The sequence below is a fragment of the Poromitra crassiceps genome (assembly GCF_964638095.1).
Source record: "Poromitra crassiceps genome assembly, chromosome: 11".
Taxonomy (NCBI): domain Eukaryota; kingdom Metazoa; phylum Chordata; class Actinopteri; order Beryciformes; family Melamphaidae; genus Poromitra; species Poromitra crassiceps.
This window is the reverse complement of record NC_139643.1, coordinates 29,869,201-30,157,558: the sequence shown is the minus strand read 5'-3', so window position 1 is coordinate 30,157,558 and position 288,358 is coordinate 29,869,201. Positions and strand designations below refer to the sequence as shown.

Here is a 288,358-nt window from a genome sequence, read left to right as displayed (position 1 = left end):
GGGGGGGGGGGGGGGGGGGGGAGCTATGTCCGTAATCTGCATGACATACAGTAGTTATTCAGACTCAGTTTGTGTAAACATCCTACACTCAGCTGTAATCAGTTGCAGCAGAGGCTGAGAGAAGGTTGTTTACTTTAACTGGCTGGAAATGACACTTTGTCAATGCTAACGAAACGAAACAAGCAGAATGCAGGTCGCCCAAATGAAGGTCATATCACCGGCGTGCTCGGCGCATTTAAAGGTGGTGAGGGGAAAATGTGAATGTGACATGCATAGAATAGAATATTACAAGGTTTGTTTCCAGCAGTCAGTAAAATACCTTGGTGTTGATGTAATAATATTAGCATTAGGCGTTGTTTTTTCTTTCTCTTATCTCTTCAAGGCAAAACAAAGGAAACATCAACATGCAGTCAGTCCTGCCAATGTGTTATGGTGGCAGGGGTCCCAGGGGACGTAAGCCAGTCAAATGAAAGAGGTCATAGTAATCACAAGTATGATTGGGAGTCACCTGCTTTATTGTATTTTAATTTAAAATTTATTTATTTTTATGATGGAAGCGACATCCCCCAGAATCCCAGCGCTCCTGTCGGCAGGGAACAAGTGCTTTGACAGGCATGATGACGGTGATGTATCCAAGTAATGCATCATTGTCACTAAGATGAACTCAAATGAGCAGTAGATTGGCGATACTGAAATGTCGCTTCAGAAAACATTGTCTTTCCCATCGTAAAAGATTAAGGGCCCAGATACTCGGCAGGATTGGCAGCAGTGAGCAGCAAAGCACTGCTTGAGTCTTTCACTTTAAAGTTCTGATTCAGAGAATGAGCCGCATTTCATATCCATCAGATCCTGTTCCTGCTTCCATGCTGACCTCTTAAATAGACGGCTATAAATAGAGGGTCCCACTAGGCTGCATTGAACTGACAGATCACAGAGAGAGAGAGAGAGAGAGAGAGAGAGAGAGCGCGCGCACTGATTTGTAGATTTATCCCTTCCTCTGCAGGAATAGGTAGGCCTTGCAAACCTAAGTCTCTTATTTGGCAGGGGGATTTTACTTTGGATAACTGGTTGATGTTTGATTTCTTTTGTGGGACACTAATAGAGTTTAAACTAAGCCACTCTGTTGAATGTAGGGCTGCAGCTAACGTTTTTTTTTTTTTAATCAATGAATATTCTGTTGATTATTTTCTCGAATAATCGATTAGTCTTTTGGTCTATAAAATGGTGAAACATGTCAAACACTTTTTCCCCAAAGCAAGATGACAATGAATCAATGTCATCTCAATGTCTTATTCTGTCCTGACCAACAGTCCACAACCCAAAGAAAACCAGTTTACTGTCATAGAAGGCTGTTGCAGCTCTAGTTCTAATGGCACACAGCTTGGCACACTTTTCTCTGTGGGAATGGTTTCTACTGCAATGGTTTATTATGCTTACTTGTCAGCTGATGTTAGCAAAATGTTTGGGTTCCCATGTAGGAGACTTGCGTTTGAGCTGGTGTGTTAACTGTCATTTCATATTTTGAAGGGTTCCTTCCTACATATCCTGGAAAGCCCTGCAAGTGTAAAGTCATGTTTTGCACTCATGCAAGACAAAATTAAAATGAATAAACTGTTTGTGGAAAATCTGAACGTGTCAAGACATTTTCTTATGTGCTAATGACCAAGTGATGATTTGCATAAAATGGGTTTGAATGTTTACAATAGCATAAATTATGTAGGCCTACCAACACCATACTTTGGATTTTGTGTATGTACTGTATTAAGTTATTTGTGAGATTGTGTATAACCCATAAATGTGGTAGATTTACAGAAAAACATGTACGGTATGTAGTGGAACAACCTATTGAGACTCAAACAACACATCAAAGTGTGTATTTATTTATTTACTTCCTTAGTTACATTTCAGACTGTTGTACAATTATCAATAGCATGTGGGCTTAAAATATGTAACAAAAATGGCATATTTTAGTCCATTTAAGCAGGAAACAAGCAGCAAAGTAACTGCAATTCACACAGTTGTCACTAGGTGTCAGTCTTGTCCCTCTGTTCAACAGGGAGCTCATGAGAATCGATGGAAGAGTACAAGAAGTATTCACCACATGCTATAGCCACTGGCACACAGCTTTCCAACTTAAGTTTGCTTCATGTAGTGATGAGTGATTTTTGCCTGGTAGACCTTGACCCATCACAATGAATTCCAAAATCACACCTTGTGTATTGGCATGAGAGTCAATGGACAAACTAATATCTTCAGGCCAGGGTCAGGATTATTCAAAGTAGTTTTTTATAATTTCTAGTTTATTCAGCTTTTCAAAACATGGGTACAACAGACATACTAACATGACCGCAAAATACAGAAGTATGGGGGTAAAAAATAATATGTTGTGTGTGTGTGTGTGTTCTTGAATATTCCAGCTAACACTCCTGATGTTGTCAATGAAAATCGTAGAGAGGTGTTTGTTCTAGACTGGAGGTTGGCTGTACCTTTGACCACAGCCTAGAGGAGGCCTTTCTAACCAAGATGATGAAATACCAACAGCTAGAACAGACCATTTCACAGCTGGGCTACAGGTGTAAACCTCTAGTTTTCATATTTGGTAGCCTAGGTCATGTCCATAAGCTGGTTGTGAGAGGCCTTCAGATGGCTGGTCTCCCAAAGAGAAGGGCCAAGCAGTTAGCGAGATACTGTTCAATATCTACTGTTATATATGGCTCAATATGGAGGAGGCGCTGCTTTTTGTCCCCATGAAGTGGATACTGACCGCTATCTTGCATTACAGTATAACTGTATATATCAACCTGTCATGTTATCATCCTGTGTGTTTCTTATGTGTATGCATTATTGTGGTTGCAGTCTGGGCACTCATGTAACTGACTGACTCCCAGCATTTGATTGCACTATTACTGTTTATGTCCTTTGCATACTTGTATTTATGTGGACATAAATAAATATTTCAAATGTGTGTGTGTGTGTGTGTGTGTGTAAGTAACAGCTAAAATGATTAGGTCTCTCAGGGCTGGACGATATGGTTGAAATCAAGCCTGTTCAAATTTATAATATTCAAAACATAGTTTAACTTGCAAAGAACAACTTAGTGAGTTGGTTGCTGAACGATGACTTTGATATGAATCATAAAGGTCAACTTGTGGAAAGTTGGCAGATAGCCTATAGAGGCTATGGCCATTGACAGGCTTGTCAATGGCATCACATGGTCATAAAGAATAAATACTCAACCTTGCCCTACTCAGGAGCCACACTGACAAAAAAAAAAAAAAAGCGTTCAAAGAGCCACAATCCCCCCAAAAAGTCCCCTTCCTCCCATTATTTTTTATTCGATTTTTATTTATTTTAAGTTGGACTCACAACTACCCGTAAAGGTGCCACGTGTGGCTCTAGAGAGCCTCGGGTTGAGTATCACTGGCTGTAGGGGGGGGAATGCCAGCCTTTCACACAATGTACATGATTTACTTGTACCCTCTAACTGTTACTTCTCAAACAGAAGCCATGATATGTAGTGTACATTACATGGTGCTATGGGGGTGTCATGATAGTGTACATTACATTGGTGCTATGGGGGTGTGGGAGAATGCCGACCTGTAAAAGCTTTTTGTTTGTTATTCGATACTTCATTGATCCCCATGGGGAAACACTCTTATTCCTCAATCTCCACCCACACACACCACCTATCCAGCCCTAAGGATAGTGTCCTTTCATCCTCTTTCAAATGAAATTCACCTTATTTCACCCTTACTATTGATTTTTTATTAGGTCATAGTTTAGAGTTTCAAATCAGGGCTTTCCCATCACAATTATTATACAGTATCGCTACATTACTGGCATCCGTTTCTTCAATAGAGAATCTATGGCAGGGTGGATTCTTCCTCACCTGAGGACAATGCATGAAACGAGAGCCTCAAAGTCTAAACAGACAACACACGTCCAAATAACTTATTATTAGATGTGTATCTAGGGCCTAGATACAATTTATGTTCATAATAGGCCTATTTACTATGTATAAAGGGGGGGATGTGATAGGCTATTTATCTTTTTCATGTATATCTGCTTTCAAATCCCAAGTAAAAACACAATAAATAAAAAGGAAATCGACTTATTTTCTAAGGGTTCTGATTTTCCATCGGATTCAAAGCCATTTATTTAATGCAGCATGCATTGGATGCAGTTGCAGGAGAACACAATGTACACAAGCCATCAAAGGCTCAAACTTGAGTCCCCAACACACATCATCTTTATGGGTTGTGACTGGCTGAGCTCAGCGCAGTGCCGTGCCTGCGTCGCCTGGTGCACAGCTCAGCTACTGTAATAGAGGTAGGCATCCTGAGTACCAGCAGCTGCTCGCCTACTCAGCTAGGCGTCTCCAGCCTCCCCTCACCCATGACTGGACTGGAGATGACCTTAAACCTTCACACTCGCCAGTGGAAGGCGCCAAGCGCGGCCTGTGCTGAGCACACAATATGGCCTCGCAGTAAACCATCATCAGCATGTAAATTCTAAAAACAAATTACCAGAAACCCTTGGTGCGAGGAAGAGCTTACAGTAACTAAGTTGAATTCTCCTATCTTTTGAGGAGTTTGGTAGAGGCACATTTACAACATAGTTGCTGTTGTCAATGAGAATTAACATGCATGGGCATGTGACCGAAATGTGTTGCAGCGAAATGTGTCCCTAATCAATTCAACGGGAAAACAGTGAGCAACACTCTCACTAGCTGTCTGTCAACCTGTAGGAATTAGAGATGTCAGTGAAAACAGATGTCTTCATTATACGCATGACACAAGAAGGTCATAGTATTATTTTCCTATCTTTAATTAAGACAATGGTGCATCACTAATAGCTACCTGAGGGGCAGTGCAACACAGGTAATCATAGACCCTTTTCACGGGGACCATTTTGTGCCGAAAAGGCAGGTGCGAGCAAAACACTAATGAGGGTTTCCAACTTGCAGTCATGGACATTGGAAACCCTCATTACTGTTTTGCTTGCACCTGTGTTTACCCAGCCTTTTCAACACAACATGGCCCCGTGAAAAGGGTCAATTACATTACAAACACAAGGAAGGGGGGGGGGGGGGGCAGTTAGGCTTGTAAGTTGCTATTCTTTTAGGAGCATACTGTAGTAAAGTATTTGATTATGTATAGAACAATTAAACAGATGGGCGCCTGGGTAGTGCAGCGGCCGATTCCTCCCTGCCTATCAACACGAGGGTCGCATGCAGGTTCGAGCCCCTGTGTTACCTCCGGCTTGGCCGGGCATCCATTCAGGCACCATTTTGGCCGTGTCTGGTGGCGGGAAGCCGGATTAAGGGTATGTGTCCTGTCGCCACTCTAGTGCCTCCTCTGGTCGTGTGGGGGGTCGTATTGTTTGCATTTCCGGTTTGTTTGGGAAAAAACTGAAGAAGAACTGTCACTGCCATGAGCAGTGACAAAGAAAAGAACAGAACCTAAACACAGAAAATCCAAGGAAAAGTACTGGACCTGTTTGATTGACAGGTGATCTCTGGGGAGTGCAGTGCAGAAACACCAGATGCACCAAAGATGGAGACAAAAAAAAACATGTATTCCCTTATTAAGTTTTCAAACTAAAGCTGCAGTATTGTCTTTTATCTTCTGCAGTGCAACTCCCAACCTCTTCTTTTCTCGACTTGTTAATACTTGTTAGTACACATTGAGAAGGCAACTCTGTTTACGCCATAACTAACAGAAAAACAATGTTTCGACAAATACCACTGTAAATCAACTACTTTAACACATAAAAAAAAACAAATGAACTCTGACCTCATCAACCAAGAAAAAAAGATGAATGGGATGGAAGTTACCATGCAAGTTTCATAACTTGCACGGTTTTGATGCTATCATGCTGCCAAAATCTGTCCAGACAGACTAACATTTTTCCTTGATGACACACACACACACACACACACACACACACACACACACACACACACACACACACACACACAAACACACACACACACACACACACACACACACACACACACACACACACACACACACACACTCACACAGACTCACAAGGTGAAAACAATAATAATAATAATAATAATAATAATAATAATAATAATGATTGGATTTATATAGCGCTTTTCTAGACACCCAAAGCGCTTCACAGAAATCATTATTCATTCACACCATTCGTACCAGTGGTGGTAAGCTACGGGTGATGTAGCCACAGCTGCCCTGGGGAAGACTGACGGAAGCGTGGCAGCCATTTCGCGCCTACGGCCCCTCCGACCACCACCAACATTCATAGACATTCATACCCATTCATACGAGGCAATGAGGGTTAAGTGTCTTGCCCAAGGACACAACGACAACAGCTGGGAGGGAGCGGGATTCGAACCGCCAACCCTTGAGTCATTGGCCGACCTGCTCTACCTCCCGAGCTAATACCACTCCTGCTGGTAAAAACACAATACTCCAAAAGAAAATTAGCAACAAATGTTTCACAAATTTGTTTTCATTTTCAGATTTTTATTAAATGGCTAACAAAGGTCATTACAACTCCTGTTATTCTGACAGGAGAAAAAGAGAAAAAATACTTTACTTTACTTACTTTACTTTATTGGTTTATTGTGACGGGACAATGCACATTAATGGACATGTTCAGAAATACAGAAGCCTCTATATACGAAAACATGTAAATATGCCGGAGTTAGCTAATGCTAATTTACATCCGTAGTCCCCAATAAATATCAAAACAATCACTCATTACATTCATTCAACGCACAAACTGAAATATACATGTAACGTGTCATCGCAAAAGATACCACAGCATTACAGACATCAAAATTACAGCAAAACACAGACAGGATGTACGCAACAAACTGATATACCTGTAGCGTGTCATCGCAAGAGATACCACACTTACACTTACATACTTCACCTTGGCCTTTGCATGCAAGCACTGGAGCATTACTTTTCTTCGTTTTTGCAAATGAACTCCTCAATTTGTTTAACAAAGTTTAGGTGGCTCTGTGAAGATTTGCATGTGGACCTGGAGGACAAGAGCTGAACATGCTCTGGACAGGTGGACAGAAACCTATGACAGATAGCCTACTCCACTATATAGGCTTATGTGTTTTTTTTTGTGTTTTTTTATTACAGTACATGTATTGATATAAATTATAATGTTCATGACATCAGACAGTCTCTAATTTGCATGAGTATCTATAGGATCTCATTCCATTCAAATTCTGATGAGGATGAATAAATGCCGATATGGGACTTCTTTAGCAGCCCATACATAATTTATCATAGAGTTAATGACATAGGAGCTATATTTATAATAATAAATGGTGATGACTGATGAGAAATAAAGATGGTATGAATCAACCCACTGTCCAAAGATTCACACATTAGGCTATACTTTTTACACATTTAATGATTTAGCAGATCAACTAACATGAAACTACTTTGGCCTTATTAAAGCAAATGTGATTTACACATGCTGTATTGTTAAATACTTTAAATAATAATAATAAAATCGGTAGGCACAAACAATACATGGTTGGGACTCGGGAGAGTGGTGTATTTGTATTCAAAATGCTATCTGCAACAACCGAAAAGTATAGTTCAGGCTATTTATCTAAGAACATGTTTGTCATAGTTTAGGAAACATTATTACGTGCCAAAATTGTGAAAGCAGCCATGTATATTTATTAGCGATGTAGGCCTATATAGAAGCTCTGTCATACATTTGCCATAACCAATAGCCTGCCTAGCAGCCAATCCTAACATGTTAACACCGTCCATCACTCCTCCAGAGGTGACCTCTGGCTGGCTAACACCCAAAGACAGGCCTGGGCCTTTTTCATAAATGATAGAAACACTTAACGAGCAGATGTGTTGATGTAATTGTCTGTGCTCCGACTAATTGAGCAACTGAAAACACTTTTGGAGGTTTGTTTCACTGATCTTGCTCAAAAGCATTTTGTTAGAGAGGTTTGTGGTGATTTTTCACCAGGCCGCTGCTGACACTGACTCTGCATCGGGCAAATAGTGATTTACGAATGTAATATCGCACCACATTAAAAGTGACCCCACTCTCCCCTGCTGCATAGTCGCAAAATATGTTTTCATTTCGGTTTTGATTCTGAAGTAGAAATGTTTGGGGATGCTTGAGTTGCCAGATATGCGTTATGTTTTGCATGTAATAGCCTATGCGTGTTGTGCTAGCTCTGCAATCAACAATTATTTTCATTATCGATTAATCTGTGGATTATTTTCTCGGCTAATCAATTAGTCGTTTGGTCGTGAAATCGTGAAAAATGACGATCGCTTTTCCCCCAAAGCGTATGACTAACCTGACACTGCCAGATGGTTTGTTTCACATAACCAGCTGGGAACTCGGTTCAAAAGTGGTTAAAGAGGGCAGGGACTTAAAAAAAAGAAGACTTACGGACTAACTTCCACCACTTACAGTAGGACTGCCTCCTCCTTCCTCGGATGCTGATTGGTCCGAACCACTGGTTCAGATTCATACCAATAGATCGAATGGTGGCAAGATGGATTTGTCACGTGATCATAATCTCGTTCTCGTGTGAATCCAGCTGCCTCGCAAGGTTACAAGATGGCCTCCTCAATGTCTTCTTTTGTCCTGACCAACCAACAGTCCACTACCCAAAGATCAATCACTTTACTGTCACATAAGACTAAAGAATCTAGAAAATATTCACATTTAAGGAGCTGGAATGAGATCATTTTAGTATTTTTTTTTCTTTAAAAAATATTCTAAACGATTAATCAATAAAAAAATAAGTAATTGTCCATCGACTAATCGTTGCAGCTCTATGTTGTGTCGTGTTTTTGCTGTGTTCAGTTTTGCACAATTGCTTCATGATTCATGGGAGGACAGAATAACATGCTTTATGAAAATAGTCTATTATGTTTTCTGAAAACAATGGGCAGTCTCTACGCTTATTCAGTGATCTACACGGACTGAAGGACAAAAACAGAGACAGACTGTACAACAAGATTTCATTCTATGCAAGTGAACACATTTAATCAAATGTCTTTTTCCATCATTGTTCCAATTCAGTGCAGCATTTGTCAGATTAATGAATTACAAATGACTCAAGCACAACTGAAAACTTTTTTTTTTACAATCTACCATGCACAATTTGCCCTCTCAACCCTCTTCTCTCTCTCACACACACACACACATACACTAGCACAGTGATACTCAACTGGCGGCCCGCGGGCCACATGCGGCCTGCGGGCGCCCCCTGTGTGGCCCGCGATGGAATCGCTTTTTTTTTTTTTTTTTTTTTTTTCAGTGCACCTGAACGCAACATGCAAGATACCCGCTGAATAAGTGTCCAAATGTTCATGTCATTCTGGCCAATACTCCACTTCTGTTATAGCATTTCAGTCTGGAATATGGAATATCTTTCAATAATCTATGATTTAGCTGCTAAATTGTCAAATACCGCCGCACACATTTTCTCTTTTCATGATTTATAGATAAGACCTATTGTGAATGGGGCCACAATTTGTCACTTTTAAAAAGTGGGTCCCCAGAAAAAAACTACTTTGGGAAACACTGCTCTAAACTACCAGACACACTTCACACACACATTTAATTTATTGATTCCACATAAATACATGCATACAAAAGACACATATTGAGTCAGTGAGTTCGTGCCTAATTGGCAACCACATTGTTGCATACACAGAGGATGATAGCAGTGGCTAGGTCGAAAGATTTATTATCTTCATAGTTTATTTGACAGGGAAAATGCACAATAAATATATTGCACCAGAAATAAATACAAGCTATAACAGACAGCATATTATTGGTGTAAAAAAGCTACACCTCCTCCATGTCGAGCGGCTACCAGTGATGGGAGCTACCGAACACCTCATTAACTTCTTGGCCCTTCTCAGAGAGGCCAGATGACCGAAGCTGCCAAATATCAGAACTAAAAGTTTACACTTGTAGCCTATTCACCTTATGTACAAGAGACAGTCTGGCTTGAGAGACTAACAGGAAGTCTAAACACAATCGGAAACCAATTGTGTTTATATTTCCTGTGGCAGAGCTTATCCCCACAGCCTGCTTCCAGTGAGTCACTAGCTTTGACCAGAGATGATCTCTGGTTTGACCAGGTATAAAACAGCCGGCGTTTTGAACAGGAACACTGGTCCAGAAAAAAGGGTTTTACAATTCAATGACACAATTTGAGGAATAAGCAGCTCTGTGTCAGTTTTAAACCCCTTCAGCTCCCAGCTCTCCGGCGTTGCATGAACACCCAGCCGCAGTTAACTGTGGTCGGTCTAACCCCGTGCTTTATCACGGCCCATCTTAGCTCATTTATAGCTATAGTGCTGGATGCTGATGTTTCCATCAGGTCCCTGGGGTTTGATGACGGGAGTCTCTGTCTGCTGTTTTGCATGGGTAACTTCATAATCCGAACATTCCAGGAGGATCCTGGCCGGGTGTCGCTCTTCCCTCCCTCTTCCTCTTAGCTAGTTTAGTCTACTTATTACTTACATATTGTTCCTTTAGGTCTTAAGTCTTTTCCTGTTAATAACAAGAATATTGGAGGGGGATAAATGATCAATGTGACTGTTTTTTTTAATATATATTATTATTTATTTTGGTAACGCTTTATATTAAGGTTCTATTAATAAGCGTGAATTAATAGGTAATAAGGCTCTTATAAGGTGCTTATTAACACTATTATTATCTTAATAATAATATATAAGTGCTAATAATCGCATTATAAACATATTTATTGGTAGCTTATAAGACATTTATAAGCACTTTATAAGCACCTTTACTAGCTGGTTTTGTTACTTCATTAAGCTTAATAAATAGTTTGTTATTACCTTATTAGCAGTTAACTATGCACTTATTAACAGTTAACAGCCATTTTGATATAGCGCTGGTGTAAATGCTAGATAGTAAAGGCTACATATCAAGAGACACTGTTTTGTTTTTATTTTATATAAAAAGAAACCTACCTCAGTTTTTAACAAGGCACTGTTCACGCTTTAGATCCGGTACCTACAAAAAGTATAATATCATGGACGGTTTCGTTCGAAAAGCCCATGCTCACTTCCTGGATGAGCGATGAATTTTTTTTAATAAAGGATTTGTTAACCTTAATAAGGCACTGTTCTCGCTTTAGATCTGGTACCTACATAAAGCATAGTTAACTGTTAATAAGTGCATAGTTAACTGCTAATAAGGTAATAACAGACTATTTATTAAGCGTAATGAAGTAACAAAACCAGCTAGTAAAGGTGGTTATAAAGTGCTTATAAATGTCTTATAAGCTACCAATAAATATGTTTATAATGCGATTATTAACACTTATATAGTATTATTAACATAATAATAGTGTTAATAAGCACCTTATAAGAGCCTTATTACCTATTAATTAACGCTTATTAATAGAACCTTAATATAAAGCGTTACCTTTATTATTTTTTTGTATTATGTGTTGTTCTGGAGTTAATCCCCTGAGGTCTAAGGTCATTTTGGGGCCTTTTCTCAAATTCACCTTTTAAGGCACTTGAATATAACATCCTACCCGTGTGTTTTACATCAAACTTTGCAGAACAAACTCCGCTATCTGAAATATGAGGTACCCATTGTCCTAGAGAGGCAGGCAGACATGCAAACACAGACAGACAGACAGAGAGACAGACAGACAGACAGACAGACAGACAGACAGACAGACAGACAGACAGACAGAAGATGACAGGATGTCCCACATACACTATACAATAGTGGAGGGACATAAACAAAGCCAAGCAAATAAGAAGGCGTGGACTTGCCTGTTCTGTTGTCTTTACCAAACTGTCGACAGGACCGTCGAGGAATCTCAGACTTATTTTGGCTCTAGTGCTAATTTAGAGCAAAAAGAATGAAATGCTGCTCATGCAATTTCTCCAGTTCACTGTATCGCTTCCAGGCCCCTTCAAGTTACTTCATCACCCCATGGACCATGCTAATTTGATGTCAGTAAGCCCTCTGGACCTGTGCTACCAGTGTGTCAGATCATAACAACACTGACAAAAGATAGATAGCAAACTAGGTAACTTCATCAGAGATCGGTTAACATAGCATCAAAAAGCTATAATCCAACATTTCCTTGGTTTTTGACAGATTTTTTAGCTTTCTTTAGGTATGCTTTGTTTCTGGCCACTGACAAAGAACATCAAACAACTGATGTACATCCTTCATGCGTCCGGTTCATTTCTCTGGTTTCCCTCTCCAAACGTGATGAATGATTATCCAGGCCAGTCAATATGAGGTTCCTCCATCCAGCAATAAGGGACTCAGCCAGAATGGGAATGCCGAGATCCGTCTATGTAAATAGGCAGGGATGTTTTGGTTTGTAAATGATTTGCTCTCTCGGCTTAAGCGCAAATGCTCATGCCAAGAGGGAGGGCGGGAGAAGGAAGGAGAGGGAGAAGGAGATAGCGATCACCACCCTTTAAAGAATTGGACTTTTTGTATCTCAGATAGTCGCTGAATGAGTTTAAACTCGCGGTCTCCACCGTGTAGTCCAGTTTTGTAGTGTTTGTTTTTGAGTTCTTCAAAGTAGTGGTTCCAGTTGCCATCTTTGTCTGCTCCATAACCAAACACATTGACCTGGGAAGACAGACACATTTCAAATGAAACTGATGCGGATTTGACCTGAACATTCAATCACTTGTTGCAAACTGCCTTTTTCCCACCCAGCTTAATGTTATCATGTCCAGCAACTCTGGAATGTATTCTGTTACGAAAGCCCTGTTTGTATTGACTTGCACTTATCTGTTCAATAAATAACACAGGTAATCACAGAGGTGCCAACTTGCTGAGTTTATCTGGTGTAGGCTACTGCACTCCCCTCCAACCTACGGGGCAATCTGGAGCGATCGGAGAAGGAAGAGTACTTCTGACGAGCACTCCCTCTCTCTCAGCCAACACTAATTCAATGAAAAAATCCACCCACAGAGACACTGTTAGATATCATCAGTTAGTGATGTTCAGTGCATCCCGGGAGTTAGTTTGTGATGAAATGCTGCAATTAACTTTTTTAATTGTATCCACTTTCCCTCAAACTGCCTTGTCTTAATTCTGCTTGTTTGTGATTTCTTGCATTCCAAAACACCTTTTGACAACCAGCGGAAAACATGTCTGAATTTGTTGCATTCAGCTGTGGGTTATATGTGTGGGTGGAGAGGGCAATTGCAACAGTGAGAACATTTTTTTTTACTTGTTACTTCTTGTTACTCTAAACACAACATGCAGTGTTGCATTCTGGTCTATTGAGGCCACTGCCAGTAAATAAATTGGTGTCTGCCTCGTCTAGGGTGGATTTCCCCCTTTATGATATCAAACTCCACTGAAGCTGAAAATATGTGCCTGTCTACAACATGTAATATGGTAGGCGATATTGAGACTGTGCGGGTGCCGCATTGCGTGCCAGAATCTCAAACAGGATAATCCAGTATGAATTATTTCAGCCACACCCATAGATGATAGAGATGAGACACTGCAATGTGGAAGCACCCTAGGCAAATATTGGCAGAAGAATGACGTCACTGAGGAGCTCAGTGACGCGCGGCACCATTCATAGGATGCCACCTTTCCATCAAGGCAGTTTGTCAAAAGTCTGCCTGAGCTAGAACTCCTTAACCTGACGCTGCCAGATGGACGGTTTAGCTCCACATAGTTTCACTAAACCAGTCGATCTGGGAATGCAGTAACCAGACCCGCTGACGGAGGCGGGCACTTTTTCCAAGCTACTTGGCAGGTGATTGGATGACCCATCTGTCTATCACCGCTGGTGGGTGTTAACTTCAACCAATCAGATCGCCGAAGGTGCCTGTGCATGATCTCCGTGGTATTCATTGATTGAGTCCTCACGGACGTAAAGTCACCTTCGAAGCATTCAGTTAGATTATAACAAACTAGTTGTGTGGCTTAGCCTTCCCAAATGTTGAGGGTCGTTTTTTAGAATTTAATACATAGAATTGGGAACGTTACATTCAATTTCATTCAGACTGCCTGTCACTTCCGCGGCGGCAGCCATGTTGACGAGTGAAAAGAACTACAAAGACCATGTACCCACTACTTGCCCAGACGAGCCTGAGCCCGCCTACGGCTGCCGCTGATTCGTCGGGCCGGCATGGTTCAACCAATCATCTTAACTGCCTGTGCATGACAAGATGGATACGTCGAGAGAATCTTTTTTGATCTCGCGAGGTTATCCATCTTGCAAGCAAGGTTAAGAACTCCTGTCAAGGGGCCAAAACTACAGGGGAATGTTGAAGTGCAGCAATTCCTCTATCTAGATGCCGGCTCCTAAATGACTCCAAAGCACCCGACTCCATGCAAGTCAATGGAACCACAGCTCTAGTTCTCATTCAAAATCTGAAGTAAATCTTTTATAAGACGTTATGGTCTCATAGTTAATTTCACTTTCTCTAATGTGTGTCCTTATGGTGATTTTCTAAATATGTCATTAACAGGATATAACTGTAAACTGCGCTAACTGTGAGGGGGAAAAAGACCAATAGCCAAGAGCGAAGGGGCTCTGTAGAAAAACCCCAGCTTCACTCTGGCTTCTCCGACTCAAAAAAAGACCGATACAGTGATCGTAGCCCCAACTTTTGGCTTCAAAACAGCCCTTCAGAAACCTATGGATGACGCCAGACTCACTACGTCCATCTTGTTTTACAGTCTATGACTCCGGTCAACTGTGAGTGTTGTTATTGTGAAGTGGAAAATAAATGTCTAGGAGCAACAGCAGCTCAGGCGCGACGGCAAGTGTTGAAGCGTGTAGCGCACACAGACCTTCTGTACTCGGTCGCAACACTACACAGAGTTCCAAACTGCCTCTACCAGCAACATCAACACAAGAGCTGCTCATCTGGAACTTCACAAAATGGGCTTCCATGGCTGAGCAGCCACGTAGATGCCTGAGATCACCATGCACAATGCCAAGAGTGGTGTAAAGCTCTGCCATTTGACTCTGGAGTAGAAGAAACACCGTATTCTCTGGACGGATGTATCGCACTTCACCCTCTGGCGGTCCAACGGGTGAATCTAGCTTTGATGTCAGGAGAATGCCACCTGCCCATAGGTGAGGAATAAATGGTCAGGGCTATTTTTTCATGCTTCCAGTGAAAGGAAAAACAAGCAATGACACACTAGATGATTGTGTGCTTCCAACTTCGTGGCAACAGTTTGGGCAGGGCCCTTTCCCGTTTCAGCAAGACAATGCTGCCCCCATGCCCAAAGCCAGGTCTATAGAGAAATGGTTTGTGGATATCCGTGTGGAACTGCACTAGCCTGCACACAGCTGTGACCTCATCGTCATCCAACACTTTTGGGATGAATTGGAACGCCTTAATCGCCCGGCATCAGTGCCTGCCTGGCCCATGAGGGGAAATGGTCTGCACACATGACATTTGTATGCCCGTTTTTAGTCTCGTCTGTTTCAGGTTAGTCTTTGTCTCTGTTTTCAGTTTGACAGTTTGATCGTTGTCTTGTTTGGTCAGTATTCACATTGGGCCCAATATCACACCAAGGGTGTAATAGACCCGCCTGGGCACCGTGTGACGTTTTGGCCCACCTAGGCGTAAAAAGTAGCCATGTTTAAGCCTATGAGCTGAGGGCTGAAATTTACATTTTTGCATGTGTAGGAACGGTCACAGTTTTTGCAACAAAACACTGAGGTTATAATGAACTTACCTCATCGCAAATGTGCATTCCAAGAATCACAGACAGAAATCCAGTAGATGGATACCCGCCTCTATTGTCCAGCCAGCTTTCATGAACATATTTAATGAATGCTGGATTGAGAACCATTACCTGTGTAATCAAATCATTAATTAGAACTTTGAACTGATGTTTTTTTAACCATTACTTACTGTAGCCAAAATAAATACACACAATTTTACAGAATGACTTAGTTATGATCGGCTACTGGATGAAGATCACAGCAGGCTACTCACCAAATCCTTGTTAGCTTGTATCCTTTCTTTCACTTTTTGGTAGGTGCTGTTGGAAATACGTGACAATATGAATTAAATTGCAGAAGGAATTGGCATGGGAAAAATGTGTGTGTCAGATGGGTGCTTACACATTGTTTTCTGATCAACTAAGCCAACACACCTGAAATCACGGGTTGATCTGTGTGTGCAGTTTTTTGTAGTTTGATCTAATTGCATAGTGATACTCAACCAGAGGCTCTAGAGCAGTGATGCTCAACTTGCGGCCTGGGGGCCAGATGCAGCACACAATAGGGTGCCAAGTGCTCCCCCCACACACCATTGGGTGTTGTCAACTATCCTGAGTGCACAAAATTGTCAGACTAAACTCCGACTGACAACCCAAATACCTACAATCCGCTACAGAAATAAATATATTATTAATGTTTGTTTATTACCTGGCCCCTGGCCTCCTGTGCTTTTGCAAAAGCAAGGCGGGTATCCCTGCTCTAGAGCCACATCCGGCTCGGAAGGTGCGGCTCTTTTAAGTCCTACTTAAAATAAGTAAATAAATCAAAATCTAATAAAATAATGAGAGGAAAGGGACTTTTTGGGGGATTGTGGCTCTTGCAAAGTTTTTTTTGTTTTTGTCCGTGTGGCTCCTGAGTAGGGCAAGATTGAGTATACCACTGGCCTACATGTATGCATTTGTGGGTGTTCCAAGGCTGTGGCGCAAAAATAAAGGGGGGGATTCATAAATAGGCAGTGGACGCCGACGGGGATGCGTGAACCCTCCGATGTGCAGCATCCGCGTTGTTCACTGCTCCACTAAGTAGGACTCGCCCATTTAGTGCGGTTTCTCCTTATTTTTTCCCCTCCGCCTCTTGTTCTTCCACAAGCAAAAGACCAAGGGCTAACAACGCCAGTGCAATTTGCAACTTTTGATCAGACATATTGTCGATTAGAAACTGTTTAAGTGGTCAGCGACAGTGGTGTGAAAATGGTAGGCAAATGCTGCTTTGTTCCATGTATGTATCCAAACAATGATCTGTATATTCGCAGTCCCAGGTCTCAGGCAGGCGGAGAACGTACGTGCTAGTTGACCATCGGCTTTGCGGTGTGTTCAAGTGCAACTTTTCGGCCCCGGCATAGCAGGCGAAGTGAGGTGACGCAGCATTCGGCCTTCGTTGCCACTAGTTTGTGGTGTTTGGTGTGTCTAGGACAGCCCACGTTCACACCACAAACTAACCATACGCTAAAGCCACGCTGAAGCTGAGCTCACGCTTAAATGGTCGCACAAGAAGCACTCTCTTTTGCTCAGCGCCTCGCTCGGCACGCCTTGACCCCGCCCACAGACCCCCGCTTCCATTGACTTCATGTTCATGCCTCGCAGCTTCACGCTTGGAAAATAGGACTGAATCCTGAACGACCGCTTCAGCGTGGCTTGAGCAAGTGTGTGTGAACGGCCTCGCCTGTTAACAAAGGATGCCGAAATGGAACTTGTGGGTCCAGCGTAGGTTGAGCGTAGGTTGCTTCGGCGTATGGTGTGAACGTGGGCTTAAAACGATAGTGGAGAGGTGTGCCCGCAATTTCTCCAGCTATATGTAACCATATCCTCACCAGGTCTCTGTCCCTCCCAAACTGACATCTGCATCTTGGTCAGGCTTTCCTGCTCCTCCTCCAATGGAATTACAGTATTGGCTTTTGTTTGTGGTAAACATTTTGGTTCTGCTCATTAGTCTCGACCTGGCTTAGATTATGTAGGCTACTGTATGCACTTAATTTAGGAGAGAATACAGATCATACTGCACTCTTTACCTCCGCACTTCATGTCATTCCAGAGTGACTTTTTACCGTGGGTAAAAACATTTCCACTGACATTTGCGCTTCTTTTGCCCATCATCATTACGTTGTCACCAATGGGCTATTGCGTGCACATTGCTTGACCCTTATATTAGCACAATCACGAGTCTAATTAATTATCTGTGCCTCCACTCATTTGCGTGCCCTATTTTAGTAAGTAGGCCTACCTTGCGTACAATTGCTTTTGCGCTGCACCTGGAATTATGACATGGGTCCTAGCTATTTAGGCCCGGAAGGACATAAATAATCTCATACTGCAGACTCACACTTTAACAGATCCTGTGGTGAAGGCACTGACAAGCCACCGCAGATCCAATGTCTTGAATGCAAAGAGCACAAGATGAGTGGTGTTATCCAAATCCTTTGCACTCTCTGGATAAATCACATGATGAGTTGTTCTGGTCCCAACGTCGTCCTCAAAGCCCTTGGTACGAGCACGATTCATTCTAAAAGGTAGAATGGGATATATTACATAGCCTATAGTTAAAGGTATAGATACAGTCGGTCACGTTACTTCTGGTAATGTGTGTGTGTGTGTGTGTGTGTGTGTGTGTGTGTGTGTGTGTGTGTGTGTGTGTGTGTGTGTGTGTGTGTGTGTGTGTGTGTATGTGTAAACAAACTTTTTTTTACACCTGAAAGTCATATTGGATAGACAATGTACTCTCATTGCTTAACTTAAAACACAAGCTTGTTTTGCCCCAATCTTTCCAAACAACACAAATGTAGACAAAACGTTTATGGCTTTCAAGTCAGCTACATCTAAAACTAATTTTGAGCTCTTACAAACTGGCATTCCTTGTATCAAGAGCTCTGTCAGAGCTAAAAGATACTTTAAAATGAAGAAAAAGAAGGTGTGTTTGTGTTTGAAGGGCTCTTAAAAAGTTACACAGTATCTATCTAATAGAGGTGATTCTGTCTGTCTGTCTGTCTGTCTGTCTGTCTGTCTGTCTGTCTGTCTGTCTGTCTGTCTGTCTGTCTGTCTGCCTGCCTGTCTGTCTGTCTGTCTGCCTGTCTGTCTGTCTGTCTGCCCTTCACATATCTCAAGAACTGTTCGTCGGATCAACTTCAAACTCAGGGAGTGCACTTAGGAGGACCTGACACGCATATTCATAGCACCACCTACTGGCAAAACAAAAAGTGGTTTATCTTAAGAATCGTTCATACGATCGACTTCAAACTTGGGGAGTGTGCTGCTGGGAACCCGACAGAGTGCGGTGCCAGATTTACCAGACATGCACATAATCATAGCGCCACCTACTGGCAACACAAAAAGTGGTTTATCTCGAGAAACTCGGCGGGTATGTTGCTGGGGACCTGACAGAGTGCTGTGCCGAATTTCATGCATTTCGGACACATGCATAATCATAGCACCATCTACTGGTAACACACAAAATTGTTTATCTCGAGAAATGTTCTTCCGATCGACTTCAAACTTGTCGAGTGTGCTGCTGACCCAAGAATGTGCAGTGTCAAATGTTGTGCAATTCAACCACTTGGGGAGTGTGCTGCTGGGAACCCAACAGAGCGCACTGCCGAACTTCGTGCAATTCGGACACACGCATGCTAGTCATAGCACCACCTACTGGCAGCACAACAAATTGTTTATCTCGAGAAACGTTCGTCCTATCGACTTCAAACTTGGCGTGTGCACTGCTGGGGACTCGAGAAAGAGCAGTGTCATGCAATTCGACCAATTTTGGGGGAGCAGTGCAAGCAGGGGGAGGATGGGGGGGTGAAGAGAGGGAGGGTTGGGAGAGCATGATGTGTGAATGGGGGAAGGGGAGGGAGGGGAATGGGCGCTGCACTATATAGTCCCACTAATATCATGATTAATTTTTCTACTCCACAGTACGTATTGTCACATTTTTGTATTACGATATAATACGCTATATGTGCCTATAATACATGTACATGAAAGTCCCCACAGTTTTTTCTACAAATGAGAAGCACTGTTGGTAATGAGCCAAAAGCAAAATTACAACAGATTATAATTGGGCTTTTCCTAGTCTATTGTCTGTGACTTTACCTGATGACGACATCGTGAAGGTCAATGAGAGGTCCATATCGGGAGCCCTTCAAATTCCCAGAGTTCCCCACCACAGCACAAGTCCTGCAGCGTCCAGGGTCGGCGTCCATGAAGATCTGACCCTCTGGGTCCGGGATCATGTGGAGCACCTCGTCCACTGCTGCTCTGTAGCCCGACCAGGTCTGGTGCTCAGCCTGCAAATTCTAACACACACATGCACACACACAACGAGAGTGACTTCAGTCCCTGACAACAGCTATTACCACAGGTTTACCCTAAGGGCGTAGTGCTATTTGCCTTTACAAATAAATATGAATTTGTGGGCACAGATAATGTTGTGATGCTTTTATGCATGGTGGGATTATTTATTTTCCTTTTTTTTCATCATGTTTTATTTGATTTTTGGTTATTATTGCAGGGTGTTTTAAGAGAATCCAGATATACAGTATGTTATATAATTTACCTTCCAATAGTTGAAGTCAGCCTCTGAGAGATTGTATTTTCTTGACAAAAAGGGCCGAGGGGATTTCTTGAAACGCTCCAAAAACCAGCCATCACCCTTTGATATACATGTCTTACAGGCACAAGGACTTGGGTCCAAAAGATGTTGAGAATATTCAGAAAAGATCCTTGAAAACTGGGTAGATCCATTCAGTAACACAAAGATGGTAGTAGTACACAGTATTAGAACCAAAACCCTACATTGTATTTTACTGGGTAGCATTGTGAGTACCATGGTGGCTGTGTGAGGCGGCTGAATGGATAGCAGATCCAATCTGTGGATACAATGTGGTGAAATATACAAGTGAGCCAAGATTCACAAAGTGTGTCATAAATATATCATGTTCTAAGATCTTTTTCAATGAACAATAGCCTACTGTAAAACAACAGAGGCAGTAACAATCCAGAACAGTATTACAGTTACAGTGAAGGGCAAATTCACCTAAACTTAGGTTACCGGTATGTATATTTTTATTTGCAGGAATACATTTTAGCATTAAAGATTATCAAAAATTGAAGAAAGGAGCTGTTAGGAATTTAAATGACAAAATTTAATTGGAAGTAATTGTACCTGTGTACTACAAAGAGTTTAACAAAACAGAGTACATCTTCATGAAGGTGATACGGGCAAGATAGACCATTAAAGATTTACATACATCTTTATGTTCACATTGTACATCATATCCAACTGATGTCAGTTATATAGGATAGGATATTTAAAAATTAATTAATTAATTAAATTAATGCACTTTTGTAAATATATAGCCATATTCCCTTTTGCTTTAGATATGTATGCATATATTTACATCGTAGTTTGGGTCATGGTGACCATAAACTGGAGCGCACAGATAACCTATTTTTCCCAGGCTATTTCTCTATTACCTCTATAAGCCTATAGTATATTCACATATTGAATCCAATGGAAAAAACTGCTTACGTATGATATGTAGGCTAAATCATACAATAAAATGCATAAATAGCTAAAATTGCTTTTATGGTTCTCTTACCTGCCCAGAGTCTATAAAGTCACTTAATAGTCCAGTTATTTTCCTATAGATTTGTCCATGACAGCGAACACGAGGATGGTGATGAGCATCGCTAATGGGAACTGATAACAATGAAGAGATGACATGCAGGTTGAGTTAGCAGTTGCTGTAAAGGGGAGTGGTGTGGCAAGCCTATGCAAGACTGCTACATACCTTGTAAACAAATACAGGCTGTAGCGAGAATAGCAGGTTTCATGCCAGTGCAGCCGCCAGACACAATGTCACTGTTCGTTACTTTGTAACAAAGCAGTGTGAGACTTTTTTTGGTCTGAGTAAAATGTTACATGGCCTCTCCTCATTCTAAATATAACTGAATCGCTTTGTTTGACCAAGTAAATCTATTTTTAGCATTTTACAAAACATCTATGGAAAAATGCATGGCTCCCCTGTCACCACTTGCCCACAGCTATCCAATGACACTCAATCATGAGACTTAATCTTCTTGAAAACTATTTTTGTTTTACTCTGATTGCTCTTAGATTTCTGTCATAGTTCTGTGGAGCCTGACCCAAACACTTTTTGTTTTGTTTTGAGGGCCCCTTCATACTCAGGGCCGCTGGGCACCTGCCCAGGTTGCCCATATGGTAGATCCTGCCCTACTGTTGGGTGGCATATTGGCATAATGTAAAGCGCTTTCGATTAAAGTGCTATAAATACAGTCCATTTACCATATTGATTGCACCACGGATAGGTTTAACTGATTGAAGGCATTGAGATAGATTAGAGACTGCCACTGGACTGTCTTCTTCTGTGACTATTAACTTTTCCCTATCAGTCAGTCAGCCAGGTAAAATCAGGTGGAGAGGTTATTTTCAAAGCTGTGGGCAGGGTTTATTTGAAGGTGTGGTCATGATGGAGGTTTTTCTTTTGATTGGGCGGCCCGGCTTCCCAGCTGGGTGGAGTTCTCCGTAGCAGTACAACAGTAGCACTGCAAAAAGCTGAAAGTTGAAAGCTGCAGCTTAAAGATGAAATATTCCATGACTTTAACCACGCAAACCTTAAGTCTGTGCTCCCACAGATGTATCAACATGTTAAGTTTCCAACAAGGGGACAAAACATACTGGACTGTGTTTACACAACTGTGAAAGGAGCATACAAGGCTTCTCCCCTCCCCCCCCCCTTGGCTCCTCTGACCACATCACTATTATGCTAACACCAGCATACAGGCCAAGGATAAAAGCCACCAGGCCAGTCCAGAAGCAGGTAAGGGTGTGGCCAGATGATACCATTGCCTCCTCTGCACTGATTGACTGTTTTGACACCACCGAGTGGGTCGTGTTTAAGCAGGCAGCCACCTATAACCACCAGGTAAATATCCAAGGAGTATACAGACATTGTCACTTCCTACATTAGTAAATGCATCGATGATGTAACTGAGACAAAAACCATCACAGTACGGGTGAATCAGAAGCCTTGGCTGACAGGAGAAGTCCATAGGCTACTGAAAGCCCAGAATGCTGCTTTTAGAGCTGGAGACGAGGCTGGCCTGAGAACAGCGAGGGCCTACTTGTCCCGTGGCATCAAAGAGGCTAAAAGACAGTACAGTACACAAGAAGGATAGCCCATCGTTTCAGTGACAGCGGGGACACAAAGAGCCTGTGGCAAGGGATCCAGTCCATCACTGGCTACAAACCCCAATCACAGACCTGTGACAGTGACATCACCCTGCTAAACGATCTGAACAACTTCTTTGCACGTTTTGAGGCTCTCAACAACACCCCCGCACAGAGAACACCCCCCCCTCACCAGACGTCAGAGTGCTGTCCCTGTCTCCAGCCAGCGTGAGGAGAACCCTTTCCAGGATTAACCCACGCAAAGCGGGGGGCCCGGACAACACACCAGGCCGTGTGCTGAAGGACTGTGTGGAGGAGCTCACGGATGTCCTCAGACATTTTTAACATCTCCCTGAGCCAAGCTGTTGTTCCTACATGCTTCAAACGTACCACCATCATCCCAGTTCCAAAAAAGGCTTCTCCATCCGGTTTCAATGACTATCGTCCCGTGGCACTGACTCCCATCATCATGAAGTGCTTTGAACGTTTAGTCATGCGGCACATCAAATCCATCCTCCCCCCTTCTCTGGACCCTTTTCAGTTCGCATACCGGGCCAACAGGTCCACTGACGACGCCATCTCCACCGCCCTCCACTCAGCTCTCACCCATCTGGATTCCAAGGACTCATATGTGAGGATGCTGTTCATTGACTTTAGTTCAGCATTCAACACAATCATCCCCCAACAGCTGATACAGAAACTAGACCGGCTGGAGCTGCACCTCCCTGTGCAACTGGGTGTTGGACTTCCTGACGGGGAGACCGCAGACTGTCCAGGTTGGTGGAAATACATCAAGCCCCATCATCCTTAACACAGGGGCCCCCCAAGGAGCAGTGTTCAGCCCTCTGTTTTTCACACTGCTGACTCACGACTGTAAACCAAAACATGAATCCCACCTCTTCGTCAAGTTTGCGGACGACATAACAGTGGTGGGGCTCATCAAAAATAACAATGAGCTGCACTACCGAGACGAGGTGAGCCAACTGATCAGCTGGTGCAGCGACAACAGTCTCATTCTCAACACGGAGAAGACAAAAGAGATTGTTGTCGACTTCAGGAAGTCACGCACCCTCCACCCTCCACTGTCAATAAACAACGTCGCTGTGGAGAGAGTGAGCAGCACCAAGTTCATGGGTGTTCATGTCACACTTGAAACAATCTCTAGGGCAATCTGGCCCACTTCAATTGACACCGGTTCTCACAATCCCCAAGACACACATACACAGAGACGAGTAAGATTTATACAATGATTCCTTTTATTTAACACTAATTCAGAGGCAAAATCAAGACACACAATATGGTTTTCTGGACTAGAGTTTAGTTCCCCTTCCCCCCAGTGGCGTGTCCCTCCAACTCCAACTTGGCCACAGTGAACACAGGCTCCTTATTCAGCCAGTTTGCACCACGCTCTTTTCCCAAAAGGACACTGCAAAACAGCCACCGTTAGGGCACACTACATGCAAGAACAAGTTCAGCAATCAAATAAAATCCAGCCACATAAGTTAAGACCATAGAAAGGTTTAAAGCACAGCACACGAATGTAACACCATACTAAAGGTTCAAATCACAGCACCCGAGTTTAAGACCACCTAAAGGTTTAGAGCACAGCACACAGTTAAAGCCAGCTAAACAATTTCACACCATTGGTTCAAGGGTAAAACGCAGCACACTTAATTGGCCAGAGATCGCTCATCGGGCAAGTTGGAATTTGGGGAACCCACGGGCATCTGGGTTACCAAACTTCCAATGGCCAGAAAACAGGAGACAGGACAAAACATGAATCGAATGAAAAATAAAAAATTCCAATTTGGCCGGCGCTATACTGGGCCAAATTGGAATAACGGCTCTAATTTGCGCTTGCGACACGTTTCGTGAACCTTTCCGCATCCCGGCCGAGAATTGCATCCCCAACATATTTCGGGGCTGTTTTAACTTAGAAATCATGGAGGTCACGTCTACCAGACAATTATATCACTTTTAAACAGTTAAATTTCTGTATAAATCATTACAAGTATGTTCCCGTGAGGTGGGGAAGCTTTTTTCTATGCTGGGCGGGGGAGCAAAACACGGCAGAACACCTGGCGGACGGCGCAAGGAGGAGTGCTATCTTCTGTGCCTTAAGGCACACGCAAACAGGTGCGCAAGCGCTATTAGGGGATAGCGCCTGTCGGAAGATAGAGCCCTCAGTCTCAAGAGTCTCCATATCATAGTTTCAGTTGGCTACGTCTCTCCCTGGAACACAACCAGGCAGTAAGACAAATCAACCAAGAAACTGTGTCTGACTGTGATTGGTCACCTTGTATACAGTAGTGACAAGGCATTACACAGGAAGTCGAATGGTTAAATAAGATTGCTTTATAGGGAGAGCAGGGCATGTGGTCACACTTTTCACTCATTGGTGTATTTCTCACTAGTGCCTTACTACTGAGAAACAATATTTTTCTGGAACACTTTATAATAACTGTACGCTACAAAACACTAAATAGGCTGCTTAGTTATTCAGTGACTGATGCGGAGATTCCTTTTTTACTTTGAGTCTCTTTTAGTCCAGCACCAGTTTTTTCAACTGGTGGGGGGATGTGTGGGGATGTTACAGTATTTAGGGCCCCAACCCTATATTTTTGACAAAATGTTCCATAAGTTTAAGGACAATTAGAGGGTTATTGTGCTTTTGAATTAAGTGTAACTGCACTGTAAACCCTGTGTTAGATACAGGTGAGTTTATTTCTTGTTAACTCATTGACTGCCAATGACGTCGATCGGCGTCAAATCAAATAGTAACGTAGAGTGCCAATGACGTTGAACGACGTCAAATGCGTTTTTTGACGGTGGGACGTGGATCAAAGCCTCATGCATCTCCTGTAAAAATATTGGAGCTATTGAAGGTGTATAACCTATTTTACGGACCCATTAGGTGGCGACAGTGCTCTCCAGATTAGAGAAAGTTGAGGAAAAACAGCAGAAAAAGCCGTGATGAAAGAGAAACCGATGCATGAGCCAGAGCGGCACAGATTGCTCTGGCTGGAGCTAACGTTAGCTGCGAACAGCAGCCAATCCGCTCCCACAACTGAGCCCCTCTGTCTCTGCTGCGATAGTTTCTCCACACGATTAGCCGCCAGAAAAGAAAACCAAAGCCAAACCATTCTCATGAGAATGGTTTGGCTTTTCGGTGTCACGCTGGGAGCCGGCGCACAAGGCGGAGCGCTCCGAAAATAGACTCTGGGTGCAGCGCACTTTGAAACGCGCAGCAGAAAGCCTAGAATCGGACGCAGCTTCATCCCAGCTCACAACCGAAACCCCAGAAACGCAGACGAACTCAGCGAGCCCGATCCAGACTCCCCCGACGAGCGGCCGCCATCCAAACATGGATCCGCAGGCAGCAGAGCCTGCCATAGCAGGCAGCAGAGACTCGCCTGACACACGCAGCAGAGCGAGCAGAGCCACCAGAGACACTCCCACGGAGGAGGAGTTTGGAGTTGAGGGGGGTGGGGGTGCTGTTTTATTGAAGGAAATTACTGTTCAGATGTTTCAGGTCAGAAAATATTAGCTTCAGAGTCAGTGATTTGCTTGAAATGCTTCATTTCACAAAAGGCTCATTATCTCAGCTTCTAGATGGAAAAGTCTGTTTTTGGTGAAATCAACCTATCTTCTCCGGCTGATAACTAAAGAACGGAAAATGATATCAATAAACTTTTTTTTACTGATGATAGAAGAGAGTCTCATCGTTCTTTGGGCGTGTTCGGTGTTTACATAGTAATATCACACAATATTCTGTGGGCCTCGAGAAATCACTGAAAACGCTCTGAAACTCTGGCACTGGGAGCATCCGTTTTCCAAAAGTGGCTGGCACTCAATGAGTTAATGTGCTGTTGGCTTTGAGTTTTCAGGTGGCTGTGGAGTAAATCCTATTGAGGTGCCGGTGGGTGTATGTCTTAGTAGAGAGAATGAAAGAATGTATGTGACAGCTCAAACAATGGAAAGCCACGCCCCTTTTCTACCGGAAGTCCGGCCCATTTGGTCCCAATTTGCAACAAACATCACAAAATAAAGCACCAAAGGTCCAGTACCGACTTTCTGAAAGGTGGAGAGCTGAAGAGCTGGCGAGACTCAAACTGAACCAAACTGGTTTCAGGGAGGACGCTTTTGGATTGTGGCTCTTGCAAAAGTATTTTTTGTCAACGTGGCTCCTGAGTAGGGCAAGGTTGATTACCACTGCCACAGTGATGATTGATATGCATTTTTCTTTTCTTTCTTCCTTTTTTTTTTTTCATGACATCACCACAAGTATGCACAATAGCCTGTGACAGGTTGTGTGACAGGTTTCACCTGTCACACAATGGCACCCATGTTGTGTTTTGTCTCATAGTTCCTTCAGTGTTCCGCTCATCTGGGGCACATCACTCGATACCAGTATCAGGTTCCATGGACCCTGGCTCTGCAGGTACCCTAAGGCACACCTGATTACCTGATACATTACCAAAATGTAATCAGTTCATCCTTGAGTCCAAGTGGACGCTTGAGGCAAATTCAAAGAAATTCATCAAGACATTCCTGAGATATCGCGTTAACAAGCTTGAAAATGGCATTTGAGAGGTCAGTGACCTCTTGACATGGCAACCGCACGCACCCCTGGGGCACATCACTCGATACCAGTATCAGGTTCCATGGACCCTGGCTCTGCAGGTACCCTAAGGCAGTGGTTCCCAACCTTTTTTGTCTTATGTACCCCTTGAGCTGTTTTTCCATGACAATAGTACCCCTCACTCATGCGTGTTGATGATTACATACAAGTAACTCTATACAAAATATATGTTTCACTCAACTGCCGGTGTTTGGGCTTTTTAGTTGTTGTTGTTTTGCCATTATCAGTAGTTGACACTTGCCAGCATAACTAGTTGTGGCACACACATCACATTTTAACAATGGGCGAATATTGTTGTATAAATATGGGATTTATTCTAGTACTCTTTCTACTTTATTCTATTGTTAGTTGTTGATGCCTTTATGTATTTGAATTGCTACAGTACTTTACTGACAGTCTTAAAAGACCCATATAGACCTCTAATTGAGGTCTTGCAATTGAAGGAGGAGCTGGCTGTGAGCCACAAGGTGAAGGCTTTTGCCACTGATATGATGTCTGTAATGATTGGTCACTGTGAAGCCAGACTCCTGTATATAATGTTTTCCAGTTCCTCCTGTTTAGCATATACTTGAAAAAGGTCTTGTACCGAAACGTTGTGTATTAAATTTTCCAATTTTGAGCAAGTGAAGACAGTGTGCGGGTGTCCATTATTTTTCTAAACAATGGGCTTATGAAATGACTTGGAATATATATATATTTATTTATCATTTTGGAGGTCAATTGTATTCCCCAATCATTCCAAGTACCCCCTGCAAGCTGCTCAAGTACCCCTAGGGGTACACGTACCCCTGGTTGGGAATCACTGCCCTAAGGCACACCTGTGCAATAATCATACCGTTAATCAGCATCTTGATACCCACACTGTCAAGTGGATGGATTATTGGCAAAGGAGAAGTGCTCACTAAAATAAGCCCTTTGGGGTTATGGTTAAGTCTTATTTCAACTCATGAAAAATGGGAGCAAAAAGAAAAGTGGTGTCTTGGCGACAGAACCATAATGAGACCACAGTGGTTCCTGCAACATGTTGGGCGCTTTCATGTTAGCACTTTCCAAGCTTTTGTCATTACTGTTTCCCATTATGAAGAATGTGTGTTTGTTTGTTTGTTTGTTTGTTTGTTTGTTTGTTTGTTTGTTTGTTTTTTATTAAAGGTGCGATTTTGTTCAGAACCACTTAGACCATACATTTTATACAGTCTATATATGTCTATTACCTCAAAATGTGTACATTCATGGTGTGTGACACTCTGTACAGAGGGAACTCTTTCATGGAATAAAATCCTCCTATATTCATTTTAAACGAGCAACTCATTTATTGATGAATCAACAAAGCATTTTAGTCATTTTTCCATTACAGTGTGACATCAACCACCTCCAGCTCAACATCAGGAAGACCAAGGAGATGGTGGTGGACTACTGGTGGAGTAAAGGGAGGTCCCCTACTCCCATCACCATCCGCGGGGGAAGAGGTGGAGATGGTAGACTCCTACAAGTACCTGGGAGTACACATAAACAATAAACTGGACTGGTCTACTAACACCGAGGCCCTCTACTACAGCAAGGGGCAGAGGCTGTTCTTCCTGAGGAGGCTGAGGTCTTTTATGTCTGTAGCAATCTGCTACAGTTGTTTTACCAGTCTGTTGTTTCCAGTGTCCTCTTCTTTGCCATGGCGTGTTGGGGGGGTAACACCAGCATGAGGGACACTGGCAAACTGAACAAGCTGGTGAAGAAAGCCAGCTCTGTAGTTGGAGCCGAACTGAGCAGTCTGGAGGCGGTCGCAGAGGCGAGGACGAGGAGGAAACTGCTCACCATGCTGGACAACTTCTCCATCCCCTCCATGATATTCTAATAGGGATAGAGTATGAGGAGCACTTTCATCTCCAGACTCATTCCCCCCCGATACTCCACTAAGCGCTTTGGCCTGCAGTCCTTTGTGCCAGTGGCCATAAGGTTCCACAATAAGAACTGACGACCTGTAGTCACTTTATGCATTTTCGCATCTGCTTTTTGCACATGCATTCTTGCACATGGCCCTACACTTTACAAATCATGGACGTTGACTCATTTATTTTAAATTTGTATTGCTTTTATCTCTTTTATTATCTTTTACTGTCTTGTCTCTTCTGTACTTTTAATCACGGACTTTGCACCTGGACTAATTTATTTTAAATTTTTTATTGCTTTTATCTTCTATTATCTTTTACTGTCTTGTCTCTTCTGTACTTTTAACCTCTGCTGCTGTTGCTGTTTTTTAGACACCTGAATCCCCCCACGGGGGTAAATAAAGGTTTCAATCGATCACTTCCTGCAGTCAGCATGCCAATGCCAACTGCACGCTCCCTCAAAACCCGTGACATCTGTGGCTTTGTGTTGTGTGATAAAACTGTAGACTTTAGAGCGGCCTTTTATAATCATGCTGTTTAATCAGCATCTTTTGATCTGCCACAGCCACACCTGTCAGATGGATGGATTATCGTGGCAAAGGAGAAATGCTCACTAACATGGAATTTGTGAACATAATTTGAGAGACTATAGTCTTTTCTGTGCATAGAAAAGGTGTTGGATGTTTCACTTCAAATCATGATCTTTGATAAAAATTTGAAGATAAAAATTTGAAGGTATTTTCTATACCTGTGATATTTTTTGGGGCACTTTACTGTAATATGCTTTGTGATTGTTTTGCTGTTTTTCTGTATTCCCTGTCACACTTCTTTTTCAGCTAGTTCGGTAGGTCCCTTCAGTAGGACTCACAGCCTACACCTGGAAAACTACAATGCCCAGAAGGTGTTGCTTCTAGCTGAGTGTGCACAGGTGTTCTGCATACTGCTGATGATTAGAGCAGGAGTGACATGTTCTTAGCCTGCCTGTCATTGTTTGTTCTGTATGCTCTGATGAAGGTCTTGCTGACCGAAAGCTCACAATAAATGTGAATTTGAGTGCAAATTTAAGTGTGCGGAAAGCCCTTCTTTCATTGTGGATTCTGCAGTTGTTTTTTCCAGCACCTTAACCAAGACGTGGCCGGGTTGAGCGGTGGTCCTCCCTCAGTCACTTCAAATCATGAAAACGTTCGAGAGCCAAAAAAAGTTTTGCATTTCTATTTTTGTTCTATATGAAAAAGTAGATCACTGTATTTAAGTCTACAGAAAACTTCAAACATGGCATCTTGACAGCTTAAAGGTATTTTCAGTCCAAGAGCGAAAATACCTTTAAAACGAGTGTGAGCACTTGTGAGTCGTGACCTCACCTTCCATGTGGTGAAGAAGAAGAATGCTGCCAAGCAGGGAATTCAACCACATACCATGCGGGCTGAGAGCCTCGGCTTTTCATTCCAACAAAACCCTACAGCAGCTCATTTACCTGAGTTGGTTGAACGGGTGCTAATCAATTAAATCACCTGCGGTAGTGATTGGTTGGAAAGACATATTCTGCATAGCAACAACTAATTTGCTGTTTTTCACACACTAATGACAACATTCATTAAGTCACTGAGTTAGTCAGATGATGGATGATGGCAGACATGCTTCACTCAGTCATACTATTTGAATCACACTCCCATTGACACTTTTAAGCCATTATCCCTTTAGACCAATCACAAAGGAAGAGCTGTGGAGAGAAGGTGAAGCAGGTGAATTCATTTTCAAGCTTTGAGACAACCCGCCATGTGGATTGCCCAAGAGGAAGTGCAATTAAAACATCACGGCCGGATGTCCCAAATATTTGATACATCCAGTGTGTATTTAAGCTGTGAGCCAAGGAATGTGTTGATGCTGAAGAAGTTGTGACATGAGATGATCGATAGCCTTTTGACATAGAACCTGCAAGTGGAATATAACCGGTTGCTTTGTAATGCTTCAGCTATCCTTGTCCTTGTCCCTTTCGCACAGGAATGCCTTTGTACGCAATCAACATTAGGCCATCTAGACATCCCTATGTGGACCCCATTGTGTATGAGAGTGTCGGCCAGTATACCGTCAATCTTTTCCTGCTGTGTATTCAAATGTCAGGTCTATTTCTGGTGGCACACCTGCAAATGACCGCAGAGATAGGGCCTTTCTCTCTGTGTGGAGTTTGCATGTTCTCCCCGTCCCCCCCCCAGGGGGTTCCTCCGTATATGACCCCCCCCCCACTAAAAACATGCAGAAGATCAGATCGTCATCGTCATCCGACCAGTGACGACAACATCCGAAGTTGGTCCCCGGGCGCTGTACGAGAAAGCGACCACTGCTCCTGGCCTGCCCCTCGGAGGAAAGGACATGCCTGGATGGGTTAAATGCAGAGGACACTTTTCACCGGCCACCGTCAGCATGAGTGTGTTGTGGCCGCATGCATGTGTTGTGGTGTTCGTGTGACAATAAAAGACAGGCTTGTCCGTTACGAGAGAGATCTATCAGTGGTTTGTGATCAGTCTCTATCAGAGTCTACCATCTTTTTTGGGATCATTTTTGTTTTATTATCATTTTTTAAAGAGCTTTAGAACACATAATTTTAGAGTCAGTGATACATACATTCACAGTGTGTACACTAAACCCAGTCCCAACTCCACCAACCCTCCCTCACCTCCCCCACATATGGTGACCGATCCCCCCCCACCCACATACAGTAGGCTACCCATCACGATCTCTAGAACAGTACACAAAATGATATTATTTGTGGTATAAATCCATATCCATACAAAATAAAGTAAATCCACACCAGGAAAACAACAAAATAGATCAATAAAACTAGAACGACCGCAACGCGGACTTATGCCTCCGCCATTAGTTCATTCTTGAGTCCAAATCGCCATTTGAGGCAAATTGGAAGAAATTCTGTCAAGGCGCTCCTGTGATGTTGCGTTACAGAGCTTGGAAATTGGGTGTGTGAGGTCACAGTGACCAACTTAGACCAACTTTGACCACCAAAATGTAAGTGGACGCTTGAGGCAAATTCAAAGAAATTCCATCAAGACATTCCTGAGATATCGCGACATGGCAACCGCACGCACCCCCCCCCCCCCCCCCCCCCCCCCAAAAAAAAAGAAGAAGAAGAGAGAGGCAAAGGCAGAGAGAAAGGGTTGGGAACCGCTGGCAATATGTATCCATAAATTCATAAATACAGTATAGACAATATACATACAGTACAGATCTTCACATCATCACAATATGATTCCACTGAAAGACAGAAACCGATCAAACTGGATTACCGCCCAGTCCTATTTTAAAGGGTGTTTGTACACTGTTTCATTTGAAGCTTGAAGATTTTTGTCCAAGCCAAGTTTTTTTTCCATTTGCACCATGTATTTTGGCAACAGTGTTCCATATTGAACACATCAAGGTACAGTAAGTATTAATTAATTATGTATGTGAGTGTATGAGGAGGCTGCCAATGAAGAGTCTACACAGTTTTTGTTCCATTTCAACAGTTTCTTAGTTGACATTCAACAATTCAACTGTTTCACTTTTGTCTGTATGTTTAACATATTATCGATATAGTATGACAATTCATGAACATACTGTACCTACATATTCTCAGAGTAATTTAGTAGCGCCAGGTGGTGAGAATCAGGTGCGTGGGACGGGGGCCAAATATAATCTGTTAAAAATCTACAGATCAACATCTACACACAAATGCAAAACAGTTGAAATGTTGTGAATACTCTGTAGACTCCCTGTGGGCGGACTATCCAAATATACCCCAGGCGGTAGTCGTAAACACATGTATGTTGGTGGTGAGGGTAAAACGATTTGCTTTGTTGTTGAGAGCAGAAGAGAAGTTTCAAGCTTGGTTGAACTTATATGCAGTTGGGTTTTCCCATTGAATTGAAGTGGTGTGGAAGGGAACCGTTGTACATTGGGTGGAGCCAAATTATGTCACCCAGTGTTATTTGTTTAATGTCATCTGTCAGTCAGAGGAACGGTTGTGTTTACAATTCAATATCAAATACCATTTCAATCCAGTGTTTCCTGAAAGTCTGATTTGAGAGACAGGAGGTACGCTCCTTTATGCCAGTCAGTCAGTAAGAAAAAAAAAAAAGACACTTGTCGTAGATGACCAGTGCTATCTGGAGAACTGGGGGAGCGCACCTATATGAGGAACAACCCCTCCATTTTACTATTGTAAAAACAAGCCCTTGGAGAAAAAGTGTTGGAGCTCCTCTACTCTGCGCTCCCACAGCACTACACCCCTGTAGATGACAGTATGAAATATGAATAACAGGGTTAACAGCGGGGTTTCTTACACGTTAAATTACCTGAAGACTTTTACCCAAGACGCAGAATATCAATTTCCATTACTCGTTCCTCCTGCATTCACCCCCCACCAATAAAGCACAATTCTGTCCAAATCAATTGCAATTATTGTATCACTGAAGACTATAAAGCCTTCCATAGTGAGCAGGCCACAGTAGACATAACACAAGGCACAAGAATATCCTTGTATATTCACTGGGGGTTTGGAGATGCTAGTTTTCTATTCTGGTCTCTACCAGTCTCTGTTCCACTTTGGGAGGGGAACTAGAAAATTGTATAGACACATCATCAATTTGCCAAATTCTGCTCTCTAATTGGTCTTCTTTAGGAGTAGATTGTGGGCAATTTTCACCACAGTGACCACTCCCAACCCCTACCTGTTCCTTTCCTCTGCATTTATACTACATACATACACACTGTATATGGACGTCAAACAATGCATACTCAAGCTAACTATGTATGTTGTTGTTGGAGAGCAGATGCCAATAGATGGGCTGGAGTTTGCACTGGCTTGGCCACTCTACCAAAAGTATGTATCCCAGGTATGTTTAGCATTTGAAAGAACAACAGAACGGTTAGTTTCCATTTTGTTAGAGATCTTTTATTTCGAATGCAAACTTCCTAGTCGAAATGTACACAAACGTCACCGTCCTTAGGTGAGGCATGGTGGCATAGCCTTGGTGACAAGTACAGCACACGCTCACGTTTTGTGATAATCTCTCAATCCCTGAGAGTAGGAGACCACTTAGAGTTGGTGGGGATTACCACCATATAGGTATAGGCATATACATTATACATATGGTACATATAATATTATATTATTACATATGCATTATAGGCATAGGCTACAGTTGTAGAACGGTCTCTCCAGGCCAGTAACCAACCTGTTCAATACTGTGGACAAGCATGTGTCCTGGTGGCTCACCTGGTAGCACGTGTACCACGGAGGTTCGAATCCGACCTGAGGTCCTTTGCCGCATGTCATCCCCTCTCTCTCTTCACCTTTCCTGTCCACTGTCCTATCTAAATAAAGGCAAAAAACAATGCCCCAAAACAATAATCTAAAAACAATATAATATTATATATATATACATACGCATGCACACACACACACACACACACACACACACACACACACACACACACACACACACACACACACACACACTGTGGACAAACAAACAAATCAGCTGCAAATCTTTCAGTGCAAGGATGGGATAATATCATTGCGTCAGGTGATTCTTTGCTGGTAAACATTATACATCACCACAGTCATTATGAACAGTCTTTTTTATGTCTTAGATTGAAGTATCACTTGTGCCTTATGGACAGCTAATTTAAGATAGTCCCTTCTTTGCAACTTTCTGTCGCTGGCTGCTTAGCAACATGCACACACTTGCTGCTCATAGCAGCTGTCCAGCTGGTGAAGAGTCAGTGCCGTATGGAGAGGATAAGGCTGTTCTGCTTGCATTTGAACCTCATGGCTGAGCAGTGTTTTTGAAAACAGTGCTTTCTTCAGACTTAATTGCTTGTTTGGTCATTTCGAAGACAACCTTGTTTTTAAGACACCCATTTATTGAAGCTATTGATTTTATGCCAGGTAAACTTAACTGTAGCAAATCCTTCTTGTGCGCTCGTGTCCAGTTATACTAAAACACCCCTCCCCCCAATCACAATTGAAGATTGTCCCGAGCCATGGTACAGAATAATCCATAATAACAAAAAAACAGCCCTTGGTTTGCAAAAACCTCAAGGTAAATTTATTTGGTATTTGAGTGCTGAAAACAACCATCACACAAGATAATAGAGAATACAGATGGATCAACAAGAAGCATTCGGGGCTATTTTAGCACTAAATGCACACATAAGACTGCAGCTATAGGGTTGGGGGGGAGGTAATGCATTACAAACAAATACATGGTGTAATGAGATTACTTTTGCCTGTAATGGAATACATTTTTCTTTTAGCCTTTTAATAAGTAATATCTATTGAAATATTTGCTTTGTCTTATCTGCCTTCAAGTCATGTTGGAGATATTGGAATAGAGTGCACGTGAACAAGCCAATAAAGTCATAAATATGAGTACGGTATATTGGACTATATGACTTTGTCTTTGTCTTTATTTAAGATCCCCATTAGCTACAGCAGAGCTGCAGCTATTCTTCCTGGGGTCAAACAACTTGCATAGTTTCAAGGCATCAAACAATTTGCATAGTTTCAATCACATACAAAATTTACATTCTGTGTAAAAAATACATTCTGTACAAACGGTACAGTTTTGGATATTACATACATACATACTGTACCTTTCAAGGTATTGCATACATCAGAAATACTTACATATCATTACAGATGTGTAATATACATAAACTACATCACATATTATGTGTATATACCATTACCATATCTTATATATATAATTATACATATAACTATTACCATCACCATATATATTATATATTATCACAGTAGTAAGTGCTGTTTTACCAATAATTTTAAATGTTTTTTGCTTTTCTTTTGTGTAATATATGTGGGAAGGGTGTTCCATTCCTGCATACCTCTAAACATGACAGTTCTTTTCATCGCATTTGTTCTAACTAATGACTTGGAACGTCAGAATTAAATTTTGGGTCTGCCACTATTAGACACTTCTGCTGTGTGTGCTTACTGTATGTCCACAATATTTATTGCCCCAATGAATGCAAGTATAAACCTAGCATAATCGTTTTAGGGTGTAACGCAAAAAGTAATGTAACCAGTAGTGTAAGGAATTGCTTTACTCTGAGTAATAAGTAAAAACCATATCCTTCTTTGCTTTCTTTGCATCTCTTCCATTATTCATGAACTCATGAACTGGGGTATAGGACTAACATGGTATAGGACGCAGAGGGGGGACACACCCTTAGCTGTGAGGTGACAGCGCTACCACTGCACCACCGTGCCACCGTACTCTCAACAAACGGCAACCAGATGGTGGTGGTGGTGCAGATGATGGACAAGGAGGTTGAATGTGAGATTTCTGTAGGGACAAACAAGGTGAAAGGATCCTCACTGCCAATAATTCCTGACCATGACAGAAATTATGAGCTTCCCTTCACCTTTGTCAGACAGCAGTTCCCAATCAGATCGGCTTTCCTAGTTACCATCAACAAAGGTCAAAGGGCAAGAGAATGACCGAGTTGGCATCTACCTATACAGTTACCTCAGCCAGTGTTTGCTCATGGCCAGCTCTACACAGCCTTCTCCAGGGGAAAGCAAACCAGCAGCATGAAAGTACTTATTGAAGGTGATGAGGAGGGAATAACAGACAGCATCGTCTATAAGGAGCTGCTGTAATCCTGTACTCATACAAACATTTCCATAACTGTGCCCATATGGCGCATCATCTCCAGTCTCACCCATAGAAATCGAGTGTGTGCAAGATTTATAGTATTATGTATTTGCAAATAAATGTAAAAAAACAAAAAAAAAACATGATGTCATTTTCAAACAATCATTCATAGGATTACCTCATCGGTCGGTCCTGGGGCACTAAACCAACACATCATTACCATCCATTTGAAATTAAATTGAAGTGTATATTTGTTTTTATTTTGTTTACTGTATGTGTTGTCTGTTCATTGACACTAGGCAACAGGTGGCCCATTTTACAATTATGGTGTGACCACATTCTTAGGGTTCATCATTGTCAAACATAATTATATGTGTGTTTAAAGTTTGTCAAACATAATTATGTGTGTTTAAAGTTCACCTCTAAAGACTGTGCAAACTGGTCTGGCCGCGTATTTATAATACCAGACCAGCCGGTCCCACAGAGTCCTTAGTCCTGTGTCCTAGTCCTGTGCTTTAAAGGAGATATTCTCAATTAGCCTGGGTAAACCCAGCCCCCACGTGACCTGCTCTCAGACCTGCTCACTAGTCACTACGTGACTTGTGACTAGTGAGCAGGGTCTGTCTGAGAGCAGGTCACTGGGGGCTGGGTTTACCCAGGCTAATTCTCGATGCTTTCTCTTACTTTCAGATTGCTTTGCCATATTTACGGTATGAATACTGTAGGCTACATAATAGGAAAAATCTTTAAAAAAATGTGTGTGTGTGTGGGGGGGGGGGGGGGGCAACCCTTCTGTTGTGTTCGGTCATACCCCCTTCCCATACTGTTTTCGGTCAAAATTGGCCGGTGTGTTCTGCACAGTGATATCTCTGGAACCCCTTATCCAATTTTGATGGTTGACATCTCATTTGAACAGTCAAAGCAAGTAGAATCAAGGGGTGGCAGACAGACTGACAACAGGGGTGAATTTCATGTTATAATTTTGCAGTAAGTTCAAACATAGTGTTTACTGTACATTTTTGTATATTCTAAAAATGCTTGCCATGTAGGCTGTGTTTACTGGAGATGCTTTAGTTAGTGTTGTAGTAGCTGAGATTCTTCCCGTTCCAATGATGTATGGGATGTATTGATTTGATACAGGCAAGCCAGTCTTTCATTGTGTACTTTCAACTACAGTATATGGTCCGGACCCACCGGTGGGCCCATCAAATTCAGCATTCACTGCATTCACTGTGATGAATATAAAACAAGACACTGATACTGTTTTCAGAACCTCTCTGGCAGAAAGTCGCCTCATCAGTCGCCTACTCATTGTGTCAATGAGTCAAATGAGAGCAAGGCACAAATATATATGCATGAGACAGAAAGGGAGGGGCATTTAGCGCCAGAAAATGAGAGGTTTTACTTTCTCGAGGCGGAAAGAGCTTGCACCTGTGAGAAGTTGATACATTGTATCATGATACAGCACGAGAAAGTGAGAGGTCCCCGCCGTGTGTGTGTGTGTGTGTGTGTGTGTGTGTGTGTGTGTGTGTGTGTTAGAGTGTGTGTGTGTGTGTGTGTGTGTGTGTGTGTGTGTGTGTGTGTGTGTGTGTGTGTGTGTGTGTGTGTGTGTGTGTGTGTGTGAGAGAGTGTGTGAGAGTGTGTCTGTGTGTGTGTGTGTGTGTGTGTGTGTGTGTGTGTGTGTGTGTGTGTGTGTGTGTGTGTGTGTGTGTGTGTGTGTGTGTGTGTGTGTGTGTGTGTGTGTGTGGAGATGTTTTCCATCTGCAGGATGAACATAATATACTCATACCCATTAATTTCCTATGGCGGTCAATTCTGACCGAAAGCATCATAGGTCATGTTAGTTAAGTGTAACTTAACCCCATGGCACACCAATTAATTATTCTCCAACAAATGCGGACAAACACAGATGTTTGTTTGGTGTGTCAGTCTGTCCTTGTTTGGAATTGTTTGGAGATGTTTGGTCAGATTTGACATGTTCAATCCTTGTTTGTCCATGTTTAGCCATTGCACACCTATAGATACACAATCAATGTCTCGTCATAGACGCTGGGGTAGCTGGCTGGGGGCATGGTCAGGGTGGGGTAAATCCTCCCATTCTCCCCATTCTAGCCCAGCTCAGGCAGACAGGATCAGTGATTCAACCACCGCAGTGAACGCACATCTGAACAGACATCTGTGTACCTGCTCTAGAATCCCCAATCCTGTAGTGTAGAGCCGCAGCACCGTCCTTTGGTGAGTCAGCCCATTGAGATATGTGGGTGGTTTTACAACTGGCAACATGAATGTTGGCAGTTGTTGGAGAATGTTGGCAGTTGGAGAATGATTGATTCGTTGTGCCTTGGACTTAACTGCCGCTGTGACTGACACCATCAATAGGAAAGATGCTGAAGTTGTTGTTCACTTGGTTTCATCCTTCAACAGGAAGCAAATGCTATGCAGGCAGGTGTTGTGGTCTGGGTGTCGCCACCATTATAGAAGCACAATAGAGAGGGACAGCTTGTGTGACAGGTTTCACAAGTTATATAACATTCTGCTGGATTCTTCTTTCCCCCTCCCTGTCACCGTGTCTTGTCTCACAGTTCCCAGTGCCCCCTTCACCTGGGGCACATCACTCTAATTGACCACACAAATCCATTTTTTACACAAAATCTCTTTGAAGGGCATCTTAAGTTCAGATGCTTTTCGGAAACACCTCACAAACTGAAGAGGCGGATACTACGATCGTCTTAGCCTTAAGATGCTCTTGGGAAACAAGGCCCAGGTTCCGTGGACCCTGGCTCTGCAACCAGGAGGTGTTTTGCACATAAATAACTTCATAGTGTAATGTTGGTTGATCTGTGATTACATTGTAGTATTGTTGATTGTTTGCATTATTGCAAATCTGGGGGCCCTGATGGAAAATGCTCCATCACCGTAGTTTTGTTTGTTTTGTCAGCATTTTTGCATGTCGAGCACCATTTGAGGTAACCTGACGCTGCCAGATGGACGGTTTACTCCACATTACGTTTCACTAAACCAGTCGATCTGGGAATGCAGTAACCCGACCCGCTGACGGAGGCGGGCACTTTTTCCAAGCTACTTGGCAGGTGATTGGATGACCCATCTGTCTATCACCGCTGGTGCGTGTTAACTTCAACCAATCAGATCGCCATGCCTCTGACATCACGTTTGCGACCAGAGGAAGGTGCCTGTCTATCATTGATTGAGTCCTCACCAGCCTCATCGTCGTAAAGTCGCCTTCGAAACATGACGTTAGATTATAACGAACTAGTTGTGTGGGTTAGCCTTCCCAAATGTTGAGGGTCGTTTTTTAGAATTTAATACATAGAATTGGGAACGTTACATTCAATTTCATTCAGACTGCCTGTCACTTCCGCGGCGGCAGCCATGTTGACGAGTGAAAAGAACTACAAAGACCATGTACCCACTACTTGCCCAGACGAGCCTAAGCCCGCCTAAGGCTGCCGCTGATTCGTCGAGCCGGCATGGTTCGGCCAATCATCTTAACTGCCTGTGCATGACAAGATGGATTACGTCAAGAGAATCTCTTTTGATCTCGCGAGGTTATCCATCTTGCAAGCAAGGTTACATTTGAGGACCTCAAGCCCAGGGCCCATGACGGCACACAGCCTCGCAGGCCACCAGGGCTTTTTAACGCCTTTGGCTGGCCTTCCCCCGCTGCATCTCACGGCTAAATGATCCCACACAGTGGCCTGAAATACTTCTACTGCTCTTAATTTAATCACCAGTTAAGATCATATGTTGACCTTGAATTATTTCACTTCATATATAATAATCTGAAGTAGGCTACATGATTTTACATGTTTAATTCACCTGAAGTGGATTATAGCCTATTTTTAGGCATGCATTCACGATGTTCCACCACCAACTCTGAAAGATACCTGCCAGGTAGAACCTGATTGTTGGTCATGCCAAGACCTGCTTAAATTGGTCTTGGAAATAGGTCAAGATAGCCTGATAAATTGACAGCATCTGTTCCCTTCCTAGCACCAAAGGTCAAATGCACAGCATCCGAATGCGCGGCCGATTGTGGTCGATGCGCTTGTTAAAAGAAGGGGGGGCAAAGGTTTTATTTTCAAGTGTTATTTTTTTGTTATTACTGCCAAGTATTTTGAGCAGTTACATTAAAGAGGAAAATCAATCAGGCAACTTTTCGAGCGTACTGTAGGATTCCGGGGACTCTTCGCCATTCTCTGCACTCCTCTCACCATAGACGCTGAAAAGCATCGTGCCACTTCCATGCTTTGAGTGCTATTAAGGCAAACAGAAGAGCAATCTGACACAAACCTATCCAATAATATACTGTTTTTATTCAACCCTTATTTGTTCTTGAATTGGAAGCATTTTAAGGCATAAAAGAATGAAGTTTAACTGCTTTTAACAGCAGTTTGTGAACATTACTTACACAAATTCAATTAACAGTCCTGTATCCTTGACTTAAAGCTTGAAATAACTCACTGCCCATCCAGCCCATCCAGGAAGGTATGACGCTTACCTCTCAGAGAACTACATCAACAACTACTTGTTGATTGATGTCATCTGTCAGTCAGAGGGAGGGTTGTTTACATGCTCTGTCACACATGCTGAGATCCTCATGATCATAGTGTAGTGGCTGTATACTGTGTTGTGTTTAAGATGACACTCAGACCAGGATCCTCTTTGGAGATAACCTCCGTGTATTCTGGTAAGACACACAGTTGTCTGTTTTTAGTTCTGCACAGTCAGCTCTCAACACAGCAATGTGTACATTGAGACGGGTAACGCAGACTCAAAAAGTTGAACACTCAAACAAAATAAAGAAATAAAAGCATAGAACATGTACCTGTTGCCTGTTTTAGTTCTGCACAGTCAGCTCTCAGCAATGCAGGTATGTCAATGTGCTGTTTATTTTTGGAAAGAGTGAAGTAACCATGGACTCAACATTTCACATTCATTTGATTTGAATAAGTTTTCAGTTTCTGACTCGGGTCGGGTGGGATGAGACAGTTGTGTGCCCGTGGTGAAGAGGACAGCTGCTCCTCGCACCTGCGTCGCCCATGCGCATCGCGTGCATCATAACACATCATTATTTATGATTGTTTGTTTTGGCAGAGTTTTAACAGCTGTACCATTACCCTCCATTCTATGGCGATAATTATTAACTTCACAACTGTAGCTCACTGTAAACTGAGCGGACAGTGCCGGTAAGGCATGGTGTATCTTGGTTATGTGGGGGGGATGTGGCAAATGAGCTAAACTTCCAAAAAAGTGGTGTATTCCTTTAAATTGCTCTATATTCTGACATCAATCATTGAAATAGAGTGTTTGGTCAGGCGGACGTATCTCTGCAACCAGAAAATTCACCTCTAAAGACTGTGCAAACTGGTCTGGCCGCGTATTTATAATACCAGACCAGCCGGTCTGGTATTATAGCAGAGAAACTTTTCTCTGATTGGATAAAAATTGGCGGGGACCTCCCACTATCCAATCAGAGAAAAGTTGACCTTTTCTGGGAAACGGAAGGTCGGATCACGATGCCTATAAAGGACTATTAGTATTTTTTCACCCCGAATCCAACGCCATCGGTGAGTCTCTACGAGTTACGGTTGTGGAGATACGTCCGCCCTGCATGCAGGACTACAGGAGAGAGATAGAGGACAGCGGGGGGTTGGGGGTTCCAAGTTACTGACCAAACACTCTATTTCAGTGATTGCTGTCAGAATATAGTCATTTAACACTTATTTTAACACAAAAACATCGCTGAATGCAGCTTTAACGTTCAGCTTGAATGCAGTAATCAGCCTAGATAAATGACACCTGCTGCACCAAACAACAGGGACATGCTGAATGTTTTGCCACTCAGTCCTGATTGAGGGGGCGTGTTCCGGTGGGAAAGCGATGTCTGTGAGCATTAGTCTGGGCACCTTCCACCCCGCTTTTTGTCATGGGGGCGTAAACCCCGGACCCAGAATTAACACCGGATGGCAATGCGCCTAACAACGTCTTTGTTGCCGTTAGCTTGACGCGGTGATGTTACCTAAACTAGAGTCTGATCAAAACAAAGCTAGCGTTACATAAAACAAAACGTTTATGCAATATGGCATCTCCGCCACCACCGCCTGACACACCAGTCAAAACGGTGAAAGAGGATTCTGATACTTGGGTCAAATTGTCAAGTTAACGTGAAAGTTGACGAGCTAGAAACGCTGCCATCCGGTCTAGGGCGGGCTCTAGGCGGGAACCAGTAGGGTGACTAAATCAATTGTGGGCGGGAGCCAGGCTCTTTCTCGCCGAGAAGAGCCTGGTGACGCGAGGTTAGTGAGCATACCCTTTATTCTCTTTGACTCTCACAACAAAACATGCTCTGACATGTAATGAATAGAGCAACCAATCACACCACACTTTAGCAGAGGTCAGTGGGATCTTTTTTCCCCCTTCTTTCGCAAAGAATAATAAAAAATATATATTTTCATATGTTATATTCATTGTGTATCTGTGATAACTGGCCAGCCACCGAGTGCTCTCCAAGGTGCTGAAATGCCGTCCACTTCGGCATGTGATCCACGCCGGGCTCTGAGCGCTGTCCAGGTTGCTGAAGGCAGCAGCGCTCAAGTTCGATCCATTGCCAGGAATTCCCGAGAATTCAAGGCGGGTCACTGGTTTGCCGCCAGCGGCAGGTAGCGGCCTGAGAGGATGGTAGCTATCAGTCTGCAATTATCTGTGATGTCTTACATCTGTTTTCTGGCCTATTAAACCTGTTGATTCACAGACAGCCGGTGCTGAGACTTCACTCTACTGATACTGTCAAACTGCTTGGATCTGCTCCTGCTTTGTCTGCGTGTGGATCCTCCACTGTGTTCTGTGTCGTGAGTTTACCTGCCTGCCACAAAGTGCCGGAGCGCACTTTATTCTTGCATGAGTCTGAAAACCATTGACTTTGAAAACCTTAACTCTAAAGCCTGCTTTTCCCCCTGAGTGTTGGAAGCTTGGATGTGAACTTTGAGTTATTACTCTATTCTCTGCTTAGATCTGGAGGAGAGGATTATCTAAGTTGACTTTGCAATATTATTTCCTGTTGTTTAGCTGGGAATCGAACCCACCACTGTTGATCCTCTGTTAACCTTTTGAGACAGCGTGCATCCTGGTGGCTCACCTGGTAGCGACTAGCGAGCTGCAGGCGAGGCCGTGTAGGGGGCGAGCTGCAGGCGAGACCGTGTAGCGGGCGAGCTGCAGGCGAGCTCGTGTAGGGGGCGAGCTGCAGGCGAGGCCGTGTAGGGGGCGAGCTGCAGGCGAGCTCGTGTAGGGGGCGAGCTGCAGGCGAGCTCGTGTAGGGGGCGAGCTGCAGGCGAGGCCGTGTAGGGGGCGAGCTGCAGGCGAGACCGTGTAGCGGGCGAGCTGCAGGCGAGCTCGTGTAGGGGGCGAGCTGCAGGCGAGGCCGTGTAGGGGGCGAGCTGCAGGCGAGGCCGTGTAGGGGGCGAGCTGCAGGCGAGCTTGTGTAGGGGGCGAGCTGCAGGCGAGCTCGTGTAGGGGGCGAGCTGCAGGCGAGCTCGTGTAGGGGGCGAGCTGCAGGCGAGGCCGTGTAGGGGGTGAGCTGCAGGCGAGGCCGTGTAGGGGGCGAGCTGCAGGCGAGGCCATGTAGGGATCGAGCTGCAGGCGAGGCCGTGTAGGGGGCGAGCTGCAGGCGAGGCCGTGTGGGGGCGAGCTGCAGGCGAGGCCGTGTAGGGATCAAGCTGCAGGCGAGGCCGTGTAGGGAGCGAGCTGCAGGCGAGGCCGTGTAGGGGGCGAGCTGCAGGCGAGGCCGTGTAGGGGGCGAGCTGCAGGCGAGGCCGTGTGGGGGCGAGCTGCAGGCGAGGCCGTGTAGGGAGCGAGCTGCAGGCGAGGCCGTGTAGGGGGCGAGCTGCAGGCGAGGCCGTGTAGGGGGCGAGCTGCAGGCGAGGCCGTGTAGGGATCGAGCTCCAGGCGAGTCACTGCGGGGTCACGCCCACTGAGTGGCAGCGTTAACGTTCAGCTTGAATGCACTAATTAGCCTAGATAAATGACACCTGCAAACAACAGGGAGGAACCTGCTGAATGTTTTGCCACTCAGTCCCCATTGAGTGGTCGTGTTCCGGTGGCAAAGTGATGTCTGTGCATACCCTCTAAGCGCTGCCAGCTGCTCTGCTCTGGCGAGACAGTGGGGAGAAAAGATGTGTAACGCCCGTCGCCTGTGAAAACAAACTACAGCAAAGGAGGTTAACGTGAGATCTTAGCTGTAGTTTTTGTCCACTGGCTTGTTAACCAGCTATCCACAGCTGCATTCCAACACTGTTACGTACACTAGGGGATCAAACCTGAGACGGTACAGTTGTAGAACGGTCTCTCCAGGCCAGTAACCACTTGGAACAACCTGTCCAATGCTGTGGACAAGCAAGCAAATCAGCCACAATCCTTTCAGGGCAAGGATGATCCAAAACGTCCTTTACAGTTCTGGCTCACATCTCGTTGTGTCACGATGTCATGACTTGCAAACATGAAACGTCAGAAAAGATGGTTTGGCCTCCAAGTGTCTTTATTATTGAAGTGATTCTGTTATTACACTGTGCATTCACTTTCCGTTGGGTGATTATATGCTGGTGCATGATCCGCTCAGATCCTTCAGTGTAAACCTCAAACAGCGATATCTCACCACAGTAATTATAAGAAGTCTTTATTTATGTGTCTTAGATTGAAGTATCACTTGGGCTTTGTGGGCAGCTAACTTTCTCTTGCTGCTTAGCAACATGCTTGCTTTTCTGCTTACATTTGAACCTCAGGGCTGAGCAGTTTGGTTTTTGAAAACAATGTTTTCCTGTTCAACCTGTTCAATAATATGGCAGGAAGCCCATCATTACCATCATGACCTCACCAGGATTCTTTAGCCTAAAGACAATTACAGCAACATACATTTCCCCAGATTCATAAAGGTCCAGTTTTTATCTCGCTGAAGCAAGAATTGTATGTTTATCCAACAAGAATGTGTCTTTGTTGAAGGTAGATACATGACATTGAAGTAAGAATTACATTGTTAGCCTCACAGGACTATCATACTGTAATTAGGTGAACAAGATGATCCAAGTTGGCAGAACTAACATTATAAACCTTAGTAACGCCAACAACAGTTAAACAAAAATTGAGAAAACTCAACTACAGCATCGTCCTGTGTGCATAGAGAGGATATTCTGAATGCTTTGTCTTGTTTTTATTCATAACATATACACATACAGTATACAATACATACTGATACTCACACCCACCCACATACATCTATACTATAACACACACACACACACACACACACACACACACACACACACACACACACACACACACACACACACACACACACACACACACACACACACACACACACACACACACACACACTCACAAGGTGAAAATAATACCATACTATACATAATAACACAGACACACAGCCAAACACACACACACACACACACACACACACACACACACACACACACACACACACACACACACACACACACACACACACACACACACACACACACACACACAATATATCAGTAGTTACAGTGGTTGTAATGATCTTTATAATTAGACAAATAATTCTTCATCAGTGTAATGAGGTCCTAAATGGGTCAAGAGTGGTCTACCAGGCACAGGACCAGCACTGGAGGTGGGGGCAAACAGGCACCGCATGTTTGAGGTATACTGTACATAGGAAGAAGTAAAACATTTCAAAGTTCAGTAAATGTATTACAGGTCTGCAAACAAACCGATTCACTGAACTCCTGATGCATCTTTTATTTATCGACTTGTTATTTCCTTGATACTGTCTGTCAGTTGCTGCTGTGGCACCTCGATTTCCCCTATAAAGTGCTATCTTTATTCTAACTAAACGGAGAATAAAGGAAGGAGGAAGAGTTAAAAATAAGGGACAATTTCTTTTTTTCATAACAATATTAGCATGAAAGTGTGTATTTCACAAGCTCAAAATGTGGATGAACTGCATTTGGATGCTTTGAGCATCATCCACTCCATACCTGGACAGTGTGTACCATATGGGTCACTGTCTGCATATACAAGTTGCTGTCCTGGCTACCTTTCAGCTCAGAATATAATCAGCTGAATTGTCTGTGATGCTCCCACAGCAATAGCCTGCAGTTGGTATAGGCTTTCCTGCAGTGTCTTCTTCCTCTGCACATGCAACAGCCTGTGCTTTTGTCAACCTTGTAACAACACTTGTATCCCAACAACTATCACAGCTGCAGGTCAGAGGTCAGCAACGACGCTATAGGCCGCTGCTGCAACCAGCTCCCGTGGAAGCCGCCGGCGTGCTGCGGCTGGATGAGTGGCACTGCCGCTCCCGGTTGCGGATGAGGAACTATAAGACCCCCTGAATGAGTGGTAATGTAATTGCTTCAGCGAGATGACTGATAAGGTAATTGTTCAGTACTGGATGGATGGTGATGTAATCGCAAGGACTGATGGAGTTGTCACCACGGTTTAGTGAGCACAGCCATCTGTCAGCCCGCTGTATAGCAAAGCCCATTTTTCACACACATACAATGACAACTTTTTATTGAGTGATAAGAGTGGTGATAAGCCAGTTTTTCCCACAGTGTTTTTACTGAGAGCGGCCTAGGCCTAACATGCCAGCCAGATTTCGTCTTCTTCAGGATCAGGATCAGGATATACTTTATTGTCCCCGAGAGGAAATTTGTCTTGGACAACAGTGCTACATACAGCTGCATCATAAAAAAGAAGACAACACAAATGACAAAGTGACATAACTGGAACAACAAAGGTCTACACATTTTTTCGTGAAGAAATGCACCTTACATGTGAAGTGCATGGAGTTGTATTGCAACTGACCCGTCAAAGGAAAAGACCCATAAAATAAAGAATTGCACTGAGGATAAAAGATGACATGTGCAAAGAACTGGGCGGGAGACTAGATAAAGTGACCTATGCTAGTGGCTTACAAATTAAAACAAATGGTGATAAAAGCAATTTGATAATAAAACCAATAAAATAGTAAGACCACAGCATGATCACATTTAAAAATAATAATAAAGTGCATTATTGAAATGAAAATTTAAAATAATAATAGAATAAAATAATAAAAGTTTCAAATAGAAAATTATAAAACAGATCCCATAAGTTTTTAGAATTTTTAGATTAAGCAGGTCGTTTGTTCAGGAGTGCGATTGATGTTGGGAGGAAGGAGAGCTTGTAGCGGTTAGACTTGTACCTACATGCTCTGTATCGCCTTCCAGAAGGTAAGAGTTCATATTCTGAGAATAGAATATGAGAGGAGTCATCCAGAATGCGATGAGACTGCTTGATCACAGCTTCCTCAAAGATTGATTGAAGGGACGGGTAGTTTTTTATTCCTATCACCTTCATAGCGGCTTTCACCATCCTTTCGAGCTTGGATTTACTTCTTGGCCAGATTTAGAGACATACACAATCTTTGGATCTCTGTTGGATAGCAAAATCAATGTTGATCGTTTCCAAACAACCCAGTCACATTTGTGTCAGCTCCCCTAGAGGCGTAGTGTAGCCTTTAAAAATAGGAATGCACTTGGCTGGAGGGTTAAACATGCATGCTGCGTGACATGGAGTATTACTTAGGATTAGGATAATGATGATGAGCACCACAAATTAGAACATTGTTTGCTATTGAGGTGGTTATATTGGGCAATTGTTAGCCTCCTGTTGATATTGGCAACTTTTCTGGTGAGTAGCAGGGAGGGGGATTGAGCCCCGGTAAGGACTCGGACCTGGCTGGTTCCAAATTTCTCGAAACCCGAAATCAATAAGATCCAAGCTTATCGATACTACCATCGTGGCTAGCTATTAGTTTAACGTAATGCTATGTCCAGAGAGAGTCTCTCTCTCTCTCTCTCTCTCTCTCTCTCTCTCTCTCTCTCTCTGTCCCAGTGCAGCCAGACAGGTCTCTTTGGAGATTAACAAAGACAGATACTTCTATCCTCCCTCATGTGACAATTCTGAATTGGTGAATCTTCTATGGGCCGCCTGCCTGGATGAGTGGGAGCCACACTTGTCAGCAGCGCTGATTCTCACCTGATGCAGTTCCTCTCCGTCCTCCTGGAGGAAGAGGAACTTGCTGAAAAGCAACATGAATGCTTCCTCAACAGTGAGTTATACTGTGAGTTATACTGCTCACACTTCCATATCAAGTTCATCATGCTTGAAAAGTATTTCTCATTTTTGTTCAATTAAAACCCATTTGTGTTTGAATTTAAATATTAAAATAATACTCGTTTCTGCTTCAGGGATTCTCATTTTTGTTCAATTAAAACCCATTTGTGTTTGAATTTAAATATTAAAATAATACTCGTTCCTGCTTCAGGGAATGTCAGTTTCAGGGGTTTTCAACAGACTATAAAGTGTTTATTACCGGCTCACTTCAAACATCCTGCAACTAGATGAGGAAGTGTTGGGTTATTATAGCTCAGTCCACACACTCCTTCACTGTCGTCCTCCTGTAGTTCGCCCTAAGACAATGATATTTATTGCATCAAACTTTATTTCTGTTTTATAATATACTAGTGTTGTAAACAAATTAAAGCAGAGAGAGGATAGAGGGATAAATCATCATTTATCTTCTGTATTTGTGATGATAAATACGACTCACTGAACCTTCCCAACTAATCAATATAATCTCATCGCTTAAGTAGCCACAAAAGCGTCTGGCTGCAGACCTCCACTGTCAGGCCAACCTCCACTCTCAGGTCAGCTGAAGGAAGATAACAGTGAGATAATGTAATCTCCTGTGACTGTTCTGATATTAGATCTCTCCGGTTAGTACCAGTCATAAGACAGTCATGCACTCAGAAATTGTCTACGTCGCTCCCCTAAACATTTGAATAAATTATTATTAGGCCTAATTAGGAAGATTTCACCACTTACAACGTAGCTCTCCCCAGATTCAAACATTACATTGAATCGCTGCCCTCAGCATACTACATAAATTAGTCTGTGCCACTTCGCAGCTCCTGCTGCTGTTTTTGAGGTGGGTCTAGGGGTCAAAATTGAATTACTGACAGGTCGTAGCATCAATGAGTGAGTGTTTCATTTTTAAACATCAAGAGAGTCAAGCTGGGTGGGCGCTAAAGTCGTTACTGATTTGTGCCCCCGGGATTTCGGACGAACCAATCACTGGCCAGGATTCCAACACCAGTTTGGAGCAGACCTAGAGAGAGATCTGCAGCATGAGGTCTGGGGTTGTTACAACTAGTTTCTTGTGGCATTTAGAGCTTTTATTTTGAAAATTAAATGTGCTTCATGCGAAACTGGAACTGAAAATGTGGCTAGCTTCATGGAACTTCAGCTTGGGACAAGTATATATCACTTGGGAGGGTACTGGGCTGGCATTTCAAAATAACTGACGGAGAAGAGACCTGAGCCAGGAGCTGGCCTGACCGCGGAGGTCTGCAGCCAGACCCCTCTCAGTAGCAGTGCAGGATATTGTACTGTATGTGGTCCTGTGTTTGTGGGCCTCTCTCTCTCTCTCTCTCTCTCTCTCCGTTCTCTCTCTCTCTCTCTCTCTCTCCCTCTCTCATGTTGTGAGTATTTGCAGTGCGTTTGTGTATTTGGTTGCAGCTAATTGTCCAGGCGGCTGCCATGGAAAAGAAGCCCAACACAAAAGAGCTGTTGAGGCAGATGGTTTATCTTGAACCGGTTTTGGGATCCACAGATCATATTTTTATTAACTATACCACATTAGCAAGGTGAGATGTGTTTGCGTGGCACAAACTTGGAGTTAAATGTATTGTGTTATTCTATACTAACCGCAGGTATTCTTGGCACAATAGACACAGTCTCAGTTTCCTTAGGGCAGGGGTGTCCAAACTTTTTTGAATGGAGGCTAGATTATATAATGTGAAACTACCGGGGGGCCAACTGCTTTTCGCATCATATTTTAAGAGAAATCACATACAATACGATCGTAACCTAAGGATTTTGTTTACCATCTGAAAACATTAGTTCTGCCCGTGTAGTTCCTACTTGGTGCTTGTCTACAAACTGTATGATAGCGCTGTCATCGTTAGGTGAACGGAAAAATGAGAATTGAACCTGCTTGATTAACCAATACTGTGTGGAGGCTACATAAAGTATATTTTGAGAGAGAAGCCGAGGGCCGCTTAAAATCGGTCCACGGGCTGCAATTGGCCCCCGGGCCGGACTTACCTGTTTGCAAATGAGGAGAATTCATAGAGATTTCAATATAGGGGATTCAGTTCCATGTTGACCAAAAAACCCACAACACTGCACTCTATTATTGCATTTGTGTTCTACATGTTTGTGCCCTTGCCCTTTTTTCCTTTTCTTTCTTCCAAATGAATTGAATAGTAGCCTAGAGAGGTTGGTGATGAGTGAGACATGCTGTGATTCTGTATTGTTTAAATGTAAACATGCCAAGAGGCATATCAAGTTATGTGCAAATACCAAGCGACAACGCTTATTGTCGGCTAAACAAAACACAGGCTAATGGGATGACGGAAAAACAGTAGGCTATCATGTTTCAGAAGAAAGCAGGGCACACCGTTCTCTATTTCCACACATGCGCTGACATTTCAAGGTATGAGTTTGTTTGTTTTTTGGGTTGAGATGTGTGTGAGTGAGGGGAGGGCAGCTCGTGGGAAGGGTCAGAGTAGATGCTAATTTGTGCTTGATTGTGCTGGAACACAACAGGATCCGGTGTTATGCCGAGTTCTGCATCCCCGCCGAGAATTGCATCCCCATCATATTTTGGGGCTGTTTTAACTGAAAAAAACAGGGACGCTAAACTCAGCAGGTACAAACCGCCGAGACTTGCATCGTCCTCCATAAAGCCAGGAGAGACCCCCAGGCCTCGAGGTCACCTGTACCCGGATCTTAAGCACCAAAGTGGGCCTCCATGAGCCAGAAGAGAGTCCCAAGCATGAAGTCACTTTGAGGCACATTTTATGCATCAAAGTCGGTCTCCATGAGCCAGGACAGACCCCCTGGCCTGGAGGTTACGTCTACCCAGACAATTAGCCTATATCATTTTTAAACAGTTATGTTTCAATATAAATCATTACAATATGCTCCCGTGAGGTGGGGATACATTTGGGGGCGGGGGTGTAAAACTCGGCATAACACTGGCCCCTTGAAGTTTTGGAATACCTGCATTCCGGTACCTATTTGCGTGGACCAGCATCTCTGGTGACATGAATGTGTTTTTTGCTTTTTTTGTCTGCCATAAATTATACTGTAATAGAGAGCCAAAGTCATGTCCACTTCCGAAGCTGAATCGCTTGGTTTCACCAAGTAAAACTATTTTTTTTTACATTTTACTAAATGTCTGTGGGGGGAGAATGGTGGATGAAATCTCTTGGTGCATATGCCTAACCCGGAAGTGACATGTGTACATGTCATCATGGCAAAATGTGGTCCTGGAGAGAGTGGGAACTACCAAAAAAGCGGTTTTGAGTAGGCCTAGTTTGCCAGCTGGTTATATCTGTCTGTCTGTCTGTCTGTCTGTCTGTCTGTCTGTCTGTCTGTCTGTCTGTCTGTCTGTCTGTCTGTCTGTCTGTCTGTCTGTCTCTGTCTGTCTGTCTGTCTGTCTGTCTGTCTGTCTGTCTGTCTGTCTGTCAACCGTGCAAGATGAAGTCATGAAACTTGACACGTGTGTAGATCACAATGAAGGCAGAGTGTGATGCAACAGGGGGGCCGGAAGTATAGGCTGGTGTGATCCCATCACAAACACAAGCAAGAACGTGTTATACAATTATAGCTGCCTTGCCTTAACCGGTCTCACCAAGGTGTCTCGCGCTTAACCGGGGTAGATCACCATGGCAACGTGTGCTGCTCGCCTAACCTGCTCTAACCTGCCTTCAGGCTATGAGATCAAAACGGATACAAGGCCTGACAGTAAGAAGTGCTGTTTGCATACAACATGCCGTTGCCACTGATTTCATTTATTAACTATTTTAACGATTATCAGATTCTTAATATCTTTTCATAAAGCTTATTGGTGGAAGCATAAAATAGCAATTCATAATTAATTTCTTTTATTTACAGAGATGTTTTTTACTGCCATAATAAACAATATTGTAAAATGCTGTCCTTGAGCAATACGCAAATAAATAAATAAAACATTTATTGTATGACTCGTGAAGACAAACCATGTGGAAGCCTGTGTTACATTATGCAAATCTATGTCGGACCATGCATGCCACTCTCCCGCGCCCAGCAGCACAAAGTGTCAGCTGTGACATGCCCTCGCCCTTTCTCCACTATTTAATCTCGTCATAAACGGATCTGGATCTGTCCGTGTCGGCCCCTCAATTTCTGTTTGTTTTTGTTGATTACATAGAATTGTGTTGATGTTAGTATTTAGGTCCATTGGCTAGCTAGAGGGCTAGTTGACCATATGACATTGTTTTGGCTGGTTTTAGATTTGCTCTTAATTCTTCTTTTTTCTTTCATTCTCCTTTCTTATTTGTTAGTGTTTGTTTTTTGTGTTTATTTAATTAAATTTTTGTATTTTATTTCATTGCCTGTCTGTCATGTAGGCCTAATTTGTATTGTTGCCTTGGACCCGAGGAAGACTATAGCTGTCCTCTAGGCGTCAGCTAATGGGGATCCTTATAATACACTAAACTAAACTAAACTCTCTCTCTCTCTCTCTCTCTCTCTCTCTCTCTCTCTCTCTCTCTCTCTCTCTCTCTCTCTCTCTCTCTCTCTCTCTCCCTACCGTCAAAGCAGATGGCCACCCACCTCAGGTCTGCGCGAGGTTTCTTCCTGCTAAAGGTAGAGTTGTTCCTTGTTGCATGCCCTAGTGCTTGATCACGTGTGGGCATTGTTGTGTCTAAAATAAAGAGCCTGGTCTTGACCTGGTGAAAAGTGTCATGAGATGACTTTTATGATTTGGCGCTATATACAATTGACTCGACTTGACTCCTTGGAACATTGAATGGGACTACTTTGTTTAATGCTGCCGAGCTGAGACAAATATTAGTTCCTGAAATGATCTTAACATTCTGTTTGGTCTGTGGTTCCACGTGGGTTCATGAACAAATAGTTCTTCTCATCCAACCCAAAACTGCTGCCAGCCAGGTAAGGCGTGTCTTGCTTGTATAGCATGTCTTCAACTCTTTGTTTTATAGAGTCAAACAATCTTTTTGTTCATTAACAAAACATTTGATAGACCGTGAAGATATAGGCTACACCCACACACATAGACACCCCCCCCCCCCACACACACACACACACACACACACACACACACAGAGTGTGTCGTGTGTGTGTGTGTGTGTGTGTGTGTGTGTTATGTCAAATCTTTGATACTCAATGTACTGTATCATAACTACTCAGATAGAACCTTAATTCCAATGTTTTTGTCATTTATACCAAGATACCTCTTCAATCATTTTAACCCAGTTTGTCTATGTGAGTCTATAACAACACCATGCACTGATCTATCAACTATTGGCTGGAAAATAGTAAAATAGATATACTGTAAAATTATACACATGCTTTTGATGTAGGCTAAGTTGGGGGGGGGGGGATCATCTTGAACCTTGCAATAAGCAATTTCAGACTCTATAAGCAATCTTGAAACGAATGTGTGATATGTGGAGATTTCATTGAGATATAAACCAAACACACACGCGCACACACGCGCACACACACACACACACACACACACACACACACACACACACACACACACACACACACACACACACACACACACACACACACACACAGGCCAGCTGTGTTGCTATATTTTTCAGCTTGTTGTCAAATCCTTGACCTAGCTACTTGAAGCTCTTTGTTAAAACAATCGACTAAACGAGTGAGTAAACTTAAACAGGTAAACTTACACTGCCTCTTCACTTGTTATTGTGAAGCTGAAGGAAAAAAGCAAAGTGAATCTGGTAACCGGTGACACTTCTCTGCAGGTGCAAGGTCCTTTACTAAGTTTGTCCATTGGGGCCTCCATTGCCCAGCAGCTTTGCTGTGTGTTATTTTACAAAGGTGATGTGGTTTCTGTCGCCCTCTAGTGGTCTGGAAATTGCTTAGTTCAGCTTTATAGCTGAGGTTTTTTTTTTATGATTATGAACATCACTAGTCAGTGGATGAAACTCGATGATCATATTTTGCCGTTATCAAGGCCTGACTGCTGTCTCAGCAGATAAACATTCATACCCAGCACTCAAGGGAGACATCTGAACATTTCCTGCACCAAAGTGATTAGACCAGCTCCTTACTGTACACTCTGCCCCTCAGCAGAATACTCCAGTTCCCTTTTTTTATGAACACATACTCATACTTTTCTACATGTTGAGGGTGTGATCCAGCAGATATTATTTATATATATATATATATATATATATATATATATATATATATATATATATATATATATATATATATATATATATATATATATATATATATATATGGAGAAGAGCCAGGCTCTTCCTCTGAGACACATCCATCAGTCATGGAGGGGCGATCGCCGGAGTCCAGCCGCAGAACGAGCCCTGCTCAATTAGTTCAGGCTGTGGCTCTGTCTACCTGATCTATGGCGCGCACTTAGAACCAAACGGCGGCGAAGGCCTTAGTGATTTCTTTCTGCCTCGTCGAGTGCATCACTACGACTGCCTCTTATTTTTATGGTTGTGATCGTGTTTGAAAGGTCAGGGAATTACGCGCGCAGAGGCCTCTGGTGGCCATCAGGGTGGTGATTCATCTTTCAGCGTCTGAATGCAATGTCAGAAACAATAAACTCTGAGAGCGAGAGACACAGCTCACTAGGCTGAGGTCAGCTGGGATGACTACATCTGACTTTGACAGGATTTGTTGTGCTGCTACCATATAGGATTTACTGCACAAGGGACAGTAGTATTATTGCTATTATTATAGCACATGTTCTCAAAAAGCTGAAACCCCCGGTCTTCCTGCTGCAGACCTCTTTCAGGCTCCGTGACAAATGTCATTCAAAATATATCCATTTTCACCTCATCCTAGGCTCAGTTGCATACAGTCTTGGTTATTATTCCATAAATAAGTGCAAAATGAGCTCCAATTAAAGGGTAATTGCATTGCTGTTGAGCAGTAACTAGATGCTAATGAAAATGCCAGACTTATGACAGGACTGGGAGATTGCTTTTAAAATGAGGTTGCTTCACCAGTTTCGCACTCTGAGGATGAAGGAATTAGACAGCATGGGTCTAGTTAAGGGAAATCCTGGCTAATTAACCTCAAATCCCAATGAACTCAATTTATGGCAATAATTGGCCTCGTGATTGCCTTTGTATCCTCCCATCCCACAAAGCTGGATGCTCGCAATTTCTGTTGGAGATCATTTTCTCATACATTTCTAGTGTAGGGTTTGGTGTATTGCCAGCAGGGGCAGAGCGACCCTATCAGCCCAGAGGGGGCAAAGCTCTTAGGGGGGCCCCATCAAAAAAAAAAAAAAAAATTTTTTTTTTTTTTTTTTTTTTTTTTTTTGAAGGCCAGGCCAGGCCACAGGGCCGGTTCCAGAACAAGATGACTAGGGGTGCATCCTAGATAGGAAGGGGTGCAGATGCCCGGCCGAAGGCCGGGCATCTGCACCCCTTCCTATCTGACATTGGGCCCACAAAAATTTGACGTTATTTTACTAAAAATAATGCATTTGACCATCATTTCAAGTAGAATGATACCACCCAAGCAAGAATATTTCAAGTGTTTCAAGTGCTTTACTGAAATATTTGGACCATATAATGATAATACAATTATCTCAACCTTAAAAGGTTACATATAGGTGCCAAAAAGCCATAAAATCACATCAAAGAACAAAGAAAAACAACAACTATAATTCAAGTTTAAACAGTAAGTGTGCAGCTGTAGCATTTATAAAAAAAAAATTTTTTTTTTTTTTTTTTTTTACTTTTCAACTGAGCATGCAGACAAATAAGGGTGCAATGCATGCTTTTGCACCCCCGTAGAACCGGGCCTGCCAGGCCGCGAAGAAAAATGTGCCTTTTTTGCATGTTTGAATCGGTTTTAGCCATATTTAGTGGAATATCTCATTTTAAACACACCAATGTTATTGTCTATTGATTGAATTCCTCTCAGACTCACACCACTGACTTTATTAAATAAAGTCATTTTAAGTCACAACTGTAAAATAGCTGATAGCCCCTATATCCAAAAACACAATTTGTCACTCATTGAGCCAAGTAATATTATGTCCAAGAAAGACTACAGTGAAGCCACTTTACAGACAAGCTTGTTCTGAAGAAGAAAAATAAAAACACAGGTTGCCAGCCAGGTGGCCTGGCCTGCAAAAAAAAAAAATTTTTTTTTTTTTTTTTTTTTTTTTTTGATGGGCCCCCCTGACGAGTGGGCCCGTGGCGCCCGCACCCTCTGCCCCGGCGTACGCTCCGCTACTGATTGCCAGTGTTGTTACCAGCCACGACAGGGGAGCTGGTATTGTTTTCACCGTGTGTGTGTGTGTGTGTGTGTGTGTGTGTGTGTGTGTGTGTGTGTGTGTGACGTGTGTGTGTGTGTGTGTGTGTGTGTGTGTGTGTGTGTGTGTGTGTGTGTGTGTGTGTGTGTGTGTGTGTGTGACGTGTGTGTGTGTGTGTGTGTGTGTGTGTGTGTGTGTGTGTGTGTGTGTGTGTGTGTGTGTGTGTGTGTGTGTGTGTGTGATTGAGCCAAAGATGTGGTCCTGGAGACCTATTAGTGGGAACTACCACAGAAGCCGTTTTGTGTTAACTATGTTAAAGGGAGTTTTGTTTTTTTGATGTGGGGTTGTACTGTATGAGGTACTTGATCAGTGCACTATGCAGTAGAATGCAACCGGTGCGGTCCCAGTTTGGAGAAATGGAGACCGGCTGTCTGCTGAGTGTGAAGGGGACCATGAGCAAAAACGTTAAAAACAAACAGAAAAAATACATATTAAATGCTTCCATACTGCTCACCTGGTGTAATCCAAGTCTCCATAAGCCCTGAGATGCCAAGTTGACTTAAAAAAACGTCATTTACACCCTGTTTTTAGCTGAAATGTTCACTGTAGGTGTGGCAAGAAGTGCTGGGAAGAAGTGGGGCTGCTGCACCAAACTGTAGAAAACACAGGTAAACACAATAATATCGTCATAGTCATATAGAAACTACAAGTGACAATATTGTCTTAGTTGATGTCTTTATATTCAGGTGTGGCCTATTGTGAGTTACATTTCTAATTAATCTACTGTAGTGCGGGGCCGTGTTGATAGTGTTGTCAACAATCACTGGAACTGTTGTTACCATTTATAGCGCAACTCCCTGGTTAAATACGGGATGTGTTTAATTAAATGGCAGTCAAGAACTCATCACAGTAATGTTTCTATAACCTTTTTTCCTCTGCTTTTTATTGCAGTCAAGGTGCCGAACAGCAGCCTAAAAAAAGACATGAAAAAAGATTAGGTAGGCAGCAGCTCGGTCCTATTTTTATAAAGAACCAATCAAGGACAACTTGTGAGTAGTCAATTAATTCAAGCTTCACAGCTGTGAAAGTTTAATTTAAAGGCATAGTTTGGATTTTTTTTTACGTGGGGTTGTATGAGGTACATACAGATGATCAGTGTACTACATGCAGTAGAATGCAGCCAGCGCGTTCCCAGTTTGGAGATGCGGAGTGTCAAGGAACTTCTGCTGCTGTGAACGGAGTCAACAGAAAAAAACGTCTTTTGGCCACCTAAGGCTTACCTAAACAAATCAATGTCACTGTACATGTACGCTATATTTTGACAATTTTCAATGCTTTACTTTGTCGTCAAATAGCCCTCGGAGGGGTCGTGCGGCGCACAATTGCCCAACTGTGCATACAGTACGTGAAGCGCACGGCGCAACAGATGAGCATGAAGCACGCAGCGCTAGAAGTGAGCGTGCGATATTTATAGTCTTCATTATAAATTAGTAATGAATCACCCTCATGCATGACTCATACATCAACAATCTAACCTAAACTAAACTTGTACCACTGTTCCTTCAGAAGTTGTAGTTGTCATAGACTGTGTTGCATAGTTGATTGCTCTATTGCTGACAAAAATGTGATATTGTAAGTCGCTTTGGATAAAAGCGTCTGCCAAATGACGTAATGTAATGTAATGTAACAATTGCCTAATTTTACGCATGATCCATGATTATATATCATATATAAGATACAGAAAAAAAGAAGTGAATGGTAAAAAAAAAAAAAAAAGGATACTGTAAATGTTTTAGAGACCGCCCCCCACCCCAATTTTGCAAATCATGTTTTGAGGGGAGCTCATGCTTATTAAGGGGAGTCGAGCTCCCCGTGGCTCTCTTGTAGTTCACACCTGACTATTTGGTTAGATGAAGCAACACGTTGCTCAGTTCAAGGCCATAGAAGGAGATGAGAAGACCTTGCAAACTGCAGGAGATGCCTGAACATTACCACGCTGCATCTAAAAAGCAACTTCATGAGGGTTAAAAACACTAGACTCTTTTTTCTGCTACAAATATGAATTGATGGGAAGACTTTTACTTTTGTAAATGTAGCTGATGTAAAAAATACTTAAATAAAGATTCTGGAGTCAGAGGTTGGTCTCGGATGAATATATTACAGCTTGCAAGCAGAGGAATGCAGAGTATAGCTTAAGGCTGGTACAATGTTTCATCAAATTGGCCAAGACAGAGGCCAGGGCTTACAGTCAAAAGAGAGGAGCTGTTATCATAGTAATGATATTCAGGACGTCAATGACAGATAAAGACATGATCATGTATGGCGTTCTTCTAAATACAATACAGCCAGATAAAGACATGCACTTATTAGGACACTGTGTTGCAGAGAAAAACATGGGGTCACAGGACATGATATATGATGATATATTGTTGCGTCTATATGAGGTCATAGAATGGGCCGGATTGAACCAGATGGACCAGGGAAACTGTGCCATTTTATAGTTTATGGGTGAGTTTGCTATACAGTAGTTAGAATAGATATATATATATAGAGTTAAAATTCACAACATAGCCAAATAGTTTTGTTCCACTGGTCCACCACAAAGTGTTTCATGACGTTGACACAATTCATGAATCACTATTTACGAATGTGCTGCTAGGAAGCCTGTCATCAGGCCTCGTTAACATGTTAATAATTATCATCAGGTCATTAACTGAATAAGTTTTATTCCTGACCTAAGACACCGAATCCTGCATAACTGTCTCCTATTATTTATAACTAGACACTTAGAATTAATTGTTGCACATTATCCACATTATATATCTTTTTAAGGGTCATATTCCACTTTAGTTCAGTATTTTTTATTTCCCATTAAACTCAAGCTGACATGACATAAACCTAGTTAGGCCTGGATGTCAGGATGTTTTTTGTCAAGAAAAACAGAAATAATTTTAAACATAATTTCAGGCCTAATCAGGGTGAAATCGCTATGGTTAACTGCCAATATTTGTATAGCTGATTACTCATCGAGCCAAACAAGGTATGATGTGCCAAAAACCCCACAAATGTCTTCCCAAAGGGAAATATGTTTTCTGGCACCGCTATATGCTTTTAGTGATGCTAAATGTATAATTATTTCACTTTTTCTAACAAAGCTGCTGAATCAAAGGGAATATCCAGTCTCATATCATATCCAGTGAACTGTAGGCCTTATGGCAGACTGTAGCAGAGTATACTGTGAAGCCTCCACATTCTGTGGGTCTATCTGGAGTGCCTAATTGAACATCTGCCCATCCAGAGGCAAGTACATGTTCTTCCAATTTAAGAAACATCTGTCATGTCCAAGTGCAAGTAATGTGACGTACACATAGCTAGCTCTCACCCTTAAACACACCAATTGTGCCTGTATGGATCGCCTGACCAACCTGCGACCCTTGTGTTGGTATAGGCAGGAAATCTACCACTGAACTCCCCAGACACCCATGTTGCCCCCCCCCTCCCCGTAAACACATGTATACTAGCCAAGCCCTCTCTAATATGATATGATTCCCAGAACAACATAGTTAGTGTCTCTATCACCTACGACAGTGGAGGGCAGAGCCCTATAACTATAAGTGACTTTTGACCAACTTTATAGAAGAGCCACACACACAAAAGAACATACAGTACTTTGTCCTGATGTTGTTTATTAAATTCAATCTTTAAGATGAGAACTTATAAACAACCTGGTCCAAGACTTCACAAATACAAAGTTTTCAAAACTCCTTAATATGAAACGGCATTAAAACCTCTTCTAAAGCCACCTATTTCTGAAGAAAATGGTGAAAATGACATACCCAAACTAAAATGCTTACTGTGGCTGAACCACTAGGGTTACAGACAACTGCCTGACCTTTTCTGAAAGGTGGTAAGACTTTGAAGTTTCTGTTCCAAGTGTCAGAATGACTCTATGTGTTACTGACCCTGAGTAACACCAGCTCAAACACAGTGGTTGATTCTCGCCTAGAATAAAAAACACTTTTAGAGTGTAAACAGTTACCTGTGGTTGTTGTATTTATGGCTAGAAACCCAATGGAGACATAGCCACAGGCCTTACCACATCCCAACTCAAAGAAGATGAACAAATACCAAAACATGAGTATTCAGCAGTGGTTTTTGTAGGGAGATACCTAGGCGGATTTCCAAAAAGCCATTATAAAAAGCCATTTGAAAAAGTCAAATAATCTGAAATGTTGTCTTTGTCTTTGTACAAAGACAGCTATAACTTCTGCTGTGTTGATCTGATCTGAAAAAGAAAGACATGGTTCGATGCGCAAGATTCAGCCGGTTAATTTGGTATGTAGCATGAACAGCATTGTTCAGAATTAACTACCTAATTAATCACATAAATGACAGATGAACAGCAAAAAATCAGAAATGTAACGCCGGAGTTACGGGGCCATGCAAGAGGTTTTAAGTAACCGATGACTTTTATACACCAAAGACATCGGCAGGTCTCTGGTACAGCTGGCCTGTAACTGATACAGACATTAATGGGTGGCTGTGGCTCAGGAGGTAGAGCGGGTCATCCACTAATCAGAAGGTCGGTGGTTTGATCCCCGGCTCCTCCAGTCCGCATGTCGAAGTGTCCTTGCACTGAACCCCAAATTGCTCCCGATGGCTGTGCCAGCACCCTGCGTGGCAGCTTGCCGCCTTCAGTGTGTGAATGGGTGAATTGGCTATATAAATGCAGTCCATTTACCATTTACCATGAATGTATTCACATTTCCACAATAGAGATGTGTAAGCTAGTGAGGAAAACTCCAGATGAAATGAAAGTGAAGAGGGAATATTTCACTAATACTGCTTTGGGACTATTATTGCTTTGGCGTGAAAACGAGATGTCTGGTGATGCAAGTTGCTTGCATGTAGCACCATCCTCCATCGACTTTCATTGAGTAAAACAGAAAGAAGAGGCTTGAGTGAGTATTGAAGGCCAAAAATCTCAGGATCTGAAGCAAACACTGAATCACTGTTATTGATCAACCAGCCCTCCATGTATTACGGTGTGGTCATTTTAGTGATATGAAGCAAGTAAAAACCTTAAGTACTGCACTAACAACAAGTACTGCACTAACAGACCGTCACACCCATCATGATGTCCCATGTGTGTGTTGCAGCAGATAGAGTATGGCAGGCACATATAAAAACAAGGCAAGAGTCAGCTTGTCGTCCCCATAGACTCGTCCCCTATGAATGATGCTGCTCCTCTGGACGGACATTAAGTCATATGTCATCTTGTTTTGACAGGTAATTGCAGCTCCCCGCTGTAATTTGGAAAACATCGCAATGCAATGATGTCATGCATCATTCCTGATAAGCAGCGCCTGAGATATTGCAGGTGGCGGGCAGATGGACGAGCAGCCTGACCAACAAGCGGAAGGAGGATTTCAAAGTTGGGATACAGCAAGTGAGACGTAGTGAAAGTAAGCCAGAGGAACAGAGAGCAGCTTGCCCAAAAATCAACAGAACTCAACAGAAAATTAATTGGAATTCTGTCAACAGCCAATCGGATTTGTTTCACTCTCACATTAATTCGAATTCTGTCAACAGCCAATCAGATTCCTTTGTTTCACTCTCACCTTAATTCAAATTCTGTCAACAGCCAATCAGATTCCGTTGTTTCACTCTCTCCTTAATTCGACTTCTGTCAACAGCCAATCAGATTCCTTTGTTTCACTCTCTCCTTAATTCGAATTCCGTCAACAGCCAATCAGATTCCTTTGTTTCGCTCTCTCCTTAATTTGAATCCTGTCAACAGCCAATCAGATTCCTTTGTTTTACTCTGTCCTTAATTTGAATTCTGTCAACAGCCAATCCGATTCCTTTGTTTCACTCTCTCCTAAATTCAAATGCTGTCAACAGCCAATCAGATTCCTTTGTTTCACTCTCGCCTTAATTCGAATTCTGTCAACAGCCAATCAGATTCCTTAATTCGCATTCTGTCAACAGCCAATCAGCTTCCTTTGTTTCACTCTTGCCTTAATTCGAATTCTGTCAGCAGCCAATCAAATCCCTTTGTTTCACTATCTCCCTATGAATCCTCCATTCAATGGAAAGGAATTGCATAAAAATATCCCCATTCTTTTGAGTTATGCAATCTCTACAACCCAGCTTGCACAGGTTACCTGAAAAAGCCCATTTAATGGATCAAGCTGGGGTCTCCGAGCCCTGGGTGGGAGACCCCTGGGTGGGAGACCCCTGGGTCTCCGAGCCCTGGGTGGGAGACCCCTGGGTGGGAGACCCCTGGGTGGGAGAGCCCTGGGTGGGAGACCCCTGGGTTGGAGAGCCCTGGGTGGGAGACCCCTGGGTGGGAGACCCCTGGGTGGGAGACCCTCGGAGACCCCAGCTTGATCCATTAAATGGGCTTTTTCAGGTAACCTGTGCAAGCTGGGTTGTAGAGATTGCATAACTCAATCCTAAAGAATGGGGACATTTTATCTAATTCCTTTGCATTGAATGGAGGATTCCTAGTAGATCGAGTGGCAGATTACTTGCAAGATAAAAGAAAGCAAATATTGGTAAATATGGTTTGAATATTGTATTCAAACCAGCTTTTGATTTCTTCGGGATTGCTCACATGAGGCTACAGTAGCCTACATTAAACTCACTGCAAACAATGCGCTGTACTGTCACAATGGAGGTGTGCTAGTTTCACCAAATACTTATCCAAGTTAGAATAAATCATATTTCACTGTTTGAAACAGTGGAATCAGTTATGGGTAAACTGGATTTTGACTTTGATATTGAGAGAATCTTCGCAGTAGGACACACACATGGTGAATTAAACCTGCAATAAGCGATTTCACATTTCAGACCCTGTAGCAGGCCTGGAACTAATGTGTGCTATGAAATAATAATGAGTATAATTTTAGATTGAAGGTTTTCATTACGTAACAAAATGACATTCGGATGATGCACTTAAATTGCAATCTGAGTGAATCTGAGCTTAAATTACATGACCCGAGGACCTATATTTTATGTTATTCCTGATAGTTGTGAAGATGTTTTTAAGAATGTAAAAATGATATTTTTCTATACAAAGAAAAGGAAAAAAGAGACATAATGGATACACAATGATACAAGTGAGAGGCCAAAATTGCATTTACTGTTTAATATACAGCAGAGGGTACTGTGAAGCCACGTCTCCCTATTCTTTCTACTTTTTTTTTACAGCTTTATAACTGTACCTGCTGTAACACTATGCTGATGCCTGCATCCTCCCTCTCCCCTTCCCTCTCCGTCTCTCTCTCTCCCTCTCTCTCATAACATTTGCCATTCACTCGACGCCTTCACCCAAAACGGCCTTACGCTCACCCCACACACACACACCTACAGCGAGGTAGCCGACATTCCCATGCGTGGAAAAAGGAGAATTGGCGAGAAATGATATGAAATGACCTGTGTCCATTGTCTGCCAGGAAAATTGCTCCGGTAATTGGTTTTGTCTTCAAAGAGAGCGGGCCTTTACACTTCATCTTTATGTATAGCTGCAGAGTGGGCCTGCCACCTCCATCGTTCTTCTCAGGTGAGGGGAGTGAGTTATTAAGGCTGGTAAACATGTCCCGCCTCCAGCCAGACAGTGTGAGGAGGAGGTTAAAAATGATGGATATCAAAAGAGATTAAAAACAAACAAACCTTGACAGAGGAAAAATATGAATTGGAGAAAAAGTGCACACCGCCTAAGACGGTTTGTTTCATTTATGGAAATCGGCCAAGGCCCATTTGGTTCCCCTCTCTCTCTCTCTCAAATGGTAAAGCTTTACTTTTCATTTCCTCCTGAACTCGCTCCAATTAGGGAATATCCCTCAGTATCAGTGGATCCCAGGCGCTAATTCCACACACGGATTACGGCGACCGTGTCGTAAAAATCTGCCGGTTATACAGGTAAAGGGAACACACTGCCGGCAATGGGTTTGTTGACTGCTTTGATCATGACGTCTGAACGATGAATTATGCACACGGCACACATTAATTATTCGTCTTGTCCCTGCAACCTATTGTGTGTGTGTGGTAGATGGATTCCAGGCACTTAGAAATTCACAGCACGCTAAAATATCCAGAGTGAGATTTGGCCAGCCTTGTGTGCACAAACCCATCTGCTGGGGATCATCCGAGTCCGACGCCAAGAAAAAAAAACTTGTCAAATTTCACTCGTCAATTGAAACTATTTTTCATCGCTGACATGTCTGTCGGCTTTCCATCTTGTCTGTAAATTGAATCTCAGATCATCCCCCCCCCCCCCCAATCCCCGATTGTGAGTTTTCTCTCTGTAAAAATGAAAGACACACGTTGAATCCGCAAACAGGGGCTGAACTCGTGCTACCCACAGATGAATTTCTTCTCCTGTGGTGCAGAAAATTGTATTCCCCCCCCCTTTTTTTGCTTCTTCTCCCCCCCTCCACTCCCGGCCCAATTATATATTGCCCATAATTAATAAACAAACATAAGCAAGGCGATTTCTCTCCGACGTCTTGAGACATTTTTAAAAGGGTAAGCCGTGAGTTTACTTTCTTCAATATGGTTTCTAATTGGTTGCAGACACGTTCTCCAATGTAGATATACACACACAGATGGCTGCAACCCCATATCACGCCAAAGCGTGTGACAGACCCGGTGTATGGGACCAGCGACCAGCAGGGGCCAATAGCGAGCGCTGTGATGGCTTGAAGGAAATGGAAAGTTGAGGAGTTTCTTTAGAAATATATTAAAATTATTTATTAGCAATGCCGAGCTTTCAAAGCCGACCGTATAAGATCGCAAGACCCCTCTGCAACGCTGACTACATTTGAAATTTCTCTGCGACACTTGCAAGACGAGCGTTTTTACCTACGCCGACGACACCCAGATCTACATCAGCACAAAATCCACCAAGAACCCACCCCTCACCCACATTGAAACCTGCATCTCTGCAATAAAAACCTGGCGGAACCACAACTTCCTCAAACTCAACAGTGACAAGACAGAACTTCTTCTCATCGGCACCAAATCTACACTCAGCAAAACCGGACCCATCTCACTCACCATTGATGACACAACCATCACCCCCCCCCCCTGGCTCGCAGCCTTGGCTTCATCCTGGACCCCACCCTCTCATTTGAGCCCCATGTCAGCTCCATCATCCAGACTTCATACTTTCACCTCCGCAATATTGCTAAAATCAGACACTGTCTCTCTACTCCCCCCCTGCTGCTGAATCCCTCATCCACGCCTTCATCTATTGCAACTCCCTCCTCACCGGCATCACCTCCTGCTTCCTCCATAGACTCCAGATGGTTCAGAACTCAGCCGCCCGCCTGCTCACAAACACCCGGTCCCGTGATCACATCACTCCTGTCCTCCACTCTCTCCACTGGCTCCCCATCAAAGAACGCATTAACTTCAAACTACTCCTCCTCACCTTCAAAGCCCTCCATAGCCTGGCCCCCCATTATCTGACTGACCTCCTTCTCCTCCATCGCCCTAACCGAACCCTCCGATCCTCGTCCACTGTTCCCCTGACCGTTCCACCATCCAAACTCAAGAGCTTTGGAGATCGAGCATTCTCAAGAGCTGCACCCTGACTTTGGAACTCCCTCCCCCAGACTGTCAGAGACTCACCTTCACTCCCCACTTTTAAATCCTGACTCAAAACGTACCTGTTCTCCCAAGCTTACAACCTCCCCTGCCCTTAACTACCTCCTCCAACCTGCCACCCCTCCCTCTCTGTCTGGTCCCTGTCCCTCCCACTCACTCACTCCCTCCCCTCTGTTTCCATATATCCCTGATTGAGGTGTTAAGTGTTACCTTGTTGTTATCTTGTTAATTGTTATTTATATCTGTTGCCTGCTGCCTGTTGTTATCTTGGTTTCTCTTGTACTCATACTGTCAGTGTCTTTGGGTCATTGAAAAAAGCACTATATGAAATAAATGAATTATTATTATTATTATTACCTGGACCGCTGCTTGAGACGTAATTGTGGGCTTTCCTAATGATCATAAGGGACTGTGTGGCGTAGTGACAACACAGTCGTGAAAGGGACTAGTAAAACAACTTGGTTGGTTTTAGTTAAGTAAAACACCCCTTCACCCTTAGCATGCCCTGGCTTACTAGAGTGTCACAATCTGGTTGCGACTTTGGGAATTTCAGGCGTTGGAGGAGTACCCTGTGCACCCCCCCCCCCCCCTCTCCCTCCGGTGCAGTACCTTCATACACCCGTACTTTTCATGCCTAGGCGAGCCAAAACGTGACATTGACATGGTGCCCCGGTGGCTCTATTACACGCTTTGGTGTGATACTGGCCTGAACAGAGAGAGAGAGGAACGGATGGACTATGAATCCTGTTGATTTAGAGACGAGAGAAAACCAAGCCAGGCCAGGGAACTGAATAGCATATCTGCTGGGAATTATATATGTATTTCATTCATACATACACACACACACACACACACACACACACACACACACACACACACACACACACACACACACACACACACACACACACACACACACACACACACACACACACACACACACATATAGACACACACACATACTGTATACACACACAGATGCAATACATCAGATTGGATATGCTGGCAGTTCTTATTGTCTGCTTCACCTGTGCCTGCAGTCGCACATTTATTCCAGCGCTCACACTAAATCAGTGTGGAGTTGAGATACAAAGACAGTTAGTAATGCACCTGCCGCGGCCCTCTCCATCTGTGAAAAACACCATTTTGGGAGGAAATAGAAAACTCCTTCCACACGGCAAAGTTACACATCGGATTGGACCGGATTAGTTTTTTGGTGAGGGGGGGGGGGGGGGGGGGGGGGGGTGTGTAGTGTGTGTGCTGTAGCCAAATGTCAAGTCTTGGCTGTTGAATTAACACTATGACAAAGCGGGAGTGGAGACGGGACAGCTGTGGTGCCTGAGGATGGTGCCAGGACTGATGGAAGGCGCTGAGGCAATTCACTGCCGGAGCGGAACAGGACAGAAAAAGAAACGGAAAAAATGGACGTCCCACTTCACGGCTGTGTAAACCAGGCCGATGCAAATGACTTCATTACTCCTGGGAGTGTAATTCATACAATCAGTTGACTGGTGGACCGATGTTGATGCTATTTATATTATGTGAGAATGGCATTGCAGTTTGGATTGGGTTCTCTTTTGTATTTTATTATTTCATTATTTTTTTGCAGAGATTCAGTGTGTGTCTGTGTGTGTGTGTGTGTGTGTGTGTGTGTGTGTGTGTGTGTGTGTGAGACAGAGAGAGAGAAAAATATGTCATCCCTGCAGCATTACAAGTCAAAGGTTAATTATGAATGACATTGACGGCTGCAATATGCTGACCACCATGTGTTTTTCTGTATGTAAACTGGCAATTTGAGAGACAAGTAATTAGTCATTAGAAAGGCTGATTTTATAGCCAAGTCATTAGTAATAAACATTGAATTATGTTTTGTTTATAGGCCCATGTCTTTCAGAACCACACCCTCCGTCCTTTTGAAATCAGTAAACGGACGAGAAATGAGCATGTGTTGATCGTGTCATAGTGAATAAAGAAGACTGAGAAACATGTTGGCATGTGGTTATGTTCTTATCGGACACCCTGCAGTGGACCCGGGTCTATACAACACCCAGTCAGTCATCACTATAACGAGTGCAGCCTTTTCGGAGCCCACCGTTTTTACAGTGTGTAAAATGGAATACTGAATAAAAATCAATGGAGCCAACCTGCCTTGAACGAATAATGTGTCCGGCCCAGCGAGCCCTTCGCTGCAGCCACTAAAATGATTGAAAATTACACCACTATGCAAAAAGAGGATCTGCTCCGGAATGCCACCCGCGTTCACTCCTCTTTGAATCTGCCATCCTCACCCAAAGTCTATTTTCTTGCTGCCAGTCATGGAGGGATAGCATTTCAAGGTCTGCCAAGGTTGAAAGCAAGAGATACGGATTCTCTCACAGTTCTTTGGCACTTGACAGCATGTTCAACCTTGCAATCTCCTTTGATTTGGACGTTACAAAGGCAGCAGATCAGCAGCGGGGAAATTTGCCACAGCGCAACAATTGAGAAAGGTCACTTGAGTACTCAGTGACGTGCGCTGATCAGGAGCCTTATTATAAGTGACAATGGGCAAAGTAATGAAATGGATGAAATAAGGAAGGGCCAGACGCAACGTACCCTCCTGAAACGGTCATATGATATTGTACCAAAAGTCTTCACTTTCGTGGATAATCCTACGAATGTCGCTGCATTTGTTTTACGGTCATAACTTTAGCAATAAAAGCCCAGTGCAACACGACCAAAGGTTGCTTGTAACAGTTCAATCAGGAGACTTGATGGATAAACAATTATTTATTATAATGATGAATGATCTTTACAGAATATTATGATGAGAAAGTTAGTTAGTCTTTGGAGCTTGACACCACTGGGAGAGATCAGCTCGAGCAGCACAGCCATATATACCCCCCAGTGGAGTCAGGATACTGGTGCTGGTGAAACCTCTTGATGACTGATGGATCAGGGACTTGGCGGAGACGGGGAGGTGGTGGGTGTGTGTCAGCCAGCAGGATGAGAGAGACTGAATGAGACACAGAAAAGCATATTTATGCACGCAGCAACCATGTGATAGGCTACCTAAAGGGGAGTGCCACAATGTGATAGGCTAAAAGTGCAGGTGAGCAAAGGTGTATGAGGTGATGTGTTGCTATGCTATTGGCTTATGGGAAACTGGGAGGCAACCACTGATTATTCAATTATCACCAGGAAGCTGACAGGTTAACAGGTGAGCAAGCAGGAAAAGTGCAGTGACTGTGGAACCGGTGAGGATCAAGATCGTCCTGTCTGAACCTTCGTTAAAACTCCACTTAGGTAAATAAAAGGACTTGGTTAAGGTTAGGGTTTGAGTTATAGCCTACAGTAGGCTAAAATAACTCGACCACCCCGGCCCCGACACCATTAGCTAATTTGAATGTTTATTTCAGACGCTGTGGGATTTCTATGGCAGTCTAACGCAATTTCAATCTCCCACTCACTTATTTGCTGTCAACAAGCGCCGTCTCTTTATAGCACATCATCCTGACGATCAATTGAACGCAACAACCAGACGTTTAACCATAATCATTCCTCTCATGGCTTCAAATAGAAAGAATGTATCATCGTGAAATGTGGGTCACACATGACAATCTTGCAAATGCAGATCATTAATTTATTACTGTGATATGTAGTGGCTGCTTTCGCGGTTAAGTCTAAATGCATAATTAATCAGTGGCATTGAAGCACTGGGGGAGATTTTCGACTAATGAGAAACAAAGAATGTGTAAACAGTATGGGATCCAAATAGGGAAAAATGGGGGGAAACAATAATGGGAGATGGGGGAACAGATGCGAGGAAGCCAGGTAGCCACGATTTATTGGCCATTGATTTATTGGATTTATAGAGTGAACCTGAGATGAAGGAGTAAACAAAAGCCCGCCTGTATCAAGCCACCGCAACACAGGCTAAAGCAAGGCACGCACAGCAGCAAAGCATCGAGAATGGCATTAACGTATGTAATTTGTGTAGGGATATGACAAAGCTCTGACAATTTTTAGAATGTCATATCAATCAGAGAAAAATCAATGGCTTGAATTGTGTTTTATCGATCGTGCCACCTCACGTCCGTAACACAAGAATTCAACTGACGGGTAAAATTGGAGGTAATGATGTCTGGTAGTATTTGTGTAATGTCAATGGGATCAAATTGTCACATTAAGGCATGACAACATTCCTTCTTTGCAGTGCATAATGGAGGCCCGATAAAGCCTCGCCTTTCTTCTTCTTGGTTCTGAGGTTCGGTTCTGGGCCCCTGGAGACCGCCGGGAAGGGATCAGATCCCACGGTGGGAATACTCCCGTTAAACCCCCTCGGAGAGCTCTCACACTTGTTCTTCATCCCATCTCCTCTCCTCCAATTACAGATGTGGGGAATTAAGAGATAAACACAGTAGAAATAATCCAATTACCTCTAACGGGCATGGCATGCTCATGATGAAAGTATCTGAGGGGGAAGCGCCTTGAATCCTCTGAAAGCCCCTGCTAACGACTAACAGTGCAGCGCTGTTTACACTAACACTTCCAAGGTGAGTACCGCAGGGATGATATCTTTTTTTGTAGGCTTACCCAGAAGTCCCTGCGCTCCTGGTTCATAGGGGGAAAAGACGATGGGATTTTTATATGGGAATTTCAGTTAAAAATAAGGTCTGTGGTTAACAAAAGTTTACGAAACAGCGAAAGTTTGTGTTCAGCAAGATCATCTTCACAAACGAGGACAACTTTTATGACTTTTGAAGCATTTTCTGAAAATTGCATTTAAAAAAACGCTTTACACTTCAAAAGTCATAAAAGTGGTCCTCACCTCATTTGTGAAGATTATCTTGCTGAACACAAACTTCGCTGTTTCATAAACCTTTGTTAATCACAGACCTCATGGATTTAACTGAAATTCCTATAGAGAAATCCGATTTACTTTTACACGTACTGCTAGCATGTATGTATTCCGGACTCATTCCATACTCTATATATAAAAAATATAGAGTAGAGAGTAAAACCTTGATTGTCACTAAAATAGATTATTTATTTATTTATTTATTTATTTATTTATTTATTTATTTATTTATTTATTTATTTATTTATTTATTTATTTATTTATTTATTTATTATCGAGCAGGTAAGTATCTCTTAAGCAGCAGCTCAGCATTAGTGAGAGTGCAGCTCTCAGATGCTAGCCTGGGTAAACCCAGCCTCCACGTGACCTGCTCAGAGAGCAGGTCTGAGAGCAGGTCACGTCAGATGCATCTTATTATCGAGCAGGTATCTTTAACCAGCAGCTCAGCATTAGTGAGAGTGCAGCTCTCAGATGCATCTTTGCTGCGCGGCACTAATTGCTGTGGTGTTTCTGCACGTCACTTCACCTGTCAGTCAAACCCTTCGTCTATTTATTCCAAACAAACCACAAACACAAAACGCTTCGGGTGTTTAAACAGCAAATTGAAAAGCTTTCACAAACTGGATATACTGTAGGTTGAATCACTATTGTTGTGATATATCACTCAGAAATACAGCATAAAACATGTATTAAATATAGAAATGCTACAGACTAAAAAGATTTGAAAAGTTTGTATAGTTTATTTTCCGAGTGGGGAAATTTATCCTCTGAATTTGACTCATCTGACACACACTATAGTGGGCATGCCACAGTACAGAGCCCGGGCGGGGACCAACTCCAGTTCTTTTTGCCACTGGCTTGGTCAGGGGCACTGACAGTATTAACCCTAACAGTGGGAGGAAACCAGAGCACACGGCTAAAACCCACACAAACCCGGGAAAAACAAACTCCACACAGAAAGGACCTCGGAGTCCTCATTCTGAAGAAATGGAAGTCCCCCTCTTCACCTTCTTTTCAATTGTGGTAGACCGACATGATCTCTGTTATACAGATGGATAGACTCAGGTTCCTGAGGACCACTTAAAAAAACTACCTGGGACCTGTTTCTAGCCTACCTCGATGAGGTTACGGGCGACGGGCGACGGGCTGGTTTCTCATGGACCCCTTGCGTGGGATCCCATGCACAACATCTCTTACAAACACATAAGCACCTTATGCAGCTGGTAGCACCACATTGTATTATTGAATGTCGATGACATATGTATGCTTTTTCTTTCTTTTCTTTTCCTGTGTCTGAGCCCGTTTGTTTTGTTTTGTTCGTGTGTTGTTCTGAGAACAAAATTTAAATAATTAGTGGGGGAAAAAAGGACCTTGGACAGACCAGGGTTCGAACTGCATGAAGACCTTGCTGTGAGGCAACAGTGCTACAGTAACCACTGAGCCACCATGCCATCCAAAGTTGCTTGCTAAGAGTTGCTAACCTATAGGTGTGAATCACACAAAGTAAACTGCTGATTTTGCCCTAGAACTGCATGAAGACCTTGCTGTGAGGCAACAGTGCCAACCACATGCCATCCAAAGTTGCTTGCTAAGAGTTGTTAACCTATAGGTGTGAATCACACAAAGTAAACTGCTGATTTTGCCCCAGAACTGTTCATTCATTCTTGCTGTGTGTCTCCATACCCAGCCACAAACCCAAGGCTCAAACCCAGACACTGAGCCAACCAGAGCCATATCTTGTTAGGCGGAAGGCGATCACATTGACACACTGGTCCAAACACATTACGGACAACAGCCATCAGGCGCCCCAATCCCTTTTGCTAATGCTATTACAGTAGGACCATGAGACACCCAGGGTGATAGCCATCATCAGCTCCTATATGCAAATCCCATCCTCCAGCAGGGTAAACAAAGACTTTGGAGGACATTACTGAATAATTCTTACACTGAACCTAAAGCTGGGCAATATATCGAAATGATCCCATGATATGAGACTAGATATGTCTTAGATTTTGGATATCATAATGTGGGGATATGGCATCATGAACTCTTTTCCTGGTTTGTATTTTTCTGAACTTGCCTGTTCTAGCTGTTCTATTATTTGGTTTTACCCACTTAGATATTATATCCACATTACTCATGATTACTTATCAAAACTCTCATTGTGTAAATATTTTGTGAAAGCATCAATAGTTCCTACAATATTGTCACAATATCGATATCAAGTATTTGGTCAACAATATTTTGGATTTTGTCCATATTGCCCAGCCCTAACTGAACCCTCACATCCTCTGTTCACCAGCCTGTAGCACAGTATTGCTTTGGTTCAAGCCCTTTTCAGGATGGAAAGATACACAGCAGATCGCAAAGGGAATCTTCACACTGCATCACAATTTCATCAATCAAGAATGTATTTCTTTGAAATAAAATTCATAGCAACACGGTAGGACGCCTGGTAAATGGTAACATTATATTCAACACATTTCACTGTGAACCTGCAAAGCAGTACAATGCTTCTACATTGCAGCATGCAGCAATCCCACCATTAAATGCTTTGCTGGTAGACTATTCCATGCTATGTTTGTGCTGGGTGGGGGGGAAGCTAAAAGGGGATCAAGCGAAAGTGTATATTGACCATATTTCCTGCCATAGTTGTCCCCCAGAGTGAGGTGCTCAGCATGAGATGTTATGGTGGATGATGACAGAAACGTGTTTAGAGCGCTCCCCACTGCTAAAACATATTCACAACATTTCATATACGCTCCCGTATAAAACGGGATCATTCAAAAGTGTAAACCATATATATATATATATATATATATATATATATACAATATATATATATATATACTAACATTATAGAGGTGATTTATGTGAAAATTATCAGATGAATATGTTTTAGTTATGATTGATCATATAAATACATCAATATCTAATTTAAAACCATAGAAAAATATAAACGGAGATACCTGTTTTTGCAAATATTCTGGCATTAAAATGTTAATAATCACATGGAACATTCACTAACCAAGTGAACAGGTAATTTCACTATTTCCATATTTTCCTGTACCAAAGTTTGTTTCATTTTCCTGAATAATTCCAAAACTGAACGCTCACATCCTGTTTACAGTACCAGCGACATCAATGTGAGTGCAAAGGCTTCTCTTTTAATTGGATAAATATTTTCATATGTCAGTCATGAAGAATATAGGATAGCCTGTCTTTTAAGTTGACAAAAAAAGGGAAAAAATCTAACTGTGCTTTGGAAAATGCCTCACACTTAACAATCAGCATAATTAATTTGTCATATGATATCTACAATCCTTATTTCTCCGCTTGATTGCGTTGCTTCCCTTGGTTTCAAAACTCGCGTTTTTGTGTTTTGAGCCAGAGACCCTTTCTTTGCTCTTCTAGCAAAACGTACAGAATAATCTTCAGGCACATTTCTAGGATGAAGAATTCTGTGTATTCGCCAATCTCTCTGTCTCTCTCTCTCTCTCTCTCTCTCTCTCTCTCTCTCTCTCTCTCTCTCTCTCTCTCTCTCAATCTCTCTACAAAATTGAAATTTGAGAAGAAATGTTATGATTTCTTGAGTTAACTGATTTCATTACGCAATCATGCTTTCTCTGGCCGTTTCAATACATTTCTATACTTTCCATATTCAAAAGCCCTCTTGAGCATTGTCATAAATCGAGTGACATGACTGGTCGGTGAGGGGGTGCAAAGATAAAGTGACAAGAAAGAAACACTCCAGCAAATCACGGTGAAATGAAAAGATCTCAAGCGTACCAAGAGAGAATTGAAGGCTCTCTCTTTCCCTGCGTAGGCTTGTCATGTTCTGTGGGAGATGTGTGGTAAATTAAATACAGGGAAAAGGTATTTCCCCTTAAAAGATTCATGCCAACAGAGCAGCGGGGGACACACAAAAATGTAGCAGTGGTGTCTCAAATGTCAGCTGAAATGTCAGCAGGGCGTGCTTAATTGATATTTAGGCCATTGCAGCTTACTTATGCAGCTTTTGTCTTCTTTACATTCGTGAGCAGTCATCCACCCCGGCACAGCCCACATTACTGGAGCTGTTGTGCCAGAGATGACACATATTTAATTCAAAGGAGGCATGTAAGAGTGCTAACTCCTTTGAATGTTAATCGTGTAGATACACACGCGGTGCTTTTAAGCCTCGTCCTGAGGTCTCAGCGTGAGGCGCACTCACTCCCAGCGCAGTGCCTCCCAAGTGTACATGTCAAACGCACTTTGAAGTTCTTAGCAGTCTTGGCAAAAGAGGCTGTTAGTACTTCCACGACTCAGAACTTGCTTAGTCGAAAAGAAAAGCAGGCAAAGAGACAAAGAAAACACCAAAGAGTATACACGATATTGGATCCCCCCCCCCCCCTCCCCCCACCCCGGTATCCAATATGCCGATCTTTTCCAACTCTTTTGGCGGATTGCCGATACCGATAAATGTACTCTTATTGTGATGGCCCACTGGCAGATGCAGACATACATAAATACAATGCTTTTCTAAGTGTACATAATCACTGGGCAAAATAAGAAAACTACTTTGACTTAGTTTATGTAGCCTAAAGCATACTATATTGTATTTGTGTAACATTTTCTTTCAAACAAAACTTCATCCTACTTAAACAGGCTTGGATGATGATCTCCCTGGGTTAGGGTTAGCATCATTTAAGCATCATATGGGCAGAAATGTCCGTTACGGGCCGATGCGATATTGCATTATAAAGCCTTTATTGGCCTTTGTACCGATGACGTGCCATATCATCGTACATCTTACCTTAGGAGTTCGGCAGGGGTAGTCTGGTGATGGTTACGCCGCAAACACACTCGATCCGAAAGCGCCGCCGCACGTAAATTCAGCTCAAGCGGGAGCCTGGCCATTCACACTCTGTTTTGCTCTGTGCTGGTCACAACTTGTACTGACTTCCTGCCTGGCTTCACTCAAAAAAATAGCGCAAAAAATAGACTAGATACCAAAACTATCATTGCAGGTCACGAGCCGCCTGCGCCGCGGCCGGTCAGAACGGTCTACTGGCTGCGCTTCCACATGCTCTGCTGCGCGTCAGCGTTTGGTGTGTTTGCACCATTATGCTCTCTGAATCAACATGTAGTTTGTTTCAATCCTCTCTTCCACCCAATGCTGATATGGTAGCACTGTAGCCTCTATGCCCGTTAAGTTCCTGTTTGGTCAGCTGTGCTAATGAGATGTTCTTTGTCCATATTCAGATTTGTCAAACAACCATAGGGTAAATTGTGCCTGGACCTTAAGGCAAACTCACTCAAAACGAAGCTTTGGAAATTGTTCCTGCATCTAATATAATTTACCACCAAAACTATCAGACATGCTTATGATGACTGAATTACTGGGGTCAAGCTGGAGCAATCACTGCTGACAAACAAGATCATATTATTTGGTCAGTGTGACAGATTATGAGAGATAGGTCACCAAAGTACCAAAGTATTGGTCTGAGTTGGCAGCTTTGAACTTGATGTCCTTATTAATCCCGCAAAGTGATGATTTTTTTTAAATGATGTATTATGCCTATGTTTTGTGTTATATTGTACTGTGTGTCTGTCATGTTTGGTGTTCTTTTTGGGTGATAAACATTTCATTCATTCATTCATTCAAGTATCAACTTAGAGGAAACATTGGTCCATATCTCTGGCACTTTGCTTGACTTTTTGCCCTCTCTTATAATGAGGGAGAAAAAACTGTTTCAAATTTGGACACATGCTTTTGATTGTTTCCGCCAAGGAGGTCATGTTATCTGTGCCGTGCTGTTTGTCTGTCTGTCTGTCTGTCTGTTGGTTAGCAGGATTACGGAAAAACTACTGGGCCGAATTTCATGAAACGTCTTGGAAGGGTGTAGCGCATGGGCCAAGGAAGAAGCCATTAAATATGGATCCGATCTTTGAAGCGGTCTGCACTCTGCAAGTGCCCTTCTAGTTTTTCCATAAACAGTGAAGTCGTACAGTGGTCTGGTGCCTTCCTCCGAGACCCCGCTTCTCATCTCTCCTCAGATGCCACAGAGTTCTCGAACTCTTTTCATTGACTGTGAACACTTTTGATTATATCCCTCGCGCTCGCTGTCCTCTCAAGCCTGCCCAATCTCCCCGCATGCCTCGCATGTACACACACACACACACACACACACACACACACACACACACACACACACACACACACACACACACAGACGCACACACAAACAAACACCCAGACACACACACTGCAAGCGTAATATAATTGGACAAAGATTTGAAATAACGGCATCTCCCAGTGGAAAGATAGTTTATCTCCTGGCAGCGGTGAATTGATAATCCGCTCTTTAAAATACTCCTGGGGTCTTCACTCTCATGTGGGGCGCCTTGTTGAATTGGCAGAGGCAGCGTTCAGGGCCGCAACACTCTATTCTCTATCTCACATCGTCTCATCCTAATCGCCCGTGGTAGCAGCGCCACAAAACAACAACATACATGTCAATAATGCGATTAATTACCTTACACGGAGTTTAATTTATCTGTTGCGCTACCCACAAATCCAAGATTCTTAAGATTCAAGATTCATTTTAATAGCCAGAGTAATCGTATTACAAACGAAGAATTTGACTTTGTGCAAGTATGCAGCGCAGCGATCACATCAATAGCAGAAGCTGGAGCAAACAGAAAACAATCTCAAATGGTAAATGATAAAGTGCAAAGTAAAAGTCCTTTATTTTAGTCCTTTAAAGTTTGTTTTGTTTTTATCCACCAGTATTTCCTCACTGTGAGACTGACTGAGACGAAATGTGAAATGTTTGATTTGATACTCTGTGAGTTTCTCTCCCTGGACCACTGATGCAATGTTGCACCATACAGTCATTACAATAAAGCTCACTGGCCTCCACAGTAATCTTTGTTGTTTTCAAATGGCTGGCCAAGCTCGCCTTTTCAATTCCCTCCTTAGAGACCATTTGTATCACTAGATTAGCAGGCCGCTACCAGCTGTAACGAGTGACCATTTCATTCAACTGTGCTGGAAGCGGCACCCTATTGGAGCATTTGAGCCTCTACCGTGATAGTGTTGACAGAGAGTCTGCTATAGCCTACCTGGGGTGGCTTTGCTTGTTTATCCAGATAGCACAGCGATTGATATGAATTTAACGTGCAGCTCAATGTTGTTGGTAAAGTGAAGGAGAAACAGGATGTAGACTGAGTGGGCGGAGGTGAAAGATCCATCGTTGGAGAACTGCCAGAAACAGCCCTGGTCCATTTTTCTATACGTCTAATTATGTGTGCATCTGGTGGGAAAAAGTGAGTATGGTAAATCATTGTACTCAAATAATGCTGGGCATAGAACCTGGGAGTCGACAGCCTTCATCTTGGAAGAGTCTGTTGAAGAACAGTGGTAACGGGAGATGCTTCCCAGTGGAGAAGCATTGCCCAACAAACTGTTAATGCTTTTGCATTGTGAGATGAGATATTGTAGTTAGCCAAGTGACCTTGGCTCTCTGTGAGAAGGATATTGCCAGAGGGCTGTGCGCTTCATGCTGGGAGACATTGCTATTTGGCGCGCAGATACTGCAGCTGAAGCCCAGCATGCATAGCACTGTGTTTATAAAAAAGAAAAGAAAAATCTTGCCAGAGTCCTTCATTATGGTATTATACATTGGAGGAAGTACTTATCATAACGCATGGTTCTGCCTTTACAGTATCAGTTCTGCCATCTGTGTGTGATGAGCATTTTCCATTGCTCATCTTTACTCTCGAAAAAGGACATCCCAGTGAAAATGGATCACATTAGTCTGGGAAAAACCCAAGTGAGGCAGCTTTTCAAACATAAGTGGCTTAATGCTTTCTCTCCTATACCTGCTGGGCAAAGTAATATTTGAATAGGGCCATGAATAAGTTGATTTAGATGCTTTGTTTCCTGCCGGACTTTATCAATTTCAAATTTGGGCAGATCACTTGCAAGGTAGTCTCGCTTGCCAGACTATCTCCGTTCCGCGCTGTACCAGCACTGACTCCTCTTACTCTCACTCTGGTATAAAAAAAAAGCTCTGTTATCTTTACAATGTTTTGTTGTTTTTGTTATCTTTACAACCATCCACTGAAAGTACCAAGCAGGCCTGCTTTATTGCACAAGCCAAATCTTCATCAAAACTTGCCATTTTCAGCATGTAGCTTGCTATAGCTAGCTAGCGTTGTTGTTGTTTCACAGCAGCAGCGCTCTGAAATGGTCAGAGCCAATGGCAGAGCTTATCCCCACAGCCTCCAGTGAGTCAGACTACTTGCAAGCTCAAATAATTGGGTACGGTGGCGCAGTCGGTAGCGCTGTCGCCTCACAGCTAGAAGGTCCTGAGTTCGATTCTCGCCTGGGACGCTGTGGGCGCTGGAGTTGTGACCCCCCCATATCTTCAGTGCCTACTGCCCAGGTGGGCTATCTTGTCAAAAGGGCCTTTCTGTGTGGAGTTTGCATGTTCTCCCCGTACCCCCCAGGGGGTTCCTCCACATAACCCCCCACTAAAAAAAAAAAAACCTGCAGAAGATCGTCATCCGACCAGTGACGACAACATCTGAAGTTGGTCCAATGATGGTCCAATGATGGTCCCCGGGCGCTGGAAAGAAATAGCGACCACTGCTCCTGGCCTGCCCCCCCGGAGGAAAGGACAAGATGGGTCAAATGCAGAGGACATATTTCACCGGCCACCGTCAGCATGAGTGTGTGTTGTGGCCGCATGCATGTGTTGTAGTGTGTTCGTGTGACAATAAAGACGGGCTTCCGTCTGAAATCGTGTTTTTTTTTAAATCGTGTTTTAATGCACATGTATTTTCAGTTTTGTTCTCTTCTTCAGGATTGGTCACGAGGCTATACAGTAGCCTATATACATTAAACTCATTGCTGCTCTGTACTGTCACAATGGAGGTGTGCTAGTTTCACCAAATACTTATCCAAGTCAGAAATAAATCATAATTCAATGCTTGAAAGTGGATTCAGTTATGGGTGTGTATGGATTTTGACTGATTTTGAGATATTTTAGGCTACACATAGGCCTACATGGTGAATGTTAAACCTGCAATAAGTGAATTCAGACCCTGTAACCAATCCTGAAAGTAACGTGTGCTACATGGACCAGCTCATTTAAAAAATGAAGAAATGAACGTGAACTGTTAATTTTTTGGGACTGTGAACTTAATTAAAGATTCAAAATTGCACTATGAACATGAACGAGTTCATTTTAAGCTGTGTGAACTGAACTTTGAGCTAGCTCTTCTGTGAACTTGACCAACACTGAGTGGCAGCAGTCTGGGTCCGGTTTGCCAGTCTTGTTTTAGCTAAGGGCCAGTAGCTGCCTTTGCTATGTTTGTGTTGAGGTTTTTGTCACCCTCTAGTGGTCAGAAAAATCGTTTAGTGTAGCTGTAAGTGAGTGGAGAAAAACATTACATTGTGCCAGTGTTGACAGACAGGCAGCTTACATGCATTTGAAGTCGATGGGCAAGTTTTTGAGAGACAATCGTTGGTCTTCAGTTGACTTGGTAATGTAAAGCAGGCAAAATACTCACACATCAAGTCCTAACACCTGTGAAATAATAAAGAAACCTGCAGTTTATATTTGCAATAAGTGAACCACATCAAAACCACCACCGTAAAAAGTAGACTTAGATGAGAATACTAATGAGTTTCCGGTTTGAGATATGCTATTCCAATGCCTTAGGACACTTTGGTCTATATCAATGGCTATGAAATGCCCTCTAATCTGTGATGTGTTAGGTCAAAATTAAAAGATGAAAGTGCTGACTGCAAGCCAGCTCTAGCCATCAGGTATATGTTCTGGTTCATAAATGAAATTTAAAATTAAGCTCATTTGAATCTAGAAATCCATACACATTTTGGAATCCACAAAATCTATCTCCCACTCATTGTTAATTGAATATCTCCAGGCTAGTATTTGGAGAGAATAATGCTCATTATTGATTGGACTGTTCAAGGCCTGGCTTTCAGAGTAACACCACCAGTGTTGCAGAAACTGCACACATACACCCCCCAACCACCCCACCTTTTTTAAAGTAATTAGTGGATGACATTATCCCTGCACATTAAAATTTCATGATCCGGGGACAAAAGCTTGTCATTGAAAAAGTAAAGCATACTGTCAGACGTGCCAGAAGAATCAGCCAGTTTTTCCTCACTACCTAAAAATGTTTTAGAAAAACAAGGTTGTCAAATGTGTGACCTTTTTCCATATAAATAATTCTCCATTTTGCTACTCTGTCATTGATGGATACCATAGAGTAGTGATTCCACCTACGTGAAAGCTTTTACATTTGCTGTTTTGAAGACCTTTGAGGGGGAGAGGAGAAAGGCTCTGCTGCACACTAAATGATGTGCCTTTTACATTTATGGAAAGAGCAAGAGCAATTATTTTCTTCAATAAATATAAGAGGGTAGAAGAATATACCCCACAGTCTATTTTAGTGTCTTTAGTATTACAGTATGTTGGGCCAGCGCCTACCTTAAGTCCAAAACACCAAAGCAATAGCCTAACCGCTTACCACCAAAGATGTTGCAACAGATCAAGAAAAACAAAAATCTTGCAAATGATCACAGATAGACCTGCCCTTTTTGAACCAAACCAAGCATTTCTTTCAACTTAATTTGCTGTTATTTTCATATTATTTGTCTGATTTACTGAGCATGATTAATACTACCCCCCCCCCCCCCCACTCCGCCACAGCATGCACGCACTCGCGCACACACATGCATGCACGAACGCACACACGTGCACACACACACACACACACACACACACACACACACACACACACACACACACACACACACACACACACACACACACACACACACACACACACACACACAAACACGCACACACAAACAAATGCAAATGTCATATGCTGCAAGTTTGTTTGGGGGTGGGGGACATTTCCGAATGCATCTCAAATTTGTTTAGGCATTTTAGTTGTTTTACATGACCTAAAAGTCTAGTTAAAGGAACAGTTCGCTCAAAAATGAAAATTCTAGCATCAGCTACTCCCCCTCATGCCAGTCGAACACAGGTGAAGTTTGTCCATATAACACACAGGGAGGATGACAGCACAACTCTAGAGAGAGAGAACCAGTCACCATTGACTTCAGTTGTACTGTTAAGGCCTGCTGAAGTCAGTGAACTTGAAGTGACTGTCTGTAACTGACTGAAACTTCACCTGTCATTCAAATGGCATGAAGGTGAGTAGATGATGGCGACGGAAAGCGCAACACATTTGTAAATAACACAAAGCAAAGCTCACTGTACTACGGAGGCCTGCCAAGGACAAACTTAACGGTCCACTGTGCATGAAGGCTATACAGCTAAGCTAAATGTACCTATAGTGAAGTCTCACTGGCTACCGGTTTCACTAGACAGGTTGCTGAAGGTATTGTATTGACAACTGAAGAGGCAGGTACCAAGTTTACTAGTTTAACAAGTTTGCACACTCACTTCATTGATTCCACCATAATGAGTACCAGGGCCGTAACCAGGGTTCCGAAATAGGGGAGGTCCAGCAAGGGGAGGCGGATTCGGTGGCGCCCACAAGGGCGCCACCGAAAAAAATGTGAGTTTTTTTTCCCCCCTTTTTTAGCCATATTTAGAGTAATATATCATTTTAAATCAACATTAGGATTATACTGTTGTGATGTCATTATTCAGTATATTCTCTTTCATGTCACCACCTGCTCAGCTCTCCTGTCAACATAATTGTAACTAACAAACACAAACTGTTTTAGCCAAATTCATATCAAAATGACACCTACAAACACAGGTACACAACCCAAGCCGTACACAACTCACAAAGTCATCATCGATAATAAAAAAAACATACAGAGGGACATTTATTTATTCCTGATAGGAACGATTGAAAAATAAAATAAAATATATTATGTTGTTTTTAACTTTACACCACCTCTTTTTGTTACTTATTGGGTCATGAAACTGAAACCATGCATATAGCCACCTGCATACCTGACTTCGGGAGCTTGGCAATTGGCATCATGCATGATTAGCCAGTAGCATCCCAACGTGTCACACAGGTAACATTACTTAAGAGACAGACTAGACACTTACTTTCTTGGTTGTTGCTAAAAAATCTGTCAGTGTCACTCACTGTCTGTCGTTCACTCGCTCACTGTCTCGCAGCTCGCTCACCTTCAATTATCTCGCCAGGCAGACAGACAGTCATCACTCACCACCATGCTGCTGCTCTCTCGGAATCAAGTTACCGCGGAGGCGGCGTCAGATGACTTCCTGCCTGACCTGCCTTTCGTTTCAAAATAAAAGCGATCCCGTGTTTTTCATGCTTTTCCATGCAGATTGTTTTATAAAAAAAAAAAAAAAAAACTCTGAAATATTAGGGGAGGTCCGGACCTCCCCGTCCTCATAGCTAGTTACGGCCATGATGAGTACTTTTTCAGCAATTGGAGGGTGAGTGCTGCTTTCAAACAGTGAGGGAGGAGAGAAGCTAGTTAAAAAAAAAAAAAAACTAGCGTACTGTAGGCTACATGGCCCAGGAGGAGCATCATTCCAGAGCGGGAATTTGACAACAAACTAGAAAGGTGAAAACAGCAACACAGCTGCCGTGTGGATAGTGGTTTTCATTACTGTATGATCTTAATGAAATCCTGAATTTGTTTCTATCTCTCAAAAACTTGGCCACTCAAATTCAAATAAGCTTTTTGACGAAACTGATACAATGTGATGTAATGTCTGTCTCCCCCCCACTATGTGTACTGCATAAAATGCTTCTCTCCACCACTGACAACATCCATAAACATCCAAAACCGTTTCAAACTGTTAAATACTCAAAAGGCATTGGATATTATTCACTGGATTGATAGACTGCAGGGAGAATCATTACCAGCCCCAGCGTGTGGCTGGTAATGTTTTCACCTTGTGAGTGTGTGAGTATGTGTGTGTGCGCGGGTGTGCGCGGTGTGTGTGTGTGTGTGTGTGTGTGTGTGTGTGTGTGTGTGTGTGCGTGGGTGTGCGTGTGTGCGTGCGTGTGTGTGTGTGTGTTATATGTCTGTCTGTCTGTCTGTCTGCCGGTCTGTGGACAGATTTTGTGAATACTGCTTGGATGGGAGACTGGTGCTGGAAGTGGTGTTGGAGGATCATTAGGAGGTGCTCTCCCCTCTGGTCCCATGAATAATCTCCCCAATGTCCTAGGTCAGAGACAGGGACTGTGTCCTGTGAGTGAGCACTGTCCTTCGGATTAGACGTTAAACCAAGGTCTCTGTGGTCATTAAAGAGCCCATCGGCACTCTTCGCAAGAGTAGGGGTGTAACCCCGGTGCCCTGGCTAAATTCCCACACAGGCCTTCCTTCAATCATGGCCACCTAATCATCCCTCACATTACTTAATTGGCACATTCAGTCCTCAACTCTCCACCGTGATAGCTGATGTGTGGTGTGCGTTCTGGTGCAAACTGGCTGCCGTGCATCACCCAGGTGGGGAGCACTTTGACTATCTAGATGAGGCTATGAGGCTAAACTGGATAAATAAAGGTTAAATAAATAAAAAATAAATAAATAAATCTAGAAAGGGCGCTATATATATCAATCAAATATAAATTTGTATTATTGTCATCGCAATTTCATCATAACCGTGCAAGATGCAGTCATGAAACTTAACAGGTGTGTACTATGTAGTCTGACTCCGAGCAAAGGGGCCAGAAGTAGGGTGGTAGGAAGCAAGGAAGGGTCATGACTGGTGTGATGCTATCGCAAGATGGTCTAGTTTGGATTCTGGCACCACAAACTAGTGCATTTTCGCTGTTGATCCTGTAAAGCACAAATCTAGGCCATAGTGTAAATATTCCCAGCTGTAGTAAAGCAACCTATTAATAGGATAAAGTGCTATCCAATACTGTAGGTTAGGCGAAATGCTTTTTAGTGGCCTCGTGGGAAAAGACAAACTGTCACCTGGCCAAGGACACAAAGCAAACTGGACTCAAAGAGACAAACAGCAGGCCTGAGGCTTTGTGTGAACTTTACTTTAAGTGCATTCACCCTTCTTAGAATAACCCACCAGTCACCTGTGTAATCCTAGTCACCTGTAGATTATCGTACACTTAGTAGCACTTATGGAAAAAACTGTAGTGATCCAACAGTGTAGTCAGCTTTAGAAGGGAATTAATTGTACATAGGCATTCACTATTGAGCACCACAGACACACTATAGCCAAGTCTCTATAGAACGGTTGTAGTTGGCAATCTGCCATACAAAGTGTGTCTGGATTTCTGGTTCCTGAAATTTCCAGATAGTCTATCTGAGAGCTGCGGCACGGGAGTAAAGTGACATGTACTTTTCTATACCCACAATGGAATTAATGGAGTATCTGGGACCTGAAATGCTGATGCCGAGAAATACATCTTGCATTTTAGCGCCTCTCTTTCATGCATATATAAACCAGGTCTGTGTAGGTCAGCTTGGCTCAGGTCTGCAGCATTTTCTCCTCATCTTTTTAAGTCCACTCCTCATCACTTAGCCGGATTCCACGCAACCTTTCTCAAAACAACTAATCGATTTTGTAGATGTATCTAATAGTTTGCAGTTTGGTTCCATATTTCACTGACAATGTTTTTCACTCGAACCCCACCCTGTTACCACAAAAAACTGTTAGATGCAAGCCACTTCCTGTGAGCACTGCAGGGGAGTTTCCTATCAGTCACCCTATCAGTCACGTTTGCTTTTTGACAAATAGGCCGTAATCTTGCAAAAAAGATAGTCAGCAAAGTTTAATCAAAGAGGAAAGATGCAGATAGATGCAGGTTGGCCAGATGCAATGCTTGTTGTGCAACATACAGATCTGTATGTTCCTATATGTAGCCTATACCGTCTCTTTAAAGAGAGGGTTACAGAGGAGGAAGAGTAGACAAAGGGCCCCAGGCGGATGTCAAAGCCCAGCCTACACCGCATACTTTTGTGGTACAGTACTGTAGCCTAAATAGGGCTAACGTGTACGTTAGTGGTTAGCTCCCAGTTTCTGTGACACATTTGTACTTCTTGCTGGCCTGGTTTCTAAACCTGCTGTAATGTTTTCTTGGACAGAGAACGGCTAACTAACTCCGGGGACGGGGGTCCTTCAGGGGGTTGATGAAGTGTTGCGGTACATTTCATAAGATACTATTAGAGAATGTAGAATAAACTACTGTTATAGCTGTTCTCCCTAACTACAATCCAGATGGTGTTTCAGGACAAAATCATATCTAGTAATAATAAAAAATATTCCCCAATTTGGGTCTGACAAAATCTCATTAAATGGAGATGCCCTAATGTGTAGCAAAATTGAGGGTCCTCAATATGAAAAAAGTTGAGAAGCACTGCTATAAGATAGGAAATAGGCTACCTTAAAGTACAATAAGGTCACTGTAAACTCACTATTGAACAAGCGCGAATTTGCAATAGCTGTGACCATTACATTATATATTATATTTTGCAAATTTCCGAAATGCAGTGCCATCCACTCCATGGTGATGTCAGTTTCAAGTTTCAAGTTTATTAAAGAAAAAACATTGTTGCATCACAAGATGAAATGAGATGTTTTTTTACAAGTTAGAAAACAGACAAGAATAGATACAGTATATAAAATGTCTACAGTACAGGGAGGAGATAAAAGGATGGACAATGTGAGCACAGCCTGTAAGCTCTTGGTAAGAAGGACTGCTGCTGTCTTTTTGTGTGACTTATTGCCTTATTGGCCCTGTGAACAATCTAGTAGGCTAGTTCTCAGGCCATATTGGTGGTGTGGACTGTGGAGTTTTGAGGGCTCCAAGTAGGGGGTTGGACCCTTCCTCCTCCTCCTGAATTATCTTGAATTTTCTGGAGGTGGCTTCATCTCTTCATTGTGCAATTTGCCCCACGTCCCGTTTTAGCCAATGGGCATGAACACAAACACACACCTTCACACACACTTGACCTCCATGCCAAATTCCATCCTTTCTGTGGACCGACAAATCAACCAACCGAGTTACTTATAGAGCTGCTGGCTGCAGCGAATCTAATAAACTTGTTGACATCATCAGGTGTCTGTGACATCATCATTATCAGTGATGTCAGCAACACGAGCAACTTGAGCAATTGTGTCACACACTGACATTAGTGACTGATGACAGCTAACTGCTATGCGTGCTCGATTCCTTGGCTCGCCCGCTGCGCACCATGACATCATCAGTGGGTATGACATCATCAATCACCATGGCCACCACTCGACGACCCGGGTTCGAACCCGACTGTGGTCCTCCTGCCTGCCTGCTGTCCCAAAAATGGCAAAAATACCCCAAAAATAATCTAAAAAAGAGAAAATTAGATACTAAATACCATTAAATAGCATGAGCCCACTATAAAGGCACGCAGTATTGAATACCACAAACTCTGCATGAATAGTGACCCCCACCACCCCACCACCCCCGGGGAGTCTCTGACTGATTGATTTTGTCCATCAGCAAGCATCAATCCAAGTGAGGAGTGCATGTATCTTGTGCGAGCCATGGCAATCAAATATGACGGGGGAAACAACCTGTTCATCCCTGCAGCAATACATTTGAGGCTGGGCTTGCATGACAATAAAAAAATAAATAAATAAAAAATAAAAATAAATAAATAAATAAAAAAATAAAAAAATAAATAAATAAATAAATAAATAAATAAATAAATAAATAAATAAATAAATAAATAAATAAATAAATAAATAAATAAATAATAATCCATCCCGATGCGAGTGTGACAGCCTATTGAGGGGCGTTGCAATGTTGTGTCCCTCCGCTCCGAGCCACATGGTCAGCGGACAGGAATTAAAATGCATGCCTCTATTGCCTGGGAGCGAGTAACGGTACGCAAGGAAACTGCTCGCATCCTCCACAGAAGCGCGTGGATGTGTTATTTCAGGACAGGAAATCTCCCCCCTCCCTCAATACCCTCAATATTCTAATAGTCTCCTCTATCTCGACGTGGGAAGGTACAAAAGCGGCGATGTGAGGTTTCTCTTCCACTCTTAAAATTGGACCTTAACCGGGGAGATTTCCTTGCATTCATTCTCCTTGGGGCTGCCGCGCTCCGTAGACTCTACGGAAATAACGGGGCTCTCCAATGCCAGCCCGGTCTTGACTTTTAAGTGAGTATCTTCTTTCTTTTAATCACATAGTTTCACCTTTTCTTCTAATTCCAGCTGTTAATCGCCGTGAGGTTTTTTTTTTTAAACACAATAGCGCACGGTATCGGCTTAAAGTCCATGTGCTGCAGACAAGGTGTCACCATAACTTTCTGCTGGTGCTGGAGCCTCAGCTGCAACAATTTATGCAAATATTCAGAATCTAGCAAGCTAACTCACAAGCAGGGGAAATAATTCTTCAACAGCATGCTTTTAATGTTATTTGTCTCAGGGAAACTGTCACAAATTTGAATCAACCATGCATATTTATAAATAGGTATAGCCACCAATGCTTATAGCCTAATTAAATTAAAATGTAGACATTCCTGGATTCAATAGTGTATGTTTCTGGCACCTTGGCTATTTAATTCATCCTTTTCCATTTCCATGTCATCTCAAATTGTCCACCACCACTGAAATGTTCCCATGTTGAGGAAATGCAACTCTCATACTTTTCTTTTAAACAACTGGCTTGATTTCTGGGCTGCAGCCCTGCCCTAACTGGAATGCATGGCTCAGCTCCTCAGCTCTCTAGTCTTCAAAGACTGCACTACCATCCACTCTGTTCAGCTTAGCAACTGTTGAATATAGATGTGCAGATGTGCTACTGTAGCCGAATACATGCGCTAGTGTGGAAGCATGGCTCATTAGACTCAAGGGGAATGTACACTGACAGGCAGGCGTAAACATTCATTTGTCTTAAATCGCTCTATATGTTACTGTCATTGTTATTTCCTATTGAGAATAAGCGTCAGGTTTACGGGTTATTTCCTATTGAGAATAAGCATCATGTTTACAGGTTATGAATCTGGAAGTGATCCCCTTATTAACTTTGAGATGTCACCTCGTTTACTAATGAAGGCGTCTGCAGCACGCAGGTTAATTTTCCACTGAAACCTCTCCTCGCCATTATAAATAATAAGCAAGTAGAATACATTAGCTCAGCCCCTCCCTCTTCACAGCTCCAATCAGATTGGATGGCATGACCTTGGGGGGGGGGGGGGGGGGGGGGGGTCGCTCTGCAGTATTTAGAGAGGCGGGGGGGCAGAGATGGAGATGGGGTGCATTGGTGGCATCCATTATCATGGAACCCAATTACATGTGGAAAATGTCGTTGCCATAAGCAATTGCCATTGGTTATAATGTAGCAGAGATGATCTGTTTTTTGAGAGAGTAGAGAACAATCCTGATAACTTCAGGACGTCTTTGGGAGGGCTTTCTCTATCTGCGCGTGCTGTAATTGAAAAGATCCGTGTGATTTTCCTGAAAGCAAGTCCTTTGTGGCTCTCTTTTAACAATAGAGCGTGATGGAAGAAGCAAGGCGTCACTGTGAGTCATGGCAACTCGCAAGCAACTGTCAGCCAGATGAAGACATGCTGTAAGAAGGAAGTCTGATGAAACTACATGCAGTCATAGTTATAGTTGTGCTGCTGTATCCACTATCCACATCAAAGCGCGCCACACAGATGCCCCTCGATAGAAATGTATCGCGTTCCACTGAGTATATCATCTCAACAGATTCAAAGTTTGTGCAAGTTTCCATCCGCGAGGGGACTTCTTGGCGCTCAAAGATCTTTCCTGTAGCCTTAGTAGCCGCTGTGCAGCGAAGGCTTTTACTGTCATCAGTTATTCAGCTCTTGCGTGCGCTCTCTGAGCCCCAGACGGAGGAGGAGGAATCCCCGTGGCTCACCACAGAGCCAATCAGACCCGTTAAGTACGTGGCTTTTACGACGGGGGTCTGGTACCGAGACTGCGGCGTCCATGGAAAAAAAAAAAATCATTGCCGGCGTCCCCCGAGCGGCCTGCTCTGGAGTGGTCTGCAGCATGTGAATAATTTGTGCCTCTTGTTCAGGCCACGTGGAACGGTCACAGACAGTTGTTTTTTCCTCCGCGCGCAGTATTCCCCTTGGACTTCTCTCTGGGCTTTTGAGTTGCCCTCTGTTTCCACTTAACAGTCCTGGCTGTTTTCCAAGAAACACCTCAGTGCCATTTTTTTTCTCTGTACCAGCATGCGCAGGCTTTGACATTCTGGGGGCCCCCGCATGGAGAAGAACACACAGCATTTTGCACAGAGCGGTCGCAAAATGAAATCTTATCTGCGCCTTCCCTCTCGTCGGATGTTATCGCAAGTGATTTGCAAAATGACGATTTCAACACGATTGGCGACGCGACAAAGGCAACCGAGCCCTGTGTGTGATCGCTGTCTTAATCTGTCCCCTCAGTGCATCACTCTCGCAATTAGGCTTGTCCAATTACCGCGTGACTTTTATCTGCCACCGCTCAGTCTGGTAATGCTTGTATAGGCAGTTGCCTTTCGGAGCTGGAGAGCCATGGGCTCCACAGCTGGCACGCTTCAAGTGGGATAGATGCATTCATGTAAAACCATAGTCTGCAGCAGATGTTTCATCCGTCTGATGGCTAGCTTGGCTTTCCAGGCCATAGATCTCCGTATCACATCCTCGGGAGTGGCTTGATGGGCAGATGCACCGTCCTTGACTTTGCTCATTTGGTTGTCTACCAGGCACCATTCTCCAGAAAATGGGCCCATGCGCGGTGATGAAAGCTCGCCCGCGAGTGCTGTCCAAAACGCTCCCCGGTGCGATCAGTTATGTAGAGGAGGATGCATCACTCCTTCAGCGCAGTGTGCATCAGTGTCAGAGCTTATATGCGGACATTTTATTCGCCTTGTAGTTGTCTTGACAGGATCACAGCGTCCGCGACCTTGCCAGGAACCATTAAATGCCTCCCATTTCTCCACTGACTCACTTCAGCAGTATGACTGCTATACATTAGACCGTAGGCTTATAGGCTACATTAGGCTTTGCCTGGGTCTAGCGCACGATGCTTAATGCGTTGCTGCTTTGTTTGTCTTGAACATACTTATAAATCGGTGGCATCTTATTTAGCAGTCAGAAAAGGCGAACTCGTACGTCGGCAGACTTGACATGCACGGAGCTTTTTGCGTGTGGTTGTATTTGGAGGGAAGGCTAATTGTTATGCCTCAGAGGTCTATTGTTAATTAGAAGTTATCTTGGGGAGCTCTCACATGGTCACCGCACTAATTGGCAGTCAAAGCTGGGTACCACCTGGCCTAGCCTTTAACACTCCAGGTGCTGCCAGCCAAATCATGGGCCTGCACATTATGGCCTCTTTAAAGAAGACAGATAGTGAGAGAGCGGGAGACGGCGGGAGCGCAGGAACACAACACAAGCAAACAAAGCAAGAGACAGGAAGCAGAGAGGCGGGAAAAGATCAGGGCGCGGATAACGTGTCGGGCAGCTTTGCCAAAAATGGCAGAAAAGAGAAGAAGAATAAAGGTTATTCCATGCTTTGTCGTTAAATCAGCCTTTTGAAGCAGGTACATAAGTGTAATCTTTTAATATCATCAAACATCATGCCTCTTTGTTTCAGATTTCCAAACCCGCAGGGGATGTGTGAGGTGGCAGCGTGCCAACTGCTCACACAGCCTGCGCACACTATTGTGATTTCTTTTTTTGTCTTTTTATAGCATCCACGCACACAGCAAATGAATGGATTTTGGGACCACGTAATCGAGTCGAGTCCATGAAGCTGGTATTACCTGGCGCTTTTCCTCTTCTTTACGAGGAAAGGAGGTCAATGATTGAGAACGGTGTCTTTTGAAGTAAAATATATTCCCCATAAAAACAGCATTCACATTAATCCTATCATCCTATCCGGTTAGACTATTTGTACGCACACCAAACATGGAGACCACAGGACCAAGGCAGCAATTTCATCAAGAGATAACGGTGTTGATCAAAATGTAATTGGGACAACATTGGGGGAGGCAAATAGCTGGTGATCTTTTACATTTAAATTAGCCTCCCTCCCCTTTCCCATTTTATTGTCATTTGGACCAGAATACTTGCTCCCTGTGGAATTGCCTCGGGCATGTCTCACTTTGTCCATGAAGTCAGTCTCTCAGCCGCTCCCGGATTTGTAGGTCTTTGACATAATTTGTCTGTCTGGATTCTGCCTATTTCTGCTGGTGGGGAGATGTACCCACCAGGCACACGGATCGTCTAAAACCCATGGGAATGGTGCACATTGTGTTTGATCAAATGGTCTGACAGGTGCACCACTTGTGTGACACAAACACAGTACTGATCAAATGCCTGTTTTGTGCTGTGCCCTCACACACAACAGACCTTTTGTCTTTTCATTCCCAAAAGTCAATAGGCTGTTTTGTCTGGCGGCCCTGGCATTTAAAATTCACACAAATTCACAGTTGTGTCTTCCCTTTGTTCTGTGGAAACAATGGGATTTGAAATATGGAGCTGCTTTTGGCGACTTATATTTGGAAGGGGGTCGGTTGAAGCTGAGGAAAACGCTCAGCGTTTTCAAAAATAATTGTACTGGAGGCAGGCTTGGGAAGTAACTGATTACATGTAATCCGGTTACTGTAATCAGGATACTAAAAAGGTAACTGTAATCCCTTACAGTAACAGAAAAAATAGGCAATCAAGATTACAGTTACATTTAGTGAAAAATGGGGGTTACTAGCAGGATTACAATTTAAAATACATTTATTGTGTATTCTATTTATTGTATATTGTATATTTATCCAAGTGGCTGTGCACTGTAAATATTGACTCTTCCTATTGTCTACTTTATGTTTGATTTCATATAATGGTGCAAATAAATAAAACCTAAAACCCCGGAGAAAAAAAAACACACTTAACTAGAACGACCACACCGTGGATATATGCCTCCGCCAACAAGTGAGCAGTTGACATGCATGTCTGTCCAGACTTTGACGTTTGAGCCAAATGTGAAGAAATTTGAGCATGAAACGAGCGGTTGTGATGTCACAGTATCCTTGAGCTTTGACCACCAAAATCGAATAAGTTCATCCATGAGTCCAAGTGGACGTTTGAGGCAAATTGGAAGAAATTCCGTCAAGGCGTTCTTGAGATATCTCGTTAACGTCGCGGACGGACGGACGTACTGTACATACGGATGGACGGACAACCCGAATCCATTATGCCTCCGGCCTGGTTATCGCCGGCGGAGGAATAAAAATGACCAGTGCACCCTCAAAATAAAAGAGTAGAAACCAGATAATATCAGTGCACTGTAATCTGAAGATGGAAATATTGTTATTGCATTATTATTCATGAGAAACAGGCAACACTACGGTAGATAGATTGGATGAACGCTTGCTGTAACCAACACATGATCTGAAATGAGGATTACAGAGCTGTTTTTTGGTTAAAAAATAAAAAATAAAAAATAAAATCCTCCTGAGGAGCATGCCCCCAGACTCCAGTAGTCAAATGCAGGAAATGTGTTCAAAAGTAATCCAAAAGTAACAGAAAGTAATCAGTTACCTTACTTTTATATTGTGATAATTGGATTATGTTACTGATTACATCTTTAACAGGGAATTAGTAATTGTATCGGATTACATTTTTAAAGTAACCCTCCCAACCGTGGCTGGAGGCCAGAATACGTTAATGTGGTACAGCTGAGTGGGGGACGATGTGGATCTTTGTGATTTGTTGTCGTCGTATCTTTTTCCAAGAAGCGCTGTGCTGTGCTGTGCTGTGCTGTGCTGTGCTGTGCTGTGGTGTGCTGTGCTGTGCTGTGCTGTGCTGTGCTGTGCTGTGCTGTGCCTGGGCCCACAGCACAGCTGTGACAGCATGTGTTAACTGCATTTACCACCTACGTGTACTGTAGGGCCAACGCATGCAGACATTCCTGCACATTAGGGGACCACACGAGAGGAAAGGCTGTAATTCTTTAAAGTATGTGTCGGCGTGGCAGCTCAAGTTCAACCACCAGTTAAAAACCGAGCAGTGTTTTGTTTTATGTCTACATTAATGCATCCAGAAAATTCACAGTGTCAAATTTACAGGAGTCTATCTGCAGCAGTGCAATAATGCCAAATGATAAGTAAGTCGCAAAAGACAATCAAAACGTTATATTGAATAAAAGCCAGTAAAAATAAGAAACAAGCGATGTCCTACACGCGATAATCATTCTAAACAGGGGAACAACAATATACTCTAGATCTATTACAGCGACAGTTACTGACAGTATAGCCATTACTCCCCCTAATGCTCTACTGCTTCATTAATAATGATTCATTAATAACTACTGAAGAAAAGAAATCCTTGAAGCGAGCCAGCGAGCTACAGATTGTACTTTAATTTAGCTCTGGAGGTCATTCCAGGAATAACGAGCTGGAGAAATGTAAATAGTCTTCTCTGCTTCACTGTCAGGGCACTTGGAATAAGACAAGACAATCTCCAGACTTAGCCACATAATGAGTTACTGTATATAGTACGGTAATCTTCACATTTAGCCACATACCTGTAATGAGCTACTGTATTATTCTAATAATCCTGGTATAATCTTTTTTTGTTTAAATGAGTATAAAAATAGAAAATAACCTACGTGATTTCCACAGTTTTAAGTTGGTGAAATTATATATTTTCCCCCCAGTAGTTTTGGGAGGGAAAAGTTTTGCCTAAAAAACACCAATTTAAAATATATGCCATTTCTACGGTATACACTTCACACTGAGGCAGCTGTTTGCATCAGGGTTCATTTCTACGTATAAACTATGCAGAATTGACGTTATTTCACAGCTGTAGATTTAGAACAATGTTTAGGAGCACAACCAAAAACTCAAATCGGACTTCCAAAACAGTCCTTGAAGAACACGAGCGTGGCAGCGCCGCAGTAAAGCTGACCTGGCTCAGCTTTACCATATTTTTTTTTTTTACTGCTAATGCATTCTGGCAGTTTCCATCAGTGGATAGGAAACATGATACCTGGCCAAGTTTATATAATGCTTGTGAATAATTCCAGGTTGTCTGCATTCTGTAACTGTCTGTAATCAGTATCAGTGGAGGGTTTTTTTTTGCGTTGAGGCCTGAAAGGGAAACCCATTAAAGCACTTTGTTTCCAGTTTCATTTGGATATACTGTAACCAGAAAAATCAATGTAAAAACAATGAGCTGCTCATTTATTTTTATTTATTTTTTATTTAAAAAAATGTTCCTGGTTTTTCTCCCCAATTGTCTTGGCCAATTTTCCCTGCTGCCATAGACTAGCACATGCTTCCTCCGATACATGTGCAGTCGCCAGCCACTTCTTTTCACGTGACAGCGAGGAGTTTCACCGGAAGGATGTAGCACATAGGAGGATCACGCTATTCCCCCCATTTCCCTTCTCCCCCGAACAGGCGCCCCGACCGACCAGAGGAGGCACTAGTGCAGTGACCAGGACTTCCGTTCCCACCCGCAGGCACGACCAATTGCGTCTGTAGGGGCGTCTGGCCAAGCCGGAGGTACCGCTGCCGGGAATTGAACCCGGGTCTCTGCGGTGGTAGGTGAGTGCTTTTACCTCTACACTACCCAGATGCCCCCGAGTTAAATTGCAAGGGGCACACTCCTCTTCATGAGAGTTCACAGAGTTCCTTTGAGACTGAGGTCTGTGCTCTGACTGTCTCGTTCCAGGATACTGACCCGCCCTTTCTTCTTCTCAGCCATTCCTTGGTTGGTTTGGTTGTGTGCTTCAGTTTGTTGTCCAGTTGGAAGATGTAATCATGTAATTCTTTGTATCTGGACTGGAGCTATTCATTCCCCCTCTATCCTGACCTGAGCCTCTGTCCAGCACCATCGTGCTTCAAGAACAATGGCGCTGTCATTTAGAGTTAGAGTTACCACCCATTTGCTAATGTCTACATCCAGTTTACATTTCTCCCAATGATTTTACAATTCATGCCCTATGTAATTAGATTTTCTTTTAACACAACAATTGTGTCCTCTTCCAAATGCAAACTTTACAATGTCAAATCTTAGCTTGAAATTAACTGCTCTACCGGCTGACAAAGACACTCTAATTAAAAAGACATGGATGGGACAATAAAGTCTGTAGGGCGACATGTTTTTGAGGGATTATTTCCTGGCGGAGACTTCACTTTCCTCCTGCGGGGTGTCAGGTGATTGACAGTAAGCATGGTGTAACGTAACGCAGCACTAATAGGAAAACACTCAACTCAGCAGAATGGAATAACAATAAAACAGAAACTCTGACCGAACGGAAGGGAGGCTTGTTCACTGTGATGGATTGTCAAGCTGTGTGGAAGTTGTTTTTCATACTGTACAAGAATGAATGGCAGCAAATGGCTTTTTCTGAAGGGGGGGAAACTAGCGCTCATATCTCCAACTATGCAGACTGAGCTTAGACACCATCAGTAAAGGCGAGGCGCTACCTAGACCACTGGCACAAACCTCAAAACAGCCGTATTGGGCGTCCTGGAAGTGCAGTGGTAGATTCCCTGCCTACCAACTCGACGGTCGCAGGTTTGAGCCCCTGTGTTACCTCTGGCTTGGTCACAATTGGCCTGCAGGTGGGAAGCAGCTGGGGGGAGTTGTCTCATAATGTAACATTGGTCAGTCTGCCCTTTGGGTGAAGGGTTTTGCTGGTTCTGCACCAAACCCGTATTTTGGAACAAAGAACAAAAATCTCAGCCTTGGTTTCATCACACTCAGACATTTTCCACACTTTTGCATAATTAAAATTAACTGGGTGTTCTTTTGAAGGAAACGTGGCGTCTGTCTTGCCACCTGACCCCACAGCACACAAATGAGAAGAACTTGCAATTGAGCTGTTAGACGCACAGAGCGGGAAGACTTTCATAGCATCCCTGCAGTGATTTGATGTCGCTGTTGGACTCTTTGCCTTTCATCCTGCACAGTCGTCCGTCTCAGAGGGACGTCCTGATCTAGACGAAGTCCTGCTGCTGTCACATTTCCTCCGTTTCTTGATTACGGTCTCAGCAGCTGTGTCCTGGGGGACATTTGATTGGTTTGAAATTGATCTACTTGGAATCACGTCACCTGTTATTTCAGGTGATGGCAAATGAGCTTAGTGAGCGCCTTTACATGAATGGGATTAATTGAACTAGAACAAGGCACCGTTCGGGCGTTGCTAACTTCCCCCCTAACCTCTTCCCCCTGAAGGCTGTGTGAAGTGTGTGTTTAGACTTCTATTGTGAAGGGCTGTATGCTTTGTGCGCTCAATTTCTCGAGGTTCTGGAGCAGAGGGTTGTGGGTAGTGTAGTCCCGGAGCTGAAGGTCGTGGGTAGTGACATGACTGATGACATCACTCACTGATGATATCACCCAATGATCCAATGATCACAAACTGAGTGACATCTCTGATGACATCACAATTACTCGAGTGATATCATTCACTGTCACTGATGTGTTTTGGACTTTCATTGTGAAGGGCTGTGTGTGAAGTGTGTGTTGAGGGCTGTGTGTGAAGTGTGTGTTGGACATTTATTGTGAAGGCGTAAAACACATCAAATATTGCTGTAGCTATGGGCACACTTTTCTTTTTTCTTTTTTTTGTGTGAAACACATGCCAGACCCCCGAACAGTGTTTTGGCAAATTTTGGAGGGGATTGGAGGAACAGCGTGTCTTGCAACTCCAGCTGGATAAACAGACAGACAGACTCTCTCCCCAGATGGTCTTCATAGTCCACTTCCTTGGCTGATTCTAACTCAGGTGTGCACCTCCTCCACTCTGGAGCTCTCCATGGTGCTGAACCTGTATTGACTCATGTTGGCTCTCTAATTAGCCATTTTTGCCCATTTAATCGGCCCTAATTACCTAATTCAAAAATCCGGCTCCATTAGTGGGTCACCTGCAGGGGTGCTCTTCACACTTCCTGAAAGATTCAGCGCAATGGCAAGTAAAATGTCGTCATATAGCTGTGGCCGAACACAATTTGTTCACTCACTCACATACAGACAGACAGACACATCACATTGGTATTATAAGATAGGATGGTCAGGAAATTCTGATATACATTTTTATATTATATCCAAAGGAAAGTGGAAAATGTCTGATTAAAGTTGTTTTTATTTCAGGCCTCAGGGCCATAAAAGGTAGTGAGTTGGACTTTTGTGTTGCTGCACCTTTGATTAGTGTTGTGGTGTAGCAGGCTACTCACCTGCTGAGCCTCCCGGCATGACCGGCCTTCATCACATTTCTTACAAATTGGAAGCACAACTGTGCCAATATGGCTTTCAAAGTGTGGCGATGTAGTTTTCATTTCCTCAGTCTGATCAAACAGCGGAATGTTTCTGTTGGTGGCTCGCTAGCATCACAGATGCTGTTATCAAAGAAGAACTGCAGACCACTATGGAAGCGTAATGCATTCACTTGAGAAAAAAAAAGTGCCCTGTTTTTTCTGGATTAACGAGATATCATCTCAGAATTCTGAGAAAAGCTTTAATTAAAAAAATCTGACCTGTTTTTCTGAAATAATGAGATAATTATCTCAGAATTCTGACAATGATCTTGTTAATTCAGAAAAAAACAGCAACAACAGCATTTTTTCTCTCAAGTGAATGCATTTAGGCTACACTTCCGTATAGAACACAGATCGGGACAATCCTCACCTTTCATTCCACTAAGCAAATGACCAGAGTTCTTGAAATAAAAAGTAACTAAATAAATGAATCTAAATTAGTTTTTTAGACACCTCCACTAATCTCCCATCCAATAAAGATGTGGATCTACACTAGTATAACTTCCACATCATCCCCAAAGCAAACACAGACAGCCTCTGTGCCAGAGGAGGCCTATCCATCTCATAGGGGCCAGTAATCAGCTTAAAGGATAATACCACCATTATTGAGTTTTCCCCTTATCTCCAATGACGAGTGATCACAATGTGAAAAAGGAAACTTACGAGTCAGTGTAGCTGTTGCTGACGACAGTATGCAGCACTGGTGTTCTCACATCCTCCTCATACAAGATGTTTCCTCATGTAAACATAAGCTGAGAGTGAGTTGCTGTGTCCTGATGATGTGTAATCAGTTGTTTTGTATAAGGTGGTGTGACATTATTGGGTGTTTATTATTATTACTTTATAAATATGAATCTGTATTCTACATATCCGTGGATTCCAGAAATGTTCAATGCCGACATTTTATTCTTGTGACTGATTCGTCATCATCACCCATAAACAGCTAAACAACCTATATTGGATGTGTCATACGCGACATGGTTGTACAATTTGTCTAAATGGGAGAGTGCTGAGACTGAGTGAACCAAAAAATGAATAAGAAATACAATACAATCACTCACTGCTACTCAACATATTTCCTCCTTGTGCTGCACAAGTGGTTCTGACTGTGCATAGGAATGTCTGGCGCAGCCTAACTTGATTTCCTTAATACATGGGATGGGACACTTGAAGTGTGATTTAAACAAATATTCAAGTGCACTGGCTGCACTTAACTTAAGTGCAGCCTCTTCTTCTTGCACACCGGGGTATCTGGAATCGCAGGGATAACCATTGTTGAATGACATTATGTTGGCATCAAAATCAATGCATAATCTATACCTAATCAATATCATCAAGGAAAATATATCAACACATTCCTTTGATCAGACGGCATGTACTATGTACATTGAGGAGCGAGAAAGAGGCCTTTGATACCAGCTCATGCCAGTAAGCTTCTGACTAACAAGTAAGATTAATGGCATTGTTATTGCCAGAAAGTAATAGATAAATATGCTAGGAATTAGGGAGAAATCCTAGTTTCGGCCATGAGGTCCAAAACAACAGGTGCTTTCTGTCAGCAGCAGAGCAATCTAGTAAGAGACTGGCACCAGCGGAGGTCCAAAATGCGTGACTCATGTAGCCAATGAATATAGCCAGGAAGGGGGCTCGCGCTACGTTTGAATGCATAAAATAAAGCTGATAATATACAATTTGATTCTTTAAACATCTGACCCTTTCAAAGTACATCACAAACTGTTCATTTTGCTGCAACTCGACAGCGCTGCTTAATCCAGAACCTTACTTCCAGGAACTTTTGTGAGGTAAAATAAACTGGTCCATTGGAGTGAATGGAGATGTCGCAACTCTTCTATTATAAGACTCTCATCAGCAGTAGCTGGATTGACGCACTGGCCACATTCCAACATTTAGACCAATTAGAGAGTCATACTAGTTACAGTTTAGGAATAGACATTAGGGCTGGGTACACTATCCGGTACTTGATACCTTAAAGGTATCCATCGAAATTACCCAGTACTAAGTAGTATCAAAAGTTCTCCAGTCAAAACTTCTCCGAACCACCCGCCACCCAGAAACCCCTTCCGCCAAGGACCTCACCAACAACCCCCCCCCCCCCCCACCACACACACACACACACACACACACACACACACACACACACACACACACACACACACACACACACACACACACACACACACACACACACACACACACACACACACACACACACACACACACAACTCACTACCTCCTCCAAAACTCAACTGAACTCCCCCCCCCATAAAACTGTAACTCATATATAATTTAATGCCTGTTTAACTGGGACTGTAAATTCATGTAAATTCCCTGCACATTTAATGCCTATTTAACTTAGCCTGTAAATTTCATGTACATTCAATGTAAACTCTATTTAACTCCGACTGTAAATTCATGTAAATCCACTGCCTATTTAACGTCTATTTAACTCAGTCTGTAAATCTCATGTAAATTCAACGTACATTCATATTTATTATCCACAGAACACTTCACCACTCATGAACATATTGTATATATTTACTCGATTTGATTGCACTTGCAACTTTGTGATTGTTTTTAGTTATGTTCCTACTTCTTATCTCTGTATATTGATGTGACCGCTACGCTGCATACAGACACTAAGACAAATCCCTTGTATGTAACTTGCATACTGTGGCAATAAAAGTGATTCTGATTCTGATTCTGAAATTAAACCTGCATTCTGTCTTTTTTCTACACAGATCTAGAAAAGAAAAGTACTATTTGTATGGTTTTGCTCGCAGCGAATCACAGCAAGCATTCTTACATTTAATGCGACGTGTGATTGGCCGCCCAATACTGCAGCAGCTACAGCCAATACAGTTGGTTGTGGTGAAGTTGAGCACGGTCTATGTGACGGAGTTGGCAGTTCAGCATGCCGAGATGCCACTAAAATGTAAAAAAAAAAAAAAGTATAAAATGAAGTACTCTATATTGGTATCGGTACCACTTTAAGCTAAGGGTACTGGTATTGTTTCTCGTATCGTATTTTTTAAAACAATACCCAGCCCTATCAGATATGCATCTCTCACCCCTGTTTGTTCATAAGCCAATTAGAGACTGTGTACTGCATGGAACATGATCAGATATAATATGGTCACATGATCAAAGCATGGCAATGGCTTCCCGCTGCCCATGACTACCTTTTGATTAGCTGGCTTTTGATTAGGCTCTTGGGATTGGCATGGCTGCACATCATAATAGACTGAACTGTTGTCACTGCACGCAGTAATATGAAGCTACATTGTGCATGCTGTCGGAGATGTAGTGGAAGGTAAACACACCTGAACCTAACCTTTTTTTGTACAATACAATTTACTGTAACCACCTTCTTATTATGTAAATTCCCCATACGCATTAGTATCAAATTGGTGTAATTATGTGAAGATAGGGTATTTTAAGGGAAAGTGCATAAATTGATGCTTTTGTGAAAGTCGGACCATTTTCTCCTGATATTGGTGGTTGTTTGCGTTAGAAGGATGACGTTTTGCTTACCACTACATCACTGGCAATTTGTGTGTGTTTGACAGGATGGAGAATAAACAAGGATTTTAAACTGAGGAGGCGCACGGCTTTATCAGAGGATGCCATGTGCCGCCATGGAAGCGGGCCTGGATGGGAAAACTCAAGCAAACAAAACTGTAGGTAAGCTGCCCTCAAAAGAACCTTGAAGCACCCTTAAAGTACCCTAGAGTATATTGTTGATGGACAGTTAATCAGAGTAGGAACTCCAGGAAGGGAAGGCATGCCAAACTAGGAGAAAATGCATTTCCTGGTGAAAATTAAAACTGTCTTCTCCAGGGCATGGGACTTATCTTAGAGCTGATATTTCAGAGCTAAAAGACATTCCCCAGAAACTCTTTTGCAGCTTAAAGGTGTACTAGGTAAGACTTATGTAAAATAGCACCTCCTGCAGGTGCAATAATGGGTGACAAACCTAAATCCTAACAGTCAAAACCTGCTTCCCCCCTTCCAAACAGCATTCTCAAATGGTTCAACACTAACTTCTAACAACACAAGTGAGTAAGGAGTAGTATGTCTATGATTGAACTTGCAGAAATTCCTCATGGCCATGTGGCATTACTTAGTATTGTGATGTTATTGGTGCAAAGTGCAGCACAGCTAAAAGTGGAACACAGTAATGGCCTGGGATCTGCTAGGGTGACACTCTAGGCTTGTTGTAAGCTATAAATTATTAGCATCAAGGCGAATCACTTTGCTATGTCACATCAGTGCAGACCTGCGTTGACCAATTATTTATGTGTTAGCAAGACCTTTGCTAAAAGTCAAGCTGATAGGCGATGTTATCTCTCCCTTATGTGCTGTGTTAGCTACTGTACAGAAGGCAACAGAAAACAAAAACAAATCCAAGTCCTCGTCTCATAATTTCTCAGATAATCGTCCAGCTGTTCATAACTTAACACAAATAGTAAACACAATCATAACTCTTCTCTGGTTCATACCAGTTAAGAACATTTGAAGAAATAGCAGAATATGAACGTCAGTCAGCCCAAACTTAATTTTGCTCTGCTAGGCTTTCCATGCATGATGAACTGCTGGTTATCACCACGACTTGCATTTCCTGAGTGGTTATTTGGTGCAACCTGAGTTGGAATACCACTGAGTTTGAATAAACTGCAGTATGTTTCACTACTTCTACAGTATTTGAAATGTATCAACTGTCTTAAGAAGTCATTGATTTGTTCGTTTCAAATAGCGCCCAGTTTGTAACTTTGTTTTTAACTTGGCAATTATTATCATCATCAATATTATTGTATTGTGGTCTGATGTTTTTAAAATACAAATGATATCACCAAGAATATTACCAACCTGAGTCATTCAAAATGTATGCAACTTTAACAAAATCAATTAAACAGATTGACTGTGTTGCCACGACTATAAAGCTCATCCAGAGCTAGAACTGTAACTACATTTTTTATGTCACTCAAACCAATTTGCATGCTTCTGCTGCAGCAAAATGACAGTTGGTCCAAAGTGTATTATGTGCACAACATGTTGGTGCACAAGCAGGCAATTATTAAGAGGGATTAGAGCAGAGCTAATACTCTCTGCAAAGGTGTTTATCTGTCCATTTGAGAGGAATGTTGTTCACTAAACAGCTACGTAGACATAAAAGTACTTTTTTCAACTATGTCTACGTAGCTGCTTAGTGAGCAACATTTGAGTGTTACTGTACAGTAATGACAGTAATCTTTCAAACTTGGTTTTTGGCTTTTACATCAGTTGTTAGGTCACACGTTTAATGTTATTCAAAGCAATGATCCTATATATAACCTTTATTTATACAGTATAACCTTTATTTAATCAGGAAACCACAGTGAGACTAATATCTCATTTTCAAGTGACATAATAAAATAAAAACATTTGAATGTACAATTCAAATATATGCCTGACTGCCTCTGTTTACACAGGCAGGCATTGGTTACATTACATTGGTTTATAGGTTTGAGTTGACATTTGTTTATAGATTTGACTTGACATTTAGCTGGCCAGAGTGTCTGCAGCAGCAAATTAGAGGCTATGCTCCATAGACAGCTATACATTTTTGAAGATTGATAGAACTCAGTGTATTTCATTATTTAGATAAAGATTGATAGAACTCGGTGTGTTTCATTATTTAGAGAGCAAAAATTGCTGGCACCATCAGCTTTGCCAGCTTTGATCAGCATGCGATACAGCATGGCAGTGAAAATGAGGTTTTTAATGCAGGAATTGACAAAGTAATAAACAGCATGCAAGTCTGTACGGCTCATTGATAAACATGTATCTTCCCAGAGTGAAACATGTACAGTGTCATTATGAACCCCAGTCACTTTTAGATGCTTTCAGCATTTTGACATCTTAAAGGAGACATTTAGAAGCCAGACTCCCATAAGTAAAGCAGAGGAAGAAGTTCACATATTACTTCCTCAAAACCATGATGCAGGCTCACACTTCATCAGTGACACTTTTGTCAGCCAGACGGTGCGTTCACACCGGGGCGATTTCCGCAAATTTGCGAAGTGCAAACGCGTCATTAGATGTGATTCTGCATCGGGCGGTGCCAATCGCGCGAGTGATGCGAATTTTCGTGGCACAAATGGCGCGATTTGTGCCTCATCACCGGTTCACTTGAGTTGAAATTTTCCAACTCGAGCGAATAAGAAGCTTTTTTCCCCCCGCCTCGGTGTGAATGCACAGTAAGTAATGGCACATTTGAGTATGAAGATGGATTGTGTTTACAGAAATGAGTGGAAATCTAGTTGGATTGTCAAAAGCAACACATTCCCTTCTGAGGCTCTGCAATATAAGAAGCACACAGGCCTCTCAACACACTATACACATTTTTACATGTCTGCCCTTTTGGATAGCAGCTACATCGTCCCTGTCTTGATTTATTTCATGAAGGGTGGTGTTGCCAAAAAGGAGCGCATATAAAATAGGTGAAATCCAGTATCCAGTGATCTCCATGCACCGTTCCATAGCTCAAGAAAACCTGTTACTGTACAAGTCAAGGTGTGGGAATGCTTATGATAATTTAAACAGTTTGTGGTAATTGTAAATGATTTGTTATATCATCCAGGGTCCTCAAAGTATATTTTTTAAGCTACAATAGCTTAAAAAGAAAAGCACAAAAAAGAAGGTGTTTACATATCCCAATAAATTGAAAGATTGATTAGAAATGTAGTTGGGTTATTGGGTACTCTGACCTTACTCTGATAATCAGATAAAGCCAATTTCTGTAGTCAGTATTGCCTTTTGATTTAATAGAGTTGAGAGTGAATTATTAGCGTGCCGTGAAGGTAAGAAATGTCAGACATTAGCAGTGGCTCGGGGTGAAAATGCCCTTGAAAGTTCATACAATGAAAATGAGAGGGAAGAAACTGCCCCCAATAATTACGTGTGCCATATCTTTGCAATTCGCCCTGTTCACTTTTTCTTTCTTTCCTTGACATATATTCACACATGAAAGTGACTATTCCGTGGGCGCCCATAGATGATTTGTGGGAGTGCTTTCCTCTGCCTTCCGGGTGAGGAAAATGAAGAAAGATTGAGCATTTTTTGATCAGAAAAACAACCAAGTACACAGCCTGAAGCAGTAGTAAATGTTGTTGAGGCACAGCCAGCAGTAGAAGTAGAAATGCTGACGTGACACAAAAAAACCAACATCTTAAAAAACTCAACAATGGAGCGATAGAAAATGGACTGGTTGGGGACACAGAGACACAGAGAGAGGAAAGGCTGTAAGGCTGTAAGGCTTGCTGCCAGGTTCCAGCAGTGAGTACAAATTCTTAGTGGCACAAATTGAATGTGCGTTTAGCAATATACAGTGCAGATGTATTATTGCATAGTGCAGTAACATTTCCCCTTGAAAAATGAACAAAATCAAAATCAGATCAAGGGGCAAAATGCGTGACTGCCCCCTCCCCCCCAATATGTAAATGTGCTCAGTGGCTACAGGGCAGCGGTGCCTTTCTCATTAGTAAGACCTCTGCCAGGTTGGTCCTGGACCCAGAACCCTAGGAGACACTCTGTGGACTGCTGTCAGTTTGCCTTCCAGGCTCCCTACCAGGCAGATGATGGCATCATCTAGCTGCTCCACAGGGCTTACTCCCATTTAGATAACTATGATAGCACTGTGCCTTTAACAGCATACAGTCCCTGCTGCTGCAGGGGGATAAGCAGGGTGCTGTGGGCGGACAACAGTATGGCGCCCTGGATTACAGTCTATTTTACCGCCGACAGCTTGTGGTTCGTACCGTTCCAGGGGGCACCTCAAGGCGCCGTCCTGTTATCTCTCCTGCGCGTTGTCTTATCTCAGACTTCAGCTTCACGTGGTCCCACCTAAAAGAACTCTGATGATGCCCCAATAATAAGAGGATGTGTCACTGAGGAGAACAGGAGTTTAGGAGAGTGGTGAGACGCTATAGGAGGCGAGAAGACCCACCTGCAGCTCAACATCAACAAGTGTCAAACCTGTACAGATCCAACAGTGGCTCCAATGCCTACTGCGGTGAGCCTGCCCTATATGGCCCTTTATTTATTTATTTTTTAATGTCAGTGTTTTATACCATTGCTGCTCATGACATCACGTTTTTTGAGTAAACGGAACCGGGTCCAATTCTAGACTTCGTACCCAGACCCACATTCAGACACACTTTCACAAGTCATTTGGGTACTTTTTGGAAATCTTTTGCAACTTTTGTAGGTGACTTCCCTTCCAAATTTCTAAAAATATCTACAGACATATATAGTAGACACATTCAGTTCTGAAAATCCGGTATGAACTCGTTATGGATACGAACAGGAAGCGTGAACCCTTAGATTGCATTTTGGGAGAGGCTCCATAGTTAAATCGTGAATATATCTGTGAAGAGTATTTAATAAAAAGATCCAGTGATGGTGATATTGATATGTAAATGGTACCTAGTCTACACTCGCTCCAGCTATCTGTGATGCGGTGGTGGTACAGGAAGGGTTAATGTTGCAGCCGCCATGAACTGAATTAAGTGGTGTCAGAATTGGACAAACCTTTTGAATTTCAAAAACTATGCACTATCATCCATTTGCAGGGAGTGGGAGAAAAAGAATGACAAGATAAGGTAAAGTAATAGTCAACTTGGAAAAAGGCAATCGAAATATGATTTATTTATGAGAACCTTAAATGAAAACGGTATAGGACGAATCATATTCGGTATTGATTTTATCTTATCCAAAATTGGATACAGTTACCTTATGAATGAAACACTGAATTATGCATGTTTAGGTAGGTATAAATGACAATAAATATTAATGACTACATACATTTTAACTTTGTGGATATCCAGAGTAGACAGAATTCCCATGGCTATTTGGGGTTGTCTCAAGGGTTTGAGAGCTGCGACTACCTGGGGACTCGGAGGCTTTAGGCTGTATAAATACTTCATCTGTATTCACTGAATAGCTTTGTGTTTGAGCTTTATACTGTAGACTAGGCAATTGTAATGAGGTGTGGACTGGTCTGTTTCCAAGACTGCTTATTTTCTGCATCTTGTTGGAATCAAGGTGGTTCCAACGAATCACACGCACACGCGCGCGCACACACACACACACACACACACACACACACACACACACACACACACGCACACACACACACCCCTACCTGTAAAACCCTGAATGCTCCACATCTCGCCTACCACCGGCAGCGGTACTTCCGCCTTGGTCAGACGTTCCTACAGACAGAATTGTCCGTGTCTGTGGATGGGAAGTCGGTGGGGTATGAGTCCTGGTCGCTGCACTAGCGCCTCTCCTCAGTCCACTGGTCGGTTGAGGTGCCTGTTCAGTGGGAGGGGAACTGGGGGGAATCACGTGATCCTCTCACGTGCTACGTCTCGACGGTGTTACATTAGATGTTGCTGCTCTAATGAGCTTATTAGCGGTTTTATTGTGAAAATGTGACTATTGTGTCAGTTGTAGGCCACCGTAGCTCAAGGGGACAGGAGACAGCTGCGGCTGTGCCAGAGACTTGTGTAGGAGGAGAACAGGTTTTATCAGTGTTTACTGAATGAATGCAGCAAAACAAGCCAGCTGTCAGTGGATTTGTGGCAGAGCCAGAAGCTCTTGAATCCAGTCACTGTCCACACGGCGGTCCAGACCCAACAACTTGGTGTTTCAACCTGCAATGGAGCGATAACACTGTGGTAGATTACAGAGGACAGAGCTGGCTGCTCTTCCTCTTAATCCCACAAACTGTATCTGGAAAGTCCTCCCAAAGAATCCACCTGTTCATAGCATCTTCTCAGGTGTGTCTAACTCTACGAATAATAAAGCCATGTAGGCTCTCGGATGTAGTATTTAGTCATAGTTGGATGAGAGAAGGAGGGCGTCAGCTGAATCTTACCAATATATCTAGGAAGCCAGTGTACAGCCCAAAAAGTATGTTTTGGTAAACAGATTTCTCAGCATTTGGTGAAGTAATTGGTGAGTTACTGGTATTGATTAAAAACATATCCACCCCCCACATAGCAATCATGAGAGACCAGTGGGTAAGATTTAACAAGCAAGCTTTATTCAGCAAATGGCATGGCAACTAAGTTTGATTAACAATTCTGACAGTTTTCAATTGGAAAAAGTAATCAGTTTTTACCATTTTGGAAATACATTGTAATCCCCAATCTTTCCAAGTACCCCCTGCAAGCTGCTGAAGTACCCCTAGGGGTACACGTACCCCTGGTTGGGAAGCACTGCTCTAAACTATGCTGTAGAGGTTAGTCTTCCATGATTGAAATGCAGTCAAAGACCACACATATCTCAACGGGCTGACTCACCAAAGGACGATGCTGCGGCTCTACACTACAGGATTGGGGATTCTAGAGCAGGTACATAGACGTCAGTTCAGATGTGCGTTTACTATGCTGAATGGGGAGAACGGGAGGATTTACCCCACCCTGACCACGCCCCCAGCCAGCTACCCCAGCGTCTATGACGAGACATTGACTGTATCTATTATTGTCAGTGAACTTTTCCAAGCTGCCAAGGTTACCCGGGCACGTGAAGAGGAAAAGATTGAATTGCTCAGCGGATCTGACTGACACACACCCGGCCGTGCCACTGCAATGTCTTCTTTTCCAGCCCAAGTGATGTCAGCACTTTAATGACAGAGCTGCCAAACTGGCTGATGTCTAAATAAAGACTGTCAAAACGAAAACAAAGAGTGGCCTTGTACCCTGCAGGCAGATAGGACTGCTGGCACAGTTTGAGCAAGGTGCTGTTTGAAACATCTTGCCTAGTTGTGTCTCTGAAATCCCCTCGAGGATTTTCTCCCCCACTATTTTGTTATCATGTGGGCCGATACTGTCTTCAGTAAATACCCCATCCCACACGACAAGGATGCTCTGCTGTCCAGCGAGCTGCGTTTTGTGGCTCGTCACATTTTGAATCTAGATAAAGACGTGGAAATATTTCAGTTCAGTTCAGTTTTATTGATATCCCGACGGAAATTAGATTTGCAGCAGGCATCAACAACCTGTATATATTGTAAATATATACATATATACTACGAATACTAATATATACTGTAAATATTTCACCTGTTTCAGCTTCCATCCAGGGATGTATTAGTAATCAGTTTTGGCCCAGGCCCAGGCCCAGGGGCCCAAGAGCTCAGGGGGCCCATAACCCAGAGCCTCTTCACAGGGCCACCGTGTCTCTTGCCCAGGCCTGGGATGAACTGATCCTTTACACCACTGATATGGTTTTCCAAATAGTTGTCCAAGTCTAGATGAGGATAAAAATCCACCTATCTTGTCTCCATACTTAGTATCTCTCTTCCACTTTTTCCTCGTTATCTCTCTCCTGATTAAAGTCCTACATTCCCACATCGCCCTGCTGTAAATGACCCATGTTTAATACATTTTGAAAGCTGTGGTGCAAAAGAAAAGGTGAGAGGAGGAAGAGAGGAGAGGATGGTAGCAAACGCAAGTATGAACGGACGGGGGAGAGTTTCAAGCAGAAGTCTTGAAATTAAAAAGAGGAAGGGTGGATGAGAAGAAGTAGCAAAGAAAGGAGATTGTTTGGTAAATGAGTTGTGACACTTTGGGGCCTCTTCCCCTTACTCTATCTACTTCTCATCACCCCCAGGATATTATGACACACACAGCCTGCCTGTGTGCACAGATAGCACATGGACACACACACACACTCAGTCTCAAGAGTCTCCATATCGTAGTTTCCGTTGGCTAGGTCTCACCCTGGCACACAACCAGGTAGTAAGACAAATCAACCCAGAAAATGTCTGACTGTGCCTTAATGGTCACCTTGTATACAGTAGTGACAAGGTATTACACAGGAAGTTGAATGGTTAAATAAGATGCTTTATGTAGGAGAGCAGGGCATGTGGTCACACTGTTCACTCATCAGTGTATTTCTCTAGTGCCTTACTGCTGAGAAACAATATTTTTCAGGAACACTTTATAATAACTGTACACTACGAAACTACAGTAAATAGGCTACTTAGTTATTCAATACTGATGCGGACATTCCTTTCTTTACTTTGAGTCTCTTTTAGTCCAGCACCAGTTTTTTCAACTGGTGGCGGGATGCATAGACGGATTATGACTTCACGGGCCCCTGGGCATGCCCCCCTCACGGGCCCCCCCTCACAGCGCAAAAAAAAAAAAAAAAATTTTTTTTTTTTTTTTTTTGCCCCCCGATTTTTTTTTATCCAGAATGCAACTCGGGCAAGTTATCAGATATCTGCACTGATTGCAAAGGGTGGACAGCTTTTTCATGTGGTGACTTTGTAAAACAGTGTCTGAATGTGGCTGCAGATATACTGTGTTCACTCCTGAGATTGCATCCCTGCAAATTGTCATGGCAAATTGTTTACAAAAGATGAACAATAAAGCTGATTTTCAAAGTACCTTGAGGTACTTGTGGAAGTTGTGAATTAAGTCAAATTTCTCTCTTGATTACAAAGGTGGAAAATACAACTGTTTTTAACTGGGTGTTTACTGATTAAATGTTTAAGCTCCCCACAAATGCAGATGTTTTTTTTTTAATATATATAACCAATTGCAAATTATTACAATTACCAAACAGATAAAAAGTAGATTATTATATTGAAATGTTATTTTAGATTTAGAATGTTAATTTTCTATAAAACACAATACATTTTAATGTAATTCCACAACGTTTATTTTTGGCCCTCGGCCCTCCACCCAGATTGAGTTTTGGCCCTTCATGGGAAAGAATTTGGGCACCCCTGAGCTAGAGTCTCTTCGCAGGCCGCCTGCGAAGTGAGCTCAGGGGCCCATAAGCTAGAGTCTCAGCTGTGAAGTGAGCTCAGGGGCCCATAAGCTAGAGTCTCAGCTGCAAAGTGAGCTCAGGGGCCCATAAGCTAGAGTCTCAGCTGCGAAGTGAGCTCAGGGGCCCATAAGCTAGAGTCTCAGCTGCGAAGTGAGCTCAGGGGGCCCATAAGCTAGAGTCTCAGCTGCGAAGTGAGCTCAGGGGCCCATAAGCTAGAGTCTCAGCTGCGAAGTGAGCTCAGGGGCCCATAAGCTAGAGTCTCAGCTGCAAAGTGAGCTCAGGGGCCCATAAGCTAGAGTCTCAGCTGCAAAGTGAGCTCAGGGGCCCATAAGCTAGAGTCTCAGCTGCGAAGTGAGCTCAGGGGCCCATAAGCTAGAGTCTCAGCTGCGAAGTGAGCTCAGGGGGCCCATAAGCTAGAGTCTCAGCTGCGAAGTGAGCTCAGGGGCCCATAAGCTAGAGTCTCAGCTGCGAAGTGAGCTCAGGGGCCCATAAGCTAGAGTCTCAGCTGCAAAGTGAGCTCAGGGGCCCATAAGCTAGAGTCTCAGCTGCAAAGTGAGCTCAGGGGCCCATAAGCTAGAGTCTCAGCTGCAAAGTGAGCTCAGGGGCCCCATCAGTTAGTCTCTTCGCAGGCCGCCTGCGGCGGCCTGCGAAGAGACTCTAGCTCATGGGCCCCCTGAGCTCTCGGGCCCCTGGCGAGTGCCCGGTATGCCCGTTCAGTAATACAGCCCTGGCGGGATGTGTGGGGATGTTACAGTATTTAGGGCCAACGCTATATTTTTGACAAAATGTCCCAGAAGTTTATGAACAATTAGAGGGTTATTGTGCTTTTGGCTTTAATTGAGTGTGCCTGCGCTGTAAATCCTGTGTTAGATACAGATGAGTTTATTCATTGTTATTGTGCTGTTGGCTTTGAGTGTTCAGGTGGCTGTGCTGTAAATCATGTTGAGATGCAGGTGAGTGTATGTCTTAGTTATTATTCTGGCCTTAATCGTGCGTATGTGCACTGTGAGGGGGGCCCTTTATGCATCCAGGCCCAGGGGCCCGTCATGTCATAATCCGTCTATGCTTCCATCTGGATTCAGCTAATAACAATGTAAAAGAACGTTTGGAAAACTCGTAAAAGAGATCAAAAGCATAGGAACAGAAAATAATCCTTGGCATCATGGGTAGAGCTGTAGAGATTAATCGATTAACCGATTAGTTGTCAGCTATTAAATTAATCGACTATATATCAATATTATTTTCTTCTGATTCCAGTTTCTGGTTTCTTTACTCCTCTCTGACAGCAAACAGAATATCTTTGGGTTGTGGACAAAACAAGGTATTTAAGGACGTTATCTTGGGCTTTGAGAAACACTGGTCATCATTTTTCACCCTTTTCTGACATTTTATAAACCAAACAACTACTTGATTAATCGAGAAAATAATCGACAGATTAATCAACAATGAAAATAATCATTAGTTGCAGCTGTAATCATGGGACACATAATGCCCTGCTCATTGACAGAAGTGCAATTGGAGTGTTCACTTCGTCTGGAGGCATCCCACGCTCTCCTCTGTGATTAATGGGGCGGACGTCTCATTTTGGAGAACTTGAGCTTGATAAAATGCATCAGGAGTGAGAGCTCTGCTTTGCATTCCCTCTCTAGCTACATCTCACTATCAGTGGAAGAGCAGAGAACAAAAAAACATCTGACTGCATGCAAAACGGCCTCATCCAGAGCAATCTAGTAAGAGAGTGGCGTCAGCGGACGTCCAAAATGCGTGACTCATTGGCCAATGAATAGCCAGGAAGGGGGCTCGTGCTATGTAATGTTTGAATGCTAGAATAAAGCTAATAATATACAATTTGATTCTTTAAACTTCTGACCCTTTCAAAGTACCGTACATCACAAACTGTCCATTTTGCTTCAACTCGACAGTGCTGCTTAATCCAGAACCTTACTTCCAGGAACTTTTGTGAGGTAAAAAAAAGAAAAAAGGTCCATTGGAGTCAATGGAGATGTCGCAACTCTTCTATTATACTTCTCTGCCCTCCTCAAATGATGGAGATTTTCCCATTCAATGCGAAACATCAAAAGCACCTTAGTGCTGGTGCACCGTGTCCGACTACTTGAGGTTTTCTCATATGAAATTAATCCGCTCGTTGATGCTGGATTGGCTAATTTCAGTAATTTGATTGTGCAAACAGTACTTCTAACATGCCGCACACATTTGATTGTTAACTAGAAATTCTGACATAGTACGAATTAAATACGTGGTAAATAAATTAAACGGGTATGCAAATTGGTGCTTGTAATCTTTCATTACCATATTCATGTCTTTTGTTTTTAATTTTGTGCCTTTTTCTTCAACGTACGGCACAGAGCCTCGTTTCCTCCAGCCCTTGTATTGACCAATGCATTTGTGAAGACAAAGCTAAATGTTTAATGCTGCATGATTCACCATTAAATATTAATTATAGCTGTAGCTTATATAGATAGTGGAGCTGTTTCTCATGTCCCTGTCCCTCTCTGATGTCCAGACTGTATGTAGGAGAGGCATGGGATGTCAGATCCACCATTTCACTTTAATCTCACAAAGCCGCTCCCACACAGGAAGGATCAGCAAGTCATTGATCGATCAGCAACACATTTGATAATTAGATTGGCCCTGTTACAAAAGGCGCCCAATTGAAAGTTATAGTCTAATAATGAAGTCATTGATATCAATTTATATATAGGCAATTTAACATTGCTGATTCACCCTGCGGCTGGGGTGAATAGCCAACTGGACTATAGCCCAAACTGCATTATTAAACATTTCATTATAAATTATTATCACACATTATATTTATAGCCTTGGTGCAACTACATTTTAAATATGGCAAGCGCAGCCACAACGTGTTTGTTTGAGTGCTTCGAACTGTAGCCTAGAGCTGGGAAACTGCCCATAGTGTCAGACAGTGCGAGTGAAACTGCACTGGCCTGAGCTTGTATTCATTGACACTGGGCTAAAGCGAATGAGGCAGTCTTGCAGGGAGTCAACACTGCATGGGGGAACTTTATTGCTCCTGGCAACTAGGCACACGGATGGCTGTGACGGCTGTGACTGTGCAATAATAAGTAGACCTGCAATGAGAAAATGTCTCACTAAATGCAGATTGCAATTTTGTCATCGTAAAATTAGAGATGTACAATCAACTGCTGTGCCCTTGCAAATTAATTGCTGCGTGTGTTAACAATAACAATGGTGAACCTTAACAAGCAATAACAAGAAGATAATAGAGGTGGGCTATGATATATATAAGTGCAAATGGAAAAGCCCTGCGATCAATATAAACTGCCATGGTCATAAACTGGGAGCGTGCAGCAAAATAGCAGGCAGCAATTGACAAAATAATTCACACAAAACTACCTCAACAAAATCCACAGAGGAACAATGCAACACAGAACTTGGCATCCCCACAAATGATGCAGTTGCCCTCTAGCCTAGGCTGATCACTAACATATATGGCAGCAATCGTAGACCCCCGACACCCCTCACCCCCCCCCACCGCCCAAGTCAGTGCAATTTTGAAAACGCTAGAGAGCACTAATGAGAATGAGATGCAATCAAAATCCAATCAGCAACGTCTGAGATATTATGACAAATCACGGACAGACAAACAATTTGGTCCGACATTTGAGCCAATCAGTGTCATTTTTTTTGAATGTCACAATGATGTGGTGATATGCATCATTTCCCTAAGGTCCTCCTAAATCCTATTATAGATATCGCGATGCCATGCATCATGTAGGCTAACAGACGCTCAGATTGTTCCATGATTACATACACTATATATACATATTTGACAAATTCCACGATTGAGTTACCATAGATTGTTGGTAGTTTCTGGGGTGCCCATTGCCTCATTTCTCCTGTACGTGCTCCTGTACGTGCGTACTTGCATCCCTTAAGTCACACCTCGCACGACATGCTACAGCCAGACCTGATGGCACAGGAGGCGAGACAGTGGGTGGATCAAGCAGTGCTGTAGTGTCCATGCCCAGTGAATGTGTGGGTGAGTTCATGAGCACCAAATCCAATATTTTCAGCCCAGAATGTAGTCTACCTGTACAGGTTCAGCAAATCGATTAAACTGGTTTTGCAGGCTAAACCAATATTGGTCACAATATTAAACTCATTATCATCAATGCAATGAGGCAATAATTCTAACATTACATTATTCCTTTATTTATAGACATATATGTATGATCAAACATATTTCACAAAGACATTGTTCAAATTAGATTTTATCGGAGAAGAGACACGAGACATACTGCATACTGTTATTGCATTTTTAAATATTAATTTTTCATCATTTTTCAGGATAGCAGTTTCAGACTAACTCCGGTAAACATCACAACTGGCTCCCACACTAAACAATTACAGAAATTGTTCCAATCAGGCTAATGTACACTGCTCACGGCATGTGAGCTGGAAAGCTTCGACACACACTTTATCCAGATCAGTGATTCCCAACCAGGGGTATGTGTACCACTTGGGGTACTTGAGCAGCTTGCAGGGGTACTTGAAAAGATTGGAGATTACAATTTACTTCCAAAATGAAAAAAAATAAAGAAAGATACATTCCAAATCATTTCATAAGCCCATTGTTAAAATGGGTATGTGCGCGCCACAACTAGTTTCCCCCGGCAAGTCTCAACTGTTACACTGTTCTGCTACTGATAAATGGCTCAAAAACGCCCAGTTGCTATCGCTCCAGATTCAGGTTTAGGGGGGCCTGGTGACAAGGAAAAAATAGGCCAAGCCCAAACACTGGCAGTTCAGTGAAACATATATTTTGTATGGATTTACTTGTATGTAATCGTCAACACGCATGAGTGAGGGGGTACTACTACATGGGATACATAAGGCAAAAAAGGTTGGGAACCACTGATCTAGATGATCCCACCTGTAAAGGCCTGAATGCTCCTGGAACACTGTTTAAAAAAAAAACGACGATTTTCAGACGGCAGCCCGTCTTTTTATTGTCACACAACACACTACAACACATGCACGGAGGGCCACAACACACACATGCTGATGGTGGCCGGTGAAATTTGTCCTCTGCATTTAACCCATCCTGGCTTTGTCCTTTCCTCCTGGGGCAGGCCAGGAGCAGTGGTCGCTTTCTCGTACAGCGCCCGGGGACCGACTTCGGATGTTGTCGTCACTGGTCGGATGACGATGACGATCTGGTCTTCTGCATGTTTTTAGTGGGGTGGGTTATATACGGAGGAACCCCCCTGGGGGAGCACGGGGAGAACATGCAAACTCCACACAGACAGAAAGGCCCTTACGACGAGATACCCCACCTGGGCAGTAGGCACTGAAGATATGGGGGGGAACACAACCACAGCGAATCTTTCATTCTGTAGTGATATTATTAGTAATGAAAGAGAAATCTCACAGAAAATCCCACGGGATTCCCGCCTTTAACATCTTTTTCCTATTCGCTCTCTGTGGTGCAGTTTCGGATACCGGATGTTGATAATGGCTCAGATGTTCATGTTCACAAATGTGGACTGCAGATTGAGGCTGTCACGTTCATTTCAACTCCCCTCTAAATGTGGACGTTACTTTGTAGAGGGTTCAGTTGCATTGGATGTGGAAACCTGGCTTCGGCTCAGCAAGCGTAGCTCTCGGCTCTGGAGGGTTTTTTCAGAGCCGCCGAATTCTGTCTGAAATTGCTTGTGAGAAACGGACAGAAAAACAATTTCCACAGAACACCAAGGAAAAACACTTTACTGTACATCCCCGCAAAGTTAATGACTTCTCAAAACCGAAGATTAGGGCGAAAACCACATCTAACACACTTTTTATATATATATATATATATATATATATATATATATATATATATATATATATATCCTAGTGCTCGCCGCCCCCTCTCTTTCTCCCCTCCACCTCCTCCTCTCTGAAGTCTGAACAGACGCTTTGCTGTCTCAGCTCGGTGAACTTTGATGGGTGCGGAGGTCACCGACCTTCAGTGGCACAAGGTGGGCCAACGGGATTGACGACGGTCTGCCGTGTTGTCAGACGCGGGGAGTCGCCATCTGTTTCCGCCGACACGTCTCTCGTCTACCTGGCCCCTCGATGCCAAGGGCCTTCAGGGCTGAGTGGACTCACCGGCCTGGCTCTTGCACAAGCAGTCACTGAAGTGTCCATTATGCGTGTCCCTAGGTATCCTTGTCAAACTTGCCGCCTTAAACGATAACCCGACCTTGGCGTCGTATGCAAATCGGCTGCCGAGCAGCGGACGACGGCTTCTGCGGCGGAGTTTTTTTTCTGCTCTGATTGCCAGAATGAAATCAACAGACGAGCTCGAGTGTCGTTGAATATTCTCTCTCTCCATCAGCCTTAAATCCAATCCTCTTCTGCTTCCCTCCAGGGTGGAATTTGAATGACCTGATCAATTTCTAATCAGGAAAGACCTGCAGCCCTTTCTGTCTTCGTAATAGAGTTTTACCTCCGCAAATCTTCCAAACAGATCGCTCACTCTAAATTGTTAAGAGCAAAAAGGCAGGTTGAGTGTTAGTTTTTTAGGGTTAGTTTTTCTAATATGTTTCTGGCTCTGCGTTGCGATGATAGCGCTTTATCTGGAACGTGGATCTGGTATATTAGCTAAATAAAAAAGAAGTATTTCTGGGGGTCTAAGCACAGCTGCACATCCAAAATGAAATCCAGACCCTGTTTAAAAGCAGAGACGGCCTTTTCATGTCGGAAGCGAAACCCGAGGAGGTCCACCTGCTTTATCGTTATGGAAAGCCTCCCTCTGAAAACCCTATAGTGTGATCCTACACTATACATATTTAACACGCACATCTCTGTCACGTAGCCTATATTGCTGTAGAGTGTAGATGAGACTATATAGGCTCTATCATGGGTGGGTGTGGGTTTAGCGCTTAAAACAAAACAGCTATTTGACTTTTAAATTGGATCCATTTAAACTTGCAAATTGGATAAGACAATCAAGCAATAGTGGCTGGGTGCCACTCATCACATTGACAAGGGCACCTAAAATGTAAGTAGTGTTTTCTGTATCATATCTCTGCATTAGCATTTTTTTCCCTCAGCAAACTAAAGATTGTTTCCAATTTAGTTCAAGTGTGTAAAGTTACCTCAGGGTGCATCTCTTTACATTACTCATGCCTAACAGTGGGGCGTGGGAGTGATTAAACAGACTGGCAAATGCTCAGAAGGTCACTGCTTGCTCCAGGAACACAGAAATGACTTCCACCATCGTTTGAGCACTATGCCGCAAAGTCATTTTCGATGTTTGGCATTTTGTCTCGAAGCCGTGAGTCAGGGCAGCGTAACATTTGAGCAAATCTAACATTTTTTACAATCATATGGAGAAAATGTGCACAGGAGCTAACGCACACACATTGAGAGTGTCACCCAGGGACTATAAGGATTGTGAAATTACAGGAACGTCTAACAGAATTCCCACTTCTTGGAATACGGTACTTAAAGTTAAACGCTATTAGAGTTTCACAATCACAGGCTGTTATTATTCTGAATTTTCCCTGTGTGTTCTCACAAATCGTCTTGTTTGCTCTTTTTTTTTTTAGATGGATCATTATACAAAGACTGGACGACATATCAGTCATTGACCCCATAGAGTCAACATTGTAAGTCTGGGAGTCTGCTGGAGCGGTCAAGCTGACAGAACACTGCTGGGTCCTCCTCCACTGTGGAACTGCCTGCCTTTATTTCAATCATGAGAGACTCGTAGGAAGTTTAACAAGAACAGTTTAAGCATGGCGTATCACTCCATGATATGACGCTCCTCTTGATATGATAGTGGGTGCCTTTATTACTTACACCTTTCGGACTATTGATTCATCGCCGACGCCCAGTTTCATCTCTCGTGCTCCCAAAGTTCCCAACTAACTGATTCCGATCATGTCTCTACTCAAGCGGAGGAGAATGAGGGCTATTGCCGTCCTCTGCATCATTACACTGGCAACCTTCCTGTTCAACTACACATCGCTCGACTTCTTCAAGTACGCCTTCCGCATCTCGGACAACCTCTTCGCCAAGGGCCCGTGTGCCTGTCGCCGGTGCGTGGCGGAGGCGGAGGACGACCCGTGGTTCGCCGAGCGCTTCAACCTCTCGGTTCACCCTCTCATGACCCGGGAGAACAGCGCCCTGACTGACGAAACCTTCAGATGGTGGCAGGTAAGAGGCCGAGACGATGATGAAAGTGTCAAAAGTGAACGTGAACCAGAGATTTTACTTTCCCATAGACATTTCGTAAAATGCTTTTAAAAATTGTTTTACTTGGTCAAACCAAACGGTTCATACTATATTTAGAATCTGGAGAAACCATAGAACATTTCACTCAGACCAAAACTTTAAAAACTTTTCTTTAAATGTTTTGTCAAATTGGCCAAGACAGAGGCCAGGGCTACAGTCAAAAATAAACTGTGCCATTTTACAGTTTATGGGTGAGTTTGCTAGATAGTTAGATAGATACAATTCTGAACAGATGGGAAAAGTACACATTATTTACTTAAGTGGAAGTACAGTTACTAGAGTACTGATTCAACTTGCTTACTCAAGTAAAAGTTAAAAAAAAAGTACAGGCTCTGAAATGTAATAAAGTAAAAAAGTATTTCTACCGGCTGTTTCTGTGCAAAGCTAAGTGAAACTTATGTCATATTAAAACTAAAGTAACTATCCTGTTTTGAAGATGTAAGGAGTGCAAAGTACCAGAAAACAAGGCTAAGTGCAAAGTACCAGAAAACAAGGCTAAGTGCAAAGTACCAGAAAACAAGGCTAAGTGCAAAGTACCAGAAAACAAGGCTGGGTCGGAACCTAGCATAGTCAGCGCGATAAAGCATTCACGAGCCTGTTGTTGTAGCAGATCAGATCAGATCAACTTTATTGTCCTCGAGGGGAAATTTGTCTTGGGCATCAAGTGCATTACAGCATAACCATCAACAGTAACATACACCATCAAAGAGAACAACAACATGACAACAAGACAACAGTGACATTTAGACAAAGCATTGCACGGAACCCGGGTGAAACTAGGGGTGCCTGTTTTAGGCGAGAAAATTGCACCAACCCTTATTACACTGGCCCTAATCGCACTATCATGTAAAATAATAAAATAATTAAAAGCATAAAAGCATAAAACCATAGCGAAATAAAAGCAAAGAGAAACCACAGGAGGGACTAGAGAAAAAAACAAGAAAAGACAGGTGCCATCATATTCCTGGCACTTCCATCAGTGCAGGTGTTACACCCGTGAGGAAGGGGCTCGCTGTCTATTCAGCAGTGCAATAGAAGTTGGAAGGAAGGAGAGACCATATCTGTTGCTTTTACAGCGGCTGGCTCTGAACCGTCTGCCCGAAGGTAGCATCTCGTACTCAGAGTAGAGGATATAGTTTGGATCAATCAGAACTCTATTTGCCAGATTGATTACTTTATTTTCGAAGATGGACTGAAGTGTCGGATAATCCTTGCGGCCGATCACCTTCATGGCAGTTTTTACCATCCTCATGACTCTCGATTTGAGCTGTACAGTGAGAGTCCCAAACCATACGGCCATGCCATATCTGATTAAGCTTTCTAGTACGGTGTTATAGAAAGTGGACAAAATGCTGGTGCGAACACCGAACAATCTTAGTCTGCGCAAAAAGTGGAGACGTTGTGCCAGCTTCGCGCACAAGTAGTCAACATGCGCGTTCCATTTAAGCATGTTGTCCATCTGGATCCCCAGATACTTATATGAACTAAACCTGCTCAATTACACTATCTCTATCTATTACCACTGGGTCATGAGCTCTCACAGCCCTGGGATTTCTTTAGTTTTCTTTGTGTTTAAAATAAGGTGGTTACTCGAGCACCATGATTCGAATTTAGATATCTCTCTATGGTACACCAAAGGGCATTCATCGCCACGCAGCAGACTGATAATGGCAGTGTCATCAGAGAATTTGATAACAAAGTTGCTTGGATGGCTGCTTCTATAGTCGTTGGTATACGCTGTGAAGAGGAAAGGTGAGCTCACAATGCCTTGCGGCACGCCAGTGCTGCAAAATTTGGCAGCACTGTTAACTTTAAGTTAACTTTAACCTGTTGAGACCTTTGAGTTAAGAGAGAATAAAACCAGTTAAATAGAAAATAAAGGCAAATAAAATACGAACGTAAGCCTTAGGGTCTTCTAAGTGCTTGCTGATGTGTGACACACAGACCACAGCATCCTCTGTGCTGCGCCCCTCCCTATAAGCTGTAAGGGGTCCAGACAGTTGGCAACTTCAGACTTTAATAAATTAACTATGACTCGCTCAAATCGTCACCCAAATTGGCACTCAAAATCGGCACGCAAATTGGACTGGACATAGCCAGATATAGGGCCTGCTTGCGCTGGCCAAAAATAAATACAGTAAACTACGGTACTAACAGATACCTGAAAATCCTACTTAAGTATAGTAATGAAGTATTTGTACTTAATTACTTCTCATCTCTGGTAAGAGGATAAATAAAGAAACACATTCAGATCACACACACACACATGGACACGGCGCTCTCGAGAGGCGTGTTTTCGTCACATCGATCGCCTCAAATCCGAGAGATCTTCACCAGGCTCAAGTTGTGAAGCCCGGCTCCCACGCAGAATTTGTTCACATTGAACAAGTGGGATGATATGTAAATTATTGCCTTTTCTCACCACTTCTCCCTGATCCATAGCTGACAAGAGGAATGCGGTCAGTAATCTGTGCTAATAGGCGATGGCATACCACTTCATTTACATACATTTGCCCTCTGCTATCTGTGGCTTCAATTAGCCTTTTAATTACATCCAGCGTGGTGCAATCATTTTATATTAACATGATTAGTTTTATCTCACCTTTAATTCATATATCAGATGTCCACTTCTTATAAGTGCTCATTACAGGAAAAGTCCACCCCCCGCATGATGCTCTTACACTGTTATAACCAATTGATGTTGTTCTGTGTATTCTAGGAGTTATTTTGTGTTGTCATTTGCATTTGTGAACCCACTCTCCTTCATCCTACCTCATCTATTTCACTTTGCAATTTCCTATAGCGGAATGCCTTTCGACAAGCCCCAGAGAAGATGTGACCGTACGTCACGTCGTACGTGACCAGAGTAAAGTTAACTTGGTATCGGAAGTTGGATATTCTGTGGATTTTGTAAAATACTGAAACCAGTGGGTGAAAAGTTCTTCCTCGCCTAGTATTCACAAATATATTATTCAGTAGTGTGTTTTACATTGTGTGCTGTATAAGTTATAGAAGAGTGTGTTTTACATTGTGTGCTGTATAAGTTATAGAAGAAAAATCAGTGTCCTCCACTGCGGCATCTGGATAGAGTAGAGGTAAAAGCACTCCCCTATAATAGTACCACAGGGAAGACCCGGGTCCAATTCCCGGCAGCGGTACTTGCAGCTTGGTGAGACGCTCCTACAGACACAATTGGCCGTGTCCGCAGGTGGGAAGCTGGTGGGCTATGAGTCCTGGTCGCTGCACTAGTGCCTCAGGGGGAGGGGAACATGGGCGGAATAGCGTGATCCTCCCATGTGCTACGTCCTGCCGGTGAAATTCCTCGCTGTCAGGTGAAAAGAAGCGGCTGGCGACTGCACATGTATCGGAGGGAGCAATGAGCCTGTACTAGTCTACAACTCTCCCCAGATCGGGAAAGGGGCTGGATCAATGACCGGGACAGCGGGGGGAATTGGCCAAGTACAATTGGGGAGAAAAATGAATGTCCACTAAATAACCTATATCAATAACCTTACTGCGGTTTGTATGTGTGGTTGGAGACAGAGTCACGCCTCGTCCACAAACCCCAGCATGCCTTGTGGCTGCAGTGCATTCTGGTCTATTTTCTGCTACGGTCTGTGGAGGAATTGGCCTCTGTGTCTCTTCTACAGTGGATTTCTCCCTGTGTGATTGTTGAACGTCGGCGCAAAATTGTGAGGTTAGAAAGAATCTCTCCCTCTCTGATTCTGAGGGACTGACAACAAAGCCGTTTCCCGCTCATGTTTTATAGTTGAAGCATTCTCTGCTATCAAACCCCATTGGAGCTGCATTGGAAATATCTGAACATGATCAAATAAAATAAACAACTAAATGCACCCAGGAATGCAAGAGACATCGCCAATAGCCGTTTATGAACAAATACGTGCTGGGAGTGGATTTGTCCTTTAAAGATCGCTTTGCTATAAGTTAGAATTCAGGCCTCGACTACATTACTGATGATGTACTCGACTTAACTTAATTAAATCAAGACAAAAGACTTCCTGGGTACGCCATGATCGGAGTTACACTGAGAATGAACAAAGGCCTATTCACAGAATTGATGGCGCACAATTACCCTACCTTAGTCTGGACGGAGTCCAGTGCCGTAGTTGTTCTCACATTTACCTCACACCACGTCCAATTAGAGGCAAGAATAGAAGAATTACTGCAAGGGTGCCTCCTGTCACTACTCATTCCGGGAAATGCTTCTCACGGGGAGCTGCTGGACGAGGAAAATGTCACATGTGAGCAGTAGCCGGGCCAGATGGTCCCGGCCACCGTGCTGCCAGACGAGGCCCCGCGCGCGCGACCTCCAGGTGTGCCCGCGTGTTCTTATTGCAGACACGAGGTGACTTTGTTCACACATGTCAACGCTGACACGTCAGTAAATCACTATAGACCCTCTGAGAAAAAAACGGTTTCTTGTCAAGACGTGCCATTGAGGTCGACAGGCTCGACCGGTTTTTGAAGGCCAGCGCTGGAGCTGATTTTTTTTTTTAGATTGAAGCAAAACTTTGTGACCGTATTAAAAACCTTTGAAAGCGAGCATTTTCGTGCCAAAAAAAATCTAAAAATGTATTCAGTGTTTTGGCCAGAATTTTATTGGCAGGGTGGAAAAGCCTCTGAGACAGCATTTAGACCATGAGACACTAAAACTCGTCAGTGAAACCCAGGCCAACAACAATGATAATGACAAGCTGTTTGTGCTCTTATAATGCTCTTTATAAGCTGCACTTTCTACTTTTTATTTTATCTATTTATATAGGATTATTTTTCATGTATCTATCTAGCGATCGATCAAATCTATCTACCGTATCTATCTATCTATCTATCTATCTATCTATCTATCTATCTATCTATCTATCTATCTATCTATCTATCTATCTATCTACAGTATACATCTATCTATCTATCTATCTATCTATCTATCTATCTATCTATCTATCTATCTATCTATCTATCTATCTATCTATCTATCTATCTATCTATCTATCTATCTACAGTATCTATCTATCTATCTATCTATCTATCTATCTATATATCTATCTATCTATCTATCTATCTATGTATCTATATCATGATAATAAAAGGCTAATATCAGCATCATGTCAGCCTAATTCCAGTTACAACTAACACATCAAATTCCTGTACATATGATGCAACCAGATGCCTGGTGTCCAGATGCCTGGTGTTTCTTTACACATGCATGTGTAAAGAAACATAAACACAGACCTGCATTCCCTGTCTGCCTGTGTGAGTACAAAGCGTTGCCATAAGCAGAGGGCAAGGCCGAGAAGAGAAACCCCACGTGTGGCGCTAAACCGTCCCCGAGGTTATCCCAGAAATGAGCTCTGCGTCTCGGGCTCGACGCCAGCTCCACTGCCCCTGTTCAATCACTCCGCGGCTTTGCTCTGAGGCTGTCTGTGTGTCTCTGCTGTGTCACCAGTGGCTGCAGGTGGAGAGGCACCCGGCTAACTTCAGCAACGTGGTGGAGGAGCTGTTCGCGGTCATTCCCGGCGACGAGGCGTTGTACGCCGACGCGGGCCCCGGGCGCTGCCGCACCTGCGCCGTGGTGGGGAACTCCGGGAACCTGAAGGGGGCGCACTACGGCCGCCTCATCGACTCCAATGACCTCATCATAAGGTAAGTTAGGAGTCAGTTCTTCTTCTTTATTCCCAGATTTTTCTCCCATTTTCTCCCCAGTTGTACTTGGCCGATTCCCTCTGCTGTCCCGGTCGTTGCTCCACCCCCTCTGCCGATCCCCTCTGCCCAACGAGTGTTGTAGACTAGCACGTGCTTCCTCCGATACATGTGCAGTCGCCAGCCCACCTGACAGCAATCAGTTTCACCGGCAGGATGGGGCGAGGATCACGCTATTCCCCCCAGTTCCCCTCCCCCCCAGAACAGATGCGCCGACCGACCGGAGGAGGCACTCGTGCAACGACCAGGACACATACCCCACCGGCTTCCCACCCGCAGACACGGCCAATTGTGTCTGTAGGAACATCTGACCAAGCCGGAAGTACCGCTGCCGGGACTTGAACCCGGGTCTCTGCAGTCGTAGGTGATTAAGGAGTCAGTTCTACTGTATGGTTAGAATTAGGGAGAAAAAATAATAGACATACATAGACACATCTTCCATCTGCTGTGCTATTTATTTTACGCCCGACCAAGGCGGAGGTAACATGGGGGCTCGAACATGTGACCCTTGTGTTGGTAGGCGGGGAATCTACTGCTGCGCTGCACTAGCCGGGTGTCCGCACTATTTGTTCTAACATAACTAAGACAGCATGGCTTGCGATCAAACATGACTCCTAATGTGATGACGCACTAACTAGCAAACACAACCTATGTCCATAGACTGCAGAGGAATATTCTGCTAATAGCAAAGCAATAACTCTTGTCTTGATGCCGTCCCTTCCTGTCACATGATCAGTGAATTGGTAGGCAATGCCATGCTGCTGTCACAGCGGCAACTGGCCATTAGATAAGTGCAGTAATGTGGCTTCATACAGAGGAAACTTGTCACAGCAAGTTGACAAAGCCCCGCGCTGGTAAATTAAGAGCCATGCAACAATACTGCAGGAAATGTGCTTTGGGATATTTAATATTTTTATATCCACTGTTCCACACCTTTACTCCACAGGCTGAGACCATCTGTTTTTAACATCAAAAATGCTATTTCCCCCCCTTTCATGCATACATTCCCTTTACGGTGAATTCCAAACTGTGCACACAATATAAATAAGTTCTATGAACTAGATGACCTACCTTCTCTTTCACAGGTTCTGCACCATATAACCATATATTTTCAATCAGTATTCTGCTAAACCAAACCATTTACACACACACGCACGCACGCATGCACACCTACACACACACACACACACACACACACACACACACACACACACACACACACACACACACACACACACACACACACACACACACACACACACACCTTTCTTGTGTGGGTTGATTTTTGTTTTGTTTGTTCTTTTCCATTGTGCTGCATTATTTAATTGAGTCTAATTTGTTTCTGTTCTATTATTCATCTAGTACACACACACACACACACACACACACACACACACACACACACACACACACACACAAAACAATTGTAGTTATTTTATTTTCCTCACTTGCATTATATGCTGCAGCACAGGCACTAGTGTTGTGATCACACCGTCTCTATATATGTCTTCAACTCTAAAATCATATTCATAAGATAAAATCCTAATAATTTTAGCTGCTTGGAAGTTGCTCTGGATAAAAGCACTGAATGCCTAAAATGTAAATGTGTATCTGCAATCTGGAAAACTGTATGGATTGCACTAAGATGGCAAAAAGAAAAGTGTATCTACTACACTGTCATATCAGTTAAATAATTTGAAGAATAAAAACTCCAATTTAAACCACAATTTAGTATTTATCATGAGTTATTATTAGTGCTTCAAATAGCCTATCCTTTAGAGAAATGCCATTATGTATGTGCCACTGAGCTTACTCTTACACCAACAGAAAAGGCAGAGGCTGTTTTTATTACTCCACTCTTATTTCCCTGCTGCAATATGCTGAGCAAACAACAAGCTGGAGACAATAGGCCCTATGCAGTTCAATATTCACAATAGTCTATAAACGAGGCTTTAGAGGATCTGGGCAGATTGCGATGTGGCTATTTGAAAAGCATTGGTTTTCAATCTCTGCACCTGCTCACAATACCTCCGCAGTGTTTCCGTGCAGTTTTTGAACTGCCGTTTGAATGTTTCATAATAAAATGTTAAATGCAATTGTTGCTCAAGACAAAGTTACTACAACCACCTGCATCTCGCCACTGCTTCCTTAAAGCCATCATTTGTGAGTTATTATACTTGGTGGTCTTCAAAGTTAGCAGTCTGCAGCACTCTTCCATCTCATTAAGCAAGAATTCAGGAATTGATTTGGGCTTTGCTCGATGCTTCCAGCCCTGCAGCCTTCAAGTTGAACCTGCGATGTGGGAAAGAGATCCAGCAGATGCTGCACGGACCACAAATCCAATCCAGTCAGAATCATTGTTTGCACTTTGATGTCCAAATGAGCTCGACTTCATCACAATGCATATAACTATCAACTATAAACAATAGAAAAATATACCCGCGTCCCCCGGAAAATCTTCTTGTCGTTGTTTTCCATCTTTTCCCTTCCGATTGTTTCTCTGCAGAGCTGCAATTGGTGTGACAGATTAAAGAGTGCGACAAACTCCGCTCTCTTGTTTGCAGCTGCCTCAAGGCATTTAGGAGAAGCTTTTGAATACTCCAAATCTATTATTTTCATCTGTTTTGTTATGATAATTTTCTCAAACACTTCTAGAGCACACAACAATGCTGTGTGAAGGGGGCCTCCGGGTAGTGCAGTGGTAGATTCCCTGCCTACCAACACGAGGATCGCCGGTTCGAGCCCCCGTGTTACCTCCGTCCATCCATACAGGCACAATTGGCCATGTCTGCGCGGGTGCGAAGCCAGTTTAAGGGTATGTGTCCTGGACCGGTCACTGCAATAGTGCCTCCTCTGGCAGGTCAGGGCACCTGTGTGGAGGGAGGGGAACTGGGGGGAATAGCATGATCCTCCCACGAAACTCCTCGCTCTCAGGTGAAAAGAAGCGTCTGGCGACTGCGCATGCATCGGAGGAAGCATGTGCGAGTCTACAACTCTCCACAGATCGGCAGGGACAGCAGGGGGAATTGACCAAGTAGGCTGCAATTGAGGAGAATCCAAAATAAGGGGGGGGGGACAAAATAGTCCATGAATAGTATAACACTGAGGTGAGGTGTGTATTTCATAAGACTTGAGCAACACGCTTGAGGGCAACTCTCTGTTCAGAAATCTGATTGTTGTGAAACCTTGCTCTCGCTCTAGTCCAGACAAAAGTGAATTTGTAGTTAAAAAGGAGTACAATCACACAGTCTCTTTTAAAGGCATCTAATCAGGTCTAAACACATTCTGTAAGTAGTGCTGTATGTGCTACGGCCGCACCAATATATTTATTTAAAAATAATTAGGCTGTCTTGAATGTGAGATCGTTTCATCATTCATATTTACTGCGCTGGATCGAACGTCAGCCAAGCTCTTATTCGACACGATAGCGCAAGTCCCAGCAAATAACTTCATTAAGATGGATCTGAAAGCTGGCAGATGCAATACGCAGGCACGTCACATTCCTGACTCAACGTCCGTGATTGAAAATCAAAATCCCTCTTTTGAAATTGGTTTTCAAACAGGCCGGGACTTTCACAGAACATCACACAGACGGCATAAGCTTTCTAGCGTCAGCTCTGTTCCCGAGTTTTGCCACGCACTAATAATGACGTTCCTTAAACACTTTTACGAGATTCCGAGCAGGAACCTTTGACTCTGAGAATGTTATTACCACAATGATGTGCTACTGAGGGGCACATTAACCACCGGAATGATCCCCATAAGTGCCTCTTCCTACATCATCAACCTCTGATTATGGACAGATAAAAGATAGTGGCAGCAATGTGCTTTGAAACTACACCGTTTATATAGACACCTGAAAGCTTATTTTTCCAATCAGGTGCATTATTACTGTTACAGTGCACCTGAAATGTTTTCAAAGATCATAGTAATTTATGAAGTAGGAGTAGGAGTAAGACATCATTTTCATGTCATGTAGGTTTAGGGCAGGGCTTTTCAAAGTCTGACACTGCGTGCCTCCCCTTGGCCCTCGGACACAGCCTGGAACCCCCCTCGCCCTCGGACACAGCCTGGAACCCCCCTCCCCCCGCATAGACACTCAATAATTGAGCCAAGATAGCCTGATATTACTGTTTGACTTCAGACTACATCAAATCAAAAAAGGTCTGTCTGAAGGCATTTATTAGTTTCTGTCTCTGGGACTCGTACACATTTAGGCTATTATATGTGATCTCCTTTTGATAACTAATGTAATAAGTAATGGAATATTTTTTCACTTTTCTTCACTGAGCCTCCCCTGAAACTGTTTGGAGGCCCTCTGGGGAGCCCCGCCTCCCACTTTGAAAACCTCTGGCTTTCTGTACTAAGTAGGCAACACAACTCTTTAAAAGTGGTTAACACCCACCCCTGAGGCAAAAAAAGAGGCATGACAGACATATGAATTGACCAACCACGGATGGCATGCCGGACTTCTGTAACAGACTAGAGCACTACAGCCCTGCGATTTACAGTAAGCAGAGTGTAACAATGCCTGCACTGATATGAAAACACTCAAGTCACACAATGAAATAATAAAGAACTTTGATCAAACCAAATGAAGCCTGATTGGAGCCAAACCAACCCACTGCCCCGTGAGATTTCACACATGCAAGTAGTAAAATAAACTCACAATAAACTGGCCAGATTTTCTGGAGCAAATCCACGGACATTTGGCAAACAAGCCCTCATATCTCCAACTATGCCGACTCGGGTGCAGACCCCACCAGGAATCATGTGAACTAAGAAGGAGTGGGGCTAGATCTATTGGCACAAACTTCAACACACACTTACTTACATTGTTACATTTTCTGCTGGCTTGTTCGTTAGGTAACGTTGCCAAAAGGTCAACTGTCAAGCTAAAACTCTGGAAACAAATCCGCGTCTATCAGACTATTCACTTTTACTTAAAACCTCTACATACCGGTACACCCACCCCGCAAGGATCTTTTTGGGGTGTGTCTCTTTTTTATGCCCGATTAGTATTATTTACACACAGCCAATTCTCCAGTGGACCTCCATGTCCAGACGTGGTTGTTAGTAGCTTTAAAACCTCTATATAGCTACACAAGCAGACTACCCCGCTGTTCCCAAACACTATGTCATCACTGATCCAGGGTCAGCATTCAACCTGTTAATTACAACGCCACAAGCTTTAACACCTCACCTGAGACCCGTTGCCTCCATCTCCCCCCGCCGCTGCCGCTGCTGCCGCAATCTGCCTGCGCCGCTCCACTTACCTCATAATAACGTGCACAGTGATCATTCTTCATTATGATTATCAGGCATCTCAAACGGGACAGGCATTTTGAAGAGATACAGTAGGTCCATCTGCCTTTTTCACTCGAGCTATGATATAAAATGTGTGTATGGGGTAACGGCATTTAACTAGTGAACCGCTCACACACTACAAAATGAGGTAGTGCTGAAAATATACTATTGACCTTCAGTGTGTTAGTCAGCTATTACATGCTATGTGAGTGGTCCGGACCTTGTAGATGCAATCGCAGGGCCGTGTTATGGAATATTGCAGCCCAAGGCTATATAAGCGCTTTGAGGCCCCTATTGGATGAACCAAACGGATGAAAAAATAATGTCGGGAAAAAAAAATGCAGAATGAACGCTCAGTAAATGCAGAGGATATCCTGCTGGTAGAGTAATCCACTGACTTGAAAGTGAAGACACCAATAACCATTCATCAACATTATAGTAAGCAACCGGCTACTGTATCTTTTGAGAATGCAGAGGAAAAACATGATAGCATCATAGGCTAGTTCAGTCACTACTTCAGTCACTCACATTGAATAAAATTGGCCTATTCAAGCAGTACTGGAATTGCATGACAAAACACACCCGCACACACCCACAATGCTCTTAACAGACAGTACACTCACAGTAATGTCAACACCGCCTCAAACTCCCACGCGTAAGACATCACAACAACAGCCTATAATGCACACAACGTTAGGCCGCCTCACGAGACTGAATCAAACGACGACATATACGATTGAACATTGATGTGTATTAGAGCATTAAAATGTCCGACTCACAAATAATGCATGAATCTTCCTCCTCTTCTTTGAAGTGGAGTAATTCATTGATGAGCTTGGTGACGTTCATCTTATGCACCAAGTCATATTCCAGGGACAGAGGCAGCTGGTTAAGACCCTGCTTACCGAATGTTTAAGTCCGAAGTATATTTTTGACCAGGCCCGGTTTTATCTTGTGATCCACTTTTGGGGGAAATTTATGGACCTTCTCCCTGAGAAAAAAGGAATGATTTTGTGGTAACACAATGTAAAGAAATGCAAAAACTATACGAGTTCTTCTGGAAAATTGTCATCTAGATCATTGCTGTATATCACTGTAAATTGCAACCTGGCTGGCTTGAAGGCCTATATTTCATATTTTCAGACTCGCCAAAGTTTGGAATGAAATCCAAAGTATTGGCACATCTCCTTGTTGGCTTCATTTCTCTGCTCTAATGCACCGTTCGGGTTATTTATCCTCAGTAAAACAACTTCAACTCAAAATCTCTCTCCTCTAGTGAGAAACTAGTGTGTCGGAGTCATGTGGCCTGGTTTTGCACTTCCCTGGGAGGGGTGTTACAGACCTGATTTTGTTATTTATTTTGCTCTGGCTTGAAATTCCCCAGATTTATCACAAAGACGCGTGACAAAATCTTTAAGCGAGATAATCAACTCCACAGCTATCACCATGGTGACAGCTGTGGAGTGGATTTGAACTTGAGTTCAAATCCACTTTATAGGGCCTACAGAATTTCAAACGATTCACAGAGATGTTGATTCTGATTGTTTGGAGGGAAAAAAATCCAACATCTGTGGAGCCTCTCATCATCTCTGTTTCTCCCCTCATTACAGTAACTATGAGCTGTTCTGAGTGGGCAGGGATGCTCTGATAATGAGGGCGCTGCTCTGATTGGCCACCTGATGGTGAGGAGGGAGGGTGCAGACACAGAAAAACTCCAACACCTCCACGGCAGCTCCTTCCTTGTAGAAGAAAACTCTGTGACAGAACATGTCTTAAAAAAATTGCAAATATGCAAATTGCTCCTGTCGTGACATCACATTGTTTGGGAGCCAAATCAAAATGGCTTGTAGAAGCTCGTGTTTTCCCAGGAAGGAGGCTTGGGCAACAATACAGAGGCATTCACTTTTCAAATTCTGCGGGTTGTTAGGTTGAAGGATGACTAAAGTCTATATGCATGGGCAAGAAAAAACGTATTTTTCATAATATGGGACAAAGTGCACTTCATCTGGTGTGGTTGTAGTGTTTCGTCTTTGGCTATTTTACTCAGATGTCCTGGATATTTGTGTAATTAAGGTAAAGGCCTCTCACAGTTAATGTTTTAGCTTGCTGGAAGTCCAGCTGTTTCAATCTCCCAGTGCTGGGGGGAATAGAGCTGAATTTGAATATGGATTGGACCAGTCTGAAATATTGGCCTCCGTACAGCAGTCGATACTGCTTGCCCCTACAAGAAGAAGAGAATGAGCTGCGTATGGAATCCACTGATCAACATTAGATCAGGACGAGTGGAATTGACAGCAATAAGAAAAGACTTTGCCTTTTGCACCTGCAGTATAATCTGTGCTTGAAGGTCCTGTCCCATTAAAGTGATGCCTTCTTTACATATACTGGCAGATACCTCGGATGGTGTGCCTTGGCTCTTATTGCCACACTTTTTTATGGGCGCTGCAAGGAAGGGATCCAAGTCCTGAGCGATTGCAAAAGCCCTGGATAGTTACCATTATGGGGGAGCTGCCCATTTCAATGTCCGCTCTGAATGAAAGGCTGCGTTCTGCCAAAGACTGCACTATACTACTGAGACAATGCTAGCTGAGAGTCAGTGGCATCATGGAGCTGGGTTTGGACAAGCCAGGTGAGCGTCACATCACAGTGTGTCTGGCCAGATTCGTGCTCCTCAGAGAGACAGCAATCTAACAGAATCCACAATCAGTAAGAGCTGACATAACTTCACTAAACTAGTCTACAAAAGAAAATGTGCACCTTCCAAGTTGAATCACTCTCTCGCCACCTTCTCTCCATTTCTGAGGCAATCTATGTATCTTTTTTATAGATAGGTTTGGCAATATCTGAACCCATCGTCTATCGGTCTCACGACGATCAGATTCTGGGGGCGACGGCCAATATTCCAGGCTTTCCGCTGTCTCTGTAGCTGGAATACAAAAAAGCAGGAAGTTTGCAGCAACCGTAAAATAGCCTTATTCATAGTCAAAAATAGTTATTTGGGGGAGGGCACTGAATCCTGTCAGGTTCAGGCAGAAAATGCCAATCTCTTATGTAGCTGCCAACTCAAAGCAGATAATGAGGAGGCTGATATTGCACTGATTGGAGCATCACAACAGGTGATGCCAGTCAAATGTGGGTCAGTTTGTTGATGTTGCTCGTGTGTCTCACTTCCTGCAGGTGGCCGAAGCCAGCTGTGCTGTCAAACCTATCAGCCAATTACTGTTCCAGCTTGAGAAAATATTGTTGGACAGAATAATAGGGACACCTGGGGACACCTCGTAAATTGTTGTGCCCACCTGTCCAAATGGACATTGGATTGTTTCGCATTGTTGTTTGGGGTATTCAATCCAACACATTATAAAATGGGGCAAAGAAATAATCTCAAAATGTGGTACTTGTCAGGCCTGGTTTGGCATGGCTCAGCATCCACTGGTCTAATTATACTAGCCTGGGTAAACCCAGCCTCCACGTGACCTGCTCTCAGACCTGCTCTCAGTCACTACACACCTACAGTAGTGACTGAGAGCAGGGTAAGCCTGAGAGCAGGTCACATGGGGGATGGGTTTACCTAGGCTATAATTATACAGTAGGTGTGTGTGTGAAAACCAGTGCAACAAAAAACACCATTGGTAGATAAGGGATGATCATTAGAACAGAAGCCAGATTTTTCTGATCTTGGGTGAAACGAAACTCAACTGTAGGTGTGTCCCAGAAAGAGTTTAAGAGGTCAAAATAATGATCCAAAATTGAAAACAACATACCTTTTTTTTTTTTACCCTAAAACTAAAATCTCTGTTACCTTGTCCTGCAGAATGAACCAGGCTCCCACCGCTGGGTTTGAAGAAGACGTGGGCGCCAGAACAACACATCACGTCATGTACCCAGAGAGTGCCATCGACCTGGACAACACCACCAGCCTGGTGCTGATCCCCTTCAAGACTCTGGACCTGCAGTGGATCGTTAGTGCATTGACTACAGGCACCATAAAACAGTGGGTGTGCCTGTTTACTTTTTTCTTTTTTTTTTGTACTTTTCTGCATTTTCCTTCTGTGAGTTGAGAGTTGTAGCCTCTGGGGAGATGCTTGCTCCAGTTTTTCCATGCAGTGCTCAAACCTTCATCCGCAAATGCATGAAGATGGAAGCATGTGTAGATTTTATTTTCACCCTCCTAGGTTCATTAAAATGCTTCTGATGCCACCGGTGCACACTTCTCTTGTCATAAACATGATCACTCCATAATCACCTTCCATAGTCGAGGGCCTTAGGGATATTCTCGTGCCAATCAGTCTAAAAGCACCGAATTTGGTCCAGATGTAGCCCAGGGCATGCTCTAATGATTTAGCGAGAGCGCCCGAGAGCATCACCATATTTATATATTTGCATATTTCCAAGATGTCTATTTTATGCTTTTTGAGCACATTGAAATACTCAGATTTCTGATTGAATCTATCTAGAGCACTCTGCTTTGCAAAATACCAATATGGCCGCTATCGCAAAAAAATAATTCAATATACACTACATTTTCACCCATATTGAGTGTAGAGTTTTAGGAACGAGTTCAGATCAAACTGGGGAAAACAAACATCCTACAACAGTATACCGGTATGTATCTTACAGATGTCATTTTTATTGAAACCATCATAGAAATAGAGTAAAACCCATTCCTATTGATACGGCTCACAGCCAGTATGTGCATCAATAATCAGAATAAAATTGGAATGCTGTCAATACTGACCAAAGGTGTTTAGAATTTGAACAAAATAATAAATAACTGAAACAAAACAACAACAGTCAATTTCACAATCAGCTCGTTCATTCTGGGTAAGACTGTCCAGCTGATGACTGCTAGAGATCCAGAAAATAAGAATGCAGTGGCATTAGTAATGGTATTACCAACTAGAAAAGGCTACATTTTCAAAAGAAAATTTAATCGCGTTTGTTTGCTGCCCTCGCGATGCCCCTGCCCTTACATTTGCCGTTAATCCAGTATAAATATAGGCCCAATCGGCAATGTGCATGGTACAAGCATTCGATTACCACTGGGGACTCTGAGGTCAATGTGTCAATATGGACCAACATGCAAGTGTGGTCCCTGTGGCACGCAGAGCATTTTGACATTTGAATGAAGTTTGTACTCTACTCAATGACGGAGATATAAATACAATGGATGTGTATGTGCCATTTAAAGTCATGACTTTGCTATAGCGCCACCTACGGGCGAAATGACAGCAAAATACTCATGCTACCTCAGAGCTTAACCGTACATGTGTCAGTGTGTACCGGATTTGGTCAGGGTAGACCAAAGCCCATGCACTGAATAAAACAGATGATTCAGCAAAAAGCTTGCTTATGGGATTTCTCATAATACGATAACGGCCTTTATCCGATAAAGCATATCGGACTATGCTGCCTGCTTGCATGACCACTTGAATAATCTGGTAACTCCATAAAACAGATAACGATCGGTTTATTAGTGTGCATGTAAACGCACTCATTGTCTTCCACCAGTGCCAAAGCAATCATTCTGCATTAATAAACATCACTACAGTGGCAGTCATTGGCCCAACAAGCAGAGCTGCACATTTTCTAGCCTGGGTAAATGAGCCCCTAACCTGATGAAGGCACGCACCCACTGTATTGATCCAAATTCACACTGCGATTTTTGCAGCACTGAGTTTCGACATGAATAATTCTCTAAGATTCTGATCGTTAAGAAGCCCTTTGCCATGCAAGAGTGCCTGTGTGTTGAGCCCAAGTGGGTAAGAATCGAAAGACGGGGAGCAAGCTTTCATTTAAACACCATTTTAAATAGTTGGGTTTACGATGTACTGTAGCGATCACGCTCATATTCATTCCCGACAAGATTGGAGGCCTAGAAGCGTTTTGCACCCATCCCCAACTCCGCGTCCTCATGGCAATATATCAAATGACAGCCTATACATTTATGAAGACAATTGTGAATATGCAAGAGGCATTAGAGACCAATCACTGTAATCTTGGAATTTTAATGAGCCGCATTGTGATGGCAACCATTAAGGCCGTAACGTTACTCACTCCTGCTAAGCCACCTGTGCACACTTGTCTTACAACCATAAAACAGCTTTTACCTTGCAATTGGAAGCATTTTAGTGGATTGTGTCTTGCCATTCTGCATCAGCATGTAATCATTATTTTTCGGGGTCATTCGTATCACATACCCAACACCTTTAAAGTCTGCATGAGCATGGTGTCAAATTCCATTTTCCAACTCTCAACCTTGTGCAAAGTGGCATACATGTTTTTTTTATATATACATCTAGCTCTTGCTCTGGCCCGAATAACCTCTTATTATGCAAATGCAGTGCGGCCCCCGCACCAGTGCCAGACACGTGTCTGTTCAAACCGCTTCTCCCATTCTCATGTTTCTCCTTTGCGTGTCGTACGGCCGTGCGAGGATGATGAACAGCACTGCGCCACTCGCTGTCATGTGATGAATGGATGGGAGCGTTTGACAGCGGGCATATGTTGCCGTGCGATGACTTGTAAACACGTTGGCGGTGATATATTTCATCTGCTCTTTTCCCCCTCATACCGTCATAATATTCAGACGCTTGACATGTGTTTTCAGACATAGCAGTGAGATTGCATGGCAGAAATTAAAATCGTATGCATGCATGCTTTTCCTGTGATTGCAGACATATGCACAAGCAGAATCATGTGCTGGGGAAAATTGCCTATTTTAAATGCAATGAACAAAAAAGTTAAGTAATTTTAAGCATGTTGTTATTTTCTGTCATTACAGAACATATATACCAGTTATATCCAGGATAAAGGCAAACAAGGATAAGGTGAGTCAAAGGTTTTTATTCCTATACATTTATTTATTATTGTTTATTATACAAAAGTTACATACACCATGGCCATTGCATAGTTTTCAGTGAAATTGCACCACATGAATAATCACCTCACACATCAGGTAGGTAGATGTATTTTGTAACGGCGGTATATCTGCCTGGATCAGCCACCTGTCAGTAGGCCGATACACAGTAAATCGCAATACTGACTGTTTTGCAGGTGTTGATTTACAGCCCCACCTTTTTTAAGTACGTCTATGAGACTTGGCTGGAGGGTCACGGGCGATATCCTTCTACCGGCTTCCTCAGCTTATTGTTTGCTATTCACATATGTGATGAGGTAAGTTGATACAAACCTTGAATTGCATGTTGTGATTTCTTTTTTATTTCTTTTTTTATTTAGCATTACCTACAGTAGAACAGTGGTTCTCAAACTTTTTCACCTGGAGGACCCGTAAACTGACACAAATTTGCCCACGGACCCCCATCTGATAAGATTTTTGCTTTTAGATGTTTGATTACAGAAAGTACATTCTGTCATTGTGTTACTTATGGATGGAATTATAGTGAAAATAAATTGTTTCCCTTTTGCTGGGGAACCCCTTCTAGGACCCCCGGGGGTCCCCGGAGCCCATTTTGAGAACCACTGTCCTAGAATATAAACAAGACTAATATAATGTTAAGGTAGAGGAGTCTCTTGCGCTTCAGCCCCTCCACAGAGGGAGGTCAGTGCTCTCAGGACAGGACAGTATTAACAACAGAAATAAATGGGTAAACCCAAGAAGGACCTAGAGCACTCGATTCACTGGAAATTAATTTAATTCAATAGGTGCAGACCAACGTTTTGACGCGACAGCGTCTTCATCAGAGTCAAAACTATTATAAACTAATATGTTCCTCAGTGGAATTGAGCAACTTTAGATGGGGAACTTCTTGTCAATTAAAAAAACTAATCTGGAGTGAAAACTGTTGTGAAAACCTGAACGTCCACAGTCTGTTCAAGTGATGTTTTGGTCTGGTCTCTGGTGACATACATTGCTTTTGTTCCCTGCACACTCCAGGTCAGTGTGTTTGGATTCGGTGCAGACCAGAATGGAAACTGGCACCACTACTGGGAGGTGAACCACTTGGCCGGCGCTTTCCGACACACAGGGGTCCATGATGCAGATTATGAATACAACGTCACACAGCTGCTGGCAGACAAGCACAAAATCACTATATTTAAAGGAAGATGATGCCCAAGTCTGTGTGTGCAGTCCACTGAACACTGAATGAACTTTACCAGCCTTTAATTTGATCCTTATTTTATTTTTGTATTATTAGTGTTATTATTCCACCCCCGTACCGGAAAATGGGGTTGCCATAATTTCCAAAGACGTTATCTCATCTCTTTTGGCGTGTCCAGAGCTTTATATGAACTTTTATGAATTTTGTCCATTTTGTCTCTTTGTGTTTGTCCATTCACATTCCATGTCAGGACAGGCCAGCGAAAACAAAAAAAGGATGTACGCCTCTCTGCTTGGTATTGACCTGAATGTGAAGGCAAAGACTAACAACCAGCATGTTATACATCAGCCACTTTGCTGTAATTATGTAGTGTGTGTTTGTATATTCTGTCTGGTCTTTTTTCCCCATGGGAATTACAGATGTGTTTGTGAACATGACATTGACTTAAACAATCTTGTTTTGTTGACATAAGATAAGGAGTCAGACATGATGCCAACTCCACTCATGATCTGTGTATAGACGGAGAGAGAGAGAGTCTGAGCAAAGTCCATCGCTGTCCTCTATGCAGGGAGTTGCAGTTAACGGAGTCCCCTAATTTGTCATGACGCTGTATACAGTCATTCATAGCCCATGGAAAACGTATAATACAGCCTATATATACCGTCCATATCAAAACGTGCCTTATTATCAGTGACATCCATTTTCGAATACTTGCAAAGTAGTTGTCAAGTGCCTTTAATGAAATCTTTTTAAGACTGAATAAATCCATGAATTCTGCCATTAATTAAACCTAAATGTATTATAATTCCTCTTACAGTATTATTGCTGTATTTGTCAGTTACCTTTCCAAGTCTTACGCTGTTGTCTATCAAATGTGGATTTAAAGAAAAGCATGATACAGCCATTTGAAGTATTTGTCTCTGCGAGGAAGCAGTAGAAATCTTTGCTGAACACACCACAGGGGGAGAGAGAAAAATCTCACCCTCAATTATGTCAACAGATTCAGTTCAGCTATATTTTTCCCAGGCTTTAATAATTAGGTGCACTTGCTGGAAAACACTGTAGAGTTGCCCTATGAGGAATGTATGTTGAATGTTTTATGACTTCAAGCAACAAAGGACCACTCACTCTGCCCCTCGCATTATAATCTCACCGACTATACGTCATCCGAAATGTTCTCTGTGTGAAGTATGATTTTGCATTTGTAAAGAGTGAACCTCGGTGGTGCTTCATCTAATATGATTTGCTCCATGTGCCTTGGAATCTAATGGAATATGTGCTTTTTGCTTATGGCCAGCCTGTGTCTTCACATGCTTTTCTTCCTCTGTGCAACAGTAGAGCGCCGGAGAAACCGTATTACTGTTTCTGTTGAATAGTCATTTGTTTACCACCTTGTCTGGGAAAACTGTTGCCACACAAGTATAGATGGCAGTAGAGATGGAGATGCATCTGTGCCGTAGAGGACACTGTCATCTAGTGGACAATAATCTCACCTGTCTCATCTGTCACCTGGATCAACATTAACATCACTTGATTTGTCTATAATAACAAGGAATTGATGACATATTGGTAATTTATTGAAAATATTAAAAACTCATTCTTCCTAAAAACAACAACAAAAAACGAATTCTATCCAAATGACAAAATTATGTTATATCTGTATTTGGTATAGGTTACTCACACATTCAGATGAGATCATAGGCTATTTATAGCCTACTGTATACTTTATTGTTTAATTAATAAAAGCATTTAAACAGCTTATTCAGAAGAACATAATTTCATTTTTTTTGGTCACTATATATAAATATGTGTTCAGCCGAAGCTCAGAAAGGGCTTTTGAATTACTGTGGTCTGCAGTTGTTGCGTAACAGGTCGCTCATATTGGCTTGCGTGGGAGCGATGGGTGATAAGAGAGCACTGGCAGCCTTGTGTTATTCTGTGTGTTTGGCTCTGCTGCAGGCTCCCACAATACTCCAAAATAAAAGCCTGATCGTTTTCACTGAAATCTCTGCAAACACCAAGCACATTTATTAACAATAAATTACCTTAATGCAAATGCTTCCTGACTTTATACACATTTTGAGTTACATGGCACACTATTACAATGATCTATTCTGCACAGCGAAAGGCATGGGAAACTTTCTACTTCCCACGTGTTGGAATATTGCTCAAAGTTAATTGTACAGTAAGTGATAATAAAGTATTATAGCGGAGAAAGGCACATTCAATTCAATATAAAATGTCTGATTTGAGAAATATAACTCATTCCTATATGGTCAGGGTACTAAGGTATAAAGGGCAATTTATATACAGCGATTCATGATGGTCACCGACCATGATCATATTCTGTTCTATTATCACTAGTTCTGATACCCGTTGGAGTATTGCAATCACTGTCGGTCTGTCTGTCTCTGTGTGTGTGTGTGTGGGTGGGTGTCATCTGCTGGCTGCAGTGAGTAATGCTATCACTAATTGGTGTGTGTGTGTGTGTGTGTGTGTGCGCGCACGCACGTGTGTGTGTGTGTGTGTGTCACCTGCTGGCTGCTGTGGGTAATGCTATCACTAATGGGTGTACCTGGTGTGTGTCACCTGCTGGCTGCTGTGGGTCGTGCTATGACTAATTGATCGTTTTTGGCCATTTAATCGGCCATAATGACCTAATTCAAAAATCTGTCACCACTCACCGTCTGCTCGGGACCTCTGCCGGTACACGTGCCAAATATGAATGCTGTCAGGCCGACGGTGTCCAAGGAAAATGCAACAGAGAGGATACAATGCAACAGAGAGGATACATACACACACACACACACACATACATACATACATTTCAATCACGAGAGACTTGTAGGAAGGCTTAATAAACTTTATTGAACAAATAACCAGTTTAAGTGTGGTGTATGGCTCCATGATATGATGACGCTCCTCTTGAGATGAGAGGGGGGGGGGGGGCGTCAGTGACGTATAGGATAGATAATCCCCCCATAGGGATTTCTACAGGAGCCATGACATTGGTGGTGATCAGGGGAGGGGGTGGGGCGAGACAACTGCTCCAGTGATGATGAATGAGTTTTTAGACAAAAGGTTGCCCCCAAAATATGTTTTAAATTTCCTACATTGACATCGATGATAATAGAATATCACCGACCATCATAAATCGCTGTACTAAACTGCCCTTAATCCATTTTTCCATTGAATTGATCCATCCATTGATTCCAATGAAAAATAATGGAAAACAGCTGGTGTACTGTAGAATCGGATGTAAACGGATATAAACAGTTTCCAGTAAACTGGCTGCACAGGATGCTCATTTGCGTTTTTATTTCCAAAAATGAACACATCAAGTGAGTTATTAGTATTATATCCAAATGAGCACAAGTACAGTTGTTTTCCAGAGAAAATGGCCCTGGGTGCTCCAGCATCTGCAACATCTTTCCATTTTCATTCATTATGAAGCAGCTCATGCAGACTTTCCAGCTTGACTTCACATCACAGCACAGCTGTTTTCTTGTTGCACAGCGAGAGATTGCATGTTTATTATTAAATCACACCATTCTGTCCCAGACCACAAATGACATATCATATCATATCATATCATATATCATATCATATCATATCATATCATATCACAGTGGCTCTCAAACTTTTTCACGTCAAGGAGCCACAAATTAGACCATGGACCCCCATTTGAGAAGATTTTGTCCCAGAGTCCCCCATCTGATAAGATTTTTGCTTTTGTGACGAGCCTCCCACTCTCCTGGCCCTGTCTTGCAGGAGCTTGGTGTTGGGGTCGTTAGGCTAATTAGGTGCACCTGGGCCCAGTGCACTCATTGGGCTTAAGAAGACATTCGGACCAGTTTCTCTCCCTCCTCACAGTTCTGTTAATTTGTTTAATGTCGTTTGTGTCGTCTAGTTATTTCTGTTTTAGTTAATAGATGTTTTAACTTTTACTTTAGTGTATGACTCCCCTCATTTGTTACTTCCTTGAGCTGGGTTGTAACATATGAGGGGAGTCTTACACCAAAGTAAAAGTGAAAACAATAATTTACTGATGAGTGCCCAATGAGTGCATCCCAATGAGTCTAACGATCCCAACACCAGGCTCCTGCAAGAAAGGCCCAGGAGAGTGCGAGGGTCATCACAGTTTTATGTTTTATTACAGAAAGTGTTTGAAACCCATGACCAAAGTAGTCATACTGTACATGCTGTCATTGTGTTACTTATGGTTGGAATTCTGGTGATCCTCTGAAACCCCCTCAAGGACCCCTGGGGATCCCTGGACCCCACTTTGATAACCACTGTGGACATGTCATATCATATATCATATAATATCATATAAATGATGTTCTGTTATCACAAATTCTTCTTCTTCTTCTTCTTCTTCATAATAATAATAATAATAATAATAATAATAATAATAATAATAACAATAACAATAACAAACTATTGATGGTAGGCTATAATCATCATCATCATCATCACCATCGTTCATCGTTACAAACACTATGTAGATTCTACATGTCTGTCGCCACCAGCTGGCGAGCAAGCGACATAACAAGGAAGTCAGAGTAAAAACAGGTCAGCTCATGGTTCAGCTCGTTCAGCTCCCTCGACAGTCAGGATGATTTCATGAGCAGATGTGTCGTTTAGTGGCGCAGGTAAGTGAATGCAAATGCGTTAGAAAAGTGTATGGCCTTCGTGTAAATATATTCGACCATTTTATCGTCAAATGGCGGGTGTTGCCGCCAGCTAACGTAAGCTCCCAGAGAAAGCATATAAACATTCTAGCTAGTGTTTGGTTTCACTTTCTAACTAGCAGCGTTAACGTTAGCTCGAACTACTACGCAGGCATACAAAGTGAGAAGTATCACTATGCTGTATCAGAATCAGAATCAGAATCAGTAATGACTCAAACCATTTGTTGTAGGCTACTCTCAGGCTCTTTCTATGTTCGTCTCAGGACTTCACGGTAACCCTCTTATGGACCATGCGATTTTCGTTAGACAATCTGTGTTGGTCATTAAACTCACCTTATTTCTGCACTTTGAAGTCACAGGTAGGGTGCCTAGTTGCGGGGAAAAGTGAACGGTGGTGGTCTGTCTAAAATGCATTGCAGAATGTATGTAGAAGACAAAATGATGCCAGTACGCATGCGTCTGGACTCTGTTTCCAGGCAACTCGGTGATTCTCGTCAAACTTTGTCTTTAACTGACTTCAAAGTGCAGAAATAAGGTGAGTTTAATGCCCAACACAGATTGTTTAACGAAAATCGCATGGTCCATGACCATGAGAGGGCCCGTGAAGTCCTGAGACGAACATAGAAAGAGCCTGAGGGTAAGTTGTAGGCCTAACCTTTATGTTTTAGTTCTGAAGTATTTCCTGTAGCCTAACACACACCCTGCTACCAAAGCTAGCGTTCGTAATTAGTCAGGTCTGTCTTCCTGGACCTGTCAGGTAGGTGACATACAGGTAGTATCTGTACAGGCCAGAGTCTAGTCTGTTATGTATGCATGCTTTAAATTGTGTAGTATCAAAATATCCAACTCAAGCCAGTGGCACTGGCAGACGGTGACACTTCATGGCAGCCTGTGGCATCTCAGTGGGAGACTGTGGCATTTTTGTTTTGAACTAGATACTTTCATATAATAATAATAATACAAGAATAAAATAAAGTACTAGGCCAGTTTCTGATCAAATGCTTATGGAGAGCCTACAAAATTTGTACTCCAGATGTGAGTTCAAATGTGGCTTACTTTCAGGGTTAAAGCAGCTACGAGCAAGATTTTCGATTGTTATTAAACAGCCTAAATTTAATATCAATGCATCACATCTTACCTCTAATAGTAGACGAGACCAACGCAGAGTAGTCTCGCTTGAACCCCGAGTGAATCGGCCAGTGTTCTGTCTGTGGCCAGGGAAGATCAGGAAGTGAAATGAAACGGTTTGCAGCAGCCACTTCGGCCATAACCACAAAATAACTTCCAAAAAACCTGTTAGAATATAACGAGAGATGTTCGCGAGAGTATGCATGGCGTTCTTCTTGTTTATGGTATGTTGCTAGGCAGCGCGAACGGTTGAAGGCAGGCAGCTGCGTTTCACTTCCGGGTTTCACTTCCGGGTTTATCCGGTCCGGCGGTAAGAGAGAGAGCCCCCTGGTGACGCGAGTTTAGACAGACACAGACTTAATAATCGTCAAGAGAGCAATCTCCGATTCACACGGCTTTGGTCTCAGCTACTATTATAGGTAAGATGTGATGCATCAATATTGTAATTATACTGTTTAATAACAATCGAAAATCATGCTCGTAGCTGCTTTAATACTAGGTCAAAACATAATTAAAGTAAAATTACAAATTTTTAAAGAAAGTAACAGTACACAAAGGAACTATATTACAGTGACTACATTATCTGTAATGCATTACTTCCACCCTTAGCCATCAATCACAGGCCTTGACATGCAGAATATGGGTTTGTTACGCTGGTGAAGCTTTAGTTTTCACTTTTTTTGTTTTCACTTTTTTGTTTCTAATTTCTGAGTCCACTTTGGACTCCTTTGAATCATTCTGGCTGGCTAAGTTTGACTCCTGTGTTTCTGTACATGTCAGGATGCCTGTTGAAAGCCAAGAGGAGAGGTCTTTGGAGGTGCTGGGCTTGCCTGAAGGAGTGGAAGAGGAGCTGCTGTGTCTGTACTTTGAGAATAAGCGGCGCTCTGGAGGAGGTCCCCTCGTCTCCGTGGAAAAGCGGGGGGACCGTGCTTTACTGGTGTTTGAAGAAGCACAAGGCAAGAGGCGGTTCATTCATTGTATTGTCACAAGATGATGATGAAGGGCAATACATATTTCTTTAGTAGAACGTTTTTAAGTGCACACCCGTACGATTGTGATCTGTCAACCTTTGACATTTGCACTTGGGAATCTGTAGGCTACTATCTGCACTTGACTGAGCAGCAGATAGCAGACCATAGCAATGGTTGTTACACTATCCCCATCAAGAGTGTGACGTTTCCATATTCCCATTGCCCCAAGGCCCACAGCATATACACAAACCATCCCACTTCTGTTACCTCTTTTACCTTGGTGTGGTGATATAGCTGGAAAAGACGGATAGTAAAATAATTTATTTTGCTTGCTCCAGAGAGCCCAGATGTTGCAGCATTTTGCATCGAACATTTGGAGATTGAGCTTTCTCTGGAAAGTAACAATCAATTGGCAAATTCTGATTATCGTTTTAGAGGATTATCCTAGATAATCCATATGCTACTGCAATTTAGGTCGCTTTCACATATAAGCTGTTTGGTCCGCTTTATACGCGCCAGAGTTCGTTTCTTCGGATAGTCCGCTTCATTTGCAGTGGTGTGAAAGCGCAAACGAACTCTGCTGCGGAACAAACAAGTGAACTCTGGTCCGCTTGAAAACGTAGGTCTCAGTTTCCAAGTGAATTCTAGCGCGGTTTGTTTGTGGTGTGAAAGCATAGGAAGAAGTGCCAGTGCATCATGAGTATACACGGTGGCGTGTACTGTACACGTGTGCGCGCCGCGTGATGTACGTCGTCATAACAACAACAACAACACATCGTTGTCTCAACAGGGCTCGCCTTTTCCTTCGGTACTGCCTCAATCGTCTCATCTGCAGAATGAAATGTTCAACAGCTCGCTGCCTCATCTGCTGCTCATATTGGGCACATTCTTGTAAAATATTTATTTGATAGTAACACCAAAGTAAAACCTGAAATCCCAATATTGCAGCTGGTGTTGCTCCGTGGTTTGTGTTTTGCGGATTCACTTGTGTTGTTCACTTCAGTCAGCCCTCAGCACAGCCTCAGCCACGCAAGAAGCCGGCGGAAGAGGAGAGATTTCCCTTCTCTATTCTGGCCAATAGACGAGTTACCATTTCGACCACGTGACATTGTCCAGAAAGTTTTGTGCGCTTGACAAATTGCTGTATGAAAGCGAACCGGACCAAATGAAAAATGCAACAATGTTGCAACTTCACCCTCCCGAGTCCACCAGCTTATATTATGTGAAAGCGACCTTAAATTTAGTTGGCCAAGGAGGAACAGCATCTTATAGTTTCATAGTCCACTTGGTTCTGGCAAATACCCTAAATTTTCTCTCTAAAATGACCCAGAGGCCTTAACTTCCAGACTATTTACCCACCATGGTGTTTACCTCCCTCACATTAAAAACACTTAAATACATAATCATGCTAAGGAAAAAGCCACTGAACTTAATACTCGCTATCTCCAGAAGCCCCTTGACCCAATGTACAGTACATACCCAACATGAATGTGCTTAAAGCAAAAAGGTCATCCATGGAATGAGCCCTGTAATTTGACGTCAGGGCAATTTGATAATGAAACGTAACCATTCTCTCTAATCTGATGTCTTTGACAGCTGTGGCAGCAGTGCTGTCTAAAGGCCACCATGTTCTGCATAATGTTGAATTGACGGTGAGGAAGCCCGCCTCCAAGGACCAACGCAGACTGCTGCTGCGTGGGATCAACCCCAACACTGACATCGAGCTGGTAGAGCTCTATGTGGAGAACAAAATGGGGTTGGATCAAGAGGACTACACCCTGCATCCTTCAGCAGGGGGAGATCTCATCCTCATCCACCTCCACCAACCCTTCTCTAAAGGTCCATCAAATGCACAAATTACTGATTATTCCAAAAATTCTTCCCAGATGTTGCAATAATTTGTTATTTATTTGTTGACATTGTTAAGGAAAAATGAAAGGACTCATCAATGCAATATGTTATTTGTTTCCTCCAACAGATTTCCAAACACTTAGTGCAAAGATCTCCAGTAAGACACTAGAAGGATCCAACATCACTCTTGAACAAGTTGAGCAGACAGACTCCATCTTAGTGGAGAACCTGCGCCCTGGCATCACGGGGGACATGCTTGCATTGTACTTCGAGAGCAAGCGAGGTGGGAATCAGAAGGTGAAGGAGGTCATCATGATATCCGAGAGTGCAGCAAGAGTGTCCTTTGTCGAGTTTGAATGTAAGTGTTACATTAACATTCTCTCTTTCAGGCCTATCTGTTTTGCTGTTTCGTTATAGTTTATTTTACAAAATGTGTTTTGGTCTTTGATCTTTGTTTTTTTTCAATAGCTGTGGACACTGTTGTGGGTCTTCAACACAGACTGGAGGATGCTGACCTAACTGTTAAGCCATACTTTGACTTTCTTCAACCTCGAGAAAGCGTCACATCACAGAACTCTGCAACAGGACACCCAGATAACAACACTGATAACAACCCACCAGATTTGAGTCATAGTCAGATACAGACCAGTTCTCCCACAGCGGTTGCTGCCAGTAGCCAATCCTCCCATCAGACGGCCTTGAAACCTGTAGCTGCCCGCGTAGAGGTAGCAGACGAAGTCATGGACCTCACAGAGGAGATGGAGATACTCTCAAGCCACATTGCTATCGCTGACCCAGTAAAATGTGCCTTGCTCCAGCTCAGCGCTCTTCCACGAGACATTCAGCAGGCTCACCCAAACTTTGACATCCAAGTCAAGGACGACGGCGTGCACATTACAGGACCTGACAAACTGGGAGTGGAGCAACTGAAGAACACCATCTTGGAGTTTCTTGGCAATATTGCGCAGACCCATTTGACCTTTGACCCGGAGAAGGTTCAGTTCCTGGCCAACCAAGATGTAAAAGAAAGGCTACTGCAAACCATGAAGCAACTTGGGATGCCCACTCTGTACACTGTATCAGACTGTGTTGTTGTGTTGACGTCACTGTCTCCGAACTCAGCCAGCCAGGCATGTAGCTATTTGAAATCCCAACTGTCTGACTTCAGCATAGCAGTGAAACAAGAATACGAGTGCATGCTCTATATCAAGGAGTGGTCCGAGTTTGTGCAGGCTCTGGGTTTCTGCTCGGTAAGGCAGTCGCAAGCAGGAGGGAAGATTGACGTTTTGACTCTGAAAGGGATGGAGAGTGAAAAGCAGACCAAAATCTTGGACTTCCTTGGTACAACTATTGAAAGGGAAACGGTCATCTCTATGGAGCCGGGCATGCTGAAGTACATCCAGATCCATTGCCATCAGTTGCTGGCAGACATGGATCAAGTATCCATTTTTCCATTAGAGGGGATGGAGGTTTGCGGACTAAAGGTACGTGGTGCATCACTGAGGCCATTTGCACCCGGCACAAACATGCGTTTTCTGTGATCCGATTGCACTCGGATAGTGCTTGACCACTTGAAAGTACAGGTGTAAACGCCCCCAAGACACATTGAAGACGGATTGCGATCTGATCGGCCAAACCGCCTCCGGAGGTGGTCAGGGACGCGTTGTGACCACATTAAACACAAGTGTAAATGCAATGTGTCCTGTCAATCGGCATTGAGAGGACACCCGTTTTGATCAGATTGCAATCTGATTACCCAAAACGCATGTTAATGCCAGGTGGTGTAATTGAAATCAGACCAATGTGGTCAAGCACTATCCGATTGCAATCTCATCACAGAAAATGCATGTTAGTGCCAGGTGTAAATGGCCTCAATGTCACAAGTAGAAACGCATACATTTCTACAATCACTTGAAGCTTGTAGTTCCTTCATTCCTGCTCCCATTTTTTCATTGTTTTATTTATTCATTCATTCAACTCATTGGGTTGTTTCATCTGTACATTTAATCTTTATTCATATTCATATTCATGTTATTGACAGATCCACGGCAATGCTCCTGCTTGCCAAATGGCTGATGAGGTGTTGCAAGGTGTGGTCTCCTCTATCGTTACCAGAACCACTACAATAAATGCGCCAGGAGTGGCCCGCTGGCTGCTCGGAGATGAGTGCAAAGGCATCCTGAAGGAAATGGAGACAAAGTTCCAGGTTTATATCAGCCTAGACAAGGTGCACTGGAAACCTCTACAGAACGAGGTAATGTAACAATGAGACAGAGTGTGTTGTTTTTCTAATCGTTTGCATGCGTTTGTGTTTTGAATGCAACATTATGCAATGTTTTGCCTGGAGCTGTGTATCTTGAAATGGCATCTAGCTTGGGGCGCTCAGGTAACTGGCATCCATAAAGCCGTCACAGGCATTGAAGAAGCAGACTGAGAACGCAGGGAAACTGCAAAAAATAAATAAAATACAATGCTGATTTTCACGGTTTTCTTGTTTGCTGCACATTTAGCTTCCCTGTTCTTTCTTTTCGTAGTGCTTTCCTCCATTGTTTGTGTTACTATGACTTTCAGTAAAGAAAACATAGCATTAAATCAGGAATAGGCCCATTAAACCACAGGTACACCAACATCACTCCTTCCCTTCATTGTTTATAGACTAGTTTAGAATGTGATTTAGTGTTGTTTTGTTTCCAGGACATATTTGATGCTGCATGGAAAATGATGTCCCACCAAAACTTCCAGCACGTGTCTTTGGATGGTTCTGCACAGGACCTAATTCAAACTGCAGACAAAGGTACTAAATTATTTGTCTCTTTGTTTACGTCTTATTCCTGTGCATTGCATTTCTAACAATGTCTTGACCTCTTCATAGGCATTTTAGCAGCTAACAATGTCTTGACCTCTTCATAGGCCTTTTAGCGGAGGCAAAGAGAATTGTCTCATTCATCGATGAGGACATGGAAGTGGCTCACTCTAGTTCAGACAAACCCTTGGCCGTAGAGGAAGAGGAATTGGATCTGTACACAGCAGAGGAACCTACCAGCCTGACAGACCAGGACGCTGATGTAGTTGTCGATGCTCCCCAGGCCCTCAGGCCTGTTAAAAGTGGTTTTGGCCTGCTGAGTAATGTGGAAGAAGAGGCCCAAATGTCGCTAGCCATCCAGTACTCTATGGAGTCAACTAGGACTTTTGCTGATGAGGAGGAAGAGCTGCGGAAAGTCCTAGAGCTGTCCAAGAAGATGGCCCAACACAAAGGTCCTTCTGACGAGAGCTCCAAACTGGTCCAAATGGACAAGGGTATCCATACGTCCCTACAGGATGCCATCAAGGCAGCCAACACAATCCAGATATTTGTGTTCGCAGGTTATACCTGTGACCTTATCCGAGTGGACATTGCTCTTGGGAAGAAGGTTACCCTGAGACAGGTTGAGGAGAAACTGGAGCACAGGTGCCTGAAAAGGATTTCAGAGTTCCACAAGAGATGCATGGAGATGATCAAAAGGAAGCATGCAGTGGAGATTCAGATTCAGGGCACCATAGTCACCATTTCCGGGTTCAACGACTACGTGGCCGAAGCACTGCGCGATATGAATCGGCTGCTGGAGAAGATGGCCACAACTCCTTCCGACAGTGAAATCCTGAGGACCATCCAGTGGATGCAGCATGATCCGACCTCCTCAGCCGGAACACCGTATCCCCCTGATGTGATAGTGTTCATGGAGAATGCCTGGAAGATGAAACGGAAGAAGATTGACATCCTGCTAAACAATCAGCCTCACATCATCAACTTTGAGAAGATGCAAGAGCACAACATAGCTTCCGGGAAATCTGTGCAAATATCCAGGAAAATGCTCAGTTCACAGGATTTGACCATTGATGGTAATGTTTATTATGCACTCTATATTTATTCAGCAACAGAATGAGTCTGAGTCTGTCTGTCTTTCTGTGTATATACTTAAAAAGTAAATGTTTTTTTTAACAGAAGAGGAATACTCTCTATTGTCAAACCTGCCCCAAGCATCCAAGGTGAATGAGGATTCCGATGAATTCCAGGATGTGGTGAAGAATTTCTATGAGAGCATACAAGAATACCACAGCAAAATCAGAATCATACAGGTGACAAATAAACTATATAAATTACTTTGTCAACAAATGATTTGATCTGTTTAATAGGTAAGTCGTAACATGGATGTTTTTTCCCCCACCAGGTGGAGAAGCTCATGAACCAACTGCTTTACAATCAGTACAAGCTGAAGAAGGCCAGCATAATGCAGAGTGCCACGTACCCAGAAGTGGAGCGGACTCTCTACCATGGCACAAGCGAGACGAGTGTCAAAGAGATATGCATTCACGGATTCAACAGAAGCTTCTGTGGAAAGAACGGTATGACTATTGAATACTGCTGCTCTCTCGTTTGAGTTGCACTGTATTTGTCTCTTCTGATGAGCTCCTAATCATCTGCAACTACTCAATAATTGTTTTAACGTTTCTTCCCACAGCCACCGTTTATGGCCAGGGGGTGTATTTTGCCGTGAACTCTGCGCTGTCTGTCCAGGAGCAGTACTCTCCTCCAAATGTCGATGGACACAAGTATGTTTTTGTGTCGCAAGTTTTGACGGGAGACTACACCACAGGCAACCACTCGATGAAGACGGCCCCTCTGAAGGAGAGCGCTGACATGCCCCTCAGATACGACAGTGTGACAGACAGCATTACCAAGCCCTCGCTCTTTGTCATCTTCAATGACACACAGGCTTTTCCACAATACCTTATTACATGCCAGAGAATCCACCGCTGAGGAAATTGATTAGTATTACAAAATGATTTTTTTTTCTCCAAATTATTATTTTGAATTACAATAAGAAGATTTGAAGAAAGGACAGCTTTTGTTGTAATTGTTTGGCATTGATGCATCCATTGCAACTGATATGAGACGGGCTAATGTCTAATACTGTACAGTTTGCATTTTATTTTAAAATTTTTATCTTATTTTGAGCTACCTATGTTGTATTGCAAATAATAGCCCTAGCATATCAATCACATCTTCTGTGCACTGCATACTGTGTATGATCTGTGTTTCTTGTTATAATAAAGCAAATCAGTCATACGTTACTTAAGCCAATCAAGTGTAAAAACTTGATAATTCTTGTTTGTCTTCATTCAGTTCCCCTGCCCCTTTACTTAGTGCAGTGTACACACAGCAATTTGAATAAGAAGTGCATGCTCAATTTGCATTGCAACTTGGCATGGGCAAAGAGGAGCGAATGGCAATGTTGGTTTAGGAGGCTTATGCCCATGGTTGATTGATGAAGCACTCTGAACAGAAAATGTCTCTGCTTTGTTCTATATGTGACTGCTGGCAGGGAATGTGCTTACGAGATATGTTTATTTCATTGTTTCAACCTTACTTTTTACATCTATGAAAACCATTTGTGTTTACAAAATGATACATTTGTAGTGTTGGGGAAGATCACTGTTTTCTTTATCTGTAAGAAAATAAGACACCAGGAATTTCTTGGGGAAGGTTTTTTAGTCTAAAGTGACCGTCCATCAGAAGAGCAAGTATCGAGGCTATCATTGGCTGGCTCTAAGCAAGGTTTGATTTAGGGACTTCCCACCTATTTTGTATAGTGTGAATGATTGCTGACTTGGTATTAGTCCAGTTAACCTGAAATAGCAGTATGGGGCCCTGCTCTCGCTGCCGTTTTCATTTATGTTGGTTGATTTTGAAGTGAAGCCATTTTTCCATCAAATTCTGTACTGATGGTATTTATGTGACAACTAAACATATCATTTACAAGCTTAATGGATAGTGAACATTATGGTGAATAGAACAGTTCTTGTGCATTCGTTATTTTACTATAGAAAATGAAATACCAAAATTAAACATTGATTTTGCTGTGGACTCCCTCTAATTCACAAGGACCCATGATGGTTCCTGAACCCCAGTTTGGAAATCATCAATTGATTGTCATGAAGATGAATGTGCCAAATATAAGGCAGAAAGGGAAACCTTTTATAAAAGTTTGTCAGACCTAGGAGTTTCAGCATTTTCTCTTAAATCTTTCTTTGGCCATAATAAGAACCACCAGCTGATCACAAAAGCAGTTTTACAGTATGATTCAGAGTTGTGAAGTGTGTTTGAGTTCGTTATATCCTTGTCCTGCGGAGGGCAGTAATACGCCTAGTAGCGTCTACACTGCCGGAAACTTGAAAGAAGAAGACGAAGACAACAGCTAGCTTACTTGGCTATCAGAAGATAGCTGAGTTAGTAGCCCATGAATATGACATACTAGACATAAACAGACAGCGAGAGACTAAAACTGGAAACGATAACCCGTTTAACATAGGTATGTTGACAAGTTTAATTCAAAGTTAGCCCAAACATACCTGGAAATCTAGCGTTAGGTGCTGCAGTGCCATGCTAAAATACAATTAGGATTATTAGCCACGTTGCTAACAACGTTAGTTACCGCCTGGTGCTGCGTGCATAATGTTAACGTTACCCCACAAGATAATAGTCACAGTAGCATGGCTGGCTATAGTTGTATAGTTCATCAAATCAGTATTTGTTTCCAGATTGAAAGTTAAGTTAATGAATTAGCGTTAGCTAACTGCCCAAGCTAGGTAACTTATTGGCGAATGCTATTTGAAAGCAGGGTAGCGTTAATTACGACACCTGCAATTATAAGATCCATGGCCCTGCTATGTGTCAATTTCCCATAACTATGGCAATCAGATATATAGCGTTATAGGTCTATGTGTCATTCTGCTGCACGTTGTATTGGGTTAGGGTTAGTTAGTCTTGCCATTGAATTGGCCTTGCTAGTAATCAGAAAACATAACATACAGACCCTGACATAAGAACCTTTATGAGTCGTGAGGGTCTTATGCTAAATTTGGCACACAGATTATCCACCAAAAGCACTTATTTCATTAAATGTCAATTGAATGTCCTCTTCTTGCAAGACAGCACTAGTGGTCCTATTCCAGTGATTGCTGCTGACTGATGTGAATGTTATGCTGTGTTAGATGCTGACGGCAGCCTTCCAGGATGTATGCTGTGTACAGACAAGCCCACACCCCCACTGCAGTGGAGTTCTCTGTCTACTGCAACTTCATATCCAACAAGGAGAAGAATTTAGTCGTTGCTGGAACATCTCAACTTTATGTCTATAGGATCATCCATGATGTGGAGGTGAAAATATGACTATTGAGCTTGTTCTTTGCTAAATTGTGTATGCATAGAAAATATACAGCTTGTTGCGATGCTTCTAACATTTGCTTCATTATTTCAGAATACCTCAAAGACTGACAAGTCTCCAGGTATGATCAAACATCTTTCTCAAATTGCATAGTTTTGGCATTGATAAATGAGACATTTGTTTTTATCTATTTGTGTTCGCACCTGGCCTCACTCTTGCCTTCCCTTACAGAATCCAAGTCTCGTAAGGAAAAGCTGGAGCAGGTGGCCTCCTTCTCTCTCTTTGGCAATGTTATGTCGCTGGCAAGTGTGCAGCTTGTAGGAGCCAACAGAGATGCCCTCCTGCTAAGTTTCAAAGATGCAAAGGTATCTGCATCGGACCAGTTGCACGGTCCCACTGCCTTTCTGTTGGAGCTACACTTACCCACTGTTTTTCACTGACTAATGGGGTTTTTGTTCTCTTCTCAGTTGTCAGTGGTGGAGTATGACCCAGGGACACACGACCTGAAGACTCTCTCTCTTCATTTCTTCGAGGAGCCAGAGCTCAGAGTATGTTGAAGCAAGAACTCAGGGAATGTGTTTATACTCAGGGGTCCACTGCATTATCTACCCAGCACAACTGCAAAGTAAATTGTTTACATGCACAAGCAAATCAATCACAGATTTTCAGTGGACACAATCACTGATAATGTTTTTTTTTCCCCTTCTGAATTTCCCCCTATTTTCTCCCCGATTGTACTTGGCCAATTTGCCCGTGCTGCCCCGGTCGCTCTCCACCCTCTGCCGATCTGGGGAGAGCCGTAGACTAGCACCATGCTTCCTCCGACACATGCGCAGTTGCCAGCCGCTTCTTTTCACCTGATAGCGGGGAGCTTCACATCACTGATAATGTTTAAATAAGAAAATGACTTAAGAAAACATACTGAGTTGTTACCAGAATGATCTAACTAATTTGCCCTCTTTTTTCCATTTTCAGGATGGATTTGTCCAGAATGTACACATTCCTATTGTTCGTGTGGATCCAGAGAATCGCTGTGCTGTAATGCTGGTTTATGGCACCAAACTTGTGGTGTTGCCGTTCAGAAAGGACACGCTAACTGATGAGCAGGAGGGTGTAGTTGGAGAAGGGTATGTGCACAGTTTACTACACCTACTGTTCACTAGCTTCATTTTCTGATAGATGCTTTTATCCACAGAACCCCACAGTACCATGGTGCCATAGTGAGTGCATACATTTTAAGTATGGATGTCTTCGGTGGTATTCAGGGATCTTGGTAGCATTGAAGTGGTTCTTTTCCCATCATGCCCCCCTTTGAGAATTTCACACCCCTTCTTCTCAGAAATAAAACTGATCAGTTTATTTAAACCTTTTCTACTGCTATTTGTGTTTACGTTTATACTCGATAGTCAATGGTGTGTTTGACTGTGGGCAAATGCAATACTTTTTTGTGATTAAAAAAAAAAAGCCCAAGCCCTATTTCCATCAGGTGAGAAACGCCGCTTTAATGAATATAAAATGTATGTATGCGTCACTGTGTTAATTGCAGGCATGTCTCATATCTCTCCTGCAGACCCAAATCCAGCTTCCTACCCAGCTATCTCATTGATGTCCGTGAGCTGGACGAGAAGCTGCTAAACATCATTGATATGAAGTTCCTCCATGGCTACTACGAGCCCACACTGCTCATCCTGTATGAGCCCAACCAGACATGGCCTGGGTCAGTCCACCACAACATCGTCTACAGCAGCAACTTTGTGTCTTTTTATTTTATATGTAGTGAGTAGGGATGTCAACGGTTAACCGTTAATCGATTAACCGTCGCTAACGTCGTTGTTCGGTTATTGCTGTCGGTCTATCAGTTAATATTAAAAAAAAAAAAAAAAAATTTTTTTTTTTTTTTGTCTATTTACTCAATGAGCTCATGCCCAAACAAGGCGTGTCTATTTAGATGCTGAAATGTTAATGCTTTTTGTGTTAGAAATTCTAACACAAAAAGAATTTGTGTTGAAATGTTGATGCTTTTTGTTAATGCTTGTTAATGCTTTTTGTGTTAGAAATTCTAACACAAAAAGCATTAACATTTCAGCATCTAAATAGACACGCCTTGTTTGGGCATGAGTTCATTCAGTAAATAGACAAAAAAAAAAAAAAAAACTTTTTTTTTTTTTTTTTTTTTATATTAAAAAATTATGAATTAACCGATAGGTTAATCGATTATTAGCGTCGGTTAATCGAAAGTGAAATTAACCGAAAATTGACATCCCTAGTAGTGAGCCGTTATCCAGAGTGACTTACAATACGATTCAAACGATAGTTTCAGTGAATAATCCATAGTTTGTTTCAGTGAATAATCCTAGATTACCTTCATTGTAGTGTCTTGTGTGCAATAAATATGACAATGACTTCTCCTTGCTTCTAAGCACATCAGATTTAATTCAACCCTCAATTTTTTGGTTGTTTGATCATTCATCTAGGCGTGTGGCTGTGCGGCAGGACACCTGTAGCATTGTTGCCATCTCTCTCAACATCATGCAGAAGGTCCATCCCGTCATCTGGTCTCTCACCAATCTGCCCTTTGACTGTACGCAGGTCATGGCTGTCCCTAAGCCAATCGGTGAGCTCAGCATTGCCATTTATGTACATTATCCCCTCTTGTCACCTCTTACCAACTGCATGGCAAACCTGTTTCCAATACACTGTAAATGATTTTTCTGTAGGATTGTTTCAAATTAAATTGTGTATCCTGCGAGGAAGTGTTTGTGATTGTAAATATGTGTCATGTTGTAGCTTGTTTGCATGCTGATTACAAATCTTTCTAGGTGGTGTCGTGGTGTTTGCTGTGAATTCATTGCTGTACCTAAACCAGAGTGTTCCGCCATATGGAGTCTCTCTCAATTCTCAAACAACTGGGACCACGGCCTTCCCACTGCGTGAGTGCTATTACCTGAAAATACACATATCTACACTGGTGTCTTTGACATATAACTCTGGCCTCTTGACTGTATACATGCCATTTGATATCTGTGGATACTCAAATCACCGGATAACATCTTTTATCATCCAGGTGTGCAAGATGAAGTGAGGATCACCCTCGACTGTTCCCAGTCCGCCTTCATTGCCTATGATAAGATGGTCATCTCTTTGAAAGGAGGAGAAATGTGAGTGGAACGCAAGTCATCATACAAACGATACATCAACCATGATGATGGCAGTTTGTGACTCTGCGTTGACGATGGTCTTGTCCTCTCTGTAGTTACGTGCTGACGCTCATCACTGATGGCATGAGGAGTGTCCGGGCGTTCCACTTCGACAAGGCAGCCGCCAGCGTGCTGACCACCTGTGTAAGGGCTGATGATGCAATTACAGTTTTACATACTCATGATGTGCTGATGGCAGCTTTCTACCCGAAAGTTTTTATACGGAGGGGGTGGGGGGGTTGAGCTAAATTAGTTTTTGAAGGCCCATACAGATATTTTTTATTTATGATGCCAAAATGCATTATCGACAATTTTCATGCCAAGAATTTCAAGTATTTAGTGTTTCCCCTCGAGTTGTATTCTTAGCAGGGTGGAAAAGCCTCTGAAACAACATTTAGACCACGGGACACTAAGGGTAGTTGGATGCTATTGCGGCTGGTAATAAAATAAAATATATCGTAATGTACTTAATCAAACTGCATCATATCAGAGGTGGATGATACTGACTGATCAATATCCTCCACCAAAAAATGCCAGTATCGGCCCGGTATATCAGCTGACCAATACATCGGTCTAACCTTAATCAGAATCGCGCTGTGTCATGAACAGCTTGCTCACATTTCACCCTCAGATCTTTGCACACAGACCACAGGCAGAATGCAGTCTATTGCTGTCTGACCTTGAAGGCTATCAAGTAAACACTCTGTGCGTGCGGTCACTCGGCCCCGAGAGGATTTATTATGGACAGTGGGCTGAACGGCTGCCCTCTTTTCGCATTGATGCCTCTCACTCTGGGCTATCCTCTTCCAGATGATGACCATGGAGCCGGGCTACCTCTTCCTGGGCTCCCGGCTCGGGAACTCGCTGCTCCTCAAGTACACAGAGAAGCTGCAGGAGACGCTGGAGGAGGAGGGGAAAGAAAAGCAGGACGGAGAAAATGAAAACGAGAGGGATAAAGATAAGCCGGTAAGGTTAATACAAGTTGTGGATTTAGTGTTTTGCAAAGGTATACATTCTAGTGGGGGTATATTCTGTTGGCAAATAATAATGTTAATAAAAGAATAAATAAAAATATGACACGCCATTGAATCATCATCTTGACTGAACTTTGCTTTGTGCTTGTCCAACGATCCAAAAATATTTCAGCCAATGGTTTAATAAGACACTGCTCTTTGGATGTCAGATCAACACAGTAAATGCACATCACATTGTCACTGCTCTTGAAACCATTTATTTGCCAGCTTGTATCCAAAATGATCTTTATGTTAAATCATTACTCCTGTCAATTCCAGGAGGAACCACCGAGCAAAAAGAAGCGGATGGATTCCTCCGCCAACTGGACTGGTATGCTGACAATTTGACTTTTGCTACATATATATTATAAATTTGTGCAGTAGCTACCGATCAACAGATAAACCATATAATTATGTATTACACCCAACTCTTTTGTTTTATCAGATGAGGTGGATGAGATTGAAGTGTATGGTAGTGAGGCCCAGTCAGGCACTCAGCTGGCCACCTATTCCTTTGAGGTACAAAAACCAACCAGCTTTATTGGTTATCATCATTTAAGCATCGATTTTAGGTTCATGGAATGTAATAGAAAGTCTTTGCTGATGTTTTTTTTTTTTTTTTTTTTTACAGGTGTGTGACAGCATACTGAACGTTGGACCTTGTGGCAGTGCCTCCATGGGCGAGCCTGCCTTCTTGTCTGAAGAGGTACAATAACTTAAATCTCATTCCAGTGTCTTTGTAGATCATGGTTGTGTTGAATATGATCTAGTTATGGATTTTTGTCCCAATGATGAAATCTGGTGTGGGACTATGAATTGTGGGTCTCCATCCATTTCTTGTTTTTCTTCTTTGTTCTTGTTTTACTTCTTTGTTTGCTTGCTTGTTTTTGTTTGTTTGTTTGTTCATTTGGTCATCCGTGGATCACATGTGATATATTAGACAAATCTGATCGGATTTTGTTGAAACATGGGGTAATAAGCCCAGTTAATGGGGCAATGGCTAATTTGAATAATGCGCCATATCTCCCACGCTGCATGTTGGAATGACAGGACATTTGGTGCCCATATCCAACTACCTTTTCTCTGCAAATACTGGATTTTTCAAAATGGCAAGCATTCCTCATATGCACTAATTGGCCCAAGGGGTGACTGCATCATTTGTACATTCAACCAATATCGGTCACAACTCGCCACAAATAAGAGAGAAAGAAAAAGAAAAGAGAAGACTAGCATGCAAAGGAATTATGGAAATTGAAACTTTGACTTATTTTGTATAAAAGTTGTTTACTGTTGTCTTGTATCCTTTGCCAGTGCTACCATTAATCCTTCTTTCACCTTTTGACATCTTTCCGCAGTATTTTATATCCCAAAGGCGATTGAGCAGAGTAGAAATGATCCTCTCAGGAATTGTCTTTTGAAGTTGTTGACTTTGATTTTGATTTTTTGTGTGTGACTCATCCACAGTTCCAGGGCAGCACCGAGCCTGACCTGGAGGTTGTGGTATGTTCTGGGTATGGCAAAAACGGTGCACTGTCTGTACTTCAGGTAAAATCCACACACTGAGCTCCTTCTGTTTCTTACACCTTTGAACATGAGTAAGTTGAATTATTGCCGCACTGTCCTAAAACCTGTGGTGGTGAGGGACGTCTGCCACAGGTCCAGTGATAGTGCTACATTGAAGTCTGGGTTTACCAGGGCTGCCTCAGAGCTCAATGGAGTAGCCTGTAAACACCCCAGACACAGGCCCGGCATGCTTTATCATTACACGCAGGAAATATATACTTGTGTGATTTGGTCATTCATTATTTTCTCTCTTGTCTTTACCTTGCCCGCTTTGATTTGCTTCCCCTCCATTCTCCTCACCAGAGAAGCATCCGACCCCAAGTAGTCACCACATTTGAGTTGCCAGGTTGCCATGACATGTGGACAGTCATCTCAAATGAGGTCAAAGAAGCCAAGAAAGTAAGTATACATAACTTGGACTGTATGGATGTATCGTCACCCCCCCCCCCCCCCACACACACACACACAAAATTAGACATTTCTTACCAATGCTTTGTTTCCCAGCCTGCAAAAAAAGGTGAGTCTGAGGACGGAGCCGAGGCGGAGACCACTGAGGACGGTGAAGAGGAAGATAAGGAGAAGGAAAATAAGGATGAAGAGGAAGAGGAGAAGACGGAGAGTTCCATTGACGATGATAAAAAGAAGCATGGCTTCCTCATTCTGAGCAGAGAGGACTCGACCATGGTAGAAACACACACAACAAGCACATCTTACCTTTTGTAATTGTGATTTGTTTAAGAATAGATATTAGTTAAGCATATCTATTATATCGCTAATATTTCAATAAACTATTATGTGGGAAAATGTGTATTTACGGGGTATTTCTTTTTACAGTGGATTTGAACATGGCTCGGCCAATCAGATCTGACGACGGCAGCAATCCATTATATGATTGGGATTTGATGTAATATAATGATTGAGTTGTGTGTTTTCCTCTAGATCCTTCAGACAGGTCAGGAGATCATGGAGCTGGACACCAGCGGCTTCGCCACCCAGGGACCCACTGTGTTCGCTGGAAACATCGGGGACAACAAATACATCATCCAGGTCTCCCCCATGGGCATACGACTGCTGGAAGGAGGTAAACATGAAACCTCAATCATCCCCATGGGCAAATTGACTCATTGCAGTTAGAATATCAAACTATACCAAAGAAAAAAATTGAAATGATTAAAATGTAATCTAAATATGAAGGGAGAAAACCACACAGGTGTTGAAGTAAGCAGTACAGGTTTAGTTGATGTCCAACAGTTGTTTTGGAGTGATTTGAAGACACATTCCAATCAATCCAAATCACATACTCATCCATTTCATGGTTTAAGGATCTATTATTATATCCATCTTTTATTGAAGGAGTAATCCTGTTTCACACGCATGTACCCTCTCACCAACCCCGCTTTCAGTGACACAGCTGCACTTCATCCCGGTGGACCTGGGCTCTCCCATAGTGCAATGCTCCGTGGCCGACCCCTTCGTGGTCATCATGACCGCAGAGGGAGTGGTCACCATGTTTGTGCTGAAGACTGACTCGTACATGGGGAAGACACACCGGCTGGCCCTGCAGAAACCACAGATCTCCACTGTGAGTGAATTACAGTATATGCATCAATGCTAAAATATGGCTTTCAGTTGATGTAACATGCCCTCTGGTGGCCATATTGGAGGTCCTCAGCTCTTGGGCAACGGTGGTTACAAAGAGCTGATTGCATATCTAAATGTATGACCTGGCTGTCTCAGCAGTAAAGAGACATGATTAGTTTCTGTGTTGGCTGGAGACTTCATTTCTTCACTCATTGATCTGATTGATTTTGTGTTTCGAGCTAATCATCAGTCTTGTTGTTAACACATCTGTTTTGGACAACAGCTAACGGAACATGGCTAGAAGTTACATGTCAAAATCAGCTTTAGTTTTTTTGCTAAGTTAGCTTGTTGGCTAATTAGCTGCTAACAAAGCAAACAGCAGTTTTAAATTACCGGAGTACTCTTGTGACTAGGACCAAAGGCAAGACAGTTTACTGTGTGTCATAGTAAACTAAATTTGGAAACAAATCTAGGTTATTAGACTATTTCTACTAATAATGTTGATGTATGGCTCCACATTCCACTTTGTCCAATAAACACTTTTTGCACACAGCTAATTCTTAATTGGACCTCCATGCTAGTACCAACGGTCTTTGCTTGGAGATTTGTGATGTCAATCCAAAGTCTCATTATATGGGAGTGTTTCTGTACAACCAGATTGCCGCACTTCACTCAAGTGGCTTGTAGCGGTAAGTGACACTAACGTCGTCAGGACTGCCTCTCTTCCCACAGCAATCACGTGTGATCACGCTGTGTGCGTTCCGCGACGTGAGCGGGCTGTTCACCACAGAAAACAAAGTGAGCTGCTCAGTCAAAGAGGACACCATAGCCAGGAGCCAGTCTGAGAGCGAGACCGTCATCCAGGACCTCAGGTAAGAATGTATACGCCTCCCATACTCACTTTACCAGTGGCCCCCCCAACTGCTATCTCCAACCCAGAAGCTCACTATGATATGGACTGATGTGGAATGTGTGTTTGTGTAGTAACGCAGTGGACGACGAGGAGGAAATGCTGTATGGAGACTCGGGTGCGATGCATTCAAGGGACGATGGCAACCGCTCTTCAGCTGCGATAGCCTATGGAAGTGAGGGAAGCTCAGGCAAAGCAGACCCCACCCACTGGTGCATGATAGTGAGGGAAAACGGTGTGATGGAGGTATGGCTTTACACATCAATGGCTAGAGCAAAATGTGTTCCACAGTACAAAGCACATGTTAATACTGTCGCTGAATTCACTCACTCTTTTATTTCAGATTTACCAGCTCCCAGATTGGCGACTGGTGTTCCTGGTGAAGAACTTCCCCGTTGGCCAGAGAGTGCTGGTTGACAGCTCCTCCGGCCAGTCGGCAACACAGGGGGAGGGTAAAAAAGAGGAAGAGAAACGACAGGGAGAGATGCCATTGGTCAAAGAGGTGTCTTTGGTTTCACTTGGCTACAATCGCAGCAGACCATACCTACTGGTGAGTTTTTAGGGTTAGAACTGAGACGTCCATACAGAGTTCGCCATTACAGCTTGTCTTGGCCAATAATGAAACTGTGAAATCTGTTGTGTTCAGTGTGATTGGTGGGCGGGAGCATATTCTTAAAATTAGTTGTTCTCTGAAATAAATTATAATAATGTAGGTGAAATACATTGTATTACCCACATTACTTACAAGCAGATCACTTCAAACTTGGCATCTGATTAGTCACAGGAAAACATACTGGAGACGTGCTTCACCACGTGTTATTTTGGTTTAGAAATTTGAGAAGTTGGATCCCTTTATTTGACATCAGCAAAGCTAAATCCACTGGAAAATTCCAATCAAATGTCTGTGTGTCACCCTTTAAGATCAATAAACATTTGGATAAATAAAATTCAGTTTAACTGCATCAGAAGAGGGAATGAATTTCATTTTAATTAGCCATAGTGAGTAATCATATTACAAAAGAGGAATTTGACTTAGTGCAATATGCAGCGCAGTGATCATCACATCAACAGCAGAAGATGGAGCAAAACAGAAAACAATCTCAAATTGTAAAGTGCAAAGTAAAAGTCCTTTTAAAGTGACAATAACAACATGTCTTGTTTTCTAGGTCCATGTGGAGCAAGAGCTTCTTATCTACGAAGCGTTCGCCTATGATCAGCAGCAGGCTCAAAGCAACTTGAAAGTGCGCTTCAAAAAAGTAAGAGCTTAGACATAGATAAACATTGGCCAAATCAAGTCAACAGCTTTGGATCAAGTGAATATTGAGAATGTCTGTGCCCTGCTGCGCCCAGATGCCGCACAACATTAACTTCAGAGAGAAGAAATCGAAGCCCAAGAAAGACAAGAAGGCGGAGGGCGGCGGTGTCGACGAGAGTCCAGCGCTGAAAAACCGTGTGGCCAGGTTCAGATACTTCGAGGACATCTCTGGATACTCGGGGGTAACAGGGATTTTATTAGCGATTTGAGGGCTACAACGGCAGCATCCACAGTCTCAAGCCAATCAATTTGGCATCCCTCTCATGTGCTCTGCGATAACCCAAGTCATTTCCCCACGTTTCCTTGTCACCCCCAGGTTTTCATTTGTGGACCGTCTCCTCACTGGATGCTGGTCACCTCTCGGGGAGCCATGAGGCTTCACCCCATGATCATCGACGGCTCCATCGAGTCTTTCTCCCCTTTCCATAACATCAACTGCCCCAAAGGGTTCCTCTACTTCAACAAACAGGTACAAACCACATTCTTACTTTGGTTATGTTAATGCAGGTGTTTGTATGCTACCCGACTTCGGAAGATTCTCCGCTCTGGCAGGTTCTTGATAACAGAATCGTTTCCCCAGTTGCTCTACTCTGAGCCAAACAAAATATTAATGTTTTTATTCTCTCAATCCACTCTTTTCCGAATGAAATAAAATGTATTTGTAATGTATTAACATTGTCTTCCAAAATATGGTAAAATGAATAATATGCATTGAGACTCTTTGAAGTATAAATTACTGTTGTTGTTATTATCATTATTAACAGATATTAGACAGAGATTTTCATAATGGTTTGGATCGTTGCTATTGTATTGTCAAATTTTCGACCTTTCACCTAGTTTTTAGTTATTTGAAGGGTTTCCAAGCCTTGCCCTCTGAGTATTGGTATATTAAACCTTGTGTCTGTGCGTTTGTGTTTTCCCCACAGGGAGAGTTGAGGATCAGCGTCCTGCCCACCTACCTGTCCTACGATGCCCCCTGGCCAGTGAGGAAAATCCCACTGCGGTGCACCGTGCACTACGTCTCCTACCATGTCGAATCCAAGGCAAGGGCCCCTCTTGACTGAACCCGCACACCACACGCAGCTAGATGACACACATTGAAGTTCAAAGCACATTCCCTGGACTCACACCACTTAGACCTGCATCACCTAGACGGAGGTGTAGCAGCACTTTTCATAGGGTGCTGAATGCTGATGCAAAACCAAAGCATATTGACCGGACCGCTTTCAGACCCGGAGATGAATGCACCCGGCAGGCCCCAGAGTTTTCTGACAGGCAGAGAAACAAAATCAATGGGAATAACTTTTCTTTTCTCTTCCCCTTTTGATTGGAGTTTCTTCTGTGTGGTTTTGGGTTCTCCCTCTCAGGTCTATGCCGTGTGCACCAGTGTGAAAGAGCCTTGCACTCGCATCCCAAGGATGACTGGCGAGGAGAAGGAGTTTGAGCTGATAGACAGAGGTCAGACACCAGCCTTGTTTCATATTGACCCTCGCTGAAACATTCAGAGATTTTATGTCTTACCTTTGTCCATGTTTTCTGTCTTAACCTTTGTCCGTGTTTTGTCTTACCTTTGTCTGTTTTATGTCTTCTTAACTTTGTCCGCGTTAGATTCTGTGTCGCTGATGTTATTTCAGTCTGTCAAAGGTCAAATGATTTATTTATTTTATGTGTTAATAAATGTTGGTTTTCGTCTGTCGACTTGCAGATGAACGTTACATTAACCCTCAGCAGGAGAAGTTCTCCATCCAGCTCATCTCTCCGGTCAGCTGGGAGGCCATCCCCAACACACGGTAATAGATCTCTAGAAGGGCTTTTCCATACACGTGTGCTGGCCTGGCTCTGCTCTGGCCTGGCTCTGCTCGGCAGCACGGCTGGGATTTGCATTTCCATGACAACAGGGCTATCTGCTTGAAGGTGTGTCTTAAAACACGATTTCAGACGGCAGGTGTGTCTTTAACGGATGATGCGCTTGTCGGAAAGCAGCGGTTCTTCTTCACAATAAAAAGCCTTCTGTTTGTTTGCCATGCGAAAGCTTTTAACTCATTCACCGCCAGTTTAGGACTGCCAATATTTAGCACAGGCCAAAGATTTTCATAATTGTTGGTCATCTTTCAAGACCCACAGTAAATTATCTATTAGCACCAGAGTGATTTGCAATACCTCAAAATGAAGATGTACGTCTCTGGGTTCACCAGGAAAAAAAAAGTGAGCTTTTAGCATGTTCTGTACTCTACTTATAGCCATTTATATACACCGTGTTTTCACCCAAAAAGTCTCTGTGAGAAAAGAAATTGCAGAAAATGGCATTTATGTACACAGCACACAATATCAGGCAGAACTCGCTCTCAATTCTTTTATTTTGAACTGTATTGACATCAGACATGTAAATATAATTCATTATGACACAAATGACAAAAAAAAAAAATATATATATATATATATATATGAAGTGCTTTTTTTACATTCAACAATACAGTTTGCTCAGTGTGAGTGAGTGTACAGACAGACACACAGACAGACAGACAGACAGACAGACACACACAGACACAGACACAGACACACACGCACGCACGCACACACACACACACACACACACACACACACACACACACACACAGAGAGAGAGAGTTCTCTCCACAGCTGCTGCTGGATCGCACCTCCTTCCCCCTCCTTCCCCATCAGCGTTTTGCCTCCTCTGCTGCTCGTTTCCCTCCTCTCGCTGGGACGAATGCTGCGACACGACACAGGCTTTGGGACCAGGCGCTGCTGTTACCGGATCGATCATGTTCGTCACGGGTTTGACTAGGCAATCCAGGTTCGCCCTGCAGCAAGGCTGGCACATAGGAACGGGGTCCAGGGACCAGGATCGATCATGTTGGTCACGGGTTTGACTACCGCGGTTTCGATGTCCGCTGCTCTGCAGCAAGTCGATCAGCTCTGCAGCGCGGCGAGGGCATTTCAATGGCGTTTCCTTTCCACCTTCTTCCTAATTTCAAACAACAGCTGCGGTATGTGTTTGATAACGTGCTGTCGGCTTGACTTTGAGGTTAGGGACCCGAAACTATGTCACAGGCTGGGTAAGTGTTTCAACTATGCGCTGCACTCATAAAAACAAAAACACGTCAAACACGTCATTGGCGGGGAGGGCTATTTCTGATAACACGTCAAAGACGTCATTGGCGGTGAATGAGTTAATATGAAGCAGCAGGAAGTGTTTTCATTAACATAACATGGCTCCGATACGGCTGAACGCCATCAGGAAACTGTAAAATAAAGCATCTGAAAGTACAAACAGAAACAGGAGAGAAGCTAAACTTCAAAACCACAGAGATTCAGTTGGAAGCTACAAAAGTGCTGAGAGCTGAACGCACAGGCTTTTCAAAACGTCTTTCTGTGGTCTCCAGACCAACCGCTCGCAACACACGCTTGTTTGAGTGGGAGAGGGCAGAAGAGGGGTCATCTCGGTTTGGCCAAATTGGTAATGGAAATGCTGGTGAGTGCGGCTCGCCTCGGCACGGCCAAAAGTGCCAATGGAAAAGCCCTATAGTCTGTCTAAACACTATAAAGATACAATCAGATGTTGTGCCGTTTGTAAAAACAAATAGATTCTTATTTTGAGAAGATACTGTACTTTACTTTGTGACCTTTTCCCGTCTCCATAAGGATCGACCTGGAGGAGTGGGAACATGTGACCTGTATGAAGACTGTGGCCCTGAAGAGTCAGGAGACGGTGTCTGGGCTGAAGGGTTACGTGGCAGCAGGGACCTGCTTGATACAGGGGGAGGAGGTCACCTGTAGGGGCCGGGTGAGGAGCTCCCACCAATACATCCCACTGACATTTTGTGACAACAGTAGCTTCCCCGGCCAGCATACTTTTTTCTCCTTGGCAAAAATCTCAAAGAGCTATATTTTGATAGGCCTGTAATTGTGCTTTTTTTCAATTGCAATTTATTGTTTTTAATTGGTCTTAAAGTCCATTCTAGCTGTCATTAAAATGCTCTTAAAAAGCCTTAAATTTAACTCTGGTAATAGCTATGTGTCATATCAAACTGTGTCCTTGAGCAAGATTATTTGTATAGCCCTTAATTACAGTGAACCTTCAATGAGAACAAGGAAAAACTAATTTGGGTTATAATATAACCTGGTCTCATGTTGACTAAAACAATAGTGCCATGTTTTTTGTGTGTGTGCTTTAGTCATTTTCTGACTGTTATATATATTTGATTGCTTTTTTCAGATTCTGATCCTAGATATAATTGAAGTGGTACCAGAACCAGGCCAGCCCCTCACCAAGAACAAGTTCAAAGTCCTTTATGAGAAGGAACAGAAGGGACCGGTCACAGCTATGTGTCACTGCAACGGATATCTGGTCTCCGCCATCGGGCAGAAGGTCTCAGACACACCTTTTCAGTACATCTCACATAACTGTGTTTTAATCTACAGTGGCTATAAATCCATTGCCATTTTGACATTTGATTCCAGTCCCCCGAACTATCATTCTTCCATCGCAAGTACATTGGTAGGCCTTTTTCACTGGCACTTGTGGCTGCGCCAAGCCATGCCATGACGCACTGATTTTTCTTTCCCATACCAATCTTAACGCGCCGTGTTCGAGATGGACCTTCTCTGGAGCGGGGCCAAAGCGTGCTGGACCCTCATGCTTCCAAACTAGGCTGTGGTGATGTCTCACCAACTGTGTCTCACCAACCTGTGACGACCCCCTTCTCCCCCTCAAACAGCTGTGTTGCGAGCATAGGTTGCAATTCAAAACTCTTATGTCTCTGTGCTGATGTGGAGAGAGCAGAGGGAAAGACATATTTAAAGCCTCTGTGTGTTCAGCGCTCACTACTTTTGTAGCTTCTTACTGAATCTCTGTGGTTTGAAGTTTAGTTTCACTCCTGCGTTTCTGTTTCTACTTCCAGATATCTGCTTTATTTTACCGTTTCCTGATCTCGTATCGGAGCCGTGTTATGTTACAGCCGAGCTGATGAAAGCATTCCCTGCTGTTGCTCCTTCATATTAAAAGCTTTCCACTGGCACTGACAAACTAACGGAAGGATTTTTATTGTGAAGAATTTATAGGAAATGCAATGTTTATCCTCCGTTTCAGCTGTGACTTTTTGACCATTAGTGACAGTGGCATATCGGTGCAATTTGCCTTCTCTACTTTTTACTATGGAAGTCGATGAAGAAATCGGACAGAAAAAATAATGAAAAGTGCATCCATTGTACTTTCATATATAGTGATTGACGGATGATAGTTTACTTGAAAGTATAGTAGTTTTTTGACCCAAAAACACCTAACAAATATATTTTGAACTAGTTTTGTACCACAGAAGAATTTGCAAAAAGTGAAGGGAGTGAATACTTTTAATAACTGCTGTATGTGCATGTATGTAATCAACTAATATGGCATTTTAATCACAACTCTTACTGGCGTTTAATTTTCTTGCACACACCCTTTCATCTCTCACACCCTCTTGTTTGTGCAGATCTTCCTGTGGAGCCTGAAGGACAATGACCTGACCGGCATGGCCTTCATCGACACGCAGCTCTACATCCACCAGATGCACAGCATCAAGAATTTCATCTTGGCTGCTGACCTCATGAAGAGCATCTCACTGCTTCGCTACCAGGAGGAGAGCAAGACCCTGTCGCTCGTCAGCAGGGTGCGTCTAGAACCACACTGTCCTCATGCTAGCTATAGCTGTGTTAGTAGGGTGCGTCTAGAACCACACTGTCCTCATGCTAGCTATATAGTTGTGTTCCAATTGAGACCAAAGGTTTAGTGCTGCCGGAGCACACTGGAACGACATGCCACCACTTTTTTCCTCCAAGTGACGATGTGAGGAAATAGAATATTCTGATTAAGGTCGCATAATCCGGTTGAAATTCATACATGAATCATGAAAATTGTGCTTTTGTATTATATAATCTGAGACTGATTGGAGCCTTTTATAATTATTATGTTAAATTAATCCTACTTACCACATTGGCTTATGTTTTTATATTTATTTTGTATTTGTTCCCAAGTACGTTTGACTCTGCCGGGGTTGCAGCTGAACAGCGTGGAAATATCATTAAATCACCCGCGTAAAGAGGTTAAAGAGATACGCCAACATATTGGCAACATTTTGAGAGTTTCGCCTATTTGCCATATTGCCGATACTAAAACTAAAAAAGAATGTAGATTCCTTTATCTTCACTGTCCGTGCAGTAGGTACAGCCCTCACTGCTAATTAGCTGTCCATGAAAAGGAGAAGACACTCCTGTAGGTTTGGAATGAAACATTTCATATAAGCCCTCATAAACAAGCTTTCTCAATAATTGAGGCATTTGTTGCCCCCCTAGAGTTGGGGCTGGGGGGAGCTTTCAAACAACCAGGCTAAAGTATTGTATTCAAGCGACAAGGAACCTGTGGGCTGCAGAACATGCAGTTTAGTGTTTATTGATTCAACTGTACGATCCAGCGGAGTGTTCACGGTGAAAATCCTCCCTTTGTTTTCATCTGTGGCTCCTGCAGGATTTAGTGGAGTTTATCTTCAAGCAAGCAGCATTTAACCTGACTCAATACCGCCCCCATTTGGCAGTCAGGTTAAGCAGCACTGGCAGCTGGAGAGCACTTTGACTGTAGTTTCTCTCCATGGCAGCTGGAGAGAACTTTCTGATTGTAGTTTCTCTCAATGGCAGCTGGAGAGAACTTTCTGGCTGTAGTTTTTGTCCATGGCAGCTGGAGATAACTTTCTGGCTGTAGTTTCCTTTATTCCAATACCGTACTCTCCAAATCTCAAGGGATTCCTGTTTTTTCTCATTTGGGAGCTCAGGATGCAAAGCCGTTGGAAGTTTACAGCATCGAATTCATGGTGGATAACAACCAGCTTGGATTCTTAGGTAATGTAAATAATGTGAATATGAATAATGTCAGAATGATTGATTTAATGTATCCTTGTAAATAATGTGAATATGAATGACAGAATGATTGATTTAATTTATCCTGTTCGCACTAACTTTTTCTTTTTGTTTTACTTTTAGTATCAGATCGAGACCAGAATCTGTCCATATACATGTATTTACCTGAAGGTAGGTACAGAAGCCTAGTATTTTCTGGAAATACCTCTACAGATACATCATGTAATAGCTGACATGTACTCCTGTATGTGGTTTTACTGTTGCAGCCAAAGAGAGCTTCGGCGGCATGCGCCTGCTGAGGCGAGCCGATTTCAATGCAGGTGCACACGTTAACGCCTTCTGGAGGATGCCCTGCAGAGGAGCCCTGGACATTGCCAACAAGAAGTCTCTGACCTGGGACAACAAGCAGATCACATGGTTCGGTAGGTAGCCAGGAGGCCAAGCTGTCTCCCGTTGTTATGGATGGCAACCTAGGTTATTCTGTCAACTGTTGAGACACCTAGAAGCTAAGATCTCCTTTTTATGGGCTTAGTTTTTTGATTACTGTACTAGTCTTTGATTACTTAATAGTCCTGAATGGGTATGGGGAGACGCAGCCACCCAAACAATTTAAAGTCTAAAGAATTGATTGAGCAAGTTCTTGTTCATTCATGTCAACGTATATGGACATAATTTCATGCTGTTGTGTCCCTGGGTCAAACAGCCCCTCTCTGATGCTGTAGGTAATTTGCTGTGATAATGTGAACTAAACCTCGTCTCCGTGCTCCCACAGCCACACTGGATGGAGGGGTTGGGCTGCTCCTCCCCATGCAGGAGAAGACCTACCGCCGCCTGCTGATGTTGCAGAACGCTCTCACCACCATGCTGCCTCACCACGCCGGCTTGAACCCCAAGGCCTTCAGGTTCGGATCTGCATGTTGAGTTCATCTCTGGCCGGAGGGACCGAAATGGATCAATGCTTTCCTACAGTACTAGACATGTTGGAAGTGTTGGCGCTAGAACATATATCCGGGGGGCAAGAGGCTTATAGCAGGGGGGGCACCAAATTACTGGCAAGTGAAAAGGAGTCATGCATAGTGAAAGTGAACCATTTGGTGGTATGCTCATTAATGGCACATGTGAATTGCATCGACATTTAACAAACTATTATCACATCAGTCTGAAAACCTGGTCCTAAAAAAATACTTAAATGAGCAATTATTAATGTGATGAATATTAATTAGACAAATGATATCCACATCTGAAATAACAATGTTACACCAAACTTAGCAATACAAGCAATTAACATAAATAGTAACTCATAACGAATGTCCCATGATGATAAACTATGAATGAATGCCGACGTCGTAGCATATGAATTTGACCAAGCGCCAGCATACTACGGCCGAATAGGATTTAGCAGGCATTAACTGCCTTTATTTCCTAAGGCAAATAAAAGTAATAAGTGGACTTGCATGGGCATGAACGCATTAAGTAAATCAGACTAAATGCGGCTCTCCTCCGACATGGTGTGTGTGTGTGACACACCAGATTGCGCAGTCTGAAAGGGAGGCGGCCGGGAAAATGAGACCCAGACTCAGAGGGTTTCACAAAACTAAAGCTTTACAATGGATTGAAGATTTTCAGTCATTTACAAATGGATTTCAGTCGTCCCTAGACCTGCACTGATGGGAGAAAACATTGACATGCTTTTAAGTGAGGACACAGTGAATGAAGTGGGTGGGCACTACCCCCGGGTGCCCGCTCATGGCACCGACACTGTACATTGGTGGTCACTGTTCCACAATTGACACATTTGTATCTTGCGTCCAGAATGCTGCACAGCGACAGACGAACCCTGCAGAACGCCGTGCGGAACGTCCTGGATGGAGAACTGCTCAACAAGTACCTGTACCTGAGCACCATGGAGCGCAGCGAGCTGGCCAAGAAGATTGGTACCACTCAAGACATTGTGAGTACACAGACAGAGCCAAGCATGCAGTGAAGGTAGGCTAGGTCCAGGACGAGTGTGTTTTTATATGAAGTCACAAAACCTTTGCGCGATGTGTCCACACGACCCCGGCGTGTCCGTCCCCCGAAGACGGAGACATTTGAAAAGCGATCAGCATTTCCCCTGTAATTATTCCACTGTGGCAGGCTGCCATTGTAACCTGCCATGCTAGAAATATTTTCAAAATAACTATTTTTGGCCGAAATCAGCACACTTGGCTATGCTGTGTGTGTGCATTGAAAAACAGAAACCGATCAAGTTTACATGATGATAAACACGTTTAAGTAGGAAAGTAGTTTTAAAAACACACAAAAGCCACCATGTACTCCAAAGAGTGTGCGTGAATGGTCGTGTGATGTGTCTTAAGGCCTGTTGGTATGGACGAAGATTATTTCTGAGACGCTGCTGAAACGCAAGTGTGGACGGAGTGTTTTCATTTTCAATACGCCGGCTAAGAATAAAAACACACTAGCCTGAACATAGCCTTAGTCCTTATGATTTTCTTTTGATTCTTTTATTCTATTTTCCTCTTTAGATCCTGGATGACCTTCTGGAGGTTGACCGAGTAACGGCTCATTTCTGAGCGCCACATTCCCACGTCTTCATCGTCCACTGAATACTGTTTTATATTGAATTGGGGGGGGGGGGTGCTTTGTTATGGTCATTGTCATGGAAACATTTTGTTACGTTAAGACAAAAAAAGAGAAAGAGATCCATCATGTTTTCTTAGAATATTTTGTATACAAAGTAATTAAAAAATATTAATTACATAATCCGCGTTTGTCTCTTTGATTTAGCTACATTGAGCTCATCAAAGGGATAAAGATAAGAATGCCATAGAAAAGGAGGTAGGACATTTTATTAGTTAACATTTTGTTAAAATTATTTAATTTAAAGACATTTGGCTGGGTGGCATTTGACTGTTCTGATTGCTAAAAATGAGGCAGGAGTGGAAAAAAGTAAAACATTGACCTGATAAAACAAAGACACCAACAGCCTCCTGTTTTCACTAGCTTCTCTTAGCAGCACAGCCTTGAATTCTTCCACAGGTTATTACAGACCGGTTATTACATCATCAGCATACTTTATACAGACTGCCAAACGTGACAAGTTCACATTTACTACTGCAATACTGCCGTCACTAGAGCTGCAGTTTGTTAGATTTAATTACTCCAAGGACCTTCAAGAACAGAGATTGCCCTTCACTGCTTGTTGCCTCATTAAAATGGTTTCAATATTTAAACTCACTCCCATGAGGAGGAAGCTAAAGCTTCATTTATGCAGATGTGAGAGCCTTCGCCGTGGCCAGCGTGCCTACCGGCGAGGCTTTTGTACAGCTCCCCAAAAATGTGACGGAGCGCCGGGTCGACGTGAAGAGCGCAAAGTATACTATAATGCCGATGCGGACATAACTGGAGTGAGTGAAAGCTATGACCGGTATATGCACTACATTCTGTCCTTGGGCTAACTTCTAGTCATTGGAAGCATAGTGCAATCACACTATTTACTCCTTTTGCTGGGGACTTCCCTGGGACCCCCTCGTCAAGCTGAGTATGTCTAGCTGCCGCAGACACCTCAAGGCTCACATTGAAGCATGTTTCAGCCTTAATCATGGTGGTTCAACTTAACTGTAGCTTCCTTGTTCACAGCCAAGGTGTCAGTTACAAACTAGATGGCACTCGGTAGTGCATGCTGCATACCTCGACCAAACCTTCTACAAAGTTTCGTGGGTTTTATGCGAGTCTGTCTAAAAGTTAGGCACCTTTTTGTGATTGGCCACACCTGTTCATAACTTTTTGAGATATCCTGCAGACAAACGGGCGAAAACATGACCTCCCGGTGAACTCAGTTGACAGAGGTAATTATCTTCATCATAGAATCATGTAGGGGTGTCACGGTTTGGTACGTACCTCGGTTTCGGGGTCACGGTTCGGTACGAATATGGTACAACGGAGAAAAAAAAGCAACAAATCCCAAATTCATTTTTTTTTATCCCCCCTTTGAATTTTTAAGATCTAGGCAATCCACACAAAAAGGTTTTACTCTAGAGCAGAGATTTTCAAAGTGTGGGGTGCGCCTCCCTCTCAGATGTCTGTATTCCAGCTGTTTGACAGGGCAAAGGCATTTCCCCCCACTTTAAATCTTTATTGTACACAAGTTTGTAAACCGAGTGCATGTGTGGAGTAGCCTAATACCCCCACCCACCCCTCCCCCACTGTCTGACAGACAGCGGGGTGGGATTCACTTTCCCAAGTAAGTAGGCTAACGTTATTGGATGTGAGTTTTGTTTACCATAATGAGTCATCATAATGGATTATTGGAACATGACAAGGAGTCATCCCCTCTTCCTCGCCGCATCTTGCTTGCCATCTCACACGATGTAAGTTGCTTGTTTACAAGTTAACAACTTTGTCAGTGTTATGTAACGTTTAGCCGCGATGCGCAACTAGGAAAGTCCTTTATAGTTGCACGTCGCGGCTACGTAACAACATTAGCAAGCTTATCTCGTTGGCTTGATGTTGACAGAATTTGCAAAACAGCTTATCGCCTGAGTCATAAAAGTCATTAGGATACTGCTCTGCACTCGCTTTTTTGATGATGGTAAAGGGGTAGCAGCTGGACGCTTCAATGTTGTTGTGGTTTTGTGAAGTAGCATGGAAGCTACGGCTTGTAAACATGCTGGAGCGACCTCAGGTAATGTTTCTTCTCCACAAAATTTTCCATTCAGTGAACGCGGATTTCTATGGCCCTTGTGTTGTTTTGGTGTGTCTTCTGTAGCGTTCAAACAGCGTTTAGCATTAGGTGCTTTTCCACCACCTTCTGGATTCGACGTATTCGTCGTGTCGCTTCACGCACCGAACCGTGACGCCCATAACGTGACTTCACGGGACGAATACACGTACCGCGACACCAACATCTATTGATACAGCTGTAACAAATAATTCCCGAGAGAATACATCGCCAAATAGTCACAGATTTCTTGAAAACATACATAATGCAGCTTTAAATATATTCAAAATTTGGATGTAAAAACAAGTTGCTTTAATAAAGTTACACGAACACATCTTAAATGACTTAAAATCATTTAAAAAAAGATAAATAAATTTGTAATTTTCTTAAAATTGAACTAAATAGCTTGCAAGTTTAAAAACATTTCTCTCTAGGAGTGAGATTAAAGAACGACATTGGTAGTCTGGTTTTGTGTGAAATTCTAGATCGATTAGGTGCTTTACAGTCCTTGGATTTAGTAATTCCATTTTTCCAAATTAAATACCACACAGTACAGGACCTGATTTGGTCTGGAAATAGTGGACACTGGAGTAGCACCATTACTAGCAGTTTTGGAACTGCTTTGGAACTGCTGTGGTAGAGAAATCTCCTTGATGGACTCTTTCTATTGTCCGAGTTACATTCACTTGTGCTTTGAACAGAACAAGTCCTTCATCTCTGGTTCTTTTCAAATGTAGGGCGGCAGGCTGTACTCTACCTCAGGTACTCGTACATCTCGGCGTCCAGAGACATGAGGCCAAAGTAGCACAGCACGTTGATGAGCGACCGCGTCAGACTCATCATCGCTATCTCCGATCTGCAAAGGAGTCGGATGAGTAACTTATTTCCAGACACTCGCACAAAGAAACATTAATTAAGCTGATGCTGTGAATCCAAACTGCAGCGCTCCCTACCTCAAGGCCACTTCAAACTTGAGGCTCTCCCAGGTCGTCCACATCCAGCGGAACACCCAGAGTTTGGGCAAGATTCCCGGCTGCTCCGCCTGGATCTTCCCCCAGCCTCGCACCGCACTGAAAACCAAGGAGGACGTTGAGTGTTTGAAACTTGAAAGATTTCAAGATGCTGGTAACTGAACAAGCATAAACAGTGTTGCCAACTCTTTTCCATGGAAAGTAGCTATTGGCTGCTCAGAAAGTTGCCAGATGTCATACATTAATTTGCATATCAATATATAATGCTGCACTTGTTATGTACGCAGCAGCGTAGCTGTTTTAATATCAACCAGTGTTGACTCTGCCCATCCGGGCCGGTTTTGGCGAATCGGCATACACCAGTAAGGCAGAGCGGAAGAGACAACAAGAGATAACAAGTTATTGGCAAATGCTTTGGGATTCAACAAATTAACATTGCTAACCCCTGGTCAAAAAGTCGCCAGATTTGTCGCTAATCACTTTTCAGAAATAAAGTCACCAGGGGAGTCTGAAAAGACGGCAAGTTGGCAAAACTGAGCTTATATAAACACCTTGCAACGGTACGCCACGCCATCGACATTGTTAGTAAATTGAATTCAAACCAACCCAAGGAACGACACCCCTCCCACTTCTCCTAGTGACTGACAGGCCAGAGTCCCGTCATCTGTGCCTCAGACTTTTCCTCATTGGTCGGATGCATTTCTACACATTTCACTTTGAAATGAGAATAGCAGAGGAACACTGGCCACCAAACGTGACAATTTATTTTGATTGCTTCAACATAAATGTTATTACTGCAGCTTTAATGAAATTTAGCCTTCGTAGTTTAAATGTTTTCTGATGCTTGCAGCACCGTCCTCCAATGTGGAGCAGTTGAAAATGGGCAGAAGTGGGAGATATCGGGAGTGTCTTAAAAACTGGCAGAGGACCTTTTCTTCCTAAACAACATGCAGGCTGGAAAGTGAGCTTTGAAAGCCAGAAATTGGTACTGTACTCAAACCTAAACCAGCTCTACAGGTATAATGGTCATTTAGTGCTATGGGCCAGTAAAATAAATCTCACTTGTCCCTTTAACTGCACTTGACACACCAAAAGAGAAGGAGCGCTAACCTCTTGGCCATGACGAAGTAGCGGTCGATGGGCGCTCCCAGCGTGATGTTGATGCTGCGGACGGTGTTGATGTTGCGGAAGACTAGCAGCATGGGCCGCGGCATGTTTTTCAGCACCTGCATGATGCCCTCGAAGCGGTGGGTGGCCATGTGGCGCATGTAGCTCGTCTCCTCTCGACTCAGGACGTTGGACAGGCCCAGCTCCCGCATGTTGATTGGCCGCTGCAGCAGCATCTCGCAGAACAGGAAATACTCTGCAGAGCCAACGACAACATTCATGGGGCGAGCATGTAATATAAGTGGATCTCCTATACGGAAATAATTTTTTTAGCTAAAAATTGAATTTCTAATATGTGTGAAGCATAAATGATCATGTGTGAAATATAATGAAATTTCTGCCAAATTATGAAATTCTAACACCAGAAAAATCTAGTTTGTGAAAATATACAAAAATCCAATCAGTGCTGTAGGGAATATTGCATAATGAACAAATCAATAGTTCTCCCTGATTTAATTGTGGGGACAATTAGATTTTTCTAATATTGGACTTAACATACTTAAACATAAATGCATAGATTTGCATACAATTCAGACCCACTCCCCAAAAAAAAGTAATCCCACCTGTACATGTATTAAACTACTTTTGTAGCACAAAAGAATACCGTGGGGATTCTAATATGAGAAATGAGGTCAACAGTCTTACGTTTGACCCCGAGGGCATTGGAGTACATTTCCATGGCTGTCTCATCTCGTAGAACGATGGACCTCCACAGTTTACAAAGAGACATTCTGTCCCTGCAAGTCCAAACAAGCAAGTTAGAGCTTCATACTAACATTCAGTCAATAACGTTCTGCAAAGGTTTTAACCAAATGCACATCATACCGTTGACTGAGGTATTCGTACAAGCCGTGGTCCAAGAGCACCAGCTCTGCCTTGTTATCAGGGCCTCGTCTCACTAGAACTGCAACACAAGGTCACCATCAGAGGTTGATAAAAAAAATTGGTCCAATTAAGGAAATCTCATATGCATGGTAACAAATAAATGTACGTACCGTTGCCAGGGTGGGGGTCAGCATGAATGAAGCCAGTGTAGAATATTTGCTCAGCAAATGTCCGGATCAGTTTGTCAGCGGTCTGAAAGCCACACGTGATGAGACATTTTACATAAGAATTTCAGGGATACTACTCCAGGTATATTTCATGGTACAGACTGCATCAACTTACGTCTTTCAAACTTAGTCCTTGTCTTTTAATTTCTTCCACATTGTTGATTTTGCAACCTTCACAAAACTCTGCTGTCAGCACTCGCTTTGAATTGGAGAGAAAAAGTGACATTTTAGCTAAGGCTAAAGGAGAAGTCTGAAAGTCAAGTTGTTCCATATCCTGCATAATGACTAATGAGCTCACCTTACTGGTTTGTTCCCACAACACTTTGGGTACAACAATGAATTTGAAGTGTTTCAGCTCCTCTGCGCACCTCTCCGAGTTCCTGGCTTCGTTCTCAAAGTCCAGCTCTTGAGCCAGTGTCCCCTTCAAGTCCTACAACAGTACAACAGCAACATGAGCCAGAACACCTTTCTCCATCAAAGTACATAGATTAAGCGTGATATGAAATACTAGTCAATCTATTGCTTAACCTTGAGGACCCATCGGAATCCAAAACTGGGGTGCATGAACGCTACAATATCCAGGAGGATCTCCAGTGTCCTGATATCCCCGTCAAACCGATCCCTGAGGTCAATGTACTGCACCTGTGACAATAGAAAATTACTTGCACACTTACAAATAAATAAAAAAGAGTACCGTAAATTCCGCACTATAAGCCGCACCGGAGTATAAGCCGCAGCAGCAAAATTGCCTGTTTGTTACATATATAAGCTGCACCGGACTATAAGCCGCAGGTGTTTTAATGTTTTTTTTATTGTGTTTTAATGTTTAATTACCATATGTAAGGGTTCATGCACAGAGGGGATTGTCGGGAAAGAGATGGCTGTTTGAGGAAGCTCCCATTTATTAACATTTCAACAAAACAACATAACACAACACCACCTGTGTTTTTTTTTACAGTGGACACAGTGTCCGCGGTGTGGTGAAAAGAGGGCAAGAGAGGAAATTAAAACAGAAGTGGATTTATAGTTAGAAAGAGTGCTAAAAAAGAGAGATTTTTTTTTTTTTTAAAAAATCCATAGATAAGCCGCACCGGACTATAAGCCGCAGGGGCCAAAAAACGGGTAAAAAGCCGCGGCTTATAGTCCGAAATTTACGGTAGGTAAAACCTAGTACAGTATATAGCTGTCCCGTATCTCACCACCCTATAATTGGAGAGCGGGATGGCGTGGCACGGCGCACAAGTGCGCAGGCCAGTTGAGCAGGCGAGCTGTGCAGCAGCTGAGCTGCGAAGCGAGCAAGACCTCAAGGGAAAGCCAACGAGGTACAGTAGAAATGAGCGATGAGGCGGAGGGAAGGATGACAGACGAGGCACAGTAGGCTAGAATGAGTAATTAATACTAGGTTTTTAACTACATTTTGACAGCACATGGCCCAGTGCTCCACTTCTCTCTCTCTGGACTGTGTATGTGTGACCCCAAACAATCACCACTTCCCATGCCTAAACCTAAACCATTCATGCCCAAAATGTGCGACTATTCTGTCTTTTCCCCACAAGAATCTTCTCGTCAGTCAGGGTGGAAAAGCCTCTGAAACAGCATTCAGATCATGTGACAGTAAAACTCTGCATTGAAACCCAGCACATCACACTTGCCAGTGAAAAATCTATCAAAATGCTAGTTTCGGGCTCCATTACTTGCCTTCACAGCCACGGGGGTTCCATCAAACATCTCGGCCTTGTGAACCTGGGCCAAGCTGGCAGCAGCTATGGGTTCATAGTCAAACTGCTTGAATAGCTCCTTTGGGGTTTTGTTGAAGTCTTCTTCGAAAAGCGCGTCCACCTGTTAAGACACAAACACCATCTGAGAACGTTGGAGTTGTCCTCTCTTGCTGAAGCCGTCTGCCTTGACTGGCGGCGCGGGCCTCACCTCTTTGTACCTCCTGTTCAAGGCCTTGTCTTCCAGGACCTGTAGGGTGCGGATATATTCTGGGGGTAGCAGGTGGTTGAAGGAACACAGACCCTGGCCCAGTTTGATGTATATTCCTCCGTTCCTCAAGGCTCCTTCCACCATGTGATCTGCTGCCCTCTGGTGGCACGCTGTCACCCCTGCCAGGTAGGATGGGCTGCTCTGGCAGGGGAGGACAGAGGCACAAGCATAGTGTTGGGTTAAGGGCTTTTATCAAAGGAATTAAATCATCTCATAATGTATAGATAATTTGATATCTGTGCTATTAGGTTTTTAATCCGTTTGTAGGCTTAGAATACTGCTACTGCAGTGTATTCTCTCTTTCTCTCATTATAGGTCAACTTTATGAAGCGGTCACTGTTTGGGTTAATCATTGAAAGTTATGTTACACAATGGAAGTATAGATTTTCTGTGCGTTCACTTGTGTGTCAGGTCATGTGTGATATCTCAGACGCCATTGATATGTGCAAAATAACCAAAACTTGTGCTGGGCCATCTAGCCACCCCCCTATTCATCACATATAGAGGACAAAGAAAAACTTACCTCATCTAGGCCACGCAGTGCCACATTTTGGGTCCACCAGTAATCCACTGAGATGAAGAGTCCAACAGAGAGAGATCTGAGGACAGAGTGGAGAACCTGCAGTTATGCCTCACACTATATAGACCGTTTCAACTTGACAAGATAAGTATTCTAAATGGACTAACATTTATTTCCTGTTGCAGTGTTTGCTGATACAATAGCTGACAGGAAATATATTTGGGTCCAAACTGTTGCCTAGCAACAAAATTCCAGGGAAACCATCTAATAATATGCGACCCGATGGCATGCCATACGATCTAGTAGTGCTCAAACTGACAATGTTTTAAACTCTAGCATACAATTAAATTCAACAATGTACTTTGTACTGTATTATATTATATGCTTTTTTTTAATTTACACACTTATCCTTTACATCTTCAGCTGTGGTTTTACACATCTTATTAATTTCTTTAAATGATACAGCTGCTGCTCCAAAAAGTAATTGATGGATGGATCATTAATACAGTATCTAGTACATCATCAGCAGGACAGAGTTTTAATTGCTTTTTGGGTTCAGTGCTCCCTGCTAAATGGAGCTATCTAAAGCTCTGTCCACAGTGAAGTGGTTGCATTTTGAACTGTTATTGATATGAAACTATGGTCATTGTGACTCGCTGGCCTTTCAGTGATCCCAGCAAGTACTACAGTAGATAATGTATTAATGATCTATCCATAAAGTCCATAAATCAGTTTTTGGAGCATTAGGGCAGTAGCTGTTCATAACCTGACACTGCCAGATGGTTTGTTACACAGAACCACCTGGGAATTCTTCATTGGAAACCGGAAAAAGGGCATGCGCTATCCTTTGAATAAAATGTGTAAAAGCATAAGTGAAGGTGTGAAATTTAAATGTGTAAATTAAAAAGCATATTGCATCAAGGGGCCCCCCCACACACAACCCATGGTAAAACCGCTCTGTACCCACAGTGCCATTGTTTTCCTATGGGTGAGAGCAGTGCCGTCCAACTATGCGGCAACGCTACCCTTGGCATCGTGCGGCGCTCGAATTTGCCACCGAGTGCTGTGCTCAAAGTTCAAATTATTTCAACTTTGACCTACTAAGCGCTGACCTTTCATGAGCGCATCCTATGTCGCCTAGCAACAGCTACTGCTGCTCGTCACTCTACCTCGCACTGAGTGAAGAGCTGATCTCTTGTCATGTGAAGGCAGCTTAACACGTTCACTGCCAATGACGTGTTAATACGTAAAAAAAAATCCAACGGTTGACTGCCAATGACGTGTTAATACGTAAAAAAAAAGATTTTTTTTTTTTTGACCGTGGGATGTGCATCTAACCCTTTTACATCTCTTATATAAATATTGGAGCCACCGAACGTGTACAACCCATTCCACCGACCCACTAAGTGGCGACAGTGCTCTCCCAGACTAGAAAAAGCAGAGCCAAAACTGCAGGGGAACGCGCGATGAAACCATTCTCATACTGTAGAATGGATTGGCGAAAACGCTTTCGCTTTCGCGCTGATTGCTGGCGGTGAGGGATTGCAAATTTGCATAATAGATTACGGGTGGAAGTTGGAACACACTTTGAAACACGCAGCATAAATAAGACCAGAATCGCAAAAGCTTCATCAAAGCTCTCAACGTAAACTCCAAGAAACGAGCGAGCCCATCCAGACTTGCCCAGCGGCCGCCAGCAGACAGGCACAGCAGCAGCAGCAACAGAAACGAGCTTGTGACACGCCCGCTGCAGCCAAGAAGAACACACACGGAGGGAGGAGTTTGAAGGAGAGGGGTGTTTCCTGCTGTTATGGAGGAAATTACTGTTCAAAACTATTGTTTAGATGTCTGACGTCTTACTGATGCCAAAAATGAATGGTTAAAGTGACTGTTCTATCGAATTTCACAAAAAGCTATTTATCTCAGCTTAAATTTTCAGACGCTGAAACCATGCTGTATTCAAGTGCTAATGCCTACATAACTACTAACTCTACAAACTAACTCTTTTAGACAGAGAAAGCACACATTCTATTAGTTCTTTTTAGATATTTTGTGTTCACAAAATCTTAGCAGAAAAGAATCCTCAGGTCTTGAAAGATGAGCCAGAATCCTCAAAAAAACCCTCTGGCAGAAGCTACCTACAGTAAAAAAAAAAACAGCTGGCAGTGAATGTGTTAAGAAGTCTCTAAAATTGTTGGATATAATTGCATACCACTGAATGAAGAGTGTAATATGGATTATGTCAGTTTGTGATCATTCCTAGTGTAACCGAAGTGACTCAGCGTCGATTCCTCGTGAGTCCTGTGTGGTAGCGAGTGGATTGGTTAAACTCACTCCCCCAGTATAAAGGCAAGTTAATCCGCTCCGCCAAGGGAGCTAGCTCTCTTGGTGCAGTGGTTAACTTGTCTGACTCCCAAGCCGAAGGTCGGCGGTTCGTATCCACCCCTGGGCAAGCCCCTAACATGGGTTGCTGCAAGTACCACCTACACAACGCCGTTACATTGATGCCGTGAACCCGGATGCCCAGTGGGTGTGGAGCAGTGGCAGCCGGCCACTAGAGGGCGCCAGGGCGTCGCCCCACTTATACCCACTAGAAGGAGGGGAAAATAAAACGTTATATATATATATATATATATTTTTTTTTTTTTATGAGCGAGGTGAATATTAGATAGTGAGTATATAATCTGCAATAAATATGTAGATTCATAATGATCTACATGTGTACTGTTTTTGGGTCAATATTTTCTTGCACCGAATTTCCACGGACGCCGTCCGGGGACTTCCGGTTTCCACCAGTGCAGATGGTGCAGATCAGAGGATCTGTGTAAATTGCACATGCGCTGTTCACTCTCAAAAACAAAGGGATATGGGAGGGCTCTGGGCGTGCGTATCTAGCATTCGGCAGCTGCTGAGCTGTACAGAGAGTTCATTCATATATAAATTGAACAGGGCGGGGGAAAGAAGCCCCCCCTGACGGACGCCATTGCCGACACCAAAAGGAGCAGAGACCGTATTACCCCACCTTACCTGCATGGTCTGGTTAGCATACCAGAATGCCAGGATTCTAATAATGCTATCAGGCACGCCCCTCTCCCCCAGTTTTAAAAATAGTTTCTGGTGGTTGACTCAGTCGAATGCCTTAGAGGCATCAATAAACCCCACTAAAACAGAGGAATGCTTACCTTTATACATATCAATAACCTCTTTCAATGCATAAATACAGAGGTCAGTGCCATGCTTGGCTTTGAATCCAAATTGATTGTCAGACGTGACTAAAAAGGAACTTAAATGATCTAATAATATTCTCTCTAAAACTTTAGAAAGTACACTGGCCAGTGCAATAGGTCGGTAGTTGTCCACACTCCCCACCTTACCTGCCTTGTCCTTGATGACTGGCACCAAAGTGACCGACAGCAAGGAGTCCGGAGTACAACTATTTTATAAGCCTTTTATGAAATGTCTATGGGAAAATAAATGGCGGATGAAAATCTGGTACAGTGCTGAAGCAGGAAGTGACGTTCCACTTTGCCTCTCTATAAGCTCTACCTCGGACTGATATGACGTTTTGTCTGAAGTGCCATTTGCATAACTTTTCTGTCCTTGTGACTGGGAACAATAAATGATAATGACAATACAGACAAACCTGCAGAACCGACCGAATCCTTCCATCACGATCCTCATCTTCCTCCTCTCTCGAGGTGCTGACACAGCATAGTGGACCCCCGCCGCCATCGGCACGCCGACCGAGATGCCAACGCACGTCTTCCACAGCAGCCCCCTGCGCTTCCCTTCCCTGAAACGAGGAAACAATCCCATTTAAATCTAGGCAGCTGCTGCGTTCATGTGTTCCTCAGAAATATCATATTTACGAGTTACCAGCCCACGAACGGGCCTATTTATTTATTATTATTTTTTTACCTTTAATTAATCAGGTAAAATCCATTGAGAACGAATTCTCATTTACAATGATGACCTGGCCATTGGCCAAGAAGAGACTTCAGCAAGAGTGTATAAAATAAACAGTTAACAGGAAATGACACATACAGTACATAAACAACAGCAAAATACAGCATAAAATGTTGTATTTACGAGGGAGAAACGAAAATGTCAATGAGTTTCCGAGTTGTGAGGTTACATGAGGTTTCGGGACCAAACGGTGGATAGTATGGAATCCATGTCACCATATGACAGTATAATATTATATATTTTGTTATTCTGTTCATAGTAGCATCATTTATCATTTATTTTTAGTACAGTAGTGGCACATTTTCACGTATACATCTAATGTTATTAACCTAGCTGTAGCAAGCAAGCAAACTTTTAACAATGAAGCGTGCCATGCAACTAATGTTATCTTGGCAACACTGATAACTTATTATTAGCTAACCTTAAAGTCCCTGGAAACCAGAAATATTTCTTTATTATTTAGCATTTTGAGTTCATCACATCACAGGACCCTATGTTAATAAGCCACCAGCCAAATTTGAACGATGATGAACGTCGCAAAGTATATAAATTTAGGTTTGACAGTCGTGGCAAAACTCATGAGAATCAATTATTTTTTAGAGTGTATTTTCTCTCGCGGACTGTGTGGGCGTGTCCCATCTGCAGCAGGTTTTCAGAGAGAGAGAGAGCGTGAGACAGGGTGGGGAGGGAAACGGAGAAAGAGATCGAGTGCTGTGTGTCGAACACAGCACTCGTGCTGTGTGTCCACAGCACGAGTGTGTGTGTGTGTGTGTGTTCGTTGCTCGGAGAGGGAGAGAGAGAGACTTGCTGCGACTGCACAGCTACTGTGTCTGTTTGTGTGTGTGTGTGTGTGTGTGTGTGTGTGTGAGAGAGAGAGAGTAACCTCGCGTCACCAGCCTGTGTGTCTCTCTCTGTGCTCTCTCTCTCACTAGTCCCGAGAGAGAGAGAGAGAGAGAGAGAGAGAGAGAGAGAGAGAGAGAGAGAGAGAGAGAGAGAGAGAGAGAGAGAGAGAGAGAGAGAGAGAGAGAGAGAGAGAGAAGCATAGCGCTTGGCACGACGGCACACAGAGTGGGAGGGAGACGGACAGCGAGGGAGCGCTGTCACTGGGGGCAAAGAACGGACAAAAGGAGGGTGGGTGCGGATTGCGCGCATGTACAAAGGTTATATAGAGCTTATGACGTCATAAGCTCCTGCGTTTTAGCACCTCGCGCACTGCTCTCTTCAATGAGGAAGTACTTTGTAGAATCTTGTAGAAAAGTGTCAATTTTAAGGCTTTGGGTTGAAAGTAATGTATAATAATTTTGGAGGCACAAAATTACTAACATAAGACCCTAAATAACATAGTTAGAACGTTTTTGTGGATTTTGGTTTCCAGGGACTTTAATGTTACAACCTTGGTTGCTTCTGGTAATAAAACACCAGCCAAGAGAAAACAACCTTACTTCTGGTGTCCATGTTTGTTGCTCTTTCTGACCAAGAGCACTTGAATGGTGTCATATCGTAATTACGACTTCACAACTGGGAAGTAGGAGCTTCCGAGGAGCACGTGTAAGAAAGATGCTATCTTGGAATAGACCCTTTTCACATCAACCGTTTTGAGGTGGTAAACCAGGAAGAAAAGCAGGTGTAACCAATACCACCATCAATGATGGTCCCATATTCCATTGATAGGTGTTCCAGTGCCAGGACCCTCATTAATGTTATTGGTTACACCTGCTTTACTTCCTGCTAACGGTTGCTATAGGGGTGAATCCGTATCCTGCAGTTTGGACCTGAGTGAACTGAAGGATCGGCTCGTCTGGAGCGGTGAGCCAGGATGTGGACGTCTACGGAGCAGGGCCAGGTGATGCAGACACAGCCTTAACTGGGAAACACAAAAACATGAACAATGCGAGGTCAGGTGAAGCCAGTCAATTCAGTAATCAAACAAAATGTTAAATTATTTCCTCAAATGTTTCTCTTGTTTTTTGTGTGATTGTCTTTCAGTATTGTTTTGTCTTATAACTATTGATGTGATCGCTACGCTGCATACTTACACTAAGTGAATCTGAAACTGAAATGCTACTAACCAATGCTGATACTATATGCTAATAAATGAGAGGATAATACAGTAACAGGGTAACTTGCATTCCCAAGGGTTGTCAGGCAACCCTTGGGAATTATTACACACCCTTGGGTGCCACACCCTGAGTGCACCAGCTGATTATCATCACTGTATGACAAACAAAAGACCTAGCTCATTCATTGTTTCTGTAAATCACCTTGAGAAAGGCCAGTTTGGCCGAAACATGTCGGTGGAAGCCATATTTTATTAAAGGCTTTTTAAAAATATTCTTGAAGAGTTGCCTTGGACTTCCTTTGTTCTTTCTACTGAATCTTCAACCCTATGGATCCAATGAGCACCTTCTGAGAAAGCCTACACTCGACAGAACGCCGTAGCCCTCTTTCCCCATTTTCTTCTCGACTTGAGACTTGACTTGAACTCTAGCATCTCTGATCTAATCAGAGATATTATTTAGTCTATAAATCACTTATGGTTCATTTCCACCGCAGGTAGTAGCGCGATCCTGCTCCGCTCGACTCGATAAATTGTCTCATCCCACCGGTTTAAACTGTCCCAGCCCGGGTTGTATTGGGGTCGAGTCGTGCTACTTTTCGTACCTGCTTCGTCGAGGTTCTATTCTGTGAACCCGGGTTCATACGGTGACGTGAAAACATTGTAGACGACTGATTGGCCAGGCAGAATCGTGTTTACTCTATCTACTGACTGTCAATGCGCTGCATACCAGTTTAGTGGGCTTACATTCTCTTCTGTTATGTTATTTCCATCCATCAGTCTTTGTGTTGCTGCCTTCGCCTCTGGTGAAATAAAGTCGTGGCGGTGGTTTCAATTGTTTTCAGAGTGAAAAAAGTCCGCTGCTCAGCAAGCTCCTGTAGTTAGTTGAGCTGCAGCGCTCCGCTAGGCCGCAGCGGGTGTTTGGTGAAGCCGCGGTCTTGCCTGAGAGGCCGCGGGGTACAGGGCAGGCTTCACTCTGTTGCGCCTCTTCCATCCGCGCGCAGCGCATGCCTGAGTTTGACTAACTACAAAGTGATATCCATTCTCCTGGCCGATTGTCATATTCGCCCATGTACACTGTAGGTCATTTAGAGGCACCAGTATTTCATAAACAGTTTAAAAGTTCTGTGGATGGATTTAATTGTAACGTTATGGTATAGCCTACTTCGGCTATAAGCGAAGGACAGATATGCGGGGGCGGGGGTGGGTGGGGGCAGATGATCCGCAGTGGAAGCAAAACGTCCATCGAGCCGAAACGATTAGAGCCGAGTGGGGACGAGCTGTGCAGGGCTGTTAAATGTGGTGGAATTGAGCCATAAATGGCCTAGGCCCTAAATACATAGCTGAATTGCTCCCACGCTACGAACCGTCTAGAACTCTTAGGTCAGCAGGGTCCAGCTTATTAACTGTCCCTAGGATCAAATCAAATCATGGGAAGGCCGCATTTACCCACTATGCTTCTGCTAGCTGGAACAAATTGCCTGAAAACCTCAGATCTGCCCCAACCTTACTTATTTTTAAAAATAGACTAAAGACTTTTTGTTTACCGTCGCTTTTAACTGCTGACAGCTATTTCTCAATCACTATCATATGTGTGTCTAGTCATGTTTCTTATATAGTCTATTCCTCTATAAGTTTTTAGCTCTTTTTGCAACTGCTGCGCCTGTTGCTTAATGCACTTTTTATACCCTTTAAAAAAAATGTTTTTAAAGTTTTGTTGTGGTGATGCTTTTAAATGTCCATGTTATTCTCTTCTTCTATTCTTTTATTTTCCTGTCAACCATTTTATGTGAAGCACTTTGAATTGCCTCTGTGTATGAAATGTGCTATACAAATAAACTTGACTTGACTTGACTTAATCAGACGGGGTGTTTGAATAACAACAGGAGAGCTAGTGTGTGTTTGTTGGTGGGGGCGAGTCTACATCAAGGCCATTATGACAAGCCTAGACGTCTGAGGGACGAAATGTCTCCACCACTGACAAATTGATGCACAGATAGCACTGGTGTCAGGGACCTGAGCAGCACAGAAATATCAAACCAGCTCTGAGTCACTTTCACACTGTCAGAACAGGAAAAAAACATGAGTTTTGTTCAAGGACAGTTTGTCATCACAGTGAACGAGAATGGGAAACTGAATGGGGAGAGACAGTGATCAAGAGTCTCTGATCTCCTCCTGCAATACTGGGAACTGACCATTGCATCACTTCAAGCCTGCCAACAGTAAATGAAATGAAACGAAATTGTGGGATGTAACGTTACCCAACAAATCGTATTCCCTTGAAGGTCACAATTTATCATAACTATATTCACACCTCACACACGTTCATTTGTCATTACGTTTATTATCAACAAATAGTTTTTTGTTTGCTTGTTGGTGTTTTTTACATTGATAACCAGCTAATTCGCTGTTTGGCAACTAGCTAACATTAGCTTATGCTATAGACAAACCGAGCTACGAATAACGGTAATTTAACAACTGTGAATTTACCACTCTGGAGGTCTCCCTCGCCATGCTTCCTGGACACAGCTCCGGTCACAGTAAATTAATAAATATTTGGAGTATCCCTGTAACCTTGGACCACCAACTCCTCACTTCTTCACATCAGCCTGGACGTCTGTCTCTGCATGTCACTAGTTGCAGTATTTGGTTTGGCCGAAGAGTAATATGAAAGCGAGAGAGTTCAGCCCCCGCCTATTCCGTCTTCGTTTAAATACCGCTTCAAGGTTAGCATGTGTGCTCATTCTCGGTGGGAAAGTGTGTGTGTGTGTGTGTGTGTGTGTGTGTGTGTGTGTGTGTGTGTGTGTGTGTGTGTGTGTGTGTGTGTGTGTGTGTGTGTGTGTGTGTGTGTGTGTGTGTGTGTGTGTGTGTGTGTGTGTGTGTGTGTGTGTGTGTGTGTGTGTGTGTGTGTGTGTGTGTGTGCGTGTGTGCGTGTGTGTGTGCGTGCGTGCGTGCTACCGTGTGTTGAGTTATTCTGTGCCTTAATGTGTCTACAACATATTCGTTAACATATTCATGGGGTTCTTTCTTGCAAAATAGCACCAGGCTGCACTAGGGCGTTTTTTATCTTGACAGTGCGCCGTCTTTGGCGGGAGGAGGAAGCCAAACAATACGTCATGGATCACATGACATGGTTCGAGGCATGGCCTGGTTCCGGCCTAGAGCCCGCCCTAGACAGGAAGTAACTGCGGATATAGCTCGTCAACTTTTACGTTAACTTGACAATTAGACAATATGTATCAGAACGGCAAACAACAAAACAAAAGATGGACGTACCGAACGAAGTTTTTGAATAAGTTCTTGTAGAAACATTGCGGATTCACAATCTCACATCTTTTAAGCCAATACAGAAGCTTTGCATCCGACAATTAATCGAGGAAAGAGACGTCAAGCTAACGGCAATCATGTTTTTGGGAGGTAAGGGGAGGAGACCATGGAGGAGACATGAAAGGTAGGTAGGCTACAGCATAATAGTTAGTTGAGGGTTAGTAGCTGACCAACCACCGATACTGATCTGAGATTCACAAAACAACAACAATAATAATCATATAAAATCAACAACAGTTTGGAATTAGCAGCTAAAGTCACGTCCATTTTTCCATTCATAAATCTGGCAATTTAATTTGATCTTGCTTATTGACACAAATATATAACTCATAAATGGCTCAATGCCTTTTCTGAGCAAGTAGCACTTTACTTCCATAAAATCATTTGCTACCCTGGAAGTACCTATTAAGTTATACCATGCTACCTGTGGAAGAATGATGTGGGAATAAATGGCAAACCAGTTAAAAGCTTAACATTTATTAGAGCAATTTTTGCTTAGGCTATGCATGCCAAATAATGGCACCCTTATGCTTCAGCAAAGTTCTTTTTTAATAAAGTTGAATAAAGTTGTAGTGGGTCGGCATACCTAAAAACATAATAACAATTGTTAATTTGGTGATAAAAGCACCAAATTTGGCAGATAATATGTTGGGAACAAAACTGGATATTGGGCACAATATCGCACCCTGGTGGCCGTGGCAACAATTTCTCAAAATGGGCACCAGTGGCAGGCCAAACCTTAATTCCTATCCCATTGGACCCCCACATGCAATAACGGACATAATCTAGAGATCCTATAACAGAACCAAATACAATAGACTAGCCTACTCACTCACAATTCTATTTACCTTTACAAAGTAATTGATTTCAATAGACTGTATTAGTGCCATGAATCAGTAATCAATCGCTTGGGCTTGGTGCCCAAGTGCATTCACTTTCATTCCAGAGTGACATTTGTTTGTAAAACACACCTTCAGTGCGCTACTGCAATTATAATTATTATTATCTGCCTCTCTGCTCGTTTGCATGCGGTCAAGCGGTAATCAAAGCTTGACTCTGCGGTGGGCGTGACGTGACTGTGTAACCACGGTAATGTGATAACCGCGGCAGCCCTAATAACACAGTGCATATGACCACCACCAGATGCTTGTTCGCACTGTTATGTTGTGGTCTTGGCTGTTGATGATGTTGTGATACACTGATGATGTCATAGACATTGTGACACAATCAGTGATGTGACGTCATAAACTGATGATGATGTCACTTATTGAGTGACTGATTATGTCACTGATTTAATGACATCACTGAAGATGTCACAGTGTCTATGCATAAGTGACATCATCACGACATCAGTTCACTGGACATTGTGTGACATCATCATTGATGCCATTGTGACATCATCAGTGATTTATGACAGCACTGATGATGTCATCTATGACATCATCAGTGATGTCATAAATCCTTCCCTGACCCAGGGACCCATGCCTACATAAGCAGGGGAATATAACCCAACAACACACATTCATCACAGCCATGGAGCATGCTGCAGATAAGAGTTGGGATTTACCCCTAATTACATCAGAGGCCCTTGTTCCTCTAGCCAGGCAGCACCTGGATAGTCTCACTCCACAGCAGTGGCGATTGATTGCAGCCGGCAACATCGACTGTGCCACGTGGGCTGTGCTGGTGGACTTGATACGGGAGATCTCTCAGTTAACCACCAAATGTATCCTGGATGTTCTACTGCCTTTGGCTTTCAGTTACATCAGGAATGGCGGCACAGATTCTCTGAGTGTCTCTGAGGAACGCATTCATGCAAGTCTCGGTGAGTCGCTTCATGACTGTTTCGCTGAAGCTGTAAACATCTCGCCAGAGAAATCTGACTCTGATAGTTCATTTCGGCTTAAAAAGTTGATTGGAAATGAGGTGGCGCAGAAGGTGAATTCTGCCCTGTCTCTGGCCAGCCAGAGATCTGTTTCAAAGGAACAAGTGCCAGTGGCATTTGTAAGTGGCTGCATATCTTGCACCGACGCTCTGCGTGATATGGTTTCTTGTGTAGCTGCCATATTGAAGAGATGCCTTCATTGCCTTGGACGAACGAATAGCCTGCTGCACATCTCCGATGAGGTGGAGTTTACAGTTGTGCCTGACCTGCTGTCAGTCCAGAGGAACCATACAGTGTGCATTAAGAAGCTGCCCAAGGGCACAGTGTCTTTCCTTACCCAGTCTGAGCAGCGATTTGTGGGTGTGGTGGAGACGGAAGTACCAGACACCAAAAATGGCAGTCCCAGCACGAGCAAGGAGAAGGAAGCTGAAGAGGGAGTGATCACATATGAAGATTGTGGTGTGAAGCTGACTGTGTTATACCATACCAAAGACCTGGAGGGGGCCTGCATCCCACAGACTGGAGATAAGGTGGAGTTCTCTATCAACGAAGTGAAGAGCACTGGCAAGCAGAGGGCAGTCTCCATCAAAGTGCTCAACCGCAACACCATCAACCCCAAGAGACTGCAGGGATTTATCGCCACACTGAAGGACAAGTTTGGCTTCATTGAGACAGCCAATCACAAACAAAATATTTTCTTTCACTACAGTGAGCTGTGTGGAGACTTTGAGAACTTGGAGCTGGGTGACACTGTGGAGTACACCCTCTCTAAAGGTAAAGGCAACAAAGTCAGGGCTGAGAAGGTCTCCAAAGTAACAGCAGTGACAGGCGCTGGTGATCTTGGTACAACAGTGATGCTGGGGAAAGTGGTCCGTCCTCTGCGCAGCATGGATCCATCCCAGACAGAGTACCAAGGGCTTATTGAGGTCACAGAGGAAGGTGGAACGAAAGGACAGAGTTATCCCTTTTGCATCATGGGCTTGGCAAACAAGGCCGATTGTCTGCAGAAAGGAGAACTGGTGAAGTTCCAGTTGTGCACTGTAGCCCAGACTGGACAGAAGATGGCCTGTGTTGTTGTCCCTCAGCGAAGAGCCTTGGTGGAGTGTGTCAAAGACCAGTTTGGTTTCATCACATATGAAGTTGGTGAGAGCAAGAAGCTGTTCTTCCATGTGAAGCAAGTGCAGGATGGCCTTGCGCTCCAGACCGGGGATGAGGTGGAGTTCTCCGTTATCTTCAATCAACGCACAGGAAAATATAGTGCCAGCAGTGTACGCAGAGTCAGTGAAGCGCCTAAGCCAGTGGTGACCTCACGTCCCGACCGTCTACTGAACCGACTGACGGGCATCACCCTCAACGATGCCAGTGGCCCACGCTTGGTCATTTTGAGGCAGCCCTGTGGTCCTGACAATTCAAAGGGCTTCAATGTAGAGCGGAAGATTCGCCAACCCGGTGTCATTGATTGAGAAATATCGACACCAGCCCATTTTGGTGTTGGTGGGCCAAAATTAAGGAATTGCATCCCAGTGGGCAACAGCAGGGGAAAGGGATTTTTCATTTGACCCATGCTTGTACACATACAAACTCATATACATGAAACATGTGCACACATAGAGTAATCGGCATGTGTAACCTTTGTCCCTGTTCACCTGTAAGGGAACTCTTAGAGTGCCTGTCCACTCTAAGCCAACAAAAATCCACCCCCATTCACTTTGTATTGCATGCGACCAAATCGCTGAAAAAGCATGCTGGGATACCTGGTGACATGAAGATGTTGAACAACAAGACATGAGGAGGGGCCAAATTCAAAATAGACCAATGCAAAATGGAAAGACAGCAAAACCAAGCTGCAGTACCAGGAGACCAGCGAGGCAGGGCTAACTAAACAGGGCGAATGCGACTCCATGCAAATTGTTCACTTATAATGATGGGGAGAGGGACCGTCATGGGTGCAGGGAAACCATGCAAGGGGGAGGAGCTGAGTATGTTGGTGAGGGTATGCAGGGTGGCCTCATCACGCCTTCCACTCAAAGATGGAAGAGAAGAAGATGGAATTCCAATGATCCAGCAGCATCGTTTGTGTAGGCTCTACCTCCCCCAGCTCCTCACGGAGGCCTTGTCTGCCCACCAAATGTTGCCCACCCCTGGTCTGTCCATATGTCTGTATGTCATCCCCACGAAAGAAAGAAAAGAAAGAGGACAGGCTACCAAGGATGTCATAGTTCTACTGTAGACGGCTCAGCCTGGTCGCTGAGGTCGGCCATGTCACTATATAGTGATGTCATATATCACTGATCAATGACGTTTCGACCCTCCGGCCTTCTTCAAGATCAACAATAGAATAATATATCACTGATACTGCGGTGTAGCACTAAACTCTATTGCAGCGGATTGGGCGTGATCAACCCTTCCGTGGGCAACGTTGCGTTGCAGACAGAGTAGGAAGGCTGATCCGTGAGCGGCTGCTTCTGGGACGCGGGTCGGGGTCCTAATCGGCCTCAGCTGGGTCTACTGGGCGAAGGTGTATGATGTTGTCAGACCCGAAACACCCCACGACCCCAGTCAACATCACTGATGATTTGACATGCTGTAGCATGTATACTGAAACAAACAAACAAACATGTCATAAATCACTGACACTGATGTAGTCACAGTGATGAGGCCTGGTGTCCAGTTCACTATATCTAACGCGCGCACGCGCACACACACACACACACACACACACACACACACACACACACACACACACACACACACACACACACACACTTCTACTTGAACTGTAGGCTACATCTGTTACATCATCTTACATCAGGTATCCCAGTGGTCCTCCCCAAGCTTATGGAAAATAGTTGGAGGAAAACAACTCTGGAAGGGCACAAAATGACAAATAGATTTCGTTATTGGACTTTTTTTATGGTATTATGTTTTATCAGTATGACATTATAGACTTCACTTGTGTAATAGTAATAAAGTAATATTTTACTATCCCCATTGCCGTGTCACTGTCACATTATACACCTGGTCATGTCGACAGCTGTGTCAAGCTTTGCAGCGTTAGCCAGGGCGAAACCGGGGAAATGGCGATTTTAGCTTCAGAATAAAATCATTACATTTATCACTTTTAGGGGGAAAGTGTTTATTTTGGCACGTACAACGACAATAAAAAACACTTGATCAGATTACTCGGTGGAGTGTGGACTGATGGAGTGAAACTATTATGCTCTTAAATAGACGCCAATAATTGTAGCAAGCATTGTATTTTGAAAATTTGCTTTGAAAAGTTGCTTGTCGTCTACCGGATGCTGTAGAGACCGTGTCGCTGCAGTGTTGCGCTTTCCTGTTTACGGGCGGGAAGAGCGAAAGAAGCTGACTGTCGTGTGTGTAACGTTACGTTACATCAGCAGCACATTTGTTTTTATCCACCACAGAGCTTACACTTTTGATGTTTTAATGATAGACGCGGCATTGCAAGATCTAGAGAAACGTTTCAAGCGGACCGTTGCTAAAAGTTAACGGGGTTTTGGGGGAGTGCAAAGGCAAAGCAGATGGAGGAGCCTCTTGCAGATTCTGGCGGTGGTGGTGAAGCCGCGGAGGGCCCAGTGGCGGATATCTGCTGGCCGAGCGGGGGTCTCCCTCTGCGGCTTCTGGAGTGGAAAGTCAAACCAGGCAATTTAATCAATGTGGACTCCGTGCTGGCGCTGTGTGCTCCCATTCCCCATGAGAAAGGGGGCGAGACTGTCAGGCTGCCGGAGAAGAAGGTGAAATCGGACCGTGCTGGAGTCGTCAAGGAGCTATGCTGTCAACTTGGACAAGTCATACCGCCCGGGTGAGTCACAGTCACTCAGCCCGGTAGCTATAGCTAACGTTAGCTGCCTGGTAGGGATGGCGGCAACACTTCAACTGTAGTTTCGGCAACGCTGTGCACGCACGCTAGCATGTTAGCTAGCTAGCAAGCTAAGGGTGCTAAATTGAGGTTAGCATGTTCACTAGCCAAACCATGTTGTTGTTCGCACCAGTGTCAAGCCAGCCAGAATATACAGTCACGCATTCGGCCCAAACTTTCAAAATAAAACCCTTTATGATATAACCGCATAACCCTATCACATGTAAGTAGAAATCTGAGCATAAAAGTAATATACATAATCTATTCTTAGCCGTTGTTACATTATGTCTTTTTAAATACATTAACTTTGGTACTTACACTGTAAATACACTAACTTTGGTATATGGACTCAAGGAAACGTCAAATGTGTTTTATGTTGAAAGTGATAACTGGACGTGGTGTTTGGCAGGTTTACTAGCTTGACGCGTGGGAAACACGCCACGGGATGTTTTGGAAGCTAGAAAACGTGGGTGAGGAAGAACATGGTGTAAAAACGGCATGTGTTACTTGAATAAAGATACAGCCACAAAGGAAAGTTTTCCAGCTTTTTACCAAAACATAGCCCATTACCAAGGGATAGCATAATTATGGACTTTATCCTGGTGTTCTGATATCAGTGAATGTTGAAAATAGGGATGTCCTGGTGTTCTGATTCTGATATCAGTGAATGTTGAAAACACGGATGTAATACTACTGAATTAGTTGTTGCCATAGCTCTGGGTGTGTGTAATACTTCTGCTTTCAAGTGCTCATCATTGTAAGCGCTTGCTCCTGAGTTTGGGAGGAAATACCAATTGGGTTTGAACACACAAACACACACACACACACACACACACACACACACACACACACACACACACACACACAAATACACAAAAATGACCTTGTGACAAAATCAGTGTTTGGTTGTTCTATTGTAGAAATCAAGTGGCACAGAGAGCCTTTGTGCTGCTGCAGCACATTGAAGAGGAGAAAGTGTGCATTATGCATGCAGTGTTTTAATAAAACAAAGGCATTTGAAATCAGCATGACTACTGAGTTTCAATGTTGCTTTGCTGTCACGCTGTAACTGAGCAACCCTTGTGATGTTACAGTCAGAGTCTGGGGTGACAACATGTCCCTCCCTATGCTGGCCTAAACTATGACAGCGGTTTTACAACTTTGTGTGCCCAAGGAAGGCCAAAAGCTCAAGGCACACCTGTATTCATATCCATCCAAAATAGTCTGTAAATGCTTTTTATTTACTTAACAAACTTATTTCATTACAAGAATTAATTTGAAAGTTTGTCAAATTAGCCGACATCAAAGCACCAACACACAATTTATGAATCAATGCAATTAATTGCACAATATCGGAGCAATTTACATTCTGCTATTAAACATGTCAGTTTCTGTCCTATAAAAAAAAGGGGGGGGGGGGGACAATGATTTTCATTAAGGGACAATGTTGAGGCTTACAGCTGAGGCGTGTGTAGTAGTACTAAAGCATCTTACTGTAGTGTATTCTACTAGCCTGCACTGCATTCATCCCTGGGCTCACCCAAATGAGAATCTGGGATAATGTGACTAACGTGCTTTACCTGCTCTTTACCTGCTCTTTACCTGCTCACTTTGAAGTAGGAATCTCAACCCAGGTGTCTTTTCTTTTTCCAGGGGTGTCATCGTCAGGATAGAAGAATGCTCCCATCCCATAGTAATGAAGGGTTTATGTGCAGAATGTGGCCAGGACCTGACTCAGTAAGGACACGCACACGTGCGCGCGCACACACACACACATACACATAAATAGGGCTGTGCAATAAAATCGATACGGCGATATATCGCGATACTTTTTTCCACAATACTGTATCGATATTTCTGAAAAATATCATGATATATCGCCATATAGATTTTTTTGCACAGCCGTGTGTTCAGTGACACAATAAGAATACTTTTTATTTCAGTGTGTTCAGTAAGACACTCAACACTCAGTAGTTTTGACTCAATTTGTCCACTAAGTTATCAATATAAAGTGATGTACATATTATTATGGTGTTGTGAAACAAATGAAAACACGCTCGCACACTACAAGGGCTCCTTTTGAATAGCTTTATTGCACCAAGTGCAAGTGGTAACGTTTCGAGCTACATTAGCTCTTCGTCAGACAATTATACAGAGGTGAGACGCCATCTTATATACAGTAGTAGTCACCTGATAGTGAAGAGGTCACATGATTGAACAACGCAGCTGTGTATAATAACAATCAATCAGAGGAGTAAAAGTCATAGACTACATATTATGTCATACAACAAAGAGAAAATCAACAGTCTGTAGTCAAGTTTACCTCTGTCATCACATGAGTGAAGAAAAAACAATAAATACAGCAGTACGTTTCTTGTAGTGTGACTAAGGCGACTCAACCTGTGTGAAAGTGCGAGAAAAAAAGTGTGAAGCAACTGACCATATATACAGAAATATACAACAATTAACAAGCAATATATACGGTACATATTATTAGGGATGCACCGATATGAAAATTTTGGCCGATGCCGATAACCGATATTAACATTGCTGTTATGGCCGATAACCGATATTTACCGATGTCGATATGATCTGCATAAAACCACATTTTTATGATCATCACATTTTGTACATACTGAAAAACACATGTTAACACTGAATTTGAAAAAGTTATGCATTTCTTTATTTGCAAAGCCTTTGGAAAAGCCCATAAATCATAGATTTACTGCATTATTTCATATCAATGTGAAGAATTTGGCTGATAGTGATAACCGATATTAACATTGCAACATCTGACCGATACCGATATGACCGATATGTTAAAAAAACGACCAACATCGGCCGATACCGATATGATTGCCGATATATCGTGCATCCCTACATATTATTATGGTGCACACTGCACAGCATGTTGTATTTTTAGCTCTATTTTTTTTTTTTTTTCAGTAAATTATGTAGTATAGAGTATTGCAATATATCGCAATATGTTTTGTATCGCAATGTATCGTGATACAATCGTATCGCGACCCATGTATCGTGATACGTATCGTATCGTGAGGTCCTTGCCAATACCCAGCCCTACACATACATTACACATACACATTGACCCTTTATGAGGATATTACATTCCTGTGGCTTAAAATCTGATTAAGTTGATCAATGAGTTATCTATTTGTCTTCAATGGTGCCATGGACTCATCAGTATTTGTAGTAGATTGTGCCTTTATTTAAAACCACTAGGTGGTGCCAGAGATGGCATAGCTCCAGGAAAAACCCATTATGTCATAGGAAATGAAAAGCAATGTTCACACTCTCCCTGGTGTTTGAGAAAGAGCTACTGTATGTGTGAAGCTGTCAACTGCCAGCTACACTGCTCCTGTGTGGATCCAGCACCAGTATCATTATTATCAGGGAACATGGTGTGTAAGTTATTAATTTAATAACTGCCACCATGCTCCCTAACTTTAATTAAAAGTTATTGCTTAAAAGGTGCATGGGACACATTTGTGTAGACCATTTGTATGCCATTTTGCCAGTGAAAGTCTGTATAAAGCACATAGATTAGGGGTGATGCAGATATCTTTCCGTTTGGTATATAATGAAATTAAAATATTTACTTCAACTTTCATCAGCAGAGGATAATGTCAGGATAAAGGCATTGGACGGTCCTCAATGTGGATCTGAAGTAGCTGAGATTTGGTGGCAATCAGCTAAATCACTAACTCAATAACAACATCAGTATTCTCTCTGAACAGCACTGATATAAACACCTGCTGTAGACAAGTCACTGTAAACATTTCCTCTGAGTCAACCCAGCTGTCAGTAACCACTGATATGCCTTGCAAATGTAATTTGCATTTTTTTTTTGTGAGAGCTGCTTTTCTTCTGAGTCACAATATGTTCAAGGACCACAGAGGCACGCAAGCCACATAATGCACAACTCCCACTCCTGTCCCCCCCCCCCCCCACCTCAGGCTGCAGAGCACGAATGGGAATCAGCAAGCTCCCATCTCCACGGCAACAGTCTCCATGGTGCACAGTGTCCCCGAGTTGATGGTCAGCTCAGAGGTGAGCCATATGATGGAGATACAGTACCTGGCAGAGTGGGCTACTAGTGCAGCGGGGTGGGACCACACATTTCATCTTTCACCACACTGCTGTGTGTATGCATTGTGCTTGAATGCACAGTGCTGCTCCAATGCAATATTTTTCTAAGATGGCACATACTGACTAGCGCTAGACTGATTGATTGATGACTGATGAATTTCATTCTTATCCAGGTGGCAAAACGGCTCAAAGGGTTTTAGAGCATGGGACTCTCCATTCAAATGAATGATAATAATAAACTTTTGGGATATGCGTTAGAATCCAATCAAAAGGTCACGGTCGAATCGATTAAGGTTAAGCATTCCCTTTAGGGATGCACACTATTGGATTTTTTTCAGATATTTTCCAACTTTTTTGGCCGATACCGGCATATTTTTTCCTACCTAATTTCAGAGAACATCAAGTCTCTCCTGTAGTGGAATTAACACATATTATATATTATGCCTACTCTTATTGATCGTGATGGTCCACTGGCAGATGCAGACATGAATACAATGCTTTTCAGTAGGAGTCAGGCATTAGTCAAGCATCAAGCATGTGGGCATAGTTAAAGCATCATTTTAGTAGCCTGTCATATCAGCAGAAATGTTCGCTTCAGGCCGATGCCGATATTTCATTTTAAAGCCTTTATCGACCAATACAGATGATGTGCCAAGATCATCGTCCAGCCCAAATTCCCTTAAACAACCAGTGTAATATTGATCAATATGTAATCAAATAAATTGCAGAAGATCCATCATATTAAAGGTGAATGTTTTTTAAATAAAAGGCCAATATATCAGTCTAATATATTTTAATCTAGTATATTGGCTTGCATTGCTGGACTTGTGGAGGCTCCTCTGATTGTTCTCTCCTTGTCCCCACCTCACCCTGACAGCAAGCAGAGCAGCTGGGCAGAGAGGACCAGCAGAGACTCTACAGGAACAAGAAGCTGGTCCTGATGGTGGATCTGGACCAGACGCTGATCCACACCACTGAGCAGCACTGCCAGCGCATGTCCAATAAGGTATCCCCTCACCATAATAATATCCTTTCTAGAGGTTGACAAGTTGACACTGTTTAACTTTGATGTGAATGTCTTTCTCTGATTTAATGATATTGCTCTCTCATCTGAAACGGTTTCTTGATAATCAAGTATAACAATGATTAATCAGTTTTGAGTGTTTGCCCATAAGGAAAGCAGATCATCATCTGGCTGCTTTTATTGACACATTGCTAATTTTGGCCACACTATACATAATCATGTAAAAATATATACCTTAATTAATGTGCTAGTGCTCAGGCCTTTTTATTTGTAGGCTTCATTGATACCAAGTCTGAGTAGCTATAGCTAACGTTGATTTCAGCCTAATATTCAGTGCTGGTATTGTTATTGGTGCTCAGCTGTTTTACACACACACCTGGGTTTATGTAACAGAGGAGGTGAATGCATTCAGAGTTATTCTCTGATGCCTGAGCTAAGGCAAAGTGCTGTCTGGTGACGTAAAGGCAGACCCACAAACACTGACGGTCCTTATACCATCATTAGATACAAGATGATCTTTGAGTCATTTCTTGAACTTAGTTTTCAAGAGGTATTTTTGTCAGTCTTTCATTGTTGAATACAGTTTTACGGTAATCTAAATGTGTGTATGAGAGCAAATTGAGTGGCAAAAATCGTCCCGTCCCCGTCCCCCCTTCCTGAATCTGATGATGTCATACTTAAGACTCTTGTTATGTTCTCCAGGGGATATTCCACTTCCAGCTGGGGCGGGGAGAGCCTATGCTGCATACACGACTGCGCCCACACTGCAAGGAATTCCTGGAGAAAATCACCAAACTCTACGAGCTACATGTCTTCACATTTGGGAGCCGCCTTTATGCACACACAATTGCTGGTATTGGTCTCATTCTTTCATTCAAGTCAGCTTCCCAGACTTCAGGCAGTGTCACAAATTGTTTTGTCTGCTTAGGGTGCCTGGCGACAGAATGAATGTACTTGAAGGCATTCTTCCATTGAGTGGGTTTGACTTTTGCAAGTGTGTATTTTTCTTGTTGTTGTATTGCCTGTTTGTGTCCAGAAGGGGGAAGAGTCTGCCCATGTTTTTTGTCCCAGCAGAGTTTATGTTGATTCATTAGTTTGCCGCTAGTATGTCAAGGGTTACCACCAGGTCAGGAAACAACTCATTTACAGCCACTAGGGCTGGTCAATTATAAAATCCCCCAGTCAATTGAAGGATTTTACAAGCCAGATTATTTTTAATGACCTCCAAATTATGTTTGTTTGTATGTTTAATAATGCAGGTACTGCGTTTATGCCATCTTTTTGGTATTCTGCCTGCAATCGTTCATCATATAGATATATATAACAATCAGCCCCAGTCCAGTACTATTCTGCCTCCCTATGATGCATGTTTAATGCAGTTTGAATTGGATTGTGCTTCTGGTCCTGGTGCAGACAGGGAGGTTGGTGTTTTTCAGAACCACTCTCCAGCTATTGAGCAGTTTTGTTGTTGCTTTAAGGAGATATTAGCCTGGCTGTCTTGTTCAGCTGGGGTAGGAATCCATTCAAGCTTTAATCAAAGACTGCATTTTGCCTCTCAGACATGGGACTTGACAGCCCTTTGAAAAGAAAGCAGCCCAAACAGATGCTGCAAACATTTAGTTGTCTACCCTCAATGTTATTATGAGATGCTATGGAATACACCAAGAGTGTCCAAGACATAGACTCACACACAGACACAAACACACGTTATATTTCAGATAACTTTGATTTGTGTGTGTAAGAAAATCACATTAACAGATCTAAGATAAAACACACAGCTGGAGAAAAGGCAGTGAAAATATTTTTTTCTGTGTTGTAGGATAGCTTCTTTATGTGCCTCAGAGATGAAATAGAGATATGACTTGTGGTAAAATGGCATGCTTTCTTCTGTGAATGCAGTACCTGCGCTCCTTAGAAGCAGTGAAAATGGCAAAATGCCTTCTGTGGCCTTGGCACAGAAATGTAAAGAAATGTGTAATAATAATAATTTATGTAATAACACTGATATAGGTATCTCCTTATAATAATAATAATTATTATTATTGTTGTAAATACATACATATTCTTTTCATGTATCCTAGGCTTTCTGGACCCCGAAAAGAAGCTTTTCTCTCATCGGATCCTTTCCAGAGATGAATGCATTGATCCTTTTTCCAAGACGGGGAATCTTAGGTGAGAATTGTATCCTGTTAAAGATGAGAGCAGAAATCAATCCCTCACAGTTGTCTGTATAACACATAACGGTTTATAGTCTATGTAGACCCTGCATAGAAATCGCCTGCCCACTCTCTAGACATTTACGCTATTTGTTTGAACTATTTGTTTAACTAAACAAATAGTAAAGAATACTATTATATAAAGAATAGAATTTACTCAAGTAAATTCAAAAGACATTTTCTGCTTGAGAGAAAAACCATGTTGGTGAGTTGGTAGACAACCACAGGGAAGACAAATTGAATATTCTTCTTTATGGGTAACTATAACTATTGGTTGGCAGTGACACGTATCTCTAATATAAACGTAGAAGAGGAGCTGGAGTCTGTCCCTGTTTTGGTTTTAAATCATACATGGGCAAAATGCGGCCCCAGGGCCGGACCCGGCCCCTGGACCATCTCATTCCGGCCTCCAATGTCCTCAAAGAAAAACAAAACAACCCCCAAAAACGCGATAAAATGCAGAATTATGTTAGTAAATCCCATCTGCTACAGCCATTGGATTTGTATCACTATTATATCAGGAGATTAATGAGAAAGTACCAATAACAGCGGGGGAGAGGGTTAAAAATAGGGAGACTCCTGCATGTTGGCATGTATGACGTCCAATGTGTGGCCCTTGGCTTACTTTATGTGACACTATGGCCCTCTGGAAAGAAATGTTGCCCACCCCGGTTCTAAGTTGACGTCGAGCATCAGGACGCGTTGAGAGCAAAGAGAGCTTAATCATGGCTGTCAAGAATAATAGAAGAGTTCTTCTGGTGTTTTGTGCATTGCTTTGCCGTCAGGAATCTTTTTCCTTGTGGCGATTCGATGGTCTGCATCATCGATGACCGAGAGGACGTGTGGAAGTTTGCACCGAACCTCATCACTGTGAAGAAATACATCTACTTCCAAGGCACAGGGGACATCAATGCTCCACCGGGGTCACGGGAAGCCCAGATGGCCAGGAAAGGTACAGTGCCCACACACACACACACACACACACACACACACACACACACACACACACACACACACACACACACACACACACACACACACACACACACACACACACACACACATTACAGCATATGAAAGGAAACGCCATAGAATCACTGCAGACTCCTAACTAATTTCTCTACAAAATTCCACTTTCCCACTCTTATCATTGAATGATAAAACACATTAGTGATTCCAGTTCGAATCGTGAAAGCGTTTACATTTGCTGCTCTAACCACCGGGTTCACGTTTGTTTGGAATAAATAGAAGAAGAAGAACTGGGTACTGTAGTTAGCATGAGCAGTGATAGCCACTTACTGAAACTCAAACCACAGAAAATCCAAGGAAAAAGACGTCACAGTTGGACACACTGTTTGATGGACAGGTGATCTCTGGGAAGCACAGTCAGATACCTTTTGATATAGATCGAGACACCCCAACTTCCAGTCAGAGGTTTCGCCACTGCCACGCCCACTTACGAGACTGGTCAGCCAATGAAGTTTCATACCATTGACAGACAGCCAATCACAAGATGATAACCACGCCCATTTAGGAGACCGGAAGAGTACCTTTTCTTACAATTGGCGGAGCTTGGAGTGAGGTGTCTCTATCTAATATTATAGGTGTCTGGTACAGTGTAGAAATACCACAGCCTCCATGCGGGTTTGCAGTGATGTCTCACCAACCGTGGCCAACCTGTTACGACCCTCCTTCTGCTTTCTCCCGCACGAACCAAGACACTAACACAAGTCTGTGCTGGAGACCAGAGAGAAAACCTCTGTGTTCAGCTCTCAGTATTTTGTAGCTTCTAATTGAATCTCTGATTTGAAGTTTAGTTTCTCTCCTGTGTTTCTGTTTGTTCTTTCAGATATCTGCTTTATTTTACCGTTTCCTGATCGCATGCATCCCTGCTGCTGCTGCATATTGAAAGCTTTCCATTGACAAAGTAACGGAAGGCTTTTAATTGTGAAGAACTGATGGGAAATCAAATGTTTATCCACCGTTTTACAGCCGCAACTCTTTTGACCACCAGTAGTCACAGCCGTGATGTGTACAGCCCGCTGCTTTTGACCCGAGACGAGCGCGTCATCAGTTAAAGACACGCCTCCAAGCGGGTAGCCCTGTTGTTGTAATGGAGATGTAAATCTCAGCCGCGCTGGCGCCAAGCCAGCACAAGCGTATGGAAGAGCCCTAATAATGAGCCTACTCACCTCACCTCTATCCCCAAACCTCATTATGAGTCAAAGACATCCATCAGGGAACCAGGATAAAGAGTGTCACAAAGGGTTCCAGCGCTTTTCACCTTTGTGTGTTCTGCTGTGCTCCACTGCTCACCGATGGCCCCTCGGAAAGGAGAGCCTGTCAAAGACTATATATTACAACAGCAGTGGATACACTGAGACTTGTTGGTCTCAATCTGTCATCAGTCAGTGACCGCTCGAGTCGTCGTAACTGATTTCCATGCTGCACATCTTTATTCCATGCTTAAGAGTTGGTCCCTTTTCATGTTCCATCATTTTTCCAGGCCTAACTTCTACAATTCTACACTACTTGAACCTATTGCCTGCTTCTCAGCAGTTTGTCCTGAACTCATATCCGGGCTAACCCCTGATTAGAATGTGCCAGAATGATTATCATGGTGTCGGGTTAGTTAATATGTTCGGGTTAGAACTTTAGGATTTGTCTGTTAAATGATTGGCTGTTTGCATGTCACTCGTAGCACGCCCCATTATCAAGGGACATGATAGGCTGTTATGAACTATGGAACTATTTTCTCATTGTATTGATGTAGTGTCTATCTGTGATATATTTTGCTGTAGTTTTACACCCCCCAGCCCTACTTTCAACTACGCCCTGACATGATTCTGATGCATGTGTTCTTGGTATGTTAGATGCTGATTAGCTTGTTGTGTTCCAGCAGGAAGCCCGCCAAGCCGGCCTGCAGAGGGCACAGAAACAGCAGGGACGTCTGGAGCGGACGAGCAGAATAACGGCCTCAGGAAAAAGGCGAAGGACCACAACAATGGCGGGAGCGAGGAGTCCTCAACACCCCCATCTATTCAGGGAGTACCCACAAATCAACGGACACATCCCGTAGCGGTCGGGGAGAGCGAACAGGGCCAGGGTAAAGCCCCACAGACTGAGGACGAGTCTGGGGCAGGGGAGAAAGAGACTCCGGTGGGTGATGCAACAAATGCTAAGGAGGATGATAGCAACAGGACACTGGGGACAAGAGAACCACAGGGTGGGGAAAACTCATCTGCACCCAGCCATGAGGCCAACAATTTGGACTTTGACCTGTCCAGCGACAGTGACAATGACTCTATTACAGAGAAGCCTCACTTATCAGAAAGCGATGGTGAGAGAAAGTCCTGCCGGTCAAGGAAATCCAAGCAGGAAGGCCCGACGCAGGAGCCCAGTGACGGGGATGCGGTGAGGGACGGGGACGCGCTGAGTGACGGGGACGTGGTGAGGGATGGGGATGCGGTGAGGGACGGGGACGCGGTGAGGGACGGGGACAGTAAGGGGAAGGTAGAAGGAGAGAACAGCTCCGACACGGGGGAGTCCTCAGGAGTTCTTCTCCCAGATCCAGAGCTGGGGAATGGCTGCTCGGACAGGCGAGAGGCAGAAACGGAGTCCCAGAACAGTGAACAATCTGGGGTTACCATGGGGGAGGAGTCGCTGGACCAGTGTATGGAGGACGAAGAGGAGGAGGAAGTCGACAACGACCAGGATGATCACCTGATCTACCTGGAGGAAGTGTTGGACAGGATCCACGCTGAGTACTATGCTCGGTACGAGGCCTACCTACGGAAGGAGGCCTCTGAGACGCCGGACATCCGCAAAATCGTTCCCGAGCTGAAAAGCAAGGCACTAGAGGGAACTACCATTGTATTCAGCGGCCTGTACCCTACCAACTACCCCATGGAGAGGACCCGCGAGTGCTACCACGCCAAGGCACTGGGCGCCAAGATCGGCAAGAACCTGGTTCTCAACGACAAAGATCCCAGTCAGACAACACATCTCATCGCAGCAAGAGCTGGTATGTTGGTAGACTTATGTATTGACCAATAACACAATACAGTATATCTATTTAATGATAATAAATAAACTTTATTTATAGCACATAATAACAGGTGTTACAAAGTGCTTTATGCATGGAAAAACTGCTGGGGGGGGGGGGGGGGGGTAGATACAAATTTTAAACAAGGAAATGGTCTTGAAGAACATTATTCTTGTCTGACTTGAGCTATAGTAGATTTGAAAACAAAACCATGAAAACTGAATAATATGGCCTCTACAAACCTTTTGGTCTTTGTTGAATATACCATTGTGTGATAAGAAGAAGATTAGTAACTGATCACCTCTGTCCTGTGCTTATACAGTTTGCTATTGCTATGGTGTCGTTAACACTTTAGCAATAGCTTTGCCTAATCTGAAAAGCACCATAGCGCACTATACAGAGGTTGTCTTCTACATGGGATTTCTAACCAAATAAAACATCCGGTCTTCATGGGTTAAAGGTTTGTGGATTTTATGGTACACCCCGCGGTATTGTTAAATTAGAAAGATCATTTTGCAATTGGATTAATAGAACCATTTATCCCCTCTTTTAAGAGCAGTCATATTGAATATTCTGTCCTCAGTCATAGTCGTGGAAATAGGAGGCTACTTATTTCTTCACAGTATTGTGCTTGTGTGGTGACAAAATGTTTAAACCTACAGTACATAACTCTTACTGCATTTAAAATATGAGTCTTTTACTTAATTGTTGCATAGTTATTTATCTTCTGTATTACGTAACAGCTCATTCTAGTCACGAGGGTCATCCTTGATTGATCCAACTAATGTTTTTGTAATGACACTGGAGGTCAAGAGAGGTCATGTGAGATGTGTTTAAATGCTCCGCTTGGTGCTGTGATGATTATAAGTAATGATTATAGGTAATAATTGAGATTGAATGCACCGTCAAGGGTCCAAGAGGTCAGCCAATCAGTGCAGGTGTGATAGGCTAAGGCAGACTTAACTGAGCGCAGCCCTGGTTAACATGTGAGAATAAACTGGCATTTAACAGTCCGACAGTCCTATCAATAGGTGTTACAGGTACTTTCGGGGCATACATCTAATTCAAATTGAATAAATGTTTTCGTTTTCTTTCCCTTATTTTTAGATTTGTGTAATGTATGCTAATGCTGGAGGCTGTTTGTGTTCCCAAATGTTGAGGACTTTTGAAATCAAACATGTGCTGGAAAAGATTATGTGGAGGCTGAAAATGAATGTCTCGTCTCGATGGACCATCATAGACCTGTACAATGTCCCGCTGTGCTGCTGAGGACAATGGGTGTTGATCAGGCCAGATGGGCCTATTAAAATATGGTAATATGGGTGGAAAATATTTACTTAAAGTCGAGCTGAACCCAAAAATGACTTTTCTTTTCTTTTAGTTCAAATACCTGGGTATGCAGTGCACCTATTTAATAATGTATGCAAAACAAATCACAAAAATCTAATTTATTTTGTTTTTCACACTTTTTCACATCACATTTTTCAAGATTTCATTGATAACAGTAATTTACAGTTTGCTGACGTCACCTAGTACTATCAGATTTCTACCCCATTTCAACCAATCATTTCACGACATGCAGCTGTCAATCAAATCTTCATTTCAGGATCATTTTCTCTTCCAAATGAAGGGGAAAATGGTGCCTAGTGCCTCTCATTTGGCAGAGTTTCTAGCCCATAAACTAACTACTAACTTGAGCAATTATGCAAACTAAATCAAACGGTAATTTCTAAGAATGCAAAGAAATGCAACTGGCTCGTTAAAACACGCATTCCAGGAATATTATTTACATTTATAACGATAATGGCGCGCGCCTCCGAGCCTGATAGCCTCCCTGGCTGTAAGGGTCATCTCTCGGAGATTCCAGGTGGGCGGGGAACACCCATGCATCGGATTGTCCGCTCGCTCCGCACGAAGCAGCCTGGCTGCCTGGTACTCCGTGGATCCCACTCGCGTAACACGACAACACGCTGAATCCCACCCGGATTTGGGGGTGGAACACACCAGGATTTGCCAATGCCAAAGCCAGTCCTCAGAATTGTTAAATCAAATCATCGACACGTATATGGTCCGCCTCTCAATTTGTTTTCAGTCTGAAATGGACTCAGATGCACGTGACGAACGGGTTCACCTCGACTTTAAGAAGTTGGCTTATCATACGTGCTTTCTAGTGTGAAGCTCAAACTGTCTGAGGAATCTTGATGTCCACACAGCCACAGAAATTAACTGAAATAAGAGGAGAGATCTTATTTCTACCATCCAGCAAGTGCAACCCGAACAGATTGTATTAATAATCAGTCATTCCTCCACAGATGGACTGTTTAATGGGGTGGATGAAGTGATACTATACTTGACTTTCCCTCTTAAAGAAACTAAGAGGATTTCCTCCATTGTAAATCAACGTTATGAAGTCTGTGGTGGGCTGAATTAGGAATATTATCTCCACACTTAAAGTGAATCTCAAGCTACAGGCCACACTATAGTATTATTCCCCTTCTGGAGGTAAGGTAACACCGAGTGTTGGCGTGAGCTTGCCGTAGCACCGATGTGTCCTGAGCGAACATCAGATGACCGATTTTAAAGTGCCGATGACTTTAGTTTGATAAAAAGAAGAATCTGAATGTAGACCGCAAGCAACTGTAACAGGATTTAGTTTTCAACTTCCCAGATGCTTGCCAATCTCACAATGGAAGCTACGTTTGCTCATGTAGTCTTCCGTTTCAAATGTTGTCAACCATAGGCATTAGGCCGAGACGTGACCTGTGTGCTGCTGTCCGTGATTATTGATGCATTATAACAATTGTCCTGCTTACCAGCTCAGTGGCCTTGTGGTCTGAGTGTCCACCCTGAGACTGGGAGGTTGTGAGTTTGATCCCCAGCCGAGTCATACCAAAGACTATAAAAATGGGACCCATTGCCTCCCTGCTTGGCACTCAGCATCAAAGGGTTGGAATTGGAGGGTTAGATCACCATATGATTCCTGAGCGCGGCGCTGCTGCCGCTCACCGAGGGGATGGGTCAAATGCGGAGAACAAATTTCACACATTGTGTGACAATCAGTGGGACTTTACTTTACCTTTATGAAAGGGTCAGTCAGTTTATTTGCCATCTGCATTGGAATTGGAGTGCTAGGAGCTTAAAAACATACATAACAAATCACACGATGATGACAACATATGAAAACATTTAGATACCTTATACTGTAAAAGAGTAAAAAAGTAGATAAAAGAATAAAGATAAAATGAGACAAGTACACATGTGGATAGGCTGAAGTCCTCCAGCTTAAGTCTAAAGTACAAGATATTAAAGTGCAGAACAATAAAATGAAATGGTAAAGTGCCTATAGAAACAGCATTGCAAGGTTAGAGAACAGTACATCTTATACAAAAGAAACGCAACAGAAAGTAGAGTTCAGCTATATTTAGAATCGCGAGAGACCATAGAACATTTCACTTGGACCAAAATAAAAATTGAAAAAATATGTTCTTTAAATCTGCAAAAAAAAAATAACGTTTTGGTCCAAGTGAAATGTTATGCAGTCTTTCTTGTTTCTAAATATATCAGAACCGTTTGGTTTGAACAAGTAAAACTATTTTTATAAGCATTTTACGAAATGTCTATGGGAAAATAAATGGCGGATGAAAATCTCTGGTACAGTGCCGTTCACTTTGGCTCTATAATCCAGCGATAAAAATTAAGGAGGATCTGGCTGTTGTGGGTGAAATCCTTAAAAGCCTATTCCATCTGAAGAGCACCAAGAGTGGATTCACTGGCTTACTAGTGGTCGGTACAAGAGAGGGGGAAAAAGAAAAGGGAAAGAAAACGCACCATGTCTGTGTTGGTCCCAATCCATTGTGCCCTCTGAAATCAAGCACTGTTGCCTTGGGAGCAGTCCTCACTGACAGCAGCACTTGTTAGCAATCAGCCATCTTGTCAGTCAGAAGGAGATCAAATCAGCCACAAAGAGGGCACAGGGTGAAATCAGAAGGAGAGAAAATCAGCCACAAAGTGGGCACAGGGTGAAATCAGAAGGAGAGAAAATCAGCCACAAAGAGGGCACAGGGTGAAATCAGTGGAAAGCCACTTAGTCTGGCGAGAACCTCTGAAAAGTGAAAATGCCTCTTGTGTCAACCTGTCAGCAGTTTAAGACGGCACGTTTTGACAGGCACTCACTCATCATGTCATCTCACATGGGAAAATTATTTAATTGACACGTTTTAGCAAAATGCGAAGACCTCTGTTTGTAAAGTGGCATCCCCCTGCTCCTGCTGTGTTCATAGAGTTGCTTGCAAGAGTGTCATGAGGACAGGGTTTCTGGTGGTGGCCAACAATAAGTTTGAACATTGCCGTATTTTTCCTTCACATGGCTGGTCTATTTCATAATGTTCCCACAAACAGCACCATTCCTGTAATTGACGTTAGCAGGGTGAATATTCTGTACCGGACAGCGGACACTCACTCACTCACTGGAACTGACGCTGTCCCCCCATTATCCTCCATAGTGAAACAAAATGGAAATACAGCAAATCACTTTGTAACATTGAAAATTGATGTCCCGAGCAACATTAAATAATTTGATTCAGTTTTATCTGTTTATAAGCACATGGCTTCTGCATGTCACTGCCCCCCCCCTGCTACATGAAGGGCCACCTTAAAGATTATGGATTGGTTTGGCATTGTTGTTTACTCTCAAATTGCTTCCACCCAGTTGTAGCAACTCTGGTTGAGCGTAACGGATAGAGACTGAGAAGAAGTGAGTCTACTAAAGTTGTGGAAGTTGGGTGACAGTGGGGTCACAGTTCTTTGGTGGTCGTGAAGCACTTTGGTCTCATGGTAGCCAATTAGCTGTTTTCCTCTGCAGATTATGACTCAGCCATATCACAACCATGAGGGACCTCACCCTATTAAAGCCTGCCTCCGCATCTTTCTGTGCTATTCTGGTCTCGGTGAGTTCTGTCCAAACAAGCAACCTAGCCCTGCAAGTTTCAAAACAATACTTGGGTGCGACATGAGAGATTTCACAGATCTGACTGTAGCTAGAGGTAGGACTAGCATTTCACAAATGTCAAACTTGGTCTTTCAATAGCCTGGTTAAAACCATCCGGATCCATGAAGTCACATTCTGTTCCGTTCCGTGGATCCATCTGGACTCTGAGCTGTGCACAGTACTTTCAGTGGGTGGAAGCCAGTCCAATCATCGTCGGATCCAGTCAAATTCAAATTCACTCGGAAGAACGGCAAAAACGTCTTTTTCGCAGAGAAACTCCACTGGTGCATACTCCTGTTCTTGTTTAATTGTTGTTGTTGAGTCTATTTCTGCAACTGCACTTATATCGCTGTGTAAACTCGACGAACTCTGATGTTTCTGCTCGAGCTGGAGAGCCATGGAGGCAGCATTTACTGTTTTGCCAGCGGCGTTCCTGATTGGCCGGTTACGATGTCAACTACAAGGCAGGCCCCTGATTGGCCCTACCACGTTGTGGATTCTGAAAACCCCGCCCGGGCCAGAGGCCAGATGGTCTCGCAGAACGAAACACAAATGTGAGTTCATGTGACGGGATGATTTACCAGGGTAGTCTTTCAAGGATTCAGAATAGCGTAGCTATTAGAGTAGCTGTTGCTTCTCATCAAGTTAGGGTTTAGACCAGTTTATGACGAGCAGCACCACACCGAAAAATCACATTGACTACTATATACGCCAGTTGAGCAGGAAATGTGCCTGAAGAAGAGAACCGGTCAGTATCTGATCAAGTGTGTGATTGTGTGTGCAAAACAAAATAACCCAGGGTTAATGAGGTACTCAGAGATGCAATTTAGTGTCTTTGTGTCAAATGTCAATGAATCTACCGGTAATTCAAGCAGAAAACACTGTTCTTCTCTGTGGACCTGGAACAAAACATAGAACTGCCGCTTCTTTTTCTCTTTGTTTTCTAAGGAAACTATTGAAGGTGGTTTAATGGCTCCGAATGACAAATCTTTTGAATCATTGTATCTGTATTATTGACACAATTGACTCTAGGCGACTGTTTTCTCTCCCAGGACAGAATGTCTCGTCATTGATCTGAATCGCTCAACAGACCTCTGATGTCATGTCTGTATCTGTACAAAGTCGTTGATTGTGGCTTTCACTGTGTCCCCCCCCCCCTCGCTGTTGCTGTCAACCAGGCACTGAGAAGGTCCGTCAAGCACAAGGCTGCAAACACCTCCACGTGGTCAATCCCGACTGGCTGTGGAGCTGCCTGGAACGCTGGGAGAGGGTGGAGGAGGAGCTCTACCCGCTCAAGGAGGATTTCTCCAAGACACCACGGTAAAAGCACTGATTAATGCCCTGTGGGTCCACAGGCCATCCCAAACTAATACGATACCAACATAGCAAGTAATGTAGATGAGTACCAATCCAAGTAGTACCCAATTTGCCTAGTATTGGCGTAGTTACTTAGTATAATTCAGTTACAGTGCATCATTAGCATTTATTCTGAATTAATTTGATCAACTAACCGTCCTATAACAATCCTCAATCAAATGGAAAAAATAATAATGTAGAAAACTAGCTAGTTGATATAGCTTGTTTTGTTTACGCTGGTCAAATGCACTTTTAGCCATTTAGCCTGCATAGCCAAGGCTCCTGATCAAAATGATAGCTGTTATGCCTATGAAATTCACAAATAGCATTTCAACCGTAAAAGTTTTATACAGGGACAAAGCTCCTTTCATTTAAGTATGGATATCTAGACTGGACATTTTACAATTTAAGTACAAGTACTTGACAGCTGGATTTGCGCTAGATCCCAGTACTAGTACAGATACTATTAGTGCACAGGGCTTAAAGTTCTCCAATCTGGGAACCCAGAGTCTATTTTGGCACGTAAAAATAGACTCTTGGACAGCCGTACCTTTTTTTGAGGCTTGCTGTACAGCGCAGATCTTCCGCCCGGGACTTCCACTTCCGCGCAGCGGTGCCTTTTAGAAACATACATTGCGTCACTTTTATTTTGAATGCTAAACGTCAAAATTCTTATATTTATATAAATATATATTCACTAGCGTTTGCGACCGGAACTCTCATATTCGAGGGTACAACTACAACAACAGAGCGGCACTGCGCGGAGGCGGGAGCCCCGGACGGAAGATCCGCGCTGTACAGGAAGCCTAAAAAAGGTACGGCTGTCCCAGAGTCTATTTACGTGCCAAAATAGACACTGGGTTCCCAGATTGAAAGTTCTCAGGCACCATGCCAGATTTCAGGCATAGAGCAATTCTAAATTAATATAATACTTATTGTACACATTCCCTCCTGGACAGCTTTTCAGGCTCACAAATCTTTTCCTGCTTTAACCCCTGTAGTGCACCTCTAAAACCTACATTATGCTGACATCTGAAACACATTACGGTACATAAGAATCCCCACCCCATGATTAGACAGAAATGTAACCTTTTCTCTTGTCTGTTTGAAGGAGCAACAGCCCAGCCGCTTTCCCCGATAATCAGGGGTTCCTCCAGAAGCCCTTCTTCAACCCAGCTCCCCTCCACCACAGACCTCCACCTCCGGCCCCAGAGCTGCGGACCTACGACCCCATCACGGGGAAGCTGATCCGCAGGGGTCCTCAGGCCTCACGGCCGCCATCTTACCTCCAGCCTGCAGGGTCTTTGTCGCTGTCTGATCACAGAGAGCAGTCTTCTCTCAGGTACGGCGTCGACACAATTCATTTGTTTGTTTCCACTGTTCTTCACTTTGGATTTAGGGTCTGCATCTCTATCCTTGACAGACATTGTGAAGTATCTCCACACTGCATCTGTCCAGGAGCAGTGCCTGTTGGGGGGTAGAGCAACATTGCAGAAATCATCTAAAAATGATACAGATATGTCTCTTGTTTCGTATTAGACTGCAAAACTGCTCATAACTGATCTTCAATCGGCCCACAGGGGTCTCTTTTCAAGCCCTTCTTTCTCCATAAACTAATGGCTGTTAGTGCAGTTATGAACTATCAACCCCCAATGGAGCAATGTCTCATCTATCAACTGAAACACAATTAAACTTTATTATTATTATTATAATTTATTATTTAGACGCAGGGGAAAGCTGTCAGCCATCAGGTGTGCAGGCTCTAGCCCTCAGCAGAGCTTTTCTCATTCATTCAGGTTTCACTTCTGTAGCAAAGAGGAAGCCAAATACTTTCATTAAGACAACCCATATGCTCTGTGGCCGCAGAGGCCCATCGCTCTGTCAGATTTGCCGTGTGTGCGTTTCATCTTCAGCCAGATTAGATTTTCTTGTATACCCGTCCCCACCTGAATCATGGGTTCTACAGTAAATAACGCACAGCATTAAAGATCAGGGCTATATAAATTAGCTGATGTTAGCAACTTTGCTCTAAAGACATACTTTGTTATCCTACTTAATAGGTATGGTGAAAACACGAATCTTTAATAAAAAAGTTTTACCTTAATTTTGTTATGGAAGATGTTTGCTTCATTTTCCAATCATACTCTTATGTCTACCTACAGTTTTATTGAGGTATACTTCCATAGAAAATTTGAATACCTAAATAAACTAAAACTCAGTTCTGTATTCTGTGAACTTAATTGCTTTGCAGTTGCAATCCTCAGTTTATGATTACAAATCAGAGATTATGCCTATAAAGGCAGACACGGATTTTGTTTTACGATTCCGGAAACACAATTATTTTTCTGATTTTTGGCAAGAAACGATTGTAAAAGTCTCATTTTGGCCTTAGTTTTTCCATTGGGGATGATATGGATGGATACAAAGCTCATCTCATATGAATTGTGTAATCATTTGCTAAACTTGGGCTAACTTCTAGTCATTGAAATCATAGTGAAATCACACAATTTACTAATTTTGCTGGGGGCTCCTCTGGGACACCCTCGTCAAGCTGACGTTTGAGTATCTGTGTTTTTAGTGTCTTTAGATTCAGCAGTCTAGTCCACACATGGGCAACATACGGCCCGCGATGGAATTGCATTTTTTTTTTTTTTTTTTTTTTTTTTTTTAACATGCAAGATACCCGCTGAATAAGTGTCCAAATGTTCATGTCATTCTGGCCAATACTCTTCTGTTATAGCATTTCAGTCTGGAATATGGAATATCTTTCAATAATATTTGACTAAAAGGCTAAAAGTAATCTCATGTGTAAGAAATGACTGTTCTACATTGAAGTAGACATTTAAATAATTAACTTGTTGGTTTTGGATTTATTTAGCTTCAAGAGTGCATTTTTGTTCTTGTGTGACCCTCAACACAGGCTTTGAGAATCCCGGGCCACTTACTGATACTTATGCTTAAATTAACCCACTCATTTTCTGCTTTATTTCAAGAAAAACATTTCGGCTAGTGGAAATTCTAATTGGCTGGTAACTTTAAAATCTAGCAGCTATATTGGCAGGTGGTGAAAAAAGTTAATTTCAAGCCCTGCAGGGAGAGCAAGCAGGTGGTGACATACAGTAGGAGTGAGTGAGAAAAGGATCAAATATTGGTGGTTAAGACTGCATCACAACTGTTAATTTAAAATGAGTTATTCCTCTAAACCTGGCTTCAAATGCCCCAAATTTTTCGCGCTGGCGCCGTTCAGCCCTCAGCAAAATCTGGTAGCGAGGACATTTTTTGTGGCCCTCTCTATCATCAAAGTTGCCCATCCATGGGTTACGGCATGACAATATTTGTTCGGCCCCCGGCAACAATCTGGGTTTCTCATGTGGCCCCCCATGAAAAATAGTTGCCCACCCCTGGTCTAGTCACAGATGCTAATGAAGAGCTTGTCCTCTGCCTGTGTATTTGTTTGTCACCGGGGCACCGGGCCCCTCTGCCATTCGCCACAGGACAGCCGGATATTCAAGAGGCAGATATTTGTCTTGTTTCTGCCTCCAGATGATAATAATAATTGCCGGCTTGCAAATTCCGCAAAGACATCCCTCCCCAACTCTGACATGTGCCCATAGAAATGATGCATGGAAACAGCTCAGAGGGGGAAGCCATCATCCTGTGGGTTTCATTATTGATAGTTTATCATCTCTACTGAAGCCTCAGAGTGGGGATTTCTGGCAGAGCTTGCAACAGTCTGTGTGATATTTCATCTCGCATCACTAAACGAGAATATATTTGAGGGGATTGGTGGTAGACTATGATTTTCAGCATGTTCTGTGTCTTGCCCAGCGCAGTTTTATTCCCCTGAAGAAGAGCCAACTTGGTTGTCTGACAGCCAGGCGTGTGCTATGGAATGAATAGCTCTTCCTGTTTGTTGAGCATGAGGCTACCCAGCAGCAGCTAAACTCCCTGGGGAAAACATAACTCGGCATGTATGCAGAAATTATGTATTGAGATCAGGAAGGGAAAGTTTCATATTCAGTTCAGGTTCATTTCAAATTGGCTCCATCACCAGAGTTGTTACATTATTGAGGCAAAGGAGATGGAATGCTATCTAAACACAGCAAGTATTTCTGTATGTCCCATCCCTGAATCTGTTTCGCACAACATCAGAGGAATTTCAAACACTTATTCATGCAAAGTTGCGATCATGATGCATTTAATTATTTTTTTAGGCAGTGCAGGCAGGCACAAAAAGTTTTCAAAGTTTCTGGGTTAATCGTGTGTTTTTTAGTACCGTAAATTCCGGACTATAAGACGCACCGGTGTATAAGCCGCGGGACCAAAATTGACTATTTTTTTCTTCTATAAGCCGCACCGGACTATAAGCCGCGGGTGTTTTGATGTTTAATTACCATATGAAAGGGTTCGTGCACAGAGAGGAATGTCGGGAAAGAGATCGCTGTTTGGGGAAGCTCCCATTTATTAACATTTCAACAAAACAAAACAAAAGTCAGGTCACTAATCCCCAGACAAAATCACACAACAATAGGCTACCGTATATGTGCAGCAAACCTGTAACCAGAGAAGTCAAGTCACTAATCCTCGTCTTCCTCTTCTTCCTGCGTACTGAAACCACCAAAGTCCTCATCTTCAGTGTCGGAAACGAACAGGTTCAGGGTGGCTTCGTCAACCACTCTCCTCTCTCCTTCAGGTGCCATGGCACGAGTCCGATACCTCACGAGTCCGACACCTCACGAGTCCGAAAAAAGAGGCTAACTTCCCCCAGACCCTAACCCAAAACCTAACCTCTCCCACCCCCACGCCTAAACCTAACATCCCCCAGACCCTAACCCAAAACCTAACCTCTCCCACCCCCACGCCTAAACCTAACCTCCCCCAGACCCTAACCCAAAACCATGAGGTGTCGGACTCGTGAGGTATCGGACTCGTGAGGTATCGGACTAGGGGGCAGTCCCCGTGGCGTCATCCTCTTCATCCCGCAGCAGTCCAGCGTTTTGGAACCCGTTGGTAATTGTGGATGTTTTCACACTCCTATAATATTCCGTGATCTTCCTTTGTGTGAATTCGCCGAAGTTTGTGATTTTCTCCTGATAGTCGGGAGGGAGTTGTTCAGTAGTTCTCCCCCGGACGGACAGTCCCTTTTGCCCAGGTTACGCGCGGCTGCTCTGTTTGATCGGCGGCTGCTCTCTTTTAATGCGAGATTGACTGCTTTCAACTTGAAAGCTGCCTCGTGTGAATTTCTGCGTACCTTCCCCATGGTAAGTGAGAGTGTTGCTTCTACTGCTCGTCTTGTTGTGAATATTCCTTGATCTTCCTTTGTGTGAATTCGCCGAAGTTTGTGATTTTCTCCTGGTAGTCGGGGGAGGGAGTTGTTGCCCGAGTGGCCGTTTGCTTACCGTAATTACCATATGTAAGTGGTCACGCACAGAGGGGATTGTCGGGAAGAGATGGCTGTTTGAGGAAGCTCCCATTTACCGTATTACAACATTTCAACAAAACAACATAACACAACACCACCGTTGTTTATTTTTACAGTGCACAGTGTCCGCGGTGTGGTGAAAAGAGGGCAAGAGAGGAAATTAAAACAGAAGTGGATTTATAGTTAGAAAGAGTGCTAAAAAAGAGAGATTTTTTTTTTTTTTTTTTTTTTTCTGAAAAAATCCATAGATAAGACGCACCGTTATATAAGCCGCAGGGGCCAAAAAACGGGAAAAAAGCCGCGGCTTATAGTCCGGAATTTACGGTAGTCATCTGTTTACTGGACAATTGCCAGCAGCTGTTCTGTCTCTATCATATACTCTAATTAAGACTCACAAGCATAAAATTGCCCTAAATTATTTGTGCATTAGAGGCACATCAGGGTTTTCAGGGAGTTGCATAAATTTGTTTTAAACTTAAATCATTAAAGAAGTTAATTCGAATTAAAGGCTGCCATGGGGAAGTATCGAAACAACACCCAATTGAACAAGATGTACATCTGATGGGCACTTGATAAAGATAAAATCATTTTTCCTCCATTGTCATTGTCGGTCCTCAGTCTCCACCTTCAGTCTTTCACCCTTTAATTTGCATCCTTACATTGTCTGTTTTGTGGCTAGAGCTGATTTCTATAATAAGCTGAACTGAGTCTGATATAGTGCTAATATTAGTGTTAGTAAGTAAATGATGAGGCTGCTGTACACTTTATGGGGGACTACAGTATGTATCAAATTTATTTGACTGATTGCATGTTGCAGAGCAGCCTTAAACTTGCTGCACATGCCTTTTAGAGTATTCAAAGCATATACATTTGATTCAAAAGATAGCAAACTCAGGCAACTCTACTTTTTTTTGTGGTCGAATAAGTATAAGCCTTTAAGATCGTTAAGGTTTCTTGAGATTGCTGGTGATTTTATGAGCTGTTTCTGTTTGACGTGCCTCAGGGGACCTCAGCAGGATGAGACGGCAGGCCCTAGCCAAGAGGATGAGCAGCCGGGACCGTCCCGACGGAAACGACAGCCCAGCATGTCGGAGAGCATGCCTCTGTACAGCTTCTGCAGGGAGGATCTGGAGAGCATGGACAGAGAGGTAAGGAAGGGGGAAACATAGGCAGGCACTACCTTACCTAACGTTACTACTAGTATTTTGCCCTCATGAAAAATAACCTCCGTCAAAGATTTTCATAGCTGTGTCCAAAAATGGCTGCTAAACACATTTACCAGCACAATAATTCATAAATATTCCCCTTGCTCAGTAACCAGGGATGGGCCGATTGTTTAAAGACCAAGCCCGACCCCGGAGAATACCCAACATACAGTACAGTCTCGGGTCCCGTCAGGTCCGGGTCGGGTTGCAGACCTCTAGGCCAGCGTAATATTTATTTCTTTTTAAAATAGCGTTATGCACATGAGTCTATTGACCGGACTTATTCTATTTGGATTATAATGTATAAGCAAAAGTAGCCTACTTAAAAGAAAAGAAAAGGCTATAAATCTACATGGCTTGATGATGTCATTATAGCCTGCCTAATAGTGCCTATCAATTGTGAGCTCAATAAACACTGAAAATATTTGAGCGTAATCTCTCCCATTTGTCTGGCACATTGAAATCTTCTTGCCGTGGCTCGGCAACGGAAACTCTGTGTCAGAGGTCTGCGCCCTCCTTCTAGTCAAGTGGCAGGATCTCTGCCACTTGTGCTCTTTAGGGCTCCCAATGTTGAAGTGCTTGGCATTCATTAGCAGTGTTGGGAACGTTACTTTAAAAAGTAATTAGTTATAGTTACTCACTGCTTGTTCCAAAAAGTAACTGAGTTAGTAACTGAATTACTCTATAATAAAACTAACTAGTTACCAGGGAAAGTAACTATTTGCGTTATATCTCCACCTTGAAAATGCCAACTTTTCATCGGATTGCTCCGGACTCGCCATTTCTGCTGCTTCCTCGAATCTGTTTGGTGTGTCTGTGTGTGTGTGTGTGTCGCGCGTGTGACATGTCCTGGCTCGTGTGTGAAAACACTGGCTCCGATTGGCTACCATGAAACACATGACTGCCTTAGCCAATAATCGCTTATCTCGTTGTTAATGTCCTGGCTCGTGTGTGAAAACACTGGCTACCATGAAACACATGACTCTGCCTTAGCCAATCATAATCGTTTATCTCGTTATGTTAACCCACCCGGTCTCCTCACAGTCACTTGACAACACTAGTGTAGGCTACGGGTAGTTTACTCAATCATTTCATAGTAACGCACCGCATTTAGCGTTCAGTAACGATAACGGCGTTGTAACGACGGAAACAGTAATTAGTTAGATTACCCCGTTACTGAAAAAATAACGGCGTTACCTAACGCCGTTCTTTTAAACGGCGTTATTCCAAACACTGTTCATTTGTGGCAGACAGAAGTACATTGAAACACATAACCAGCAGGGAGAACATCAGAGCAGCACACCTTTTGATGTCCCTTCTCATCCAAGACATCTATTCTGCTATTCAAATCCTACGTGCGCTATCATTTTGGCCCCATCTACTCTCAGCACTCTCATGTTGTGTTTTTGCCATTCCCGCTAGGCAGGTGAAGTGAACGCTAATGTCTGAGAGCTAAGCAGCTGCACCTACCATAATGCTCTTTGATGGAGTCTAATGCACGTGGCATCCTTGGGATGTGTCCAGGGCCTCTCAGCAGGCGTTGGCCACATTTGGCTTTCAGGCCATGTTCACACGTGGCACACGGCGTGTGACAAGCCACCTTTGAAGTGAGCTCACGTGTCGGGTGGCTATTTTGTCTCTTTTTCCTGTCAGGTTAAAAATCTCTGAATACAGAGATGTATCTGAGGAAGAGATTTCTGAATGGCGATTGTTGTGAAAACTGTATGCTTCTTGTGCTGAAGGATGCTGCTTGGTGAATATACCACCCTTGGTGAATAATCCCTTCCACAGAAGGTCCATTGGGTTCTGCAAACTTGTTTATGATGGTGGCAAATAATTAATTCACAAGGGAGCCCAACTTTGTGCCTCACCACATCAGCCTCGTTAGAGAGTTTTGTCACAATGCTTTTAACTGAGATGGACTAATTAGATTGGCCTTGGTTGATAATTCATCCCTATCTTTTGTGATTCCTATTGGCATGTTATTATTTTATCGCCAAAAAGCCCTGCCTGCTTCCTTCCTAGGAAGGAAGTATTAATCTGTTGAAAGTAGGGAGCAACATTAAAGAGCAACCTCAGAACATGACTAGGTTGGTAATACACTAGTTTTACACTGTAGCCGGTGTTTGTTTGTTTATTCATCATGTTTACTATTATTATTATTGTTATTTGGCCAAGGTAATTGTCTTACACTGCAAAAAACAACAACCTTTAGACTGAGTCTAGTGTCTAGATGATAGGAACTGCCAATTAATCTAGATTTCTTTCCCCCTTTTTTATTTCACAACTTTATTATTGCAATACATTGTACTGGCACTTTAAGGGTCCGTTTCTTTATGACAAAGTGGCTTGGTGGCTCACTCTATTCTAACCTTGAGATTGACTACAGCAGCTCATTATAGATCCCGTAAGTAAATGGGGTTTTGTTGAGTTAAAATGTAATTGAATGATTCATACGTCTTTATGATTGGCCATGCTTTGCATGATGAAGTGCCTCCTGTCACTGGGATTCTAAACAGCCTGTTGTTAGTTGGATTGAATAGTGAAGTTAGTGAAGTAACTCTTGAGCTGCGGGGGACAGCTCTGCGCTGGCTCATTCACAAACTGCTGTGGCATGCACTTCCCTAAATAGACTTTCTGCCCCTTATTTTCTTCTACACTTCGGTGTTTACAAAAGATGCAATGCTGCACCACACGGCACGCCATCTAAAAAAAAATCACTGACCTAGAAATACTCCCAAAGCAAACCGCTATTTAACAAGAACATTTCTCTCTTCATGTTACTTAACTCACAGCTTTCAAGGTGGTGTGTGATGCTTAGAAGTCGCTCTCTTGTTGAGTTGTAATCCAATGATTTTGCAAACATGCCAACATAAAATGGACATATTTCTCTAATTATTTTCTTTCTTTCTTTTTTCCATCACTCACATTTATCTTCCACTGAGGCTTTGTTACCCACATGGTCGTCAGCCGTGTATAATCCTTCCCATCGTGCTAGTCAGCACCATGCAGGAGTCATCCCAAACATGACTGTAGACTCTTCCTCCTTACAGCTCATTTTGCCTTCCATATTGCTGTTGCAAAAGGCAGGACACATTTTCAAAGATCGCTCCCCTGTTTGTGCCTATTAGACATCATCACGACTGCAGCAGGAAGTGAGCTGGAAATTGTGTTTCTATTATTAATCTAGAAATTGAACATTATGTTTGCCGTCGGGTCAGGCCTTGAATCTTGCATCTGAGGCTTGTGTGCAATGTGCATGCACAACTGAGTGAGGGAACAGAGGTAGTCGGCTAGATTTCTCTCTTCCCACTCTTAGATAGTATGGATGTCTGATAAGCAGATTGGCAAGGAAATTAATGATCAGATTCAGGCAATTGCTTGTCAATATATTAGTGGATTTCTGAGAAATGGTTTCTATTGATTTACTGTTTGTTTACCGTCAACAATATGATTGAATGAATACTTTCGGGGGATTTTTGTAACGTGTTTCAGGAATGATCAGAGAGCGATTTCTGTCTTGCACTAAGAATAAATGGATCACTTAACGACTTATCATGTGAACATGTTGCAATCATGTTGAAATGATCGATGTCTGCAGCTTTTAACTGTGTTAGTTAGGGTTAGGGTTATTTAATAGCCTGTTCCGAGGACATGCCATGGGCGCACAGTCACAGACGTGCTGAGAAATTAGCCTGCTAATGTAGCAATTACTCATCTCCAAAGGACTCCTACAGAGAGAAGACAGATCTATCAATCCACCATCATCCATCACTCAGCAAAGTAGGAGGTTGGTGACTGCACTGCTGTAGAGATGTATCTGTATGCTGTGTCCATGTGCAGGTAGTTTATTTCATCTTGAAGGCACAGAGACGAGCGAGCCCTTTCATGTCTCCTATAGATTCCACATGTTTTCATCTCAAAGCACTTGAAGGCTCATAATGCGTCTGAACTTAAGCACCATGTTTTTGTAGTCACCAAAAGATTATTTCACACCACTCAATACCATGGTGTATTATAGCAATCTCATGGTAGTGCCAACCTCGCTTCGATTTTCATTCTCGCTCAAAAGGTCAGCCTCTTGCTTATGCCCCACCGTCATTGGTTGAAGATCGAGCCGCTTATGACCAAATGAGCTGTTGCGCAATGCTCGCGCGGGGCATTGTTCGCAAAAATACCAGCAACAATTGTTGTGTAAATGTGACATTTTGGACTGGTTGAAAATAAAACCGGGTCGAGTTCAAAAGTCCTCGCTGGGCCTCGAAACAATTCAAGCCGTTTACTTGTGTGTACTGTAGATTGCCTCTGAGGACCGTATGTTGAGTTGACAGATGGAATATCTCTTCAGGAGGATGAACTGAATCTTTATTTCAGCCTGGGAGTCCAGTCCACAGTCAAATGATTAACTCCTCTGTAATGTCCCAGGGGTGTTGGCTTAAAGGTCCCATTCCGTGCAAAAGCTGTTTTTACTTGTAAATGCATATACTGCTGTCAGCCCTCCCTGTAATGAGTGGTCACACGCTCAGAACTGCCACAGTTGGATTTGTCCCTATCCAGCGTCCCCCTGCAGTCTCCTCCAAGCCACACCCCCAAACGCTTCGTTTGTCCAGAGGGGAATCTGGGGGAATTGGGACGTCACTAGCTTCCTCCTGCATACTGCGCGGGTCTCTCTCACACAAGCTACCTGCACCATTTAGTCTATAGCCACAAAATTAACACTTCTAGCTGGAGCGACGCCAACTGTACGTGATCCAGCAACTGCAGAGGTGCATTCGGTAAGTCTAGGCATTTTGAGATGTCCTCTTTAGCGTAGTACCGTTAAGTTAACGATAACTCGCAACCTAGCGTGCTGGTCCACAGACGCTAATCTGATTGGCCGCTGGGAGCCTGGGGCGGGCTCTCCCTCAGTGGCCAATGGGAACTGTTAGTTCTGAATATATTATAGAAACAGGCCATTCTTGGGAAGCGACGAGATGAGGAAGTGAGAACTCCGTCACAACAAACGGGGTTGCTATATTTTCGACAGATTAATCCAGAATCATGTTTTATGGACCAGAGACACACGTTTTTAAGAGGTTACAGCTGCACGAATTGGGACCTTTAAGTGCTGGAATTTTGTCCCATAGGAGTTCGCTGGGTGAACGATTTGAAGCCAGCAATTTTCACATCTGAATAGTATGATGTTCTTCATGATATGGTGATTAGATCATTTGGTTTTCAGTGGTGACCATCATTTTCACAGAGGATGATAGTTAGCCTGGTTCATAAGTAAAGTGATTTTGGACAGGTGGTAACACCTCGTAGGGCTTAGAAATGACATCTGATGATGGCCATGATTTTGAAGCGACAAATCAGACTGTTGGCTTCTCTTACAAGCGTAAGTAAATTCTTGCCCAACAACTTTTGTACTGTAGAACGGTAACGAAATTGAGTCGCAGGCCAGGAAGGATCCCTTTTTAGATCCAGTGTATTTGAAATGTCATCCTCCTCAGCCGGCCTCAGCTAAAGGGCGCTCTGTGACATTCTTAAACACTCCAGATTTTCAGGGCAAAGAGAAGGAAGCCGGCGTAATTGGCCGAGGCTAGGTACACACATCTGGGTCAGGTAGACAGCCTCACATTTAAATGTCACCAATGATTACATGGTGGTATATGTGTCAATTTACGAGGAGCAACATGTGCAGAGCTGCCCAGCAAATAATCACGGCAGTGTACAGTACCACCAACCATGTGACCTTTCTTTGAAATTCCTTTCCCGGCAGACTATGTGCTATATTGACTCTATTATACCATGTCTGCATTCTCTTATCTCTGCTGCTAGCAGGCATACGAGGGCTGTCAAAGAATATTCTATATTTGAATATTAAAATTAAAATAATATTCAAATGTGAAAATTAATATTAAATGTTATTGTTGTTGTTATTATTATTATTACTACTATTATTTCTATTTTTATTTATTTTGTTTACATTTAACCAGGTAAAAAAAAAATGGCCACGAGGGCAACATAAAAACATACATCGTTTGCCTGGTTATTTAAAAACATTACAAAAGTAAAAGTGTGCTAATGCTGACAATATGGGGAAGAAAACAATGTTTATGTTAAAAAATAAATCAAATAAATATACCAAGTAGTTATATAAGCTCTCTGGTTATATTGGTTTGCCTTGCCACGAACACATTTAGTATTAGTATAGTATTAGAATATATTCGACCAAATATGTTTTGTTTCGAGGGAATATTCTAATGTGATTTTGAGACAACTTTGACAGCCCTAGTATTCACACTGACCACCTTCACCACAATGGCTCACAGTTATGGGTCTTGACCTGTGGGAGAACGCAACTCTGACTCATTCTGCTCTCTCCAGTAAGATCAAAAAAGAGCAAATTCATGTCTACATCTTTTATTGATTTGGATGTGGTGTGGGCTCAGATGGAGCCAACAACTGTCAACTCTGACCCTCTGTTCAATTTTTTCTCATGCTCCTGAGCCTAGTTCTGACTGTCTGGCTCTTCTCTGACAATATGAATGTTATACCTGCTGCAGTGAACTTTCAGTAGCACCGCTCAGTCTACCTTAAAGTTAGGTAACATCGGTGGCAGTAAAATTATAGCACAAAATGTATGCATAATATATAGAGATTAGGGGTGCACCGATCACGTTTTTTGCCACCGATCACCGATTGCCGATCACCTATGAGAAATATCTGCCCAACCGATCATCGACCGATCACCGATTACCGATTACCGATCACCGATATATATATATATACGCCCTGGGGTGTCCGTAAAAACACGAGGCAGGAGACAGATGGGAGTTCAACCGTTTAGTTGTCAGTTCTCTTCAGTACAGTACAGCAGTATAGGCTCTTTACAGCATTATGACAGGAATAGTAGGATTGTGTGTGGTCTGGAAAAAGGAGGCAATAAAATATACAAACAGGTCAGTAACCAAGCTTGCTGTTATATAGGCCAATTATAGTGATAATTAACAACTAATAATATATAAATGATAATTAGGTAAACTGTAAGTCAGTTACTCTTAAACACCAGTCTTGAACCATGACTAAAGCCAAAGAGCTCCCACTCATAGAACCGGGGTTATGCACAATAACCGTCATACATTGGGATCCGCATCGAACGAACATCAAAACGACCCGCCCATCGAGGCCGAGTTACAGTGTTATAATTAGCAGCACTATGAGTGCGATCTACATAATGGTGACAGGGTTACATGACGGGAGAAACAACAGAATCACAAGCTACACACCAGCTAAACTCCATCTGAGTAGTGGCATTAATTAGCGCAACAGACAATCAAACGGCAAATGCACGCCTAAACAAACGTTATTGCAATGATTGCAGGTAGATCGATCTAAAACCAAAAGGGAATGCAATACAGGAATATTAACATAATAATGACTTACTGGTTGGTCATATACGCACACATGGAAGAAGGGGATTAGAACATGTTCAACTGATGTTAAAAGAAAGGAAGAAAGTCCATCTGAACGGAGCGCACATCCACATACTCAGCCGCACACTTTCGCTTCCTTCAAAGTGCCCGCGGGAACATCAATGCTTGCGTGGAAATTGTCTGTGTGTGCGCGTGCACTACCCCGACTACCACAGTACCAGCGTGTCAATCTGGGACTTTAATACACACGGACTTAACAGCATGCAAATGCCTCGGTAGGCGGGAGGACTGGAGGTAACTTCTCTCTGCTGAGGCTGCTCTAATCACCAGCTGATTTGTGTGATTCAAAGACGCAAGGGGTGTGTTGACAGTCTGGTGCGGTGTGTGCATGGAGGTGAGTACACTGACGAAAGCAAAGCGTGTGCTTTGCAACACAATGATATAAACGTTAGAGCACAATATGAAAGTTAAACGATAGACATTGAAGACATGAAAATGGGCTGCCTCATGTTTCTCACGTGCAGCATGATCGGCTATGCGATCGGCAACATTAAAGGAATATCGGAAACAGCAGATCACATATTTGAGGTCCAAATCGGCCGATACAGATTGCGTGTCGATCGATCGGTGCACCCCTAATAGAGATGACAGGATTAAAGACAACTGTGTTTTTAGTTATTTTGAAATGGACCACATGTGAGCCACAGTGTTGGCTGTCTATCCAGTTATAGAATGTTATCATGTTATGTTATCAGTCTGTGATGTTCATACCAGGAGTTATTTGTGACTAATTGTTGTAATTAACTTTTTTAGTATGCCTGCCTTGCGTTCACCTGCCTCGTCTACTCCTACTTCAGTTAGTGATTTCCTACGTTTCCCAGAAGGACTTTCAACAACCTCCAGAGAATGGGCATGAATTTATTGCATTTAGCTGTGGGTTTTATGAGTAGGTGAAGAGAGCAGTAGTGATAGCGTAGTAAAAGTAGGAGAGCATTATTCCCGTTGAGAAAAAGCATGAGGCATCTCCCTTAAGGGGACATTCACACCAAAAGCGTTTTCTTTCAGTCAGAACGCTATGAAAATCAGGTTGAGAGCGCTTCCATTGTGCACAAAACACAGCGCACGGAGCGTTTTTTTTGTACTCCATTTTGTTTCCCCCTGCAGTCGCGTGCAGTACAGATAGCAGCACAACGACCACACGGACGGTAGCCAGCTGGTTTTGTCTGTTTGATGTTGTTCACTGTCAACATGAAAGCCAGATTATTGCCAATTCTGGCAGCAGCGGAGGTTGAGCATGCCTCGGGAGGAGAAAATATAGGAGTGGAAAAGACGAGCAGCGCGCTTTTCCTCTAATGTTCAACTTTTTCAGCTTAAAAACGCCCAAAGCGCTCCTCCAAAAACAACAGACGCCACCAGCGCTAAACGCCAGGTGCGTTCATTGAAAGAGGACCATGTTTAGCGCGTCCTTACATAGAGAATGAATTGCAGAAAGACGCTGGCAGCTCCAAAAGCGCTTTTGGTGTGAATGTCCCCTAACTCTAAATCAGGGGTGTCAAACTCATTTTAGTTCACGGGCTACATGCGACCCAATTTCGTCTCAAGTGGGCCAGACAAAGAAAATCAATTATAACCTATAAATAACAACACCTCAACATTGATTTGTTTTAGTGTGAAGAATTAGGCCTACAGCTACATTTTAAGAGCATGGTTTCACATAGGATTATCTTAGCTACCATAGGCCTGTCGTATCATCAACTGTCTCTAACTGTGCACTACAATTGACAGCAAGTTCTGTGCAATTCTCGGTAATGAAAATAGTTTACCATTTAGTGATGAATACAGAAAACATAAATAGGCTACTTAATATTTAACTTGCTCCCGAAAACTGGTACCTCTTAGCCATCACAAGTGCATCACATAGTATTGAATGACTTCTCAGTGCAATTTTCACACTTTGCAAAGTCACCCTGTGGGTCGGATTGGACCCTTTGGTGGGCCGGTTCTGGCCCCCCGGGACCTGTGTTTTGACACCCCTGCTCTAAATATCTTGTGGCTACACTGCATTATGATCTAGTGAGGCTGCGGTCAGAGGATAAGTTGGTCTTTCGGTGGAACATGTTGAGTCTGGACAGAAGCCCGTGTTCTTACATCAAACTCCATTGGGTACAAAATACACCACCAAACATCAACGGGCCAGAAATGCAAGGTACATCGCCAATAGCTTGTTTTAAGTGTTTTCGATTTCTTTAACACATCAATATAGATGCGCTTGTTAATGCTGCTAGTAACTAATAGTGTCTCACTCTCACAGGACCAAAGTAACCAACTGACTCGCCTCCTCAGAAGAGTTCCTCAGCAGAAGTCAATAGTGTTTCCAGAAGCACGCGCAATATCATGTCAGAACTATCCAACTGTGTAAATGTAAGGCACATGCAGCCTACAGTACGGTATGATCGTAACTAACAAGTGCTCATTGGCTCTATCCATACCTGGACCATACGTACGGTAAAAAAGGCATCCTGTAGAACATACATGGGCAAACTACGGCCCGCGGGCCGGATGCTGCCCGCGGGCGCCACCTGTGTGGCCCGCGATGGAATTGCAAAATTTTTTTTTTTTTTTTTTTTTTTTACACAGTGCACCTGAACGCAACATGCAAGATACCCGCTGAATAAGTGTCCAAATGTTCATGTCATTCTGGCCAATACTCCACTTCTGTTATAGCATTTCAGTATGGAATATGGAATATCTTTCAATAATCTTTAGATTAAAAGGCTACATTGAATTAGAAATTTAAATAATTAACTCATTGGTTTTGGATTTATTTAGCTTCAAGACTGCATTTTTGTTCGTGTGACCCGCAACACAGGCTTTGATCATCCCGGGACACTTACTGATACTTATGTTTAAATTAACCCACTCATATTCTGATTTATTTCAAGAAAAACATTTTGGCTAGTGGAAATTCTAATTGCCTGGTAACTTTAAAATCTAGCAGCCATATTGGCAGGTGGTCAAAAAAGTTAATTTCAAGCCCTGAGAGCAGGTGGTGACATAGGAGTGAGTGAGAAAAGGATGAAATATTGGTGGTTAAGACTGAATAATGACATCACAACTGTTAATTTAAAATTAGTTATTCCTCTAAACGTGGCTTCAAATGCACCAAATTTTTCACGCTGGCGCCGTTCGGCCCTCAGCAAAACCTGGTAGCGAGGACATTTTTTGTGGCCCTCTCTATCATCAAAGTTACCCATCCATGGGTTACGGCATGACAATATTTGTTCGGCCCCGGCAACAATCTGGGTTTCTCATGTGGCCCCCCATGAAAAATAATTGCCCACCCCTGCTGTAGAACGTAGTTCAAGGCTTCACGTCAGTTCATCATGTATCACAGGCGGGGTTCCGTTAATTCCACCGTGTTTGATGTGTAAAGAGAAATGTGCTGAAGTGGTTCAGCCATGGGTAGAGCGAGCAATGAGACAGGCTTGTCTGCTCTCTCTCTCTCTCTTGGTTGGTAGTGTGGTCTTAGCGCTTCAATCACAGGTCTCTGTCTGGCCTTTCAGATCTTGGCACACCATCCTACCTGAGAGGTTGTGGGATATTTCTATCACTATGGAAGCGGATAATGGCATTTGCTGTCATTTATGCGATATGCATTTCACTTATATATGTATATTTTTTACCCAGCAAAAGCCTCCATCACAGCAAAAGCAACCTCGTCTTGAATAAAGGATCAAAGGGAGAATGGAGGGATGTGCGTTTGCTTGGTGCGTTACTTTCCCTCTGCCTGCCTGACTGTTACAGCTTTAAAGTCAATACCCCACAATGATTTATATCATCCAGACAGGATATGTAAATAACCTAGATTTCACTTTCCTCTACTCTTCGCAGGGCTCCAATTTTCTCTTCTTGCAATGTTTCAGTTTAAAATTAGGACAGTGGATTTCTAGTGAATTAATATGGAAGCAGTGTGTTTAATGGCAGCTGCAGAATTGACTATCCCGTTATAATAGCAGGCGCACCTGCTGTGTTTCCTGCTCTTACTCTCACTCAACAGATGTTTACAGGCCAGGGTAATGTTTTTGTTTAACCCATTCCAGAGCTGACAGATGGCAATCACGCGCGCGCACACACACACACGCACACACACACACACAATTAAGTTTTGAACACATTCCTGCGGCATGATTGCTGCTTAATGGATTGCAAATTGATTTTTCTTTTTTCCCCCGAGTGTTCCTTTCATGCCTTTATTCTCATTTGCCAATGGATCGGCCAGACCTCTCCAGGGGACTGACACAAAACAAAGTGAAATGACACACTGAGGAGACAGGTCCAGCTATTGGAGACCATGCAGATACTCCACCGGTAGTAGATAAGGATGATAATAACCCCTTTGTGATACAGAGTCAAAGCTTCCCCTTATCAGTTTCTTCAGCCGACATTTTTCTGTGTTCTATTAACATGGCCCATGCAGAACTTACAGTATATTGCTTGTTGGCAGACGTGTATGTTTATTTAAGGACTAGCGTAGCATACATATTGCTGAATTGACTTATCCCTTTCTGAATTGATCAGCCATGAATGAGGCAATGATTTACACACAGCAGCCAGTGTTGATGTGACACCATGCGTGCCCTCAGACACAGAGCTCCTTAAGCCCGGGATCACAGGGGATCAAAAGCCAAATCGGTGATCCGTGCTCTCCCAATGCCTGCAGGTATTGATCTTTCACATCCTTAGTGAGCTCTAATCCTGACTCTGCAGGATACACTTCTGCATGGGAATCAATATGGAGGTCCTTGCATTGTTGAGATGGATGGAAGCACAACTTTTAAGCATAGAGACACTGCATGTAATAGGCCACGCCCATCACGGGGGAAGAGCTCCGTTCATTTCCACACACCAGCGTCATTTTCCTTGAATTAACACATTGACTGCCAGCCCTTTTTTCAATGCTGTAGGTAGGTTCTGCCAGGTTTTTTTTTGAGGATTCTGGCTCATTTTACAAGAGCCGAGGATTCTTTTCTGTTAAGACTTCGTGAACACCAATCATCTAAAAAGAACTAATAGAATGTGTGCTTTCTCTGTCTAAAAGAGTTAGTTTGTAGAGTTAGTAGTTATGTAGATATTAGCCGTTGAGTACAGCATGGTTTCAGAGATTTTCAGAGAGTTTTGAGATAAATGGATTTTTAGAACCACCTCACGTGCCTGTAATTATGGGTGCCCTTGGGCAAGTCTGTATACTGTATTGTGTGTGTGTGTGTGTGTGTGTGTGTCTCCAAACTCCTCCCTCCGTCTGTGCTGCTGCTGCTGGCTCCTGCTGGCTCCGCGGCAGCTCTCGGGCAGTCTGGATTACTGTAAAACGGGCTCGTTCGTTTCTTGAGGTGTCGGCTGAGAGCTTTGAAGAAGCTTTTGCGATTCTGGTCTTATTTATGCTCAAAGGTACTCGAGTGTGTGTGTGTGTGTGTGTGTGTGTGTGTGTGTGTGTGTGTGTGTGTGTGTGTGTGTGTGTGTGTGAAATCGAAAGCGTTTTCGCCCAGCTATTTCCTTGAAAATTAGAATGGCTTTCTCCCGCGGACCCGTGGCTGTTTTTTGCTCGGCTTTGTCTCTGTCTGGAGAGCACTGTCGCCACCAGCTGGTCGGTAAAATAGATTATACACATTCTCTTCCTCCAATATTGGTATAGGAGACGTAAAAGGGATTGATCGATGTCCCACCGTCAAAAAAAAAAAATGTTTATGTAAGCCGAGATATCTCGTCCTTGGCACTCAACGGTTGGATTATGTAAGCCGAGATATCTCGTCCTTGGCACTCAACGTGTTAAACATAGCTAAAAGCTGTTGTGTGCTGGGCTGCGCAGAAAACAAATGTAAAAAATCGCCAGTTAAAGTTTTTTAGAAAAATGTGGATCTAGCTGTCAAGAAGTAAGTTGGAGTGTTCATCTTCCGTATATACGATCTTTTGGTGCAACACGCAACCATGCACGTGACATAGGAGAACGCCAGGATTGGACAGGAGTTTGTGTTTTCCCCCGTTTTGGGCGTGGTTTCTGAATGATGACACGTTACGCAGTGTCTCTATCGCAGATCATGGTGGCCGTTTTGTGCATCTCTAACATGTACCGTCATCTTTGAGTGTGTGTTGTTGTATGTAGGCTTGCAAAACCTGCTGATAGCAGAAACCTCATTTCAAGATTCACAGTAGTATTTCTCACACATAAGTACGGACACAGTTATTTTGAAATTTGTTATTTTAAGCCGAAAATCTAGTAATTCATTACAAATGCCGTTTGGTTTGTGTTTTGCCAGGGGAGGGGGGAAATCATTCTGTTTGGTCTTTTGAAGTGATAATGACTTTTCTCCCCCCGCTTTCATCCTCCCGTCAATTGATGGCCAAGTACTCCTTTGACTGCTTCCCCTTCAAATCTCCTGCAAAAGCACCAACCGAAAGTGACTTTGTGCTGGAACAGTGACCCAGAAAAGTTTTGAAAAGCATCCTGCAACACTGAAAGAGGGCTTCTTTATACGTGAGATTATATAGCTCCATTGTATCTTGTCTCTTTGTTGTGAACCCGTCTGCACCTTTCCCCATCTCCTCTGCACGGCATACAGCCTAGCTAGAGTGGGGGAGTAATGAAATGACTATGGGCAGGGAAACTTGGCATGTCGCCCCCTGGTGTTTGCATTCAAAACTTGCCATCAAGGTGAATTGGATATTTTATACACTAGGCATCTCGCACGCTCGATTCCTAGGCTCGCCCGCAACGTGGGCTCGCCGACCCTGCACCTCGCCGAGCAGCTCGCATACGCTTACACATACACAATGCCTCTGACATCACTGATGATGTCACAATTTATGACATCAGTGGGACAGACGGTGGTGTAATCACGCCTCTGTTTGCACTCGTTCAACCCAGTAGCAAGGCTGTTGTTACTGTTCTTTTGTACATGCATCTACTACATGCTGTTATGCCTTTGCAACAAACATAAGTTGTTTCATCTCATCATAATGTGCCCATATGCCTAGAAGTTCAAAGCTGAAATCACCAGTGATTTTTTTTTCTTTTAACTCATTAAGTGCCATAGACGACCTAACTCGTCTTACATAATCCAGCGCTTAAGTGCCAAGGACGAGCTAACTCGTCTTACATAAAAAAAATTTTTTTTTGACGGTGGGACATCAATCAACCCCTTTTACATCTTCGAGATAACTATTTGGAGCAAGAGCATGTGTGTAATCTATTTTACCGACCACTAAGTGGCGACAGAGACCGAGAGAAGTCACAGCCACGGGACCCAAAAGCCACAAAAGCAGCCGCCTCCCGCGGAAATGGCTTGGCGATTTTACAGTCAGAAGCCCGGACACACACACACAGAACGGACAGAGATCCCTTCCCCCCAGAGCCGCGCAGCAACGCGCGAACACACACACACACACACACACACACACACACACACACACACACACACACACACACACACACACACACCGCGGGAGCAAGCCATTCAAGGAAATGGCGACGCGATTTTACAGTAATCCATTTCAGACTCGTCTTGCCCGACAGGCAGACAGGCAGGCAGGCAGCAGCAACGCGCTTCTGACACGCCCGCTGTTAGAGCCAGGAGGAAGGAGGAGAAGACACACGGAGGGAGGAGTTTGAATGAGAGGGGTGTTTCCTGTTGTTATGGAGGAAATTACTGTTCAAAACTATTGTTTAGAATGTCTGACGGTCTTACTGATGCCAAAAATGAATGGTTAAAGTGACTGTTTCACAAAAAGCCATTTATCTCTGAATAAATTTCCAGACGCTGAAACCATGCTGTACTCAACGGCTAATATCTACATAACTACTAACTCTGCAAACTAACTCTTTTAGACAGAGAAAGCACACATTCTATTAGTTATTTTTAGATGATTGGTGTTCATGAATTCTTAAACAGAAAAGAATCCTCGGCTGTTCTAAAATGAGCCAGAATCGTCAAAAACACCCCTGGCACAACTTACCTACAGGAATGAAAACATGGCTGGCATTCAATGTGTTAATAAAGCCAGGAGATGGAAAAAGTTGACACTTTCTCACCTCAGATGGTGTTTATCTCTGTGCATGTATTGTGTTAACTTTATTTTACTTGTGCAATTGTTAAACAATTTCTATGTATTTAATTGTCTTGTCCCTTGTACAGATTGCATAAACTGAGAGGCACTTCTTGTACACACCTCCTCCCCTCTCCACCAGTAGACAGGCAGATGGCAGAAATAGCACTACACTGTGTTACGTATGACACAAAGGTGGCGAAAGAATCCTGGTAGGGAAAAGGAAGTAATCGGCATGGACCTTGCATCTTTTTTTAGGCGAAAGCAGGGAAAGTCTGATGTTTTGTTTGTGAAAATCTGTTGTTTCAAACTTTTATAATATGTAGTGTTTACAACCAGACACGATGAACCTGTTATTCTTCCAGTCTGGCGAGGTCCCAGGACAAGGATCTCCTGCCTCTGTCGATGAAGTTTGTAGTCTGTCGCGAGCAATATGCGCCGACCAGGCACAGGAAGTAGGGGAAGTAGCCTGGCTGTGGAGACTCGCTGCAGTTCCAGCGGAGCTTCCCCTCCATCCAAAATGACAGATGGTCCAGGGCAGTTGCCTTTGCTGTTGATGAGGTTGCTGTTGAATTAGAGGCTCTATTTGATTTGGCTTCAGGTTGACTCTTCCTGGAGTGGTATGTGTACCAGTTCCCCCCGGGCTGACCAAGCTGCCTGGCCTGATAAGAGCGCCGCCTGTCAACTTCTAATTCCATTGGCTGTATCAACTAACAGGCCCAAGCTTTGATAGGATGTGAAGGCTGTGGAATACAAACAGCCTTCGGCTACCAATTAGACATGGCAACTGATGCTTTTCATATACAAAGCTTAGCAGATTAATATTAGGTTGTGTAGTTTGGTCATTTCATGTTATTTGGACTGTACTGAGCTAGGGCAAAATTATATAAATTGTTTCATTTCCTTACATGAAACACTGTTAACCTCCGATGTTGGGTTTTGACAGTGTTAAGTAAACACAGTATTGATGTGAAGTTGAACCTTAGTTCTGAGCAGACGTCATAGTGACAGGTAGAGCAGGGCAGGTCATGAAATGCCAGAGTGCTTCAGGCTGTGATTGTTATTTACAGAGGACACAGCTGTGGACCCTGTGGTCAAATGTGGATTCAGAAGGATGGCTGGACCTCGCCTTCCTGGCGCTTTATTAGCCTTGTTAATGTTTTGTCCATAGTCCTCTTCATCTTCCTCTCATGGCAAAGTTATAGTTCAAACAAGCAAATAGTAAACATGTCCTCCACCAGTGGTGTTGTTCCACCTTTGGGTCAGTCAGCGATTGCTGAGTGTACTTGAAGTGGGCGACAATCACTGAAAACCTCCACATCTTGTCTTCTGTAGGGTCTGGTCTGCCGAAGGCTTCGTCACCCCCACCTCCCCAACCATTAGCATTTCTCTCACTTCAACGCTTTCATAATATAGCTCATTCTAATCGAGAATATCATGTCTGATAAAAAATGTTGCAAATAGCACTGGCGTATATCAGCCCTTGTCTGGTGTTTTGCTTGTGGAAGAAGAAAGGAAGAGGTGGAGGTGAAAAATAAAGAGAAACCACTAATTGGGTGATATCAAGCAGCGATATCAATGGACCTTCCCAAAGGCACGTCGTCGTGAAAATATCCGTGCTTTGGAATTATCAGATGAGCTAAATTTGGAAAATGAGCAGAGTGTTTTTTTGTGCCCCATCTCTCTTCTGCGCTGTTCCAGCCAATCAGAGTGATTTCTCTCACCAACAACCCAACGCCGATTCAACCGACCGGAAAAGCTGCCGACAAGCCACCGTCAAAGCAGACTAGAGCCAACTGCGCGGGACACACCGCAAATACTAGAGCGACAGACGGCCAGACATTGCAGACGGCCGACTGTCTGCTTGGTGTGTCTGTGGCATAAGGCTTAGCTCTGTGTGCAGCGCTGTCCGTGGTGCTGAAAACACACTTGATGGGTTTTCTCAGCCACTACATTTTCAGAGCATTGATTTACAAAAGGTCAGGGTCATTCACAGTCAACTGTACGTACTTCTGACACAGCCAGCAAATTACTACCACCGGACTAGCCGCTCCATCACCCAGACCTGACTCCCCAAAATCTATCCCCAAACTTGGAGCGCCATGAGTATTCCCCCTGATCATCTTCCCATTTGGACACAGTTCTTGGCCGCCTGACAGAACTATCTGCAGTCATCTGAGAGATGACTCTCAGGCTTGCCAGAATGACAGACAGAACTGTCTTTAAGCCCAGTTTCTCAGTTCAACCCTCACCTTTATGTATCAGAGATGAATATTGGAAGATATCCAGCTTTGGATCTTGCTCAAGAGATTAGGATCCACTCTATTAAGAGTAATTTGGTTAGGGAATAGTCCTCACCTGATCCATCTGTCTGTCATCTACCATCTGTCATCGGTACTTTGGAAAGTCTCTGCGTTGTCTGAGCCGTAGACATTCAAAAGAGAGCTTCATTGATATTCATTTTCAAAGTTTGAGTGCTCATTGAAATTCTGTCATTAAACATTTAAGAATGTTCCGTTAAAACGTTTTTTCAGCTCAGTCTTATATAACTATCCTTGGCTAACCTCAGGTACATTGTTGTAGGCCGTGCCCAGCACTCTTAAGAAAATTCTATCCGACAGCGAGGCAGCATGACATGTCCTTTGGCTTAGGTTCTTGTATTCTCTACATTTCAACGCTTCGGTTTCCCCTGATGCCGGAGCAAACAGTGAGTGAGAGTATAATAATGAATTTCACTTCCCTTTCTTGTCGTAATTACTCCCATTGGGATGGGGCTGGCTCTTGGGTCCAGAAGTTGCTCCACCATTGCTTTCTAACACCCTTCAGTTCTCTTCCCTGGTCTGTTGAGATATAAGTGTTGTTCCAACTTTTATAAGCTTTCTCCTTCCCTTTGGCAATTGAACAATGAAATGCAGAAGGTGTTCAAACCGTTTGTTGGAGCTGCTCTTAACAGGTCACCCCTGCATTAAAAGTACTTGATCATTCCCAGTGATTCCCAGACTTTTTTGTGGCTTGATTATGATTTACTAGTATCATCATCATATCTTCCTGTCTGCCCAGACAGTTGCATTCATTGCCTATTCCCACTTATACCCACATGTATTACTCCAGAGCAGGGGTACTCAAACGTTTATTGAAGGTCCACTTGTGAATTTCACACAAGTTCAAAGTTCCAGAAAAATGCCAGTAAAACGCACAGACATAAATCAATGTGCATAACTGGTCCATAACATAATTTAAACATAACTTTAAGTACGCACATTCAATACTACAGTGTAGTGGCTTGAATCAGTGGAGAAAAGTTTGCCTATAACTATGCCTTGCACCTGGGCACTTTTGTTCACTGGTCAAACTGCTGCTGTAGGAGTTTTCAACAATGTTCATCGTGGAAAATCCAGATTCATATCAATATGTGGAAGCAAACATGGTGTGCACATGAATTCTGCCTTCTGAAAGTGGGGAACATTTGCTGCAGTAACACAAGGTGACCCGCCACCTGTTGAAAAAAGTGGCAGAAACGAAGCAGCATGGGGATGTGTCGTCGTTACCAGGGAACCAAAGTAGCGCTGAGTTCTTCTCTTGAGAAGTTGAAAGTTGTTTATTCAGCAATTTTACAGGTTGGTAAAAACAAATGTCATTAGCAACACTGAATTATTTTACTGTAACATTAAAATCAAATAAGCTAAAATAATAAAATGTGCTGTTCTCTAGGCTAAAATCTAATGTTTCATGTTTCAAGTCTAGAATCCACTGTCATTTAGGAGTCTACACATATAGGGGATAGGAGACCTGTATTCCTCCGTGCGACATTTTGGAATGGCCAGTTTGTTTGAGTTCCTTGTCTGGCGACCAGAGCCCTCCTCCCTGAGGGGTGGTAGCCATGTTCTGAAGTTGGACTTTAGCAGCTTTCTTGCAAAGCCAAGACACAGCTCAGTGCATCTCTCTGATAGAGTGCAGAGAGCCTCTGGGTACCCTGAATACCTCTGGCCGAGGATGATTTTACAAGCCCATTTTTGCATGCTTTTCAGCCTTTTTGCCTCGTCTGTAGTCAGGGAACTGTGCCAGACGGGGGCTGCATATTCCAGCACCTGGCGCACGTAGCCTGTGTAGATGGAAGCAAGTTCTGGGTCTCGCACACCAAATTTCTTCAGGCGAAGCAGAGCAAAGAGCTTCCTGTTGGCAGAGGTCTGCATGTTGTCCACCTGGCTGTCCCATTGTAAATGACTCTGGATGGTGACCCCTGTTGCCACATTACATGACCCGTCAACTGACTTACTTTATCCATCAATCAGCAGTGTGCCCCATTGCTACCTGTGGTACCTTTCACAGCTGAAGCCAGTAGGGTGTAAAGGTTGTATAATCGCTCCTCAGTGGGAATTCACAGTATAAATTAATATCTGCGATTCTGCGCAGTCCTCGGTCTCGTGAGGACATGAGCTCTTCCTCCAATATAATCCAGAGTTGAGCCCTGATTCACTGGTTTCATGGTTGTCTATCATTCACTGTGTCAGCACCTGCCTAGTGCCTTCTGCTGGTGAATTTTTCTTGCATCTTTACAAGTATATTAATGTGCCTCTTCCTAGTCCATAATAGGTTTCAAGGACAGCTGCTTAGAAGAGGCTTCGCTTTTCATCTCCGCCTTTATTGTAGGTGATTCTCTCCACAGCTTAATCAGTGAATAGAGAAGTCAACTGGCAATATATCCAGGTATGGAATGTGCTAGTTTGTTCAACCTCTTGCCTCTGAAGACTTTGGCTTGAACTCAAACTCTAATTTATGAGGTTGCCCGAGCATTAATCTATTGAGTACAAAGAATTAACATAATAATTTGCTCATTCAAGTAAAGCACTCTAAGCTGGCTTGTGCCAGTCAGCCTTGATTATTTTAGTCTTTGACCTCTCACTGAAGGGTTACTAATGACAGATTTTGTTTTTACTTTCACCTTAAAAAATATACATGTATGATGATAATTGACTGTTGATAGAGCATTGTTGTTTGTTGGAAAGAAACGACCCATGTGAGAAATGGATCCGTTTCATTCTGCCTTTCAGGACAGTGAGTGATGAGAAGCTGTTTGCTTCCTGTTTTCAGATGACCAGAGAGAGAGAGAGGGTACTTTGCCTCTCACAAGTCATTTTGACAGTACACCACTTCCAGCAATTCCTCACTATAACGCTAACATTTAACCTATGGTTCATGGTTGATCTTCACAAGGGCGACCTCACAAACCTCTCAACCTTCCGCCGCTTACATACAAACTATTAATGTGATGTAGTTCAATGCTTTTCGACATCAGTGCCACAAAGTAAATGTTTGCACATTGTAGCTGCACATCCCACAGCTCCGGGTGATCGCTTGTGATGCCCTGTAGCACTCACAGTTGACTTTGTGCATAATTGATATAATTAGCATCTTGATGTAAGCATAGCTCCTTGAGCCTGATTTGATTCTGAAGCCGAAATGTGAACTCCAATGGCTTCACTGGACTGGCCGGCTCTCGCCTGTCAGTCACTGTGATTGACATGTCTTTTGACCAGTCACTGAACAGTGTTTCTCCAGGCAGACTTTTCTTTTTTTGTTCAAACTTTCACCCGTTATTATTATTCCTCGAGGAGGATGAATCACATTGACTTCTCATCTGGTCTTCACATTTTTCCTAGCATAATATTTTTGCTGGTGTTTCATCAATACACATTCATGTTTTTCATCTGAAGCGAGTAAGCGAGACAGAGTGCATCAAAGCAAATCGCTGTGTGAGCAACTTCTGATGCTCTGCTGTCAATGTTTAGGTCTGCCTGCTGTCTGGCTGTCCTGTATTATTGTTTGATATAGTTGCAGTCCAAGGTAACTTTAGCTAGGAGACAGATTTAGCCTCTGTGTTACAATTATGCATTGTTCATCATTAGAACAGCCACATAGGTTTAATAAAAATGCAAATGCAATCCATATGGTGGGTTTGAATGGTTAGGCTGAGGCTCATAGGCCTACGTGTTCTTTTAGGTGCTTATGATCAAACAATGAGGTTAGTCCTTTTTAGAAATGGTTTGCATGGTTTTAGAGACTACATTTCATACTTGGAGTACATCTTCCTCTGAACTGATAAATCACCACAGTAGACCACATTACAGGTACCCCCTTCAGTAATCGACTAGCAACTGAAGCATTTGCCTCAATCTTTCTTGCAGCCACACTAAATAATATCCCTCTTGCACTAACACAACTTGGTGCTTACTCAGGCCCGGCACCATGGCGGAGGGGGCTGTCTTTGCATTTTCTGCCCCCAATTGAACTCCTCTTCTCCTTCATGCGGCACAACATTGCTGTATTTCAAAGGCTGCAGCGGCCTCATTTCTAAAGTGGAGAGTGGAGATCCTGGGCGCAAACTAGAAGACCTAAGGAATCCATTGGTACCAGCCCTGTCATGTTAGCTTGTCGGGAAGGGGGTGCAATAATGCTCCAAATCTAGGCAAATTCTAGGCGAGGGAAAAACTGGCGTGGCCATTTTCAAATTGTCCCCTCAGCATTTTTAACTGCCCCCTCAGTCCCTTCATCCTGGAGCCGGGCCTGTGCTTACTATGACGAGACCAATAGCCGGCCTGTGAACAGGGACTGCCGTTCTGTGCTTTGGAAAGTCTCCTGGCATGCTCTCTGCTTGGACACTTATAGCCTTCAAGAGAGCCTTTCTCAGATTGTGAACTGTGGATTGTTTTTTAGAGGGTAGTGATCAGTCAGACATGGCTCCCTGGTCGATCTGTCTCTATGGTATAGGTCAGTACTCAGTAGGGGACAAGAATCACTTTGGTTCATACTGGGAACGCAGCAGTGCTTCACTGTGGGAGATGGATTCAAGGGTTTTTCTCCTTATTTGTTTTCTGTGCTCAAGCCTCATCCCAGCAGTTCAACATATAAGCCTATTCCCCTGGACCTATTCCCCTGGACCCATCTCTTTACAGCTCAGTGTGTGAGAGAGACAATGTGAAAACAAGGACAATGCAGCAATTCCATGAAGAACCTCGTAGCCCATGTTGATACTCACTCAGTGCCGAGGGGAACACAGACACCGTTAAAGTTCAGCAGGCCTGCTGCCTATACAGTTAGATCAAGTAGGCGCAGGTGACTTTGGAGTTCAAACAATCCCCTTAACTTCTGAACGTCTACAACTACCATCATTGTTTTTAAGCATAGTATACCCTCAGTATGTTGGTTGTTACATCAATACCTGCTTACTCGTAAGAATGAAACTGCCGTTTTGTATTAATGACCTGTTTGAAGCGTACCCCTGCAGCAGTTTCATTTTAACCTTTAGAATCTACTTATTGATTAATTTGATTTGTTAAACCTGCATCTTTGCTCATACATTTTCTACATGTTGACGTTGCCATGTTGCTGTAGTGCCATGGATGCAGACCTGATTTTGTGAAGATTGACTCGATTTACTTAAAATATCATTCTGATCTCACTTTTTACTAGGGCTATTATTATGGACAAAATCAAATATCCTAATATTTTTGACCAAATACCTCAATATCGATAGTGCGACAATATTGTAGAGATTACTATTGGTGCTTCCACAAAATATTTACACAGTGAGATTTTTGACTAAGTGGGTAAAGCTTACATCACTTTACTGTAATGCAGCCTTTAAAACCAGGAAAAGACAACACTTATGCCATATCACGATTTTATGATATCCAAAATCTAAGATATCATCTAGTCTCATATCACGATATCGATATAATATCAATATATTGCCTGGGCTTTTAATACATGTAGGCTATTAGAGCAGTCTTTTCAGGATGTTGATGCACAGAGCATCTTGAATCTTACTGCTGTAAATAAATAGGCATTGTTGTTGTTCATACACTGTAATAATCTGCACTCTTGATCATTTTTATCTATGCATATTTTTATCATGATCACATATTGTCTGTTTTAATCTATTTCCATTATTCTGCTATGTTTAATTGTGTGATGTATTTTAATCTGTTGTACGTCGCTTTGGATAAAAGCGTCTGCTAAATGACAATAAAGTAAAGTATGTAGTAGCTCCATTATGAGCGAAGTTTGCTAGGTGCGCTGTGTTTCTGGCAGTGTTGCATGTCTGCTCTCTGCTCTTCAAGCCCCCGCCCCCTGCAAAAGACACTCAAATGCGATTTGGGTGATCACTGATCAGTGCGTCCGCACTGAAGACACGTCAGTCGAAAGCAGATTGGAATCGCATTTGAAACTACCTCCATAATGTATGTGGTTTGGGACAAGTGACACAAATCAGATTTGGTGCTGCTCAGACTCATATGAAACCAATCTGGATAGAATCATTATAGGTAATTTAAAGTTCACAAATCGGATTTGGCCTGCCAGTCTGAACGGAGCCTTAGATCCTGTGTGTTTTTGTTGTTGTTGCTGTCGGTACAGAATAATCAAGCCCTCTTTTACTGTCTCATTTATTTCGTATCCAATCATTTGTTTTTGCCCTGTGGGGTCAATCTAATTTGAATTTGATTCAATGGAATCGGAGGCCGGCCTACCAACACTGGCCTAACATGTTTAGACCCCGCCCCCTCCTTTGTGTTTCCAGATCAGCCTTCCCTGAGGCATTGTTACCATTACCACGGCACTCTTTCGGCTGTCCAAATAACCAACAACATTGCTTTAATGAGCATGGCTTGATGCCAGTAATGATCCTAGCTCTGGCCCCAAGAGAAATGTCCCTTTGCATTTATCCTCGCTTTTCCTCAGCTACTGGCACTAAGTATTATGTGCTGCTAATGAGTCAGTGGATAAAGGGTTACATGCTTGCTCTGGTGGGATTCACCTCGGGTTCCCACCATCCCGATCTGGTGACTGTAAAATGGCTAAGCTGTTGTAAGTGGTCCAATAACCTCGGGCCTTGTGATTTATGGGCTCTTGACAGGATGCGGGAATGGAGAATGGGGAGGTCATGGAGCTGACAGTTTTCTTGAGAAGTTTCAACAGGATTTTCCCCTGAAACAGACTTTTGATGTGTTGTCTCAAGGCTCAATTATGCTCAACGTTAAATACGGATACGGATGGAGCCTTCTGTCCGTGTGTGATTGTGCATGTTTTCTGAAAGCTTGTGGATACAGATGAAACAGCAGTAACACACGCACACACACACACTTGACTCTCTGCTGGCCTCTAGTGGATGTATAGCTTAACATGAAAACAACGTACGTGAAAGAAGCATATTTATTTTCGTACGAAAATGGTGCATACATGGGTGTTTAGGGTGTGGATTGTGTCGTCATGGCAGAAATGAGTTGGGAGAACACTGTTTGTTACTCCCCCTCAAAATACATTTTCCATTCAATAATTGACCCAACAATCCATACAGTTTAATCACCTTTTGAGGCATAGTTTATTTTGCAGAGGGAAAACCATTTTCCTGAGATGCATAATTGGAATCGAGTCTGCAATGCATCAAGTGAATTGGCTATACCATTATTGATAAGATAAGATAAGATATGTGTTGTTCCTCTTTATGATATTCTCAGCAGAAATTCTGTGAATAGGAATTTTCTTAATTCAGCTTCTTCTTCTTTTCAGTGGTATGGAATGTGCATGCGTTTATCTTTGGTATCGTTTTCCAGGTTCTGATTTGCTTAATTTCCTTTGCAAAATAATAGAGAGCCAAATGGCATCTGATTGGTGTTCAGTGGGAGGATGGAAATTAATTAATCAAATTTTCAGTCTAATCCATTTGCAAAAGGGTAGGATATTAGTTTCAGTCGTGGCATGTTTATATGCTTTACAGTAGCTGCCAAATGTTTAAATGATCCAAAGTCAAAAAGAAAAAAAGAATATATACGGTACACACACACACACAAAGTTGGAATATGAATAGACTGATTTGTTGGTGATAAAGCCCTGACCCTGTCCTCAGTCTGACAGAAGCAAAACCGTACAGTAGCTCACAAAAGCTCTTTTCAAATAGGTGGACGACATCCTAGGTGAGGAGAGCGACAACGAGAGTGAGGGGCGAGGGAAGGAGAAACCAGGCGACGAGGATGAAGAGGAGGAGGAGCAGCAGGCAGGAGCTGGGCAGAGCACAGGAGCGGGGCTGGGTCCTCAGGCACCGAGCACGGAGGACAGGGTCCAGAGTACACCAGCCAGTGAGGCCAGTCTGACAGCTAGTGTGCCAAGGTGAGACACGGCTTCATGGAAAAATGCATTCCGGGAGTTTTTTGTTTGTTTTCTTCAAGAAGTTTTTTTTGTTTTTTTGGCATACGTACTTTCCCCTAACCTTGCTTGCAACATGGATAACCTCGCGAGATCAAAAGAGATTCTCTCGACGTAATCCATCTTGTCATGCACAGGCAGTTAAGATGATTGGCCGAACCATGGCCGGCTCGATGAATCAGCGGCAGCCTTAGGCGGGCTTAGGCTCGTCTGGGCAAGTAGTGGGTACATGGTCTTTGTAGTTCTTTTCACTCGTCAACATGGCTGCCGCCGCGGAAGTGACAGGCAGTCTGAATGAAATTGAATGTAACGTTCCCAATTCTATGTATTAAATTCTAAAAAACGACCCTCAACATTTGGGAAGGCTAAGCCACACAACTAGTTCGTTATAATCTAACGTCATGCTTCGAAGGCGACTTTACGACGATGAGGACGGTGAGGACTCAATCAATGATAGACTACCGGTCGCAAACGTGACGTCAGAGGCATGGCGATCTGATTGGTTGAAGTTAACACGCACCAGCGGTGATAGACAGATGGGTCATCCAATCACCTGCCAAGTAGCTTGGAAAAAGTGCCCGCCTCCGTCAGCGGGTCGGGTTACTGCATTCCCAGATCGACTGGTTTAGTGAAACGTAATGTGGAGCTAAACCGTCCATCTGGCAGCGTCAGGTTAACTTTCCCCCAAACAGATCTAAATTACTTTTACTTCAGTTATCGATTTCCTAGGTTTCCCACAATGCCTTTCGACAACCCCCCAGAGAGGGGATGTGAACTTGCGTATTCAACTGTGGGTACATACAAGTGTTTTTCCAATCGAGAAAAAGTGAGTTGTGCCCCCTTAATCAAAATGCAGCATGTGGCCGCATTGCGCCATGATCTACGGAGGGAGGCTAACGTTGGTGGAGGAATTGGTCTCCCTGCCTCTTGTATGATGGATTTCCTCCTGAACATCTGTGCAAAACGGTGGGTCTACAAATAATGTAAGTCCCCCGCTCCTTCATTCTGAGGGACTGACACCAAAACCTGACCCGACAGAAGCACACACAGAAGTAGAGAATCGGCGAGAGATATTTACTTCTCTCGGGTGTCCATTGATAGCTTAAACATTTTCTGCTATCAAAACTCCCATTGTAGCTGCTGGAAATATCTCAACATCAAGTCATGTCCTTTAACTCATATTAGCGCTTATCACGAGTGTAACCAATGTCCTCTTTCACTGATGAACCTCTGCATCTCTGGAATAACCATAGGGTGAGGGATGCTCAATGTAAATTGCACTTTGCAGGAGTCCTCTAAATGTACATTAGATGAGTCTAATAATGACACATATTTCACTTTTTCTATATCGCTTATCATACGACCACGTCACAAACACTCCCATCCCTCATGTCCTACTGAAGCCAGACGGCCTGGTTGTTTGCCATGGAGATGACTCCAAGCAGACAGCAGGCCAACAGAGAGTCTCTATTGCTGCAGGACAGGGCTGAGTGCTCCCCAATTAACACTAGGACTGCAAGTACTGATTATTTTGTTATCGGTTAGTCGGTTATTTATTAATTCATCTAAATAACTAATTTGCACTGCAACCGTTTGCAGTTGAATTCAAAGTTAAGACATTATGTTTAATACCCAGAATACATGTTATCATGTGGCTACATTTAGATTACACTCCACATTGCAGACTCCTGTAGCACATGTGTACAGTAATGGCCAATGAGCTAATTATTTAGGCATAATTTGCACACTTGCAAAAGTGGTACTAGGCAATTTGATAATTAGTAAAAGTAGCAGTTGTCTTCGCCCGGCTTGATTCACACTTGAAATGCTGCTGCACTGTCATGTGCAGAGCCGTGATAGATTTGTAATTTTAATTGTATTGATTTATTGATTGATTTATTGATTGATTGATTGATTGATTTATTTGGGGGGGGTAAATTACAACAGCCCTGGTAGGCCAGCAGACCTGAGTTTCCTGTCTGTAAAACGGTTAAATGGTAACCTCACTGCTGATTGTCAAGGCTGCAGAAAGGAGATAGTTACCTTATTTGTGGCATCTTTCTGTGCAGGCATTCACGCTCAAAACGATCTCTCGCCTATTCTCTACTTCTGTATGTGCTTCTGTCGTGTGTCAGACTGCGGTCAGACTCATCTCCCCAAGTTAAGAAGACACCCTCGCTTGCTGATAATGAACGGAGGCTGATACACCCTGTCAGAGTTCTGCTTAATCGCCACCCAAAACTTGTGAAAGCCCGTGTTCTGGTACCAGTGGTGTGTGAAAGCCCGTGTTCTGGTATCAGTGGTGTGTGCAGCACTGGTGCAAAGCAGTGTCAAGTCATTAGAAAGCCTGTCACAAAAGGGGGAAAGAGAAAAATTGAGAACAAGCGAGCCTTTCAGAGACATAATCTAAAGTTTCCCCTAACACGATCAAATAGTTCTTAAAATGTTTCTTGTGAGGCTTTTTGATTGTCCTCAAAATGTATTTTTTTGTTTTCTAAATACGGTCTGCCTCTTACACTAGCACCCATGTTTCCTTATATTGGAGGGATACGGTACACATTTTAAGTAGCATTGCAGTCTTCATCTTAAAATCACTAAAAACTCATTATGTCTCATTATGCACAGTAATGTGTGAGCTTAAGCCGGGCCGGCTGCGTGAAACGACTAAGCCTTAATGATACGCATCATACCAGGTCTGCCAGGCCAAGTTAATGTCATTCTGCCTTCTGACAGAGAAAGGAGTTTGACTGTATTGTTGCTCAGTAAGGCCATTAGTGGCAATTTGTGGTTTGCAGAAGAAGTCAGTTTTCTGATTTGGACGTGACTCTGTGGGACTTGCGCCCCCTTTGGGAGTTGACCTAATAGTTACCATCCCGTCATTCTCCATCCCTCCGCCACTTCCTCATACTCGGCACAGAATACACAACGGAGCTGTTGCTAAGATACAGTAGCGATGTTGAACGTCTGCTTTGTTCCTGCCGCCTTGTAGTACCTGCTGCTGCCCTCTGGCTTTCTATTACAGTTCACTCTAGCAGATCTGCAGCAACTTTAGGATCAAATAAATACAAATAAAATAATTGCTTTCCTTTTGGTTCTTCTTGACAGTCCTACTGTAATCTATTCATCCACAAATATAAAAGATAGCATTGGATATATACAAACATATTTTGGGATCCAAAATACTGTTGCCGTCATTAACTCAGGTGTATTCACGTATACAAAGATGATAGATTTTTGGCACATGAAAATGATAGCACTAATATCCATAGACAGCTCTTGTTAGCTCCTTGTACCTCATTGCATAGTTCCGTCTATGTTCCATAAATCCTTCCATCCAGTGTTGTAGTGCTTGGCTCCAGGACTCTGACTTGAGTCCAAGTCCTGGACTCATTTTCACGACTCGTGAGTCCTGACTCGACTTGGACTTGAGCACCGATGACCCGGACTTGGACTTGGACTCGAGCATTCATGCATTTTGGACTCAGAAGTTGGAGACGGGCATTCGGACTCGTTAACTTAATTGGTAAAGACTGTTTTTGATAAAGATTGCTTTGAGTTTGTTCATTCCAATGTGTAAGCATGACTGGAAACATTTGCATTAGAGGACTTACAGGACTGCAATCAGATCACCCAAAACCCATGTTAACACCAGGTGTAAATGAAATCAGGCTAATGTGGTCAAGCACTATCCGATTGCAATCTGATCACAGAAAAGGCATGTTAGTGCCAGGTGTAAATGGCCTCTCAGACTCAGGTAATGGGGGCTGGACTCAGACTGGAGAGATATGGTGACTTGACTACAGCACAGCTTCCATCTACTTGTCTATTGTTTGATCAGTCTTTCTTATACGTCTTTCCTTTTGACGCGGTCAGTTTCCATGGGAACCACCTGTCCAGACTATTATATTAAAAAAGCCCTTTCCATTACTTTCTCCTCCAATTAACTGCTGAGCAAAAGGGAGAACTTAAATACTGACCTTGTTCAATCAAAATCAACCTTCAACAGGCTTAACCCCAACCTCCTCCTTTCTCCGTCTATCCGCGCTCCTGTCTGAGCTCTTGGCTTGACATTGAAGTGGATTCACGCCAGTCAAGACATGTGTTTTTCAAAGCCTTGCAAATGAGAGAGAAAGCTGCTGTTTCAGCAGACTGATGGATGTGTTGGTGGTTATTAGCTGTTAGATTGATATTGATAATTTATCACAAGCAGCCAGAAGCGCCTTTCAGCTCAAAAGAGCAGAGACAGATTGAAGGGAGGAGGTTGGACTGGAGGTGAGGTACAAGAGGCGGGTGAATCTCGCCTCCCACCAACTCACAGAAACTCTTCATCATCACATCCACATGATTGCAGCGATGCAGTCACAGTCTCTGCTTGTAGTCTGCTTGTCAGATTGAAGTGGTTTGATTGCCGTCATTGTGTCAGACTAAGTGGCTCGGTTAGGAGATGTATACATCTGAGAGGTTTCCTAATGACTGCACGGTGGCTCAGTGGTTAGTACTGTTGCCTCACAGCAAGAAGGTCCCATGTTCGAACCCCGGTCCATCCCAGGTTCTTTCTGTGTGGAGTCTGCATGTTCTCCCCGTGTTCGTGTGGGTTTTCTCCGGGTGCTCCGGTTTCCTCCCACCATCAAGAAAGACATGTATGTTAGGGTTAATACTCCTGTCAGTGCCCCTGACCAAGGCAACGGCAAAAGAACTGGAGTTGGTCCCCGGGCGCTGCACTGCGGCTGCCCGCTGCTCCTAGTTCTAGGAAGGTTCCTAGTAGAGGATGGGTCAAATGCAGAGGATGAATTTCCCCATGGGGATAAATAATGGATAACTTAATAAACTTTTATTCTGCTTATTCTTACCATATCTCAAACATCAGGTGTACAGTTGCTTTCCTGGCTTAAGGTAAATTATTTTACATGAAAATGTGTCTTTCGGGGCTCAAATGGACCATTTCTCATCATCTAGTTTGAGTAGAATTAAAGGTTAATGCATGATTTTATTCAGACAGTCCTGGGCCTAGGTCAGAGGAGACGAGATGGAGCCAGAAAACACAATCAGCCAGGGAAAGACGAGGCGTGATATATAATTACCGTAATACATTTATAATAAATGCATTTTCAGCAGTCAAAACACAGTTCCTCCTTGTTTCTTTTTATGGTTAATATTAGTACCGTATATTTTTTAGGTTACTTTGGCCAGAAACCAATAAGCATTATTGCGTTTTGGCATTTTGTATCAACGGACTACTCAGATAGTCATTCAGACAACCTCGTCATTCAGACAACTAGTCGGCCGTGAACAAATAGATTTTTGAACATTCTTATGCCCAATCTGAACGGAACAAGAGAGAGGAAAAGAGGACCGAACCAAAGAGAGATGAGCAGAGAGAAATAAGAATTCCAAGTGAGGAGAGAAACAGCCACAGATAAAACAAGATGGCACTCTACTTTAAATCACTGTAGGCCTGCACAGACGACACCTGCTGCAGTTAACGTGCACCAGATTAATGCATTTTTCTGTTGAAATTTTAAAACTGCAAAGTCCCTGGAGTACTATGATCTAACACTGCATACATTATAACCAGACACACTTCGGGCTTTTCATGGATGTGTTTCAGGGACATGTTTTTGCCCCTCAACATCAGACTTCTGTTCCTCATTCCTTGTGGATTTCTCTTTTATTCTTCTTGGACTCTGGTTTTCTTGTTTTTCTTGCCTTTTAAAGGCTGTGACAATCAGACGTGTGCTCTTGGACACACACATGTTTTCTCCACACCCAGCCATGTTTCTGAGGTGTTTAAAAATAGCGGTGTATTTAAGCCATATTCTAGTTTCCGCAACCCAGTTGAAGGAATTCAGTAGCACAATGCAAGAAGGTAGTATGGAAAAACAATGGTGTTCATTGTTGCTTGCAATAGATCAGTCATTTGATGCAGCTTCTGTCATAACAGAATGTTACAATTGTAACATTGTAACACAGCACTATATCTTGCATGTAATTATGCTGACCAGAATCAGAATAGTTCTATAGGTATAACAATAGTATAAAAAAAGGTTTATTGAGCAGGGACACTATGGGCAGGGAGAGAGTATGTCACTGAGCAACAGCAGCAAATATAGTGCCTCGCAGAAGCATTCAGAGCCCATAATAACTTTTTGGAGTTTGTATTGGACAGTTAACGTCTCGAGTGGAGGATCTAGCACTCCCCCAGCTATATCTCTGCCAAGGTGCTGGAGCAGCAGGAACATAAAGCAACTCTGAAGCAAAGGAGTCTCTGTGCATAGTTCATAAAACCCCATTGAGTCCCATTACGATCTAGCCAACAGGCCTGCTCTCCACCTTGTTTGAGAGGAAACATTGTTCAGAACCTGACCTGTAAATACAAGCTCAACATGATGTGAGAAAAACAGAAAGAAATGTTGGAACAAAATTTGCCAGGTTTATCCCAAACCAAACAAGGAAGTTGAATACTTTTACGAACTCAACTGTCATTTTCAGTTTCACTTTGATAGAACAGTGTGCTTTGCATAGAACTCGGAATAGAGCATAGACTGAATAAAGAAATAAAGGTTTTGTGAAGGCACTGTATTTCTCTGCCGCTAAACCGAATGCTAAAATCACATGAAAGCACATGATCTCCTTTTTAAGCCATTTAAAATGTCACTTAAGCTGTGCAGCTGAAGCATTTTACTTGTTGTGTTGACATTTACACTGTGATTAAGTTTGTGTATTCATTCCATTAGACTGTCTCTTTATCATATTGTCACGTCGTCACACAGACTGTCTATCATATTGTCATGTTGTCACACAGAGACTGTCTTTATCATATTGTCACGTCGTCACACAGAGACTGTCTTTATCATATTGTCACGTCGTCACACAGAGACTGTCTTTATCATATTGTCACGTCGTCACACAGAGACTGTCTTTATCATATTGTCACGTCGTCACAGACTGTCTTTATCATATTGTCACGTCGTCACACAGACTGTCTTTATTGTCACGTCGTCACACAGAGACTGTCTTTATCATATTGTCACGTCGTCACACAGTCTGTCTTTATCATATTGTCACGTCGTCACACAGAGACTGTCTTTATCATATTGTCACGTCGTCACACAGAGACTGTCTTTATCATATTGTCACGTCGTCACACAGAGACTGTGTCTTTATCATATTGTCTGGCACTGCAGCTCGTCTAGCAGGAGGAGTCTATGAGACTGCAGACGGTGGACTGATGACCGAACTGGAGCCAGGCGGCAAACACAGACTCATGCATCTAGGTGGCGATGAGTGACGTGATGCATGTCTCAGGGTTTTATTAATCGGATGAGAGAGAGATTGTCTATGAATGCGTCTTCGTTGACATTTTGATAACTCAATAGACCATCAACCCAAGTCAGAAACCTAATGGCGTATGCTGTGAGTCTGTTGGAGATGTGGAAGTGATCAGAACAGCTGTACAGAGGAGGAGAAAGACGGCAGCAGGATGCCTTTGACAAGACGGGTCTAGTCTAGTCAAAACATGTCTATATTATTGTTATATATTAATATTTTTGAGTTGTGTACTTCCATTATACCAAATGTTTCCAACAATGTTCAAGCCCAGAGAAAGTCATACATTTATTGCAGATAACGGCCCACTTCATTTGGTCGCCTGGTCGCCATTTTGGGTCTGTGCACAATCTTTATTTACACTACACTATATTTGTACTCCCCATCAGACCCCAGGAAGAATAATCGCTGCTTGAGGCAGTGGTTAATGGGGATCTTAAATAAATCCCCCCCCCCAATGCTCTCTCTCTGTTCTGTTTCGCTCTCTTCTGTTTCTTTCTCTCTCTCTCTGTCTCCCTCCCGCTAAATGTATTACATCACACATATTTCCGACTCATGACTTTTCCGGCAATTAACTCTGTTCGCCACTCAAACACGTCTGCCGTCGTCTGCTCGCGTCATTTTGAATTTCCTGTGTGTCTCTCGCTCTCTCTAAGTGAGGCGCGTTCACGCTCTCTCACTCTGCATGGTATTTATTTCCAAGTGAAAGTGGGGGGAAATTGTCAGCTTGAGTGAGTGTGTTATTATGACTTGGCAGAACGCAGGTGATGGAGGTAAATTGGGGGTTGTGGGGATCCATTTAGCTCGTCAGACAGCGACAGTGTGAAACTCAAAATGTGTCCGTCTTGAACCCGCGAGTGCTGCGGCGGATCGGTCCGTGTTGTGACTGCATGGGTTTATATATGGCTCTCCCCTCCTGTCACTGTGCTGTGACTGTCCCACCTGAGATTTGGAGAGCGGGTGGAGTGGTAAAAAAAGGTACATAAAAAAAATGCATACCTTGGTGAATCCAGTCCCTATTCAGTGTTAAACGCCACATATTTCATCGGTCAAATCTTGCTTTGCTTTTGAGTAGGTGAGTCTGCAGATGCAGTTGGCTGCACCATAGTGGACTTATACGTTCTTTTTTTCAGCACTATGCTGAAGCAGTCATTAGTGATGACCTGTTTACAGTAAACAAGATGACTGAAACATCCACAGCCAGTGAGACTTTGATTGAATTGTAGCCAGTTTGTTTTCATGCAGAGTATCCATCCTTACATCTCGTTTCCTCTGATCTCTTACATTCTTCTTGTTTTATGCACTTTGTTCATACATGTATTTCCTAGACAAATAAAGGCTCTTCTTCACACAATTATAATTAGGACTTGCATTTATGTTGACTGATGAGACTAATTTCCATGCGTTTGTGAAGAAAGAATGACAACAGTGATGTTGCTGTGGTCGACCAAGATGGTCACACTCTGGATCCCTGCTTTTACATTCTCGAGAAGATTGGACTCTAATACAGAATAGGAAACCTGAGCACAACTCCTTGAGGCCTTAATTTTTCACAGTCATCTTGGCTAAGCAGGCAGGGCATGTGTTTGGATCTTCATTACGCACGGCTTAAAGACCTCCGCCCAGGTGCGGGATTTCCAGCATATAGGGCTGGGTAATATATCAATATTATATCGATATCATGATATGAGACTGGATATGGTCTTAGATTCGGGATATCTTGATATGGCACAAGTCCTTTTTTTGCGGGGGGTTCCTATGGAGGAAACCCCAGGCGAGCACGGGGGGAGAACATGCAAACTCCGCACAGAAAGGCCCTTTTGACGAGATGACCTGGGCAGTAGGCACTGAGGACATGGGGATGGGGGCACACCATCAGCGTCCCAGGTGGGAATCGAACCCAGGACCTTGCTGTGAGGCAACAGAGCTACCACTGCGCCAACGTGCCCCCTTATGGCATAAGTCTTGTCTTTTCCTGGTTTTAAAGGCTGCATTACAGACGGCATATGGACATTGTAGAATCACAAACTATTTTCAACAACAAAAATTCACTCCACATAGGTTTTTGTTTTTGATGCATTCATATTCAGCGAAGCAAAGCAATTATATTGAATATATTTTTGGTGGTAGGAGGAAAGGGGGTTAGGGTTAGTGGTGGGAGAAAACCCACACGAACACGTCGGGGAGAACATGCAAACTCCACACAGAACGGATCTGAGACGGACCGGGGTTCGAACCCGGGGCCTTCTTGCTGTGAGGCAACAGTGCTAACCACTGAGCCACCGTGCCATCCATAGGCCTAAAAGTCCCTCTTTCATCTTATCAACGTAGATATTACAAATCTTTACAAATGCTTTACTGATCCATGGGCCAGTTTTCAGCACAGAATTATGTAAATTGTTTTTATTCTTGTAATTGGACTAGTTTGATAGAGAAATAAATAGTACGGTGGTGCAGTGTGCCGTCTAGAGCCCCCCACAGAAAAAATAAATCATAATTAAGCAGGTCAGGAACATGTCAGAAATTCAGGCTCATAATGTTTTTTGCTTTAAGCCCCGATTATGATTTAATCCATTTTCTTGCACCCATGGTATTACTGTTCTGGCTTATTGCATGCACAGACTCGTGCAGTCTCATTAGGAAAGGGATAGATGTGCTGCCGGCCATCAGGGCATGAAGTCGTATCTTATTTTTTCACTCATGTTTTTGTTTGTTTAATATCAAAGAGGCACTACACTCTGAGAGCCCATTAGAAATGAATGAATCACAGCCAAACCAACAAGAAGCCATACCAACTTCAAGAAGTGTGTTGATTCCTCTCTCACACTCCTCTTGTTCTGCACTCCCTCCCCCCATGTGTTACATTTATTCATATGACCTCTTTTCCTGACCCAAGCTGGACAATGTATTCCTACCTTCATCTGGCAGTAGATCCTCCTACCTGTTTTGGATTGATTTTTGACTCTAGTAAATGTCCAAAGCAAAGCTGTTTTGTTCCTGCAGTGCAAAAGATCAATAGGCCAGATTGCCCAGAATGCCCACTAGATTTGACCATCTTCCTCTTGTCTCTCCCCACTGTAAAGTTTAAATGGAGGTCTTTGGATTGTCACTGGCCGCCTTCCAAATCTCTGCACGCATCAAATTCAAGACTGCTACTCGCCTACAGGGCAGTACATCAGAATGCTCCTCCGTATCTGCAATCTATGCAAGTCTTAGCTGATGAAGACAACTGTGATGCACACAGTTGGTTTCACTACTGTTGACAAAATGTACTAAGTCACTTTGGACAAAAGTGTCTGCTAAATGACATAATGTAATAATGTAATGACATTGCAGGGGCGCGGGCGATGGACCAGTAATCCCAGTGGGGCTGAAGGTTTTGATAGGCGAGTGTTTATAAGTGGATTTTGCGGTGTTTTATAAAGTCCGTTTTATGTGAAATATTCCCTCGTATTCCTCTCCTGGCACGTCCAAGGAAACGAAGAGTATGTCTGTTTTGTAAGTTGTGGCCATGTTGTGAAACGGCTGTTTCATCCCTCACTGTTTTTCCGAAACAGATATTCATTTAGCTTACAGTATCAGGGTTTTTCCTATATACTGTATTAGAGGGATTTTTGGTGCCCCTAAAGAGGTTTTAGCCTCATAAATTAAAATGTCCCACTACTGTAAATTGTGAGGGATATTACTTTATTCTTTGATTTTGGGTTGCAAGAAAAAAAAATCCTGACAAAGGCTGATATATTTGAGTTCAGCACAACCCTGACTTCAAATGAACTCCAAATCAAGCATTTTTACTCTTATCAATTTAGAAAAGACGTGAAGTCCCTTTTCTCTTAATTGCATCCACGTTTGCTTTCCTTGCGTCTTAGTCCCGCCCACCGAGGAAACCTTGCAAGGAGAGGAAACAATAAATGATGTATTTAGAGGTCCGTGTCTGATGAAGCTGGCAGCAGATCACAGCTACCCCCCCCCCCCCCCCCCACACACACACACACACACACACACACACACACACACACAGCTAAAACGGGTTACATTACATACATTACATTGTGTTGTGGATGTATTAAACATAATTTAGGTTCCCCATGTTCTTATCAGTTTGATATGATGGGCACTTAACACGTGTAGTTTATCTGCCATCTCATTAATATGAGCTTCACAATTATAATAATAATTAATAATAATAATATGAGCTTTACAATATGAGTAATTAACGTGATGCCCTACAGCTGTAGTCTTGATGGTTAATGAGTCCCCCGCAACCCTGCATTTCAGAAAGTCCCCCACCACCCTGCATTTCGGAAATTCTCTTCCGCGAAGGCTGCTCTCGTGTATCCTCACTCGTAGATCTCTCCTCACTCCTCGGAGCAGGATAAGAGCTTTGGGACGCTCTTCAAGATGGCAGACCAAGATCATGTGAGGAGCAAGGAGATATCGGATAAGAGAATTGGAATGTATGGTTGTATTCAGGATAACTCTGACTACAGTACACAATAACCAAAAATCAAGCATTTTTACTGTATCATTTTAGAGAATTTCAAAGTTAAAGTCCCATATTTTTACATTGAAATGAAGTCTGAAACTTGGGCTGCTATAAAAACACACTGCTCCATAACTTCAGTCTTTACGCTCGTGCATATTGTTGTGCGTCGTCACACCCCCAAAGGCCCGTTCTGAGCCAGGAAAAACCCTGAGTATGAGTCTGAGATGCACGCTCACTGATGATTCAATCACAGCATAGAATTTCCACTGTATTTTCACGCAGCTTGCATATTATTTACTGCCCCTCTGATGCTTTTTATAGAATGCCGGCTATCATTTCGCGCTCATGAATATTGACACCATCGTTTCACGCTCATGACTTCGAAGCCGGGGTTTCTGCTCGGTAAAACCGGAAGAAAGCCACGTTTTTTTGCAGAGACCACAGTTCTGCTGGACTTTATGCACAAGCCACTGTTGTAAAAGACTTGATGGGTGCTTTGTCAGCTCATGCCTCCGTGAGTAGATGCAGAGGCCATTCTTAAGTAACATGTTTTTAAGTGCCCACGGACTTGTTTTCACGTAACGGTGCGTGTCCACTTTTCCTCGGTTGATATATTATTGCCTCAGCAATAAAGCCCTGGCACATTTTGGAAATGGTTCACCCAGAAGCGCTGCTGTTGTTAAACTTCAGGGAGCGTAACAAAACACGCCACGGGAGACGTTTGGCCTCCGGCGTCGGAACTGACAGAGTTTGAGCAGTACTGGCATTTGCTCCGATTCAGCAGTATTTCTTTGCATGTTTACATTAATTATTAAAGCAACATCAATTTTGTTTCCATGTTGGGTTACCTTGTGCAATGACAAGTATGTGGAATGATTTATTTAAGGGCAGAATATTGATTTAGTCATCATGAGATTTCCTCATAGCCTCTAGCAATCCCGATGGTACTGGCTGTTTTATATGTTCTTTTTGAATACATAGACATGCCTCTTTGGGGACTTGTGAGTGGTTCTCTGTGTCTTCATGTAATGGCAATACTGCACTATATAGATTTAGAGTTGGACCTTCTTCTTCAGTCTCATAGTGACCTGATGTTACAGTCCAATTCCAAATGCTGCTGCTGTTCAGCCTACTTATGTATAGGTCTTAGTGCCCGTTCACACCATACGCCGAAGCAACGCTCAACCTACTGTAAGCTCAACCTACTGTAAGCTCAACCTACGCTAAACCCCCCCAGTTTCATTTAGGCGTCCTTGTTAACAGGCGAGGCCGTTCACACCAGCCGTGCGCGTGTCACGCTCAAGGCGTGCTCAAGCGATCGTTCAGGATTCAGTCCTATTTTCCAAGCGTGACGCGTGAAGCTGCCAGGCATGAAGTCAATGGTGGAGCAGCTCTGAGCGAGGCGCTGAGGAAAAGAGAGGGCTTCTGGTGGGACCGGTTAAGCGTGAGCTCAGGTTCAGCGTGCCTCAAGCTTCAGCTCTGCTTATGTTAAGCGCCTGGTGTGAACAAAGGCTTAGTAGGCCTGTGTCTATTTTGGTTTCCAGTCCAAGCAGGGCAAAACATCAGAAAGATTTCTGCCATTGGAATCACGGCAGCACTCCTTTTAGCTCAATTCTAGATCATAATTGGATCTTGGATAAACTCATTTTCAAAAAATGTTTTACTCTGGGAAAGCTGCCGGACTGTGCGAAGAAATAGGCTCCGGGTCTGTCTGCCCTGCTGCAACTTGCTGTAAATTTCACTGCATGTGAGTTCCACTTCTGAGGTGAATTGGCGGTCAGACTCGAAACTCCCAGCATCTCACTAACTTATATAAGACAAGTGCAACTCCTCTACTGTAGCTATATGTACAGTACAGCAGCTCACTAACTTATATAAGACAAGTGCAACTCCTCTACTGTAGCTAGGTGTACAGTACAGCAGCTCACTAACTTATATAAGACAAGTACAACTCCTCTACTGTAGCTAGATGTACAGTACAGCAGCTCACTAACGTATATAAGACAAGTACAACTCCTCTACTGTAGCTAGATGTACAGTACAGCAGCTCACTAACTTATATAAGACAAGTACAACTCCTCTACTGTAGCTAGGTGTACAGTACAGCAGCTCACTAACTTATATAAGACAAGTACAACTCCTCTACTGTAGCTAGATGTACAGTAGGTAGCTAGGTGTACAGTAGGTGCGCTTTATATACTTCATAATCCTGCACAAGTTGGCAAATAAAGCCTGTGACATGTGAAAGTAATTTTCTTTTCCCCATTCTGCATCTGTAAACTCAACCATAACCATCATCTTCCACCAGTCCTGCGTCCCAGCATTCATCTATAATTGTCAGGTTTTTCATGCTGGCAATGCATCATCAGTAAATTTCTAGGTGCGAGTGCATTTCCATAAGCAGCTACAACCTCTAGTGTTCTTGGCAAATGCCTGTAACATCAGGCTGTTTGTCAGGAGCAACCCGAAAATAGCACAGATTACTACTTGAATCATTTCTTTCCCATGTCTTACAAGCAAACTGCTATTGCTCAGTCCAAGCGTGAGGGAGTAGCTGGCATCATTTAATTCTCCTTCTTCTTTTCTGGCACACCGTGTTATCTGTGGACAGGAATATTCTGTTAGCTGCTTTATTCTTGGCAACACGGAGACTCGATTGCAGAGTATTAAATGTTCATGCCAAGTTGTCAACAGCTTAACCTGAATAAGACCTTAACCGCAATATAGTCTATAGCCAGTTTACTGTGTGCATGTAAATATAGTTACAATGGAGACATAAACAACTGAAACCAAAAGGTTATTTTAAATTACCTTTAGTTAGACTCAATAAATCATTAAGGCCTGGCCCTCATTTGCAATGATGTCGAATACGGTATATAGAAAAGGTTGTAAAATAACAAAAGATACAAGATAAAGAGAACAATCAAATAAACAGACAAATGTATAAATACAGAATAAATATATACAGAATATAAAACAAATCAAATAAGTATATAGATAATAAAATATCCCAGATATAAAACAAATTTGGTGATTAGTGATAATTGATGCAAAATGCCCAAAGTATTTCAAAACATGAATCGTTAGGGTGCTCTGTAAAGAGTTCCAGGCAGAGGGGGCATAGAAGCAAAAAGCAGATTTCACTGATTTGTAGCAGCAGGGGTGAAGCATGCGTGTGTGAGAGAGAAAATGCACACAAAAATTAATTCCGCTTGCAAAGCGTGCCCTGCAGAGTCAGTAAATATTCAAATGTATATTCAAATGAACAAGGAGCTCTCGGTGCGGGCAACATGGAGGGAGGGTAAACATTGATCATTTGCATACTACCGACATTGTAATGATACAAAACTGGTTGAAAATGGGCAAAGTAGCTCTTGTACTGAAGGTAGTGGGTAGGGTGTACAGAAGGCAGTGGTGTGTTTAAAGGGGAATGCATGTGTGTAGTGTGTACTGAAGGTAGTGGTGTGTTTAAAGGGGAATGCATGTGTGTAGTGTGTACAGAAGGTAGTGGTGTGTTTAAAGGGGAATGCATGTGTGTAGTGTGTACTGAAGGTAGTGGTGTGTTTAAAGGGGAATGCATGTGTGTAGTGTGTACAGAAGGTAGTGTGTAGTGTGTACTGAAGGTAGTGTGTACTGAAGGTAGTGTGTAGTGTGTACTGAAGGTAGTGTGTAGTGTGTACAGAAGGCAGTGGTGTGTTTAAAGGAGTGTTTGACTCACAGACCTTATCTGCTGAGAAATTCAACCTTATATCCATGGTGAAGAGGCTGGTGCAGCACTTCTCTCCAATCTGCTGTCTAGTTCCTACCTCTGTACGGAGATGATACACCTTCTCTCACTGATACGTCCATCACTCTGCAGCCCAAAGCCCCGAAGTGAAAGTGGTCACAGAACAGTGCTTTAGCTTTCTTATGGTGCTGACTCAGCCAAAAGCAAAGCAGTTAAATCATAGAACCGCTGTATTTTTACAATGTCGTTATTCTAGTTTAGTGCATTAAGCTGCATAATAACTTATGGTTATTATAATAAATTACCAAACGCTCTCTAATACATACTGGACAGTGGACACCCAAATGTTATGCAAACATTTACAAGCCTTTGGTACAAGTTCCGAAGTGTGGGCATCCGGGTAGTGTAGCGGTAGATTCCCTGCCTACCAACACGAGCGTCGCAGGTTCGCGCCCCCGTGTTACCTCCGGCTTGGTCGGGCGTCCGTACAGGCAAGGTTGGCTGTGTCTGCGGGTGGGAAGCCAGATTAGGGGTATGTGTCCTGGATGCTGCACTTGTGCCTCCTCTGGTCGTTCGAGGCGCCTGTTCGGGGCAGAAGGGAACTGGTGGGAATAGTGTGATCCTCCCACGTGCTACGTCCTGCCAGTGAAACTCCCCGCTGTCAGGTGAAAAGAAGACAACTGGCAACTGTGCATGTGTCGGAGGAAGCAGGGTGCTAGCCTACGGCTCTCCCCAGATCAGCAGAGGGTGGAGCAGCGACCGGGGCAGCAGGGTGAAATTGGCCAAGTACAATTGGGGAGAAAATGCGGGGAGGGGGGGTCACAAAGTGTGTTAGAACACTACACCACAATAGTTTTGTCAACGCAGATTAATAATATATTCGCCATCAGTCATTTGATTGTCCTTTTCCTATTGCGGTCAATAGAGAATGCCCTGATTATTTTCCATCCTCTTGTCTTTGATTGACGGCGGCGAGCCTTATTTAAGATCCTCCATTTTCACATCCGTTTTAATGTGAAATGTGCAACCACCCCCAGAGACACAGCAAACGCACTATCCCCATCCACACATGTGTAAGCTCATTTAACGCCCAATCCACCCTATCATTGCATCACCGCTTTAGGATATATCCTTACCCACCCCCAATACACACACACGCACACACACACACACACACACACACACACACACATATACACACACACACACACACACACACACACACACACACGACAATTGCTTCAACTGTCATCATCACTTGCCACCACGTTCTTTATCTTGTTTCTTTGAGAAGGTGTTTGTCCTGGGGGAGAAAGCACAGAGTATCACCTCGACATCCTCTACTGGGGAGAAAATGCGGGGGGGGGGGGGGGGGGGGGGGTCACAAAGTGTGTTAGAACACTACACCACAATAGTTTTGTCAACGCAGATTAATAATATATTCGCCATCAGTCATTTGATTGTCCTTTTCCTATTGCGGTCAATAGAGAATGCCCTGATTATTTTCCATCCTCTTGTCTTTGATTGACGGCGGCGAGCCTTATTGAAGATCCTCCATTTTCACATCCGTTTTAATGTGAAATGTGCAACCACCCCCAGAGACACAGCAAACACACTATCTCCCCATCCACACATGTGTAAGCTCATTTAACGCCCAATCCACCCTATTATTGCATCACCGCTTTAGGATATATCCTTACCCACCTCCAACACACACACACACATACACACACACACACACACACACACACACACGACTATTGCTTCAACTGTCATCATCACTTGCCACCACGTTCTTTATCTTGTTTCTTTGAGAAGGTGTTTGTCCTGGGGGAGAAAGCACAGAGTATCACCTCGACTTCCTCTACGCCGCCCTTGTGAACTTTTAACCAAGCGTTGAAGTTGATGAAAGCATTGTGACACGTCGCTCCGTTGTCTCTGCACCTGGCAAGCTGGCCTCTGTGATGCTTTGTGCAGAAGAGAGGCAGAGTCCCTGGGCAGCAGGTACCATACATACTTGACAATGTTTAAAACAAAACAAATGGTTTTGAATTTTGATATGAAACGTCATTACCAAGGAAAACATTAAACAAGGCAGGCTCACCACCACCCGCTGCATCCCTTGAGCTCGTCTACCCCGAGGCGAGATAAGACCGTCAGACACTACAAGCAGAATGTGGCAACATATTGGCGGAATTAAGAGACCAGCAGACACGGATAGTAAGAGAAGAAGCGATAACGGAGCGCGCAAAGGAGGAGAGATTGGTGGAAGATTAAAAAAAAAAGTGATATTTCAATCAGAAGCGTCGACAGGAGAAGATGCACGATTTTCAAATCGATATTGCTCCCACTGTTGATTTAAGCACTTCCTTTTGACACCTTGTCAGTCTTCTCTACTAGAAACATCCCATTACCATACACACTTGAATAAATACTCCCATGGCTTAGGAAACACATTCAGATGGTGTTCCTTTATGCCCTGTGCATAAATAATACTTAAGGGGATTGAATTAGCTTTCCACATTTGGTACGAGGTTTATTGTGTGCGAATTTATCATTTGAAAAAGGAATCCTTTGCAGGAAGGATTGGCACACACACACACACACCATGATTGCTTGTTATGCATCCGTGGTGTTTATAGCCACATTGCTTTGCAAATCCACCTCAGCCTTGCCTTGGAGTGGCAGGGTTACATAATGCAGCTTTTAGATTTGAGGTGCTGCCCTACTTTATTTATTCCACATCAAACAATTCAATCAAAGCATGTAGATGTATGGGATATCAAGAAGATACAATTTTCTGCATTTCTGCCGTTTGCATTTGGGGTAGAACAATGCAGGACCGCTGAGAAAGCCTGATCGTTCCAATTCCACCGGTCGCATAGCTCCAGTCCCAAGAGCAGCGCTAAGACAACCTGCTCATGCTGGTTGTGCATCTCAGGTCAGCCTTCACATTAGTAATGTTCCATTCGTACACTTGCGTATCTACACACTTGGATACTGTAGGTCAGTAGTTCTCAAATGGGGGTCCGGGGATCCCCAGGGGTCCGTGGCACTTTGCCAGGGGGTCCGGGAAAAGTTTTCAGGAAAATAAAAATAAAACCGTTTTTTTTTTGGCAAAAGCTTCATAGTTCAACAAAAATATTGTATGCTTCAAATCTAAAATGGTTCATGGATTACATTCTAATCTAACAAACACATCAATTTAAAAGTCAAGCACGTTACCGTGGAAACAATTAAGCTTAGCCCAAAATCACAAATCAGAATGACGGGGTCCCTGGTATATTTTCTATCTTGTAAGGGGTCCTTGGCTGAAAAACATTTGAGAACCTCTGCTGTAGGTGGCGGTGCTGGTATGCACCTCGTTGTTTTGCGATCGGCCAATAAACACAAAGAAGAAGAAGAGTAGGCAACATTTGCAATTGCAAATGTCTCCTGAATCAGATCAGTCAGTCCGGGACTTCCGCCTACAAAAATACGTCATCCCTGCAGTACTCTATTGTGTTCACGCTTGATGCGAACTGCCCCCGAGCACGCCTGAAATGTACTCGAGAGAGACCACCTTTTTCAAGTGGACCCGGGAACGCTTCGTTGATCTGTTCCCATGTACGGAACGCAGTGTTCACACATTACTGAAATAAACCAGACTTTGGGGTCAACTTTGCTCGAATCTGGGCCCAGGTCCCTGGTGTGAAAACGACCTTGTTCTTCTCCAGGCTGCGGTGCTGTTGGTAGCTGGCTATATTATCTGGCACCTTGCCCTTATATAGAGGGTTAGCAGAAAGTCCTATATATGAACTACATGTTCTCATGAAATATTGCTAAACCAAAGATCTTTATTTTATTTCTGTCCTTGTTCCCCCGGTTTTAATCATTCAGTGTAAAACCTCAATTCCCAGCCCTATGTTATGTAATTAATGTAGGGGTGTCACGGTACATGTATTCGTCCCGTGAGTTCACGGTACGGGCATCACGGTACGTCGTTTCACGGTGAATTGAATTGAATTAAACGCCACAGAAGAAGACACAGCAAAACAACACAAGGGCCATAGAAATCCGCGTTCACAGAATGGAACGTTTTGTGGCGATAGGCTGTTTTTCAAATTCTGTCAACATCAAGCCAACGAGGTAAGCTTGCCAATGTAACGTTACGTAGCCGTGACAAAGTCCTTTATAGTTGCGCGTTGTGGCTAAACGTTACATAACACTGACAAAGCTGTTAACTTGTAAACAAGCAACTTACATCGCGTGGGATGAGTGATGCGGTCAAGCAGACATCTGTGGATGCAGACAAGCAAGATGCGGTGAGGAAGAGGGGATGACTCCTTGTCATGTTCCAATAATCCATTAGATGACCGAACGTAATCATATTATGCTAAACAAAACTCACATCCAATAACGTTAAGGCACTGACAGGGTTCTTTCCCGTACTTACTGGGAAAGTGAAACCCATCCCGGTGTCTGTCAGACAGTGGGGGTATCTTTCAACAGGGTAGAAGTTCTTCTTCTGCCGTTTTATTCTTCTTCTACTGAACATGTAGGTATTTTGACGTTGACTAAAGAAATACTGCCGCCTAGTGGCCGCTTTTAGATAGAATTCCAAATTAGTGCTTACATCAAACACATCAATAGCAAATGCTACATAAAACAAATACAACAGGGGGAGGGGATGGTGGGAGTATTAGGCTACTCCACACATGCGCTCTGTTTACAAACTTGTGTACAATAAAGATTTAAAGTGGGGGGAAATGCCTTTGCCCTGTCAAACACCTGGAATACAGACATCTGAGAGGGAGGCGCACCCCACACTTTGAAAATCACTGCTCTAGAGTAAAACCTTTTTGTGTGGATTGCCTAGATCTTATTAAATAGTGGACATTTATTCATTCCCACATATTAGACACTATTTCTGATGGTAAAAATAGCGTAAAAAGCAGAATTCAGACAAATTCAAAGGGAAAAAAACAGAATTTGGGATTTGTTGCTTTTTCCCCCGTTTTCGTACCGTACCGTATTCGTACCGAACCGTGACCCCAAAACCGAGGTACGTACCGTACCGTGACTTTTGTGTACCGTGACACCCCTAAATTAATGGTAGCCATTATTTGTCATGCACTGCTATAATCGTACACTGTGTATCTGCTGGTCATTAAAAAGTCTGAAAAACCTAATGTAAATTATATAAATTATAATACAAAGCTTCACAAAGTATTTTTTTAAATTCAGCCGCAGTGTGAACTATTTCCCTTCTTTGATTTCATCGTAGAGCATTGTTTCTGTGTTCAGCAGCACAGACACCTCGTTAGCATAGCTATATGTTAAGGAATTACTGTTAAACACTGCCTGGATGAGAGGTTCATTGTGGTGTTCATTACATTTCAGTAGATGGATCATGGAACAGCGCACTCTCTATCCTCTGAGAGAGGGGATGATGGTGTGGGAAGTTGGACTGTGAGCTTTCCAATTAGAACGTTTGCACCCAAGGGTGCTCTAACCTGGGTAATTGTTTTTAAAGACAGGCCGATAATGCTGAAGACTGTCGTAATGGTATTGTACTGATCCAACAGGCGCACGAATGATTCATTAGCATAAAGAAACCTGTTGTTTTCTACCCGCTGATAAACAGTGCAGTTGTTTGTCCCAAAGCAATGCTACTTTTGTTGTTGTTGTTGTTGTTGTTGGTTTTTATCTCTTTGACGGCAGAAGCTTTCATAATGTATCCTCTGCTGCAGGGCATATTGATGCTGGGTATAGATTAATTAAATGCCTGACATTCACAGAGAGAGGAGAAAACAAACAGACTAATTGAATTGTTTTTTTTTTTGCTTATAGCAGTTTTGCATTCAATTTGTTCTATTTTTGGGTCATGAAGCCAGAGCCATTTCTGTTGGACCACCAAGCTCCATGATTATGTGTCAGCTGTCAGGTTGTTCTCGAAGATTGTGTGTGTGGGTGTGGGTGTGTGTGTGTGCGTGCGTGTGCGTGCGTGTGTGTGTGTGTGTGCGTGCGTGCGTGCGTGCGTGCGTGCGACTGAGAGAGAAATATGGGGTGGAGGGTATTTCTTCCAATGGTTTTACAAATGGGTCATTTTACAAGAATAGAATGTCGGTCTTAGTGAGAAGTGATGCTAAGACAAAAACCCTTTCGAGGTTTTGTTGGCACGACCGACTGGGAGGATCGATACGCGATATTAGGTTTGTGAAAATGTTGTTAGAAATTGCAAATAATAATATTTCTATGGAAAGCTTGTGAAATTGTGACGGGCAAGCCATCTGAAAATGGAGCGAATATCACAATACATTTTTCTGCCCCCACAGTGTGGATTGTCACATTTATACTGTGATTGAGTTTGGATATACGCATATCGTCTCATCTCTAGTATGTAGGTGTTGTGAAACTTGAAAGCCTTCTCTCATCCCACGTGGAGTCCGCTCCATTAGTTACCAGCAGCCTGGCCCGTGGGACTCTTTGTCATGTCATGTGGCACACACATGTGTCCTGTTAGTCTGACAATGAAGCCTGGCACCTGAGCCCCAAAGGCGCTGTGATCGATGCTATGCACAAAAGGGAAGATTAAACATGGGTTTAACGGACACTGACAGCCCTACGCTTGCTCGGCTGCCCCCGTGGGTGCACAAATCCAATGGACAGCGCTCCCTGCCCCTGATAAACAGAGCTAGAGCATAGGAAAGGTAAAACCGCAAGTAATCTGGCCTAGTTTTCACCTCACGGTTCTCAGCTCCAAGCTGGTGATGCAGGCAGTTTTTTCTATTTATGTGCTCGGCTTTGATTGATCTCACTATGAAGCAAAGAGAGGCATCTGGGGGCAGGCTGGCCTGCTAATATCCAGTGTTTATTACCACTCATACACACACAGCCACACACATGACACTCACACTCTCCCTCACACAAACATACATACAATGAATTGCTATACTTGTGAGGACCTTCTGTTGGACCCCAGGAAGACTAGCTGTCGTCCAGGCAGCAGCTAATGGGCATCCTTTTAATAAACAAATAAACTACATTCATTCCCAAACCTTAGAGTAAATTAACTAGTTCAGCAACTAATGATTATTTTCATTATCAATTATTAAAGAAAAATGTTATTTTTTTAATTAATCAATTAATAATTTCATCTCATCACAAGTTACCAGAGCCCCAAATTATTCTTCAAATTGCTTACATAGTCTGACGAGCAGTAAAGAAAAAAAAAAGCCTATAGCTTTCTCTGCTGATTGGGGACCCGGAGTGCGGCCTCTGCTTGGGGGCCACACATTGAGAAAGGCATGGCAGTTCTGTTCCCCAGTAGAAGGCTGCCAGCGCTGGCCATGTACAGAGAGGAGCAGCTCGTTAGGAGTCACCCCGTCACACCCTGGCAATTAGCCAGCTGTGGAGGAAACGCTTTGAGCTCAGACGCTGCTCGTTTCCTGTCTCCACTCACTGGATGAACCTGAGCTCAGACACTGCTCGTTTCCTGTCTCCACTCACTGGATGAACCTGAGCTCAGACACTGCTCGTTTCCTGTCTCCACTCACTGGATGAACCTGAGCTCAGACACTGCTCGTTTCCTGTCTCCACTCACTGGATGAACCTGAGCTCAGACGCTGCTCGTTTCCTGTCTCCACTCACTGGATGAACCTGAGCTCAGACACTGCTCGTTTCCTGTCTCCACTCACTGGATGAACCTGAGCTCAGACACTGCTCGTTTCCTGTCTCCACTCACTGGATGAACCTGAGCTCAGACACTGCTCATTTACTGTCTCCACTCACTGGATGAACCTGAGCTCAGACACTGCTCATTTACTGTCTCCACTCACTGGATGAACCTGAGCTCAGACACTGCTCGTTTCCTGTCTCCACTCACTGGATGGACCTGAGCTCAGACACTGCTCGTTTCCTGTCTCCACTCACTGGATGAACCTGAGCTCAGACACTGCTCATTTCTGTCTCCACTCACTGGATGAACCTGAGCTCAGACGCTGCTCGTTTCCTGTCTCCACTCACTGGATGGACCTGAGCTCAGACACTGCTCGTTTCCTGTCTCCACTCACTGGATGGCTGCACTGGTTAAATTAGGAAAAAAAGGCTGGTATTTGCCTTCAAAACCCTGTATCAGTCAAACCCCAATTTTATCTGTGCATTTTCTTCTCTCAAAGTGTGTTATCTATCATTTTCTTCTGCACACCGAAAGATCCTTGTTGCCAGTGTCCATATTCTATGCCTCAACCATTGGCCTTGGTAGTGTAGGCCTTGTTCAACATCCTGTTGGCATCTCCACATGTTGCCTTTGTCACCATTGCTCTTAGACACGGCAAGAGAAGTTTTAAAATTCTGTTTCATGTACAATCAAACAACATCCATCTGAGCATTTTTGATATGCCCCAGCAGGTAGCCTGCTACAGACAGCGAGTGGGGAAGATCCTTGTATTAAAGGTGTGAATCGACGTCGCATTTGCCTCTGACCAACCACTGTGTGAACTTGAGGAGACCCTTAAAGGTGCAGTGAGTATGGTTTTTGCTGGTCCATAGCACCAAATGGCCATAAACTATCTGCGGCGGATTCTTTTATTAATTTCTCCTTAGTCCTTACCTAACTGGCTCATCTCTAGCGTGAAAATACAGCTTTATTAGTGTCACCTGCCCGCTCAATTCATTCACCAGCGTTGCCAGATAATTGTATCATTTTAATACATAGCTGGAACTACTTTGCTGACAAAACCTGAAGTTCTGCATTATGTATTTGCTTCGAAAATTACAATGTCTCGAAGTTTTACATCATTTCATGACGTGGTGAAATGCACGAGTCACAACATGTACATAAGTGCGTTTTGGTGCTGTTGGAACGTGTATTTGGTGACTTAATGGGGGTAGGCTAGCCAGTTCCGCGGGCTACCAGTCATTGTGCTAAGCTAACTAGCAGGAGGGGCCCGAGGCTACTTACTTTGCTACTGCTCGCACAGAGAAGAGCATGGCATCCATAGTATCTTCTCGTCTTACTATCGGGAATATGGTGAGTGAATCTTCCAAAACGTTGGCATATTCTTAAAAAAAAAAAAAATCACAGTCAGACTTAAAGCAGCCATAATCATCATACTGTAGTCGAGTTGTTGTGTTCAAGGCCTGGCTAAATCGATCAATTGATATTTTTTATGTACATTTTTTATTTTAGTCATTCTTATCCACAACTTAAAATAAGTGAGCAGGTTCAGTCAGTGAATTGCTCAAGGCCACTTTGACAGGATATGGCTGTTGATGATGATGATTGGCTGTTATCAGGCTTGATCCTGAAAACTTCCAGTATGGTATGGGGTGAGGCTGTATAATAATGTATGGGGTGAGGCTGAACACCCCCCCCCCCCCTCTTTCCCACTGTTGCAGTGAGGCCCCCGAAGCTCCAGGTCTAAATCCTTCTCAAGCTGCTGCTGTACCAAGCAAACCTTGCAGCCTTGTCAAAGCGGTGGCTGCTGCCAGCGAACAGACAGGAGAAAGATGCAACTCATATGAAAGGAAGGAAGCCCCGGGGCCTTTAATGTGATTTTGCAGCATGTGGGTGAGCCGGAGCTGAGGGGGGGGGGGGAAGGTGATGCGTACACGGGAGACCGGGGGGAAGATATAAATGACAGTGACAGTGATTCACACATTCGACACACCGCATCTCACCTTCCCCACACTGTTAGCTCTGGGATGGCGGCGTCAGCAGTTATTTTGGCGGAAGAAAAAACTTTCCCAAACCGGTATGTTTCACCAGAGGGGCTCAGGAGCACGTGAGCTCGGGGTGGGAATGGTGTTTACTTGTAATTATAGGTGTAATAATGTGGGCCCTTGTGGTGGTCGTGGTGGTCATGCGTCTCCGTGTTGCTCATTTGCTATTGAAAGTCGTATTGTTTTTGAAGCGTGGCCAAGCGAAGCCGTCACATCTCGCAGCGCTCCCCGCGTCAGCCCTCCCCGTGTCAGCGCTCCCAGCGTCAGCGCTCCCCGTGTCAACGCTCCCCGCGTCAGCGCTCCCCGCGTCAGCGCTCCCCGTGTCAGCGCTCCCAGCGTCTTTCATCCTCGTCTGTTTGACTCTTCATAGTAAGATAATATAATAATGAGGGGCAGGGCAAGTTGGTGTTGGTATTTTTTTTTTTATCCCTTTAACTGCATTGCTTATCAGCTCTCTGCATGTGGAGTATTCAAATGTAGGGGGAGGAGGGTGTATATATGAATGTATCTGCAGCTGACAAATCCACTGTGAATATGATATGATAAAAATTATATATATACAGTATGCGTACTGTGTTCTTGTTAGGCACACTGGCAGGAAAGGTCCATAACAGAATTGTTTGTAGCTGCTACCTTAAGTTAGGCCCGTGGGGGTTATTGAAACATTCTTACAGCAGTACACTCTCCCCCCCCCCCCCCCCCCCCCCTTTGGTTTGGCGGTTGACCGCAAAAAGAAGAGTTAATTGAAGTGGTACAGATGAGCGAATGCAGACTGGAGGGCCTCATAGGAAGATGAGGCTGGAGCTTGTCCTCTCTGATGTAGTTCTCTAAATAAATGATAAATAATATCATCTAAATACAGTAGGCTACTCTAAATAAACATTGAAGGACCGGCTGCACAGCAGTGCAAGTCAAGAACAAGCATATTAGACTTTTTACACCGGCTGCCTGGAGTTGAGATTTAAACATTTCATTTCTCAAACACTGCAGATACTATAATCTCATCCTTCCGTGAGTTTGTCCAAAATATTTCGGCTTTAAAGGCTCACATTTTCTGAATTCTAACAGACGAGGATTGTAAATACATTTTTCTATCTATAACACACACTCACATTCCACAATCACACTTTTTCAGGTACTTGCAAGTACGACATTTTGTAAAATAAATTGTTACTTCTTTCCCATCCCAGCCACCGGGTAGTTGGTTGGAGGAATGTGTAAAATTAGCTCCATCTGAAAGTGCATGTATCTCTAGGATATATGACACTCTTAAGCAGCGACCTCCGCTTCTCTTGATCATCTGAAAGAGGCATGGGAGAGAGACTTTGGAGAAGAGGTTCCTGATGATGTCTGGCAATACTCAATTGAGAGAATACATCTATCTGTATTAGGCATGGCTTACTTCAGTTTAAAGTGTTGCACAGACTCCATCTCGCCAAGGACAAACTTTCCAGAATGTACCCAGAATTGGATCCACCTGCTCCCGGTATAACCGGGATCCAGCCACACTTATCCATATGTTTTGGTTATGCCCAAGCGGAGTCATTTTTGGTCTAGCATTTTTGAAACTTTTTCTTTCTTGAAACTTTTTCTTATTTGTGTTGGGGCAAAGTAATACAACCCGACCCCATGATTGCGATTTTTGGAGTGGGTCCGAGTGCTCTGAAGCTCTCTGTGGCCCAGTCGGACGTGGTGGCCTTTACATCACTCTTGGCTGGACGCCTCATCCTGCTCAAGTGGAAGTCTGTTACACCTCCGCTCCTACACATAAACAATGGGTTGGAGAGGTGATGGCTCATTTAAAACATGAAAAGTTGAAATATTCAATTTGGGGCTCTGTGCAAAAGTTATTCAAAGTCTGACAACCATTCTTAGATTTTGATTCCCAATATGCTGCAATAGAGTAAAATGATCTATCTGCTTTTTTCTGTTTCTATAATGAGGTCATGATGGGAACTTTGTGAAGTAGTCTGTTACGTAATGGTTATTATTGTTGGGTCTTGTTTTTGTTTTTTTTCATTTTGTTTTCATTTGATTATTATATTTCATTGTGTCTTCATGTGGGAAAGGGGGGGGTTACGTTATGTGAGTCTGTCTAAAAAATCAATAAAAACATTTGAATAATAATAACACACACGAACACTTGCGCGAGCAGCGAATACAACGGGCTGCAACGGCTGACAGACGGATGAGAAAGTCTCTCCTTTTTCCATCCAGCAAGTCAGCACTATCAAAACGTGTCAAGTTATTTCACATGTGATTACTGACATAGTTGGAACAACAGCGCGATGTGCGAGCGGCACACAGAGACATGTGGATTCAACTGAAGCATTAATTGTGCATCACGCTTCTGTATTTATGGAATATCCAAACATGGATATTGACTGTGAATGTTGTCGGTCAGAGGAATGGAGAGGAGAGCGAGTCAGGTGCGTGCAGGGCGACTCACTTATCCAATTATGGACAGAGCTCATGTGTATAAATATTTGACATTAAACACGTTATTCATGCTGGTTATTTCCCTTTATTGTATACAATATATACTGTAAGACTATACTGAAGTGCTTTTGGCATTGTGCCTATAATATTTAATTTAATAATAAAGTAGCCTGCAATAAAACGTAAAAAAGAAAAAGCTGTGATGATGACTGCAATGAGCTCAACCCCACGGTAGAGTCACATGACGGCGGTAATGCGGTTACCGTCATTAAGTCATTGACTCCTATGGATTTGAAAACCATTTGCGGAGCGTGGATAATCGCACGAAGCACGTGGATCTTATTGCTGTTCAATGATGTGATTCTTAGTTTGAGCAGCTTCTCTTGGGATGAGAGCTCACTGTTGACCCTCCAGTATATTTCCATACCTCCTACACAGGTGGAAAACAGGAAGCCCCTCCCCCACCCTTTACTTCCCCCTTTGCTCTAAGCAGAGATCCACAGAGCTGTCAAAGAGCTTGAAGGCACTGCTTTTGCAGGTCTTCCCCCACAATTCCTGTCTCTCTCCTGTCAACCAAATAACATCTTGGTCGACTGAAATTCTACCTACTCTTCAACCAATCGATTGGTGGTTGCGGGTGGGGGTGGGGTATCTGTACTATCTGTTATCTCTAGATTAACTAAATACACAGAGTGCACTCTACCTGGTAGCCTAAATGAATAATAAATACACATAAAAAAAAGCAATCAATTATTTTATACTGAGACGATAACGACAGACTCAGAGCTGACCAGTGACTAGTCATTTTGTATCACTTACAGAAGGTGTCAGCCCTACTCTTCCTCTAGTCATTTTGTATCACTTACAGAAGGTGTCAGCCCTACTCTTCCTCTAGTCATTTTGTATCACTTACAGAAGGTGTCAGCCCTACTCTTCCTCTAGTCATTTTGTATTACTTACAGAAGGTGTCAGCCCTACTCTTCCTCTAGTCATTTTGTATCATTTACAGAAGGTGTCAGCCCTACTCTTCCTCTAGTCATTTTGTATCATTTACAGAAGGTGTCAGCCCTACTCTTCCTCTAGTCATTTTGTATCACTTACAGGTGTTAGCCCTACTCTTCCTCTAGTCATTTTGTATCACTTACAGGAGGTGTCAGCCCTACTCTTCCTCTAGTCATTTTGTATCATTTACAGAATGTCAGCCCTACTCTTCCTCTAGTCATTTTGTATCACTTACAGAAGGTGTCAGCCCTACTCTTCCTCTAGTCATTTTGTATCATTTACAGAAGGTGTCAGCCCTACTCTTCCTCTAGTCATTTTGTATCACTTACAGAAGGTGTCAGCCCTACTCTTCCTCTAGTCATTTTGTATCATTTACAGAAGGTGTCAGCCTACTCTTCCTCTAGTCATTTTGTATCACTTACAGAATGTGTCAGCCCTACTCTTCCTCTAGTCATTTTGTATCATTTACAGAAGGTGTCAGCCCTACTCTTCCTCTAGTCATTTTGTATCATTTACAGAAGGTGTCAGCCTACTCTTCCTCTAGTCATTTTGTATCACTTACAGAATGTGTCAGCCCTACTCTTCCTCTAGTCATTTTGTATCATTTACAGAAGGTGTCAGCCCTACTCTTCCTCTAGTCATTTTGTATCACTTACAGAAGGTGTCAGCCCTACTCTTCCTCTAGTCATTTTGTATCATTTACAGAAGGTGTCAGCCTACTCTTCCTCTAGTCATTTTGTATCACTTACAGAATGTGTCAGCCCTACTCTTCCTCTAGTCATTTTGTATCATTTACAGAAGGTGTCAGCCCTACTCTTCCTCTAGTCATTTTGTATCACTTACAGAAGGTGTCAGCCTACTCTTCCTCTAGTCATTTTGTATCACTTACAGAAGGTGTCAGCCCTACTCTTCCTCTAGTCATTTTGTATCATTTACAGAAGGTGTCAGCCCTACTCTTCCTCTAGTCATTTTGTATCACTTACAGAAGGTGTCAGCCCTACTCTTTCTCTAGTCATTTTGTATCACTTACAGATGCAGCTATCTTTAATTGGCGCAGGGACGCTCGTATGTATCACTAATGATGTGTTGAAGCGGGTGTAGCTCCAGGGGTTGCTCCAGGCTACTTGTTCACCACCGGGCGGCCTGCAACATGTCCCCCTGACACCCCTAACTCAATCATGCACCCCACAGAATACAGAGATAATAGAATTGGAAAGGAATGACCTCAACACCTGCATCTATAAACAATTACAACGGCTAATCATTTTGTTTTCAACAGTGCAACATGTCAGAACATGTAACCGTGACGTCCTGGGTGCAAATCCGGCCCAGAAGCTTTGTAGCACGTCAGTCCCTCTCCCAGTCATTCCAGTCTCTCTCTACGTTGAAGCTAACAAAGGCAGAATGCAAAAGAAAAGAGGTCTCAGCAGTGGAACCAGCAGGAAGTTTGAGGCTGAACTTGGGTCCATGCATGAGTTTGGCCTCCAAAAAGCTCTGGAGAGGACTTGATGCGGGGGTTGCAGTATGCTGTTTGACACATAGTTTTGTTGCTATGGGTCCCAATTCAAAGATGCACATCTTGGGACGAGGTTTTAATTGTTGTATGAATGGCTTAAGCTCTATCTGATGATTGCTATTTGACAGGTCCGGCCTGCGATGTCTCTACTTTTAATTGACAGCAGCTTCCTCTAAAGTGCTTTCTCTGGGCTGAGGGCCAGCGACACTTGGGGGCCCCAGTGCAATCCATCCATCTGTCAACATGCCATAACTAGAACTCCGTGCCATCATTTCTGCAGTGGCGTAACCCCTTTTCCATGAGAAATATAACCGAGTGAGAGGCTGCTGGCCTGCGTTTAGAAGTGCAAATGCATTTGCAGCGCTGCAACATTGGGAAATCCACGTAGTGATGGTGGAAGTGTCGTCGGGTGGCCCGTTCCCATGAGACCAGTTGTCAGAAGCCAGCCGCTTTATTGGCCGATGTGAGCGCCGGTAATGAGGAAATTTAAATGAAGGAAATGTTTCATGAGGTCATCTCATCCGAGCACTCTCACTGCGGGAAGTGTATCAAATGGAAAAAATGGGGGAAACTCGCAATTAGTGAGTGAACCGGACACTTTGGGACCCGTCTGGTTTCATCTTTCAATCGTTGAGTCTCTGTAGCTGGGCAACCCATAAACTTTGATCTCTCCCTCGATGGTTTTGTCTCTACCTCTCTCTCTTTATCCACACTGGAAAGGTGAGATGGTGATGATTACCCTAGAAAGAGAGAGAGAGCAGGCATGAAACAGCCAAATCGGGAGAGATTGGGTTAAATGTTTAGGGGTTGTTTTCATCCGTCACATACAGCACAACAGAATATATGTTACTCAGCCAGACAGCCACACACTGCCTTGCCCTTTATTTATGGCTTGGTTTTTATGCTATCGTGGTGATAAAATCTCTCCCCAGACAGACACAGACACCTGGCAAAGTACTCGGAACTGCTTCTGTGGTGTTTCTGCTACTATAGGTGTCTCCAGGAGCACATTTTGCATGACAGACACACACAGACTCACAAGGTGAAAACAACGCCAGCCCCACTGTCGCAACGTATTAATTGCCGGTTTTATTTTCGTAGGATTTTTTTTTTACCGTAAGCAATACATTAAAAAACACATTCTTATCATTTAAATCTAGTTATAACATGAAATGAAATCTAATATCAGTGGATTACTGCTGAATGCTAGCCTTTTAGAGTTAACTGTAACATTGTGGGACTTTCTGGATGTTTCATGTGTGTGTGTGTGTGTGTGGGGGGGGGTGAATTAATAGACGAGGCTTCAGATTGGGTGTAATGATGTGAAGCAGAAAGCAATGAAGGAACTCCCCCCCCCCGCTGTCTCCAATGTTAATATTTGGAGATGGGAGAGGGTTGGCGCGCCGACATACGCACACACTCAGTCACACTTGGTCTCCCTCACTCATACACACAGACAGACACTCAAGTACAGTGACTGATATTGCAGAAACAATATGGCTGATGGCGGGGCATCAGGGATTTCCACCCGTCTCGTATTCTCACGCCGTCGCAAAATCGATAGACGCGGTTAATTGCTCGCCTCCGAGCCATTACCGCCGAACCTCACCGTTACCCTTTGACCATCCAGCCCCGGTGTTACGGCGTTGACCGTGAAACCACTCGTCGATTTGGAGGACCAGAGCTGTACCGCACGCACCCTCACACACGTGCGGCAGGGGTCCGCCATAACTGTCACTTCGCCGCGCCGATATTAGCCGACATCTGACCTTTAATGAATGCGGCAATCAGAGCCCCTCGACGCCGTGGGAGGCGAGCAGGCTAATGAGAGGTTCCTCTGCAGGACCGCTGTCAGACCCTCCGCTACAAAACCCCTACCTGCCTCATTAGCATCATGCTAACAAGCCGCTCTGCTGGGGAGATGTCATGTTAGCCGGGGGGGGGGGGTGTTTACAGCCATGTTTGAGAGGCCTTTAGCCACTTGGCAGCGCGCTTCTCCATTTTCTTTTCTTCCCTAATTTTGGTTTGCTCGTGAACCCACGCTCTCAGCAACTAAAACTCTCTCGCCGATTGATCTAACGCAACAGTGATTCAACCCAGCCCATAAAAGCTTTTACATCTGCTGTTCTAAACACCCGGTGTCTGGCAGCTCTTTGCCAGCAAAAGTACTCGGCTGCCAGGGCTTCAAGTTCTCCGGCACCATGCCTGATTTCAGGCATACAGCATGGGTAAATGAATATAATACTTATTTCAATATACATTGTACACATTCCACCTGGACCACTTTTCTTGCTTTAACCCCTGCTGCGCACAGGAAGTAATGCGTTTTACATTTCCGATTTGTTTGGGGAAAAAACAAGAAGAACTGGGTAGTTGGTATGAGCAGTGATACCCAACCATGGCTGAACAGAAGAACGCCACCTACAGAAATGTAAACTTTCTCACTCACACTCTTTTCCATATCCACCAGTATCCTGGCATCTTGGCAAGTACAGTATGCTACTGTCCAAGTGCCTGCTGCCTCTTTGATTTGCATTCGCTTCCTTATTGGATGCTTCTGCTTGAGAGGTTAGAGGTCCAAGCCGCGAAGCTGCGAAGCTTGGACTTCTGTTTTTGTTCTCATTCTTTCTTCTTCTTCTCCACTAAAAGTGTTTGTGCAGCAAAAACCGTAAGACCATAACCATCAGAGTGGAATTTTTAAATTATTATTATTATTATTTCAAAACATAATTACATAACTTGCTTTGTGGTAACATCAGAAAATGCATAGCCTACAGCATTTTGCCTCTTATATCTCTGTTTTAGATGGCTATTTGATCTGTGACACTAGTACAAATGGCATCAGGCAAATCCCAATTGTGATGATGGCAGTACAGTACGGGAGTTCCAGAGATTTCTAAGTGGCCCTGTCTCCTTTATCTAGGGGGCAGAAGCGCAAGCTGGACGATTCCAGAGAGGAGGAGGCAGACTCGGCCGATGAGGAAGAGGAGGGCAGCAACTCTGAGGAGGACGAGATGGCCGCCGCCCTGGAGGCAGAGCTCAATGACTTTATGTGACGTGGACTCTGGTTACAGGAAAAACGACCCCCGCCCCCCGGAATCCCTCAGCCCCCCTACGAGCGGTACTCAAATCTCCTATTTTTCTCTGCTTCGGAGTCGGCGTGTACTTAGGATGTATGAGCCATGTGAGCTGTTCAAAAAATGAATGTGTTGTACAGAAATGAGTCATGTCTCTGTGTGTAAATAACGACTTAGAGATTTTTTTAGGGTCGATTTAGAGCCTTTTTGGCATAAAACACTTGGATGTTTAACATTTTATTGTGAGATAACCTAGAAGACATGAAATTTGATACTTTGTTTTGTTTTACTTTTTTCCTTTTCTATTTCACTTTTTTTTTTTTTATAAAGATAAATACAAAACAAATACAAAACATCAAATTTTCTGGTCTTAAATGCCAAAGAGTTTCAAATAGGTTTGCCAAGCCTGCAGCTAAACATTTAACATTTAGACTTGTTTTTTCCCCCCTCCTTTGCCGTTTTTTAGGGGTCAACATTGCAACCAGCAGATCTAGACATTTGAATGTGTTTTCTTGGGTCTTGAGACGTCTCTTCCTCTTCCTAGCGTTTGTACATTTGGTACAAATGGCCCACTTGGTGAGCTGAACCCAACTTGACCCAGTTATTGTTCATTGGCATTGGCTCAGGCAGGTCTTGAGTGAGATGTAGGCTGACATAATGCTGTTGTGAGATTGCGAAGTAAAGCCCCTCTCGGACAACTGCTCAAGTCCTATAGTCTTAAAGCTGCACTCCGCAAGATTTTATATCAAAACATACATGTTAAATCGCAAAGAAGAAGAGCATCCCATCCCCGCTAATTGCGACGGTGCCGATTTTCCCTATTTGCCCAAATGTAATTCTGGATTTACCAACATTAGACCTTTTCCCTCTCTCGTGTCTTTGGTATATTTGGTATAAAGAAACACAGACCAGCCAGGATTTCGGAGTCTTGAAGTTCACACCTTTCAAAACGTTACCTCTCACTGACATTCGGAGCTGCCTGCCAGCATGCAAAGTTGCCTAGTGCAGCTTTAATGGAGCATATTACATCCCTGTACATTATTTATATCATTACAACGACTTACTATTAGTTGCTCTCATTGACTGCTCTCATTTACCTGGACTGCAATGTTTCAATATTAACCCGATTAAGACAATACTCTGAATAAGACACTGCCATGTAATCATCATTTTCTGATTACCTTAACCCGATAAAGGTCATACAGTAATATAGCAATAGCCAAATTAAGACCTGTGGAGTATTCTGATCTTTACATTATTGAAGTGCATCGTAGACATGTATGCACCTTCATCGCACTATGACGCCCTATCTGAGTTTTCGCAGCATTTTGCGACATGTACGGGCGCCGTCAAACTGCTCGACGATGCATGCTCTAGCTTCCAGCAGCGAGTGTTGTGTTTGTACCAACACTAAACCAGTTTTTCCATTTTGCATAGTGACAGTCATCACATTTTGTTTTTTTGTTTGTTTCTTTGTTTTCAATCAAAAAAATGGATATGTAAAGTATTTGTAAAGTTATATTTCCTACTTGTTCCAGAAAGAAAGGACACTTTTCATTTCATTTAATAAAAATGTGTTTTATAAGTGAAGGATCCTACTTTCAGTCTGTTGTTGTTGTTGTTGTTGTTGTTGTTGTTGTTGTTGTTGTTTTGCAACTCAAGGAACTGTAAAGGTGAGCATCGGGTGTTCTGCTTCCTCTGATATTCTCTGAATGTGATTACTACTTGGATGTGCTCATACGTTCAGATGATATGCCAGATAAGTACAATTGGCCTTTTGCCAGTGTCTTTGCTGGAGCACTGCCAAGTTTTAACATTGTAATCATAATGTATACGCTATTATGGGAATCCCAATAGGACATTATTCCTAATCTGCACATGCTACTCAATTAATGAGAGACGGTTTGTGTGTCATGAAATCTATAGCAGAACCTTTAGGCCTTGTGCAATATGCTTTCAATATTCCTATGCAGAAGTGAAAGGACGCTCTGTAAGACTCGGAAGAATGATTTCTGCACGGTAAAAGCATGGTGTGACTTCCTCGTTAGATTTTTAGAGACAGATGATAATGCGGCATATTTAACACAACATATTTCATATTTGCAATTATAGTTAATATTTTTTGCATTTATTTCTATACGTCTTGCCCGGCAATGATATGCCATTTAAATAAGCATTTTACGAGATGTCTATGGGAAAAAGAATGGCGGATTAAATCCCTTGGTGCGTAAGAGGGCGTGCCTTTGACACTACATGTATAGTGGTTCAACCCAGAGCCGTGTAGATAGAAGAGTCCAGAGATCTCCATTCACTCCAATGGACCAGTTTTTTACTCTCAAGAGTTCCAGGAAGTTTGTGTTGTACTCTGAAAGGGTTTTTTTCCCCCCTTGAATCAAATTGTACATTATCAGCTTTATTTTAGCATGCAAAAGTAGCGCGAGACCCATTCCTGGCTGTTCATTGGCTAATGAGTCTCGCATTTTGGTCCTCCGCTAACGCCACTCTCTCTCTAGAGGACACTAGTTCAACCTATAGCCAGTAACTGCTGCTCTAAACACTGTCTGGTAGGTCTTTCCTGGGAAAACCCCTCTGGCAGCGTGTTTTAATTTTGTCCTCAGTCTGTACAGTATGTTGCTGTTTTGCCACTGTACAGGGAAGTTGCTGTGGTGGGAATGAGCTTAGTTAATGATCAACTAATACATAGCCTGACAACTTCCTTGTAGAATCAATGGAGCTTGGGATCACAAACAATTGGGAACTCGGCCAGGTTGGTTAGGTAGGTTATTTTGGGTAGGCTACTTTCATTTTCATGCCCCGATCTGTGCCGGCATCAGCCGTGGCCGTAGGCATTATGTTCCCAGGTTGTCCATCTGTCCCATTCTTGAGGACACAATGATATGAAGGCCTGAAGGGGATTTCTTCAAATTTGGCACAAACGTCCACTTGGACTCAAAGATTTGATTAGATTTTGGTGGTCAAAGGTTAAGGTCGCTATGACCTCACAAAAGACATTTTGGTCATAACTCAAGAATTCATGCTAATTATGACTAGGGTTAGGCTTATCTAAAAAAAAAAAATCGAATTTATTTTGTTATTTTCTTACCTGTTTTGAATTGATAGATCTCATGATGAGCAGTGTTAGCCACCATGCCTGAACAGACATGGGAAGATGGGTATTTTTTCTTTTTAATATTTTGCAGTCTGCCCTGCTGCCGATTCCAACCCTGACTTTACTGCTTACTGTACATCGTACCTTGGCATGTGACAAATACCTGCACACTTGAGAAAAGCAGCAGCAGAAGAGCGGACCATTAAGCAAAAGAAAATATGTGGCTACCCACATTAGCATAGCATGTGCTGGGATGATGGATGAACAGTAGAGATGTGGTGAAATAACGGAACCAAAACTGGTTGACTGAACAATGGAGGAATCCCATCCTCCTCTCCAGAAGAAGGCTCATCACTCTTTTCCCCACAGGCTTCCTCTCCTAAAGGTCTGATCACGATGGAGCGACGGCCAGCTTTCCCAAGGATACCTCTAAAGTGTTTGCCTATACTATGAAAAATAAAATAAAACTAGGGACCATCTTGCAATGGGATCACACCAGCTGCGTGACTTAGAATTAATGTGGCCCAGGGGCGTAAAGTGGCGGATCCGATCACACCCATTTTCGAACTCTGCTCGGCCTTCATTTTGATGGCAAACCACATGTAAAGTTCTGTGACTGCATGTTGCACGATTTTGACGATATCACGTTAGACAAATCTGTCCACAGACAGATAGACATACAAACACCTGGAAAAGTACTCAAAATGGCTTCTGTAGTAGCCTAGTTCCCATTAAAAGTACCAGTACCACATTTTGCCATAATGATGCACAAAGACTCACAAGGTGAAAACAATACCAGCCAACGCTGTCGCTTTTATCTTTACTAGGATGTCCTACTTTTCTATGTTTTGTGCAAGTCCGTTCATAACTTTTTGAGATGTCCTGCGGACAGACAGTCAAACGGGTGAAAACATGACCTTTCAGCCAACTCCATTGGCGGAGGTGATAACTTATTTTTCACAGTGTTACAGGTGGATTCTTTCCTTCAAATCTTGAATCGTGCAAGATCATCTCCGAGAGAGGATGAACTCTACAAAAGTGAAAGGGCTCAGTTGAAACATTGCCAAATATTTTTTGACAGTTTGATATTAGAGTCCAGTGGTAGCTGCAGGTTTCCATGTATGTAGGGCAGCAGAGGGATGTGGAGGCGGCTGCAACTCGAGGGAGCTTTCATTAATAAGAAAATGGAAGGGACTGATTATACTCCAGGTTTATTGCAGGAGCATCCAATCTGTTAAATAAGCAGGCTTTATCATGAAAATGCATGAGGCAACTATACTTGCGTGATTAGTTAGAGAGCATCATTCATCTTTATTTGAAATGGTCAATCCTCCCACAGTAAATCTAAGTTAGTTTACAGTGTGCCTCTTGAATTCATGGTCTGGTGGCATGGAGCATATTGACGCCTGTGGGCTATTCAGTAATAGCTTCTTTCCATATCAGTGTGTTACATAGTCTGTGTGACGCTTAACGTTATGTATTCAAGCATGTGATCTTTCAACATTAATATTCAAGATGCCTTTAGCTGAAACTCCTTTCAAGAAACACAAACATGGTAATCGTCGACCCCCAAGCATATTAGGCCTGGTCTTATTTACACAGCAGCACAAGATAGCTGGTGCAAAAGTTCAAAGGTCCATACTGAAAGATGATGATGTGTGAGAGAGTTGTTCATATGGGTTTCTCGGCGACTGAAGCCAACTTTTAACTAGAACGACCGCACTGCGGATACAGTATATGCCTCCGCCAACAAGTGAGCAGTCGACATCCGTGTCTGTCCAGGTGTTGAACCAAATGTGAAGAAATTCCATCAAGGCGTTACTGAGATATTGCGTTAATGAGTTTGAAAATGTTGGCGTTCGTGAGGTCACAGTGGCCTTGACCTTTGACCTTTCACCACCAAAATCTAATCAGTTCATCCTTCAGTCCAAGTGGACGTTTGAGGCAAATGTGGCGAAATTCCGTCAAGGCGTTCCTGAGATATCACGTTAACAAGCTAGTGAGACAGTGTGTGACAGTGTGTGACAATGTCAGTGTGACAGTGTGACAATAAAAGACGGGGCTTGTCCCATTACGAGAGTTGAAAATGGCGTTTGTGAGGTCACAGTGGCCTTGACCTTTGACCTTTCACCACCAAAATCTAATCAGTTCATCCTTCCGTCCAAGTGGACGTTTGAGCCAAACGTGACGAAATTCCGTAAAAGGCGTTTCTGAGATATCGCGTTAACGAACATCGTACGGACAGACAACGCAAAACCATAATGCCTCCGGCTCGGCTATCGCCGGCGGAGGCATAAAAACGGCATCGGAGTTGCTTGGTGCTTTCTGCTCTGATGCGCCAGAAATAAACAAGGCACAGTTTCAATAAGCGGTTTAAATCTCCTAATAGACATAGAGCCGTATGATAACTGGGCCAGTTCAACATGTGCTAGCTCCAATTGTGCACTACAATCTTTTTATGTCATAATCATAATGTTTTCCTTCCACTGTAAGTTTAAGGCTTATTATGGTGTGAGATTGCAATTCTCTAGTCTTACCAATGTCTCCAAAATCCCTAAACCCTCTTTTTAATCAGCCAATATAGCTCCCTGGTCCGCCACTACTGAGAATAATAATGAGAACACCACACCACACCTCATCCAATTTCCGCTCCTCCAAAAATACAGCGGTGGCTAATGCGCGGGATATTTTTGTCCAGCAGGCAGCGCCGTGCTAGATTTTTCCAGCTTCTCTTTGAAAACATCAAAGACGCTCAGCCTTTTGCACACTGGCAGACTGCAGTGGTAAATGGTAAATGGACTGCATTTATATAGCGCTTTTATCCAAAGCGCTTTACAATGTGCCTACATTCACCCATTCACACACCGAAGGCGGCCAGCTGCCACGCAGGGGTGCTGGCACAGCCATCGGGAGCAATTTGGGGTTCAGTGTCCAAGGACACTTCGACATGCGGACTGGAGGAGCCGGGGATCGACGCGCTCTACCTCCTGAGCCACAGCCACCCCATAGCAGTGCCTCCATGCATTGTTTATGTCAAAGAAACAAAAAGCATGACTGGGCTTCTTACATTGCAAAACATAGGCCTATCCATAACATGTTAATCAGTCATTTACATGCACACTAATAAACCGATCAACTGATTCCTGGAGTTACCAGATTATGCTTCAAGTGGTCATGTAAACAGCATAGTCCGATATGCTTTATGGGATAAAGGCCGTTATTGGATTATTGCTGAATCATCCTAATACTATAATTGGAGAGCGTTTTGTCTGTCCGGAGTTGCAAGGCGCACCATTGGTCTGATCGCCTACACAATTTGCCAAAACACTTTTCAAGGGTCTGGAATGTTATTTTTTGGTTTGTTTTTTTGTTTTTTGGGGGGTGGGGGTGTTGGGGGTTGTAAGACTCAATACTAGAGTCAATTAAAATGGAATATTTTGCAGCGTATGCCAACTGGAGCTGAAAATAACAATAACAAGTGGGCACATATTTCCTCGTTCATGCACTTCTGGTGGCTGTCACTAGGCCTACTAAAGGACGTTGCGTGTGCTTATGCGTGCTCATTTCACAATGACAAGACTTCCACACAATTTTGTAGATTCAAATCATTCATTTGAAGACGTGTCACATTTGAAGACACTTGAAATTAAAAAGTCTCAGCAGCCATTCATTCAAGGGAATCATAACTGAACGATTAAGAGTGCTTTTCAGACAAATCAAGCCCACAACAACCTTCTCATTGACGGAGGCAAAAAGGGGGAAGCTTGAAGCCTGTTGGATTTATTAATGGCGAGCATGTTATGTGTGACTGTGTTGTGTTCTCTGATGTGGATGATTGATTTGACTTGACAGTTTTATGATGAGCCAATTGTATTTTCCTCTGCTGTCTTATCGGTTCGAAGACGCAGCCTTTGGAAAGCCGGATCGGAGACTCCTGCAGAGGCCGGGGGACTTTTATGAAAATGCCCTTTTAAAACTACCATCTTTATCAGAAAGAGGAGCAATATCATGCCTCATACATATTCCAATCATCTCCACACACCCGTGTCTCGCTACGTCTCATCTGAGTTCCTGTCTCCATGCCTAAAACACTGAGTTATGATACTGATAATAAGCGGATGCACAATCAGCAATCACAACACAATCACAATCTTTCTTCCCAAATGTACTAACTAGTCCAACTCCCTGTCCAGGTTGTGGCTCGACCCCTTCTGCCGATCTGGCGAGAGACTAGCACATGCTTCCTCCGATACATGTGCAAAGAGGCAGGTAGAGGAGAAGGGGAGGAGGGTGATATTGTGAGACAAGAGAGACGTCCTCTCCTCTGACATCCACAGTCCACTCTATTTATGAGACGTCTACCAAAGCCGGTGACAGGAATGCCTGTCACTGACTGGGTGCTTATTGTGCATGTAACACCCTGACGGTGAAGGGTGTAGATGACA

The 288,358-nt window shown here is 43.2% G+C and overlaps 6 protein-coding genes and 1 pseudogene across 7 annotated transcripts; 5 read left to right on the top strand and 2 right to left on the bottom strand.

Moving 5' to 3' along the window:
• Positions 1–9,025: 9,025 nt before the first annotated feature.
• Positions 9,026–21,512, bottom strand: LOC310785268 (CMP-N-acetylneuraminate-beta-galactosamide-alpha-2,3-sialyltransferase 1-like). The gene is made up of 7 exons (XM_083646285.1): positions 21,375–21,512; positions 20,330–20,642; positions 19,867–20,069; positions 18,107–18,286; positions 16,002–16,047; positions 15,739–15,858; positions 9,026–12,645 (listed from the first exon to the last, which is right to left on the bottom strand). The coding sequence occupies exons 2-7, from the start codon at positions 20,600–20,602 to the stop codon at positions 12,478–12,480; spliced, it is 990 nt and encodes a 329-aa protein (XP_083502411.1). The 5' UTR covers positions 20,603–20,642; positions 21,375–21,512; the 3' UTR covers positions 9,026–12,477.
• A 98,628-nt stretch (positions 21,513–120,140) lies between these two features.
• On the top strand, positions 120,141–139,587 carry LOC310785789 (CMP-N-acetylneuraminate-beta-galactosamide-alpha-2,3-sialyltransferase 1-like; the record flags this gene model as incomplete). The annotated part of the gene is made up of 6 exons (XM_083646940.1): positions 120,141–120,416; positions 125,959–126,155; positions 135,331–135,510; positions 138,301–138,346; positions 138,573–138,692; positions 139,414–139,587. The coding sequence occupies 6 exons, from the start codon at positions 120,141–120,143 to the stop codon at positions 139,585–139,587; spliced, it is 993 nt and encodes a 330-aa protein (XP_083503066.1).
• Positions 139,588–144,147: 4,560 nt separating this feature from the next.
• parp10 (poly(ADP-ribose) polymerase family member 10) lies at positions 144,148–153,322 on the top strand. The gene is made up of 11 exons (XM_083646151.1): positions 144,148–144,234; positions 146,182–146,357; positions 147,969–148,211; positions 148,351–148,581; positions 148,692–149,707; positions 150,265–150,477; positions 150,918–151,017; positions 151,134–152,102; positions 152,206–152,339; positions 152,432–152,606; positions 152,723–153,322. The coding sequence occupies exons 2-11, from the start codon at positions 146,183–146,185 to the stop codon at positions 153,019–153,021; spliced, it is 3,555 nt and encodes a 1,184-aa protein (XP_083502277.1). The 5' UTR covers positions 144,148–144,234; position 146,182; the 3' UTR covers positions 153,022–153,322.
• A 1,118-nt stretch (positions 153,323–154,440) lies between these two features.
• On the top strand, positions 154,441–174,618 carry cpsf1 (cleavage and polyadenylation specific factor 1). The gene is made up of 38 exons (XM_083646518.1): positions 154,441–154,573; positions 155,256–155,421; positions 155,522–155,549; positions 155,660–155,793; positions 155,896–155,976; positions 156,404–156,555; positions 156,999–157,145; positions 157,903–158,042; positions 158,248–158,358; positions 158,493–158,586; positions 158,682–158,769; positions 159,436–159,591; positions 159,918–159,969; positions 160,084–160,157; positions 160,270–160,344; positions 161,103–161,183; positions 161,505–161,600; positions 161,706–161,885; positions 162,141–162,282; positions 162,605–162,783; positions 163,515–163,654; positions 163,767–163,938; positions 164,036–164,242; positions 164,859–164,948; positions 165,043–165,189; positions 165,324–165,476; positions 165,934–166,050; positions 166,375–166,465; positions 166,713–166,797; positions 168,671–168,812; positions 169,245–169,397; positions 170,500–170,676; positions 171,832–171,898; positions 172,040–172,087; positions 172,183–172,338; positions 172,689–172,818; positions 173,729–173,867; positions 174,442–174,618. Exons 2-38 carry the CDS (start codon positions 155,278–155,280, stop codon positions 174,487–174,489), a joined length of 4,416 nt encoding a protein of 1,471 aa, XP_083502644.1. The 5' UTR covers positions 154,441–154,573; positions 155,256–155,277; the 3' UTR covers positions 174,490–174,618.
• A 1,609-nt stretch (positions 174,619–176,227) lies between these two features.
• Positions 176,228–190,981, bottom strand: adck5 (aarF domain containing kinase 5). The gene is made up of 15 exons (XM_083645776.1): positions 190,845–190,981; positions 188,071–188,162; positions 185,976–186,125; positions 182,336–182,411; positions 181,753–181,953; positions 181,525–181,665; positions 180,355–180,468; positions 180,125–180,256; positions 179,942–180,025; positions 179,770–179,851; positions 179,600–179,678; positions 179,420–179,511; positions 178,718–178,970; positions 177,590–177,706; positions 176,228–177,492 (listed from the first exon to the last, which is right to left on the bottom strand). Exons 1-15 carry the CDS (start codon positions 190,866–190,868, stop codon positions 177,390–177,392), a joined length of 1,740 nt encoding a protein of 579 aa, XP_083501902.1. The 5' UTR covers positions 190,869–190,981; the 3' UTR covers positions 176,228–177,389.
• Positions 190,982–193,214: 2,233 nt separating this feature from the next.
• LOC310784954 (cold shock domain-containing protein E1 pseudogene) lies at positions 193,215–195,029 on the top strand (annotated as a pseudogene). The gene has a single exon. The product of its transcript is annotated as a cold shock domain-containing protein E1 pseudogene (transcript).
• Positions 195,030–196,957: 1,928 nt separating this feature from the next.
• Positions 196,958–282,325, top strand: ctdp1 (CTD (carboxy-terminal domain, RNA polymerase II, polypeptide A) phosphatase, subunit 1). Its single transcript, XM_083645972.1, has 13 exons — positions 196,958–197,392; positions 199,103–199,186; positions 201,424–201,517; positions 202,434–202,562; positions 203,283–203,433; positions 204,662–204,752; positions 205,582–205,748; positions 207,696–208,820; positions 215,007–215,148; positions 216,296–216,526; positions 221,610–221,754; positions 247,282–247,490; positions 280,651–282,325. The coding sequence occupies exons 1-13, from the start codon at positions 197,112–197,114 to the stop codon at positions 280,781–280,783; spliced, it is 2,982 nt and encodes a 993-aa protein (XP_083502098.1). The 5' UTR covers positions 196,958–197,111; the 3' UTR covers positions 280,784–282,325.
• The last annotated feature ends 6,033 nt before the right edge of the window (positions 282,326–288,358 follow it).

What these genes read in the sequence shown, in the direction of transcription:
- ctdp1 (XM_083645972.1), top strand. Translation starts at nt 197,112, where the DNA reads ATGGAGGAGCCTCTTGCAGATTCTGGCGGTGGTGGTGAAGCCGCGGAG. An exon ending in AGCCCAGATGGCCAGGAAAG is followed by an intron (nt 205,749 to 207,695) that starts GTACAGTGCCCA and finishes GTTGTGTTCCAG; the next exon opens with CAGGAAGCCCGCCAAGCCGG. An exon ending in AGAGAGCAGTCTTCTCTCAG is followed by an intron (nt 216,527 to 221,609) that starts GTACGGCGTCGA and finishes GACGTGCCTCAG; the next exon opens with GGGACCTCAGCAGGATGAGA.
- parp10 (XM_083646151.1), top strand. Translation starts at nt 146,183, where the DNA reads ATGCCTGTTGAAAGCCAAGAGGAGAGGTCTTTGGAGGTGCTGGGCTTG. An exon ending in CCACCAACCCTTCTCTAAAG is followed by an intron (nt 148,212 to 148,350) that starts GTCCATCAAATG and finishes TTCCTCCAACAG; the next exon opens with ATTTCCAAACACTTAGTGCA. An exon ending in GCAAAATCAGAATCATACAG is followed by an intron (nt 152,340 to 152,431) that starts GTGACAAATAAA and finishes TTCCCCCACCAG; the next exon opens with GTGGAGAAGCTCATGAACCA.
- cpsf1 (XM_083646518.1), top strand. Translation starts at nt 155,278, where the DNA reads ATGTATGCTGTGTACAGACAAGCCCACACCCCCACTGCAGTGGAGTTC. An exon ending in ACATCTCTGGATACTCGGGG is followed by an intron (nt 165,190 to 165,323) that starts GTAACAGGGATT and finishes TGTCACCCCCAG; the next exon opens with GTTTTCATTTGTGGACCGTC. An exon ending in TCTCCGCCATCGGGCAGAAG is followed by an intron (nt 169,398 to 170,499) that starts GTCTCAGACACA and finishes TTGTTTGTGCAG; the next exon opens with ATCTTCCTGTGGAGCCTGAA.
- LOC310785268 (XM_083646285.1), bottom strand. Translation starts at nt 20,602, where the DNA reads ATGGTACTCACAATGCTACCCAGTAAAATACAATGTAGGGTTTTGGTT. An exon ending in TACAAGCTAACAAGGATTTG is followed by an intron (nt 15,859 to 16,001) that starts GTGAGTAGCCTG and finishes TTGATTACACAG; the next exon opens with GTAATGGTTCTCAATCCAGC. An exon ending in GAATGCACATTTGCGATGAG is followed by an intron (nt 12,646 to 15,738) that starts GTAAGTTCATTA and finishes CTGTCTTCCCAG; the next exon opens with GTCAATGTGTTTGGTTATGG.
- adck5 (XM_083645776.1), bottom strand. Translation starts at nt 190,868, where the DNA reads ATGGCGAGGGAGACCTCCAGAGTG. An exon ending in GATTCCGATGGGTCCTCAAG is followed by an intron (nt 180,257 to 180,354) that starts GTTAAGCAATAG and finishes GTACTGTTGTAG; the next exon opens with GACTTGAAGGGGACACTGGC. An exon ending in CAATGCCCTCGGGGTCAAAC is followed by an intron (nt 178,971 to 179,419) that starts GTAAGACTGTTG and finishes TTGGCTCTGCAG; the next exon opens with AGTATTTCCTGTTCTGCGAG.